At 38.9% G+C, this 288,358-nt stretch overlaps 3 protein-coding genes across 9 annotated transcripts; 2 read left to right on the top strand and 1 right to left on the bottom strand.

The window, feature by feature from the left end:
• The first annotated feature begins 59,999 nt into the window (after window positions 1-59,999).
• Window positions 60,000-89,366, top strand: SNX7 (sorting nexin 7). 3 transcript variants are annotated; one of them, XM_053985311.1, is made up of 9 exons: window positions 60,061-60,407; window positions 66,138-66,320; window positions 68,150-68,260; window positions 68,686-68,850; window positions 69,799-70,000; window positions 71,856-72,055; window positions 75,462-75,548; window positions 80,988-81,140; window positions 88,966-89,366. In XM_053985311.1, exons 1-9 carry the CDS (start codon window positions 60,234-60,236, stop codon window positions 89,044-89,046), a joined length of 1,356 nt encoding a protein of 451 aa, XP_053841286.1. In that variant the 5' UTR covers window positions 60,061-60,233; the 3' UTR covers window positions 89,047-89,366. The 3 variants fall into 3 exon arrangements, with proteins under 3 accessions (XP_053841287.1, XP_053841286.1, XP_053841288.1); XM_053985313.1 differs by lacking the exon at window positions 60,061-60,407 and adding an exon at window positions 60,457-60,781; XM_053985312.1 differs by lacking the exon at window positions 80,988-81,140 and having other exon boundaries at window positions 60,000-60,407.
• Window positions 89,367-120,179: 30,813 nt separating this feature from the next.
• PLPPR5 (phospholipid phosphatase related 5) lies at window positions 120,180-240,050 on the bottom strand. 4 transcript variants are annotated; one of them, XM_053985271.1, is made up of 10 exons: window positions 239,986-240,050; window positions 239,298-239,468; window positions 228,265-228,354; window positions 180,806-180,880; window positions 165,187-165,375; window positions 143,899-144,031; window positions 141,374-141,624; window positions 132,388-132,564; window positions 130,788-130,907; window positions 120,180-122,380 (listed from the first exon to the last, which is right to left on the bottom strand). In XM_053985271.1, exons 3-10 carry the CDS (start codon window positions 228,268-228,270, stop codon window positions 122,348-122,350), a joined length of 984 nt encoding a protein of 327 aa, XP_053841246.1. In that variant the 5' UTR covers window positions 228,271-228,354; window positions 239,298-239,468; window positions 239,986-240,050; the 3' UTR covers window positions 120,180-122,347. The 4 variants fall into 4 exon arrangements, with proteins under 4 accessions (XP_053841246.1, XP_053841245.1, XP_053841248.1 ...); XM_053985270.1 differs by having other exon boundaries at window positions 239,298-240,025; XM_053985273.1 differs by lacking the exon at window positions 180,806-180,880 and having other exon boundaries at window positions 239,298-240,024.
• PLPPR4 (phospholipid phosphatase related 4) lies at window positions 215,453-247,159 on the top strand. 2 transcript variants are annotated; one of them, XM_053985268.1, is made up of 7 exons: window positions 215,453-215,530; window positions 229,272-229,457; window positions 233,753-233,882; window positions 235,592-235,787; window positions 238,932-238,989; window positions 240,235-240,408; window positions 242,373-247,159. In XM_053985268.1, the coding sequence occupies exons 1-7, from the start codon at window positions 215,453-215,455 to the stop codon at window positions 243,708-243,710; spliced, it is 2,160 nt and encodes a 719-aa protein (XP_053841243.1). In that variant the 3' UTR covers window positions 243,711-247,159. The 2 variants fall into 2 exon arrangements, with proteins under 2 accessions (XP_053841243.1, XP_053841244.1); XM_053985269.1 differs by lacking the exon at window positions 240,235-240,408.
• Window positions 247,160-288,358: the final 41,199 nt, after the last annotated feature.

Genomic DNA, 288,358 nt, shown 5'->3' with positions numbered 1-288,358 from the left:
TTCATGAAATACATGGATCTGTGGTGGAAATGCTGCTAGAATTGATCATAATACAGTATCAAATTTCACTTTCCACATCATGCTTCCACTAGCACCTAGATGAAATGGGTGCAAAATACTACATGACTGACACAGCACTCTGTTTGCCTGCATGGGAATGGCCAGGCCAAACAGGAGAGAGATTTTTTGGAGTCTCAGTCTAAAAGGCCCCTGATTTCAAATGTATTGTCATGCAGTGAGGTAGTACTTGCTGTGAGTTGCACGTGTTTGAACTCTCAGCTACCAATGCAAAGCCAACAGAGAGATTTTCAAGTACACCTATGAGAAACATGCCTATGAACAAGGTGAAGGAAAAGGAGCACATGACACAGGGGAATAAAAGAATTAACATATTATTAAAGAAAAATGGTTAGCATTCCAATTCAGAGGCTGAGTGTCTTCCCAGCAACAGACACACATGATTAAAACATGGGCCATACAAGGACTGCCTTATGGGCCCCATCCATAGGGGCTCCCAAAGGCCAAAGCAGGTCCCTCCCCAGCACCAGACTTTATTTTCAGTCTCTGCAAAGGAAGGGCCAAGCTGAGGTTTCTGTTACAGTGAAACACCTGTCTGCCTTCTCCATGCAATAGTACTTGTGGAAAAAAATATGGATAATAGTCTTAAGTATCTATCCCAGAAAACACGTGCCTGAATAACAAATTGCCAACATAAATTGGTAAATGTATTATATGTTGGTAGATATATAATTGGTAGACAGGTTATACATGGCACAAGAATCTGCCAGATGCAAGGTGGAGTCTCATTCTACTGATCCCAGTAATTAAGCAGTAGATGATTAGTATAATATTGTTCTATAACCCATTAATATTATGTAAACTTGATCACAAATACCCTTCACTGTATAGCTACATCTCACTTCAAGTTATTCTGAAACAGCAAGGGAAACAAATTGGAGCAATATATTTTATAGCTACAAGTTCAAAAATGTCTCCTTTCTTTGGAAGTAATATAAGTGCCTTTTCTAGTTCTCTAGATTATCCATTATTTGCTTTGAAGTTAAGAAAATTCCAAGTATTTATTTTATTATATCATGGATATTTACAGGAGACGTGCATTCTAAAAAGAAAACTTCACAACACATTTAGGGGACCTGTTTCTCTACAGAATTTTCCATTATTCACAATTGGAAGGCTGCAAATAAAGAACTTGGCTCACAGACACATGCTGCAGGATGGACAATGTTTGTGTTGCCTATGCACAAGACCAAAGCTCTCAGTGAGTCAGTGCTGTCCAGGAATATGCTATAGTAATCACAGCTCAAAAGCAAAAATCATCTGCTCTCAGACTCACAGAGCCTTCTTTTAACTACGTATTTTACAGATATGTTATTTCCATAGAAAAATACATTACCCAGTAATTAGGTTCATTTATGGAATCAAATCAAGGCTGTCTACATTTCTGCTGGGTAATGTTCTTCACAAACAATCCTCTCTCCTGGCTCCTCTGATTATTTTATGATTCCTCTTGCTTCTTGTCAGTACAGATTAAAGGTAACACATACAGCTGGGAACAAACATAATTTTCCAGCAATAGCATTTTGTTTTCCTTAATAATTAACAAGTGCTGCTGACTAACCTTCCAGTATAAAATGTGCACCTTATCGAAAGGGAGCGGACACAGGTTAGAACAGCTCACTTGGGATATCAAAATAAGAAGTGTGATTAAAGCATTAAAGATTTAGAGGTTGACATTAAGGGATGAAAGGTGGAATTACTGTAAATATAAAACTGTTCAGCATTAAATGGAATGTGTTACACTTGAAACAGTCTTTCAAAGTGCTAACATTTCAGCATTAATTATTAATAGAAACTGACAGCTCATTTTTAATTTGAGCCTAATGACAAGGTTCCTTAAGAGATAAATACAACACGCTGGCTCAGAGGGTTTGTGGATCTTTTGAAAGGCTCTCTAGGTTGTCTAGACTTTAATCTGAAAATTCCTCAAAAAATAACAGTCTCTCCACAGAGGTAAAAGAAAAAACCCCAACAATTCAGTGAGTACCAGCCTGCCCTCTCTTTGGGGACACCTGCCCCACATCAGCAGAGTGCCACTGGCAACACTCCCCCTCTCTGCTACACATCCAGATGGACATGGAGAAAGTCTCAAGGGTGTATCACCAGCCTTTCATGGCCCCCTTCCCCACCAGACAAGCTTTGGAAAATGTGTGTTTAGTTTTCTGAGTGCTTTTCTTATCAGACCACAAACATCATGTTCACCCATCATTAATCACTTAATGTCTTTCGAGCAACTACCCATCTCCTTTTCCTATTTGTCATAATTTTGAGTTATGTCACCAAAGCAATGAGTTTTAAGACCCAGGTCTGATCCCACCTCAGTCTCCATCACTCAGGAGTAAAGTCACTGCCATCAGTGGTTAGGAGGACAAGACATACACCAAAAACAAGGAGGGCAGACATACACCAAAAACAAAGTACAGGACCACAGATCAGGCCAGGCAGAACTGCTGTTTCTGCATCACCTCCATTGGTCCAAATAAACTTTTGAAGCATCAGCTGTCAGTAAAAATACCATTATCATATTTCTGCTATTGAAACTTGAATTCTGATATTCAATGAAAAAATGCATTTTAGATCTGAAATAGGATCTATTCAACAATATCTATATTACAGAAAACATTAAATCTTTTGTTACTAGAAATACTTGTAGTAGCACTCAGCTGCTCCTTTGGGACACTACAACTCTCCTAGGGGTGTGATGTTCTAAATAATCCATCAGAATGAGGGTCAAACGTAGCTCATTAGCTTTGGCAGGTGTAAAGGCTCATGGGTGACAGTGCACTTCCTTCCAGCCACGCAAACAAATTGCACCAAGGAGATTAAGTGAAGATATATTGCCATTGCATTCCTACAGGGGAGGTGGAAAATGGGGGAGATGGAAAGAAAGTGGATCGGGCAAGCAGTGGGCAAAATACAAAGAAAGAAAACAAACACCCTATATTTCAGGATGCAGCTGAGAAAAATTCTCAGAAGAAAGCAGAAGGAACATGCTGATAGTTTTATCTGCTCTTACTGACACATTCAGAATTCCTCAGGGGCTGGAAAGAAACGAGGCAGTTTGCAAGCTGCGCTTTCACTGTGCACAAGCCTGTCTCACAATATGATAGGAATTAACTTGTGTCCACAAAAAGGCAATATTTGGCAAAGAAGGGCACTGAGGCCATGAGGCTGTCAAATTAAAGGACATTCAGAGAAGAAAAGCACTTGTATACTGATTTAATTCAAGCATCAGGATAAAGGAGGGGTAAATAAGGGTAATAAGGAGGAAGTAAGATAAATCATTGCTTGAGAATACACTATGATTTCACTGCAAAGCCTGCTGATGTGAAGGCTTTTGGGCTTGGCTTTTCTGTTTACTCTGTGCTTTTGTTTTTCTTCAAAGGAATTTGTGCTAGAAGTAGCATGTTAGGAGGATCAAAGTTACAAGATGACTTTTGGGAAAAACATTTATATAAAACACTCAGAACTTGACTTCTGGGGCTATCTTGGAGTTAGTGTTCATGGAGTTGCTTTTTGGCACACACAGCTCCTATAGCTTACAGGAAATCTGATTAAATCAGATGTGTTCTCCATTAATGTTAAGCAATCTAACTCTAGCTGCTCATGGTCCAAGTATTGTATCTGGAGTAATTAAAAATAACATTTGGAAAGCAAGAATTTCTGGTTTTGTTAAGCTGTCTTACAGAGATTTTGCATGATCTCTGTCATTAACTAAACACCTGTATTCTGGTAAGTGGAAAAGCTGAGCTAAGAAAAGCTGTTCAGTTTATATACAAAATAAAATTGCTAAATTCACCTAAATGAACCATTTAAAGCAAATTGCTTTCCCAGTACTACTCAGGACTATTTGCCATTTAGGAGTTGTTAGAGAAGTATGAAATATACCTAATGAAATACACAGCCATACAAAAGTCAAGGCTTTTTTATAAGTCATTCTTTAATGAAAGATGAGGCATTTTCTTGTAAAAGTGTTGCCAGTGTGTATATTTCTAAAGCATATTAAGAAATGTACAATCAGAAGCAGCATGCTGTTCTACCTTCTGCTCATTTCCTTGAAAAAGTTCCTGTCACAAATAGAAATGGTATCTGAAAAGACCCAGCAAGTGCATCTTTTCTAGGAAAAAGAAAAGATTTCCTCTTCATTTGAAGATTTGATTCCAGGGATGACAAGGCAGTTTGCAGTTTCAGCATGTCTCCTGATTTTTATAAAAGGGAGGAACAACAGCTTCAAAGGCCCAACTCCCAAGTATGAAATCCTTTTGTAAATTTATCTCTTGGCTCCTAAATATCTGCTTTAATAAGCTGGTGTCAATACATACATTACACTTGCACATATGAGGGTCACATATAGGTCTGATTGTTGTCTTGACAGCCCCATCCCATTCCAGCTTTGCGAGAGCCTTCTGGGTTCCCCCATCACGTTTTACAAACACACACCCCAATCACAAACCTGAACTGCAGGCTCCCTGCATCCCAGCACATGGCAGCTCCCCTACAAAAGGGGAACACCCATGTTCTGTGCCACGTTTGGAGGCTGTTCACACAACAGCACGTGTCAGTATTTTCACCAGCTCCAAGACAGGATTTAATCTGTAGTTTGGCCACAACAGATGCACACCACACAGAAAAAGCTGTAATATACTACTTACACATCCTTCTTTGAGGCTACACAGCCACCTTCTGCACCAAGTGTACACATCCCATTTTATGACATTTCAAATAAGGGCAGCAAGTGTTGATATTGCACATATCTTACTACATCAGAGCCCTGTGACATCCTCTTGAGGGCTTTTAAACTGGCAATGTATGCTGTACATGATCTGCCTGGCACACAGACTAGAAAGGGTCCCATATTTCTCACCTCTCCTTCCCTCTTCCTAACCTCACAACCACGTCAACTGAACATCTATAGAAAACAATAAGGTGACTTCAAACAGACAAAACAAATCACAAACTTTACTCTCAGTGATTGCAACAAACCTTGGCTTGCAGAGACTTGAGCTCCTTCCTGAATTCACCACCATAGAGGACAGATTACCACTAGCAAATCTCATGTACACTTACAGGGTAATGCCTCATGCCTGGATTTTAGAAGACAGCAGCAGCTTGAAGCTCATGAACCAAAATACTTTATTTTTCTAATAATATATTAATCAATAAAACAAATATAAAGGGTCATTCTAAAACCACAAAGCATTGTGTCAAGATTTCTTATTATTTTTCAGTGAGATCCTCTCCTGTGGCTTTTTGTGTCTGCAGTGGCTTTCCAAAAGAGGTAAAAGGGCCTCAGTAACTATGTCCTCACTTGCACTCCACAGTCCCCACCCAAAGCCAGCCCTTCAGCCAGCATAAACCTGAGCTACAGCCTCTGATGTCACTGGAGCTTTTCTGCTGTGCTGCAGATGGGGATTTGGCTCCTGTAGTTCTGGTGTACATGATAGCCCTTTCCAGTACATGATGCTTTATGGAGGCAGCATTAATGCAAACACAACTCCTTGCTCTTTGAAAGGCAGACATCTCCTACAATCTGACACCAACAAATTATACACCTGAAGGAACCTTGCAGAAATGGCACCAGGAAATTAGCTTATTATTGTTTCATCTTGTCAAGACTGGAAGATTAGAAGGTGTGCATTTATGAAGTGGCACACAAAGGGTGGAGTAGTGGGAGTTTAGGAGGCTCTGCCAAGGAAGAAGAATGCAAACTGAATGTTTGGAGCACTTGGCAATAGGCCCTGCAAGTCTCTAGGAAGCAGCGAGACATGGGAGGGAGGAGGAGATGAAAGCAAAGCAAACAAGACAAGTCTGAGCCCTGAAGACAGGCAGGGAAGGGCACCAGGCATCAGCCTGGGAGGAAAGGCAAGAAGTTTAGTTCCAGCCTGCAGTGTTGATGGACAAGGGAACATCAATGGGAGATGTCCTGGAGACAGCTGAAGCTGAAGAGCTGAAATTTGGGGGTAAAAATAAATTGGGATAGGACCTACCAAATAGGTGCAGAGGTTAAATCACATAAGAGGAGCTGGCAGGGAGAGAAATGGTCTTGTAAACCACAAGAATCAATAAAACTGAGTTTAGGAGGAAAGATGCTGCTTATAGCAATGCTGACTGAAAAAAATTGAATGGGACAATGAAAACCAAGGTAGAGCAAAGTAAATGTGAATGTCTGCATAAATTGAAAATCCTTGTACATAACTTCTTGGAGAACTGAGACAAAAGCCAGCTCAGCTACTGTAAACTGGCACAGCTCCACTGAAAGCTGAGGGTACCTTTCCCAGCTCTGAGTCAGCCTCAGTGATGCCTTTAGACTTCTCTAGGCTTATTGTGCACTGTCCCCCAGTACTTTATTAACTACATCACATATGTGCAGGCATACAAGGCTAAAAGAGTGGTCTTACCATCAACCTCAAGAAGTGTCCATAAATTTGAGATAGGTAGTAGAAGTGGCATAAAAATATGAATATTGACTTTTATCCATTACTGATAGACACTCCCATAAAGAAAAAACTAAGGAGGCTTACTGTGTAATGGTTCAACACAATGATTTACTGTGCAATCCTGCAAAGCTTATCATGTAACTCATTGTGAAACTCCCTGATTTACTGTGAACACTGCAGAGCTTATCACAATGTTTCTGTGGGAAAGACTTGGCACCAGCTTGGGATAGGGTTTCACAGATCATTAATGATGACTGACAGGTTCATTTCAAATGAGTTATAAAAGTTCACTGTACAAAATCATCATGCCTTGTGATATTCAGATATTTTAACTTCAGCGCTGTATAAATACTCCTTACCATCAAGAAATTACCAAGCAAGCACATATGAGACATTTCTCTCATTTTATATATTGTCATTAGAGTCAACTTTCACCTTTTCATGGTCCATACATGAAAAATGGAAACGCTTCACTTTTTCTTCAGATTGGAGTGGGTGAGATATGTACAACCCTTCAACCCAATTATGAAAAGCTAAATGCTCTCAGCTTAGGTAAAATATTTTCAAAATCATAAATCTGCATTTTTGAAGGCTGGGAGACATTTTAATAAAATACTATGTGTGTCTGACATGTCAGATAAAGCCCATTAGAAAAATAATGTAAATGCCACTTAGCCAAATGTTTATCTGGTTTCCTTTTTGCTTGGCTGAGCACATTAAACTTGAACAAATAGGATAAACATCTGATTTTCGTGGAATTCCTATGCTTGAGGCAGTCCTGATAAAACTGGAATCAGGTATTGACTGTGGCAGGTAAATGGGGAGATACCATCAGGTTTGTGTGGCTTTGAACCAGTGCCATGCTAGAACCACACAGAAATAGCAAGTCTGCCTTTCTATACAAAGGCCTGAAAAAGAATGGATGAAAATACCACTTGAATTACATGGGCAATATGTTGAAAGTTAAATGCAAAACTGAAGAGGTCATCCATCAGGTAGCACCAGTTCAGGCCAATTCACTGTCAAATCTTGCATTCAGCACAGGACTGACTACTTGCTGAAGCACCTGGCACAGGCCAACAACAATTTTAAACATCCATTTCCCCCCTCCCCATTTTGTAAACATTAACCTGGCCTTTACAAAAGATCAAGTCTTCATCTCATGTGGCCACACTACAAATTGCACATTATTCTACAGTGGAAAAGCTCATGCATTAATCTTGTTATCATGAGTAAAGGGAAGATCAGGAAATGCTTAATGCCCAATTTATTTACAATAGCCCAGTCCATGTCATTGTACAGCACAGCCAGGTTGTCTTTCCTTGTGTTGTTCAAACAGGTGGATGCTAAGGCATGCTTTCCTTATACTGGACAAAAGCCAAACCTGCTGTAGTCCTTCACAGACTTTCAGCGCACACTGCGCTGTAAAGATGCCCAGCTCAGTCTCCGGTGTATCAGGGCAGGCTGCCTTTCCCACTCCTGTCAGAGCTCAGAGCAGCCTTTAGGAAGCAAAATACAAACAAACAAATCAAACATCCCCAATGAGATGGGCCTGTGCACGTCTCCCACTCTAAAACACTGTTCAGTGCTGATGTGAAAAAGACACAAGTGTGGCTCTGCTGCCATGACTGTGACCATTCCTATTCAGTCAGGTCTGGACTTGGTAAATGGACACAGGCTGTTAAAACTGCAGCTGAAAATGGCAGCGTGGATTCATCTCAAGCTACTCTGTGTTTCTCTAGAAGGGTTTGTTCAGGTAGCCCCATTAACAGCCCACGGCTCTTCAGATAGTGGGACGAGAGCAAGAGCAAAAGCATGCTCGTGGCATGGAGACTCACACAACCCCAGGACCATAGCAAAGAGCAGTTTTCCTTTACAAACAAGCTGAATTCACTGCTAAGGTGTTTTTGGATCACACTGTGTTAGCCACAACCATAAGAGGAGTCTTAAAGCAATCTGTTTCTAAAAAAACCCACCCAGTTTTCATTGTTCCTGTTGCAAAAAAGCATTTAAACACATTTTTGCACCATTAGAAGCAAAGAGCACCCAGCCAGCACAGCCACAGAACTGCCTCAGCTTTCTTTTTTCAATGAATCAGTTATTTACTTCCATTATTTATACTGGAAAACAGCAGGATTTCCATCTCCTGTAATTAATTTTCAATACTGTAGAAGACTGAGCACCTGATTCACTGACTACAAAGGGGACCGAAGCACATGTTTCAGTTTAAGCATGTGACAAACTGTTCCAAGTAATCAGGGCCAAGGAAGTGTGCAGTGGTATCTGCTGTAGGTGCTTCCAGAGCATCATTTTCCTCCTCATCTGCTAACATGAATCAGTGCTGTCTTGCCACTGGACTGGCTGACCTATTAAAAATGTATCTGGACATACAGCTGTAGCCTGTGATATACAGTCAGCTCTGTTCCATCAGATTGATTTAGAGAAAGGAATATGCTTATCTGGAAAGGTAAAAATCACAAGGCAGAAAAGGAACAGCTGGCAAGTCTTAAAGACAAAGGGGAGGCTCTCTTCAGACACTTTTCTTGTATAATTTATGCTGTAGACATTTTACTCTGTCTAATTGCCCCATTTCAATCTAATGTCAGTTAATCAATGACTTCTGCATAGCATGGAGGTGAACCCTGGATGCAGAACAAATGCATAAATTTGGTCTGCCTTTTTGCAGGCTCTCCTTACAGAGCCTCATCTTTTGCATTTGCTTTCTGGAATTGAAATTTCTTCTCTTTTGACTCATCCCCAGCAAACACCCACGCTCTCCCTCTTTTGAGTCACAGTGTTTTTGTATTTTTAAATCATGATTACACTTCTGTAAAATGTAGATTTTTCAAGTACCTCACCACTGCTTTTTACTATTATTGTTTTATTATTCTGCTATTTTTATTTGGAAGGTCTGCTTCTCAAACCTCTCCAGGTGGTAAGATCCCTGATATATCATGAAACAAACATTGTGACTTTTTGCTTTGCTTCTGAAGTCTTGATTTCATGCCTTTCTTTCCCTTACTCAATATATTCAACCATAGTTTTAAAATGAGAATATATTATCCCAAGTACTTGGAGGGACCCACAGTTTTTTTTTCATCTTCTAGGCTAATCTATGTAGAGCAGTTGGGAACAAAAAACATTCAGAGATTATGCCAATCAAACCCCACATGTAAAGGATCTGATTTGGCAGATGTTCCAGTCTACAACTCTGTGGGATGAAGCCCATATTCTTCTGTTACCTTCACACTAATACTACATTTAAACAGACACACATCTAAATACACTTGCAGATATCCTGGAGGAGAACCCTGTACTTATCCCAGAGAAGCACACTCTTGCTTCTCCTTCAAACTTGCCCTATCAGAATCTGGCAAAATAAGTAGAGAATGTTTTGTATTTTTTTAAGGAAAACTGGAAAACCTGCCCAAGCAGTAGCTTAACTAAGTGTAAGGCTTGAAACCTGTAAGTAGTTATCCTCTGTCCTCCTGGAGGCCAGATAAGCCTTGTATGGAGTGGAACAAAAATATAGGCAAAGCAACACCGTTTTCCATATTTTTCTAAATGGTGAAGAAATGCAACATAAGGTGTTTTATTTATCCCATGCCTTTAAATGGCCTACATGTGTAAGTCGTTCTGCTAAATGTATGAAACAGCTCTTAAGAGCTGGATCTTATTGAGGAGGTATTTTGGAGAATTTTAACTTAATCCATTCTGCTGCAAATAACTGTAGTCCTTCTCTTGAAACAATAGATGCAATTTGGATCAACTCATTGTCTAACGCTCTGTCCCCAAAAAAGGCAAACTAAGACAAACCCTCCAGGTTCTTCTCAGCTCCCAGCTGCCACCACCCCGAACCTTCTACCATGGCCCGCACAAAACACACGGATGCCAGGAGCCTTATGGTTTAATTTACAAAATTCTTGAACAATAGCTTGGGTTTGCACAGAATAGGTTGACACAAGATCAGGCAGGTGAGCAAGCACAGAAACCCTTTGGCTGCACAGGAGATAAGAGGAGAGCACAACCTCAGCTGCAGCTGTGTCAGCTGGGCTTCCACCAGCTGCATCCCTGCAGGAGCTGCAGCCCCTGTCCCCGTGTCTCTGAGGAAAAGTCTGGAACAGTAGAGCTGAAAAGCTATTGCAGAACAATTGCTCCAAGATATTAAATCTACATACTTCCTTATTCTCCTAGGAAATCTTGCCTTTATAATAAGAAATAGGTTTTAGAGATGTGGGACAGGGCAGGTTCCTCCAGGTTAAGTAAACTCCATTAAAGTATTTACTTAATTCAACTATGTTTTCTCCCAGCAGGACAGGCAGGCAGGATCAGGACCAGCCACAAAGCAGCTGGTGGAAAGAGCAGGGCAGCTTCAACCACAAGTCCCAACATCAGGCACATTCACAGCAACCACACAGGCCTGGGGCCAAGCTTAGGGGATAATCTGCAGGTCAGGGTCAAAACCAGATACACTCTACAGACTGGCAGCCAGGTCCATGCTTGCAGGACAGCTCTGTCACCAAGCCTGGAGGCCATACACAGGCCAGAGTCCACATCAGCAGGGTGCACCCTCCAGGAACAGCAGCCCCACAGCACTGTTAAGAAACAGGGGGATGCAAAGGGCTGAGCTTAAATCCTCAGTCCCTGGAGGGGGTGGGATGCCCCAGATGAGGCTGGTCAGGGGCATTAATACCTACCTATCAGTGCCTGGAGGCACCTGACACCTAATTTATTGTTCAATTAATTTCTGTCCACATTTACAGCAAAGTGAGGGGTTAGACTGCATTATACCATGGGTTTAAAAAAAAAAATTACAAAACCCCACCAAAGCAAGCCCCAGGTACCCTAATGAAAACCTTGAGAGAGACCTCTATTAAAAATACCAGCTGTGATATGGAGCCTCAGAGGGGATATGAGGTTTTATTCAATATTTCCTAGTTGAACTCAACATTCTGCTCAGGGAGCTACAATAGTGCACAATCAAAACCTTCTCTTATTTACCACAACAGTCTACTGTATTGTGTCATATTGCTGCTGGTACAGAAGTTATTTAATATCATTTTTTTTAGTTATAAACTACAGCTCCAAAATTTTCCATATGTTTTATTCAATACCCATTGAACTGTTATGTTAATTGTTCCAAAATGGGTGGAATTTGTCATCAAAGAACAGATCAAGATCCCACTAACTTAAAACAGCCTTTTTCTTCTGCCTGAAAAGAGTAGGACTACCTGGGGATATTTTTTTTCTTTTGCCAAAGGAGAGAATCAGACCGATGAGAATTTGGCTCATCAGGAAGATGTATAATGTATTTTATCTTCAGTTTTCAAGAAAACCCTGTGTCAGAAACGTGTGTTGTAGGTGGAATAAATTCACTGCTGTGTAAAATTAGAAATCATTCTGAGATCACATGTAAAACAAACATGGTCAACAATAACGTTGTTTTAAAAGCTATTTGATTTGTGGTAATATTCCTTTTCTAATACACTATCATTAGTATTTTATTGATCTCAAAGTTCTTGGTATTTCAAAAGCTCTGATTAAAATTTTCTCCAAATGTAAGAAAAAAATCTATTGTACCAATTATATGAGCAATCTGAAGTCTGTAGTATGTGTCGCTTTACAGGACAAAACAGTAGCAAAAGGAAATAAAAGCCAGTGTCAATCTTCAATGAAATTAACACAGTTTAATGCTGCTCCAGGCAAAACAATGAAATCTGTAATTTATCAGCACTGGATAACATCACCAGGAGAATTATTTAATGATTAACTACAGTGGGCTGGAGCCTGAGGTGAGGCGTATTGGCTTACGGCTGCTCTTGGAGTGTGCTCTGCCTCAGAGCTGAAACACTGGCCATTGCCTCTGCAGAATAAACCCCACAGGGCTGGGCTGCTGCCTGCGACACAACCGGGGCAAGGGCAATATGGAGAGGACCTCTTCACCAGCTTTGCAAGTGTAGGAGTGCTCTGGACTGGCAATGAAAGCACTGATGCATTGGAACAGCTTTAAATGCAAAACCAATAAAACCACTCACCATAGGAAGGGCAGAAGCTGCTCTGTCACTGATGCAGATTTTATCACTGACCCTAGTAGAAAGAAGATTTCACACCAAGTATTTTTTGCTATAAAGAACTGAAAAGGGGGAGGAACTTCATGTTAGTATTTAATATTGTAGCTTAAGTACTGGCAAATTACATTTCTGTGCTTCATGGAAGCAATCTGCTTCTGTGACTAAACAGATTTTTGTGTCAGAGCTTACTGATGGGGCTCAGAGTGACCAGGGGAAGCCATGGGGAGAGGTGCCACGTTTATCAGCCTCCCATGGGGTGCAGAAACAGACAGCATTCCAGAATGGGGGACCAACAACCTGTCTGTACTGTAGAAATAAGGAGAAGGGGACTAACTATCAAGCTACTGGAATCACAGAGAGGTCAAACTGATGCAACCAAGAGCAGACAGCCTTGGGAACAACCTAACATGGTTTGTAGGCACACATGCATCTCTCATCCTTGAACATAGCTGGGTTGCTCAGCTTTGGTGACCACTGCTGGGTGTTCCCCCTCCCAGCCTCTCCCTGTGCCCTGCCCACCCCCAGCACGGCCTTGCTGCTGCCTTGGTGCACAGTGGCCTGGGGTTCACACACAGGGCACAGCTCAGCTGGGCAAGGCACACAGGTCCATCCCAGCAGTGCCACCCAGCCTCTGCTCTTGGGGGCAGCCACAGGATCCCTACAGACCTGAGAGGGATGAATTCCAACCAGCATTTGGGAAAGTCAAAGAGCTGCTGGCTTTTCCATGTGGCTGAACAGCTCCCAGATGAAATCTGAGCTCCAGACTTGGCCCTGGCCCTGCCACTGTTGCTTGGCTCTTGCCCAGGGCTGCTGGCTTGGTCCTGGCACCTCCCAGCTTTAGGATGGGGATTCAGATTGTAGGTGCATGAGACACTCCACCAGGATGGAGCCAGAAAGCTTTGGAGCAAGTGCATTTCCTCTCCTGGGAGCAGCACTCTGTCTGTGAAGCTACGCCTCTGCATGGCTTTCTATAGCCGATGAGCAAGGAAGACACCTAATTCCTTTTATTATATTTTGTAGCCTGAAGACAGTGAAAGTGTTGAGACAGAAATATCTCAGATCAACTTCTCCATCATGATAATCAAATAGTGCATGGCTGTTGATTTAATAATGCATTTTTGCTATAGAGATGCTAAGAGTGTGTAAAGTATCTTCATTTTTAAGTACTATAGTCATTGCAATCCATTGGGACATTAGCTATGTGTTACCTTGGTCATTTTGTGTCTGGGTTCTTCCAAATTTGTCATTTTTATGCACCCTCCAAAATGTATTCAGACTGGCAGATCCTTTTTCATTGTAACTTCTGGGATGAACATAAACGAAGTTCTCATTGCTACAATTAACAAAAGTAAGGTTGTGTCTCCAAAAGATGATTGCCAGTAGTATCTATACACAGATTGTACTATTCTCCCTCTAAGTCTTGCTGCTGATTAACAGGGTGTGTTTTTTCCTGAAGGATACGTTGTTTTTCTAGTTTGCTATTAGCCTCCACAAATGACTGTGTGATGCAGTTTTGTGTCTCCAAGCCTACAGTAAATGAGAAACATTTTGTAGAAATTTCTTTTGCTCTTGAATTTTTCAACATGCACATGGGATAAGAATGTAACAAGACTCCAATAGAATTTTATAATTGGATCAAAACACAGTTCACCCACATATGAGCTGGATTGGTTGTGATAGATGTCAGGAGAAATTCTAAGGCAATACTAAAATTCTTTTATTCCATAACTGCCAAATAAAATAGTACTAAAAGCCTGTGAGCAAAAGCCTCCTGGTTTGGCTGGGATTAAATAGGAAAAGAGTAATCAAATAGTGGATGAGGCATCAGTAAAATCAAATTATGTGAAGCCAAATGATACGATTGCCGTACCACCCTCCCTACCTCCATTTCTGTTTCAGTTCTGAGCGCATTAATCACGGCTAGACCATCACACCTTGAAGCCAGAGCAGGTATGCTACCCCATCTTTGGCAATAACCAAAGGCTCGGTGTGCGGAGTATCCCCTTGCAGCTCCTCTGGCTGCTATTAATACCTCGTCAGACCAGGTCAGCCGCCCAGATGGGAGTGGCCGGCCAGAGCGTGCCTGTCTTTCTGGCTTATTTGCACTGAAGCTGAAATACTGACTTGCCTGCTTCCAGAAAGAGGCAGTGAGGTTTCCTCAAGGGCCTACCGGCCTGGCCCCACCCGTCTGGGCTGAAGGATCCTACCGGCCCCACACTGCAAAGCTGAAGTTTCCAGGGGCCCCGTCCATCAGTCCTGCCCCACGGCCGGCTTGTTGCACAGCCCAGCGCTGCTGCCTGCCCAGGAGCCTCCCGGCACCAGAGCTCAGCCTCTTTTCTGTGCGCCGCGTGTCCCCAGCCCCTGCAGTGCTGAGCTGTCCCACACATGCCGTGTGCTCTGAGCCGGGGAGCTCAGGTGGGCGAGCTCCGGATGAAGCAGCCCTTCCTGCAGCGGCAGCGGGGAGCTGCGCACTGAGCTGTCTTCCCGGGCGCCGCAGGACCCAGCTCCGAGACACCGAGCTCGGCTCCAAAAAAGCATGAGCGGAGCGAGACGGCCCCTGCCAAAATGCTCCTATTTCTTCACGGAAGAGGAGGAGAAGCTGTGCTGGAGCGCTCACGGTCTGCGCACAAGCCCTCCGAGAGCAGGCTTGGGGCAGGCCGGGCAGCGGGGCCGGGATGAGCTCACCCTGCCCCGGCGGCTGCGTTCGCCTTCCCCCCGCGGAGATGGCGTCACCCTGACCCGCGCCCCCCGAGCGGAGAACAAAAGCAGCGAGGGCGAAGCAACCGCCAGCCCTCCCGCAGCCCCGGTGCAGCCTTCCATTGTTGTGTGCAGTGCCCAGATTGTATGTCAGCGATGCAACATAATTAATTAGATTTAGATTAGATGAGAACACATTAGACACAGTGAGACGCTACCTTCCTGCCTGTCCATCCCTGGAAGAACTGGGCACAGTTTCTTTCCTTATGCATATTCCCTTAATAATATATTTGTCACAAGGATTCTTCCTACACCCATCTGGCATATAGATATTTTTCCAAATTTGTCATTTTTTATGTTCCAAAACCTATTTTACTTCACATGCTTTCATAATGAAGCAGCAAAAGCCTGCCATAGCTTGATATATGGAGCAGAAATCACATCTGTGCCAGGCTGTTTTCTAATCAGATAAAGCACTGAATACCTGCAGTGCTTTTTCTTCTGGCCTTTGAATAGATGTACCTGAGTGACTTCTAGTGCTCATCTAGCTTTGCATTTACAATTACACAAAATACCATTCCTACTTCTAGCTTTCATCTAATTTCAGTGCTTTTAAAGCAAAAGAAAAAGAACCATTAGAATTGCCTAGTGGTCCCCCACACAATGCAAACCATGAAAAGTCATTCTGCAACTTGGGCATCAGCCCAAACACTCGTGCTTGTCTAGAGTGTACTTTTCAGAAGGACATTTGCCCTCATTTCTCCTTTTACTGCTGTCAATCACACCCCAGAATTTAGGTATCTGTTACTAGTGAGGAGTGAAATGGGCAATGGAGTGGGGACTTCAGTGAGTTTGCTCTTACCAAATTTGGGCTTCAGACAGAAGGAGAAAAAGAGGCGTGATGTCCCATTTTCACTAGCAGCATAAGTCTGTGGTGCAAAGAACTTCACTTAACAGAGTCATAGGAAGATGCTTCTGCTTTTTTTCGGTGCCTTCACCTGCCCTGCTGTGGCCTGGCTCCTCACCACTGCCTGGCTCCTTTGCATGCACTCAAACAACAGGCAAGATGGATTCTACAGGAGATAATTTCATCTGAAGCCACATTAACTCCCCAGACACACTGTCTGCTTCTCGTGGTACATCCCAGGAGAGGCTTCGTTGGCACAGCAGAGACGGGAAGGCTGATGGTTTGTGGCACTCCCCTATGCCAAATCCCAGGAGACACTTCCTCCTACTTTGAATTTCTTCTGTTCATATAAAGCAAAAGGACAATCTGAGGCATTGCTCTCAGTATAGTTCAAAACACAGTTTGAAGTGTGAATTTTTCAATATTTGAAGCATTGGCTTTTATGATTTATTTATTGATATTCCAGGACAAGCATCACAGAGTGAGGCTGGCGCCTAGTCCAAATATAACAACAATCATTGAATGAATAGCAATATTTTCATAGACATTTTGTCCATTACTATGCAGATAAATTTTGTCTCTGTATAATAACACAAAGGTATCAAGATGATAAGATCAAGCATATTGGAGAAACACTACAAAAACACTACTCTGAACCAGAACAGTTCATATTGTTTCATTTCTGACAACAGCATGAGCTTTATGAACAGAGCCTGGCTTTATAGTGGGTGTGACTCAGGCATAGGAGGTGTGCAGGGTTTGCTGTCTTTTATCCCTTGAGTCCACCTTGCAATATTGCTGGTATCCGTGTGTAACAGATAGTGTTGTGCACTGGGCTGGAAGATAATAAATAGATGTGAGCTGATGATTTACAGGAGGGTGCTTGGAACTCCTTGAACCACTGGGGAAGGGAAACTGTGCCGGTACAAGGTTGTGCTGTCAACCTCGCAATAGTTTTTCCTCTCTCCTGAGGGCAATTTCTCCAAGATGTAACTTGCTTCCTGCCTCATCATCTGGAAATTCACAAATCAGAGGAATTGTGGTTAATTACTAAAATGGCTGATCCATAGATCCTTAGCTGTCAGAGTCTGGGGGGAGGGGTTTAATTGTTGTTTTCCTCTGAAAAGATTTCTTCTAAAGTGATGAAATAACTCACATTAATGAAGATTGCAAATAGAAGACTTCTGTCATTATTTCCAATTGTTGCAAGAATTGCTTATTTAAAATGCATTGCTTTCTTAAGTGAAGAAACAGATATTTCTCCAAACATCCAGAATAAATGTAGCCCTAAAACATTCATAACGAAGGATGAATGCATATCCAGGCTACCACTGCATGTGATCTCTGATCATACAGTAGTTAAGTTTTACAATCACAGTGATTTATGGTGCTAAACTGTGGAGCCTCATATCTGCAGGGGTGTGGGTAAAGGGGTGGAACTCTCATCAATCAAAAGACTATACAGTTCAGCATTTGGATATTTAAGGCAGACAGTTAAAAAGCATGAAATAATATTTTTAAAAATGAAATCAGAATATCTATTTGCATAGTGTTATTAAGCAATACAGTGCTGATACACCTTTTCAAAAAGCTGGCCTAGAAATTCACTTGTTATCTTGTAGCACTTGATATATGTGTTCTTCAAATTCACACTGAGGGTATTTGTAGAGTTGTTATATAATACACATATTGTCCTCAACTTAAAAAACAGGATTACAGATAAAGGCTGTCTTTTCAGTTTATTCCAAGACCTAAACAAAAGAAAAAGAAAGAAAAAAAAAAAAAAAGCACAATTTAAAGTACAAAATTCTGAAATCTCACTCATCCTATTGATAGTGCTTTTCTTTCAATTCACCAATCCCAGGTAGTCAGGCATAATGAGGGGTTAGCACACGGGAACTGTATTAATCAAACAATGTTCAAAAAAAAAAAGTTTAATTAACTGCATATTTTGTAAAAGCCACATTTCATTACTGTTTGTTAGGAAGATGGAAGCATGCACTGGAAACACTAATTCTAATTATTACTTGAAGTGGGAGTTTTTGGCAGAAGGTCAAGGAATAATAGAAGAATGTGTGAATCTGTGCTACAGCATAGCAGTAAGACTAATCATTTGAATACAGCCAGTTGCTTTTTCTTGGACTGTCTGTGTGCTGTTCAATGTTCTGGATGAATCTAACACAATCAGCCTGTTCTCTGGTGTATATCCACTTCCTGCTGACTCAGGGCAGCTTGCCTCTTCTGCCATTTATTAAAATGAAACATTCCTATTAAAACACAATTTTTCAGAGAGATGACCAAAGAGATATTAGTAATGACATTATTAAAACTATTTTGTTTAAAATGAACTGTCACACTTGTGTGTTGCAAAGCAACACAAACAAATCTATTTCATTTAGTGAGAGATTGCTTTGAAAAGCTGGATTTCTTTCTTTGTATTAGAAGGTATTGCAGAGGGGATGTGATGTGTGCTCCAGGAAACCTCCAGCTTTTATAGCTATTAGAAAGGAGGAATATTGTTTCTAGTACTCTCCATAGCAAATAATGTATAATTCATGGATTTGATTAACATGCAAATATGATCCATGGTCTCCAATGTTTATATCTCCTAATAATCTATTAATGGTTTTAAAAGTAAAGGGTAATAGAAACATTTTGTATGAGCAACATTTACTCGTGGCTGTGTTTTTCTCTAATTGTATAGTATAAGCATGTATAGAATTAAAACAGAAACAATGGAAATTAATTAACCTGTGATTCTCAAATAAATATTTATTGAATATAAAGTCATATGGCCAATAATTTGAGATTCACTAGTGAAAGACCCTATTATCATCAGATGACAACATGCCTTAGAAAAATTGTGCTAGGGAATGGAAAGGTACCTTTCTGTAACTATTGCTTGAAATGACCCCTAGACTTGGAAATAGGATTTGTATTGAGATTTCAGCTCCTGCATCAAACATGGAGGGGACAAGAAACAAAGAAATTTAACATACATCTCAAAGACTTGGACTTTTTCAGTTCTCTTTGTAACAGCAGTGGATAGATGAGAGTTCATGGGGGTACAACCTTGTTTAATGTTTTAGGATCAGCTACTCTCCACTTCCATGCTCTATCTGAAACGGTAGAGTTGTCAGTCTGAAAAAATGTCAGAACCCACTTCTTGCTTTGTCGGAGCAAACATACGGCAATGGCAGGCAGATAATTCCAGATTTTGGGGTTTTCTTCTACTCTGAGCACTTGCTGCTTGAAGGTTTGCATGTTTTGCCTCCAGCTTTCTGCAGTACTGTTGCACAACCCCTGCCCCCCCCAGCTGATACCCCCAGCCCATTGCTGAGTCCCTCACCTTTCCCTCTCCCTCCCCACAGGAGGATCTGCCAAGGTAGTCATTCACTTCTGTATCAGAAACCACAGAAACAGTGCAAGACATGGCCACACCTGCTCTTTGTTAAAAAATACATTTAAAGTAACGATGCTGTAGGCAACAATAAACCATTTTAATCAACTAATGGAAAAAAAACATCCTGTCAAGGACAGTTTTGATGATTTTCATTTTATAACCCATAAGCACTGGACAGTATTTTAGACCAGTGTTGAGGACTTTTTCTCTGAGTCTGAAGAGTTTATCTGAGGATAAGGAGAAAAAAATAATATGTCAATCTCCACAGCATCTCTCTATATTTCTAATAAAAGATATTCCTCATATCACATAAATATGAGAGGAATGATGGACTTCTGAACATTTATTAGCAAATAAATATAGGGCCTTTTTAAAAACAAATGCATATATATATATAATATATATATATTATATATATATATATATAATGTCAAAGCCCTTTATTGTACCAGCTATTCCTTTCCTAGAATGCTGATTTCTCAGAGAAATGAGAACAAATTATGTAAGGTGGGGAAACACAGACAGGACTTTGAATCAGCACCTTAGCTCATCCCTTTGTGGGTGACTCTGTGAACAGATCCTGACCATAAGCTTGTGCCAGTGCTTTAATCCTCAAGTGTGATGATCTTTTTCAGGCTAACTGTGACTAAAAAGTCAGTCTCTTATCCCCACTCTTGTATATTAAACCTTTATTATATCTTCCTCCCCTTTGAGGCATGGAAGAACACTCATAACCCTTCCAGAAATGAGAATTGCCTGAAAGCTACTGTTGTGTGAATTTGGGAAGCTGGGTGGTGGGTCCACTACAAGAGAGGCAGTTCAGAAAACAGTTTATCTGCTATTCATATTGACCCATACGTGTAGAAAAAACCCTGATTTTTTTAGTGGAGGCTACCTGTCAGTATAAACAATCACAATCACATTCACAATGAAAATACACCAATTTTACACAACAAAAAAAGCCTGTTGGTACTTAGACTTCACAGTTTGCTACAGATTTCCTTAATTAAATGAACGCAACAAGTTGATTAGACTTGAGAAGCTCTGAGAAAAGTCAGATCCATTTATACTGAAAAGTAGGACTCAGAAATAAATTATTCACAGTTGATTAGACTAAGACAAGCATTTCTCAAACATTTCTCAATACTTCAGAAAAAGCGACATATTGAACTCTATTTTACTGTGAGGCTCAAAATGGCAATTAACAGTCCTAAGCTGCATATAAAACCCAGTATGAACCACGTTTACAAGAACATTGTGTGTGAATCAAATTACTTTATCTTTGGTTTGAAGAACTTGGAAATAATTGCCAATAAGTATTCATGTATAGGACCAGTTTTTTGAAACAAGTTATTTTAATTACTACTAGTGTCAGGAGTACGTGTAGGCAATTTTATTAGATTTAATGTGTTTAGTGAAGCTCCCTGAACTGTAGCTGGTTTATTTCTGTAGAGGATGAAATATTTAATATAAGTTTATTATTCTTACTTTCTAATATTGTATTTATTTCTAAATGAAATCCCAGCATTTGATGTTTTTGTTGAGTTCACAAAGAATACCAGGATGAAACACAGCAATGTATTTATTATCCTCCTGAATATCTGAACATCATGTAGACATGGCTTTCTATAGACTCCACTTGTAAAATACATTCCTTTCAAGCTGCATGTATTTAGAGACCTTTCCATTTGTACCCGCACCTGGACCCCAAAACAATGATGAGTGGAAACTCTTCCACAAAAGAGTGGGAATCTGAAAAAATAGAGAGGAAAGGTCCTAAGATGTGAATATCGTGGTCCTGAAAAATGATAGAAATCCTTGATCATTTTCATTTAGCAGTTCTTTCATTCTAGCAACATTTTTCTCAAACATGCAATTCCTTGAACTTTCCACATCCAAATTACTAAGAAAATTAACAAACAAATTATATCAGCAACTCTGTCTGTAAATAATGCTAAGAAGGCAATTCCAAGATATCTATACAGGTGAATGATCAAATCTTATCATGTGTCTAACACCCTTTCTGGTGATATGATTTGTGGATTTGCTTGCTTTTCTGTTTTCCTTACCCACTGAGGCAATACACCCAGGCCATTTCCAACACTGCAGTGACAGTCCAGCTGCCCAGAGCAGCTTGCACAGCTCAGGACACTCCATTGCATCTGCCACAGTTGAGGGATGGGCAAGGGCATGGCCTGCCTGGCACAGACACATGAACTGAGGGGTCACGGGCACAGAAACAGGCACTGAGAGGTCACAGGCACAATGCCACTGTCTCCTCCCTTCTCCAGGAGCAGACTCAGCCAGCTCTACACCACCAGGAGGGTTGAAGGAATAAGACAATAAAAGTAAAACAACGTGGCACTTCACCATCATCCATATTTTTCATCACCCAATTCCAAAGGTAATATCCAAAGGTATTATCTTGAACATGGCAGTCCCATGCGAAGGTTTACAGACGTCTGCAAACATTCATACTTCAAGGAACACAACAGTTATGCACTTTGCTGGTGATATAAATTAGCAGTTTCCCACTCTTCATTGCCACAATAAATCGACACAGAAAGAACTGTTGGTATATACAACGACATCAAAGAGCCTGGAATAGAAATAGTGAATTGCAGTTATAAAAATAAATTCCTATAAAGAAGAGAGAAGTGAAAAGGAGACGAATGTTCTAATCTTACCTTCATCATAATCTTATTAGCATTTCTCAGTGAGTAGTTCAAGTATCAGTCTATACTCTTATGAATCTGTCTCATAAATATGTCAAGTGCAAAGTATAGTTATTTTAATAGTCTGTGTTGGTGGGCTATCATGGATTTAATTAAGAGACAACTAGTGTATGAAATATGACACAAAAGCACCAAACTAAATGGAGAAATGTTTTACTGCAGATTTAAATCAGGGACATAGAAGTAATGATGATCTGGCCTTATAAACCTACCTACGTTTAATTAATGCAGACCAGCACAGACCTGTTCATATAGGGAAAAAAAAGAAGAGGAATTAAAAATAATGATTTAAGCTATAATATGTTATTTATAAAGACATTTGCATTATCTCCAACAGGACTCTGTTATTCATAAATGTGTGTTGGTTTGTGGCTCTTAAATTAATTTTCAAAAGCCGGAAATGCACCTCCAATAAGAATTAGTAAAATACTACTTTCAGCTATCCTTTTTTTCCAAAATGAAGCCTTTATTAAGCCTCCTGCCTTCCTTTGAAGGGTCTCAGAACACTCAAATCATTCTGTTACAGAATTGCCAATATTCTTCTAAGGTTGCAATGAAAACTTATTTTCCACCCAAATCTCTTCTTTCTCCATCTTTCTCCATCTTTCTCCATCTTTCTCCATCTTTCTCCATCTTTCTCCATCTTTCCCCACTATTCAAAAAATGAGGGCATGCTCAGCACTGTGAGTATGCCAGATTAGATGTTTGAGCACTGCACAATCCTTTCTGCTATCATTTTGGTGCACTGCTTTGACTTGATAGGAGATTTGGCAAGATACACTAGTTTTAAGAAGCAGTGCAAGTGCATATATTTTCACGTTTAAATTCCTTAAATTCCAACTTACGAGTTTAACACTATTTTAGAAAGAAAGAATCCAATAATTCCCTGAAACCATTCCAGTATCTTGAACTGATCTTGCAAAACCATTGACTGCCAACAACATCAGCTGCACTGAAGTTGAAAGGAAGGCTTGCTTATTGATTTGTAAAGGCACAGAAGCAGACTCTGACAATAAACAGTTAAGAATACACCTGGCTGTAAGAATTGATATCTGGGTCAACTACAGCAACCATGTTTATACATGATTTTCATGTCTAAGACTTTGCTTTTTATTAACCTGATCCAAGAGGTACTAGCTATTTCATGTTAACTTTTATCAATTCAAATAGCGTCCAGCCATTTAGAACAGAATAACCTTTTATTGGTTGGTTGGTTTAACAGGCAGTTAAAGTATTCAGAGATTTTATTAACCTTTTATTACTAAAGAAGAAGAAAAAATACAGTAGCCAGAAAGCATCATTAAGTGAACTTAGTCCTTATTTTCAAAAAACAGAACTGTGGACTCTAGGTACTCTCCAAACACCATCATTTGGACTGCCAAGAATGTAATAAAAACTGTAAAATGACACAAAAATGAAAGTATTTGGAAGAAATAAATTCATAACTACTTTTATTTTTTGGTGAAGAAAACATCAAAGTTTGCAACTTAACCTGGAAGGCAAAAATGGATAAAAGGATGGAGCCTATAGTTTCAAAATATTTTCTCTTTAATGAACAGTTGAAAATATCCATAAATCTTTTCCAGTATCACTGTATTTAAAAAAAACAGTCAAGTCTTTTGTGCCTGACATGTTTACAGTAAATCTATTATCATCTGTCATGCTTGCATAAATTGTCCAAAAGTTCATCCTGTCTTGGCTGTCTTTCAGTATTCATTAGTACTGAAGTAATTTTTGGAGCAAATGAAGGGAAAAATGCCCAGAAATTGAGATAATGCATAGAAAGAACTTCAATAACTAACAGGAACAAACAGAGCTTTATTCAGCTAAATTCACAGAAATTTGTTTTTTTTATTGAACTAACAAGTACAAAAGTGTGTAATAAATAACCATAGATAATCAGGATGAAATTCTAAATAATATATGATAAGGTAGTAATATAGTCCCAAAGAGGTATTTATATGGACAGCTAACTAATCAAATGGCCCTTGTCAGAGGTCTGCTGTGAGCCGTCACCTGAACTTAGCATACCTTTGCACCTTCCTCTGATAGTAAGAATTACAGTGCAGAAACACAACATGAGTCTCAATCTTTCACCTTCTTCCTCAATTAAGAAGAAAAATATAACAAAAATGGAGAAAATAACACTGACAAAGAACTGCCACGGGGGTACAGCCTGAAACACGGGGCTCCTGTCTGAGGGGAGGCACTGCACAGCTGAGGTCCCTGCCTTCTCATGGGACACAGGATTTGGGTGCCTCCAGCCTCCAGAGCATGTCCTGTTTAGCCATCCACTCCATCTAGGCTGTTCCTCGGTGTGTCCTGGCTTAGCCATCCTCTCCATCCAGGATGTCCCCAGCGTGTCCTGGCTTAGCCATCCTCTCCATCCAGGATGTCCCCAGCGTGTCCTGGCTTAGCCATCCTCTCCATCCAGGATGTCCCCAGCATGTCCTGGCTTAGCCATCCTCTCCATCCAGGATGTCCCCAGCGTGTCCTGGCTTAGCGATCCTCTCCATCCAGGATGTCCCCAGCGTGTCCTGGCTTAGCCATCCTCTCCATCCGGGGTGTTCCCAGCACCCACAGCTCACCTGTTTCCCAGCCTCAGCACTGGAGGTGTCCCCATGTCCTGCCTTGCAGTGCTTGGCTGTGCTGTGGTTGTTTGCAGGAGGCAGCATGAGCATGGCCCCCTTCCCATCAGGGAGGAAGGAACAAAAACAGAGCTTTCAGCTTCTCAACAAACACTACCAAATTCAAGAGCTTCCTCTCAGGAATAATTAGAGGCACTTTGGGTGGCATTGTAACTGGAGCATCTAAACACCTTTTAGGTTCCTTGCAGCACAAGGTAGTGACTTGATAAAAAGAGCTGAAAATCAAAGACTCAGTAATCTTGCTGAGTTACTCAAGTAATAAAGAGGTGAATAGGTAAGAAATAGCTGTATTGCTTCACTGCAACCAAAGGAACAAGGCAACCCAGAGCTCTCTAGTCTAGACTTCCATGGCATCAAACCTGAAGATATACAGGAAGAAATTTACCCTGGACTACACTGCACACAATGTGTTCATTAGATTTTAAAATAATAGGGCACTATATCTCTTCGCCTCAGGGCACAGTTGCTTGTGATTTCCATTAAAAGTCTTGTTGACAGCAGGGTTTGTTCAATGAAGTGTGAACAAAACAATGGTTTTATGGAGTTTTACAAAGTAACTTACATTCACAGAAAGCCCCCCACACCTCTGTATCAAAAACAATTTGCAGAATTAAATATTTAACAAACAAGTTTGAGATCTTCAGTGATTAAATTAGTGAGATAATTAGCAAGATATTTAAGGTTAATGTTTACAAGTAGGTTAATTATATCCTTTCCCAAATCTCTGTTTTCATTTCATTTGACACATGTTGCAATAACAGTGAAAGTGAGGCCACACTTGCACAGGTGGCAGGCAAGGCAGCATGTGTCACCAAAGGTGACTAAATGCACACTTCTGAGGGAACTTTTCTCCAATATACAGTCTTAGAGCCTTGTGTTCTTCATGTCTCAGCAATTCTCCATCTTTTAGGGTGAATTTCTTCGAATAGAACTTCAGTTCTGTATAAAGAAACATTTTCTATAGGATGTAAGAGATTTCATAGCTTCAAGGCTTCATATAGCTCTCTAATGTTAATTACAAAAGTGACAGTGTTTAATGCTCTGTACTGAATTTAGTCTACATGAACAGCTCCTGTGTACAAGGCTGCAGACCCAAGGCAATGCAGAGAGCTGAAATTCCCTCTGATTGGATGTCAATGAGGTTACTTAATTTGTAGTGAAATTAAGACCAGAATCTGCTACAATGATCAGCAGGATGGTTGTAGAGAATCAAGAAGGGAATCATGTGCTTCAGGAAACTTTTAAAAAACTATTTACCAGGTATTTGTACAGAGGCAACAGGACATGCCATCTAGATTAATTTATATAAAGCTATTCTGAAAGCATGTCAAGTCACTGTAGCCATGGGCTCTGAGAATCCAGGGAGCACAGCCATGCATGCAGTGAGCTCAGCTACAAGCTGATGCTGTTGAAGGGAAAGGTGCTGAAGCTTTCCAGTAGCAGAAGAAACATTTTTCAAGCATCTGACCGCTGTTCCCTCTTCTTCCTGACAGAGACTGTACATTTGTTGTCTTCTCAGCACACCAGAGCCCAGGATCAAACTTCCCAAACTCTGATGGGACTGAAATCCCGCATATGGGGATGGGCCTCAAAATTGCCACCTCTAAAACAAGGTGAATCGAGAACCAGATATTGCCAAACATTACACCATTTGATATTGAGATCTTAATTAGACAGCACGAGTGATTTGTAACCACTACAGCTGCCCCAGCACATTTTACAAGGTTTCCTCCTTGGTAAACATACAACATGTAGTCTGCTGAAGGCCTCTCAGTCCAGCTGCCCTCCTCCAGCCACTGGCAGCCTCAGAAAAAGTTCATTTTTCATTCATCGCCAATTTTTGATTCTTCCATCTGGAAAGATAGTTGCCTCTCCCATAGGGTCAGGGCTGCTGGGGGATCTGTTTTCATGGGATCCTGTCCTGCCCAGTCCCCTGGAGTGAGCGCTGTAGGCTGTCCCTGCACAGCAAGGGGGGCTCCTGGAGAGGCTGTGCTACTTCTCATTCTAACACAACTCCAGTGCTCCCATCCCCTGGAATTGGGCCCATTCCTCCCCAGGAAGAGGGTGCTTTCTGGCTGTTTAATGACACCTGCTTTCCCTCATGTGGACTCATGGCCCAGCCTTCCCTTGGGAGAAGCACAGGCCAGGCTGCCCAGCTCCTCCATCCCTCCTCTCCACTGTGGGGTCATAAAGCTGTTACGAGGAAAGCAAAGCACAATCGCCCTGGCCCCAGGGAGGAGGGAGGCCAGGACTGTGGGGGACAACTGGATAAAATGGTTTGTGTAAAACTTTCTCCAGTTTCCATTTTACTGAGCAAAAGGATGGATCTGGAAGTCTTATCCCTGTCTAGAGAGGAAGTGTTTTTCTATACCTCTGCAGCTATAGGAATCAACCTTCTGAGCAAAGGAGGTCACCTTTTAAACTAGAGTGAGCCACAGCAGTTGATTCTTGGGTTCTGCATTCTAAGAATCTTACTGCACTATGTTAAAACTTTAATTGTCTTCTGAATTTTTTAAGCTGTGAAATTTTACTCAGTGTGGTTTTATTCGGTTTTTTTGGTTTTTTTTTTTTTTTTTTTTTTTGTTATATTCTAGTATGGTGCTGTTATTTGATATATTATTTGATCATTTTGCCATACCATTATGAAACATTAACATGCCCATGCCTGCTGGACACTGCTGATAAGGAGGCTCACAAGACAGGAGCTGGTGCAAATCAGTCTCTGTCCTTTTGAAAAATTAGTTGAAGAAATTTTACATTTTTACTTTCCCAAAGAGACACTGCAGCTATTTCTCTCCCTTTCTTATTTATGGTTCAAATCACTGCAATGTAAACATATAGCTCTCTTTCCCACATCCCTACTGCCAGAGACAAGCCCTCCCCTGTAGTATTTCAGGAGCAAGCACAGAGGTGGGGATGCTCTGGGCTGCACTGCATTTTCACAAGTGACTACTGTGAGTATACATACAAGTAGAGCAACTGATTTTTGAAAGGCAGTTAGATACCCAACCAGTAATTGTGTGCACAATTACTGTGATTACACATGTAATCATGGTCATTGTGCTTTTAAATGATGCATGTGCTATTCTAAAAATTCACTGCTGTATTACTAAAATTAATGGGAGCTTTGCCATCAATTTAAACTGATGGAGGATCAAACACTATGCATTGTGGCAATATCTGAGATATATCGAAAAGCAAATGCAATTTTTCAACACAAATGCTAAATACTCAGTATATTAAAACAGTAAAAGAGGGATGGAGACATCCTTTTTTAGCATATGTAGGTATATATTCATTATGCATTCATTAATAAATTATCATTTTTGAATAGAGTTCTGGATTTGATTCAAACTACACTGACATTAAGAGAAAACCACAGCTCCGGATCAAGGCTTCTTCCTCTAATGTTTCCAATTAGCTCAGGTTATAGAGCTGTGCATACATTTGTTCATGACAAAATCTTTGGCTTTTGACTTCCTTGTCTTTCAAGAGTTAAACAGGATTTGCAGTGAAGATGCTGTGCAATACAGTAGGTATAGTGATATGTAGTATTTCACATCTAGTCTTTGTCCATGTTCTAACAATGTGCATTAAATGTGCTACTATTGTCTCTTTTTCCGATTAGTTTACAGCCCTGTAGTTCCAGCTGTTTTATTCTGAAACTCTAAAACCCTGTCACTAGGGAGTTCTGTGTAATTGCCCATAATATGCACCACATTATCCATTTCAGGAACTGTGCTGAAAGACAGCAGCAATAAGGGGTTTTCTAAAGGCAGTCTGGTTTACACTAATGGATCTAACAGGAAGGAAATGCAATTTGAAAGAAGCTGATGCATATGTTCTATTGTTGAATATAATGTTTGATTTAATTATTAACTGTCTGTGATGGAAAGTCAGATCCTGCTCAGTTCTGCTTACAGTTTGGTACTCTGCTACCAGTAAAAACAGACGAGATTCAGTCTTAGGATTTAAGAGTTCTTTGTAAAGTACTGACATTTAATTGTGCCTTTATAAAATATCAGCTGAGGAACTTCAATTGCACACTTCTTCCATGCAGACTGGCTTCCTTTTATCAAGCTAAATATACAATATAGAAGCCAACTCTCTTTCATTTTCCCTTGCATAAATCAAGATATTCTCAAAGTTAACAATCTGCTATAATTATTTAAATAAATATGTTCCAAATTGAGTTCATATTCACTGCCGTTCATGACCTATTCATTTTTATTTTATTTTACTTTCATGTCATACACATAGCACTGCAGTCAATCTACTGTATCACTAAGGATGTTCACAATGGACCCAAGTGAATTTTTAGGAAGGAGTTAAAATGTGCTGGCATGACTATACCTATCCTTCTTTTATCAGGAACAGAGGATTTGGCAGCTCGTTTCAGTCCAATTCTATAATTGGTGTTTTGTGATGTCTAGTAAATTGTTGCATTGTGTTACAAAGGTCCCTAATTCCATGGGTGGGTGTTAACATGCTGTAAGGAATGAATTCATTATGGAGAACTCTTACCTGAAATTCCATTATCCTTTCCTCACCATGGTGACTCCTATCAAACTCATTCATATAACGTAATCTGGAAAGAAATAGGTACTGATGCTAAACAGCTATATTTTCAGAGGAGCTTAAAGGTAAAAAACCCACAGCTTTTCTGCACGATTCAGACAAAAACAGTGGTTTAACACCACTAGTAAACAAAATAATTGGGCAACGCAATTTCAGTTTTGTATTTTGTATCTGTCTGGTGAGATTATTATCTTTGAAACTATCTTAAACAGATGCTGAACTGCAGCTGAAATTAAACAATAGTAATGATATTTGGAGTGCATCCAGAATGCAGCTTTTGTTAAACATACCTTTCTACAAGTAGTGCACACGGCATGAGCTCTGTGGGATGCACCTTACTTTGCAAGCTCCAAAGAGATTGGTTAGTTTTGTCAGGAGGGTAATAGAGAGAAATTAAGTTCCTAGGAAATACACCACCATGCCTCAGATCCCTAATTGATTTTGACAGCTTAAGAAAAAGTAGACACCCTGTCCCTGGCATATTTGCGTTCTTGGTGTCAGTCAGTAAACTTCAGGCAAAGAGTATGAAAGAGCCATTAGAGCAAAATCCATTTCACATTTATCTGGAGAGTTTTGCTTGTAATCTGTTTTCTGTTGTAAGGATCTGAGGAGATTTTCTGAAAATCTCAAACATTTTGAATATTTTGTTTTAGAGAAATACCTAAGAGCTTAGATCAAAATATATCCAGACACCATGGCTCCCATCAAAGCAGATTTCTGCTGGATCTTTCCTGGGTCAAGAACATCATAAAACCATTCATAGGCTGTTGCAGGACTCCTGAACAGGACTTCTTCTGAAAAGCCTTGCCAGAAACCAACAAATGCCAAGGTGTGCAGCCTCTTTTAAAAAGTTAACAACAAACCCACAAAACAGGTATGAGCTGAGGTCAGCTCTTGTTTTGCCTAAAGTTTTCCCTTAGTTTCACTGTTACTCCTACTCCCAATTAAAAGTTTATTGAAGCATTTTGCATACTCTAGTGTATTGTTGGAGTGAAAAGGAAAACTGTCAGTTCTGAAAATAGCTTGGACTACTCATGTGTCATTCTCAGTGTATGCTGAAATATCCAGAAAAACGTGGCTCACACTGTGGATTGCATCAGATACCAACACATGTATAAGCAACTCTCTCCCCACTTTCTCCTCCTGAGGCTCATTTTTACAAAACACATGGTTAGAACTAAGCTATGCTTTCTGCCATTGGAGTAAACTACAATGGAGCAGAGCACAAAGGAAATTTATTCCCCATGTGTGTGTAGGATCTGCCTGTAGAGCACAGTGTGAGAATTAACGGCAGACACGTGTAACCAGCACACTGCAGGGGAGGGGGGAGACAGCCTGCTTCATTCTCTTCAATCTCATGACCAGACCTCAGGTGAGGTCTGTATGTGCTGAGTGTCAGATCATTTGCAGATGACAAACACAAGGCTCTTGTGCAGGTCCTGGGAGCTCATCCTACTGTCTCAGCCCCACCAGAACCCAGCTGGCCTGAGCATCCCCAGTGCACCTGTGTGACCAATGCACCCACTCATTCCCTTCTTCCCTTCTCAGCATGCAGCACCCTGCACTGCTCATGCTTTGACTCCATCCCAAAGTCCCTCTCTGTGTTTGCTGGTTTAGGCATGTCCAAGAGGGGGATTGGAAAGGGTCTCAGTGGCTACACAGAACAGCAATAGAATAAGGGTGGAAATCATATCCAGAGGGAGACAGAACTGAACTCACGCAGGTGTTTCTCCGTATCCACTGTGACTCCTCTAGGCAGCAAAACAGGTGAGTTTGCTGCATGCTAATCAGGAAAAAACCATCTGAAATATGCATCTGCACATGAGCATCTGTGCAGAGTTTCTCCAAACCAGTTCTCAAGTGCATTTTTTCCCTATATGGGCCTCTTTTGTACTTTGTTGTGCCAAGAGGCTTATTTTCTATAGGTGGAGAGACCCCTACCCACCAGTCATCAGGGAGTGCTATTAATATGCAACATCTTGAATGCATGAGCTGAGTGACAAGCTGGCAGTGTTTGAGAATGTGTGGTCCAAGTTTATGTCTCTCCCTGAAGAGGCGAAAAGCCCCTTCCCGAACTCTCTGCCAAACTGTGCAAGAGATGAAAGAAAGGAGAATGGGCAACCTATTTTTTTTTTGTTTTTTTTTTTTTGTTTTTTTTTTTGCTTCTCTATTCCTAATACCTTGACACTATCGTTTTCCTGGCCACAGTTGCTGTGAATGGCCAACTTCAAATAGTTTGCTACTATTTTCAATGTTGAAACAGAACAGGACAGCCTAATTGTTAATTTTTTTTTAAATGCTTGTGGAAGAAATTGCAAACATTTATTAGCCTTTTTATACAAAAATTGTCCTTTGGATTAATATGTCATCATCCTGTCTGAAATGTCCCAACAAAAGTGAGTTAAATTGTTTGCACTTTGCTTTCGGTCACACAGTGTCACTATGCAAGGCTCAACTCAGTGAGTTTTTAAGCCTGGAAAAACTTGCTGAGTGTTTTATGTGCCTGAGTAGCAAGAAAGGATACCAGCATGTCTCATTATGGATTAGCTACAGTTTGATCTAGGAAGAATAAATGGGTGTTTCTTGTACTTCTCACCAAGAAGATGGGAAAAGATGCAGAGGGAAGAGGAGGAATCAGACAGTCACCCTCCCTGGCCTCTTAACCGGCCTGTGGCTGTTCCCAGCCATTCCCTGGGGCTCAGGAGCTGGACTCTGCTCGTGCAATTTAGCTGCATCTACTGAGATGTTCACCTAGGTCCTCCTGCACAAGAAATGTGCTGGATGCTGTTATGACATGACATAACCGAACCATGCTGTGGTTTGTTTGCAGCACTGGTGCCTCAAACACATATCTTTGGCCTCACCAGCTGTTCAGCTTCGGGGTGATCAGAAAGAATTAGAGAAACAAAGGGCCACAGATGAAAAATTTGCTTCTGAATCTTGTGATAGAAGAGCCAGAAGTACCCAGACATGCCCACATGTATCCATGTAGTCTGGGAGCAATGTCTACCGTGCAAGGGGAACTGAAACAAGCCCACCCCAGAGACCTTTCTTTGGTACAGTCACTCCCACTGAGTCTATGTGGTCAAGCAAGAAGCTGGTTTTACAATTCTCCATGGCACTGTGGAGTTAGGACCTGGTTTTGCTGTACTCAATCCCAGCTGGTGGGGCCTCCCCAAGCCACGAGTTCCAGACCAGCATCTCCCCAGCAGTATCCTGGCTAGAGCCTGGCCTGATTAGCAAAGGGCTCCACCCCAGCCTCCACGCAGAGCAGTAAGGGGAACGGCAAACTGGGCTTTCCAGACACCAGCTGTTTCCCTGGCATTGCTGCCTCCCTCTCTGCATGTGCCTCTGTCATTCCCTGAATCTCTGCCCGCTGCACAATTCTTGGAATCAGTTAAAATGACTTTCGGGATGTTTTCCTCTTGCCTTAAAGGACTCATGTGCTTTGTTTTTCCCTCAGTCACAGCAGAACATAGAAAATGGTCTACACGGAAAATGTGAAAGATGGTTTCTATGTAAATGGAAGGTATTGTCAGCCAAATTAATTTGTTCATTCAACGTCTATAAATAATTTTGTATTCTGCATTTACAAATTTATATTATTTCTTATAGGGGATCTATTTTCTGCATATTCAATTAATTTTTTTAACTGCTCCAACCATTTTTCACCATTCCATAAAGCAGGTTCATTTACAAATTATGCTTATCAATCACAAGGGAAAGTACCTCTTTTATTTCTTATTATGAGATTGAAGTTCTATCCCTTTTTTGGGAAGATTGTGTAGTATTTTACCAAAAATTATTTTTGATTCAGGGAGCAGGGGAAAGTAGGGAAGGTCAGACAAATGCTGCCAAAGGAGTAAAATTACTAGCTACAATTATCAGCTTGAGAAAAAAAACAAAAAAAAACAGCTACAGTTTGTAGAGTGATGTGGAACAAGTACAAATACATACTTTTATAATGTTATGACTTTCCTTAAAATTCATTCATGCAAATTGGTTAAAATTTAGTAGAATTATTAAGAACCCCATAAAATAGACAACCTATTAATGCAGAAGGAGCTACCAACATTGATACTTTAAATCTAGGAAATATGGATTTTTATCACCTTGCCTTCAGAATGAGTGAAGAGATTTTCCAGGATAAGAGACACCTGAGTGATTTAAACTTTCAGGCTGACATAGCTGTGTTGTTGAGTACATGTAACCTCCCCAAGATCACAGACAGGTGCTAGGCACAGGTCTTCCACAGAAGAGAAAATCAAAGCTTTGAATCATACATTCAAGGGCTTCTTACTGAGAGAGAAATGAAATAATTTTAAACAAAATTCTAGGTATTGAATAAACACCACAGCAGCACAGATGGCAGCAGCTGAAGCTAGAGGGTACCTGGGCTGTTCCCCAGCTCTGAACCTGGCTTTGCATAGTGCTGTGTCTGGGATGGGGGCAATTCCAGCTGTGCCAGGGGGCAATTCCAGGTGTGGGAGTGTCCCCACAAGCAGATGGATGAGCCACCTCCTGTGTGGGCAGCACCAACCTCTGCCCACTAGAGAGACCATGCCTGCAACATCAAGCATCCTTTCTCCAGGCACACTGTGGTGTTTTCCAGTTACAACCTCTCTGTGTATAGCCAATATCCTTACAAACATCCTGTTCCTTCTGTGAGCCCCAGTGGCTTTACACCAACAGGCAGCAGTGGAAAGAAATAATCCCAGAGTTCAAATGCACCATCTCAGCCTCCTGCTCTACTGCCCCCCAGAAAATATCACACACATTCAGGCTAGGGGCTATTTTAATGACACCAGATAGACTCGACTTACCCTGCTGAGGGTGTCCTCTGATGCCACTACAGTGAGGAATAACTTCTCCCTACGCTGTCAGCAGGACAAATGTGGATTTCTTCAGAATAATAGAGATCTGAAAATAAAAGGATATTGATTTAGGCAATGTTGTCAATCACAGGAAAGAACAGTCCAACAGGTATATGTAGAATAAAGGGAGTGTGTAACAAAATGTGCTTTTGTTTCTGAAGACCAGCAGATATACATGATTTTAATGTTGGTTGAATGGACTATAAACTTCCAAGCATTTCCTCTGAGACAAAGTATTTTGCTGGAGACAAGCAAGACCAAGAGAATTTCCACTGGACCAAAAAAATTTATTCAACTAACAACTTCATTAGCACCTCAGAAGGGCAGCAGGAGGAAAATCTGAGCAATGTGCTATGCAGCTGAACTTGGCAAGCATCTGGTAACTCTCACCTTGTGCAGATCCCTCAGCCACTGCTGGCATTCATGTATTGCCCAGGTTCCTGATACCTGGTTGTCTTGAGATGCTACTGACACAAAAGCCTCCACCATTTGGATCTTGCTGTGTTCCCCCTCGTTCCCAGCAGGAAGGATGCTGCCAGGCTCGGGCATGCTGCTCCACGCTGCGAGTAACCCCAGATCCCCAGGCCAGAAGGCATTTGCTATGAAAATGCACAGGGTCTCACAGCACAGGCCTGCACAGACAGACCCATGGCATGGGACACTACACAGCCTTTATATTAAACAGAGCTTCAAAGCTACAAAAATATTAACAGACACCAAAAAATAGAAGCATAAAGGTCCTTTAATAGCCCTATGCTGCTCTTGCCATGAGCTCAAGCGCTTAGTGAGGAAGTGACCTTTACAAAATTATTGTTTATGATCTCTCCGTGTGTGCCAGTATAGGCACAAAGAGTATTCCAATTTATTTAAAAGGTTACATATCAAAACTGAATATGCAGTACAACTGTGTTATCAGACTGTATAGCTTTTACACAGGAAATCCAATCCTTGAGTATGGCTTCTAGGCACTGGGGCCAGATTCTCTCTCACTATTCAAACTAGAGATGAAGATGCAATATAACAAAATAATTTATTAATCCCACATTTCTTGTTTTTAGTTTATCTAAAAATCACTCAGGAATTTCCCCAAATAATTCCTGGCTTTAAATTAGTTACAAATTTCTTCCAATAAACAGTGGAAAATATTTAGTTTGCAAAATATTTGAACGTGGAACTCAAGGCACTCAATATCCTGGCAAGCCAAGGCTGGTCATGCTGAAAAATTTGGTTGTCTCAGTTTCAGAACCTGATACAGTTTCTTTTGAGCTATATGGTATCTCTTATGGTACCTTAAGCATCATAAACCATCTCCCCCTCCCCTGCTGCTTGTTCGAGGCACTGGCTGTGCCTGATGAGCGAGACTGACTCAGCACTGCCTGTTACCTGCCCTCCAGCTGGCTCCAGTAACTAGGTGGGAAACCACTCCCCTGCTCGGAGGAAATACTTGTGTGTGTATATTTCCTTGCTCCACCAGTAAGGAAGTGCCTTGAATCAGCCATAGGGAATATGCTGTTCAGCTGCCAAGGTGAAAGATGAAATCAGGACACATTTAGTCCAGCAAAATAAGTGGTTACACGCCTGTGCACAACAACTCACAAAATAAAACTAAACTGCAATTTAAAAGTGCATTCCTAGACTGCCGTTATCAATGAGGACCTCTTCTCCCCTGCAAGATTAGTAGCACAGGGGGCTGCTAAGGCCAGGTGCAAATCTCACTCAGCCTGTATCCCCTGAGCAGCTCCTTCCCCTTGTTCAAGGTGGGTGAGCTCACCTTCCTGGGCTGGCCCGTGGGGTCCCATGGTTGCCTCCGCAGGCTGCCAGCAGCTTTTCCTCTGAGCCTCCCCACACACCACAGCTCCAGCCAGAACTGATCCTACTGCATCCATGGAGGGGTCAAGCATCCCTCCCGCCTCTCCTTGTTTCTAGGAACACAAAAATACCTGTGCCAAGCAGGCCCACACCCCATCCTCTCATCTCTCTTGCTGGTGTTGGTTTCTCCTCCAGACATGGAAGACTTGCCAAACTGTCATTTTTCTTGTGTCCCTTAGTAAGAATATTGTTTTTAGCTTCAGTTCTTCCTGCAAGTCAGCGGGCTCTAGATAATGTTTAAACTGGATACACAAGGAGAACAGTTCTATACAAACATCTTATTAGATCTAGGACTACTTTCGTGAAGTCAGCTTCTAATTGAAACCACACATGCCATGCTGGAGCTCCAATGACAGTCCAATGACCTGTATATCACTTTTTCTAAGCTACCCCAAAGTATCAGCCACTGCAATCTATCATGATTCTTGTCTTCAATGGTTAAAAATCCAAACAACCACTTCCTTAAAATTATTCTGCTTGGACATAGTCACTGAACTTGGCCATCCATGATCATGGCCTGACAACACAAATGAGGAGAAATTGGCCTCTAAGATTCACTTAATGCTGAAGTGAAATGTTCAATATATTTTTTAAAAAATCCTCAAATGGAAATTGGAAATTTGCACAGTTTCTTATTTTCTTGTATATTCTCATTTGTTTCTGCTTCTTGATGAATCCTGTAATTCACAAGGTAAAGGTTTTCCAAAGTGTTCCATCCAGCTAAATTCTTCCTGGAGGCCTTCAAATATGCATTCCCAGAGAACAGATCACAAATATCAGGTAGCATGATGTAAAATCCAAATCTCACAATTAAATATATCACTGAAAAATTATTTTCTGCAAGTATATGAAATATCTAATTGAAAATTTGCTTTTGCAAATATTCATGAAAGGTAATTTCAAGTGCATGTATGCTTGTAGAAAGCAAATTCACAAAGTCTTAGGCATGATCAATTTGGAGTTAATTTTTGAATTTAAATGAATATTCATAGACATTTTCAACTATTCGTTTAACTTCAATACAGACTCATCAGCACTCATTTGCACCTAGTTTTTATTAGTGCAAATCAGGATGAAAAAAACCGAAATCAAAAGTTGAGCATGTCTGAAAAATTCTTAAAAATCACAATTAAAACAGCCTTTCTTATCTTCAGAATGGAATAAATCTAGCTTTCTTTTTCTAGCTTCCTTTTCTATCAAAATTTGAGAATGATTTGTTAACTTTTGAAGTTATTGTTCTGCTGTCAGCTAAAGCTATTTATATGCTTTGATGCTAAACATTCCTTTACATAATGGTGTCTCTTCCTCCCAATTCCTTAAAAATTACTCATCTGCAATACTTTTTTTCCACATTTCCTAGGATTCAGTTTAAATGAAGTTTATAAAACTCTCATAAAATTTTCTATTTCAGGCTGATTTCAAATGCTACCAAGTTGAATATTAAAAATTCTTCCACTTACAAAAAAATTTGACAATATCAAGAAAAAGGAGGATTGTATTTTAGGCAGTAAACTTAAGCAATGGGAGGTCAATGAATTATTGAACCATTTTCCTAAAGAGCAGCAATAGTCATGCTTAGGTTACTTACATGCTTTGTGTTCTCATGTGATTGAAGAACTAGTAGGATACGATAATACAGTAAAATTGCATTGTTTGAAAAGCTTTAGTCATGAAACATTTTTTTTCACATCTTATGATTTAGTCTTTCTCAGTTTGATGAAAACTCAGCAGTTCCTTATTTTATATGTCTTCAATTTTATCTGGAAACACTGGGATGACCCTGAAGCTGTTTAGAAAGATGGGACTACATTAAAGGTCATATTCTCAGAGATATTATATGTGAGTTAGAAGTGTAAAGGTCTATTCTCCTATAGGATTCAAAATGTCCTAGTCACTTCTAGAAAGGGCATAAATCTGTGACTATTTGGCTCTTTTGACTGTCTCCCTAACATGACTTGATCAGAGAATGCACAATGACACACACTGAGTTGCATCACAAAAGCTAACAAATTACATTAGAGCTAATCGGGTTTGTGCTCTATGATATCAAACATAAGCCTTTTCAGAAACTCCAGCAATGAACCTGATGCCCATCATTCTTGAAGACTAACCAATCCTTTCTTCCTCCTGTCCCCTGGAAAGATGAAGAAAAGATGCAGAACAACATCTCTTAAGAATGTCATGGCACTTTCTGGATGTCAAAAATGCAATATTTGTAGTTAATGTTTGCTAGATGGAGCTAATTACTTCATTACAAAATAATTTTCTGGGAAGTATTTGCAACAAATGACAAATCTAAAAAAAAAAAAAAAAAAAGAAAAAAAAAAGAAAAAAGGGTTCCCTTCCCCTTTTATTTTCTTAGATTATCCTAACATCTAAAATCAATATTTTTTCCCTCTACTTATTTTCTTCAGAATCCAGCTTCTGGGCATGTTTTATACAAGGCAAAGTGAAAGGTTTAGCTTTGAAGCCACAGAAAATTCACTGGCCAAATGTATCAACAATTCATGGAAATACATGTGAGGGCATAGAGCAGAGAACTGGTACAGATCAGAGAAACTACTCAAGGCTTCTGTATCAGTTCAGCTTCATTTATTAAAAGGAACTGACAAGATACTCTGTATTGGAGTCTCGGATATATTAGTTACAGAACAACAGGTCAAACTTTATGAGAAATTTCTGTGGCTGCCTTTTGAGGATGCAAAGGTCTTACTGCAGGAGGATCATTTAACTCCCCTGAGATAAGACATTCTTGTTGCATCCTCTTCACCTTTATTTCTTAGAGGATATTCACTCTTGTGCAATAATCAGTAATTAGCTACAGTTCTGAAAATACAAACGAAACATGACATTTCCTTAAATCCTTTCCTATTATTAGAATACTGAGACAGTCAATGCTAATTGATTGGCTAAGACATGTCTTAGTGAAGGAAACTGGTTTAACACAGGTTTTAATTTCAATTGCAGAATTCTGCAGTATACTTCCCCATTCAGCAGAAAGAATTTTCATCCTTGTCCTCTTTGCTTTCTTATTCGCCCCACAGTCATTTATTCAACTCTGTGGTTGTGAAGATTGCAGTAGCTGTTAGTCTACATGAAGAAACTGTTATAGGCACACCAAATAGATGATATGCAAATATACCATTGTGATTCATATGTTTCTTTAGGCTAATTTATATTTTAATGAATTTGGTCATTGGGAATTGAAGTACTTTAGCTTCAGAAATAGAGCTTGTTGAAATCCTTTCACTGAAATACATAAATTTCAAGCATGTTTTCAGCCAGCTCAAATCATTGTTGAGATCCTTTATTTAGTGAACTAACACCTCAATAAATAAGACAGAGATACAACTTTTGTATAATAATCCATAATTTGATATATGAGAGATAGGGATAGCAGAGAAAGCCATGCCCACTGGGACAAGCTATTTCTGAGGTGCAACACAGTTATAAACCACAATCTGAAAATTACTCTAAAATCATTTTGCCATTGTTTTGTTACAGGAGTAGCTTCTTTCAGGAGATAATTCAAAGTAATTTGAAAGATGCCATCAAGATTGAATAGACAAGTTCTAGTCATAACTGGGAAACACAGGAGTGGCTCACGTGTCAGACAGAGGCAGGAATAGCCTGATGGGAGCACTCCTAAGGTGGAAGTGGTCAGTGTTGCAGCCTGGCGTCACTAGAGCTGATCTGAGGAAGATCGCCCATACCAAAACTCCCACAGATCTGAAAGAACTGTAAAACCAGCAAAGTTCTTATGTTAGCAGGCAACACAGGATTTTGGTGGGAAAATCCAGAACTCAGGTTGGTGAAGAGAATTCAGGCACTAATGAAACTGTTTTGGGAAGGGGTGTAAGCTTTACCCACACCAGGTGTCACAATGACTAGCCAGTGCCTTCTGAATTCATACTGAAGCTTTAAGGCATTCATTTTCCCTGCAAAAAAACCACTGAATTTAAATCTTACCTAGGCTGGATACAGTCCAACATCTGAAAAATCTAGATTTCCACTGGCAACACTCAGCTACAGGAAATCTGAGCTTTTAAAGAAGCCCCTTGCACAACAGACATTTTGGAGCTCTGGCTTATTAGCTGTGGATGACTGAGCTCACTGCTGCTGGAAAGCCCGTGCTGTCATGGTCAAGCTAGAGTCATCCGTGGTGGCCACTGTTGACTCTTTAGATAGATTACTTGGGTTTGGATGGAAAGAACATGCAGATCAGGAGGACAGGGAAAGACAGAATGAGATTAAGAGAGATATCACTAAAAAACCTCACACGCTGAAAACAATGGCAGTAAAATCACAATGACAGAACAATCATTTATGTCATACCAGTTTGAGAGAACATCGATTTAAAAGGTGTAATCAGATCCATTTATTGCAAGGACTAAAAAAATATGGAAACTGTGAAATTGAATACAAATACATCCTTTGCTGTATTTTAAACCAGTAGCATAGCTTTACCCAATTAGAATGAAATCCATCTTATAAGAAATATCTAATTAGATATGGTAAACTTATTTTATTTTAAAAGAAAGACATTGATGACTCCTAATTATACACATACATGTTCTCTAAGTAAATTACTCATTGTCTGAGGCATTACGCCCAGCACGTCCTTATACAACAGTGGCATCTAGTGGCCAGCGGCCGGGCTCTGCTCCAGCTGGAAGAGGGAGACGGTGAAACGCAGGAGTAACGATAAACACCACCGGCTTTTTTGTTTGTTTAATAGATCGCATTATTTCAGATAACGAAATACTTCATGGATTATTATGCTCATGTTAATTACAGGCCTTTTAGCATCCTAGCAGAAGGCACGAACCTTATTATACCGATTGATACTTGGACACTGGGAGAGGAAAGCCCATCCACTGCCAGTCCAATGGAAACTAGGGCTGTGCCAGGTGCTTTCTGCCCTGATAGCAACATCGACACATGTAGTCTCTTTCTGTACCTCCAGATTTGTTCCCTGTAGTCCATTTGGTCCAGGTTTATCACTCAAGTTGGGAGAATTTTTGCCGTGCACTGGGCGCTGAGCAGGGAGCTGAAGCGGCGGCCCCACAGCCGCGCCGTGCCGCAGCACCGGCAAGAGGAGCCCCGGCCACCCCCGGCAGCACCGGGGCAGCCCAGAGCCACCCGAGCCCTCCTCGCATCGAGCTGTTCTGCCCCATGCCCACACCCCGACTGCGGTCAGGAAAGTCTTCTGCAAGCCCCTTTGCTTCCTGTTAGCCGCCCAACGGCACACTGGTGAGAATACAGCAGCATGTGCTGCCTCTGATCCCAGCACTAGAGAGAAAACACCCAGTGGAATAAATAATTACATTTTACAGACCTGCATCCTGGAAGTATTTGTAATTAATGAGAAACAGAAAAAAATGATGTGATGACAACATGCCCTAAAAGCAATGTATCACCATGACCCTGAATAACTTGCCATCAACTGAGTGCTGTATTTACCAATAAATCTCATTTTATGAAAAATAAGAACTAATATTCTAGAACTAGCTGGATGTTCTAGATAACAACATTGTGAGTATACACTCTTGCTAAAGATGACAACCACAGGCTTCAGCGAAATCCATATTTTTTTTAAAAAAGTATATGCCTCTGAGATCCAATACTGATCTTATTGGTCAGATATGCAAACCCAAATAGTATTTCTCAGCTCCTCATTGTAACAGGCTACTCCTATTCCCAGAAAAGCCTTGGGGATTGATACCAGAAGTCCTGAAAAATCAGATATCATCAAATTGTCAGATTGGCAAGCTGTGATCTTGGTTATCTGTGATAACCAAATAAAATTCAGATTCCACCTCAACTCACAGGAATGCAGTACTATTTCTGAGAGTCTATAAACTCAAATGCATTCCTGGCAGATTTGAGCCCTTATTTCTTGACAAATAAATATCAAAATTGAGATAATTAATTAAATTTGGAAGGTCTTTTTTTTGTGTGTTCTCAAAAAAAAAAAATCACAACACATTAAACACAGATTTTTAACATCATCCACTTATTACAACTAGTATTGTCTTATATTTAATTTCTCCTGATCAATGACATTATGGAAAGACAGAATATCTTGTAGAAATCAGCTGCTTTGTCCAGTTTTTTTGGAGGTAAAAGACAAGTCAAAGATTTCATGCACCAAACCTGATCTCTAACTAGTGTGGGATTTTCCCAATTCCCTGCTGCTGGGTCCCACTTACTCGGCTTTTTCTCTCAAACCAGCCATCCTGCAAAGGGCTGCACTAAGTCAGCATTCTTCGACTGGATTCTTCCAGTGATCAATAGAGAAAGGACAATGATTTATTTATAAAGCAGCAATGCAGCACTGCAAGAATTAGTTCTCTTCTGGAAACGTTTCCCATTTTACACATTTCCTACATAAAAGAATGCACAATAAACTTCAGCATGAATTGCAATGCAAAGCACATTTTAACTGCACTCCTTCATTTGCTTCTTTTTAGGAAGTATTGCCTGGTTTTGTTGTTTGGCTGTTGGGGTTTTTTGTGGGGGGCGTAGGAGTGTGTATTTATTTATTTATTTGTTTGTTTATTTAAAGCTTGTTGTGTATTGATTTAGCAAGGAACAGGTAATAGCCATATCAATTTTCTCACAGTAAGATGCATTGATAGAAAAACAATTTTATAACTAAACAGAAATGACTGATCTATTGGCTAGTATAAGCTATTCTATTATACATAGATTATAGAGCTGATATATATAAATAACTTAAGCAAGATCTGTGTTTTAGATACGCTTCAACTAACAGAGGCAGTATTGCTAAAAGCAAAAGGACCACATCAGCAGTATAACATACACTAGAAGCTGATATTTTGCATGGGAAATGCGATATATGTCTCTGAGTTCCTTATTACGTTGATTATTACATTTGGGAGAAATAACATTGAGTATTATTATGGCAGCTTGAGAAATAACAATATATCTGAATCTGCAAAAAAATACAGCTTGTAACAATCTGGGCGTAGACTCAGTGGTTCAGAAAAAGTAAATGTGATAGAAAGTATGTTTTACATCTTCAATAAGGTATTCCACCCCCACCCCCCATTTTGGGTTGTATGTTTCTTCATAATCATCATTTTGCAATCTAATGTCAGAATGAAGCACAAGAGAATTTTTTCCAACAATTGGAATTGCCATGGCAACACCCCAGATCTCAGATAAAGTTTGGTCCTGTACTGATAGTCACATTAGCATTTGTTTTTGTGCTAAGTGCAATACTGCCTATGAAAAGCACCTCAGTCTCTCTAGTTATGTATAGGATGTAATTTGATTATTTCAGAAATGTGAAATACAAAATTTTGACAGCTCCACAGAAAGCTTCACCTTTAAAATCACGTTTTTGAAATTACACAAATCATCAGAAGAAAATTAGGTACAGCTATCAATATTAAATGCAGTTGTTTGCATCTCTAGTCTCACTTACGCTGAATCTGAGTAACTGTCCACTCTCCCCTTTCCAGCAGCTCTTAACTTTTCCAAACATATTGATCTTCAGTCTTTGAATTCACATACATATATAAAGAAATTGATGAATTTAAGCAACACCTACTAAAGAATCAAAGGAGACTATTTTTACCAGACATATTTATAATTGCCTTACACTACTGCAAAAAAAATCATTTGAAGATAAAGAGACATTTCTTTTCTGAGACACAAAAATCCTATCCAAACTATAAGGCAACTAAAAACCTTGAAATTACAAATATTCTATGCTGGCAAATCTACATATCTATAAAACATATGCATGTCAAAACACTTAGGATGTATTCAGGAGGCTTTTATTCTGTATCATTACTCTGCAGGTTTGTAGAACAACCTACCAGAAACAAATTACAGAGGGACAACCATGACCATTTGAGCTGAAACCTGATTCCTCCCAAGCAGAAAACAAAACCAGGATATACTTTCTATCATGGTAGCATACAGTTCAGATTTCAATCACTGATTTTTTCAAATACTGTAGAGCCAAATGCTGTGTTTCAAAAAAACATGATGGAAATAACTAGGATATAACAATCGTTGTTTCCAAATAAACTGCCTAACAAATAGACAGAGTGCCAAATCACTTATTATGAATTTTAACAGTTTTGATGACAAAATATATAGTAGAGAATGTATGATGAGACTGAAATTCTGTTGCAAAAATAAGATTTGAGTGTAAATCATTGGGCAAATGTCATGAACAATAAAGAAAAAGCAATTCAAGTATGTGGTAAGTGGTAACTATGTGGTCTTGGTATACTCAAGCAGGTACCACATACTCTGTAATAAATACAGTAAAGAATGTACTATACAAGGTTTCCAGCTGGAGAGAGTAACTCAAATGCAAGATCTGTGTCTCCTTTCTCTTTAAGGGACAGATAGGTAAACAGCATTGGCTAGGAAAGGAACTTTCAGAAGCCTGCCATTAAACAAAGCAGTCATGGCTGTCATTGGAAAGATCCTAAATTCTAACATTTTATGAGTATACAGGGTCTGCCTGAAATACATGCTGGTATTTGAAGTGCTACTATTCTCCTGTTCATATTACAGATACAACTTCATGGATCCAGGATGACAGGCTTAACTCCTCAAATTAAAGATCTGACAAGCTGCAAACTGGGCAGAATAAGCTAATGACCAAAGCACAAAGCTATGATAATAAAAAAGCCTAGGACCAGATACTGCTGGGTGTTGTGGGGCTGTTTTTAAGCACCCAGAAGAACTTTTAAGTCCCTGTTTACTTGCCCCAAGAACTGTGCATTATTCTTTACTGGGTATCTCAATACCTTGACACAACAGCATCCTTACCCTGACACACAAGCTTTTAGAGCTAGGCAAAGATTCCTGCACCACTTTTGAGATCAACAACCTCCACAGCTGCAAAATTTGTGGCAGATAAATTCTGCATGTCCTGGATGAGGTCCTGAGAAGCCAGGAACACATGCTGCACCAAAGTCAATTTAAATGTAATTAGTTTTTAATATTTACTGTGGGATACTAGGGAAGAGAAAGGAACGTTATGCTACAATTTCTCAACATTTATCCTATTAATTTCTATCCTGCAGAACAGGTTGTGAACTTTACATCATCAATTGGGCTTAGCCCTGCTTTAATGCAAAAATTCTAAAATAAGAGACCTTTGTTATGAAAAAGGCAAAGCATTTTGTTAATGCACATCATATTGCACTCTCTCAGGCAGAATGTTTACTTTGTGCAGGTAAAAATTGGGACCTTTTTGAAGACATAGGCATACTTTGAATCAGCTTTTCCATATTTGACATTGTTAGGTATTCTCTGTGATGTGAGGCAAAAAATAATTTGAGCTATGAAAACTCAGTATTTTGGAGATCATAAGCTGAAACAGAAAATTAGGAGGGAGATGGGAAGACAGACATCAGTAACACTACATCACTAAGCATTTGTTTTTTTCACATATTGCCTTGCTGCCCTACAATTTTTCTAGTAGCTCCTCTCAGAAGGGAATAACAGATAACTGTGTCAATGGCAGCTCTATTGCAAGCATGCAGTTGTGATTTGCTTATGCAGTGCTGTGTTTTAGTAGCCATTTGAAAGCATGACTGAAATATCCCATTGCACATTATGGTGACTCTTGCACCAGTAACTAAAGATGTAGTCCCCAGGAAGTGCCATTTGTGTCAGTGGAGCACAGCTGCTCTGGAGGAAAAAAGCCTGGGGCACCTGCAGCAGCCATAGGGAAGCAAAGGGAACCAGCAGCTTTGCTGTGATTTGAAACAGGATTCACCTCCTTTAAAGTATCTATTTGCAAACATCTTGCCCAACATTTTTAGAGGAATCTCCATTTTTTTCTGCTCTTAATTATTTATTTCTTCAGGTGTTTAGATAATTTTGCTAATCTTTCTCCATGCAAATATATCTATTCCTTTTTAAAAAGTCTATCAGTTCTTGTTTTTGAGCTCCAATGGAGGAAAACCAGAAACCTTTGAAAAAAAAGTCTTTCTTTCTATGAAAAAAGATAGTTTTCTCTTTTTTTCCATTTTAGAAAACCATTACGGAATGACAATTGGAAGCAGTAGTTTCTGAAACCATTTCAAAGAGGTTTACAACAGCCACTGTATATAGTTATAATTATTTTGGTAGAGAGGCACAAAAAGGACAAAAATAAAATTCAAGACAATTCCAAACTCCTCACCTCTTCCTAAAAATCAGGACTACGTTTCCGACGACACCTTATTTAGTAGGTTGGGCTAGGAATCCGCTTCTCATGCTGTCAAAGTTGTGTGTTGTGATATGGAACAGGTCATTCAATCTATATCTGCTGCTCTCCTTCTCCCTTCCTTAGCTGTCTAATTTATACAGTGAAATATCAGGACAGACTACAACACTGCTGCTGATACAGCACATAGAAAAATGAGGCATGATCTTTTAAATATAGTATTCATTATAACACTGGCACTGGAAACACTTTACTCTTTCACAATGCAAATAAGCACATCTTAGTTATGGAGGTTACATATACAGATGTCACAAAAGCACATTTAAAGACAGGCAAATATATGAAAAATCCCAGAAGAATCTGAATGAAGATTAAATTTCATAGGGTAGAACTCTGATCATGAAGGACACTTTCTGCACAGTGCATAATGGAGGGTACAGTGCATTCATTTATATTCCTCAAATGTGTACATTTTCAGTGTGTACAGTTTCAGTAATTAGAAAAGAAATTTGGATGTTAGAGTTTACATAAATAACAAAAAAACAAGATGCCTTTTTCTTGTGATTTTTTTTTCATTTTATCTGCTTTATAATTTTTTAATTTCCTTTATGTGATCCCAAGATATTGAAGTCCAGATCACCTAACTATATCACTGGCAAAATAAGTCATATGTCATGCTCAATTTTAGAGTCATTAGCTATCTGTAGACACTGTCTTATGCAGTGGAGTTAAAAAACCTAAAGAGAGAAAGACAGAATATATCTGAGGGTAAAAAGCCTTTGTGGGTGTTGATGGGAGTATATGGAAGAAATCAGCAAGAACAGTGGATAATGGAAGATTGCTAGTGCAGGTAGTGGGCTTATCTATATGACAAATTGATGAAGAATGAGGAGGAAAACTATGTTGATTTAATGCTGGCAATTTGAAGCATAGGCTGCACAGCTGTTTCAGACAGAAATACTAAGATAAATTCAGAAGCAACCCCTGCTCTGACAGATTAATAAAAGACCAGGAATTATTTGAGCTTCTTAGAGGAAGGGATCACTAAAGAGCCCTTCAAATACCCAAGATATTGCACATGAGAATAGAATGGCTCATCCAGCCCTTGCCTGTCTGTTATCAAGAACATGCTTTAAACTGAGAGTCAAGCTTTTCTAGCAGACATGAAAAAATACATACTACAAGTGAAAAAGTAAAGAACAAAGTGAACACTTGCTACTGATATAATTTTAGGAAAAAAGAGTCATTGGTAGAACCTTCAAACAGGTTCAAACAACTACTTAAAAAAAGGCTTATCTAACATAAATTTTTAAAAAAGCTGTACTGGGTCTTTTGATTCAGCTTGGTTTTAAAATCATTACTAGCAATAGGAACATTTATCCAGGTGAAGATAAAAGACTTTTTACACTTCAAAAGTCAGACAAACCAACTCCATGTAAACATTTTCACCAGTGCTTTAAACACACCTGTGGGCACTGAGCCCTCCATTCTCTGGTCAAATACAAAAGGGCTCCTTCCCCTGGGTCTGCCAGGAGTGTACTGCGTGTCCTGCATGATCACTGCTGCAATGTAAGTCTACACAGCCATTTCAAACACGTTTTAGCACATTTTACTAAACAGCCAGTCATGCTGAATTTCTGATTTTTTTCTGCCATTATTGTCCAGTTCCAGACAACACAGCATTTATCAGAAAGGTTATACTGCATCAGCAGCTTTCCACTGCTCTGATCCAGAACCCTTTGGGAAAATTATATGGATTAATTCACAGACCAAAGGATCATAACTGAGCTCTATGTTAGGAGAGAAGGTTCCTATGGAAGAATATTTCAGAAGTGTTAAGACTGCAAGGTAGCATTTAAAAAAGTAAAAAAAAAAAAAAAAAAAGACCCATAAGTAGCTTTGGTATACCTCCCCTGCTCCCTCAAAAGAAGGGAATACTTCAGTGTGATGGCTCACTAATGAATTATTCACAGAAAGGTAGGGCTTTCTTTCCCAGAGGTTACAGCAATGTCAAGTGAAAACATGTCAGTCTGCCAAGAAACACCAATGATGTGGAATATTTCAATGGAAGATGACACAATCACCCCACTAATGATGGGAGCTCTTTTGGTGAGTGTAGGAATTACATTCCTACAAAGGATGCCAGGCATTACTAATAATTTCATATCTAATTTTGGGAAAATTTAAAGATTAACAAGCTCCTCTGAGCAAATTCTAAAGCCAGGTTTTATTTTTAATTTATCAGCATTTGCCTATGCTTATTATTTATCACATGTCCTCTTACAGCACTCTTTATAGAGAATAAGCACTCTAAGCAATAATTTTAATACTAAAACAACCTATGTTGTAAAAATGTCCACCACCACATCATCTCAGTTCTGGAAAGAACTTCTCAAACTTCAGTTCAACAGACAGTCCTAAACTGTGGGGAAGACCACGAGTCACTCTCTGATATTTGGGTTAAGCCTATTTTTCTTACAGTCCCTGTAGATATGATAGAGAAAATGTGGTATTTAGGATGCTTTTTGTCAAGCTGTTGGTTCTGATGGTCAAGAAGAAAATTCCTTTGTCAGGAAACCTACTGGTAAAAGATCTGTGGGTTTTTTCACCTCTTAAGTACAATTTAGAAATAAATTTAATTTTTCTGAACAGATTGCAATTCACAACTTAATTTATGCCTAGTGCTAGTAAGAGGTCTAAAGCACTTACCTTAGAGGACGAAATTTGAAATTCATCCAGTGGACTTGATTCTTATGGGAAAATCTTTGTAGGCTCAAGTGTGTTCTTCACAATCTCTCTCATCCTCAAGAAGAAAGTTAAGATAATTCCACAGAGTTCGCTGCACTTGAAAGTCAGTGGGGAGGGGAATCTCCACAATCACTGTTCTGCACCTATATTAAGTTTTGGTGCATTCTATGAGACAATTTTAGCCTATAATTAAAATTCATGTTTGTGCAAATCTTGATCTGCCCAGTATGCATGAAAATTAAGTTACGGGTAATGAATTAAGAATAATTTCTAGACTAAGCCATTCTCAGACACTTAAAAAAAAAAAAGTCTAATACTACTTAAAGATTCAAATCATACAGAAGTGTTGCAGCCCAAAGCTGGGGTAAACTGGCCCCTAAGAACATGTGATAACTGAGGAGATGTGTGTGTGCACTGCCTGCAGCGCTGCCAACACTGGCTGTCCTGTGACAGCCCACGTTCATAACCAAAGCTGGAATCAGTCAGGCATTTATTTGCAGGTACAGGAAGGATTTCCTTTAAAAGTTGTTATCAGGCCTCAAGGTGGGACTAATGCACCTATAACCAGTTGGGTCATTATTCCTTCTCCCTAATCACTGTGTATTTGCTCTCATGTGGTCAGATATGAGACTTCATGAGTCAGTATCTTTCTGGCCAAGAAACTGCTGGTCGCCACTCTTCACTCCACCAAACTGCTTGGATCTCAGTTGCAATGGTTTTTATTAAGCTTGTGGACTTATTCCTACTATGCAACCTACATTTCTCATCACAACCAGTACCAGTGCCTCTAATGAAGACAGAATAAAACATTTCATTTTTTTAGGGCAATACATTTAATCCCTGAACAGTAACTACATGTTGTTCTTAGTAGTTTGTTTCTGAAGCTGCTCGCTTAAGGCTGAGTAATTTTATCATGTTTAATATCCAGTGCAAGGTCTAGCTCTGCTTGACTTTAATTCACCTTACTCCTATCCTTCTCTAACTCTTTTGCATACATTTCTATGCCTGTCAGTCCTTTCTGCAATCTTTTTACATTCTGCTAATTTACTTTTAATTATGTGGCTATTGATCCAGTTATATTATTTCTACAATGCTTCTTTCTTTGTTCCAGATATTAATGCCAGAGAGTGTTAAAGCTTTTGAATAAGGAAGTTCCATACCTTTTCCATATTTAAGTTTCAGGGCTTCTTTGGTAGATTGATTCACATCTGTAGAGTACTGAGCTTTGAAGTCCTCAGTTACATACAGATTTCTTTTCCTTTTGTCATTTAATTTTATGTGAATCACACATCATACATCCCTCAATCAGCTCATCTAGAATATCTTCATTACTTAAATGAAACCTTATTGATGAAGTGGAAAAACTGTCAGCTATTATCAGCAGAAATAACCAGTACTACCAGCATTTGTTCTCCAAGTTATTCTGAAGTAGTTAAATACTTCCATATGCAGGGCTGCCCACCCATCTGGTCACAACTCCTAGTAGTACTTAAAAGCTTTAACCACGCACAGAATGTTAAAACATAAAATGCTTTAAAAAGATCCCTTTTAGTATGCAAATTCAGCCCTACAATATCCTACAGACTCACAAAACTAATAGAATTTTTCTATCATTCTCTGATTTTGAGGTGTTTTTGATTCAAAAAACATAGCTACACTAAAGCTATTGATTTCTTTAATCTGCTTCATAAATTAATGCGCAATTCTACCTTTTGTGATTACCACATCAGATTTCTCACCTGTTTTTCCACTACACACTTGTAATCCATCTAATATAGAATCATTAAGGTTGGAAAAAACCTCCAAGATCAAGTCCAACCTTTGACCTAATGCACCACGCCCACTAAAGGCTAGCTCAGTGCCACATCCCCTCACTTTTTGAATTGTGTTTCTGCTCATTGTCAGCTCCATCATCATTGGAAAACACTTGAACTGATTTTTTCTTTTAAGAGGAGGTAGGCTGGGCAGTCCAAAAATCTGTCTTACCCCATTTCTTGGCTTCAGATTCATTTGTCCATCATGCCAACCTCAGCCCCCAGAGGCAGATTACTGCAGCAATTTCCTATTTTCAGCTTCTTCAGTATGCAGCAGTACATACCATTATCTACCTTTTGATCAACTACCACATAATTTGTATCCATTCCACTCTGCATTGTGGTTACCTAAAAATTGACTCATTAATTTTTTAAATCGACATCATTTTGTTTAAAAATCATTTTCATTTTCATGTTTCTGCATTCCAGTGTGCATGTAAAATTAAAGTTAAAGCATCCTAAAACCAATAGCATATTTACATGGAAACCTTCAGCTAATTTGTTGTCTTGTGAATAATCTGAATTGGTTCTACTAAAGCACAGGAATTAGGAATCTTCTTGGGGGATGCTCCTAAAGCCCTCAAAAGGCACACAGATATCATAGGAGATTTGCTCCGATCTACTCAATAACTTTCTTAGAGAGAATAGCTGGAGGCAAGAATGGCTGCAGCACACATCCAAAACACTTCTGTATTGCCTTATCAGCATAGGGCTTCAAACAGAATCCATACAGCTTATAAGAAATCATACAAGATATTTTTGGCAGAGTGGGAGCCAAATATGAGTCTTCCAAGCCTTGTATCGTTCCTTCTGGTGGCTTGAAGGGCTTTCTGAAACACAGAGATACAAATTCACATCAAGGTATTCCTGAAGTATTCCAGCCTGCTAAAGAGCTGGAGTAATTCCCAGCTGGTTCAAAACCAGATGAGTTTACCACTGAGGCCCTTCCCCTGCACTCAGCTATTGAGTCTGGCCTCAACAGAGCTTGCCCATCCTAGATATAGTCTCAAAGGTGCTAGAATGGTTAAACTGGAATGTCTCTTGAGCAAAACCAAAGGTGCTTTCAGAGATGTTGCACATGGAAAATGTACCCTTTCCAATAGTTGTGCTCTGTTCATTGCTTTTTTTTTTCCTCATGTGTATCACATGAGAACAAAAAAAAAATCTAAAATTCTAGTCCGTTCCAATAGTTTCATATACTGTTTATAAATGTGAACAATTTGGTAGCATAAATCATTAAGTCAGTTTGAAGAGAAATTTTTACAGAACACCAAAAGAACTATTATAGTATATGTGGCCACAGGCCGAGAAATGCAATCTAGCAGATGGTCATTTGCTGTCTTAAGTGATATGGCATATAGAAAAGAAAATATTATTCTGTTAATGCTCCAGAAGCTCAACAAAGCCAAAAATAGTATTCAGCTTTGCTTCATGGATAAGAAAAGCACAATTGCATACTTAAAGCAGAAGAAATTGACCTCTCTGATTTCTAAACTTTTTCAGAGTATGGAGCAGGTTAGTGTAAATATTATACTACATGACTCTTAAGTTCTCATATAGTCCTTCCCATAATCTTCCTTTTTGAAGTCTACAGCATCCTTCTAGCAATTGCTTATCAGAAAGATGAATAAAGAAGAGAAATTTAATGTATTTAAGCTTTCATGTAATATGATAGAGATTAATTCCTAGGAGCTGGGGAGGTACACCTACTCTCCCCTGCAGTTTCATCTTGCCTAACAGCTTTTCTCTTTCTCTCAGTGGTAAACAAGTACCAATGCTAGCTACAGAGCTCACTGCAACTCACCAGAGTTTTCTTGCAAATCCACAGGGTCAACATCATCAGTGCATTGCTATCACATCACCCCTAAGTGAAAAATCTGCTGGATATAATAATGACCTAATTAAGCCCATTGTTTTCCCTCTAAGACACAGACCAATCTGGTCTTTTTCATTTTCTTGCAAAAGAGAAAACCGCAGGAAGCAAATGACTGCTTGTGTTGCCACTGTAAATCACATCTGCTGGAATACTTCCTTCCCATCTGATCTAGAGCTCTTGCAGCTGCAGTCTGACCATACAGTCCAAAGTCACTCTATTCTTGGACTACATCATGGTATAAAGTCTTGAAATTTGTTTCCCCTGCTATTCTTTTCTAGAATTTGGCAATAGTTCTTCTCAATATCTGAAGAAAATACTTCTCAGTTTTCAAGACACAAAGCCTCCAAAATTGCACACAAGGCAAACACACTAAGATATGCTAAGAGGAAATTTAAAAAACTCCAATCTACAAAATTACTGAAGTCTGCTCCCCTGTGCACTTGTGCTCATGCACACATTTGCTATACAGCATTCCCACCAGATACACCACAAACCTTAGCTAATCCCAAGCATGTCATGCAGTAGTGAGGGAACAGACAGTTGTTGGTTTGTTGCTTTTTATGTGTTCTGAGCAATGGGAAATACTCTGCCACTTTACTGTCCACCAGAAGCAACAGATATTTTTAAATCATTAAGACATTTGGAGGGGTTAAATATAAAATTAGGGCACATGAGTAGAACAGTTATCTACTATACTACCAGTTTTATATGTATGTATCCTGCCAGGAAAGCTTTGAGGTTTCCTGAGACGTTTTACCTAAGGGGTAAGAAATTTACCTAAGGCACAGTGTAAAAAACATTAATTCTTCTATAAATCTATCTCAGCTCTTTTTGAGATTTAGGCATCTCTTTTAATGGTGTTGAAATTATTTTGAGCTCTTCATAACAAATAAAGTTAGGAGAGGAAGAGGATGTCAAGGGGAAGAAGAATCTTAGACCAACTGCCAAGTTTTCACACAAGGGCTTTTCCACATATTAATCTTTGATAAGAAAACTATCCTAAAATATTGTAAACACAGCTGTTCCCATTTTAAGCTTGACATCTTATATGTTGGGTAAGCTCAGTGCTCACAAAGGACCCCAATATTAATCCTTTGTATTTTTAAATTATTCATAAGCCTGCTTCCCTGACCAATCAGATTGTCTGATAAGATACATTGTTCTTAGGTCACTTCGGAGTGTCACCAGTTTAGATTTTTAAAACAACCTCCACTATTAACTAAAATGCATCATTTGTTTGCTAGGACCTAAAAACAGCTCTTCATACACTGAGAACAGTTTTTGCCTTATAGATTACAAAAACAAACAAAAAACAAACCTCCCACAAAACAAAACAAACAAACAAACGAGAGAAAAAAACCAACAAACAATTACAGTCTGTGCAAATGACAAGAAAGCTATCCATGAAGTAAATTCAGAATTTATTCCTGAAGACACTTCAGGTACTCTGTCAGCCTGTGTGGATTTTCTTCCAGTTCTGGCAGAGTGTAATTGTTTACTTAACCTGGATATTGATTGTAGTTAGACTCCTGGCTCACTTCCTTCAGCTGCAATTCTCACTCTGGCAGCTTCACATACATCACTTAAAATTCCTCTCTGCAGCCATGCTGTTCACATTCTTTCTTCCGGGTCATAATCCACTAAACATGACCATGCTTTTATTTCTGCATTATGATGATGGGGCTTTTTAAAAATTTTCTGGTCTTTGTAGAACAAAAAGTGGAAGCTTTTAGCAAGAATGACCTTGAGTCACTGTCCTTTACAATTAGGATTATGCTATAGAGCTTTATGGAAGAGCTCAGTTAAAAGGGAGAGATTCTCCAGCAGTGTAGCTGCAGTATGATTTTTCTGTGTTTTATGAATACCTATATACATGTCACTATCAATTAGTACTAAATTGTCAATTAGGTTGCATGTTGTTCGAAATTTTATGTCAATAGTTCAGATGTGAATTTGAGTACTAAAAAAATCTTGTATGTAAAACTTTCTTAGTAGTCATCCTGGTAGTAATAAACTAAGGCAAAAGGCACATAAATTTGCTATTTAAAAAAATAAGTCCATTAAAACATCATGAATATGGAGTGTTAATTCAACCATGATGTGTGTTCTGTATTGGTTTAAGTACTCTCACCTACTACAAACGTACTTAGGCTCATCTACTAAAAAGTTTTGAGGGTCACTGAAAGCATGTGTAAACATTAAAGATTGCTAAATCCATACAAAGCAATTCTGTAAAGGCTAATTAACCTTGAAATGGTGGCAAAACCTGTGCCTATAGGTCAAAAAATGATCACCAGTTTGCAAAGTGTTTTCAGAGCCCTTACACCGTACCAGCTGAAATACACTTCAATTTAAATGGATTATAAACAGGCACTTGTAAAGAAATAACATTCATATCAACCATTGTCACTTTTTTTGGATTTATTTAACAGGCGGGACTACACATGGTCATTGATAAACAGAATACTTGAGGTCCAGTATTAATCTGTTTCTCTTTACCTTAAGTTCCAAACTAGGCATCAGAAAAATTAAAACCAGAGATAACTCCAACTCCTGTATCAAATTAATTCAATACGCCTTTGTATGTATTTAATGTATGAATATTTTTGCATACTTTCTGACTAGGAGATACTCTAGTATTTCATGCCATACAGTACAGATTGCTAAATATACAGTTCCTCAAAAAACTAGGACAGCAGCATTTATTTGAAAACAGGAAACAATTTTTTCAGTAGAAAAGACAATGCTCTATTAGAACAGATAGACTCTATTTCACAACAATGCAAAGTATTACACCCCCTCACCCCCCCAAAAAAAAATTATGCTTTCATATTTAATGAAGCTTGACAACTGGTATTAGATATTGTAAAATATATGAGACCAAATAGTGCTTCACCTGGAATCTTTTCATGTCTAAAATTTGGCAGTAACATAACTTAAAAGGATAGCACATCTCCAGATATCGATCAGGGATTTGTACAGCTGCAATGCCATAAAAATCATCTGCACTATAAAAGAGATAACATGATTATGAGTACGCTACATTGTAATTTCCTTTGGGCAGTCAGAAAGAAAAAACAGTCTAATAGTCTCTGAAAAAAATAAGCTTGCAGGATATCCACCATCTGACACCAATATTCCAATTAAAGAATCTTCCAAATTTAAATTAACAACAACAAAAATAACACAAGAACTTAACAATTACTTTTCAACCCCAAAAACAGGAGGCAGCTGAAAAGCTAAGCAGCTCACAAGAGTTTTGATATTCCAACTTCCTTGTGAGTCCAGGCAGGGAACATAAATAGTTAACCTTATTCTAAGCCATTAAATGGAGCTTACTAAAAAGCTTGCTCTAATAAATGGTATGATATGAAGGTCAGCCCTTAATTCACCATCAAAATATCTTCTGGGTGTAAACATAATGACTTCTGCTTGTGCACTACACAACCCTGACAAGAATGCTACTTGACAATCCATTTCAGGCTAGGAAAATGTTCTCATTTGCGTCAAGGTGCTGAATGTCAGCAGATTCACTAACACGCTTATTTGCGCTGCAGTGGTGGAACAGAGTAAAACACCATGAGCCCTCCATGCCCTGCTGCTGCCTGGCTAGGGAGATGGTGAAATAAAACAAGATTTAATCCTGTCCATATCACTGTGCAGTTCGTGAAACTTGACAAGTCAACATTAAGTATTCAACGTGGTATTGTGGCCTAAAGGGATCACATGCAGCCTGCACATAAGAGCAAAGGAATAGCTTGGTTCTGCTTCGGTGTTTGTAAATTTAATTTGTTCAAGGAAAAGCAACTCTGGAAGGGATTACTAGCTAAGATCAACACTCTTACCAAAGAAAAAGAGAAAATGCAAGTAGGAATAATATTGACGTTTTTGTAATACAAAATAGCTTTTTGGGCTTAAGTGAATAAATAAAATTTGGAGGCGATTGCGGTTCAACCCCAGCATATCAGAATATTCCATTTAGTGTTCCTGAGTAGGAGGGCCTGGGAAGCTTGAGTATTTAATGAAAATTGCATAGGATTTTAGAAAAAAACATATTTTACAAAATGTTAAGATTTATTTAGCAAAAAGTATTGTTTCAATACTTTGTCAAGTATTGTTTCAGTGCAATACATATTTCTTTAAATAAGTGGGGAAACAATATTCATGCTACAACACCTAACATATTGACTTAATTATTACCAGGATCTCATTCCACAGGTTCAGGGAAGGTTATCTGCAGTAAAATGTGAAAGTCCCTAGTGCCCAGGAAACATGGAGCTGCTGAATATACACACATGGAAATGAAGAAAAACCAGGATCTACAGCAATGCACTTCTGAAATAAAAGTACAAGAGCCACCCGCAAATCCCCTTTGCTAAGTGTAGCTCTGTATTTACGCTATCTGCAAGATCTTTGAACAGAACAACGATTCAACTATTTTAAGTCATCTCTGGTCCTACAGCGGGAAATGAGCACAAAATTCCTGAGTCAGAAAAATGCTCTTTTTGCTAAACAATGCAGGGGAGAGATGCTGGCAATCCCCTGGATCCAGCATGGGTGGGAAGGTGCCCTGAAGATGTATTTGCTTACTTGGCCCTTTTAACAGAAATTAGCAACAACTGGGGTAGAGGGTGGGGAGGGCAGCTAGGAGACAAAACAGTCTCCTATTTTGTTTTAGCAGAGGTCCTTTTGATGATTAAACTTCCAAATGACTGGTAAATGCAATTCATATTTTTCCAGAGTGAAGGACAATGAATACCTTTTTCTTACAGACTGATACTTCAAATATAAAGCACAGAAAGATAAGCACTGCCAGCAAGGAATCTAAAAATAAGTCTTCTTAAGCTTGATTAATGAGCTAATAAAAAGCTATAATAAGAAAAAAATCCAATTAAAGCATCCTGTAATATTTCTCTCAAGCAGAAATAAAAAAAAAAAAACAAGAGCACAGTAAAACTTTGGAAAATTAATATGATTCAGACAACGGCCTTAATATTCAAGCCTACAGTACATAAATTTTATACTTTCTTTGACTGGCTGTCCTTTATTTATCATCTCTGATGTGCATTGTCTGAAATTGTGGTCCTTGATGAGTTTTGTTATTGCCTCACAAGTATATCATCTGAATTTAAATAGACATATTAAAATCTTGGGCATTATACAGGTTGTAAGTACTAATTCTATTCAGAAAACCTGCAGGCCTCTGGCATGTGGAAATAAGGGCAAAGCCACTGGAAACTATATGCTATCAGCTATAGATAAAGTCAGAAAACAAACTAGCTACACTTCTCGCTGGTGGACAAAAGACAGAGTAGAAAATTTATATTGTAATAGTCACTTTTCATCAGTCTTTGGTACCTGAAGGTAAGCAGAGGGGACAGGAGCAGCGACGACACTGGAAAGGAGCCGTAAAAGACACAGAGGTAGGAAGAGCTGGAGATTTGACAGCAGATGAGAAGCACCTGCATCACAAGGAGCCCCAGCACGCCCCTTGCAGCGCCTGGAGGCGAGCAGCACTCAGCCCAGGGCCCGTGGCTGACTGCGAGGAAGGCAGCACACCAAAGGACCCCCGGGTTCCTCACAGGCGCAGAGCTGAGGCACGGCAAAGAGCAGTAGGACAGGGACAGTCTACACAGGGTGGAAAAAAAGAGAAGCCTGGGCATCTCTTACCAGGGTCAGTTGTTATTTTAATACTACAGAAACTGTTTATTTGCACTTACTGAAAGGTCCTCAGGCATCAGCGAGTCCGAGGCTCCAGGACAGGCGCATCCCACCTCCCTCTGCCGGCGGCTCCGTGCGAGACCCCCTGCAGCAAACGCTGCTGGCACCTGAGGCGTGGAGCGGGCCACTGCCCCCGGCTCCTCGTGAATTTTAGAGTATTTTTAAAACAAAAATTAAAATGTTTCAGTAAACACTCTCTAATTAGGCAGACGTAGTCTTTGTCTCTTTGCACAGTTCAGTGAACATTTGGTGTTTTTTATTTTAATCCCTTTATTTCAAGTTGTGGTTCAAGACTTCGCCGAAAACCGTGAAATAGCAAATGTATTTCCTCATCAGCTGCCTGCAGTGTTTCACGAAGGAATACTTTTCAAAATACTTTCCTTTGATTACGGGGTTTGCCTTTTCTAATTTGACAGCAAGGGAATCAAGATACACAAAGACAATGTTGTATCTGCCTGTTTAAGAACCCGCCCACGACTCCTGAAATTTACATTAACAACAAAGTTGACTTCAGCTATTTCAGGCGGCGCCTGGAGAGACGTGCCCGGTTCCACACTGAGCAAACGCGGGTCCCGGTGAGGAGCCCGGCCCCGCCGCGGCGCTCCCGAGTCCGGCACAGAGTCGGTGCCAGGGAAGCGCTGAAGCCCAGGGCAGAGCAGAGCAGAGCTGCCTTCCCCTCCCGCCGCCTGCCTGCTCGGCCCTGGCTCCTGCAACCAACAGCGCCGGCCATTACTTCCAGTTCGGTACTGGCAACATCGAAATCCCACAGTTCCGATGGTTTTACTTTAAAAAAAGGACAGCTCTGCTGCTTTTAAATGTTTGGTGTCTCTCTCCCCGCTGCTTTTCTGATGTAATGTGCCGTCACTTTGTTCTCACAAGCACATTTCTGACACCAAAGAGTCCCTGGCCTCAGCATAAGGACACACGCCTGACCTCACGGCGAAGGGGTCCAGCCACGAGCGACAGAGCGGCTGCTCAAGAGAAGCTGTACGAGAGGCAAGAGACAAAGCAGCAACGCGTGCGTTCTGCCTGCTGCCCCGGTGGCGGCATCTGAGTGCCTGCCAGGAGGGAAGAAAGACCAACCCGGAGAGCGAAGGAAAGCAAGCCTGCGCTCCTGCCGGGCCCGGGGGCTGCCGAGGGCAGAGCGGGCGGCTGCCTGGAGAGTACGGAGCTCTCCAGACCGAGACACTTCACACACTTGCCAGCGGCTGCGGCCAGCGGCAGCCCAGTGGGCGGCTCGCCCAGTCCCCTGGCAGCCCCGGGGGCGGCCCGGGCGGCGTCCCCCGCGCCGCCACGAACACGCCTGTGGGCGTTGAGCCGCCCCGTCCCGCCTCCGCAGAGGCCGCAGCCGCAGTCCCCGCTGTCCGGGCCTGCCGGCTGGCTCGACACCTCCCGGCCCCCTCGCTCCCAGCCCTGCCCGGCAGCGCGGCCCTCCTGCCGCCGCTTCCACTCCTGCGCACTGGGCGCGCCCCCCGGGCCGGCCGCGGCCAGGGGCGGGCGGGGGAGCCGCCAATTGCGGTCCCGCGGGGAGCGGCTGTGGCGGGGCCGCCGCCCGCGCTCGCAGGGCAGGATGGAGACGGAGAGCCGGGTACCGGGGTTGGCGCTCCCCGCCGGCGGGGAAGGGCCCGGGGCCGACTCGCATCTCGCTGCGGGTGCCTTCGGCACGGCCCAGGGGCCGCTGCTCGCCGCCGCCGAGGTGCTGGCCCTGGACGATGAGGAAGACGACCTGGAGGTGTTCAGCAAGGTACGGCAGCGCCCTCCGCGCCGGGGGCGGCCGGGCGGGCTCGCCGGTACTTTGCCCCAGCGGGCGCCAGGGGAGCCGGGGTGGCGCGACGGGACGGGACGGGACGGCTCCGCCCCGGGCGGCGATCGCGGCCTCTGCCCGCCCGCCCCTCGCACGCAAAGCGCTCCCCGGTGCCGCCGGGGCTCCGTGCCGGGCCGGGCTGCCCGAGGGCGCGGGGCTGACTCGGGCAGCGCTCGGCGGCGCCCGCAGTCCCGGGTGACTTCTCGGGCACGAAAGGCGGAGTCGCTGCTTCGTACCAGCAGTACGAGTCATGACTGTGCTTACCTGAAATGTGCCGTCTAATCTGGACTCGCTGTACCCTTATCATCATTTAGGTTCGTCAGGTGCCATATATGTATCTGTAAATTAAATAAACAATCGTGTTTAGTAATGGCAGTTGTGTTTGCGTGTAAATGAGTGTTTCCAAGTTTCAGTTTGAGTTTTCTTTTAAAAGATGAAGTCTCACACCTAAGCATGGGAGATTTGAGAAGATAATATCTGAATTTTGATGACGAGAATAAAATGAATGTAACTGACAATGTATCAGTGTCCACCTTCAGAGAGCACACAGCCAGGTACATGGGTGCCCATCTGGCTGATGGTGCTGGTTTTAATTAAACCAACAAAGGAGGCTATGGCTTCCACGTATATTGTTTCTCATTTAGTACTGATTTAGTACAGGTTAAGTCAAGACTTACCTCTTGTCTCCTCAGTAGTTAAAGAAGAGGGCATGTCATGCATCTATTTGCCTTATCAAGGCAGCATCTAGAATATAAGTGCATACATAGAGCTAGGGTGGAAAAATGTGTATGGGACTAGGGTGTCATTCACCATCTGAGACTTGTGAACTGCTGTGACAGGATGTGTGCCATGGGAGAGAAATAGCAGTTACATTTCCCATTTGAAAAAGTGGCAATGTATTTCTATTCAGTGGGACAGATTGTCATAGGGAGTAAATGTGTGGTTTTTATATTTCTGTAGGTGAGAAACACTGTTGTGGTATGAATGAGTACTACTATTGGAATAAGGACTTCCTTCTTAGGAGCTATGTATTTAAACTCTGTAATAGAAATTATGTATGTATTGCTATGTATTTATTCTATGTAATAGAATTCTTGAAACTCATGGCTTTTGAGGCCAGAAGGGACTCTTAGGTGATTTAATAGTCTGTAACTTGCAAGAGATTAGGCTAAATTTCACCAAGTTAGCTGTATTTTTCTGAAGCATAACTAGGGTCGAGCTGAATTATATTTTCTTGGAAAGCACCAGTCCTGATTTGACTTAAAAAGATGAATGATTCACTGAACTTGCATGCAAAAGTAGTGCTAAAATATAATTTTACTTGTTTATGCTCACTTTGCATCCATTTCCTTTTATGAGTGAAGTTCTGGCAATTCTGCATGAAGGTATCTGCTTATCAACACAGTGCATTGATGCTTATGCTGCTTCCATATCAAGAGCAATTCTCCTTGGGAATAAAAAATAAAAACAAGTGGAGTTGATACAAGTTACTGCTGCTTTATGGAAAATATTGAGATCTTTAAATTTCTACCTGGATTCTTGCCAAATATTTTTTACATATATGAAAACTACTGTTAATGCATGCTATATGATAAGTCATTCCTGCAAACAAGAAAATTTGTCATATGAAAATACAGCTTTCATTCCACAGTTTGGATACCTGCATGTAGTGAGTGCATATATCAATCAGAAATTCATAGTTTGTTTTCAAGTGCAATTTGAGATCTGATCTTTTGAGCTGATGAAAATCTGACGTTGGTTGGGCTTTACACCCTATTTATTCATGTTCCATATATTCAAAGGAATCTGACAGGCTAAATGTAGCTTGCAACTAAGTTTTGTAAAATCAATTTTTCCTTAACATAGTGTTCCAGGACTGCCTTGTTTTAAATTGCATCTTAATGGGGTTCCTCGTGCAGTGTCTGTAAGGCAGTGGTGTTGTCTTTGCAGGCCAAGCAGGATGGAAGCAGCCATGCAGAGCTCACTGCCTGCCACTCTCGTCAGCTTCATCTTTCTCAGTCTGGGCAGTGGAATGTGCCAGCTAACAAAATGGTGAAAAATGAGATTCTTAAAAATTGTCAACCTCAATACTCTGAGTTATTACTCAGAATGTAAACACTGGGCTTTTATTTTATGAAAATCCATAGACATTTAACCTGATAGTGTTATAAACCATTGACCTGGTATCCTCTGAGATATTTCAAATATTACAGACCAGCATCTTCAGCAGCTCTGATAAAGCATTTCATGATGTGATATGCGTTTCACTTTATCCTAGTTTCCACCGCCACTGAAAAAGTTTGTAATTCTTTTCAGCAGAGACAAATTCTGAGAGCTGAGGTATGAGTCAGGCAGATGGAATGTTTTCAACCTGCTTTCTTCCCTTAGCTTCAAAGTATAGAGTACTGCCTGTATCACAAATACCCAATCAGTTATCTTTTGCATTCCCTGATAACTGATATGTAGCACTGACAAAGCTGTCAGCAGTTTGGTTAATACTTAAAATCTTTAGCACCTCTGCTTTCAAACTGTGTTGCACAGTGGTTGTCTGCATTTCATAATTACTGAAAACTTAATGATATTTATGAAAAACATGTATATGCCACTTCAGAATTGTATAGAAACTAATTTGTCTTCCAAGTTCATCAAGGATTTGAGACAGAATAGTTCATTGGCCAAAAAATGCACTTATAAGTCAGTCCTCCTGAATCTCTTTGCTCTTTGAAGAATGATTCAACAACCAAGCTATTCACTTATAAGACAAACTCTGCCCTATGTCCTTTATATCAAGACCTGGTTTTGGATCCTGGCTTCAGATTATTGCAAGCTCTGGATCTTTGCTGGGATGGATGGATGGATGGATGGATGGATGGATGGATGGATGGATGGATGGATGGATGGAGCACAGAGATAACCATGGGTCAAGGACCTGTTCTCTGGGAGGGAGCATTGTTTAGACAAACCCCCAGGCTCAGTGTCTTCTCCAAAGAGTTGCAGCCTCAGCTCTGTGCGTAGCCTGTTTTGAGGCTGCTCCGGCTGCAGAAGTGTTTTCTTCCCTTATATATTTTGGAGTGTTACTGACCTGTTGCAGTCAAATGTGAGACTAAGAATAGGTAACTGCAAGTATTAGAAAAAGGAGACACAGGAAAAGGCCCTCATGCTGTGAGGAGCTCACTGATTTTCCGTTGCTTTGGTCTCTTGGCCAGTAAATCAAAAGGCATGAACCTGTTTGTGGACTGGCACATGCAGCTCTGCCAGCTGCTCTGTCAGGAGGGAAGGGGCTTGGAAAGAGAAGGGGTACTGCAGGTAGGTGGGGGAGGTGTGGGAAAGGACATCATTTTCTGGGACAGGGCCTTGATGTTCTTTGCATGGATGAGGAGGAAGAAGGTTACACAACCCAAGAGCTGTCTGTTTTTCCTGTGCTACAAAACTCCTGCCCTCATCTGTATGCACACAAAAACATAGTTCCAATCACAAAATTACAGCTGCATTGAAAATTATCAGGCATTTTTTTAACTGTGCTTCTGTGATAACATCAGGCTTAGGTCACATGAACTTCAAGAATTACTGGAAGTAAACCTGAACTATCATGAGGATAAAGAGATAGATGGTTCTTTAAAAATCACGTGTATTCATTCGTGTGCATGTGAATACTAGAGCTGTATTAAACAAAACCAAAGGCTTCCTTATTCTGTGGATTTTTATTGCCCATATTTTGTTTCTCAAAGCATATTCATAAGCCCTTCCACATAAACATATACTTTCAGACACCTGCATGAATAGAGCAATTTTTAGTAGCAACCTAGAAGAAGGAAGGAAACATTACAACAGTAATACTCCATGTAAAATGAGAAAATATGAAACACATTTACCTTGATCCAATTTAGGCTTTGCAGAGTCATTACTCCTCAAATTATAGGCCATTCAAGTCCTTTACATGCTCACATGCATTTTTCTTTCCATAGAAATTTCCCATTGCCTCAGCACTTTGAATTGCATGGGCTGCTCTGAGCTAGCAGTCCTCGTTCTTCATCTAGACCATGGGCTGCCAGTGCTAGCAGGCTCTGGGAACAGCTCTGTTTATTCTGCACGACTCAGGATAGTGCTGGCTGTATAGAAGTTGTGTAGAAACACACTGAGAAAAAGTAAAATGTCTGACAGGCGTACAAGGAAGCCACTGTGTAACATTTAAAGTGTTGTCTTCAGTCTTCTGTTTTTGTCTTGCTTTTGTCTTCCTGTTCAAAGAGCTGCATGTAAGTGATGGGAGGAGAACTGGTACATAAGCACTTTCTGGGCATATTTCCTAGTATAAATATCTCTTCCATATTTGTGGGAGTACATTGATAAATCCAAAGAAAAAGAACAAGTTAAGGTGTTTCTTTCCAGAGAAAGTTTTGATCTGGTTGAATTCAAAGGACAAAAAGCAACTCTGACACAGTTCAGCAGCACTAAAGTGGGGTTCCCTTCATTCCTGTGAGGTCAGCCTTGGGATGATGCCGTGACTCCGGTTAGTGTGAACTCACCCTATTCCAGTCCTGGCACTTGAGCAGTTCTCTCTTTAACTACATCCCTGTTCTTTCTCCATAGTTAACAAGGCACTGGAGAGGGCAACTCTTGTCACTCATAGCCAGTGTAGTCTAACAATGCTTTTAGAAAACTTCTAGAAAATAGATTAATTGTAAAGTTTGTTATGAAAATAATTCTTTGTATTGCATATATTAAAAAAGCTGTATGCAGTATTTGATATTTAAAATATAATGATTTATTTCAATTTATCTGTTATCTCTAATGATTTATTAATTTCTTATGCTCTTTTATGAAGTTAGTGAATTCAATTTATTTTCATGGTAACTGTATTCTTCAAGATTCTACAGTAGTAGATCTTACCCAGACTTGTATCTAAGGAAGAAAATTAGATTTCTGGCCCATTTCCAATTTCCACCTCATTTCTCAGCAGTTGAGTGAGCACCATTGAATGTACTAGCAGAAGTAGCTGCTATGGGGACATATTCTTATTGAGTTCTGTGGAAGTGGTCAGTGGTATCAAAAAGAGGTTTTTCACTTCAGCAAAACAGTGGTTTGACTTTTTTTTTAGGAATTAAGCAGCATCCTTACTTGCTGTTTTCCTTAAGGAAAAAAAATTACCTTTAATTGTTTTCCATTTCAAATTTTATTTTAAAATAAAAGCAAACTGAAATATCCAATTCCAGTAAAAATTCTGATTTGGATTTGCCATGGTTTTTTGAATCATCATTTTTTTAATCCATCCTGTTCAGGTAATTAGAGATAATTCAAACATCCTAAGTCATCAGTAACTGACTTCTAACAATTTTAATAAAACTGGTGAGTACCCAACACAATTAATGGGTGCTTGGTTCACAACTAATTTTACAATTCATAGGCAAGTTCTCTTTCTAGCTATGCATAACATTCTTCTCAAATGGTAGTATTTTGTTCTTTCATCCATTTTAGAATAAATCTCATTTCTTACATCCACACCAAAGCAAATACTGAAAAGGATAATAGATTTGCTATGTACTACATAATTCTTTCATCTGCTCCATGTTTTATCTGCTCTACCAGATTATTTTAAAGCTTGCCATTTTAGCATCAGAGACGTGTTTGTATACAAAGATTATTGATATGGATGTCCTCATGTCTTATCTGTAGGATGCGTCTCTGACTGAGGTAAACTCATTCAGTCCTTCAGTGCCAATATCCCCCTCATCAATGATAAACCAGTATAAATTTGAAGATGGGCCAGAATTAAGAGATCTCTTCATTACAGTTGATGATCCTGAAAGCCACATTACAGCCATTGAAACATTTATCACATACAGAGTAGTCACAAAGGTAAGTATCTATTCATGCTTTAATGGTTTACGTTTTTAACAATTGGTATTTTCACTGTTCTTGCACACCATTCTCTGGCATATTGCTAAATTTAAACTTTAATTTTGCCATGAGTTACAAACAACTAAAACTGCATGAAACTGTGCTATATAATGGAAAAAAAATTCACTGTGAGTCTGCATACACACATGCTTAGATTCTTTATCTTGAGAAGGTAGTTAATAAGTCTTCAGTGGCAAAATGAGTGCTGTGAGGCAATAACATTTTCTGTTGTGATCTTCAGCAGGAACAGGAACAGCCAAAGGACTGATCCACTTTGAAGACACTGTATTAGCACAAGTATTGATGACTTTTGGATAACTTACAGGCTAGCAGTGTTATGTTTTGCATAAACATTACCTCAGTTCCATTATTTTCTAATTGCAGCATCCATTAACACATGGATGTTTGCTTCCCATTGCTTCCCATGTGTAGTTGCATGTGATTTCTGGGGAAATTGCCACAATTCTCTGATGAAAAAGTAGTATTAGGAAACAATTAAGTGTATTTTTAGTTGTCCTGAATGCAAGTCATTTACAGGAAATAAGGAAGAAAGTCAGCCTTGTGAGACCAGCCAGGTCTTCTGAGATTACCAGTAAATATTCTGCAGGCTCCATTTTGAGAATTGCACTGTTAATTTATTTGACTTTGAATTTTTTTTAAAAGATTCATTTAAAAGCATATTTTCAAATGGGAATTATTCATCTTTAAATAAGAAGAGATACCAATTCCTCATAAAATATTTAATGAGTAGGAAGAGAGCTATCTTTGTTATGTTGCTAGCAATAATTTTCACTTTATGCCTGTTTCTGTAGACGAAAGAACATTTTTTCTTCAGGCAAGTATGAAAGGGCTGTAAGTTTGATTGGTCTTGCTTTTTTTATCTCTTCTATCCTTTCTTATCATATTTAATTTGGAGTGCTGGTTGTTGATGATAAAGTAATAGCATTCCTCCCACATACCTTGAAAAATTTTTATTCAACCCTCAAAAATGTTTGGATTACAAAAGCATGTTTTGAGGTTTTTAGAATTTACTTGCATCACATTATAAGTCTCTGTGCAACAAAGAATGCTAAATAGCACACATTAATGAAAACATGGGCTCTTTGTGGCTTGCCTCCAGAAGACAGAGCAGGTAAAATAAATCTCAGGGTCTGACAGTTTTGTAATCTGTAATAAGTATTTTTTGTAAGCATTAAAGGTTTGTTGGCAAGTGCTAACAAGGGGCTGCAAAACTGGAATCAATGATAGGCTGCAGAATCCATTAAGCAGTGCAGGAAGTGTTATTGCTGTGATATGCTGAAGTTTTCATGTTTTGAATTTGAGGATTATTGAGTAATGTCACCAGATCCCAAGGACATGTGTCAGCTCTTTGGGCTTTGTTCAGAGTGCTAAAAAATGGACTTTCCTCACTACTAATCACTTCAAGAGAAGTGTCCTTAAAGTAATGAACATAACTGTGATTGCTGAAAGAAAAATGCCACACCAAAGTAATTATTGCAATAATTTGGAAACATTGTGGTAAGATAATCATTATACGTCACTGCACAAAGTGCAGCTTAGTGCTCACTTTTTTTTTCCTCCCCAATAGAACTTTGATTTCTTGCTGAAAGAGGATGTGTTAACTCTTCAAGGAGTTGATAATTGTTCTTTAAAATAACAGCAAACCAGTAACAGAGACCAAATAGAATGTATGCATTCCCTCAAGTACTCAGTTTTCTCCAAAATCTAAAACTTTTTTTTTTCTGGTATGCTAACCTAAGCTTGTTTTTTCTGCTTTTGATTTTCAGACAACCCGTGGTGAATTTGACTCCAGTGAATATGAAGTTCGAAGACGATATCAGGATTTCCTTTGGTTGAAGAGCAAACTTGAAGAAGCACATCCAACACTGATTATTCCTGTTTGTTTGCTAAGACTTAAGTTATTTTTCTTTGTTTATAAGATGGCTCCAGTTTTATACAGAGATGTTTGAGGTCTTTCTTCAGCTTCTGAAGTTTCATATATATTAAGCCAATCTATTTTTCTTAGCTTTATATGTATGTGACAAAAATCACATAAAGGTATTTCTTAGGTTTTAATTGTGGCATTTGCCGTAATTTGCAGTAATTTATGTCCTTTTTTTAGTTGTACTTGTGTTCTTCTAAACTGTATATTACAAGAAAAATGGTATACCTTAGTTGAATACAATAACTTTTTATAGCTTTTGGGTTATTGCATGGTGGATTTTACAAGTTATACCTATGTTTTTTAGTAAGCAGAAGAACTATTAAAATACTCTGAATATTATGCAAATTATACAATATATTTCTTCTTTTTTTTCCTTAGCCATTGCCTGAAAAATTCATAATGAAGGGAATGGTGGAAAGATTTAGTGATGAATTCATTGAGACTCGAAGAAAAGCTTTACATAAATTTTTGAACCGTATTGCTGATCATCCAACTTTAACTTTTAATGAGGACTTCAAAATTTTTCTTACTGCACAAGCCTGGGTAAAATGACTTTGTTTTTATTTACAGTTATGTGAAACCACATGTTGTGTTAGTAGGGTGTATCAGGAGCCTCCCTGGTTCAGTATTCAGTAGTGTCATCCCATGGCTTGTTAAAGAAGTGGCAGAAGCAGGCAGGGATTTGTGGAATATTCATAACCTGAGATAAACTTTCTTCTGTGGTTTTGCTAGTCATGCACTTGACCATAAATATTGCTGTACCTTCCAAAGTTGTTTTTGTTACTGCATTTTGGATTTTTGTGGAAAAATCATAGTATTTCAACTCCGAATGGTTTTTGGTACACATATAAGTTCCCAAGATCATGAGTAAAACAGTGGTATTAATTAATTATTGTTTTGGCATGGCAATGTCTTTTCCTTTTTTTTTTTTTTTTTTAATTTCACTAATCTCATAGAAGAAAAATCCAGAATTTTCCTGTTGCATTGTTGCAAAATGTGTCCAGTTGCAAATCGGAGTTTTGTACTCAGAAAAGCCTGTCTCTGAATTTCAGCAAAGGTTATTCTAGCAAGATATAAAAAGAGTTCAAAAAAAATAGATGGATTACTTTCTCCAGTAGGAGCATTGTCTGCTTTTCTCAAAGACTTATTTCTGCAATCATCACTTCTGCTTTCCTGTTCAAAAAGCTAAATTGCAAACTAGCTAACTTACCCTGAGGAGCGAAGGGGTGAAGGTTCTCTGCCATCTTCAACCATTCTTGTGACACTGTCATATACGGCATGCTTGTGTTTGCTCAGAAAGGCTTAGCAAACACATGCACAGGACAGGGATGGTTCTGACACTGGTCTAATAATGATAAGATTTATACACTAAAAAGACAGAGGTTTATGTATGTAGTTTTGTTAAAAAAAAAAAAAAGCCCGCTTTTATTTGTCGTTTTCAGAGAATTAACAAAAGTACCTGGAAGTAAAGAGAGCTTGTTCTGTCTTTAGGAACTCTCCTCCCACAAGAAGCAGGGTCCTGGTTTGCTGAGCAGGATGGGACAGACCGTCAGAGCTGTAGCATCCTCAGTAAGAGGAGCAGTTAAAAATCGTCCTGAAATGTTTACAGAAATGAACAATTACATGGAAACATTTAGTCAGAAAATAAACTTACTAGATAAAATAGCTCATAGAATTTACAAGGAAGAAAGGGGTAAGTAGAAAACTTTTATCAGTTTTATTGATTTAAGAAATTAAAAAGTAAATTAGTTTTCATTGTGGCAGGCAAAATACTCTTTCCAGGGAAAGGGAGATGTTTATATTGTGTTATTCTTTCTGGTCATGTTTTTGACAGACCTTCAAGTTTGAATAGTTTTTTTCTTAGGAAGAGTTTTAGCATGTCATTCAGCTACTTATAAGGAACTTAGAAGAATGTTTTAACATGTGCTTTTTGGAAAGCTGCATGACCTTTGGTTTTTAACTTTCAAGGGAATGTACAGTTTTCTGTGTAATCTCATAGTGACATGGGGCTGTCTTGATTCCAGGTCTCTAAACTTGGTTTAGTTTTGTTCTGCACCCTTTTTTCATTGACAAAGTAGATTTTAATTTTTTAATAGCTTTACTGTTGGCCATCATTTTTGTCATGGTAAGCTGTGCCTACTAGAGTTTTCTCAAGAAGTATGGGTTAATCGGAATTTTTTCCTTAAGTAAGAGCAGTTCACACACCTAGCTGGAATGCTAAGTTACTGACTTTCCTGAGATTCTGAGATGATCCTGATCTCAGACTATGCCTGTTCAGTAGAATTTCCACTGGACAGCACTTGAAGTATTTACTTGTCTATATTATATAATATAATTTGAAGAGCTGCACTGTGTTAATAACTGAGTCCTTGACCTTTCTTGTGCAGTCCCAGATCTCAGTGTGTCCTCACTGAATTGAAAGGGTGTTATAAAAGAAAAATACATGGTTTTTGATTAAAAGAGTTCGTATTAATATTGTTCCCTCCAGTGAAAGTAGCTGTGTGAGGTCTGTAGGTTCAAGGTATTAGTGCCAAAATATTTATTGGAAAAGCTTAAGAATTTTGACATGCTCCCAAATGTTGTAGGTTATATCTTCTTTCTAGATTGTCCAAACAACACCTGTCAGAACACTTGTGTGCAGGGCCACACTGCTGTGAATAGGAATTGTTGATAGCTGTGATGCAGAGAACATTTCTGCTTGCAGTACCTTAACATGGGGTTCTTGATTACATCTTCCATAGAGGGCTTTTTTTTGTCAAAATAATCTCAAAGTAAAATTACACTCTTTATGCCACACAACTGCTTTCATCTTTCTTAGGACATTTCTTCATGATAAATTTAGTAGTGACAAAATTGCATTTTCAATGCATGACCAATGTGTTCAGTCTCCTCCTGTGAACTGCAGCTTGCCCATGTTTAGCCCTACCAAATGGCACAGTGATTTGTGGGCCTTCTCTGATTATGGATTATCACTTGGTCCAGAAACATAAGAGAAGTAATTAATAAGATATCTCTGTATTTAAATTAATAAAAACTACTGAAGGAGATACCTGCCAAGCAGGAGTGAACTTAAGTGTTTTTTCTGAAGCTTTTGGGACATAACAAAGCTTCTAGTTTTAATAACTGAGACTGTATTTGGAACATCACTATTTGGTAAAGAAGCAGAGGAAGAGGAATACAGAAACAGAGGAATTCAGGGCAGTAGAAGTCAGCAAGTCAGACCAGCTGCTGTGGCTCCTGTTGCTCTGTATGAAGACAATGTGAGGTAATACAGTGTCTGAGTACAGCTCTTCAGGTCTGCCTGAGTATTTGTGTCATTGTGAATGTCTGGGGCACTTTTGCTGATAGATTTCTCAAAGCTACTTAATTACAATACACTAAATTGATTAGTTTAATGATAAACAGTGAACTGGAGTTATCTTGGTCGTTTGAGCAAATTTAAGATTAGCATCAGTCTCTTGCTTGGTTCACAGTAAATACAAAGTTGCAATTAGTATCACTTAGAGCTCTATTAATGAAGAGTAATACGTGTGTATGTTCCTTTTAAGACTATTTCAATGAAATGAAGGAGTACGGTCCCATCCACACGCTGTGGTCGGCATCGGAAGAAGACATAGCTGACTCTCTGAAGGGCCTGGCCAGCTGCATCGAGCGCTGCTGCAGGGCCACGGAGAGGCGAATGGCAGGGCTCTCAGAGCACCTCCTGCCCATTTTACATGAATACGTTCTCTACAGTGAAATTCTCACGGTAAGGTTTCCCAAAGGACTCTTTATGGCTCAGTATAAAATTTGGCTTAGTCCAGTGACCATGTCCAGGAGAGAATTTGTTGCTGTTGAAAATGACTTCACAATCCCTGTATTTATTCAGTACAAAGCATGCACAGCATACGATACCTGTCCATTATTGAGGAATCTGATTGGTCCTGTTTGTCTTGCTAACCAGGCCAGAGATGCCCCTTCCAAATAAAAAGAGCTTGATAGTTTTCTCTAGCAGGCAGCCATGGGTAGCTGTGCTAGGGTGTCTAGTTTTGCCATCTTCAGTGAGCTCTGCATTGTAGCAATGAGGGTTTGGGAACAGCAGTTGAGAAAGACCTTCCCTGACACTGCCAAAATATGAACTCATTGAGTAACAGATTGTGTGTGGGAAAAGGAGCGGAGAGGTTTTTCCCTTTCTAAACTCTTCCTAAGTATGTTTTCTTTTTCCAGAACAGCTGGGAACTTCCAGTCCCTGCACCATTATATAAGCATGTGTTAGTCTTTGCCATAAGCTGCTGCTCTCAGTTCCCTTTATGTATGTATTTTGCTTACATTTGGAGAGGAAGTAAAAAATCAGACTCCAGAGTTGATACAGTCAGTGCTGGTGGATAATCAACATAATAAAGTAACTGAATTCAGTATGTCATAATTCCCACTTTGCTGCCTACAAAAAGCAGAACATGTGTACAAACCCCTCTTTGTCTAGGTTTTGAGCAATGCCAGCTGCAGAATCTGTTCTTGTGTTACTGCTGGGAACCCAGCTCCTGCTGCAGTGGTTTCTGGGTAGGGGCTGCAAGAGTCTTACAGTCCACAGGTAGAGCGAGACCCAAGTGAACTGAGCCTTTGGTGGCACTCTGCAGGGTATTGTCACTTTCTCAGTAAGGCTTAGCTACTGAGAGTTAGGAATTCCTGCTGCAATGACTGCTGTCTTTAAAACAGGCTTCACAGAAAAAGGGGCCATACAAAATGTCCTGTATCTCACAGTCCTCCTTATTTTCTGGTATATGGAGGTAGGTACTGCTTTGCTTAAAGATCTGAAGAGATTACTGTCCTAGCGATTGCAGGTCATCTTCTCCCCCACTTCCAACCTTATGTTTCAGAATTTCTATGTTACCCATAAGCAATTGTAGTCTTCATGCTACTGAGGAGATGCTGCCCACCTATTGCCTTCTCTTTTGCAGCCTGACTCACCCTCACCCTTTCTCAGGCATTCTGTTTTGTGCAGAGCACAGAAAGATTTCTGAGGACAAGTCCCAGGATGATTACCTGGCTCTTCCTGCACACCTTACTGTTGCCCACTGGTTTTTTTTTGTTTTTTTTTTTTTTTTGCTTGTAGCTTTCTTGATTCAGCACTTGCAACACAATATTAGGCTGCCATGTGGTTCTGTCCAGGGGAGAAGTCTTCCTTCAGTAGCTCACTCCCATTCCACAGCTGTTCCTTTCCCTTCATTCACCATGGATTTTTGTTTTACTTACTGCTTATTTCCCTACTTGCACTTTGAAGAGGGAAATACTAGTCACTAAAATAAAATACCTAAAAATATCCTGTGGAAGTAAACCACTAGTAAGCCTTTCAGAGGTGTGTTTAACCCCTCATCACAGGGACCTTGGTGCAGTGCTGCCAAGATCACATGCAATTGTGCAGAACAAAATGTGATCAATACAATACAATACAATCCTTGTATTTTCCAGGTTGAAAGTTCAGCCTGTAACTAGGAAAATAGTTAGATTCATAACTAAAATAGTTACATCTGGACCAACCCCTTTCTAACTGACCCACAGAACAAATCTGCTTTCCCTCAGGGTACAGATTACAGCATTAATTAGTTATGGGTCCACATAAAACTATCTGTGGGTTTTGTGGCAAGGTACCATTAAGTATTATACAAAAAATCTGTAGAAGTATAATAATATGTTTTAAAAGAATAGTGCCTTTGTTTGTAATTAGAAGTCAGTACTTGTCGATGTAGCACCTTAATATTAATTGGTTTTGTCTTGTAATTTAAAGTGTATGTGTGATACATGTTGCCAAACTGTCATTAAAAGTTTTAAAAGAAGCAAAAGAAATAGGAAAAAAGAGAAAACATTTGTATTATGAAGAAAAGCTGTTCCAGATATTTTTTTTTGCTTCTGTGCTTCCAGATAAACATTTTCTGTATTTATCTAACCAAAAGATTCCAAGGTATTGATGAGTATTCATCTATATTGCTGATCTACTGCTCAGAAAAGCCCAAAGTCAGATTTAGCAGGTTTTTGTAGTGATTACCTGTTCAAAAAGAAACATTGAAAAATTACTTGAAAATTAAGCTCTTGAATTATTCTATCATGTTTGATAAAGTGTCAAGGTTTCAGAGAGAACTCAGTCAAATAAGAGAGCTAGAGAAGGTAGAGCTGCTTGTGCCCTGTGCTGTTTCAACATGCCGTATGCTAGAGGTGAATACTGAACATCTCTGCAGAAGAAGCAGTAAAACCAGTTATGGCAAGGTAATGTAAAAGAAGGTTTTGAGATTTGTAATTATATATGTCCTGGTTCTGATTTTTTTTCAAAAAGACTAAAGCCTTGCAACACTTCTGCAAAATAAGCATACCTGAGTGTGCTTTTACAGATGAGGAAGCTAAGACAAAGAGACGTTTGTAAGGCTTCATCAAGATCTCAGAGCAAATGAGCATTGGAAATGGAAATTTAATCTGTAATACTGCTCCTGTTTTGTAGCTTAACAAGTGATATTGCTTCCCCTTCCTAATTTTTTTTTGACATTATGCTAAAAACCCAATACCTAATAAAATAGTTTCAAAGGAGGTAAAAATTACATATGCTGAAAATAAACACATATATTAATGGTAGAAAAGCTTTCATTCCTATGGTAACTTTATCTGATTTTTCTGATATTTTTTCTGATTTACCAGAACTATATTTGGCACTTGTTAAATAATATTAAAGGTTAAAGTCACAATTTAAGTAATGCCTTGTATACTATTTCTAGTCGTTCTACTTTATATTGTAAATTTTACTCCAAGAAGATACTTCTGTTCAGGAGATTTGGCAAACTTAGGTTGCTGTTTTTAAAGGAATATATTATAAGTTAAGCTGATACCAAGTAAACTTGTGTAGCAGTTCTGCTCATACAACTGGCAGTGTTATTGTGTATGGCAGATTCTTGTAGCACTGATTTTGTATTTAGTAAGATTATTGAAAAACCTCTAAGATAAAATACAGGTATGGAAAAATAAGTCATCGTGATTTTAATTTGTATTTATAAAACATATATCATGTAAAAATTATTAAAAGGTATCATTCTGTGGTCTTGTTTATCAAAAAGCAAATTTCTTTGATGGTTTTCTGAAAGAGCTAAAATTAAATTTGGTGCAGTTTACATCTTTTTTCTTTTCATACTAAGGGTGTTTTGAAAAGGAGAGACCAAATTCAAGGCGAGCTGGATTCCAAAGTTGATGCTTTAGCCAATAAAAAGACAGAGAAGGATCTGGTAAGTATTTTCAGGCAGCTGGACTCTTCCAGGCCGTATTGTACCAGCAGGAGAGGTGCGGAAGAAGGACGTGTGTCCTCTGAGGCCACGGGCTGGGAGCGGGTGCTCTCTCCACACCTCTGGTAGCTCTTTGTGCCAAGCAAAGGCCATCACCAGAAAGAAGCAGCATTTCAGTAGCTGGGCTGCTGGTCATGGTGGGCAACCACTGGCCTTTGTCAACACAGACTGTACCACGGCTTATTTTTAGCTTTTCTGTTTGCTTCCACACTTGGAGTTACAAGAAAGTAACAGTTGCTGCAGTGCTCTTGTAGCTGCTGCCTCATTGATGTAGGAGAGGTAGAGGAGGTGATTAGAATAGGCAAAGCTGTTCATTAAACTTACTTAAAGTAAAATGTTCTGCATTCTGTTCTTACAGGTTTCTGTTTTTTCTAGTTGGGCCCAGGGTTATTTTTTTTGCTTCCAGTATAAAACCTTCATTCATTCTAGTGAAGTCAGACTGTAACTGGTACCCCATGGGGACAGGCATCCCCAAAACCACCAGCAAGGCTCAGCAGCCAATTAAAAGCAACCTCTGGGATGAGAATTGGCATTTTTAAAAATTTTGATTGTTAACTCTCCAGCCTAAATAATGTCCTTTTAGCACAGTATTAACACCAAGTGTTATATGGTGTAAATAATATGTAAAAATGATTAGTAACTTTTTAGTACATCAAAGGAGAAATCTTTACCATTTCTGATGCTTTTTATTGGGCTTGTTCTAATTAGTTTCCATGTAAAGATGAGCTGTTTAGATTGTTTTTGGCACTTGAAATGCATGTTTTAATTTGATTTTTTGGCACTGAGATTAATAAATAAGAATATATTGCTGATCTCTGATATCTACAATGGCTATGGTATATTATATAACAATTTCCCTCTGTCTACTGGTAGTGGGACTTTAAGTAAATATCTCTGGTATTGGGGTTTTTTTCCTGAAGCAGAAATTTTATGTTCTGTAATTTGTTTTTGTTTCTCTACTTTATTTGCTGTTTCTCCTGTCCATTTTCCTTAGTTTGAAGCCCTAAGCTTTTATAAAATGCACAGAGGATGGTGAGTTGGAGAAGCCCCCTAGGCTGGGAGTTGGGTAGCCATGGCAGGTGCACTCAGCAATGAATTCAGCTCCATACAGCTTGTTTAGCAGCCAGACTCGTTGTTGTTTACTGCAGAAAAGACACCATAGCCTGGCAGGACGTGCTATCTTTTCATGATGCATTTGCTGTTATAATCTGATGGAGCTCTGAGACAACATGCATGCACTCCCTTTTCTTGAACTGCTACAAATAAAAAAGAGATATTTTTATTTTAGCATAGTATTGATTGTACCATGTTGATTTGATACTGACAATGGTTTACTCCATCATGAGTTGTTTGTACTTGCTTCCAGGTAGGATTTTGTAATCAGTTTGCCCAAACTAATTTTTTTCACTGTGTATATGTTTCCATATCTGCATTTACAGTTTGGTAAAGGCTTTGGACACTCTGATTACCCAGGTGTTCAGATCTTTGCTTTATCTTTCCAACCCCTCTATTTCTTACTAATTTCAGAGAATCCTGTTTTTGAGAGCCTGGTTCTCCTTGCAGTCTCAGAAGAGCAGTAAAACAGATGTCTGGTAGTCTAATCTGATAATAAAATCCTGTGTTCTCTAATTGAGTGGCAGCTGTATCCTGAAGACTTTTTCTTAATTAGTAGCTGAAGCGTTTTTCTAGTAAGGATAGTTTGGCAACAGAGAATGGTGTACTGCTATTTTTAACCATTCAAGTGACTTAACTGTTTTCTTGGTCATTTTTTTACTATGTTTTCATTTTTATTATATGTTGAAATATTTTTCTAACACTTCTAACCAGACTTACTTCTTAATAAAGGTGGTCATAACACAGGTATGTTGTTGGAACGGGTCTGAGACACCAAGTTTGGGTGTATTTGCACATATCTATTCCTAAGCAGAACTCCCGTAGCTTCTAATGATTTCATAGATGTCAGATTGAACTTGTCAGTGCAATCTAGTAGCCAGAAATTTTGCTGACAATGAGTGGCATGAACCCTAATCTCATTTGAAGTACATTTCCACCACAGATAAGGAGTCTCAGACTGTCATTAGAGCTGATAAAAGGCTGTGAGATACTTAGCATTGGTCGTGGCAAACATTAAATGATTTAACAAACACAAGGTTGTACAGCAGAAGAATGTAAAACATCCCTAAGGTCAGTGCAGATGAAATAGGCTGGAATTGCAAATTAAACTTTATGGGACATTAGGCTCATCAGCTGGGAAAAAATAAAATGTTTTCTTGAGCTGTGTTAGAAAGCTGCTTGTGGTGCTTCTACCAAAGCCAAAACCCTGATTTCTACTCCAAAATTTGGTCCACAAAGGAGGCAGTTATTCAGGGTACGGATGGTTTGAAGATTGTGATTTTGGATGCAGGCTCTGACAGAGAGATTGGGCCCAACTTTGGTGCCCTCCTGCTTATCTAGACATTTCTTACCTCCAGAGTTGTAGCTGTAAAGATAGTGGGATATGCTGCTCCATGATTCCCACACTCCCTCCTGAAGGTTACACAGCAATGCTAATGTCTCCCTCTATTGTTTGGGCATTTTTAACAGTTTTAGTGTTGCCACTAGGGCTGATAATAATTCTGAAAAAAGGTTGGTATTAATGTGCTCTGACAGAGCAAGATAAGCATTAAATGCCAACTTAAGGATTCTAATTTTCAGGCTTGAAACTGAGTAGTAAAGAGATGAAATGCTGAATCTGTTACATTCTGAATATATTTTGTGGTTTAACTCCAGGCTAAAAAGGGGTTAGTATCACCAAGCTGTAAGATTAATTCATATAGCAGATAGAAATTTGTGCTATTTTGCATAGGGAGATGGTGTAAAATGCTGTGTCACCATGTAATTTGGCTCTTGGGACATGTCTCTTTGGCTACAGTCACATAGTCCATGTCTATCAGCACTGCCCTAGCAATTCCTGGCTCCCACCTTCCTGTGCTCTGGTCCCATGTGTGATTAGTGCTGTGCTGGCCTCTGGCCATCACTGGTGGGAGATTTCATTTCTCACACTGGCTGCCACATGGAGATCAATGTAAGAAAATGGATTCAGAATCCCAGTTAATTTGCAGGATCAATTGTAACAATTTACACCTTGTAAATGAGGAACACACTAGGTGTGTTTTGGCTTGGACTTAACAAAAACTAGGTGTTTTTCTTCTTTAATTTCTGCTGTCATGGCAGCTAAAGAGAGTAGCATTGATGGGGTTTTTCAGTTTTGAAAAACTAGTCCTTGAATGTGTCTACTTGACATGGTGACATGTGGCATAATGCTGCCTTTAGACCTAAATCCAACCCCTGCCTTAATACAACATGTGGTTTCTTTGGGGCTTTAGAGTGGGATGTTTAAACTGCATATCCAGGCAGAGTTGTGTAACAGAGTCTACCTGTCCATATCATGTTCTGACTACAGCATGGAAGAAATCTGTACTTCCTAGAAAAGGCTAGACAAAAACAAACTAAAATAATTTAAAGTTATAAAGTTGTAAAGACCGAGATAAGAGGAAGCTGTTGCAGCCAGGACTTCTAAGTCAGAGAAGTTTTTTATGTGTGTAGACTAGTGTATTCCTACATAGGAACTTTTTTTTTTTGCAAAAGCAGAGAATGGATTCAACTGCCTTTCCTATTCTAAATCATCTTTAAAATATCATCATTTTCAGTATTCTGTGCACATTCATTTTTTGGTATTAGAAGGAAAGGCAATTAGCATGGAACATGGTCAAAATACCAAATCCAGTTGTCTGTAATTCCTTTCAAGGTAATTCCCCCACATTTAAACTTTGGATTAGCCTTTTCATTTTGAATGCAATGTTAATAGTTGAAATTACCCTTGTCTGTAGCTTGATTAGTGGTTTGGCCAGATAAGTGAACTTGGGCTTTTCAGTAAAGTAGAAATAATTTTTTTTTTCATTTTGTTCCTCATTAATAACTAGTATGTCATAAACCTAGAAGTGTGGCAAAGAAAATCAGTGTGGAAATCAAATCTAACTAAAAATGTTTGTTATTGACTGTAGATTACATTGGTTTAGATGAAATTTTCAGTGTTACTAGCTGAGGAGGCCTTGGCTTCTTTAAGAGCTGAATGGGATCCAGATTCCCTTTGATGGCAGCACCACTGCTGTTGTACTCAATCACTGTTCTCCCCTGCATGGTCCAAGCTGGAGGCTGTGCACCCAGACTTTCCAGTTCTTGCTCTGACTTCTGACGTTTCTGTGTTCTACCAGGAGTATAAGCTTTCCTTAAAAATCCTGGAAGTTAGTCCTGGAATTCTGAACTTCCTATCAATGAAAACACCAGCCCTGCAGAAAACAAAAGTAGCTATCCAACTTTACACAGGTGTGGTATAAGGAAGAAACTATTTGCTTTATGGCAGAATATAAGGACGAAGAAGAATTGTATGGAGCCTGAGTTGCAATGGAAGCAATTCGAGGAATTAAGTTTTCCTGCTTGATGTTCCTTGTTTTGGTGGTGTTTGTGCCTGCCTTCCCTCCTGCTGCAGACAGTGGCTCTGCAGTCCCAGCATGTGATTTTGCACTGTAGCCACAGGAGATCTACCTCGTTCTGTGACCTGCTGCCAGCTAGAACAGACACAGCTGATGAGTAAATGACAATAGGTAACCGAATTACTGAGAAGACCAGAAAAAACTCATTAAAGACAGGGCTGCTGTCCATTTATTCCCATTAGCTGGCAAGTCAGCTTATGCATCCACAGTAATTAGAAGCAAGTATTGTCTGTAGAGTAGCCCTCAAAGTTTTGGGTCCTGGATTGCTGTGAAAGGGTTTCTTCTCTGTAGAAGTCCTTTCATATAATTTCTTTCTCTGCTTCTGTATTTCTTTTTCCCTCATATGGTCACACACAGTTCCACAAGAAAAGATGGTAATGTGACAGGCAAGAAATCAGAAAGTTTGTGATTTTGATTTCTGCTGTCTTCTCCTCATTCTGTTTTCTCCTGTTATCAAAGATTCTGACAGGACTTTCTCAGTTTTCCTCGCCAAATCTAATTTGTACAATTGATTCTGCTTCAGTAAAGCCCTCTATATATTTCTTTTTTGATGCATTAATGTCAAGTGCTAGTGAAGAGGTGCCAGAGTCTGTAACTTCTCTAAGTGAAAAAATATATCTCCAGGAACACTTTCATTCTGGTCTATATTTTCTGTTATTAATATTTCAGAAATTGTAGTGAGTTATTAATTAAGAATTATTTTTAAATTTATCCCTGGGGAAATATTTTTTTTGCCAAGTTAAATACCAACTGTGGTTCTGCAGTTATCTTTGTCTCCACTACAGTCAATTAAAAATTTTGGAAATGGTGATTTTCCTAATATTTTTTAATGTTTAAAATTAATATTTAGTTCTCAGAAGAGATTGGGAAACTTGAAGACAAAGTTGAACGTGCCAATAATGCTCTGAAAGCGGACTGGGACAGGTGGAAGCAGAACATGCAGTGGGATATGAGATCAACATTCACGAATGTGGCTGAGAATAATCTCCGTTATTATGAAGAGGTAAAACTCTTTATCACAAAAATGTTATTTTTTCATTATTTCAGTGAAGAAGTCCATGGGTTCTCTGTAAAGAGGAATTTTTCCACTTTAGTTCAAACATTTGGTAACTTTGGAATCAGTTTCTGTGGAAATAGTGGGGCAGTTATCCTTAATTTGACAGATTTCAAGCAGAATATATTTTATTGTGCCCAAGCCGTTGATCCTGAGTTCATCATCGACAGAGGGCACTCTTGTTTTACTAACCACAACAACTTGGAACATGATTTTCGGTTCAATGTCAGCTGCTATATTTCAGTTTGGAAACATTTTGCTGTGAGAGTATGAAGAAGCCCTCTGGAAGGCTCAGACCTGTATGAGGAAAACCTTTGAATGTGATTCCATCAGATTTTTATTTTCAGCTCAAATGCCACAGGTAATATTCTTGGTAAGAATTTCCAAGAATATTCTGTTAAGAATTTCCAAGAATATATGCTTGGAAGGAGAATTTGAAAACATATAACAAAATACATTAACCATTCTGTGAAGTTTCCTCACGGGGAACTCAATGTTGATTGAAATGCACATTTTGAAAATATCCCAGATGTCTTGAAGTTTTTAAAATAATTTCTCCTTACTTTTGGGAAGAAAATGGAATGCACTGAGCCATCTATTAATCATAAATTAAGTCATTTTCACAGATATATTTTGGTATCTGTAACTTCAGTCCTGTAGTCTGAGCCTTTTATGGATTGCACATTAGCCAATCTTAGTGCTCTGATTTTACAAATCGTTTTGTTAAAACATAATTGAAAAGACAGAGCTCTTGATCATCAAGTCTAATTAATTAACATGCAGTCTGTGAGATGCATGGACATTGACAATCTGTTGTTACATATTAAGATCAAAATATTTCCAGAAATCAGGAAGGAAGCTTTTGGCATCCTCTAACATTGTCTTCATTTATTGATGGTCTCTGACTTCTATAGCAGCAATATGTATGTTACAACAATGCTGAATATATTAGAATATTTTCTTTGTGAATTATTAGCTGCAACATAAAAATAATTACTTGGTTCTTTTTCCTGTCTAGAAATGCTTTTTGCTGAATTAGAAGTTTAATCCAGAGCACCAAAGAACATATTGTACGTGAAATTACTGTTCTTAAGCCACAAACTGTAGAAAATTATTCAGCTGTCTCTCTAACTGCCAGAGGTTCTTCTTAAATAGCCTCTGAAATACTAGACAAGTTGGTTTATACTGAGGCACGATCTTTTGTTGGTGTTTTTCTTGAATATTGAAATCTTCATTAAATAGTTTTGCTGTTACAACTTTGTAGATCTACATTTTTAAAAAAGCACCTTATCTTACTACAGCAGTTGCAATAATAAACAACATTGTGCTAAGTCTATGACTCCTTGTTTGCAAAGTGAGCACTTACTAATCATTATCTAATCCTGATATTCAAAAGAACTTGATAAAATTTAATATTTTGATTGGGAGTTTTCACCTAAAATTCAGTTAAGACCCGTGGTTAATGGTGATGGTTAATTATTAGAGAAGTGATTACTGGTTACTGTCAGAGGCCTGTGTATCTCAAACTACAAGTGTGTACTCCAGAAAGCAGCAGGAAAAGAAGCTCTGGCATCTGCTCCTACTGTTTAGGAGTGAAACTTCAGGAAAGGAATCTCAAAAACCTGAGAAACAGAATATTATTTTTATGCTTTCAGTAGGAAAGAGAATCCAACCTTAAGTGTCATAGTTTGAGTCTGACTCATTAAACTCATGCACAAACACAGTGTCTGTTACAGTGTTTTTCACTTACTCAATTATTACTTGCTTCATTAGCATTCTTTCACATGTCTGATGTTACTCATTCAGACTTTTGATGCACCATTTAATGCTTACTAAGCCTTTTCTTGCTGTAACAACCCTCATTTTATTTCCTGCCTTTTCCCCAAAGCATGTTCTGTGCATTTTCCCAGGCACAGTGGATGCTATGAATGTGATTCAGCCATCCAGTTCTTCTGTCCAGCTCCTATGAGGAATCATCTCCTGCTTTCTAACTTAGTGACTACCTGCTTCTCATCCTTTCCACAACTTCCCCCACCCCTCAGTTAAACTATTTGTGCCTGTCCACAAGCAGTGTCTCATTCTCTTCTCTACAGCAGCATTTAACTGTGCTTCTCATTATTCCTCTTGCTAACTGCATTTCCCAGGCACACAACCAAAGAAGGAATCATTTCTGTTCACAGACATTCTCTGCAGCCCTTAAATTTTGGGAACCACAAAGTACTGAGAGACAAGCGTCTTGTATTTTCTGATGGCTGCTGCAGTAGAGAATGCAGCCCTTCAAAACCCAAGCCAGTGTGGTCAAAAACAACACAGCAGGATGTAAAAGTACACTAGAATTTCCACATTTCATCTTTGTCACAATGGGCAAAGATTATGACCTTATGTTTGTTTGGGTTTTGCCTTAATTGTAGTTGCCTAAGGATTCTGCTGTCAACTTGTCAAGCATCACTTAGCTAGCATAAAAAAGTATCTCTTCCTTAAGCTGAATTAATGTTCACATGAATTAAATGTTACTCTAAAGTGTTACCAGTAATTATGTTTCTCCGGATTTACAATTTTAAGAGTTATTCCTGTAGTCTTCCAGTTCACTGGCTATCTTATTAAACTTGAATAAGAAGTGTTCCTTTGTTTCTACAGCTGTTTTGTGTCTCTCAGTGCTGTGGTAACAAAGGCACGAATAAAAGCCCAGTGTTGCAGATTTACAGGGTGCTCCTCTGCAGGCCTGTGAAAATGAAAGCTTTCAAGTGATAGTGTGGAAGCTTTGTTATAATATATTTAAAATAATCTAGGAGCCAATAATTACCATGACTGACCAATCATTTGGTATTCCTGTAGCTGGTGTCAGTGGTTCATACAGTTCTGTACTTCCTTTCCTCTGGAAGAGAGTTGAATAGATCCTTAATTCTCTCTGTATTCCACAAAGTCTTAAATCCAAAATAATATTGTATCAACAATGACAGTAAATGCATTGCTAAAATGTGAAACGATATGAACAATATTAAAATGTTTTAATTTTTAAAAATTCATAAATTTCCTCCTATTTCTGAAGTAAATAGCATTGATTCAGCACATGTTAACACTGTACCATTTATTTTACTCCTTTTCATTGAGCCTTAGGCATGACACCATTGTCTGACAGCTTAGTCCAGAAGAGATATCTGCCAAACAGCTGGAATCACAAACTGTCCACAGGGTGGAGCTTTCATCTGAGAAACTGAGTGTCACCATGAGTATTTTCATTAATTTAGAAATAGATGTTCTAAAGATGCAGCATCACTAAATCCAAAGCAGGATACAGAGTTAGTGGCGGTGCTGGCAGTGTTTCTTAGCTGGCAGGTTTGAAGTGTTGCTGCTTGCAGACTATCAGAACCAAACCAGGAACTGTTGAATTCTGGCTTCAAAGAATAGAAGCAATTAAACATATGCTAATTTTTTCACTTTTTCTCATGTGTTTAGTATAGCTAGTACATATGCAGCCAATGAATTTTGTTGACTTACTCTTTTCAGGAAAACCACCAGAATAAGTGGCTAGGTTTTACAGCCCAACCCAAAGACTAGTTATACATTGTAAATCCAGTAAATATACCAGAGTTTGGGTTTCCACTGCTTGTTGGGTACTCCAGGAAATGCAGACAGATTGGTGTTTTTTTCCTAAAATGGGATGATAGTTAGTTTTGGCATTGAAAGAATGTGTTTTTTCTTGAGCGTGGATGAACCTTTCTTTTAAAGCATAGCATTTGATTTTATTTATCACATGTGAAATTAATCCTGTTAAGTCCTTGTATCTTAATGGATAATCACTAACCTTTGATATAGTCAGATTCTTGTTGGTATTGGCACACCTTACTATTTTTCAAAAATATAAATAATTTCCTGATTTTCTTAAGTGTTTCAAGCACAATTTAGTATATTTCTGTGACCTACATTGTTGTACAGGCATAAATTGATCCAAAAGATTCATTAGGGCAAAGCAATACTTGTTCCCCGTTACAGCAACTTTCCTGTAACTTCAAAGCCCTTATTTACCCCTCAATCTTGTAAAAGCTGTAGAAAAATAGATGAGATTTGTTATTTGCCCTAGAAGCCTCTGTAGTGATGCATTTAAGCAATCACGTAGCAGAAAGTTGGCTGCTCTTGTGTGTTGATCACATCCTACACTAGTTCAGATACCAAACTTCACAAGATTTTCAAAAGCTCCCCTGTCTGAGCCTGTTTGTCCCTGTGCAGGTTGCTTCAAAGGCAGATGCATCTTTGAACCCTCATTCACTTCAGCCTTTAAAATTTTTTTTAAATAATTTTGGGAAGACTTTTTCTGGAGTGGGAATTACTATTTATGTGCGGTCTAGTTTTTGTTCCCCTGCACACAGAAATCATGAAAATACTTCGTATTTCTCTCATACACAAACAAGACTTAATTTTCAGATTCTACTCCAAAACAAAAAAGCCATCATAAGTGCTATTTTTAAGGTATCAGCCATGGATAACTGGGAACTGGAACAGAAACACACATGGCATGTGACACACTGCTTCTGCTAGCATCCTTACTACATTCTATTTTTCTATGTTCTATTCTATGTTCTATTTTTATATCTCCTTTTTCATTATATATGCAATTGTACTATAGGAAAAACTTTTTGCTGCTTTTTCTAAGAATGATGTTGCAGAACAGATATGTGTCCTCCAGTAGTAATCGGAATGTTTTAGGTAAAGTAGCCTTATTTAAGTTCTTGCCTATTTCATTTTGTGTATTTAGGCTTTTTTATGTTTTCCATTGGGCTTTTACGAGTAACTGGATTATGAATTTCAGTCCTGTGCAAACACATTTAATTTCCTCAGTTTGGATTTTCTGGGGTTTTTTTTCCTTTCTGTCTCCTTTGTGAAAACTGGCTGATCCTGTATTTTGATCTCCAGTTTCAACCTCCCAGGAGAATGGAGTAAAATCATTCAGTAATAATGTTGAAGTATATATCACTAACAAAATGTCATTTATGCAGTTCATGCTTCAGAATGTGAAAAGCTTGAGCCTAAGGCACAGGGACCTAGTTTTGTTTTGGTGTGGTTAATTATAAAATTTGTCAGCTGTAGCAGCACTGTGATGTCTGACAGTGAAATGAGCCACCGTTGCTCTTACATTTTGAAAAATGTGGTTTGGTTATATCAACAGGGATAAATTAAAAGCTTGTGTGAAAAAAAATGCTTTGCATCTTTGTCTGGACAGACTTCAGTAGGTCATATCTATCTGGTTAAGCAGTGTATTATGATTGTGTTTTAACATGTGCAGCTTGGCTCAGTGTTGCAAAGATAACACAAAGCCATTTTTACATTGCAGCCAATGCTGATACATGTGTTTTAATTCACGTTACTGAAATTACGGAATAACAAAACATGGACTTATATGGTAATTCAGTTAAACTGTGGTTCAGAAAAAACTCTGTCATTGCCAATGAAAAACTCTTCAAGAAAAAGCAATGTTTTCTTGTACCACACCTAGAAAAAGCTTAGAAAAACAGCTGTGCCTTGCAGCTTTCTAGGATGGTGATCCAGGCTGGGCTCTAACAAACAGAAATGGATGAGTTTGAGTGCCACAGTGAAGACACATTGCTAGCAGCTGCCTCACTGACATTTCAAAACCAAGAGGCCATGTTCCAGTTCAAGCCTCTCAGACAGACTCAACTGCCACAGTGTCACATGAAGTAGGGGAGAATCTAATGATCAAACTTAAAGGCTTTACACAAAAGGTCAAAAAGACCTTTTAAATCAGAAATCAGTTTTCAGTTTTGCAGTTCACTGTTCAGGCTGGCAGTATCTTCACTGTTTCTCCCTGGTGTACCATTTCAAAATAACATTTCTCTAAAAAGTCAATGAAGAAAATAGATTTCCACATGAATCTTGCCCTGTTAGTTCCCTCTTTCCACAGTAATTCACATTTTAGATCTACTCTGAACAGTAGCTTAATATTGTGTGCAATAGCAGCAGAAGTTACTTGGGACTTTTGTCAGCAAGATCTGAAGAGAAAGAGTGGGGCAGTAAATTCATGGTATCCATAGTCTAGGGGACAAAATGTCAGGAATGATCTCTATCATGCCTGATAATAGCCAAAAATCTGGGCAAAAATAAGCCCATACTTTTTCTTTGTGATCTTTTAGTTCAGTTAGCTGTTTTAACTGCTCTCATTTTCTTGCAGACCCACATGTTCTACTTGCTTACGTCTTCAGAGACAAAGCTACTGCTGATTTATTTTTTTCTTTTTCTTGTTACTTTTGTCACCCTTTATTTTATGGGTAACCCTGGTTCTGTATCCGTGAATCATCATGGATTCCCCCAGCTCCAGTCGTCCTGTGTGTATTTGTTTTTCTCTTTGAGCTTATATTTAACATTATCAGATCCTCCCACTCATCTGCTTACACACAGACATGCAGTTATACCAGGACCTAGCTCTTCAGTGTAGTGTGATTAAATCTCCATATTTAATGGCAGAGTTTGGAAGTCATTCACAAGAATTGTCTAATGGAGTTAGGTGGCTGCAAGTTTAAGCAGGGTCATTTTCATGTCTCCTAAGCAATAGCAGATGGTTTCAAGGTGTTTCAATGAGCTGGGCTTAGCAAGTTGCTGTGGCTTGAATAGTTTATGGCAAAAGATTTCAGTTAGGAAATAATGCTGTTTTCAGGATACTAATTTAATTCAAAGTTCAGGTAAATGAAATGTGCTGTCCAGCTTTTAATATCTATTTCCTGGGAAATTTCAGAAGACTTATTTATGGTGCATAATAAAGATTCTTCATGAAAAAAAAACTGTGTAGAGGAAGTAGTAAATCAGTTGCATTGTCAAGAACAATAAGTATGAATGTATAAGTCAAAATTTTCTAAGAACATTTCCATTACAAGGGCTTTTTTTTCAATAGCATCAGAACAAGGAAATTACTGCAGCAATTTGCCTGTCCTAATGACAGATTTGAAATAGTAGAAACCTGGTGCTTCAAGTAACAAGCATCGACTCACTACAGGTTACCTTGTGACAGCCTTGCCATGGCTCTCAACACTAATTTATGATTTAGAATGGCTTGCCAAGCTGCCAACACTCACTTAAGCCAAATTGAACCAAAGTAATTTGGGGGTTTTGTTGGTTTTCTTTTTTTTTTTTTCATTTTACTGCCTGCAGAATTGATGCTTCAAATAAAAAAAAAAGTAGTTTTTACAATTGTAAATACATTTTTCCATAAACCAAGAAATACCACTTGTAAGGATAACAATTTCCCGACTCCCAGCCTCTGCCATTCTGGTTCTATTTCTTTCCCATTACTCTGGGGAAAAATGAATTTTCTCCTTATTTAGAAAAAAAAATGGTTTAATTTAACTTGGAAGGAAAATTGGGTATACATTAGGAATCCACAGAGATTACAAGGGAGCAGTGCCTGACAATGTGCTTTCCATTTGGAAGAGATCTTTGCCTGTAACTAAAGGAAGAGATTAAAGAAGAGCATAATTAATGTTAGCATCTTCCATGCTACAACATACAATTACAGCACTCACAGTGTGTGCCTGTCATTATGTAAAATTGACCTTTACAGCTCACTCAGCATGTTAGCTAACATCTTGCATATCACTGAGCTGCCTAGGAAACTGTATTTTGCTCTTACCATGGTCCTACAAAAGCAGCTTGTGACAATGTGTATGTATTCTGCTGGTTTTTTTATTCTTTTTCTCCTTGGCTGAGTTTACAGAGTTTACAGAAATCTCTCTGCTGTACTTATATGTATGTGTTTGGTTTTTTTAAGTGCCTTGCTACGTGGGAGTCCTTCCTAGCATCTCAAACAGTGGATCTTCGTGTGGATGAAGATTCTGAAGACAGGCCTTGAGTAATATCTCTGCTTGATCTCTGCCTTTTCCATGCAGTTTCTCCCAACCAAAGTGCTTTATATGACATCAGATACATTATTAAATTTAACTGTTAAAATCAGTGAAATGCAGGAAACCAGCTTATTGTACACTCAGGTATTCTAGTCCTGAAATACATTTTGAAACATGCTATATATTGCTTTATATTGCTTTGCTCTGATTTTACATATTTTTATGCATTTGCATACAATTGTTTTCATAAATATTGTGTAATTTTGATATAAAGTATTTTAAATATGTAAAAATAGCTCCATTTTAATAAAAAGTTGAATAAGGAAAATTTGTCATCAGTCTGTATCCTAGTCTTTTTTAGAAGTATTTTGGTATTTTAGCATGCTTCTTAGATTCTCTTTCTTGAGTAATTTCTTGTACTTGTAGAATTATGTCACGTAGTCCTCAAGGACTAGTACTTTAGTATTATTTTAATAGATCTTTCTAGTTGCCCAATGGCAACATAGGACATAAAGATGCCAAACATGTTCTGTGAGATTAATGCTGCTTTAAAGTACTGATAATTTAGTTTTCAGTTTGCATTATTTACATGTTTATTAGACATCTCCAGTTTGACATTTTTTAAAGGATAAAGAAAAAAGTGACAGTTCACAAAACAGACTGTAGAGTGATACCATTAGTCACAGCACTGATCCTGCCAACACAAGTACTTCCATTTGGAGTTTGCAGGGAGAAACCTGTCCCATGGCTGACACTCCTGTAATCCTCAACTTCTTTCCTCTTTAGATAGCCAGTGTGTGGAAGAGGAAGGGTTAAGAAAATAAGAGGTTTGTATTAAAATAATCAGCTGTTTCACTCATGCAATATGCATTAAAGTCTTCCAGTCACTGAATTATTCCACCCAGAAGATCTCCAGTCTGCAGCTGTAGTTTCTGCAGTTCTCCCTGGTGGTTAAGGTCTGAGCAAACCACGGGCTTCATATGGAAAGAATGATGTGCAGGAATCAGAGACAGCCTAACCAGGGCTCTGGCCTTGCAGAAGAGCAGGGCTTCAGCCATCACCTGCACCTTTTGTGGTGGCATTTTGTGAGCTTGTTCTGGTCAGTCACCTGATAGCTGCAGGGGACAATTCCAGAGCACATGGCTGCTGCTCCTGGGTGGCTGTGGACCTGTCTAAGCTGGGCAAGGATTTTGTGGCTTTGATCTTTAAAAATGCATATTGCAAGTAAGATTTGGAATACCAGCATAACCTTTTCAGCAATGCTAGGAAAAGTGCTCTCATGCTGCCCCCATGAAATAGTAGTGAAATCTCAGCTTTTTTTTTTTTCATCTATGAAGTGTCAGTTAAGATGCTCCTGAAATCCTGCAGGGAGCATGAATCTCTCCCAAAGTGGACAGCTCCCCATGGAGAGGGGAGTCTGTGCTCAGAGGGCAGTGCAGTGCTGAAGGGCTGTGCTTCACAGGGCCTTCTCCAGCTGTGCTGGCAGTGGATCCTTGCAGGAGGCAGGGAAGAACAAGGTGGCTGGACTGTGCTTTTTTCCCACTGTACCATCCTGATGATTTTTTTTAACATCAGAGCTTCTATCAATGTGCTTAATAGCCTTAATGGCTTTCCCTTTCTTTTTTTTTTTTTTTTTTTTTTTTCATCTAAACTCATAGGATTTACCATGCTGAATATCAATTAATTCCACAACTTAATATGTAGGAAAAATCAATTAATTTTCTAATATTCTAAACCAGCTGCCCAACAACTTCAGGTAACACCTTCTGCCTGTTAAATTGTGAGAAGAGATGAACAACTCTTTCCTATTTGTCTTCCCTGTGGCACTCAAGAATTTACAGACCTCTAGCATGTTTTCCAAGTACTGCCTGTTTTCCCAGAGGAAAAGCCATAGCTTAATACCATATTGTACAAAAAGCACTTCACATCTGTGCTCATTGTTACTGCTTTTCACTGTATTTTCTAGTTCCGCTGCAACCAGTGTTCAAAATGCAGACACACCAGAAATGTACATGTTGTCATAATTATGCTTTGATTTTTGTCATCATATTCCTAATTTATTTTTTGAAGTACCACTGAGCTGCCATTCCACAGAACTGTCCACAGAGCTATTCTGAAGGTTACTGAATAATTTAATATCCATCAGTGTGTATATATAGGAGAATTGGCTTTTCCCCAATGAGCATTTATTTGCATTTATTAATACTCAATTTGGCCTGCTGTTTTTAGCTCCTAATCTCTCTGTAATGTACAGTTCTATAAACAGGATTGCAACAAGACAGACAGCAGGAACACTCTGAATATCAGATAAGCAGAGGTTCAAGGAATTGAACTTGAACAGGCTTACTGGAAGGCTAGAAATACTTGAGTGTAACCAAAAATTACTACCATGCTGCTACTTTAGGCACCTCTAAGGACATATAATGTCTGGTTAGCTGAGATGGGGAGTGCCAATGTGTGTTGCATTGATTTTACCTGTATATTCTGCTGGACTAGAACATTGTTACCTGAGGTATTTGGAAATCAGAAGCACGAATAGACATTTTGCATTCTAGGAAAAATGTTCATTATGTTCATGATTTCTTTTTCATTTCTTTATCTCTTAGCTAGGCCATAACTTATGTGGGAAAGACTTTAGCAGTCAGTTTTATAGAGGCCTTCTTGTGACCATGTATTCCTAATTTTTTAGTAGCTCTCTCATAATGTAAAAATAAGGTCTATTGTTAAGATCAAACATTGTCCTTTTTGTATCATGCAAATACTTCTGAAACTCAGAATTTTAGAAAGTCTATTGCCTATTTAGACTTATTTCCAAAGATTTTTCTTTTGTAGTCTTGCCTTCTTTATGCTTATGATTGGAAAGTGCTTAAACTATTTGATTGCTGAAAATCAGTCTGTCTCTTAACTGGATTTTCATGCTGCCTCTGTGTATGTCAGTGGATCATATCTAGGGCCTGTAAACAATGCATCTCTCTCTCTTGTTAGACTGAAAACACATACAAAGAGAAGAAAAAAACCCTTCTCTGGTACCTAACAGGGGAGCTGTCACCAGAGCAAATTGCTGGCAGTAAAGGTGAAACAGGGATGTGTGTAAGAAATCAGTGGCCCTAAGCACTGAATGATTTTAAGGGGTTGCCTGATACAGACTCTATCACGTCACAACTGATCTATGGCAACATGCACGTCTGGAGAAAAAAGAAATAAATACAGGTTCTTCTGGCCCCTGCTGCTGTCAGCCTATGCCTAAAATAGTGACCATTCAAAAAGATTTGTGTGCTATGTATTGAATTATTTTCACTTACCTGATAGCTGTGGCCAGGATTTCACTTCTAGTATCATTAAAATAAGGATAATGCTGGCATAAATTAATCAAAAAATAAGTAGCTGTAATGTTACAATATGATTTTCTCTCTCTCTCTCTCTCTCTTTTTTTTCAAAAGTGAAGCACCTCACCAGGCTCTTTTTACAAATGAAAACAAATAAGATATTTAATTTTTTATTTGTACCCTGGAGTTTGTTCATTTAAATAATAAATAAAGCTTTCACCAGGAGGTGAAGAAATAGTATGTAAAACGACAGCTGAGCAAGGTGCTCTGTACATGTACAACTGTCACAAAGCTCCTCACTTCTAAATGGAGAAATGTTTTTTCACTCAGCCACTGCATTATTTGTCAGGTTACAAGACAAAGCCAGAGCTGCTGTGAACATCATGACCTCCTGCCCACAAGCCCACAAGAATTGCTTGGACCCTACAAAGCTGGTACTGAGCCCTTAAGGTTGGCAGGGTCTGTAAAGGAGCAGCAGCTCACTGAAGTTTCAGAATCACTACTTTTTCATCTCTTTTCACTGCTTGATTCTTCAATAACACAGCACAAGAGTCTAAAGTTTCTATCTAATAAAAGGTTAAAGAGGGAAATTTATGAGAGTCCTTTTGAACAAAGAAAATACTATATGAGTCTATGAAATAGAGAGGAAATTGACAGCAGTTATATTATTAAGAGAAAAATTATTACAAGAATTCAGTACATCCTCTCCTGCTTTTGTCCACCAATAATACCTTTTGCAATAAACAAAACAACCTGGCAGATACTCAGCTGATATAAAAGTAAATCTAAAGGAAGGTTAGAAAAGATTTGTAATTTGGTTTGGGAGAAAATACCTAATTGAGAATAGCTCTTCAGATACTAAATGTTCATTCACTGACAGGACAAATTTTATTAATGAATTAATTGTGACAGCTTAACAGTATAAAGTAAGATGTTCAATATTTACTGGTGTATTGCAGATGTTCCTTTATTCCTATGATTGCAACTGTTTTGTTACCATCTAGGTGTAGGAAAGAAAATTAACAGAGAAGTATAAAAGGGGAGGCACTAAAGCAGAAAAATCAACTAATTTCTAATCTGTGATGATTGTGCACTGTGACACACAATTGTTAAAAGAATTTTAAAGTATTATACAAATATAGTTGTGCCTCATTTTGTCGCATACAGTTACAGCAAATGAAGAAATAGACATCTGCTACAAACTGATCCTAGAACCTTTTTTTTCTATTAGCCTTTTCTTCATGTGTGACTTTCTGCTGAAGCAGAGAGACTCTCAGTACAGATGATCATCATCCCTATCCAGAATACCTAATACAGAATGGCAGTACTAGGTGAACCTGGCAGGTCTCAGCCAGGTTCTTATAATCAAACTGAAAAAAAACCTATCTGGTTAAAATTCAGAGATGCCAATAGAAGACATCCCCCTTTTTTTTCCCCTTTCTATAATGGCTGTAAAGCCACTTCTGCCCCTGGTTCCTGCTCATGCATTGAGCACCTGGCCCAGGTTTAATAAGGCCTTTTACAGCCATGCTAGGACAGAGTGCACAGTGCCTGGACTGAGGAGATGGCACAGGCCAGGGCGTGCAGGGCTGGGAGCCAGGCACGTGCTGGGCAAGGACAGTCCCTTTCTCCTGGCCACCCCACTGCCAAGTCTCTTTCACCCCACTGCCCTTTGTCTCTTCCTCAGATTCTAGGAGTGGTACAAAGGTAACTGGCATCTGTCACTTGGATTGCAATCTAGGCATAGATTTCAGAATATAGAAGATCAGAAAATAGGATGGAAGGAAAAAAATACCTTGGATACAATTAGAAGGATATTTGCTTTCATGGTTTAAATTATATTTAGCTTAGTTTTTAACACTTAACTTGAAACATTCCTACATTATATGGGTTGCTACCTACACTGAATGTGTGTGTGAAGTTTGTGAGGGTTGCCATGGGAATTCTGGCTTCCATGCCTGGAAAATCATCTACAATTTGACAAAGCTCATCAATGCTATTGCTATACATGTTCATTTGCCCCTAGAAGCATTTGTCTTCTGGAAGACCTTCATGGAAAAAGTACTTTTTCATCTCTGCTTTGTCATATGTCATCTCATTTATCAAAAGTATTTATTCAGAACAAATACACTGCATGGTCTTGAAGATTTTCCTTTGGGGTCACTCTCCAATAACAAGGATCCAGATGTTATTCTAATTCATTATTTGTGGTACAGCTATTTTACTAATTTATTGGTATTAATTTTAGTTTTAAAAAATGTAAGATCAGAGCAGAAATTAATCTCTGAGTAATTCTAAGCATTCAAATGTGGTGCTTCTTGGGTTTTTGGGTTTGTTCATTCATTCTGAGATACCTGAACATTCCCAAATGATTGCTGACCACACCATCACTATGTTGTGACCCAGGATCCATGGCAATTAATGAAGAGACCAAAGACTGTCTCCCACCTGATCAACATTCAAATTATTATTAGTATTTGGGGAGAATTTGCTCATTGAAAAGAAACAGGACCAGAAAACTATAATCAGTATCTTGACTTACTCCTATATTTGGCAGTGACCAGTCTTTCTGCCACCTTTTTATAAAAGGTTGAAAGGTGATTTTTGGGGCGGGGGGGGGGGGCAACATTTCGCATTGTTTCATTTAAATTTTCTCAGCTGTTCTTCAGCAGCAGCAATGTGTTTAGAAGGGAAGCAATAAAATCTTAATTATAGGGCAGTGTAACAGCTACAAATGCATATTCTACTGCTACATGTTCTTCAGAAGAATGTAATCAGTTCACACTGGTTTTGAATGATGTTTTATATTGTCATCTTGTAAACAGATCTTAAAATAGCAAGTTTATAAAGAAAGCTAAATCTCTGTAATTATGAAAGCTTTTCTTTTTTCCCAGTTAATCCTACAAGAAAAGGTGGAGGCTGGAGGTGCAGCAGCTTTGATTTTGAACCCCCTACTGAAGTAAAAGAATGCTAATAATTTGAAAGTGGGTTTGGGGTTTTTTTAAAGAAAAATGTAGAGCCATTAAACAACATACACAGCTAAATGTGGTATGTCAGAGATTAACTTAAAATGGTGTTTCTGTAATGCCATATCACCATGATTTTGTTCATGTAGTGAACAGTGACACATTGTTTTGGATTTCAGTAAGAAACATGAAAACAGAGTTGACAGAATTCAGCCTTTAGAGAATTTGTTTTGTTCTGTATTATTTAACTAGTGGCCAGTGGCTTCTGTTCCATACTGTGAGGTCCTGTTGAAAGCTCAGATCTCTTGAGAATAAAAATGCAATCTTGGGTTTTAAACACACCACCAACTGAGGCTGATAATGTACTATCAGTGAAAAACTTAACTAACATTTCATTACAACAGATTTTGAGAAAATCTGCAAATCCCATGCCATGGAGATGGAACTATGCAGAGTATATTTCATTCTTTGGGGTGAACTTTGAAGAAGCTGGGATCAATGGATAAATCACAGTTGTAACAGCTCTGTTTCAGTATCTGTAGCAAGATAATTACTATTGTCTAGTGAAAAAAAGGAACCTGAATGAAATCCAAGGGAGTTACACCAGCCCTCTGCACATCCCTTTTGCAGAGACAAGTCCAGTGGCTGCAGGGGCTGAGCATTGGTGAAGATGAAATAGTTCTATCCACAAGCCAGTGGCACAAAGGTGCCATTGAACCAACTTTTGGTTGCTGAGGTAGAGGTCCATTTTGGATTTTAAGTCCCTCTCTCTTTTGTCACTTGCCAGCAAGCTTGAGCAGAGCTGACAAAAAGCTATCAACAAGCTGAGTTTCCACACTTGCTACATATGAGTGTCATTTGCTGTAGCAAGAGCTTCTCATCTTGGACTCCCGTGTCAAAACTTCTGATGAGGCTCCCTGTGTATCTTATCTAACATTTCCTTGCAAGGACATGTTCATAATATTTTAATGATCAGGGACAGAAGGTGTGCCTGTTTGGGGAATACTATGTATTTTTAAACCATAAATTATTGTTCCAAAGTGATCACTACTAGAACAAATTTTACATTGCTTTGCCTCACCTCTGGAAGTTGCTTAGGACACGGTGATATCTCCACCCTGTGGCAGAGGGCAAGAAAAGCTTCTCAATTTCCTAAGTCTTCAACAAAATACACATAGTAGGAAGGAGAAAGGCTGTCAAGTCTCTCGGCCTTTTCTGTTTCCTAAGTTTTATCATGTACTTCTGCAGCATATGGGTATAACTAATTACATTTTCTTAGCAGATGTGCAAGAGATGGATTGATATGCCAAGGCTGGTAAATGTCCAATGAGGAGGCAACTGGTGTGCCCATGACAGATTTTGTAAATGAGACATTTACAGAAATGACGAACGTAAAACAATTCATTTTAATATGTCACTCCTGAGGTTAAAAGAAGCCCAAGTCCATTGTCAATAGGGAAAAAGTGTGTAACGTGTACCCATTTCTACTTTAGAAAAAAAGCTTGTTTCAAAATCTGTTTGGAATATGATGGGGTTTTTCAGCTTCTTTTTTATCTTCTATTTTCTACTTACTGTTGTAAAAGAGAGGTCAATAGGAATGGATTTGGAAGAAAAAGAAGGTTAAATTCCTCTCTCACACAAAAATAGGATTTTAAAAATGGGAGTTTTTGATTATTAAAATGAAGAGTCAACTCATAAGACTAATGAGAATCTGTATACACTACATCTGAGCAGAAGAGCAAACCTGGAATTAACGCTGTTGCTCCTTGCTGCAGCATGCCAAAGCAGATTTGACTGACCATTCAGAGGTGATCATTGGCACAACAGCTAAAGCTGCTGAATGTGTACCCAAAGCACAATAAAAGCCTTATGGATTCTGTCCTTAAGAAATACACAATCCTGTTCTCCTGTTTCAGTGTTAAGCTGTTGAGAAGTCACTTTGCAAAATAAAAAAGATATTGTTTGATATTAAAAATGGCATTTTTCTGTAAAATGTTTATTTTATTACAGCCCTTTGGTAAATCAGTACCTCTGATCATGTAACTCCCTTAGCCAGATCTAGATATGTTCCCACCTGCGAACTCTAGGGGTTCGTCTTCTGTTTCCCTCATTTTGTTTCTAGACAGAGCTGAAGGAGGTTTGGGAAGTTTGTGTATTCTCTGTAGAGAAAGAATTAAGGAAGAAGAGTATTTTGCTTCTTGAAGTGACTCAGAGTTGTCACCCTTTTTATTTCCCCCTCTTAAGTCTCTTCATTATTATTCACATATCTCAACTCTTTGTATTCACCTTCTCCAATTTTCAGGTGCTTTTCCTTCATAGTTTCTTTCTTCATTTCAAAATTCTTCACTTCCCTCTGACACCATGTAATATTTATTACATCAGTGCTAAAGCTGCATGAATAATTCATCAAATATTTTACTTCTTTTCCTATTCAAGTATGACCCATAATAATTCACTTGAAATATTCATTATTTGAAATGTGTCGCTGAATAATTTTTGAAAATAATTCTTGGTTTGTGTATTGTTCAGAGGTGCAACCAAAAACAAGAGTGGCAAAACCTCAACTTTCATCCAACCATCCTCTTCTTCCTATGCAGTGTTTGGTGCACTTGGTGAAAATGTCCCCACTTGCAACTGGCTTCTTGGAAATGCTCAACATTCACTTCACAAGTTCTGATACAGAAGAAAATACCCACCAAATAAGTGAATATTTTTTAGACTGCTTGAAAAGGAAGGACATGAGAGTCAATGGGCTGTCACGCTCTCTTCATTCACTTACTGCCTTTACTCCTCAGCACCATCAAACAGCATAGGTTACACCAAGTGACAAGTTTCTTAAAAGCACATATGATTTACATTCTTCTCTGTGAGGCTGGTGAGGCCCTGGAACAGGCTGCTCAAAGAAGTTGTGGATGCCCCATTCCTGGAAGTCTTCCAGGCCAGGTTGGATAGGAACCCTTCTAGTGGAAGGGTTTCCTGCCTGTACAGGGGAGCTGGAACTAGATGATCTTTCAGGTTTCTTCCAATCCAAACCATTCTATAGTTCTATGATCCTACAATAGCCAGATACAGCACTGATCCTGGACTGAAGACATGCAAACCAGAGGCTTCACTTCTATTCAGCCGTATATTTTTCAGCCACCAGTGGCAGCCCGGGTGTTCTGACTGTTCTGACCTCTCTGTTTACACAGATCAGGGATACCAGCCTTTGGGGAGTGAGGGGCTGAGCTTGCAGGAGTTTGAAGCCTGGTGGGATCAGGAGGTCACATTTCTACAACTCAAAAGCAGGTGACAGTACTTTCTTCGCTACTTTGGCTTCTTGATGGAAAAATTGGTGCCAGAAATAAAAAAGTAACAACAAGTTTTAGTAGCTTATAGTAGTTTCCAGGCATTTGTGTAAGATTCTATGTAAACACTGCAATCCTTAGATTGTCAGCTTTCAAGACCCAGGTATGTTTCAATTTTGTTGAGAAAGCATGAATACAGCAGTTTCTGCCCTGAAGTTGGAACTCCTACTTGCTGCCACAGTGGAATTAATATTCACCTCTGCACAGGTATTTTTGCTATGTCCTAGAGTGCAGGCTTTTTGTAGCAGAAGCAAGTACTCATTGCAAACTCAGGGCTAGGCCCTATAAAAGTGTTACCTATAAACTACAGTAACAGCTGCAAAATACTGTCAGATACTAAGTTAGTTCTCAATGATACTTCTCTTACAGTAAGAAGGCTGTTTTTAATTTAATTGCAAATTAAAAGTTCAATCATTTACTGGTTAATATTCCCAATGTAGCAGCAAATGAACATTAAGTGATGCAATGGCTGCTGAGGTCCCTGACCAAATTGTAAAAGGAGGGATGGGGGCAATCTTTCAAAGCATCAGGGCTTGGTCTGTGCTCACATCAGTTTCCCACCTCCTCCTTTCATTAGCAATGCTAAGCTGAAAGTGTTGACCCTCAGGATTTGCTCCTCTTGAGCAACAAAATTGGAAGCGAAATGAGTGTGGCAATCTGCTGCAGTCTGAGAACTGCCAGCTGTACCTGTGCTCTGCAGAGACTCAGGGAGCGTGTCCAGGGCAGCAGGGAGAGAAGCACCGAGAGGGAGAGACTACGTGGATCTAAGGGAGCTGTGCTTTGAAGAGGACCAGGGGAAGGTACTGTGTTACACACCAAAGCAAACAAGTGCGACTAACTTAGAAGACAGAGGAAAACAAATATATTTTTTCTTCTGAATTCCTAGTAAAACCTTGATACTTAGAAATATACATACAAGGATGACCAAAAAGAAGACAAATGGCACTGCAAATCATTGCCTAAAAAGCTGTGACTTTTTGGAATCGTGTCTTTTTTTCTGTTAAGCTGTTAAGCTTTTTTTTCTGTCACACACCATAACCAGATTCTGTGGATGAATTTGTATCCTGTAATTAATTATTATTTATTGTTTTTCTGTCTGACCCCTGGAATTAGTTTTTGCAAACTGCAAATTGTCAGAATCTGACTCACGCTTAGTGCTACTGCAAGTGGGAAAGATCAGAAAAATTCACTTAACAAATGTAGATGATAAAATAAAATGTCACATTTTATTACATACTTTCATTCCATCTGCCTGAGCAATTTTAAATGCCAGATTTAAAGAAGTGCCAGCAGGCCATGTCTTTCAGGGATGCTTGCACATGGCTGCACTCACTTTTAGCATTTCCTTTCTATTAAGAGGATAATTTGGTGCCATGGTAAACTCCTAGAAGGGTGCAAGAGCACGTGTGTTTGCAGGGGGATGCTCACTCATGCTCCTGCCCCTGTGCCAGCTCCTGGGGAGTGCACTGGGAATCACCACACCTTGATTGCCTTCTCCCTAGCTCACATGATTGGTTTTCATGGCTCTGCCTTACCAGGGAAGCTGCATCATGGTTTCCATGCAGCTTTTGAAGGTCACCATTGCTCACCTCCATGCTGCTTGTTACTAAGACACTACAAGAACATGTCTCTTACTGGGCTTTCTATCACTCACAGATTTCTCTTGTTCACCTACCAAGTATCCAGGCTTGGGAAAATTTCAGATGATGTTTTCAGTATTTCTGAATATGTTTCCATCAGTGAGGCAGAGGAATGGTGGTAGTGGTTAGTTATGAGGTTGGGGTGCCTTTTTTAGCTCCAATGAGCAGCTCCCACCAGGCTGCTCCTACTCCTAGTTTTTGCTGGGGACAGCACCTGCCCTGCTTGCCAAGGCTGTCTGACCAGCCAGATGCTCTGGGCCCACCCCCTTCCTCCTCACCAAAGAAAGAAGTGAATCCACATCAGCCTAGAAGTCCCTTAAAGACTGAGTGTTTTAAAGTTCTCTTCAAACTCAAAGCATCTCTGATGTATTTTTTGCTTCAAAAATGTGAAAAAAATGAACAGGGAAAAAAAATTCCCAGAGGAAATAACAGTAAAGAAAAAAAGATTGGGAAATGGAGCACAAGGAGGTAAAATAAAAAATTTAAAGCATCTCAAGTTACAGAGTAGAGAGGAGAAGAGAAAAAAAAGAGATAATGAATAAATAAGTAAATGGTACATACTACTTTTCCAACTCCTGCTCTCTGTGCCTGCTCAGTGGCACTTGAGCTCTAATGCACAGAACTGGCACTGCACAGGGAGGAGAGGTTTTTCTCCTTGGTAAAATCTGACTGACTTTCAAGGGGGACAATGGTACCACACAGGACAACCTCTTACTGCCCCACTATTAGTGAAAGTAATGTATGAACCAATGAGCTGCCAGTGGTACCTCTGTTGTCACATCCACCCCATGAAACAAAATTCTCATTCCATTCTTTACCCTTCAAGATTTTCATGGTTTAACCCCAGATGGCAACTAAGCACTTGGACTCCTTCATGTAAGGCTTGTCAAAAGCCTCCTTTGGTTCAGGTGGCTACAGTAATTCCATGAAATTAATTTCATGGAATAAAGGTATTTCCATTACAGTGTCCACCCTGAGTTCCTTTGGACTAGACCATCATGTTTAATGTTGCAATGAACTCCTCCCCTTACCCCTGCTCTGGCTTGGATTTACCCAGAGACTGCAGTCCCTCAGGGCTCTCTACCTGCCCCAAGTGCAGCCATTTCTGTGAGCCACAGGCTCTTCAGGGGGACACGGCTGCTGCATGGATTTATCCACAGCCACAGGGGCTCTGAGGGGCAGCTGTTCCAGCACAGCCCTGTCCATGGGCCTCAGTGTCCCCAGAAACAGATCTGCTGCAGCACGGCCTCACCCACAGCCACTGTCCCCTCAGAAAGCAAACCTGCCCAACCTGGCCTGGCTCCTGGCTGCAGGCCCTACAGGGTGTTCCTGCTCTGCTGTGGCTTTATCCATGGCCACACCTTCGAGGTGCTCCAGCCCAGCCTCACGAACAGCTGCTGGTGCTTCAAGCTGTGCCTGCTGCAGCACGGAGCTGGCCTCGGGCCCCGACAGAGCTGGCCTTGGGCCTTCAGGGGTGCCCCGGCTGTGGCACCGACACAGCCACGGCCACAGGCACCGACACGGCCACGGCCACAGGCACGGACACGGCCACGGCCACAGGCACCTCAGAGGTACCTGCTCTGGTGTGGACTTTTCCACGGCCACAGGCACCTCAGATGGACCTGCTCTGGTGTGGACTTTTCCACGGCCACAGGCACCGACATGGCCACGGCCACAGGCACCTCAGAGGTACCTGCTCTGGTGTGGACTTTTCCATGGCCACAGGCACTTCCAGATGTACCTGCTCTGGTGTGGACTTTTCCATGGCTACAGGCACCTCAGATGTGCCTGCTCTGGTGTGGACTTTTCCACGGCCACAGGCACCTCAGATGGACCTGCTCTGGTGTGGACTTTTCCACGGGCACAGGCACTTCCAGATGTTCCTGTCCTGCCTGGACTCACGCACAGGTCACAGTCCCTGTGGCTCGAGTCCACTCTGGAGTTCCAGCGTGTCCAGTCCAGCAGCACAGGAGCAGCAGCGCTGCCCCGGCCGAGTGCCAGCCCAGGCCACCGCCAGTGGCGGGATCAGAGTGTCCCAGAGCGAGGGGATCAGCAGCACAGGCTGCAGCTGCAGCCAAAGCACAAAGCAGCTGCTAATGAGCCCTAGACTCTAATGCACAGTGAGGCCAGTGAGCCCCAGGGCAAGCACAGGAGCCTGTCAATTACTAGTCAAACAGCAAAACCAGCTGTAAATTCCATCTAGAACATTCCAATCAAACCTGTCATTATTTCAAACCCTTTGAGCCCCACAATGTGCACCAAAATGGGCTGTTGTAGTTTTACCCTAGATGACAGCTAAGCACCCCACAGAGGCTCACTCACTACTCCCTGATGGATGGGGTAGAAGATCAGAAGAGTAAAAGTGAGAAAACTCATGGGTTGAGATAAAAACAATTTTATAAATAAAGCAAAAGCCACACATGCAGGCAAGCAAAGCAAAACCAGGAATTCATTCAGTACTTCCCATGGGCAGACAGGTACTCAGCCATTTCCAGGTAAGCAGTGCTCCATCACACATAATGGTGAATTGGGAAGACAAAACCTCATCACTCTGTATGTCCCCTTCTCCGTTCTCTTTCCCCAAGCTTCATATGCTGAGCATGACTCCATATGGTCTGGGATATCCCCTGGGTCAGCTGTCCTGGCTGTTTCCTCTCCCAACCCCATGTGTACCCCCAATCTCTTGGTAGGGTAAGGTGGTGAACAGAAACGGCCTTGATGCTGAGTAAGTGCTGCTCAGCAATAGTTAAAACATCCCTGTGCTATCAACACTGTTTTAGCACAAATCCAAAACACAGTCCTAAAGCAGTTACTGTGAAGAAAATTAACTATATCCCACCCAAAACTAGCACAGCTGTCCTGTATGTAATCCCCTTTGAGAAGTTTCCAACTTGTCAAAGCATGTAAAAAAACCCAGCCATGTTTCGGACTGGAGAACAGACAGTTCCCTCTACACACACACACGCATACATTTCAGATGGAAAGCCCTTGAAAGGTGCAAAATTTCAGCCCACAGATCCTTACCACTGACTGAAAAAAAATTCTCTTCTCCTATCATAAATAAGCAGCTACTTGGAAATATAGGCAATAAGTTTTTATGCAGTCTTCCATGGAAATTTAAATTGTATTTTGAAGTTGAAATTTAAACTTATTTACAAGTGTTCACAATATCTTGCTTTAAAAAAAAAGCATTACTTCAACTCTTTTTAGGAGCATGTGTGGAGATAGGCATAATTGTGAAGGCATAACCAAAGCTATTTATTCCTCTTGGGACCTAATTTTCTATATTGAATTAATTAGACTTGGACGTCCCAATTGCTAGAAGTTAAACTTTCAAATCTGTGAACTGGAAAGTGAGATGGTAAATTGCCTTAGCTGCCTTTGAGGAACACAATATATTTTCCAACCTTTCATTTAAAAGCTAGCAGTACAATGGTAATGGTCAGAGGAGAAGATGACAAGCATTTATCAAATTAAGGATCATTTAAAAATAAATGAGAAAATACATATACTGGAGCCAAATATGTCACATATTTTAGCAACCATTAAGCACAGTTTTGCTGAAAGAAGAAACTGATACTCCACCTTTCCATACTAAATCTTTGTAAAGACCTTGGTTTCTTTTTATTGTTAAACTTTTATCTTGATGCCTGATCCCTGCACATAATACCAGAATAATGTAGATTATTAGAGGAGGTGACTCGAGTATTGGGATTTAAATGTGAAAACTTTGCTTACTCCAGGCTACTATTAGTTTTGCACCCTGCCAGTGAGCAAAGTATGGATTAGACTTGCAGAAATACCCACAACTGTGCTCATGCCTTGGGGAGGATTTAGATCAGACTGACTGTTCCAATAAGTCCCCAGTCTCGTGAGAAGTCACACTAGTAATTTGCATCTTCATAAAAGAATTAGCAGAGCTGCTGCTTTGAAGTTCAATTATCCATGAGCATGTTTAAAGCAGAGTATTGGATATTCATTGTGCTGTTTGCACAGCTGCAGAGAGCTGAATACACGGGATGTTTGCAGGTTTGCTATTGAACTTTGCACACACCCAGGGAAACAGGGCCACTGGGAACTCTGCAAAAGGCCTAAACCCATGGCAGGCACTGAAGAGAAATGAAGCTCTAAAGAAAGTTTATAACTGCATTTGTGGACATTGAGAATAAATTGAACTGACTGCTTAAGTGTTATGAGGTGCCAGCTGCAGCTCTATAGTTTAGGCTGAATTGAGCTTCCAATTTGAAGCAGGGGTTCATGTTCATTATTTCTCTGGATGATGTGGTTTCCTTTTTTACCCTGTATCAAGATGTACAGTAGTTGCTCTTTGAGAACATGATGGATTTCCTATTAAATAGACAGTAAATCAAGCAGTTAAGGATTAAAATCAAACTGTAAAATAGGCCTCTTGTGAATTTAGAGTTTGTTCAGAATACTACTGATTTTTTCACATTGTTATCACTGTTAAAATTCAGTTATATGACACAAAACCAGCTGAAAAAAGGATGAAAATAATTAATGTTTATACAGTTACTGTGATCAACAGCTCATTTGTACTTATAGGGGTTATTGCAACATCAAAGCTTATGCAGCCTATTATCCCTCCTTGCCAGGAGGGCCATTCATTGCCACTGTCCTTCAGCTTCCAGCTTTCCATGCCCCAGTACCTCCACTCAGAGGAGGGCAAGAGGCACCTTGGCCCAGCCATTCCACCCTGTTCCATCTGTGAGCTCCTGCCCTGTGCTGCTCAGCTCTGTCACACTCCCTGCACTGGCACAGCCCTGCACTTCCCTAAGGGCTGGATGCTGGTGGGAAGTTTGGCACTTTAAAACCCTGTCCTTATGGACCTGCCTCAGCTCTCCATGTGGGGCCAAACAGTCCTAGGGGAAGCCTGGCACCACCTGTGGGAGCAAAGAGATCACTTGAAAAAGCACCTGGAAAATGCACTGCTACTGGCCTGGTCACCTCAGTGAGAGAGATGGCACAGCTGAATGGGCCTTAGAGAAAGACACAGCCTAGATTATCCCCGAGGAAACAGGACACACTGTGAGAGAAATCAATATTAAAAAGATTGACCTGGGTAAACTGCAGCTATTGCAGTCTATGCAAGGCATTTGATATATGTATTATTTTATGTCTTTCATCCTTACATAATAGTTCATGGGCCACTCTAGTGCTTGCTGCCACTCTGCCACATGTTGACTACTGGTCATTTTTGCAAAGAAATGGAGGGATTGCTTCAAAAGAGACAGGCATGACACATAATATTACCTATGAGAGAGGAAGATGTTTTGATATGACTTTCATATTTATTGCTAATGACTAATCAAAGTTCCAGCTTGTCATGAGAGAATCAGATTTCTAATTCACTGGCTGCCCACCTCCTAAAGCACCATCTAACATTAAGGATTCTGCAGCCTGTGGCATTTCTTATGGGAAGGTACTTCCTTGAAAACCTAAGAGAAACAGACTGATCTGCTCACAAGAAAAAAATATTACAGTTGTCATGTTATCACAATTAAATGACTGCCTCTGAACACACTACTATTCCTATGGTAAAGACAATTACAAAAGGAAACACATGTGAGGACAGGTTTTTTGAAATGCAGTAAGGAAGGAAAGAAATTTCATGTATGAAAATCCAGGGTGTTCTCTACAATTTCATGCACTGCTGAATCTTTGCCAAAAGGAATGGAATACCTTAAGCTTACAACTGTACATGTAATTAACCACATCAAAATGATAATCCACAGGAATTCAATAGTTTGCCCCAAAACATCATCTCCTTGCATGTTGGAGCAAACTATATGATATACAATAATCTTAAAATGTTACAGTCATATCTGCTCAGTTCACACAGTGTGTTCAGACAGCTGTGTCTTCTCAAATGAAAAACCCCAGTGGAAGAGATAAAAATATATTTAATTTATTAAAATACTACTGATTCTCAAAGAACTAAGTTTGAGGGCAATCAGATTACTGCAGTTTATTACTTTTAATGTAAGAAATATTGGAAAAGCATCTGCCTGGTACAGTCAAAACCCCTGAGTAAACTGCTAATCAATATAAAATTTGATCCAGGCTCTTTCCACAAGTGTAAATGTTATACAACTTTAACTAAAACACCTCAAAACTTTAACATTATACCTGGTTTCTGGCTACAGCTAAACAGCTCTAGCCCTGAAACCACACTTCCACCAAGTGCACCACAGTCTCTAGACACTGCTTTTCAGTGATTCATGTTCTTGTAATCTGCACAATCATTCATTTATCTCTATTTAGCACTGTAATAAATAATGTCTTTTCTCTGTATTATAATTTCTTTATTATTCCATGCTGTTCACACTACTCTTGAAAAAACAAAAAAGTTTTCCATAGTTTTTAATATTAGAAGGAATTCTGTCTGGCAAAGAAAACAACATATAAGAAATTGCAGTGCATTACATTATGCCCTACCATGATTTATGTTATTCTCCTTAGCTCTTTATGATCCACACACTATTTTCTGTATGTACAAATCATCTTTGTCAAACTTGCAATATTACTGCCCCCTAATGAAGTGACTTCACTTTGTATTTTATTACTGACAAAACCCACTTTAACAAAACAACTTACACCACAGTCTGCTTTAATAAAGTGTCTGTATATTAGTTAGGCAGAAAGCAGAAACAATGCCACATTCCTGATTTTCTCACTTCCAATCAGGACAGTTTAAACTGTAAATACTGCTAAACATCAAGGTAAGTCCCTAGTTTAAAAGGCCTCAGAGAGCAAAGACTTCTGTCCCAAGATGTGCACAGCAGGGATTGGCAGCTACAAAGATCCCAGTTTCAAGTTCAGAAACTTCAACCTGCAATCAGAAACTTTTCTGAACCACTCTTACTCACAACAGCAGGCGGTTTCTGCAATAGAGTATTTTAGATCTTCCCAATAAAACGTCTAATGAACACTGTGGGGGCCACAATTCCTGCTGAAACAATAACTTCTCCTTGAGAAGTGCCAGTGCCAGGAGTGCCCCGAGGAGCAGTCGGAGGGTGGCCATTGAACAGCAGGCACTCCTTGCACTGCTGTGGCAGGACAAGGGGACAGCGGATGGGTGACAGCTTGAGTCATGGCACATGTCTGCTTCCAAACGCAGCAGGAGCAAAGAGGAGGCAGAGGAAATCACTAGGGTAGAAAAATTAGCTCTCAGAAACCCACAATGACATTTGTAGAATTAAAAATAAGTCTGTGGTAACACCCACACTCACAGAAGGTGTACTGTGGACAGAATTGCAAGTGGTTATGAACAGTGCACAGTTCTCACAAGTGTCAGCAATAACCATTAAAATAAATACTCACTAATATGTTGAAAATACCTGTAAGAATTGTGCACGATTGAGTAAGGGTAATTTTCCTATATCATTGCTAGCATATAGAGCTATTTCTACTCCTGGTCCCCTTAAAAAAATAAATTATTTTCTAACTCCTGAAGGAAAAAAGGAAGAAAGAAAGAAAAAAAACAACTCAGTTGGCAGCAATCCAATACCAGACAGAATTTATTGACAGTGAACCAACAAAAACAAAACCTCTGCATGCTCTGTTTGGTTCCCCATCCACCTGAATGTTTCAGGGAGGTGATGTGCAGAGGAATATTATATAGTTTAATTGGATATTATTACCTATAATCTACCAGGTAGGTCCTGAGGTGCTTTGAAGTAACTGTAAAAGCATCAGCAGTAAAGTGCATGAAGAATATCATTCTTTGCTTATTTACTATTTGGAAATATTTTAAATCTTGTTTTTATTTCCAAGTGATCTCAGCCTGCAAATGTACAATACACCATTATAACAGCTGCACATGATATTAGAAATGAATTGTAAGTACACTGTGCAGCACTGCAATGAATCATAGATGAGTCCTGGAGAACTCTTCTTCCATTATTTTAAATGTGTACACATTTCAAAATAAAATGAAAATATCATGTATTATTAACATTGTATTACATACAACACAGTGGGTAGGATGCATAAAACCCAGAAAATTATGACCAAAAAAACTCTAAAAAGTTAAAATACTTTAATAAATTTTATCAAGTTTAACTCATTACCTGAAAAAAAATTTAAAAATGAGATATATATATAGGATGTACCCTTAATCTCAGAACAAATTTCATTATATTAATTTTATTACAGAAGAAACTCGGCTTTTGCATGATTTGGTTTTTTTTCATATTTTAACCATCAAAGGCTTTTCTAAATTAAATTGCATGTTCAATTGTTTGGACAAATAAGCATAAATTATCACAAATACATTAGAAAGTATTTTTAATAAAATCCTGCTAGGCTCTATAAATTAATGGTGGTAAGGACTGTAAAATTTCATTTTAAAATGAACACCAGAGAAACATTCTCATGCTTCAATGCAAGGACACAGATTTTTCTCTAACATGGGAATATTATTATGCAATGAAATGCTGGAAATGCCATAATATGTCATAAACACAATTTAATACTTTTTTTTCCATTAAAGGACTGCTTGCAGGCACCAAGATAAAGTTATTACAGCAGAACCATTGGTGCTTTCAAAGTTAATACTTCATTGCATTTTCATTTCAAATTTGTTTATTCTGTAGTTGGTACTGTGATTAATTTTTCCTGGACCAAAGCATGTTTCTCAAGAACCACTGGTATGGACCTCATTTAACAAATTATATTTAAGTATGTATTTTTTGAATAGTGGGAAAACATTTTCAGTGACTGGATCCTAATAGCTTGTGACAACCACTGAGGGTGCAAGGGAAACTGATAGGAGTGGTCAACATCCATAGAGCAGGTTAAATATTTCCTTTTCAGCAGCTTCACAAGGGTTACCAATCTGGGCCTGAAAATCACCATCCCTGCCTATAGGAGCTATTGTTTTGTTTTACCACATTGCTTTGTTTTATGAGAAACAACTGACACTGGGAAAATATTAATGATGATCCATGCTGTGATGTGTGAGCAATCAGAGCAGGAAGGGTTCTCCATCCTCTGAAGGGTCAGCCATCTTCCAGTAGCTCCTCTTAGATGCCTACTCAGTAGCTGTGGGATAAGTCACAGGCTTTTGTTTCCCAGTGACTTGCCCAGAGGTTAAAAACCCCAAACCTTCCAACCTCAGCCTACACGCCAAAAAACAACTCAGCTCCCCACACTTTTTCTTCCTCTCTTCTCCTTCCAAAACATATTAATCTAAACTGGAAGTTTGAAGTCAACATCAGAGATACTGAAAAATTAGGCCTTGTGTTGTTTTCTTTCTGGATTATTCAAAGACAAGTAGGGGCAGAAATACAACTAAATTGCTTGTGCTAAGTGCAGCAGAACTAGGTTTCCCAAACAGAACATTGCAAAGCTCTTTCCTGTAAGCATGGGAAATCTTCTAATGCACACTAGAGTGAAAACAAAGATTTCTTTCCTTCAAGCAATATTCCAATATGGAATATAAGAGCTTTTAAAAATCCACAGACTGTGATCTCAAGAAAGGGCTCTTCAGAACCCATGAATCTGCCACTCCAAATTCTCAAATGAATAGCACAGACTGTGCTTTTAATAGGCACACAAAATCTTCTGCACTCCCATCAGAAACTCAAGATTTGACATTTGATTTCTACAGACTCTTTAGCAAATCCCTCAGCTATGGTATATAAGCACCTTTTCCTAGCCTAAAGAAACAGCCTCCTGCAGAGACTATTTTATGGCCTAGCAGGAGCTGGCTAAGCAGTCTCAACACCTCAGAAGGAAGAAGCAAGGCCACTCCATGCAGGAGAGCACTTCTTGCCATGTCTGTCCATAGAGCACATGTTACAAGGGGGCATTCAAGGCCTGCCTTCACCACCCTGCTGGAAGGAGGTATAATCTCTGCTTTTATACCTTCCATTCCTGGGAATTTTTCCAGGCTAACCTGTTCTGCATGGACTGTTTGGGTCACCTCTGCCCCCACTAACTAAGTGATGAAGCACTCACTGCTTTCAGTTCCTGCTGGCTGTGTCCAATGAGCTCATCAAGAGCTTGAGAGAAATCCAAAACCTCAAGCTGAGCTCCTCAGCATGTCTGGAAGCCCTTCACTGTGTATGCCCCATAGTAATGTATTTCCACAGCTCAGCATCCTATGCAATCATACTTCACTGCATAAAGCCAAAAAAATGAAGCTTTTCAAGCTGACCTTTGTAGGATCATTCCAGCATCAGCTCATAACTGCCAGCACATTAAGCCTAAATCCAAGTTTTTAGCCTAGTATTAGACTGCTTCATCCAGACATAAGCACATTCAAGTAGATACAGGCAGTTAAGACCTTTGAAAAAAGATTAACTTTTGAAAGTTAAAATGCATTTGAAAACTTTGGTCCGAAGACAGAAAAAATTAAAATTGTTACCAACAGTCAATTGTAACTCACCTAAGCTAGCTCTACTACCATCTGTTCAGGCCTAAATTCAAGCCTACAGTAATCAAAAAGAGATCTATCGGTATAAAAATAGCTATATAAATAAAGCACTTTTGGAAGTAACATAATTTCTTATAAGCACTTAGAGCACCTTCTGGAGTTTACAAAATAATAAAAAACAACTCTATACAACACACAAATCAGAATGTGATTTCTCTGTGAAGAATGACTTTCAAAGCACATCATTCAAAGGCATCTTATCCTTATATACACTGCTTTCCAGACTGAATGTCCTGCTTTAAACACATTTTCAATATTTCCAACTCTGAATTCCCCATCTCTCCCCTTGTTCTTTCACGCTTTATAATAAAGTTTCATGTATTCACCTCACTGTTCCTCAGTTAATTCATTTTCTACAGTAAGACAGATACCAAGGTGTGAGAAATCTCAGCCACCAATCTCTGCCACAGACTTCAGCCAAACCCTGAGAGGCATCACTGAGTGGGCTACAGAATATGCAAATATGAAACCTAGTAAACTAGTGATGCCTTTCAAAATTAACTTTCATATTTTCCTGCCCACAGATGGAGCTGTCCTTGTAATATCTCTCTTATAGAGTTCTTCTTCCTGCTTTATGAAACTCTTTTCAATTAAGGTAAACATGAGGCAAATTTCATGCTCAAAAACCATCCTGGACACATTTTGTGCACCTGTCATCCTTGTGAAAGCTTTCTAGGGACCTTGGCAACAATATCCCCCAAGCTAGTGAGGCCAGACCACCAGCCAGCACTGTGCTGCTGGGTGTTGTGTGGCTGGCCAAGGGCCTGCCTTTCCAGCCACTACCATTTTCCCAGTGACCACCTAGAATTGGTGGGTTTAGTGGTGGACAACACTATACCAAACTGAAGTATAGGAAGCCAAAACTCTATCAGTCTGTTGGTGGCACTGAGTAAATTAAGCCAGGCAGAATATACCTGGAGCTTAGCCAGAATACAAAATGTACTACACATTTTTTTCATCCAGATGACTAAGATCCTGGATGACAAATCAGGCTAAACTCCATTCAGCAAAGGAAATAAGACAGCTACAAACATATCTGCAACTAAGGTGACCTTTACAACACAATTTTTGAAAAATAGGGGAAGAGAGAGATGGGCTCAGATCTTTTTGTTGCTGTTGTCTGCAACATCCTGCTTCTTTGTTACTAGCTGGGGAGACATGGAGACCAGGAGAAGAGAGAAACAGAAACAAGAGCAGTGCTCATTTCTAACAGCCGCTTCTTTGCTGCTGAAAAGAGCAAGTTTACAGAGGGGTATAGTCCCCAAGGCAATAGGCAGTTTTTAATTAGTCAGGGGAGACCAGCCAAAGGACCAAGCCCTTTGCTATCAGAACTCATGCATAAAGATCAAACTGGCTGGTTTTGCTGAAAAACAAGTCAAACTAAAGTGTTCTGCTTACCTGGTTGATCCCACTGGTTGATATCTGGCCAACCAAAATCCCCTGCTCATTTTAAACATCTGTTTGAGCATTATAAGCAAGCATATATTTAATTTTTTTTCAATTGTTTTAGGATTGTGTTAGGTGAAAGAAATCACAACACAGGAAAATAAAACAACTCTTAAATGGTATTTTTGTTTTGAGGAAATACAGCTTTATGTGTTCTATGTTTAGTCTTTGTCATAAGAGTATCCAGTAAATCAACAGAAAGGAGAAATGCTTAATTTTTAAATTTTCAGGAAAATTCAATGTATATCCTGTAATTTTACTGTTTGGCTCCAATTCTTAATGGTTTACTATACTCAAGCCAAGATTTTCCATTGGCAGGATCTTTCATTTCCACTTCTCAGTCTTGGGTTCATTAGGCTAACTCTGAGGGCAGGTACTAAAAGATGCAGAAGACGACTACTAGAGAGAAAAAAAAAAAAAATCCTTAGTTCCTTCAAACAGAACTTTCACTTCTCTGGAGTCTCCTAAGTGCTTCAGAAATATCTGTGGGCTGGGCAGGTGTGGCAAGGAGCACATGACTATACTAGGATGAAAATAAAACCTCTTACCATGATGTTGCTTTTAGATTCCACAGTGACCAAATGCTTCAACAGATGATGAGTGTGAATCCTCCTGTGACACCTTCTCAGAGCTACGAAGTCCTATAAAGCTGAGTACCTTATCCAATAAATGGAGCCCTATGTTATTACTCAAAATGCACCTGCATGGCTGTAGAACTTTTTCCTGATGTTCCCTCACTCTCTGCCTGACAGATCTTTCTTCTAGACCTTTCCAGAAATAAATGAGCAGCAAGAAACATGAGAACTCTGATAGCTAAAGTCAAACTGTCAGCTTGACTGTCTGGAAGCCTCTAATCACTGCTGTAATTAGAAACTGTAATGCTATTATCAACAGTCAAAATTCCTATTGGTCAGGTCATAAATTGAATGATTTGGTTATAACTTTTTGTAGGAGTATGGGTATGTGATAAGGGAATCAGGGAATGATGGATTCAGTAGTCTTCACCCCCAGCTGCTAAGCAGGTTTTTATCTAGCTGATATCAGGAGGTCCTGCCTGCAAAACAGTATTCAGCAAAACTCCACTTGATTGCTCATAGTGATCATGATGAGCTCCATTCAGGGAACAGCGGGTCAAAAAACAAACCCTTGTTACATAACTATAAGCTATAAATACAGTCAATTTATACTTTTGTACACTGATCATATACTGCAATTTCCTGCATAGGATGGCGCAGCAAAAGGCTCAGTCTCACAGAAAAGGCAGAAATCTATTTGCATTTTTCTGAGTTTACATTGTTTCTTCAGTAAAATAGTTGGAATGCTCCCTTTTTGGCAGAGATTTTTTCTGATGTGCTTATGATGGTTTAACCCAGCCATCAAATGAGTACCACTGACCCACTCATACACTCTGTCTTCGCCAGTGAGGTAGGGAGGAGAATCAGAAAAAGGTAAAAACTGTGGGCTGAGATAAGAACAACTTAATAACTAAAATTAAGTTAAAAAGCCCAAAAACAACCCCCCACCAAAACCCCAAACATAAATAATAAGAATAAAAAGAAGAATGGAGATAAAAAAAGAGAGGACTAAACCAAAAGAAATGCAAGTGACAATAGAACTGTTCACCACTGTGCGATCGATGCCCAGCCCATCCCCAGGCAGTGATCAGCAGCTCTTGGCCAACTCCCCCCAGTTTATTTACTGAGCATGGCATTCTGTGGTGTGAATGTCCCTCTGGCCAGCTCAGGTCAGCTGTTCCAGCTGTGCTCCTAACACAACTACCTAAACATCAGGGTGTCACCAGCAGTATTCTCATACTAAATCCAAAACACAGTTACTAGGAAGAAAATTAACACTCTCCCAGCTGGAACCATGATTCAGTAAGTAACTTTTCCCCTTCAGAATCTTAATATCTAAATATATCTTTAAATATTTAGAGAAATTTCTTGCTCCTTTTGAGTGTCATTAATTAATTTCATTTTCATGCCTTCCCCATTTCACAGAAATCTCGACTTTAAGCCTTCAGTAGAATAAAAGATGTGCACATATCCTGGCTGCTCCTTCAAGTTTATACACCCGCTGGAGCATCCCTGTGCTATAGCCACTGTTCCAGGTTTGCAAATACTGTGCTCAGCAATGAGACCCAAGAGCCATGAGGACACTGCTGCCCAGGCCAGAAGGTCTCTCCCTGCTGCTGGAAAGTGTCACATTTGTCCTTACCTGTACCTCTGCACTGAAACCAGCACTTACAACCAACAATACAGCATCTGACAGAATTTTAGTTCCACCAGTGCCTCAGGGATCTGGGAGCTCAGGCATTGAAAAGTGCAAAAAGAAGATATGTATTTGTCTACGATATATTCTAGGCAATTATAAACTGCGAACCAACATCAAACAATGATGAAGATGAAATGCTTAAACACTGCTGAAGTGTAAAGCTCAGCAGAGAGAAATGGCATTGAAATGAAATTTTTTAATGTCAGGTTAATGTATGCTGCCATCTGGAAATAAGAGCAATAAAAAAACAACATGGAAGAGTGAGTAAGTTCAAAACCTAATCGAGAACAAGAAACTGGCATATGAAAAACAAGATGTCAGCTGTTACAGAGAATGAATAGAAATCACATCTCATACTCCAGGAATAAGGAAAACTGAAAGCCTATTCTGATAACATACTGTCCTGGAAACAGTTATATTGCAGAGGGTATGATACACACAGTCCTGAACATCTTGGCTTTTCTATTAGTTTTTGACTCATCACAAATTCAGGCCATATTTGTGCCTATAAACATGACTGTCAATAAACATGACTGTCACATCACTCCCTGTGGGATCTGTAGTGCCAGGAATTAATCCAGTATGATCTATTTGTTTTAGCAGCTGTGTAGGGAATTCTTATTCACCATGTATAAAGTCACTGCAAGTTGTATCCTTTGAAATCTCACTTGTATTCAGAGTTCTCTTTAGCTGAAATTATCTCACTCACATTTATTATCAAATTTTCATCATGACCCTTCATTTTTCTTCTGAAACAATCTCATTTTCTGCTGTTGCTCTACTTCCATTAAAATAATTGGTACCACACCACATTTTTCTACTTTTATATTCATACTTGCATCTGAAAAAGTAATTTTATGTTGGCAAAGGCCTAAGTCCTTTGCTGGTTATTACACAACGTGACACAGCAGTATGTGACATCTACCGAGAAACAGAAGTGCCAGAAGCAGATTCAGGAAGTGAACACTGGGCACAGAGCCATGTAGCAAAAGGCAGTAATGCAGGTATGCTAAAAGCTAATGAGGATGAAGGAGAAAGCCATAGTACTGTTCTCTTTTGTGTTAACGTGTATGATTCTCAACAACCTTCCTTCCAATTGAAACCACAACCACAGTGCAGTGAGTGGGACATCTGAAAACCAAAACACATGTGATCAAGAAAGCCATAAAGAGACTCCTAGGTGACCAAACTCCTGTGATATCTTCCACCACACTGCTTAAGATTTGTAGCTCTTCCATTGAACCGGTAGAGGTGACTCTTCCCCTCAACTATAAAAAGCTTTTACTGTCAGGTTTATGGCAGTATACAGGTAGAAGTGAGTTTACAATCCCAAATTTCAAAAGAAATTACATCCATAAGAGAGATTTTTTCAGCTCTATATGCAGGTAACCAGATTCCTGAAGAAAAAGTCAATTTTATTAATTTTATTAAAATGCAGTATACAGCCTTTTACCTTCAATATGGAGGGAAGCCAGGTCACCAGGCAGAAAATGAAAGGCAGCAGCATAGTGTCCAATGCCATGGGAATATCAACTTCTCTTAATCTGACAAAGAGCTAAGGTTCAAACATCTCACAATTATCTGTTCCTATCATAAGCAAAATGTTTATTGAATGAAACATATACACTATAAGCAGGCAGCATTCCCATAGGAGACCCAGGATGACAGAGTTCTGTCATATAATCAGCTGATATCAAGTCTCCCTACTAATTTGGTTTCTTTCCTGAAAAGACACAGCGTGGGAAATCTCTCATCCTCCAACTGACAAGAAATAGTTTGTTTAGTCTTTCTATTCCTCCTCTACTGGGCTGGTGCTCACTGGCTTTGAGAGGCACTCCACAAAATACACATAATACAAAACCAATGGCATTCTGTGTTTTTCTTTCTAAGATTACATGATCCAAACCAACACCCTCACAATGTTTTCTCTAAATTCTCAGGGGACAAAAAAAAAAAAAGGTATTAATTTCAAAGAAGATCTATCACCTTTCACCTTGTCTTGATAACATTGTAAGCTGTTGCCAAAAGACAAGTCTTTATCATCTTCCTGGTTTTTGCTACTAGGATTAGCTTCCAGTCCCATCTTCAAAGAGAACAAAAGGGCATTTTCTTTTGTTTTGCTAAATAAACACTTTATTCTCATCACATCAGATTTATTTTTAGAATATTTGACTAGAATATCTTTGTCAGTTGCTACTTTATAAATAGAGGTTGCTAAGGAAGGAACAGTAGCTGCTTTTCCTTAAGCAACAGTAGAAAAGAATATGAAACAGCAGACTAAAAGTAGCATTTTTATTCTATTGTGAAGAAAGTACATTTCAAAAACATAGAAATGCCATCCCTCTAGTTTTTCTTTTACAGTTGTAGACATGTTCATTCCCTTTTTCAGTATTATTTGCCTACTTCAGAGCAATCCTAGGAATTCACAGCTTAAGGACCTTGCATTCAGAACCACATTAAAGATTGCCAACAAGACTACAAGTTCCCTGTACTTGCAGAATGTATGTATTTAGGTTTAACCTTGGTATGTAGGAAGAAATTTGGCAGAAAAAGGATTTGGTTTCCTATTTTTGTTTATTTATTTTGCTGTGAATATTGTCAGATGAGAACACTGGTGCCAAGAATTTGGTTTTGGGGACTCAAGCTCTTTACTGGGGCTTCTACACCCCATTTTAGAGGATTTCAGTAATTCTTCAGGAAGCTGACTACTGCACACTGTTCTGGCTGTAGTCACTAGGGGAAGATATTAAAACAGCAGACCTACTCTGGGGGGAAAAGAACCAAAGGCTTGGGACTTGTCCACACAAGAGACAATTCAGGACAGTTTATCTGTATTAGCTAGAGATTTGCTGTAGATTAGCTAGAATCAAATAAAACCTCTGGGTGTAAACTTCTGTTCAGAATTAAACTGTCCTACTTAAATTAGATTAACCTTCCAAATGTTTTACACAGCTAGTGACAACAGACCAGAGTAGAAAGCATGAAAGGGCATCTAAAATGGTCTGCTGATGAACACAGCCATGCTCCCCTTCTGCCTCGTGAATATCACATCTCACAGCTGAACACAGTATCAAGAGCTGACAACTGGAACAGAAGAAACTGAGGTCAAGGACACCACAGGCAGAGAACTGGCTGTCAGCTCTCAGAAAACATGCATCTGGAGCCCAGTGCTTCCAGCTCCAGCCACCACCAAACACCTGGATCATGGTGTGGTTACATGTCACAGCTTTTGCCACAGCCTATGTCGCAGTTGAGATGGCCAGGATACAGACAGCATCATCAAACAATTTCAGAAAGCTTCACCCCACCCCACACAGAGTAACACCTTACCTCATCAGAAGGCTTCAGGCATCTACCCATACAAAGTAACATCTTACCACATCAGAAGGCTGCAAGTGTCTGCCCTTCTTGTTCTTTAGCCCAGCCTTTTATAGCCTCATGTTCATGCACTGCCCCTGTGTGCCCTCTGTTCCCTTTGGTGGTTGCTCAGTGCCCCTGGGCACTCCATGGCTCATTGCTGTCAGTGCTGCTCACCTGCTTCTCACAGCTGGGCCCACTGGGGATGAGGCTCTGCTGCAGCCCCACTCCCAACTACCACAAACTGCGTACCTACAGTTACAGGCAAGTGGAAGCTAAGCACCTTGGAAGGCTTAATGACACCCCACTTACCTCCAGCTTAACTAGGAGAGCATCAGCAGAAACAGGGGACAAGTTAAGTGCAGGATATGCTGCAGTTCCTAGATTCTCTAAAGAGAAAGAACAAGCTCCGGTACTGACCACAGAACCAAGTACCTAATCCTCTGTGTTGGAAGGGGACTGAGGTTTCATGATGAGGCAAATACAGGCAGCTTACTCAGAGCAACAAACCTGTTAAGAGTCATACCTTGGTCTGGCAACTCGGCAAGTGCTGAGCAAAAACCAGGCTTATCACAGTCACACGAGGGCTTCAATTCCCACCCTGGCAGGGGTCTTTCTGGGGTGTTCACAGTGTCTTCTTCCCCAAACATCAGGTCAAACCTAGGAGCTCTAAGAAGATTTATCAGCCATTTCCACACAGGAGAGGATGACAAAAAGGCAACACTTATACTGGGAAGTCCCTGGAGGGCAATAACAAGTGTAAAGCTTTCACAAACCTAGGCATGCAGCAGAAGTTCAAGTGGCAGAGAGACTGTAAATATTTGCTTTTCTCTGCTACATCAAAATCCCTGAAAACCAAAAGGCCTAGAGAAAGTGGAGGAGAAGGCCAAAAGCTGAAGCCATACTAGGTCCTCCTTTAGCTTTCCACTTGTCCAAGTGAGAACCAGGCAGCTGCTGGCTCCAGCTGCAGTCATGCTTGTCATGCACTTCATGATCTGTCCACTCTCTCAGAAGTGCTTGAGAGGAGAAAAAAACTGTTCATGCTGGTGTACAGCAGGAAAATCCAGTATGCTGGGGTTGAGGCAGCTGTCAGAGGCAGAGCTGGGTAAAAATGCTCTTGATGTGCCTGGAGGGAGGTGGTGCTGCAAGGCTCAGAGGTCTGGAGGTCTGCTCGCCCTTCCGCCTGCAAATGCTCCTGCGTGTCCCCACGGCTGAAGCTACGCAGATGGACAGGGATATATCTGATCAAAACAGAACCAGTTTATCTGCTCCTAAATGTAATGCACTCTGCTTTCTGATGGCAAGCCTCAGAAATACCAAAATTAGACTTCAAAAAAATATAAAAAGCTCCCCGCTAACATAATGTGCAAATGGACTGTTGCACTTACTGTGATCTTGGGCAGCAACAAAATTAGAAGGCAACAGCAAACAGCAAAGAAAATTGCAGCTAAAAAATACCAACATTATCCTTTTTAATACATATTGTTAAAATGAACATTTTAAAAAGCTGAAGAAACGTGAGCGCGGATGCCATCACCGTATGTCTTACGCAGTTCCTGATTATAAACGAACAGCAGAATCCATATAAGAGAATCTAAAATGGTATGGATAGCAGCCCAGCTGGTGTCCCCATATGCCTTAGAAATTCCATTTTTAGGAACACAGCAGCATATAACATTAGGGATGCTTCTCAAACATCTCATTTATAAATAGAGCAGAGCTGTTTCACTGAAGGACACATGGAAAAGGTCCACAAAAATAATAAAATCAGTTGCATTCAAAACCACTGAAATGGTTCAACCACACTGTTTTCAGTAGGAACCACTCTGTACCAGAATATTCCCTGAATGAGGAATGATGCTAGTTCATCACTGGGATTTTTTTAAAAGCAATCACAAAAAGCCATTTTAGTACAAAAGTGCCAACTTAACAGTTTTGGCAAAACTGTTCCTACTCAAAGCTTTTTTGGGTCTAGAATGGAAGAGCTAAGACTCAAACTTCAGGGCAGTGGAGACTTACAGATGTGGGAGGGCAAATTCTTGCCACTTCTGAAAATCAGTCAGAGCAGTGTCTGGAGCTTGGCTGGTCCACATTGTGGGGAGAGTCCTTCCCCAACAGGCTGTGGACTCTGCGACACAGCTCTTCCTCTCATGCTTTTCAAGTTCACCAGAACCACTTCTAAGGGAAGGTCCGTAACTGTGGGGATTTCTGGTTAATTGTGAAAATATGTCACCAAATGCAATTCACATAAAATCATATTTTCATTACATGCACACCATCAACCAAAATATATGTAAAGCAGACACCTAAAAAAATACTCTACATATGAATGAAAAATTATTTTATTTAAAAATACATTATACAGCAGAGTGTCTCTCTTTTTGTTTTCTCACTGCTGGTTCACAGAGATATTATGATAATTTTAACCCAAATATTTGACTGGGAAAGATCCTGAGAAAGAGACCAGTTACAAGCTGATGATATACAGTACACTGAAAAAGAGTCATCTCTTTTAACATAAAAGAATCTCTTGGTAATCTTATAAATCAGATATAAAAAATGCAGATTTGCTACCATGCAAAAATGAGTGAACATTTCATTTAAATCTGCACACAGAGAAATCATTAGTACCTTGGAACCTAACTAGCTAGACTAAGAGCAGGGTGAGTTTATCACGGTGATACAAACTTTGGATCTACTACAATTTTGTAAACACAGTTGATAGTCTAATAAAGGTGGATTTTCAATCACCTAAGTAACCTACCTGTAGCTAAGGACTCTATTCTAGGTCTTTTCTCCCCACAGACATATTTCTTCAATCTCTTAATTCTCAGCTTAGCACAATGACTTCGTGGCATATGCTCTATTGCACTCAGAGACAACTTGGCCTTGCCAAGCACTCATTAGGTAGTTGTATTTTAGTGAAAGCAGAGGTTAAAACATAAAGTAAAAGCAGGCATTACCTGATGACTATGTGAGAATGCATTAAAATTCATCATAGAAAAAATATACTTGATTCTACATCCTTGTGTTTCAAACATACTCTAACAATGATTAATGCACAGGAAATACACCAAACTCTGGAAAATTTAAGGCCTAAAATGCTCAAGAGCCTGCACTGACCAATAATATTCTCAATGTTTCTATAGTGCTCACATTTTATTAGCTCTTGCCAGAGGGACACTGTGTGGCACATGTTAAGAATGTCTTCAGTATTTACAATGTTCAGATCTGTTTGGTGCTCAATTTTTATAGAACAACTTCACTATGAATAGTCGGCAAGACTCTTCCAAAAGGGGGGGGGGGGGGGGGCTTAATCTGAATATTCACAGCAATAACAGAGATATGGTAACATTGGCTGATGTTGAAGAAAAATCAATTTGTCAACACCATGAAGACTGGCAGAGGATTTTTTTTCCTATTTTTAAGAATATGAGTGTCAAACACAAAGAGAGATAAAAAGTTTTGTAGAGGAAAGTCTGCCTGTCCTGGTCATTTAGGGTGAAAAAAAAATTAATTGAGCCATTTTGCTTTTTCCATGAGTTTTCCATGAAAATGGAGAGTAGAAACTCAGATGAACTTTTCTCACTAAGCTGGTGACCCTCTTCTTATCTTAGCACCCGTTCTCCCAGCATAGTATCAGGGAGTTAAACAATCATGAGAAGATGCAGGCTGCCTTGAGTAATTTGTTTAAATGATTTATGAGTAGCACGGCTTCCCATCAGATATGCTAAGCTAAGAACGGAGCCCTTAACCTTTCATGGGATATCATTAGTAATAAAGAATATATCAAAGATCAAATTCTCTAAATTATTCTCACTTCTTTTAACCTAGATACATATATGTCATCCAAGACATTCAAGAACTACAAAACAACAATTCAACTACAATTATGTCAGGAAAATATCCAAATAAATAAACTTTTAATTATGATACAATACTTATTACAGTAAAAATTGGCATTTTTTTTCTCTTCAAAAGCAGAAGCACCAGTCTTACATATAACATACTGTTTGAATGATATCTTACATGGAATACAGCGTAATACAATGTGCAAACAGCATTTTCATACAGAACATAATATTTGTCTAGTTTTTATACACTGAAATTGCCTCAAATGGAAACAAGTTCATGCTGAATTAAAAATGTAGATTTTAAAAATCAAAGTTAAACCAAAATACAAAGTACTGTTGGAATAGGTACATGAACCATTGAAAACAATGAGAAGCCAAAATAGAGGGTAATGTCAGATAATTAGTGCTCAGTTTGTCCCATTCCATCATAAAAGTAAACAGTTAATATTTTTGCTAGAAAGTAAAGTGACGTTCTAATATTTAAGAATTCTTCAAAATGTTGGTATCATTTTAGTGATGTAAAAATCAAGTCAGAAATAGGACTTCTAAAAATTTCTTATTTTTGATACACTGCAAATATCATGTGTGGGCTGTGAAAAGAGATGAAGTCCAGTGGAGTGAATATACATCAGCGTCAACATCATGTGACTTCTGCAAAGGCCGTGATGTGGTTCTACGAGTTAAAGGAAAAACAAACAGATAAAAACCACAAAACCACACAGACAGACAGCAGTCACCATTGTGAAAACTTTTGCCTCCTGGGTTTGAAGGGCAGCCTTGTACTTGGACACTATTGAAGGATGATGTAAATGAAAATGATTTTCACTGCAATGCTCTCACTCACTCCCATAGCAATTCTTAACTGCTGAAAGACTGGATAGGGAAGTATGCTGAACAAAGTAATTCTGTGTGATGGTTCTATTATATTTTAATTTCAGATGGCTTTTGCTTGTTCTAAATTAAGTTAAATTTTACATTACATGGCAATAATTGAGTTAGCTGTACTTTTATTGCTATGTTATTCATAATTGAAAACAAAATTCCTAGAAATGAAAATGACAGTTTCTGACAGATTATAATACTCTATTTCAGTGTAAATACTATTTTAATATTAAGTTTTTAAAGATTATCTTCTCCCCATGAGCTCAATGGCACTGAATCAAGTCACAAAATGCTTGAAATCAAGTGGCATTTGGCAGTTAAGAACTCATATTCAAATTTTTTTTTCAGAATCACCAGTGTCCACTTGCAATCTAAGAACATTTTCCTCTTTCCTTCAGTGGGACAATTCTCAGGAACACTGAGATGTGTATTGGAACACAAACATTCTATGTGCAACTCTAAAACCCTGCAGCATCCCAAAGAGTTTGGCTACATTTTCATACTCAAACCTAAGCAAGTGACTCTGATAACATCTGAAGGAGAAGGCAACCACAGAATGATGTGCAGGATCCAGAGAAAGTGTATTTCCCTTTGGGCACACTGTACCCTTGACTGCCACCATTTTTTACAAAACATGCAATGGTGAAATTAGTAAAGGGAGCCTTGATGTTAAGCCATGTCTTTGTTTCCAAGCACAAAACTGCACAGAGGGTAAAACATCAAGCAAAGCACTGCAAAGTTTTTTCTTCACTTTGCCTCCTGGGGCAGATTAAACTCAGAAGAGAGGAGATGTGAGCTGAAGAGGGGAATGTAGATAACCTGGGGAGAGTGGGACCTCCCATTTTTTGCTTAAGGGAAGTCTTTCAGAAAATCTCTTATCACACAGCATAGAAAGTGCTAGAGAGAAACAATGTCCACCATGTAAGTTTCTACTTCTCAGTTCTTCTTTAAACTGCCTGAATATTTATCAGTCTTAGCAGGGGGAGACAGGCAGGTATCTTTGCTTTTTCACATTAGAGAGAGGAAATTAGAAATGCTTTGATTGGAGAGCTGCCCCTTATGCCCCCATCTCCAAGCCAGGCTGGCAGCTTTGCTCCCTCTCTCACTGTGCCATAACTGTATTGTGTCCAGGGGGAGAAGATTTCTTCCACCTCCCCTACAATATGCATTTTAGCTCTAGCAATGTTCTTGCTGTACTTTATGACAGCTTTCATAAAAGAATACTCTTCAACATTTAACAGCAAGCATCATGTATATTCTTCCCCAAAACAGAATTTATATATTTTAAATAAACAACAATTATTAAACCATGACCATATTTTTTAAAAAAGCATTAGAAAAAAAACCAGTGCAACTTTTTATGAAAAAGTTTTCAGTAAACAATAGTAACGAATGTTATTGCTTGCAGATTTTTATTCTGCAGAAGAAATGAAAAATTAGACTTCCTAATTTAGGAAAAAAAAAACAAAAACAACTCCAAGCATTTTATTTGGCTGGCCAATTTCTTTTTTAAGTATACAAAAGATGATAAAGTGTGCAAATTCAATGTCTCTGGAGTTGCTGTGAGGCTATGATGACATTTTCTTCATAGTATTTATTTTCTTTATTTAGACCTCAAAAGTCATCCTGTCAACTTAAACTATGCTCAGTCTAAAATTATTCACTTTTTTCATAAGATGGTCTAAAAATGAGGAATTGGAGGGAAAAAAGGAATTTCTCTTTATTTCAATCAATTCTTTCAAGTCCTGCTATGTGCCATTCCTGTCTCTAAGTGACACACATTTGGTCTGTGATGCAGAGAACCAAATGCTCTTTCATGTGGCATTAATTCAGGAGTGGATAACAATTATTTAGGGAAAGAAAAATGTGGTTCACACTTCTGCCAGCTATACTTCCAAAATCAGCAGGTCACCATCCTGGGAAGACATGCGGAGCATGGGATATAATAACACAGAAGAAAATCCTCCTTCCTCAATAAGCCCTCAAAGAGAACTGCTGAGCTGCTGATCATGGACCTATTGATTTGGACCCTACTGAAGGCCTGTCAATTCATGTCCAATGGACTCTGCAGGGTGATGCATAACTAGGTCAAAATTAATCACTTGCTGATGGCAAGAATCACTGATACAGATTCATGCAGCTGTCTGGTTTCTCGTGCTTTTTCATGCTACCATTTCAGGCAAAACTAGAAATAAGCCTTGCTGACACTCTGCAGAAAAAAGCCCAAACAAACAGCATCCCTCTGGAATAACTACATTTCAACTCTTTTAATTCTGCTTAGATTTGCTATGACAAGGGTCAGAGTGAAATACTAATTACTGTCAGCAGAGTCACACAGATGCAGGAAGACAAGCAAAGAACCATGCATAAGACCTCAACTTCTCCAATTCCATGAGAAAATTTTTTCCATAAAGTTCTCACAAGAATCAGAAATGCTGAGGGTCTGCTCAATGGCAGCAGTCTCACAGACAAGCAGACCAGCGTTGGTACCATCCATTCTAAGAGGATAGTACCAGGCTGGTGAGCAAAGCATGCATCATAATTGTGCTCTCACACCACTAACAAAAAAGGTAAAGCCAAGGGCTTAGCCTTGAGTGCAGGTTTCTGAGGGAAATGATCCACAACTGTATATCTTTTGTTAAGTTTTAATTAATTTCTGTTGATAAGCAATGCTATAATGTCAAAGCATTGAAAAAATACATTAAACTTTTTGTGATTTGCAGTTTTCATTATATATATTAAATATTTTTAGCTTTTTTTTTTACTTTGCTCTTATCCACACAGTTAGAAACTGTATGGATTTTTGACTATTCAAAAATAGTCATCATCCTAAAAAGAAGACTCTTCTCTTTTTGAAAACAGGACTTTGTAAAATTGTTTGCAATTTTTCCCACAGTAGAGTTTGTTAAATAGAAAAATACTACTGTAGTACCTTAGGCAAATGGCAATTGATCAAACAATAATAATGATGTTATCATACAACTCTCTGAGTCAGCAGAGTGTATTTTCTGCTTTTACTGGAGAAATGAGAGTTTCAGAGCAGCAGGATGCACGGAGGTGGAAGTGCCCTGCAGCCCTGCACAGAAGGCGGGCAGCGCCCGTGCCCAGCCGCGCGCTCACTCGGTGCGCTCCTGCGCACATACGCGATTGCCTTAGAGCAAGGGGCTCGCGGCGCTCCGTCCCTGACAGCCACGAGAAGAGCCTAAGGATGCGTGCTTTGAGGGAGGCTCCTTGCAAAGCATCTTCTTGACTGTGACTAATGCCTCGATTCTGTAACACCTACAACATGCACGTTTGAGGAGGTCACACGGAATATATTGTTCCACTTCCCATGTTTAAGTATTCGTTTAGCTGAGCATTAGATGTAGTGATCACCGTTTGCATTCAATCAGAAATAATTCTTGTACAATCCCCCAGAAGCAGATTTAAGTAGAAGAATAGGACGTGATTACAAATTCAAATGTTTGACATTGAAACAAAACTGCTTAGGATTTTTTATGAGCTGACTGTCCTGGGTATGTGTGGTATGGTTTGTGAAGCAATGTTGTATTCTATCTCCCTTAACAGACTGTATTATCAAGAGAAAATGGTTGCCAAAAACCGCCTATAAGCCGATGTAAGCACATGGGCTCTCATCAAACCATCCTGGAGAAGCAAGTATGGACATCTACGAATGCTTCTGGACATCAAGCACTACAGTATTTGGAGACCTCTCAACTAAAATATTTTGAAGCAACAGAAATGGACACAACTCTCTCCCACATCTGCCCACAGTATGATGGCATAGCATCTTTTTATTTTGCTTTTAGCTGTGAGATCAGTGAGAGGTGATCTCCCCGGAGAGCTGCAGGGAGCAGGCCCAGCTCCCTGAGCCATGGTGCTGTGTGCACACCAGGGCACAGAACAATTGAAGACTTGGTACCAACAGGCTTAAGACGAAGAAAAAAGCAGTAACATTGAGAACTAAAATTTTCTGACATTGTGAAGAAGCTGTTCTGTGTCTCATGAGCAATCAAGATGGAGTAAATAGAAAAAACAATACCCTTTAAATTCTGAGGAGGAAAGCTTTCCTAGTCTGAAAAATACTAGCAGAATTCATTGCAATATCTACACTTACTATTGCTAGAATGGTTTATCACCGTCATTTAATTTGGCACATACACAATAGAATAACAGTTACTGTGTCAAACTCAAGAAGATTTCTGAGACAGTTAACACTGACAGTCACTAAAAACTGATATGATGGGCAACAAGAATGCCACATATTGCAAGAGGAACTCCAAATGCTTATGGCCATTAAAACTTGGAAATGGCAGAAGGAGAGGGAATGTAATCTATGTCTTTTGAGTTCAGTCATGCTGGATAGTCAGTCCTACGGGGCAGTATAAGAAACTTCATTGTAACAAGGAACAGCGACTGTGTTTGGGAAGGTTTGGGCACTGCTGACAGAAGTAGCAGCATGAAAGAATGCCAAGCAGAACCTTGGGGAATAAATGCAGTTTAGCTGTCAAACAGAGCACTGCCAAGAACCCACTGTGCAAATAAGTAGTACTGAATAGCTACAGAAAGCACTGATAATCACACACAGTAATTATTTCAGCTCATCTCACAGGAGATGAACAATGGCGCATCTCCTAACCCAACACTTCCTTCTGAAACCTTCTATCTCAGTATTCTATCTACTGCCTCCATTAGTCCTGAAATACTCCATGTTGTATTTGTATTTGATTTTTTCAAAGCTAGAATACTTATAAAAAATAAATAAGGCTAGCAGAATCATAAGCTACTACATGATGGGTAGGAGATCTCTGTAAGCCCTGGCCAATTTCAGGTGACTTTTGCATGAAAAAATGTCAGTTTCCCCTGAAACAGGAAATACGGTTTGTGACTGCACTTGGATAAAGCTGAACCTCCAAACTCTTCCAGGTACTATCCAGAATATCCCCATTTCTCAGTAATTCCTGAGAAACAACAGAACTCTTTAATCTTGGGTGAGAGGATGAGAGCTTCCTCTCAGTAGGAGGCTGCAAGCTAACTGAAACACCAACAGTCTTGTAAGAGATGAAGAAGGTCAGAGACAGAAGAGAAAAAGAAGCAGATGGGTGAGTGATGAGGTTTCTTTTCATTAATTCTGAGGATGATTATAGTTAAGGTAAAAGCACTAAGTCTGCACCACTGAGCAGGCTCTGGCAAGGATGGCTCAAGGAGACACTGCAACTACAGCTTATTTGAGTGCATGGGTACCCGTGCAGAACAGCTAAATCATCTGCATGCACCGCAATGAAGCAGAAGTGTCCTGCAAACAGTGAGCTAACCTTGTCACTAAGCAGCAGCAGCAGCTCAGTTCGGAGTATCACAAGAACTTATGCCCATTTAAGTGCACTTCAAACGTAGCTAGACCTCCACCAGAACTCAGACAGTGGCAGCACGGTGAGCGTGCCAGGAGCATTTGTTCTCCACGGAGAAAGCACTGGAATAGCAAGTAGCAGACCTGGAAACAGCAAAGTAATGTGCTTCCAGGTCTGTATGATGCATCATGTGCTTATTCATTTACAGGTGAATTTATTACAAAATAGCAATGAGTGGAGTCCTATCTGGCAGGCATTTCTAGTGAAGTCATTCTTTAAGGCAGGAGTTTTTAATTGCTTGATCCCAGACACCTATATAGTTACTATTTTTTAGTACCAGTCACATGCTTGCATTGCTTCCTGCTTGCACTGCTTTAGCCTTTAATAACTTCAGACAGACAGGATTTGTGCTACTCCCAGTAGCTAATTTCTGACAATATCCTGTCTTTAATATTGGTACAGGAACTTGTAGACTGTAAATAAGGAAAAAAAGTTTTAAAATGAGCAAAATGTAAATCTATGTACATTCAGAATATTGAACTGGAATAGTCCTAACTGAAATGTAGTGAAAAGTAACTCACGTCTCTGAAGGAGGAAGAGGCAAACAGCACACAAATTATTTAGCATCACTCTCTCTCCAGGGGAGAACAAATGATGTAAAATAAGAAGGGAGTTAAAAAGCAAAGACTAATTCAAGAATTCTTGTAACAATGGTAGTTAATTGAGAATACCTAACTTAATTTAAACCTTAGTTCCCTGAAGTACTTTTCTTAATGCCTTTTATTTAACAGCGCCTGTCTTCCCTCTAAAACTTAAGATTAAACAAAAAAAATTACATTAAAAAAGGTAAAAATATCCATAGAAACTCAAAACCTAAAGCACTCACATGTAAGTAACTTCTTCATCAACTATTTGCTAATTCAATTTTAAACTTTCTGGAAGTAGAAACAGAAGAAAGCATTTCCAAGCAATTAGCAAAGTCTTCACCTTATTGTCCTTGCATCCCATCCTCTCTGTCTGAAGAGGAAAATGGCTTTGCAACACAGACAAAGATGAGATCTCAGCAAGTGGTATCACTCTGTGGTCAGTCCCCAGTTTAATTAAAACTAATCTCTAGAGAGAAGCTGCATGACAGCAAACAGCTACTGTCTACTGCCATAAGAATATGGGTTCAGAAGGAAAGAAGCTCATTCATGTAACAGAGTCCTGGGCACTTCACAAATGGCAGTGGTTATCCTCAAGCAGAGCAAACATTACTCCTGCCACTATCCTCCTACACTCTCCCATAGCTTTCCCCACAGGGAAAACTAGGCCAAGTCTCTGGAAAAGAACGCTGTTGATCATGAGTGAGAGGTTCTCAAACCAGGTAGAAACATGAAGTTAAAATGAGGTCTTTATTACCAGAAAAAAAAAAATTAAAATTTCAATATCCAGAGAATGTATACATATTACCTATGACGGCTTTTGAGCCACAGAAATGGCTTCTATTGCATGAGAGCCTAGCCTTATAAAAAACATGTTCTTATTAATGTGGTATGTTCCAGGCCAGATGACAGCTTGTTTTGTTTTGACATTTTATAGAAAGTTTACTGAATGGATTATTTTGAAGATACACATTCAACATCTAAATGCTTGTTCAAGCAAATGAGACTCTGACCTCCTTATGACAAGATATCAGCAGAAGTAGCTTAGACATACTTGGTTCAAAAAGGCATGTTAGACCATTCTGAAAAGAAATCTTCGTTCCCTTCAAGGAAAGGAATAAAAAACCCAGGAGTAGCAGCAATTCTTACTAAAGAACAACTTCCACCACGTTCAAGTGAGTAAGACAGATTGGGAAACCTTTCTTATGTTGAACATGAAAAAAATTATCAGAATTAATCTGGAATTAAAATAATACCACAGAAAAAATACTTTTGGTGCCCTACCCAGTGAAGAATTGTTTGCTATCTTCAAATATGGGCATAACCCAATAGATTTTAATGAATTATGACAGATACAGCCATTAGAAAAACTAAACCTTCCTTTAAACTTTGCATTACTAGTTCAAAGCTTCCCCTTGGTAAAAATGCTTAAAATATTTTCTGTATTTGGTTATGCTATCTATTTCAGTAGTTTTTTGCTCATAAAATTAGTCAATCTTACCTAACATATAGTACAACACCATCTTCAAAAAATATAAATGGTTATCACAGTAAACTAAAATAAATTTTATTGCAATACTTACACAAAAAGTCTTGGCATAGCCAGGAGACTCTCACTAGCATGTTCTAGTCTAAAATCCATGTGCTCTCACAAGAGGTCATGGGGTTAGTGCAGTTAATGTATGGCCAATGCTATTCTCACTTCCAAGTGGGCACCCTGTCCTGGGTCTGATGTGTCTGATGACAGAAGCCCCACAGATGATCCAGAAGGGACTGCATCCCACCCTCTACACCAGGCTGAGGACATACCACAAACAAATAGGATAAATGCCACTTGTACCTGAATTGCAAAGCCCCTTGGGCCAGGGGTTAGACTTTCTTTCTAAGCATTCGAAGAACTTTCTATCTACTGTGGATTATCAGGCAGAGTATTAATCACATTTACTTGAGGAACACAAGGGGAGACGGTCTCAGATCTACTCAGCCTGACTCCATGGGCTTAGCAGTATCTACACCAGTAAAATGATGACATGAAGAGTCTCCCAAGGGGTATCACTGAATTTAATTCCTTTCTTCTTTCTCTTTCACTGACAAGTTTCTTTATTTCAAATCTGATTACCTTAGCACTCTTGTCAGGATAGTTTGTGATCATCCTTCCAGGAAAGCTACATCTTATTGAATTGTTTTTTAAAAAGTCAGATATTACCTTTTCTAAAGGGCTTTCTACTCTGGGTATGCTGATCATGGGCATCTGGGTCAGATTATCCAGATGAGAATGCTCGTGTTCTGGCTGACGTCCTCTGAAGTTATTTACCACACAAACAACCTAGAAGGGATTTGAAGATAAACAGAATACCTAAGGAACAACTCATTTTTTCAAGCTTTGATCCTGACAATTATCATTAGGCAGAAATGACACCAACTTTTAGTCACAGCTTTACAGTAGAAACACTGAAATGTGAAGTTCATGTTTTACAGAAAATCCTTAATTAATATTTCAAGACACACAACTGTCAAGCGATTTATTGGTACATGCATCATTTGAGAACCAAAAAAAACTCTTATCTAAAAGAAAATCCATTACTGAAGCTACACAATAGAACACCAATTATTATCAATCTCATGAAGAAGTGTCTTGCAGCATCACATGGCATTAACCTTTAAACTCCTGGGAAGGCCAGTGCCATCTCAGTTTTGATCAGAAAAGACTTTCTCAAATGAAGAATAAGAAGGGGAATTAGAAGGCAAGGGCCATGCCCAAGTCTGAATGTAACTTCAAATCTGCTCAGGGCAGCAGATTCTCACACAGGGACTTCGTAATGTGATGTGTAACAGTTTGTGCTTCTACCAATTACAACACTCAGCTGAGCAGTAATGTTGGCCTACTGCATTTTCTTCAAAACACAACTAAATTTGATGTCATGCTACTGGACACCTTGTGTGGAAGGGAACATTTGGAAATGCAAGCAGCTGTATTTTAAAGGAGACTTGCAGATACCCTTGCATGTCTAGAAGAGACCCCAGTCATCCCTAGGAAGGTTTTCAGCCAAGCCATGCTTTCAGATCCAAGATCTTGAGACCAAGACCCTGTGACCCAATAGTCAAGCTCAAAAGTGTTTTCATGGGGGAAGACTTCAAAGGTGTATTTAGTACTATTACAAGCTGCCAGGTAGACAAACCTACAGGCATTAAACAGCAGCGACTGTTCTATTCTACAGTCTTGCACTGCAGATATTAGTGAAGGTGATTAATAGATTGGAAAGTTTTCTGACACAGACTGTAGTCATTGGCAACTGTGATTAACCATATGGTTTTGGAATACAGCTCCAGAAAAGGGAAAGGCTAAACAAAGATTTTTTTGATACAGAATAATATGAAATTTCAACATAAACCTGAACCACTATGAAATAAATTAATTAGAGTTATTGTAAAGCCAGAAAAACAAATGCTACCCTATTCTCTGATTAATGTGGGTACCACTATATCAAATTGAATACTTTATCCATTAAATCATAACTATGTGTTATTTTGAGGAATATATACTTCCTGCAAGTGGGCCTTGCTGCATAAATTACTGTTTGAAATGCTACAATCTGGTTTATATGGAAGGCAAAAGAGATAATGGGATCAGTCCTTTTTTGACTTCACATTTCTGAGTGTATGTAAATACTACTAAGGAAACTGATGACTAATTAAAAAAATTAAGAAACGTGTCTTTTGTTATTTAGTTATCTGAAGGCTTTTTTAGAGATACAAACTTATACATTGATTTTTTTCAAACAGAAGTGACACAGACACACACTTACCAAAAATACTGCTATAGATATTCCAATTACAAATCCTGCTATTACATCTGACCAGTGATTTCGATACTCTGCTACTCTGTTGATTCCAGTAAGGAACGCCAAGCACATTAAACCCAAACACAGAACAGGTTTTGCAAGCCTTGTTCCTCTGGCTTTCACTGTGTTGGTGATATACATCTGAAAATTAGAAAGGAAGAAAGTGTAAGACTGATGGATGTCTCCCACTAACTGGTAAATAAAAGCTCTATATTTCATTTGAATAGAGTATGTGTATTTGGTGCTTTTTTTTCTGGAGTGGGGGAGGGTGTAAAGAAACTAGGAGGTAGAGCAGTAGATAAAGTCATCACATCCTTTTCCTAGGGATATAGAAGAAGAATCAGCCCATACAGCAAACTTGCATTTTACATGAACCTGAAAAGCCTACAGAAAGTCAGACAAATTGGACAGTCCTATCCAATTACTCTCAGTCTGTGTATTTATTTATGAATGCATAGAAATAAAGAGACTGATTTTTCACTGGGCACTGTTGACAGTAACAGAAAAATATTTACCCTGAAGTACTATTAGTACTATTACAAGCTGCCAGGCAGAATAAGAAAGGGAATACATAAAGACCTTGTTTTTATTTGCAAAAGCCTTTCTTCCTTATACACCATTTCTTAATGTGACTAATTAGTGATTTGTCAAAAATCAGTGAAATGGTAAAAAAGTGTCAAAGAGCAGTGAAAATTGAACTAAATTCCAGCATCTACTTTTATAAATATAGTTTCAACCAGTGAATATAACAGTAGTTTCAACCAGTGCTGAACTAATACAACCCCATGCTTCACACAAACCAATCTAAATGCTGCAGGTTTTATGCATCAGACTGAGAAATCCATTTGTCCTGCTGCAGTCTAATTCTCCCTGTGCAATACTACTGAATTAAAAGCAGTGCCTGATAACAGAGCAGCTCTTCTGCCCTAAGAGTGCATTAGTGACTACCAGATTTAATCCAGCACTTTCCAAGCTCTGATGAGCCAATAGAAGAAATTAATACCAAATATTTGACTTTCCATTATCTTGAATCTTAGCATTAAGACCGCTTGCAACACCCCTCCTCCCCACCCCCCAAAAATTATATTTCAACTAACAAGATTTTTGACAAAATAAGTTTCTACTCTTTGCAGAAGATGTTTCTGTAATTAAACCACTGAAACCCTAAATCTTTAAATTTTAAACAAGATTTAAGTTTTTAAACAGAATAATGCCAGTATTTCCTATGGGGTTTCACTAGAAATTCCAAATTTGTAATGCCATCACTCTGGACTGCAAAGGAAAACAGATGAGTCTGCACTGAAGAACCAGTACCACTTCTTTGGCCAACAAATGGGCAGTCCTTTAGGTTTGTTTGGGGATCTTTGTACTGTCTGAAACTTCGGTGGCATTTACCAAGGAATCAGTTTACAAAGTTTACAAAGTGCTGCAACAATCCAGCCAAGAAGCAGTTTAGAAAGTGTGGTTGTAGTTACAATAAATTAAGTGAAGAGTAGTGGTCAGTGCTTGTCTAAAACGAGTAACGTCTAACAATATTTTTGTTCAAAACACTAAAGAAAGATCCATGGCTTAGAGGATGAAACAAAGCTTAATCTTCAAATAACATCAGAGAAGTGCAACACACAAACCTTCAGTGTACTTTATATGATGAACAGGAAACCAGTAGAAAGATTTCCACTAATTCAGACAAAGGAGAGGTTTGGAAAAAAAGAGTTTTGGGGTTTATCTTCAAGACACATTCTCCTCTCTTCTTCCTAGATCATTTCAGAAACAGTTGACTTTTTTTGCTGATTATTCTTTTATCTTAGCTCCTTGTAATTTTGCAGGCTGTCTTCAGTGAGCTACTCTTACCATGTGGAAAGGTGATAAGAGAACTGCAACTTTAATATCCAGCTTTTTAGCCCCACTGGTTTTCTCCAAGCTATAGACAGTACTGCACACTGAATGAATTCAGCAATCACCTGGTTTTGGGAGTCTCATTGTTCTACTGGATACTACCACCATTATCCACACTCACACTATGTGTTAGGACAGCTGGTGCTAGGAAAAACACTGGAATATTTTTAATACACAATAAGAAAATCAAATTTCAAATACAGCTTGGGTGAAGTTGACATAGGGGATTTAGCAGGAAGCTATCCTGCATTTAATTCTGAATTGCATTATATTAATTGAAATGACTTCTGAGAAGGAAAAGCTTGCTTGTTTAAGGAAAGTCAGAGTGACACATTTATCTGTAACAACTGGTCATTGCCCAAGAAAATTATCTCCATTTTTAATAAGACAAAACACATTATAGTACAAGTACTTGATTCTGCAGTACTTCAATCACATTTTAACATTTTTAATACAAAGCTGAACCCAAAAATGTTCTGCATAAAATTCTCTGAGTGTTTTTACAACAAAGCATGTCCTTCAAATCGCTACTCAAAGCACAGAGGAAAAGCAACCACAGATTCATGCTGTGCCTCACATGAGTTGAGACCTCCATTTGCCAAGTCTCCTCCTTATATGAGCAGTCATGGTTGTCATGCCCAGCTCATTATTCAAAATAACCCAAGGGTTCTGCCAGCATATCTATCTTTTCTTTAAAGAACAGGTACTACTCATGTAAGGAATAGCATTATATTAATTACAAGAGAATCAATAAAACAGGCTAAACTCTCCTGAAACAAGAGACTAAAGGTCTGTATTTGCAAAACTCTATATAGCAAATATAGCCTCCTCCAAGGAAGGATTCTTAGATACCCATTTTTAAACTTGGCCTCTTGCAGATCTAGTATAACATATTAACAGTCAACTACCTGATTTACACTAAGAATAAAATATAATTAAGCAGCTGTTTTCTTCTTGATTCTGGTGGAAAAACTATAAACCAGCACATTCAGTAATTGACAAAGAATAAACAACCTAAAAAGATAACAGGATGTTTCACTCACTTTTAATAAATATTAAATGCAGTATCAACAAAGGAAAATAGCTCAGTGATTTAAAACATTAGTAGGAATGCATGACAGTATAACTTTTTACAGGGCTAAAGATGTTTACTGAACAATTTCATCTTCATTTCTTTTAAGAATAAAAAACTGGGGGAGGAGTTTTCTAATGAAAGAAAACTTTTACATTAGTCAACAGCAAGACCAGCAGCAGAGATTTTGTATGTAAGGTCAAGGATTGATACAGTAGTTAGAATTAATATAGCAGGCTGCACATTCCCCTGCAACATCAGAACCACAGTGAATCTTCTCTCCAAGAACTTCTGCGATCACTGTTCCTTTTCCTGAAATAAGATTTTAGTATTAAAAGATATACAGATGTCACCAGTAAGCAGACACAGGCAGAGAGACATGTAAGGAGGTGGACTGTTACCTGATAGCACAATATAACAATATTTATTATGTTTTCAGAAAACCAAGCATTTGACCTTCAGTCTTCAAGATACTGGAAGTGAAGCTGTAAGAGATCCTCATAAATTTAAAGAAAACCTTTAATTGAAGTGGGTTTGAAAATATGAATTTAAAAGAAATTATCACCTTCACCACCAAAACAAAGCAAGCTGCGTGTGAAGTTTCTGATGTGACTGGCTCAGGCCACAGTGTAAGGAACAACCATAGCCTTGGCATTTAGCTTCTACTGGGAAAGTACTTCAAAAGTGTCAGGTTGCAAGTCTCATGTGAAGTTTGTCCTAAATCTACTACAAATAAAATAATTCCAAAACATGTTAAGAAAAGAACAGGAACTCTATGTAAAGTGCGGGACAAAGTGGATTCCTGGGCTATGCTGCAAGCTCTTTCTAGGCATCTTTCAGCTATCTTTAGGCCCACCCACACCAACATCTAAGCACACAAACACAGGTGTAACAGGTCCCAGAATCCCATTTTAGCTACATTGGAGCTACACATCAGGCTGGGTGCTCCAGCCAGGAGGAAAGATAATTTTCCTTGCTGATTTCATCAGCCTGGGGCCCAGGGATGCAGGTAAGAACATCCCTTCTGCGTCTGCTATTTCATTTCTCTCTGACTTAGATGCCCTGGGAGACTGACAAAAACCAATCCATCAGTGGCAGTGAACAATGACTCATAAGGCAACAAGAAGAATAAGGAAGAAATCATTGTACAGGCACCCATCCCAGACAGCACTTCAAACATAATTTATGTTTTCTTTTGCTTTTACAATGGGTTAGCATTAAAGAAATTATCTTGAACTATTTAAGTAATATAAGTAATGTTATAAATGTTCCATCCAAGGAAATTTTCAATATCCATCAGACCTACAAAAAGAGAGACACATATCAAAAAGCTGAAAAAATAGTGGGCTGTTGTAGTCTACAAACAGGTTCAGTGTTTACTTAGAATTCAGTTTGACAATCCAAAATCTTTTAAGCTTCCTTTGGTAATAATTAATGGGTCAAACTATTTCTAGAGCAAACCAAAGTCATGTTTTCAAATCATCTGGGTCCTTTTTTACTGTCCACTGATGTTTCTTTTAGTGTTTCTTAAGCCTCCTCCAGCTTCCTCTATATGTTTCGATCTAATTATTTATGACATTAGACCAAAATTAGCTTTCAAAGTCCAGGGATGGCTTGGCAAAAGGAAAAGAAAGCTCCAGAATTCCAGACCTTACTATTAATTTTCCCACTATAAGCTCCCCACAGCTGTAACTGTAAAACAACTGGAAAAGATAAAGAGGTATCTTTCTCTGTACCGAGACCATGAGACACCTATTACAAAGGCTGTTTTCTCGAGGATCTGAATTGTAAAGAAGAGCTGACTGACATGACATTTATACAGGTCTTTAGAAAAATTCCTGGATCAAATGGTAATATTATTTTATTATTTGGTCTGAAAGAAACCAATGCACTCAATTTGTGAAGCTCATGACATATGTTTTATTATCAGTATTGAGGGATACTTGCTGCACCAGATACTGAAAAGAAATTCCACATTCCTAGCACTGTTCCTGAAAGGCAGCCAGAAGAATCCTTTCATTTCCTAACAAAAAATGGACAACAAAGTCAATTCAATGAGGTGGCTCTGCTAGTCCTTTTCCTCCTAAACACTCCCTTAAGTCTGTCTGAGAAGCCTGTCATGCCTTCACCAGCTGCCCATTTAGCTGGAATCTAACAGGCACTTTAAGACAAAGGACAGGCGAGACTACACCTACACCTATAACTGGATCAAGGAGTGACACTGAGGAGAACGTCACCATGTTGCCAGAACTGGTACCCAGACTGTCTTGTTGTCTTTTCCCAGTGACTTATAAACACACTGAACAGCAAAATCAATGCAGCAAAATGACAGGAGCAAGAGCCTTGCAGAAAACATGATCACAGGCCAAAGAAAAGTTCTGCAGAGAAGAAAAAATTACTTGTAGGCTTTACAATCTGCTAGTCCTGTCTGAAGTCATGGTTGAGGCCAAGGGTTCAGAGTACAAAGCAACAAAAGCTGCTTACAGACTTAAGGGCTGTGTCCACTATCAAGACATGAAGCCTGTTCCTCTATCATTACAAACCCAAAGCAAGCCTGAAATGTGTACAGTAACACAAAGTTCAAACACAACCCTACCCAACTGCTTTTGTGCAATGTAATAAGAACAACAAAAAAAGGGCAAAACTTCATAGAATTAAAATTTCCCTTGAACTACAGCTAGCCATGACCAATCCCCTAGGTCTGCACTACCAAAGGATAATTTTTAGTGACAAGTCTTAAATTTAAATATATGGGATTAGACTGACTAAATCTTCATATATCACTTTGAAATCCTAACAAAAAAAAGACTCATGACTTCTACTTCCTGTGTCTCAATTGTGGAAAACACACTAAGTACTTGGCTGCTTCAAAACTCACCTCTAATTGTCCAGGCTAGATCAGCTTATGTATATAAAAATGTGTCTTATACAATTATATACTGTTTAATTTGTCTGTACTGTTTAATTAAAGCTGCAGTGTTTGCCTTAATATCTATGTAGCAAATATTGTTCCAGCTGGGTGAATTGCAATGCTGGTAAGAAATGAAAGTAGATGCAGTCAACTTATTAACCCAACTCAACCAAAACCAAACCAACGATCTCCAATAAGATCAGAGCAGACACCTAAGGAAAAATCCAGGCACCAGCCAGATTAGTTAGAGATTTCAGAACAGATTTACAGTAGTTCATTTTGAAAACACTGGTACACTGAAAAGTATAAACCTGAAAGTCTGAAGAAGGAAGGCAATGCATGTGTGTTTGGAGCAGGGTAGAGAGCACTGCCATTCAGTATTTCCATTGCTAAATCTCTCTTGATAGGTACTGGAAGTAATGGAGGTAAACACTACAAAGCTCTAAATACTAGCAAAACAGCTGTTTGAAAACGACTGTACTTTCAAGCAGGAGGGGAATTCTGAGTTACCATAGCAGCCTCCCACTCTCAAAAGGGAGAAAGGGGGGAAAATGGAAGACTCAAGAACTCAGATGAAAAAAGAAGCTATTGTTAACAAGACAATATGCACAGATGCTAGGTGATAAGGATGTGACTGCACTTAAATGGAATGAGATAGGGGAATTATTAGATAAAGCATAGGTTTTGCTTCTAAATTAGTTGATTCGTGAAAAATCACACAAGTCTAAAAGCATTTACTTCATCACCTTGGAGAGCAAGGACCCTTGGGTCAGCTCTTTGTGTGTGTGTTTTTTTTTTCCTTTAAGCTGGTTTTATTTTGTGCCCAGCTGGCTGAAATAACCAGGGAGGATTCCATAACAATTTCTCCCTCTCTTCAAAATTTCTGTTAACCAAAAAGAAAGAACATATTATACCAAAGATTATATGCTAATGGAACAGTGAGTAATATATGGAGATCTTTATGTCCATGCTCTCAATAACTGTTGTAGCATGGCTCATAGAAAGATGAGGCTACTGTTTCAAATCTTCTACTCCAGTGAACAGTCATGAGAAAATTGTTGTTTAGGGCCAACTATCCTGATAAACATCATGGCAGTGTAAGGACATGACCCAAATATTGGAACATTGAAATTTTTTTCCCTTGGAGTGTAATAAACAGTATTTTTAGTTTCAGCTATGCTTAGAATTAAAAAAAAAAAAAAAAAAAACAGCAAAACAACGAACCTGACAATATTGTAACAGGAACTCAGAAGTCCTGAGAGTAGTTAATAGTGCTATAGTTAAATGACAGCAGTGTCAAGCACCATGCAGGAGTAATGACATAGGATATATTAACTTCTATAGTTACTGAAAGAGTAAATAGTAATGAAATGGATCTCAGCAGCTTCAACTTTTTATATTGCTAACTATACATTGACCACAGACAAGGTCTGCATAAAGTATTCTTACTCATGTCAAAAGCCACTTATATTAGGTACTAAACCTTACTGATGTCTGCTTTTTGTTTTTAAAATGTATTAATACTATTTTACTTCCTGCTTTGCAGTAGCTGAATAGCTGGTTTCCTAGTTATTCTGACTCTTGGCAACAGTAGAAATCCAACTTTACAGATGGATGAGAAATATAGGAGTAATTAAAATAAAAAATTCTGAGTATTTTCTAAAATAGCTTGCATCAAATTTAGAATGTTTTATCCTTAGATATCTCCCCAAATAAAGACAATACTAGAAGAAGATTTGTACTTGCCTCAAGTTAGAAAAAAAATATTATTGTTCATCTCTTATTTGCAAACACTTGACTGTGCTAACTGATGATCAACATCTCTTAAACAGATATTGCTCACCAGGAACCTGGTAAATGTTACCATCAGTGCTGCAGATTTTAAGCAACTGGTTCTAAAAACCTGTGTAGAAGCACTGAGTTGACACACTGAGGCTGGGATCTTTGCCATGTTGTTAAGTATCAACTTCTAGATCAGTCAGGAATTAAAAGCTGGCTCAATTGGTATGTGCTGAAAAGCAATACACACTCACACACATGTATATCTACATGTGCATATATACACACACACACCTTTGGGCAGGCCACTGTTCAAACACTGAGGGAACACAAGGGCTCCTGCAAGGACCACAAAGCTCCACACTCCTGCCTAGTTTCCCACTGACACTCTGAAGGCAGCCCTGGGCTCATCCAAATGGCTGCAGAGGGCTGTGAGTACCAGCACAGGTCAGGTAAGACACTCCCACACTCATCTGCTGGGGAGAACTTGTCCCCAGCAAAGGAACAAGATGTGCTTGCTCCTGCTTAAGACTAGAATGATATGCACTCCAAACTACACCGGAGTTACTTGAGTGAGACTAAATGGTGACTCTTCCTCTCCCTTGCACCTCCACAACCCATACAACAGCTCTGATCCAGGCAGTCAACACCAGGATTTATCCCAGTGCTGTTCATCACTCCCTGTAAAAGAGAGGAGAGGGAAAAAGGGGTGCATTGTCTTGTATCCCACTTTATTGCACAATAAGAGCCAAACTGACTTTGCATGAGGTACCTATAAATACCAATTCTGATACCAAAAGACACACAGGGATATTGAGAAACATGCAGAGATCAGACATACATATAGCTCACCCTTCTGTTTCACCTCACCAAAGAATATGGCCATGTGTGATTCTATTGATCTGCACTGGGTTAAAACACAGAGAGGTACCACTGCCAGTCAGAGGAAATCTCTACCCTTACTCCTTAGCACCCAGCAAAGGATTGTCCCACACACCCTGGAAATGGGGGGAAAGTAAACCAAGGAACTGGGTATCCTAAATCCATAAATTATAACCTTTATGGACAACTTGTCCTCTTTAGCATTGTCTTGGCTTTCAAGGCTCAGAAACCACTACGCTTTGTCAGAATTAAGCCCAATGAATCATTCTCACAGTAACCCACAGGTCTGCATGCAGAAAATCAGCCAATTTTGGGCCTTATTTTCTGCCCATTCCTCCCTCCTCCCCATCACAGTGTCAGGCATTTGCTCTCAAAAAAAATAGTGATATTAAATAATATAATATACTTACAGCCAGATACATAGCTGCATATATGCTTAGCGCTGCTTCTTTGGATGGGAAAGTCTTTCTGGCTTTCATGATAAGGTCTGGATTTCCAGTACAGGCATGTACGCTACTGATGAACTGGGTATACTGTTTACATCCAAGTGCTGTATAGTTGGGTTTACAAAGTGCAAGAAAATGGGGTGCAAGATTCCCTGTTACTACTTGTCCAGCATTTACAAAGATGTCCGTAGCAAACAGTCCAAATGCATAAATTCCTAAAGAGGGAAAAAAAGAGTTAAATTTCCTGACAATTTATAGTATTTATCACAGCAATAGACCAGCTTCTTCCATTCAATAACATGAAAAATCCTCCTAGGTACTGTACCCGAAAGACTATGGCTCATGCTGGAGATGGTATTTTCCTACAAAACTGTAGCAGCAACACTGCATGTACCCACACACCTGATGTCTCTCCCATCTTTCATAGGAACACTCACCCTCTGTGCAAGCAGCCTGCTTTCCTAGGTCCCACAGCCATGCATATCCCCTGTTTGGATCAGCTGGCTTTACTGGTGCCTAACTTTTGCCCATGTTCACTAAAAAGACGTGACAGAGGGAAATTCTTCACCCGATAAATCTGCTTGAAAACCAAGGTCAGATCCTGATGGAGAAGTAACTTCTGAAGTCATAACACACACTGGAAAATCTTTTTTCCCCCCTTGCAGCTGTAAAGAATCTAAAGTACTGAATAATTCAATATTGCCCCCCCTTGCAGCTGTAAAGAATCTAAAGTACTGAATAATTCAATATTGCCATGCACCAGTTGTCTTCATCTGCCTGCTACTGGGTAAATCTCAATGCATGGCATATTAATCACAGTATCAACAAAGTGAGCTGAAGATTTATATATTTGAGGAACTACTTATGCAAAAGAGTTTTTTTAATCAGACATATCAGCAAAGCATTAAGTATATATACTCATTCATTAGAATGTAAATGCATATATCTGATTACTTAAAACAGATTTCTGCCATTCTGAGGTCTCTCTCTATCCTTTTGTAAATAGAAATTGAGCTCTGGAAGAACATGCAAACACAGCAGCCTGACTGGCAGGCAAAGCCAGTGGATGCTTGTTCCAATTCCACCTGAGCTATAGATTTCCCTCTGTATTTCCATGGGCAAATCACATTACCTTTCTCATACTCCAATTCACTGTGAATATAGGGTGAGTTCTGGAAAATCCCAGTTTCATGGGGCATTATGAGGACTTAAATGGATCAACATCACAGCAGACACAAACACAGAGTTTATTCCACAGAAACATACAGTTACAAAGGTCAGGATTTTTTCTTAGCAAAGCTAGAGGCCCAAGGCTGATTTCTGGGATCCTGGCTGGTCAGCAATGTCACACTAATGTTAATTCCTCCCAAGATGCTAGACTCTGGTGAGCAGCACATTGTGCTTGGCCATGTCACTTCACAGAAGGACCTTTCAGCCAGTCCCAAGGGTGGGCACTGCACAACACAGGTGGACACATCACTCTGGGGGAACATCATGGGTAGCAATGCCTCATCTGCTGGAACAGCAGAGAAGCCTTTGTCCACTCCTGCCACCTCTACCTAACTTTTTTTTGCTTCTGTGAGGAAAGAAGTGATGGGGAAGAAAACTCAGGCACTGATTACACAGAGAGGAACTGGAGTGGGAGGAGCTCCTCATCATCACTCTGCACCTCCTCCAAACCTATACAAGACAGTCTCCTTACAGGGAGCAATTGCACTGTGGGAAGGCAGGCACAGTTGCTACACAAACACTGCAAATACAGACACAGCTGCACATGCCCTCCCTCCCCCTGAGACTGGGGCACACAGCAGGATTAGCTGCCCCAAGGCTTCATTCCTCCAGCTGTTTCCTTCAGAGGCAGCCATGAGAGAGAAGTAAACAGCAGAACTGAGCCCTGCTATGGCATCCCTACATGTATTAAAAAGCAGCATCTGGAAATGTCCAATACATATTCTGAGTGGTGGGACTTCTCCCTCCAAACACATTTAGAATGAACTAAATAGAAAAGATGACATCTCATAGCTACTAAAGTCAATGGGGGAGTTTCAGCTAAAACCAATGTAGCATGGATTTTGCACAGTTTTCTGCAGGGGATTATAATACAATATCCAGGTTAAGAAAGCAGCTAAATTGGCTTGGCTTCAAACACACATTTATATCCCAATGTCCTCAATTTTGGGGGGTGGGTGTGTGTTTACGATCAGCTATAGATATGGCACAAGGATATCACCTTTCCCCACTTCAGGCCTGCTGGTTGTTTTTCTCCCCTAGTGATCTCAGTTTTTTCTACTTTTACTGCTGTTTCTGCAACTGTTTTTTAATCCAAACTTCCAAAAGGCTTCATTTGCTACCTATAAGGAAATTGCACCTGAGTTAAGACTACACACGAAATGTTATACGGTTATCTGAATATTTTCCCCAGGTCAAAATTAAGACACAATTGATCACTCTCACCATTCAGAAAATGAAAGCAGAAATTTTGCTCATACCAAGGAATCGGATGGTCCTGCGCATCAGTGGATTTATATAACAACAGTCTCCAGTTAATATTGTTTTCTCTTGGTTTTCAAAATCCTTTGTAGCTAACTGTAGACAAAAGACTGCAGTTTCTCCAACGATAATCTTAGGGGAGGAGAAAAAAGGGGAGAGAAATGGTGCATCAGATTACAGCAAGTAAAATACACTAATATTACAGAGACAGACATCTCATCCTAAAGAAACAAGAGCAAACCAGCACAAAAGGCAGCATAACTGAATCAAGTTCTGTACATTAATCTTCTTATGAGGGATATATGCCTTATGGCTTGCTTTACTTTATTTGCCTTAAAAGAGAATAAATTATTACAACCAGGATTTGTAGTCAATATAACATAACCTAGTTTCCAGGATGAGGGGAAAGAGAAAGATCTGTTAGTTCAAGAACAACAGATCACATAATGCCCAAGATCTGGACCAAAGTAAAGGCCTAATCCTGCAAGATGCTGAACATTTCAGTTCCCACATGGCATTCACTGGCACTCAGCACTTCACAGGGTTGAGCTTTAAATTTTGAACTATGATAGAGAGAAAGGGGAAAAAAATCATAAGAGAGCTCCTGTTCACATCAGACGTTTGATTTGCTGGGATGTACTTAAGAGGGTTTGATTCACATTTTGCTATCTAAATTTATCAAGTCTGGCTTTAGCTCTGTTCCTCATGCTTGAACAAATTGTCACCACTGGTATTTTAACATTAAGAATGGCCTGTTTCATGTTCACTCCACCAAATTAAAGTTCTCAATGTTCACATATCATTCACATTATGGTTGGCAAGAAACCATAAAAATCACCAAATGAAAAAAAAATGTATTTTGAATATAAAATATCTTCTCTAGGTTATGTATTTACCTGTACAACAAAGCATGACCTTTAATTTATTCACTACAATTATGGATTGAGACTTGATAGCCAAAGCCAAGACTTTAAGCAGATATATGATATAAAGCTTTATGGCAGGGATAATTTAAAAGCAGAGCAGAAAGGTCAAAAACTGACCACTGGATTCTAACCTTGATTCACTGTGGGACTCACAGGCAAGGCCCTTCCACTCCTCTACATGAAAAAACTAAAGCTTAGTGACAGGTACCTCACACTTTGATCAACAAGAATGAAGACTACCAAAGTGAAATCTTAATACTCCACAAACACAAGCAATAATGCAATCAAATCTGATTAATTGCTGAGGTTTTTCTAAATCTTTGTCCTAACAGGAAAAGATAAATCTTTTCATATATTACAATAGGTCTGAACAGTTCTACAAAATAAATAAAATAATCTGTGGGAACTGGCTTACATGCACATTTTGTTGTCAACAGGAAGGATGCAATTAATGACATTCCTTAACTGTTTGTAGATTATGCAGATACCCTTGGGCTAAACTGTGGAGGAAAGTGCTATTTATAAATAATGTGGCACAAGTAACAAAAATAACTCTGGAGGCAAGTATGTAAAAACCAAAATTTAATTTGTCACCAAAACAGTCATTATCTATTACTTTAGACTGGCTTCAGATCCTAGTGGAATTTTTAGATAAAACAGAAATTTCAATACCTGAACTAACAAATATCCTCTCTCTGTTGTGATGCAAGCAAATTTCCAGCCCAGTGAAGTAGAATTTCTTCATCTATAATTAGTATATGATCAGTATACATGAAAAATAATTCAACCTTGAATTCAAGATCATCCAATTTATGAGAAGGAGAATTCAACCCAGTGATCCCTATAGCTCTCATGAAAAAAAAAACATACCAAAAATATCAGTTTTAATGTGATTCATAAAGGTGAGAACAGAAACACGAATACTTTTACTGTGAGTCACAGTAATGCTTTTCTTTCCTCTCAAGGACTTGGAAACCTGAGTAGAGTCAGATTCTGCCCTTAATTCTTTCTGCCAAACTCAATAGATTTCAGTAAAATTTTCACAGATTTTGAAACTCCAGGAAAGAGCAGAATTCAGCACAAAGGAAGCATCTGTGAGATACACTGCTCAACCTTTTGCAAGAACACTCAGAGTGCCAGCAAGCTCAACTCTCCAGCTCTGAGCAGAGACTGAATCTGCTGATCTAAGAATAAAGGTTGTCTTCTAGCCTGGTAGGGAAGCTGGCGTTTACTAAAGAGAGAACTGCTTGTTCAGTTATAGGAAAGGAGATTCTCACTTCCAGCAATGTCTTCATCGGCTGCATCTAGATCTTTGCTGCTGACAAGAGTTTTTCCTTATTACGTTTCCTGTCTTTGATGGTGACCTGTATGAAGAAAACCCTCTGTTCCAAGAATAGCAGCATTCAAGTTCTTAGCTGAACAAGAATACTCTTAAGGGTGGGCACGTAGGTGCAAAGGTCAGAAGGATGTGGAATTCGGCTGAAGACAAAACTTCTGCTACAGAAGGCCTAGTGCTCTACTGTCAGAAGTAATAGGAGTCATTGAGCACACAAGGCATTCATCTCTATGCTTCCGTGGATTCGCTTCGATAGAATCCTTCTAGAATTTGGCAATAAATACAGCTTCTTTATTTTTCTGTACTGGCAGCTCAGCTAAAGCTGTTCTCCTTCCTCCATCCTTCAGCACAAGCACTGCTCATCTTAATAATCAGCCTATTGATGTTTCAGAAATGGAAGAAAAATCCTTTTCAATCTCAATAAATCCCAGGAGAAATTCTTCTTCCCAGTGCAATTCCTTCCCCTTCTTCTCTCCAGCATCACTGGCAATAATCAGCTCTACAGGGCAGAGGAAAAGGAGAGCAGTATCTCCCCTGCACCTTTCAGCAATTTGCATGCCTGGTATATTCCTGGAAAGAGCAATTTCTGTATTCTTGCTGGCACAGGAACCACCATTACCCCTTCCACTGCATATGTGAGCTGTAACCAGCCAACAAATGACATTTAATTTAACAGAATTATTTGTGTACTTCTTCTCTAACTCTTGGGGCAAAAAGTTTTTGGAATATTCCAAAACTGTCAGTGAATGGAGAATCTGAATGTTCTGACAACATAAACGTCTGGACAAAACTACACAAGTTCAGGTACAGAAATACGATTGCAATAAAAAAGAGAGGATATTAGAAGCATCTTTTACCTTACTCTACCAGGGTCATACTACTTCAGATCACTGTACAAATTTCCCAAAGGTATGTATTAAAATTCTTAGCTCACAGATATTTTAACGGTTGTTAAAAGCAGGGGAGGCCATCCTTCCCTAAGGCCATCCTTCCATTTTGACATACAGCTACAGCATATAAAGTTTAAGGAGAAGAACAATTTTCATGTGAAGTCTGACAGTACAAAGTGCAGGCTCTCCAGTATTCTGAAGAACATATGTATAAACAACTTGCAGACTCCTTAGATAAAAACAGTGTATGTAAGTGCTGCAACTAAGAACAAGACAAGGATGAACATTTACTCTTATGGAGGCATATAAAAAATATTAACCTAGCAAAAATGAAATTACAGAAGTTCCTGGAACCATCTCCATGGCAATCATATCCTGTCTGTGATGTTACAATCCATTTGACAGCCAGGAACAGAATCTGAGAGGGATGAGATCTAAAATTAATATTTCTTCTTGTTTCACCTCTTAACTCCATATTAATATATTAGCTGATTGATTTTCATTGTGTGTTTATACTAGTAATACATTTTTTGCATTTATTTTCACCTACCTAATACCTGTCCCTTTCCTTGTTTTCTTCTTAGGATTCTTCTAGCATTTTGCACACATTCCCTCTACTGATTGCCTCCCCCCAAGTCCAGGTTTTTTCTGTATTAGTCATTTTTCTGAATCCAGGCAAGCTGTGCCTAGTTTTAGCACTGCATGTCGATTTAAAAATCTAATTTGTCCTTCTATCCAGTATATTCTTAACATGGTTCTAAATTCTGCATTCTTTTCATCTCAAAATGTCAAGCCTGACTCACTCCAAATATTAGAGCTAGAGCAGCTCTGACATTGTTGATTTTTCAGTAAACTGACTCCATAAACAAACCTCCCCTAGTGTCTCCTATGCTCTACAACAGCCAGCACCTATATATGACCTTAAATCTGCACTTAAAATAATAATGAGGTTTACTTTATGACCTACATTCTCATATATTTCACACAACTCCCTATAATGCCCCAGGACTCAAGTGAGACTTAAATATTCACTTGCATGACAAGATATCTCAGGGTACATTAATATGTTTAAACAAGATAAATCCTGAAATGTAAGGCTGATAATCTCTATTTGGGATTACGGAATAATTTTCTGTGTATACAGTCACAGACCTTTCCAGCTCAAACCTACTTTAGGCTACACAAATGTTCAAGAAATATTTCACACAGGCTAGAGAATGTCAAAGAATACACAATTCCCTCTCTGCCAATTCTCAGGGTAATGCTGTAACTACAGCAACCACTTAGATAGATGAGTAACACTGAAAAGTCGTTACTGCATTAAAAAGACCACTAAATATTCATCCATGTGCTCAACTCGTCAAGTTAAGAACATTTTACAACACTGTGCATTGTAGTTTCTCTTCTGACTTCGTTTCATTCATTTTGTTTCTCCCATTTAGGCATGGCTTGAACAGTAACCAAGGCTTCTATGGGACCATCTTCAAGAAATAACCTTGGGGGAATGAGCATCTCAGGCAGTCCATAGCTCTGCTTTTTTCTCTAGAATGAATTTCCTTGTTCTTCCTTATCAGGCAAGAAAGGAAGGTAGGAAATGGAGCTAAAAATCTTGGGAATTATTTACATATCCCTAGAAAATTGTTATCAATTAAATTGCATGGCCTCCCTATTAATTTAACTTACGAGTTCCCACTTAGTGTGGTGCAGATCTCCTCTAAAAATATGTCTTCTGTACGCTTTGTTATTTTTGCTCTTTACCTTGTCTTTTTAACTTTTGAGACCATGGGCTATTCCTGGCCTATTTCCTCTTTAAAAATGCCATCCATGTACCAATGAGCACAGTGGCCTCAGTTTGGGAAATCCAGCAGCATAAACCTTGGCCTTTAGTGATGCTGAGAGTAAAGCTCCACTCTCCACTCGAAGCTAAAATTGTTGAGTGAGGTGACAGCCGTGGCAGGAAAAGCAGCCACAGTATTTCCAGCAGTAGCAATTTCAAGCTCATTATGTAGAGCTTTCCCTTGAGGCCATTTTCTTTGTGTTTTTCTTGTTCTCATTGCTTCTTGCTTACTTAAACTGACAGCAAATGCCCTGGTCAATTTTCAGAGAACTACATTTTCTGTAGTAAGAAATGACCAGTAGCTCTGCAGAAAATGAAAAAATAAATCCTAGATAAATCTGTGTGGTATTGATTAAATAGAAAATATCCTCTCTTGCATTCAACTTGAGGATATAGGACCATACTGCATAGCAGCTTCTAAAGGTCTACAGAAAAGATGTAAAAAAGAAAATTGCTTTTGTAAAGAAAGATATTGAAAAAAATACTCAACCTTTTTGAGCCTATAAATTTTGTTTTAAAAATATGTATTCCCCACATTTTTTGAGAAAAAAATACTAAAATTCAATACATTTGGTCATGTCCACTTACAAAAGAAAAATGACATTAAAAGATTACATCTCTAATAGTGAAATATTATCTGCATTACTTGGCTCTCTGTAGTGTGGAGTAAGGCTATATGGTACTAAACAGTAATGTTACTTTTGATATGAACAAATATTCTTTACTTCCCTTTTTAATACACTGTAGACATACTTAGTATGTAACAATGGTAAAGGCTGCTTTCTTCACAAAGACTTTAGTGGTATTTGAAAGCAAGAGGCACATGGTAGCCAAGCATTTATAAGCAGGGAGCCAGAAATGAACCACATGAGAACATAATCACAGAGACATTAACAACTTCATCATTCACTGAATTATCTTCATTCATTACCACGTGAGAGGAAAAAAAATAAGTATTTTGAAGTACAAAGTCTCTTAAGAGCTTCCTTTTTTCCTTAACTGAGCAACTGATCATGTGTGCCAATGGCAGCTCCTCTGGAGCCCATCTGTGGTGTCCGATGGGCAAAGCGCCTGCAGAGCAGCACCAGGGCTGACACCGCACAATGCCAGAGCAAAGGTTGGTCATGGAAAAAGTCATTCAGAGAAACAGTTACCATGCCCTGCTGTTCTGAGAGCAACTAAGAGAAGGCCTTGTGCCATCACCAGGGGGCCGCAGCTGGTGACATGTGCGAGCAGGGCCTTGCACGGCACTCGATGCTCCAGGACTGAGCATTGAGCACACAGCCCAGGGGTGTGCCACCCTGCCGCCCTGCATTCAGCCCTCTCCACCGCTGCATTTGCCATTGCAGCTCCTGCCTGCCCTGCACACCCAGCTCTGCATTCAGCCCTCCCCACCGCTGCATTTGCCATTGCAGCTCCTGCCTGCCCTGCTGCCCTGCCCTGCACACCCAGCTCTGCATTCAGCCCTCTCCACCGCTGCGTTTGCTGTTGCAGCTCCTGCCTGCCCTGCCCTGCCCACCCAACTCTGCATTCAGCCCTCTCCACCGCTGCGTTTGCTGTTGCAGCTCCTGCCTGCCCTGCCCTGCACACCCAGCTCTGCATTCAGCCCTCTCCACCGCTGCGTTTGCTGTTGCAGCTCCCGCTCATGTCTGCTGAACCTTTCGTACCAGTGGGACATGAAGAACATGCAGCTGCTCTGCACTGCAGCTCTCCAGGCGATTAGAAATGGCCAGAATGTGAAGAACATGCTCAGGAGCGCTAACGTGGCAGTCTGGGGGCCAAGTAAGTGTCTGGCACCTGGTTCTAAAACTATCCAAATGCTAGCAGTTTTACAATACTGACACAAGTATTCTTGCTGAACACATTGCAAGAGGTAGTAGATAGGAGACATTCATGAGAATTCTTGCCCATGCATCAAGCTTTTCTAATTTTAAAAAGTAACATAAAAAAAGCTAGAGAAAAAATGTTAATCTAGAGAAAATCTCTACATCTAAAAAAAACCCCTAGTAAATGGTGAGGAGAAGAGAGAAAAATTAATTCAAAACTGCCTTCTAAAGGTATAAATTCACATCTCAAATTGTGAAGTTACTTTGGGCTCAAATACTCCAGATAAGGTTATCATAGGAAATTCTTACAGTTTTAAAATTGTTCTCATTTTCTTTTTACAAAAAACAAGGATGCCATTATGTAAAGTTTGCGAACTCCACACTTCACAAACACACCTCCTTAGGAAAATGAGTTGTAATAGGATTTTAGTCTCCTGATCTCTGGTGGATACATGACAAAGGCTGTTGTTAAATATAATTATTTCATTAAGGAGTTTGAAAAAGAATTCTACATCAAAATTTTTCATTTTTCTCAAGCACTTAACTTCAACCTTTAAAATACTGTGGTATTTGTGAAGGAAAAGCAAAATGTTCAAAGCTCTTTGATTTATCTTCTCTATTAGAAGATTAATTTCATGTATGTTCATCTCTGCACTCAGCTGAATCAAGGAAGTCTTCCATTGGACTTTGAGTGACACATGTGGAGAAGACTCTGGTTCTTTATGACCTGGCCTTGGAGAATCCCGTTGCTTCTTCACTGGCCAAGAAAACTGTACATTGCTCTGTCTGCTGAAGCAGACTGGTGTCATAACCCTTCTGTGCATATTGAAAACATGACTCCTTGATAAACACAATACCAAAGCATCTGACACCCATACCAGTGATCATTTCCAACAGCAATGTTACTCTGTATTTTAAGCCTTAGGTGATCTATGCAACTGCGCTTTTCTACCCAGAATGAACATTCAATTGCAAAATTGAGCATAAACGGCCTTTCATCCCTGTTTGAATAAAATCTGATTACATAAAAGGCATCTCTTAAAGATTCCAGTCACAAAGTAGTGGTTTTACAGTCAGTATATGACTGTAGCCAACTGTTCTCAGAGGCTCAGAAGAAGGAGAATATCTGTATTTCTTGCTTTTTCCACTGTCTTACTTCTAGCTCACTTCTACTCAAGGCCAGATATGTTTTGCAGATATATTATTCCAGAGATCAGTTCAAGGAAAGCCACTTTCACTGAACTGCCATTGCCATCAAACAAAGGAAAATGGAGGACCAAACACTGGAACAGTGTAAGTACCCTGTGTTTTAACAGAACTATGAGGAAAACATGCTGTACATAAGATCAATACCTGTAAAATTCCACAGTTTTTTTTTTTTGTGGCAAAATATTTATGTCTACAAAATATACACACAACTGGTTTATTACTTATGTTTATTATTATCAACTAGTATTTGATTCATAATGATAAATTTAAGTAGACAGCTCAATAAAATAATTCTAAGCTTTTTATTAAAATGACCTTCAAAATAAAATAGCTCTCTTTGTAATCACATAAGTAGCTCCACTCTACTAATAATGGCCTCTTCCTTTACCATTACCTTAGGCTATAGTATAATAGCCAACAAATGAAATACATCAAGGTCAATAACCTTTTCTAGTTGAAATCCAAGGTAGCAACCTCACTAACTTCAATAGGAGCTGGATTAGTTGTGAAAACTGTGGCACTCTAGGTTAAGAGCAACACCTCATCCAAAGTCGGGAAATAGGTCTTAGATATGAATACTGTCCCAAGAAAATAATAAAACAAAACTAGGAAAGCAATTCAATTTTACAGAGAAGCAGTGTCAAATATTTGAGAAAGAGGTTTAACAGGTCAGATAAATCAGAAAGATAAGTCAAAAAATGCAATGCCCACTCCTGAACACATTAACTTATTCTTCTAATTAACTTACATTCTTCTAATATACTTCATCTCTTTACATTGTAAGTATTACTGCAAAGAATCCCGATGTCATTAAAAGTGAGTTTAAAACACTTTAAAAGCCCATACATAGAAGCATTTGGTCTAAAACTAGGACTTATTCTGCCCTGTCTCATATTAGGGTTACTTGTGAATAATATGTGCATTCAGCATAAAACCAGCAGTAAAATCACTCAGTAACAAACCCTGACAGTATTAATCCACACTTCCAGTGACTCTTGAGAGCCAGGAAACAAGTGACCAAATAGAAGCTTTCAAGTAGAGAAAAGTAGAGACGGCACCTTGCAATGACACTTGAGTAACACAGTCAGAGAGAATGACTCTACAGAAGTTAACTTTTCAAGCTTCACTGACCAGGCAAACTCATGATGCTATTCCCAGAACAGTCACTAGAGATCTGGTCAGGGAGAAAGGATCCAAAAGAAAAGAGGTCAGACGCTCTTCTTGCCTCACCTCAACTAGCAAGCCCAGATACAAAACAATGGGTGACCAGTCCCTCTGCATCTCCTCCCTCAGAATTGAAAGCTGTCATTTCACAGTGTGCAAGTATTTCTCCTTACAAATGTTATTATAATAAATTAAGATACTGAAGTGATGTTTATTAGAAACAGAATCTTAATGATGTCATAGAAGTGGGGGTAGAGACCTGTTTATGAGCACCAGAAGCTTTAATAATTACTTATCCCTGCTCTTAACAATGCAATGGGAATGAATTAGCCAGCAAGCTTTTTCACAAAACATTGCACAGCAGCAGCATATCCCATTTATTTGATAAATACACAACTAGAAAGACTTTCAATAATGATACTGTATATTCTGTAGATCAAATATGGTGGATTTTCTTTATGGTGGGTTTCTCTATGGTGGATTTTCTGCAAATATGACTTGCACCACTTTTGTCACTCTTTCAACTCTGCTACACAATGTCTATTTTACTGCTCCTGCCACAAATCCAGATGGCTGCAGATGTGCAGCTGGCAACACTATGTTGTCTGACCCTGTTTAGAAGTTTACACAATGCAGTGCTTGAATTAAGAGGAAGTCCCAAGTGCCCTCATTGGCACAGCAGCCAACAAGCTGAAACAGGAGTAGCAAGAGTGGGAAATTTCAGCAAAAATTTCCTAGTACAGGAAATGCCTACAAGACAGAGGGGAGATTGTATACTTTACTGTGAAGACAGCAGAGCATAAAAACAGCTCTTTAAGGCATGCAATGGTATTCTCAAAACTAATTGCAAAGTCTATTGGCTGAAGTAAACCCAGCTACTCTTCTTCAATATGTCACTGTATCTCTTTCCACTCATGAAATAGTGCATAATGGTTTACCCTAACAAGGATCATCTCCTTTGCACAGATCTGTAAAATAATAGTAAATAAGCTGTTGGCTTTATCAAATATCTTGAAAAAAACTCAAGTGGTGAGAGAAGTGTTTTAAGGATGAATGAGTCTATTTAAAATACTTAGATCTTGTGAAGCTCTGACACTGTCTTCAAAGCAGACTTCATAATAGCTGTTTTTTGGTCTTCTCTGTGAAGACAACAAAGGATATTATATAAAATACATACTGTTATATAAATGTACAAACACTTTTTTAGCCAGGTTTGGATGCAATCTCATTATTGGAGCAATTTAAATTATTACAAAGAGAAGTTCAATGTGTGCTGCAATGAAAGGTGCTTGCACACATTCAGTGATAATAATTTAAGTATTCTGGTGTAAATGAATAAATTCTTTGAGGCATTACATTTTTGCTATTGTTATTCAAGATTAAAAGTACATGTGAACTAAACTATGGATACAAGTCAACCATGTAAACATGACTTTTTTTCTGGCAACACATTGTGCATACACACTTGCATATGTAAGCATACTCAGTTTTTTAAAGAAATAGTCTCTGCTCTATGATTTCCATCTACTCCTCATCACACAACGATCACTATCAATTCAGAAACAAAGAAATACCGAGTAAAACTGCAGTACCAACTACTAAAATGAATGTAGTTCCAGAAAAAGATTCTATCAGCACCAAACTCATTCACACAAAGCACTCCACCTCAGGAAAGCCTTGTGATTCAAATAGCACTGAAGCATGTGATTAAACTCCATCAATACCAAGACAATTCATTAAGAATACCAAGATAAAAAAATAACAATCTAGCTCTGGTATAACTGATTGTGCACCAATCTCCTAGTGCTTTACAGAGAAGCCTAATTTCACAACTGCCATTTGACAGCTAGGCTTTAACAGCTACATGTCCATCCTGCTTGAGTGCTCAGATCCCTTTACCAAGGGAAAGCCTGACAGAGCTCACAGCCCAGCTCTGTACATTCATTCTGCCAGCTGCAGATGTCCCCAAACCACTCACATGGCCCAAGGTCAATCTGCCTACAAATCTCATCTGCCTTTGCTAAATGCCTGGAAAGAGTCCCTGTGACTGACTGAAGCCCTGACTTCGGTCAAGCGTGAGCACTTGGCAAAGGGGCCCATCCTAACAGCTGGAATGTCCCCACACCATCCACATGGAACATGCTTATGGCCTACAGCCTCATGCAGCCCCAGCTCCCAGCTCCCCTGAGCCTGTCGGATGCTCAGACTCACATCTGTGCACTCGGAATGCACTATGGCAGTAGCCTCAGGCCTGGCCTCATGGCAGAGCCTTGAGGGACAAGAACACTCCTCACAGAACAGGAAAAGCAGGAACTGAGCAGTGGAGAGGCTCTGGACATCTGGCTCAATCTGTGCAAGAATGATCAAAGTACCATTAATAGTGCCAAAGCTTGGGCATGTCCACACATCGTCGTGCACAGAGCTGATCTCCTGCACAGACCTGCCCCTGGTAGGTCAGGCTCAGCCACGAGCCATCACACTCTGTGAGGTTCCCTCTTCTCAGCAGAGCCCTGTCATGGACAGCCTGTGCACACACTCTCTAAAACCCAAAAAACTAACACATCCTGAGCTAAGTCTTTGATTAAAGAAGGTTAAGCTCAAATACTTCACCTCATGCTCCCTACAGGCTGCAGGTTCATGTTGTTGGTTACTGCAGCTCAGCTGGCCCATGATTATGAAATCTTTAAGCAGAATTCATTCAGTCATGTCAGAGCCCTAAATTGCTACAGACAGGTCACAGAAATCCCTATTACTACCCAAAATAACTATACTGGGAAGCTGACTTCCACTTACTGATTCTAATATTTAGTACTTGATTTATAAAGAGCCAAACTATACACTGATCAAAGAAATGCCCAAAATATTACTCAAAATTTGAATGATAAAAAATAAAATGTATGACTGATCCTTTTTACAGATAGCATGAAACATATCAACCTAAAACAACAGGTGTTTCAATATGCTGTATAGAGAAAAAAAAATAAAATCTGAATAGCAGAATATTGTTAGGCTGACTATTGTTAGGCTAGTTTTTGGTAGCTGCTTTTTTCTTAATTATTATTTAGAAAACTAAGAACTCCAAATGCCTTCATACATACTCTTTAATCTGACATAGATGAAAGGCAAGAAGAAATAACAGCAGAAAAAGAAAATATTTTTAAAACATAGCTATACTACATTTATAATTTATAATATGCACATTAGCAAGTGCATATGATAATGAAATTTTCATATAAATATACAATGTCTAATAATTCAACAATGGATATTTATAATGCATTTACACAATACACACAAAATTATAGATAATACATTGTCCAGACTGGCAATCAGAAGTGGAATCCACAACCCCAGTTTTCATACTGTAAAACCAGGAAGGTTTTTATGGTGCCTCATACCCCAGGAAGTGGCATCCAGAATTAAGTCAGTTTTGAATCAGTACTGAACAGTTTTTTACACAAATAGATTCTAAAAAGCCTTAATATATACAGTCATTTTTCTGCTGAAGGTAGCATTTTACATTGAAAATAAATATATTCTGATCCACAGGCAAATAGAAATACTCTTAGCAAAGGCAGTTTGCCCATCAGAGATAGCAAGTGCTAGAACTACTTGCCTAGTCACTGTCCAACACCATGGTCACTGTGCTATGTGCAAATACAAAGGACTTTGTTTTCAGTAGATATTCCTCCTTAAAGCAGTATGTCTCATGTACAACTTTTTGAGTGTCAGAGATATGGTATACCCACTTTGGCTGGACTTTTTACTTGCAGTCTCTGAGGTAACCACATCTCTGCTAAATAAAAAACCACGTATGATGAAAGCTGGGCCATAATGCACTTCAGTGTATCTGAGAGATGCTGCAAGAGCATATAAAGCTTTTAAACATCACTCTGCTTTTAAGGCTGAAAAACACAGCTAAAGCTATTTACAATTCTACTTTGGCTGTCATTTATTATATATCATATGAACACCCATCTCCTCAATCCTGCATGATGTACAATGAGCAAGAATTGTTCAGCTGAAAAACTGATTATTACTTCAAGCCTACTATTTTAGATTATAAACAATGATACAAACTCCTTAATCACTCAGGATTAGTTGGATTAACAATTTCTCACTTAAACATAAGTGCATCGTTTGTAGGACAAGCAGGCATTCAGCTGCTGCAAACAGAACCCTGCCTGCCTTGTTCACATCTGCTTGCCACTTTACTTCCAGAGAGCCCATCAAAGGATGAAGCATATGGCCTCGATATTGTTAGTGTTTGTAAATCACATGCATACTAAGCACAGCAGAAATACATTCAAGTGGAAGTACAAACATAACTTCTGCAGGCACCGTTCATGTAAGGCATCACAGCACAACAGGAAGACAGACAGATAAAGAAGAATTCCCAAGAAAACACACAGTGGTTCTGAATTTTTAATTGTTTCTCCAGGTTATAGCTCTGTTGGATTAGTGGTTTAATGCTGAGATAAAACCAGCATCAGACTATCAAATCATGTATTTGTCTTGCTATGTGTCCCAACAGGCCAATACTGACATCTGGTACACAAAGTTACTGCCGACCTAACAGCGTGATTTTTTTTTTTTATTCTTAAGTAGAGTTGCAAAGCAATTATCCATTCACAAAGGAAGAGCATGAAATAAACTGTCCCTTAGCTTTAAACTTCTCCTGCATTCCAGACAAGGTCATTCCTCCTCCCAAAAAAAGTGGCTTCCTGAAGTCCCCAGCACTTGCATATTTCAAAGAACAAAACAAACAAACAAACAAAAAGATGCAGCACGTTTTATATCTTTCCTACAAACACGTGGGAATGGAAGAAGAAACCTATGAAGGAAAGAAGTTACAGCTGTGTACACAGGTTGAAACAGCTATGACGACAGGGACCAAATGAGCCTGCAAGAACAATGTGATCCCAGAGTAAACAAAGTATTCTGGCAATTCCTTATTCATGTTAAGTTTTAACAGCTGAAAAATGTGCCAGCAAGAGAAAGGCACATAAAGCTAAAAAGCTTTAGCTTTTTACTATATAACCTATCTCAATAATCCTGGAATTATTTTCTTTGACTAGCTAACTAGTTTCTCAAAACCATTTCTATTTGATTTCAGAGGTTGCCTAGTCTACCCAATTCATATCAGGATGTAAAACTTTAATCTGCTGTTGCTTTATCACTGTCTTATCAAAAACAGCATCATGAGATGTTCAAATATCATAATAAAAGTTCACTGTTGCCAGAAAAAGAGCACTAGGATAGAATGCATATACCTTGCTGGGCAATTCCTTAACTTTCTCAGTAAGTAGTACATAAAACTGAAAACTTGAATACCTTGCTACATACCCTTGGGATTTTTTTGCCCTGTAACACAGCTGCTGGCAACTGTTCACCCTTGCATTATTTATCAAGCTTCCTTGATTCTTCTCTAGAAGAAATGACAAAACACTTTAATTTCCTTCAGGATGCACAGAGGTCACTTCTTCAAGTAGCAGACCAGGAGAAAAGTCTGTTCAATTCTTAGAATCATAGGATGGCCTCAGTTGGAAGGGACACTTAAAGATCATCTGGCTCTCAGTCCTTCAACCATGTTTCTCAAAGCCCCATTCAACCTGGCCTTGAACAATTTTAGGGATGGGGAATCCACAGTTTTCCTGGGCAACCTGTTCCAGTGTCACACCACCCTCATAGTGAAGAATTTCCTCCTAACATCTATTCTAAATCCACACCCTTTGAGTTTAAACCCTTGTCCTATCACTATGACCCCTCGTAAAAAGTCCCTTTCAAGCTTTCCTGTAGGAAATAGGAACACCTTTATGTAGTGGAGTGTGTTCTAAGGTCCTTCCAAAGCCTTCTCTTCTCCAAGCTGAACAACCTCAGCTCTCTCACCCTGTATCCATAGGAGACATGCTCCAGCCCCTTGATCTCCTTTGTGACCCTTCTCTGGACTCACTCCAGCAAGTCCACGTTTTTCTTGTCTCTGCATCCCCAGAGCTGGATGCAGTACTCCAGTGGGGTCTCACAAAAGTCTCTGCACTTCAGTTTTTTTCCAATACAATCAAGGTGTCCATGACTTGGTACTAGCCATGAAGTAGAAAAATTATCAGCCTAAAGTAGATTGAAGGAATACTTGTGAAGGTAGTGGCTTTTTCTGATTAAGGTGAGGAATGAAGAAACAGCTCAGGCATGAGGCACAGCAAACTCACAGAAAATATTTTCAGAACTTTAATTCTAGATTATGCTTTTCCTCACATTATAACAGACAACTGAGTATTTTAATGTCCCAGATATCACAATCTAGAACCCCTTTTCATGTATGGCATTAAGTTACACACTAGTAGAATAGTTTCAGTCAACTATAGGTTAACTAAAAGCTTCTCTGCCAGGAGCATTTTGAGAACTCAGCCTGATAAAATTTGATAGTCCCTGATGCCACAGCACATAGAATCACAGATGTCAGAAGGAAAATAGGCACCAGCAGGTTCAGAAAGGAAGACTGAGATGGGAGGTGTCCAGTCACATCACCTAGATCTATGTGCTGGAATCAAGTGGTGCATCTCCTTCAGCTCTCTGCATATTCTTCAACTGCTCTTGAGCTATTCAGACCTGGAGCTTTTAAGACAGCAAAGACAGTGAAGAAGAAAGCAGACTTAGGAAAACTGTGCAGATACTTCAAAAGGTAGCTTCTCTTTCTCAATTTTCACAGAATGATCTTGTTTTTTCTTAAGTATGAGGGTACAGTAAATTTGATTCAACAATTATATTGCATCTTTCACTTTACAGTCTTTCTTTTGCCAGGATTCAAAATTTCCTCCTCAAAGGAAAAAGTTACTGACTAAAGCTAAGCTCAAGGCAGAATGTCTGGTTTTTGACATCCATCCCTTGTTTGGGATGTGCCAAATCTAGAGATTCTTCCAGTCCACTAAAAAAAGAAAAAAGGAGAGATGCAATACTTCCTGTCTAAATGGCAAATATTTTTTTCAGTTATGACATTAAAAGTATTATCCTAAAACAAATTAGTCTTTAATTGAAAATACAAATATGCTAGGAATTCACCTAAGCAAATAGAAGTGTATATTTTATAGGTAAGTACTGTAATCACATATTTGTTACATGGAAATAAAAACAAACACCATTTGCATAATCAAACTGTTTACATATGTTAATGAAAATGTGTCAGTATCTCCTCCTGGCTTTTATATGGCAGTCAGCATGCATCTTAGATCCAATACATCACATTTTATACCACTTATTGTTTAAACAGTTTTGACATTTTCAATAATCCATATTACCATGTGGAATCACTAAAAGAATCCTTGAGTGCACTTCACAGTATTTTAAAGAGGTCAAAATTATTAGCATCTACCAGAAAGAAACAATGCAGAACTGATCATTCTATATAGATTTTGAAAACATGAGACACTAGCCTCACTGTTCTAGAAAACATTTCTACTGGAAGCTAAAGGATTAGACTGACGTGTATTTCCCAAGCTACATCTGTCATAACAAGTTTAAAAAAGCAACCAGCCCACTGAGCAAGAACTGGCACTCTGGGAAATGGCTTAAATAGCACTGAGTCCTCAACTGGCAGTTCTATGCTTATTACATATTTGAGTAGACCCAAATCAAGAACCTATTTCTTGTCACCTTCACATTTAACTTTAGGATTAAAAAAAAAAAAAACAAAAAATAAAAAAATATAAACCATGTATTGAGAATTCCTCAGTATACCAGAGATGTCAGGGTATTAGTGCTATGGACAGTAAAAAGATGGGAGCACAGAGTCAACAGTACTCTTCCAAATCTGAGTCACAAAGGGGAAAAGGGGAGCCCACAGAGGCACTGCCTTTGCCCAAGTCTCAGTTTTCCCACACAGAATACCACACTTAGGACTTTTCCACTCTTCTGATTGCAATTTCCACCTCATCCACAATTTTTAAAAGATTTTACTGCTTGTGTGCCTGATGCTCTTTATGCAAACTCATCTATTCATTCAAGTCATTACCTGTGCCTAAAAGTATGACCTAGGAGACCTTCAACAAATAGAAGTCTGACACTGGAAGGGACCATATATTTTATTATATGTTAAGCTGCAGTTGTTTTCAGCACTTTTTAAAAAAAAAAAGACTAAACAAAAACAAGTGTTTGAGCCTTCAAAATTCTCCAATGGAAGAACTCATGAAGTACAGATTTGGCAGATAAGAAACAGTGCTTACACCCTTTAGAGCTAATCCAGAGAAAACCAACATTATAATATATCTTCATTTCATGGAACCTACATAAAAGCTAGGAAACCAGCTGGAAAAAAAAAATCCAGAACAGCTCTTCTCATCCTACAGCAAGGTTGCTGGATTCCTCTACAAGTTTCCTACAGCTGCTGCAATACCTGTGAATCATAGAATGGTTTGGGTCGGAGGGGATCTTAAAGCTTATCTCATTATTCTGAGATTCTGAGATAGTTCCAGCCCACCCACCATGGGCAGAGACCCCTTCCATAGGCCAGGCTGCTCAAAGCCCATGCAGCCTGGCCTTGAACCTGCCAGGGACCAGGCTGCCACAGCTTCTCCAGGCAACTCTGCAGGGGCTTTAAGCAGAGACATCTTAGCAGACAATAAATTTGTTACAATCAAAGTAAATAGCACAATTTGACTCCTTACTAGATCCTACAAAACCTATGAGATATTTGGAATAGAGTAGTTCAGCTGGGAGAGACATACAATAATCATCCAGTCCAGCTGCCCACCAAGTCACAGCTGACCAAATATTTGGTAAATACATGGTAATTACTTTACCAAAGACTGTAGATATACAAACCCAGTAAGTCCCAAGTACAAAGCACAAAACTTCTTTCCCTTTCCTTCAGTCTGTTTCCCTTTCCCATATCAGAGCACTTGACTCAAAGATAAAAATTAAAAAAAAAAAAAACAATCACAAAAAAAAAAAAAAAGAAAATCCTCAATAACAAAAAAAAAAAAACAAACCACAAACTAAAACAAACAAAATAAAAAATCAAAATCAAAACAAACAAAAATCAACAGAACAAAACAAGGAAAAAAACCCCCACACACAAAAAAAAGCCCAAACAAAAAAGCCAAAATCCCATCAAAAAGTCAAGCATTCCAGTAGATCAAGCAGTCTCTGCTTCTGCCCTGGGACTGCACTTCTCAGATCACACTCCTGAGCACCTGTGCCTTGCCAGCCAGCTGCATCTGTCCCTGGATGGCATGGGGGCAGATGGGCTGAGGAAGCAGATTGACTCAGGAATGAAAGCCTGGCAGCAATGCTGCACCAGGGCTGTAGGAATGTACGAGCAGGAAGCACCATTAACCAGAAAATATCCAGGATGAACACAGTGCTCACAGTACATCCCTGTCAGCTGACACAGGTTGTTATTTAGGTCTCAGCACATGCCTGTGGCTGCCCTGTGAGCACTCAGCCCAACCCTATGGCCTGATGTGGCACAGGGGTTTTGGATGAGCAGCCACGGGACAGCCTCACAGCAGCCACAGACCTGCTGCTGATGAGATGCTCATCAAGACAGGTCCTGCTACCAGCACTTTACCTTTTTAGTTTTCTACTAGGAGGCATGAAGAAAGGAAAATCACTAGAAAAACTTATTTTTATGATTTTTGAGCAACTTCATTTAAGCTCAATGCAATGGAGCCATTAATTGAGTCACATTAAGATAACCTGGCTTATTTTGAAGTAATTTATGGTTCCAATTTAACAAGTCCAATCACTCAAAAAAACCTCAGTTGCTGTGAACACTAAAGTAAAGTAAAGATTCTGTTGCTCTACCTCAAAACTTCAGAAATAGCATTAATCCCATTCCCCAAACAAGCAGGAAAAAAAAAAAGGATTTAAAAAAAACCCCTCATAAATTATAGTATTTAATATCCTATGTTCCAGGACAATACTCATTGTGGGGAAAAAACGTGAAATTGCATTCACAGAAATCTATTTCCTTCACTAGTCTACATTTGCATGTAGACTTTACAGACCAAAATAGGGCTATGTTACATGATTCATTCTAGTATTTCATCTACAGGAACAAAATTACACAGAACATGTATGTCCAAAATGTTATAGACAAGAAATAAATGAAATAGAAGAGAACCTAATATCTGAAACCTACTACAACTGAACATACAAGTTGTTTTGGTGAAGAAATCTTACTTTCACCACTCCATTCAATGAAAAGAACAAGCAAAGGCAATGTACATGTTCTGCACAACTCAGTAAGTGCCATCCCAAGTAAACACTAAGTCCAAGAGCATTGCTCAAGGCAAATCAGAACAGAACTCTGTGCAAAATCTGAAAAATCCATCTATTTAATAAAATTAAATTATTAGACTTAATGCTTTTGAATTCATGAGACTCCCAGGAGCTGAATGTTTTGTTTAATAAAATGAAATAAAAATACTTTCTAAAAAAGTGAAACACAGGCATCTACAATGTGTTTTCCATGCCCTGATGTCCCAAAGCATGCCATCTGCCCAAAAGACTGGTGACTGGGAGATGAAATACAGTTAAATATCATTAAATTCTATTATTAGCTTTTTAGCAAGGCTAATTACAAGACTGCCAACCCAAAATGTCATGGAGATTGCTCTGACGTAATCATCCAGCACCTAGGAAATGAATGGAAACTACCAATCCATCTTGCTGACACATATTAGGAAAAAGAGATGCTCAACATGAATATCTGACATAGCCTTTATAACTTCCTGAGGCAAACAAAAGAAATAGAATTAAAAGCAAAACAAACATCACATGGCAACATCAGAGAAACATCACCAAAAGAAAACCCCAACAAAAACTCCCTTTTAGAATCTCAACAGTATTTAGGGGTTCAAAAGAACAAGCAGGTAAATAAAGTGGTCAAGTAACTGATATTCAAATCGAAGGAACCAAACGAAGCCAAAATGCTACATAACAGGTTTTGCCAAATGAAGAGTTTGAATTCTTTAGGAGTAAAAAAAATAAAATTAAAAAGAGAAGCAAGTCTCAATACTAAGGCTGATCCTGACCATAAGGTTTTATATTTGATACCATCTGAGATCTCATGATGCTACAAAAGCAGAAATTGTGTCTGGGATTACCATAGCTGTACCCCGATGAGGCTTTTTCTACTCCTATTTTGTTACATTTTCCTGAAAGAGAATTATTGTGATAAAAAATAATTACTATCTTAAAAGGCCTCTTCTTATTGCATTCATTATTCTAATGCTTACAGTTTATTAAAATCAACTATTTACAAGGGCTTTCTGTATGTGTAACTGTGCATGCACCTGGTAAATCTATATATAATCCATCCCCAATAGTCAAACGTTCCCCTCTAGGTCTTTCCTCCTCAGTATGGTGAGGGATCACTGAATGATGCTAATGCCCTCGTTATCTGACAACACAAAGAGTATCTTCAACAGCTTGAAAGGAATCTCACTGCTTTTCCAAAAAGCTTTCTCTTAGCTGTTTTCTTAAAAAAAAAGATCCCCATAGAAAATTGATTAAATAAACCACTTTTTAGACACACCTGTTTAAAACTGATTGACGGAAGATCATGTTCAATTAGAGACACAGATTTCGTTTGCACACACATCAGTAACTGTGACATATGGAGACAACTAAATCAAGTAAAACTGCTCCCTGCTCCTTGCACGTACCAGTTGACTTTTAGAAAACAAACCTGACAGAGAGATTTTCTAATTAGTACCGGATGACACATCAGTAAGTGGGTGCTAAAAACGGGGTTTTCCTCAGGTTGCCCATCTATGTGCAAGCGACGCGCGTTTCGAAAAAGGTAATTTTTTACCAAAAGGAGTCGCACGGGGCTGGAAATACAGGCACTGGCAGTTACATAAACCGGAGCTAAAAATAAACTTGAGAGGCGCGGTGGGCACGGCGGGGCAGGGGCTGGGGCCGGCAGCGCTGCCCGCCGGGGCCGGGCCGCAGTCCCGGGAACGCGGAGGGTCCCCGCCCGCCGGGCCCGGCCCGCAGCCGCCCGCCGGCGGCACTGCTCCGGCCGGGACCCGCGGCCCGCCCCGGCCCGCTCCAGCCCAGCGAGTCAGCGGAGTGCGGGCACGGGCGGCCCCTGCTTACCACCAGCACGGGCACGCCTGCCGTCAGCGAGTAGAGGAGCACCGGCGGCACGGCGCTGCGGTCCTCCGGGCCCGGGTAGGGCTTTCGGTACGCGCCCTCGTAGCAGAAGAAGCCTTGCACGTTGACGGTGAAGGTGTCCGTGTACTCGAAGTAATAAGCCAGCATCACGGTCCCTGCCATGATCACCATCTGGAAGTAAAGCATGCTGGTGAGCGGAGAGGGCACTCGCATGTACGTGGGCTCCGGCGGCCGCGGCAGCCCCTCTCCCCGGCGGCGCGCTCCGCCCGCTCCCCGGCGGCATCCACCGCGGGCGGGGGCGGCTCAGCGGCGCCCGGGAGCGCGGTCAGCCCGGCGGGGAGCGCGGCCAGGGCAGGAGAGGGCAGCGGGGCAGGGCAGCGGGGGCCCGGCCCGCCGCTCCGGCAGCGGCTCCAGCGCGGGCACCGGCTCGTGCGGCGGGCGGGCGGAGCGTGGCGGCAGCGGCAGGGGCGGCCCCGCCCCGCCCCGCCCCGGGAGCAGCGGCCGCGCCGGACCCGGCGGTGAAGGGAATTGCTCGACCCCCGCACGGCTCCCGCGGCACAGCTCCGCGGCCGTGATTAGTAAAGGAACCCTCCGCGCTTTCTCCCCCGGCTCCTGCGGGGCGGGAGCCGCCGCGGGTCCCTCTCTGCACCGACGCACACACCTGTACGACGGGCGTGCACGGGGCCGGGGAGCTCCCGCAGGTGCACCCCGTCCCGTCCCGTCCCGTCCCCGCACGGAGCAGGCACACTGATCGCCACTATTGGCCGAGTGGGAAAGATCTCAACATGGAATCACAGAAGCACAGCATCACTTAGGCTGGAAGGGACTCCTGAAATCATTGAATCCAACCTATGGTCTAACACCACTGCGGCAGCTAGACCCTGGCACTGAATTCCACATCCAGTCTTTCCTTAAACACCTCCATGTATTCTTGTGTGATTCTGTGATTTTACAAGAAAATAATTCATTTTTGCTCTATGGTTTGCCAGACACTTTTATGGCAGCAGTTTTGGAGATACATTGTAGTTACACGTTAACAAAAGGGTCTATCATAAAGTTTAAAATTAGATTCCTCAACATACCCCAACCCCATAAGTTTAGTGTATTTATTTATATTAAAAAATTTGTCAATACATAGTATTTATCCTGAGCATATCTGCTTGTTTGAGTGATCGGATATGTGAAATATATTTGACTTATACAATCAACTTGTGCTCTGGCTCATTTCTGGCCACAGTAGAAGATCCCTACAGTCCCACAACTACCCACTGTGACCCCCTAGTCCTTCCAAAACCTGGAATTGAAATACATAGTCTTATGTATATGGATAGCTATGAAAACAATCAACACTTAAAGCTTTTAACAGCTATAAAGAAAATTGGTAGCTGGCCTTGAATCTATCCTCACTCAAGTAACATCCTAGAGTAAGAGGAGAGTCTGCACCAGTGCTGAGAGAAGTCATACACATAGGAACACAAAAGAGTTCTATTTAAAAATACATATACAGCAATACACATAAGAATAGACAACTGTGCCCAAGGCTTGTACAGATTCACGCATGTGTGGGCTCTAGTCTGTTACTTAAAGGTACACACCCCATCCCGATGTTACAAGGATGGAAAACACTCTTAATGGACACTTCAGCCATAGAGTCCACTTATCTTACATAGTAAAGGTGGTAAGAAATAACAAATTAAATTAGATCACCCCGTTTTATAATCATTCTTCTAATGCTGTACTTTGGCTTTAACTGTTCATTTTCCTCCCTTTCTTGAGAATTTTTTCAGTATTCAGTGATGTTAGTCTCCATGCATTTATTTTTAATCAACCCTTGAAGAACACACTCGTCATGTCTGGATTCCACATCCAGTCTATTTTTATGTGCTTTTAACACAGTCTCCAGAAGAATCTGAATCATGTAATTTGCACTGCACTCACCAGACTTAGCTGGATAGCTCCCTACCTTTGTGAAAAATCTGTAGTGAGACATGAGACATCTTGTGGTGAATTCTGCCTAGTACAAATTCTATTTTCCCCATTTCTTCAGCACAGTCTAATACACATTACCATACACATAAAAATCATAATCGCAGAAATTGCATACAGACACCCTCATTGTTAGGATGTATAGCCTGATCCAAAGACAAAAGTCAACAGCCAGACTGCAATGAGCACAAGACTCAGTCTTCAGTTCTGTTTGAGGGCATGCCCCATAGAAATGCTGGTGGCATATATCTTTCAAAATTTGCATTGAGGAAAATCAATCTTTTTCCAGAAATCAGCTGATAAAATAATCTTGCATTTTGCTATCACAAACCAACTTCTGTTTATAGATGTACCAATGTACCACAGTTAGCTGATCAAGTAAAAGCAGAGATAGCTTTTTATTATAATGAACATGATGTTTATTGCCTGCACAGTTGAATATGCAAACATATATTAAATCAAACATACAGAAGCATAAGAACACAATCTCCAGTGACTAATGCAACCAGCTAAATATATCCTGCAACAACAGTGATATGTACGACAGAAGAACGGCAGAGAAAAGCCCAGAACTCACAATTTTTGTTTCAGAAGGCTACTCATACATTAAATTGTCAGCTGAAACTCAGATAACTGACAGACTTGTTTTGAAATTAACTTCTTTGGGAATAGTGCCACTGATCTCAGAGCAAGAGTTTCCCTGATGTTCCTCATAGGTTTATCTTGTTCTTTTCATTTGCTACCTATTTTTAAGTGAATTTTCAGCTCAGGAGACACAATGTAGAGCAGGGCAGACAAAGAGAAACCTTAGACACACTAGTTTGCAATGCTTTGAAATCATGACCTTTATTACAAAGAGGTATTTCCAATTCCAAACCAAATTCACTAACCTTTCATATGCTTACATCACCACTGCTTATTGTACTTTCTAGTTATAAAACATTGCTCTGGCAAATAGCAGTAAAGAAACAGAGCCAACCCAGCAAAGCCTTCTCAATAGGAAGGAAAATAAGAATTGATAGCAAATCATCCCACTATTTTTGTCTTTCCTGTTTACCTCTTTCATGCTTTATCAGAGTGTCAGCTGCTTGAAGCCCCATGACTGTTTTACTGCTAGATCTCCACACTGCTGCACTAATACACTAACCCAGCCCTTTCTGAAAGGAATATTGCATCTGTGTTGATGGCACAACAGTGGGGAAAAGACAGAATGAACTATAATCTCTACAGATATTTTTAAGAGACAACTAAAAGGACTTTTTAATTGATAGAGTAAATTGTTTAATGATATGCTGTGACATAAGTCCTAAAACTCAGGACATTTATTGCTAAAATTTGTGCTTGTAGGACCATGATAATGCAAGATAAAAATAATTTCCTAGCAGCTGGAGCAGCATCAGCCCAGAATCAGAAATGGGGTCTCACCCAGAACACTTGCAGTATGATTAAAACAAGTTAGGCATCAAATTCAAGTTTTTCCTATGGTCTTAGTATGCAGTTTACAGAGACAACTCCATTACATGACTAAGCTCTACTGAAATTAGGGCAGGATGAATAATCTTCTGAAAATGTCATTCATTGCATCCTAAGAAATACCAGCCTCTTATGATACCACTTGTAAGAGTAATGACAGAAGCTTTGATGACTAGCTTAGACTAGCACCCTTCTTTTAAAGAGCTGTAGTGAGATGTCATCAGTTCTACTCTTAACTCACTGACACATAGATAAACTAGCTCCAAAATAGGAATGATACTTTCCAAGACTCAAACAGGGAGAAAAATGGTCAAATTAGTAGCAGCATAAGCATTGCTATTGTATTTTTATCACAGTATTATGTAGAGCTGGACCATATTTTTCATAGAAAACAATATTTTGTCCCAGTAAGCTTGGGTACCTCATATTATGCAGTGCAAGTAATATGAGAGAGTGAGCAGATGGAGATGAAACAAATGAGGAGGAGGATAAGGCAGCAATGAAATGATTGAGTTTGATATAATGAGCAGCAGTCACAGCACATTAGTTGCCTAGTCAGTGTTTACATCAGTAATATAATTAATCTTTAAAAAACTGCTTTCTCTATGCAAATTAAGAAGTATAGTTCTTCATAGGTTAAAACAGAAACTTGGGATACCAGAGGGACACCATGTACCTAAGGCCTGTACAGTCTCAGAATTAAAGCCTGTGTTAGCATATCTACCACTAATTATAATAAAAAAACACAGATACATTTTTGTCAGTGTGAAATGAAAGAAATCACTGGTACTTGAAAGCTCAAATAATAATTATTTAATCTTTCCTAAGATAAATTTAGGAAAAAGCCTACCACTCAGAAAATTATTACCACAGCTACAAATTTATTTTCATTGATAGATGCATTTTTGGTAACTGCAATGCTATAAAAACTGACTGTAAACTTGGCAATCTTTGGCATAATTGGCTCAATAAAAATCATATGACTAGCCTCAGAATATGTAAATAAGCTACCTCAACTCATTCACACAGAATTCTTATAATTTCTTGTAACGAAAGAAAGCCACTTCCAAGGTAATTAATGATACCTTGAAAGATTGACACAGCAGATTACTGCACAGTATTTGACATAGCACTAGCCTATTCATGGTGCAGTATTCAAGTGGGTAAAAAAGAAAAATCACACAGACCTACCCTGTGTAGGACACTATATGTATTCGTACAGCTGATTTTGTACATAATCTAAAATTAGTTCAGACATTTGAACAATGCCTGAAGGTTTTACAGACCAGTTCAAAAACTCTCTTTCCATATTACTGAATTAATTTCACTCATTTGAATATGACAGTTTTGTGCACTGTAGTTTGCCTTCTCCTTTGTACGTTTTTATTATAAATAGTCAGACTAATTAAGATAATTTATTGGTTAAAGATTTGTACTGCTATTAAGGGGATACACTGAAACTGAAATGTTTGCCCACTCCTCAAGGTTCTATGTTGTCAGTATAAAACTCTCATCAAGCAGAAAATCCAGAAGTGTGAAGGAAGGAAATGGCAAGCTCATCAAGACCTTTTTGGGGTACGTTATGCTCTCACCCCCAGTGGAACTGCCTATAGAAGATGGACCCTAGAAGTCCCCAGTGTTTTTACAGATCCTATAGAGACATTGCTCAAGGACCTATGAACAACAGCTAAAGTTACCAGAAAGATGGAGCTAAACTTCTGTTTTAACTGAAGGAGACCTTGTTCATTTGCAGGAAAACTTGTGTGATGAATCAGTCCTTGTCTACTCACAGGCTGGCTGTTTTAGTGGCCAGGGTGGATGGTCTCTACCTGGATGAATCCACCCTCTCATTTTTAAGTTCCACACTTTAACAGAATTACGACTAATTGTGAGTTCTGCATACTTGCTATCATCATCTTTTGCTAAATCCATGAGCGGAGAATAAAATATTTTGTGATATTAAGGAGGGGAACCATAAAACCGTCCAAAAGCATGTAAAGAAATTAGACTGTAGCTTTGGCATGGGACTCTGCATGGAATTGTAAGGTCTTCCTTTCATGTCTGATGATTCCCCAGTGGCAGTTACAGAGTAAAACTTGCAGAGTTCCCTCTTCCCTTAGCCCAGCTTGGCCCCTAGCAGCTGTATCTTGGACAGGGAAGGATACAAGACTTCACTTCCAAGCACAAATCTGGACGTAAGATTAAATTAACCCACTTATTGGCTTTCTTTCAGAAGGGAAAGACAAATGGACTAATATAATAAATTATGCACCAAAGTCACGGAATGCTTCCAGCTCTGGTTGTAGTTTAATGTATGCTGCTCATGCTGGCAGGAGTCCCACACTTCCTCTGTAACAGTTTCTGCTGGGGAAGCTCACATACAGTTGTGCCATAGAACTACTTATGTTCTTACAAATTATACCAGACATTTCTCATTAGCATTACACCTGAAATCCCATTCCTGAGTTGAACATTATCTGTTACTTCATAAAATTACATTGAAAAGCATAGAAAGAGCAAGTTCAGGATACATAGGCAGCAGTTCAATGAAGGAAAAAAAAAAAAAACAACAACTGAAGCCTGCAGAATTTCTCAAACAGAATTACAAACAGTATCCATTGCTACCAGGTAATTGTTGAAGAAAACTAGCAATAGAGCTGATTATTTTCTTAGATTACTTTGAAAAAATTTAGTATTAAAAATACTTAACTCCAGTTTATCATACTCATCAGACCTGCTCTTTGGCACCCTTGTGTATCCCTCTGCATTCATGATCCATGGAGATAAAAGAAATGTGTATCATACATTTCATTTGACACCAAGCCATTCATAAGACATTCATGTTACATTCATGTTTTCAAACGTGCCTCTGAAAAATGCCCTTTCTTTTGTAGCTTGTTCATAAGGATGCAGCAAAGACAGAAAACTCAAGAAAGCAGAAAACCCAAGTGACAAAAATCAGCTACAAAGACACAAAGCATTTGTAAGCCCTGGGATTCTGCCATGAATGACACCATCACCAGGCCACTGAGGATACACCTCACAGGAATTTCCTGCACACTTTTTATGGCCCCTGCAGGGCAGACACCTCTGCACTTTAAGAAACTCCCACGTTCTGCAGATATCTCTTCTACACTATCCTTTTTGGCTACAAGGCTAAGCTCAGAGCAGGACTAAAAAGACAAAAATTTTTAAGGCATTAGGCATGCTCACACTGAAAGTTGTGTGACTGGATTCCTACAAAACAATTGCTGCAGGAAGCATTCATTTCCATCAATCATTATTCAGATACTTCCCTCCTATCAAGGTATTTTCTGCCCTTGGAGATGTATTCAAAACTTCATTTACAAGGCTCTGAGGAACCTTACCAAAAAGTGAGGTCAGCCCTGCTCTGAACCTAAAATTTTCTCTGGTTCTGTGAATTATATTTGATTTACTCCAAGCCAGACATTTGCTGTCTTTAATCTTAATGGTTACAATCTGTTCTAATGGTGGTTCACTGAAATTATTGTAATTCACTTGATTATTGTAATTAATATGTAAGAATAAAATTCCTCTAAATTCCTTAATTGATACAAATTGAAACTGCCCATCCACTTACCTAAAGCAGTAGCAAGAAAGAGATCTCTTAATTTTCCACTTTCTAAAGAGACAGTACTCTGTGTGTATATATCTATATATTTATGTGTATGTATCCAATAAGGTGCTACATAAAACCTGTTACAGGATTGGTTCTCAAAAATATAATCTAAGAGATTGTGCCTTTGACTTAACCATAATTTTACATCATAATTACCTTCCAGGCAAAAACTGTACTGTCAAGCTGTCAAGCATTAGCAAAAGACTCATGAAGGCAGCAAGGAAGTAACTAAAGCATCAAAAAGTCACTTCTGAGAGAAGGCAACAGCCTTTGCAGCTTTCAGAAGTGAAGCCTGAACTGAAAGTAACAGTTGGAAAACTAAAGAGACATAATAATAATAAAATAATAAGTTAAACCAGCTTTTGAAGATTCTTTGTGGTAACTTGGCACCGTGAATTATTAATAACCAAAGCTTTCAAGCCCTGCTAAATTAACTTACATAAGATTGCTCTCCTCATTTAAAAATATTCTGTTTAACAAATTGTTAGGCTAAAGGATAAGAAAATTATTAGATTAGAATATGTCTAGCACTGATATAATAGGGAACACTGTCAAATTATTATGTAACAAAATATATGCTTGCTTGGTTAATACACAACTCTTTACTTTTATCACTGCTTTTACTTTTATAACTGCTGCTGAAAATCCTTCCTCATTCAGTGCCTTATTCACCCAGCTGGCCAGCTTAACTACAGGCAACTGACTGCATGAAAAGAAAGAAGTGGCAAGTGATTATGTGGGAAAAGCAATAGAAATGGAAAGATGGGGAGCAAGGGATTTGTGCAAGGGTGAATTTGCAAAGTTGGCAAGAACATCAGAAGCTGAAATTACAGGTTTCTTATGGGAAAATGCAATAAGTGGGGGATTCTGGAGGTTCCTTCCAGAGCAAAAGGTAGCAGCTCAACAACTCTTGCAGGTAACTGATGTCCAACATGACAACAGGACAGTGTGAGGAGAGTTTGAGTCTGCACAGGCTGCCTGACTCTGCACAGGCCTGGCAGGTGATAGAGGGGGAAGAAGGCTGAATCACTGGGACAGAACCAAGGAACATGAAATGTCTTCAGGATTTATTTTGGCAAAAGATTAAACAATATCTACCAGAACTAAAATTCATATATCATTTCTATTATGACTGCCTAATGACTACTTTTATGCCCTTAAAGCATCATGCAGTTTTTACACTCTTCATATTGCCAGAAACTAGCATTTTTAGAGGCATATAAGGCTCATTTACTTTGAAGTGACTGCTATGTGGTAAAGCTGTAAATGTGGTACAACTAGTTCCGAAATAGAAAGGCATTAAAATATTATTAATGTTTTGTCTTTCTCCCCCTTCCTATAGGATTTCTGCTGATTTAGAGAAATTAAAATCAGTAGGAGACCTGAGAACAGAACATAAGGGCTGCAGATTCCTATTTTCCCTAAGCTGGCACAAAAAATAACGTTTGGGAAATTGAGTGGACAGTTGCTAAAAAGATACAACTACCAGAGGAAGTGGTAATGCCATAATTTTTATGGCATTAAAGTTTTTTTCATATAGCAATGCCAGTACCTAACATGCTGAATGCTGCTTCTACAGTGACTAGACAGCATCCAAATTGGATTTAAGCAAATTATTTAGCTTATTAGGCATCCTAATGTCCAGTACTTCATTCCATTAGAGCAATTAAACTTTCAGCTAGCAAAAACAAAAAAAAAGAAAAGAAAAGTAAACCCATAGAAATGAGAAAAATATCAGATTTTTCCCAACTGACCTTGGCACTAATTACACAGCCAAAGTCAACAGTAAACTTAGGGAAAGCCAGGTATGTTGTATTATATACAACTTTAAACAATGCATGTCATCCAGACAGGTTTTAATCATGCACTCTCCAATTTATAGCTCAATTTACAATAACATTGCAACTAGCAGCTCCGGAAATAAGGATAATGTAAATGGGGATGCAGAGCAGATTTTATCATATAATCTTCCCCAAAGATAGAAAAAATCTTGGATGGAGATCTTTTCATTGCTGTTGATGCACAGCAATTTAATTCTGCACCAGTAACTGAATCTCACTAGTTTTATGCAATTAATAGATACTTCTACACAATATTTTCATTTCAGTTTTCAAGAAAAATACCACCAGTGTGGATGTTTTAAATAACTGTTTTAAGAATTGGGGTAGTTATGCTACACAAATTCTTAAAAAAGATTTCCACTGTCTAAAAATATCCCCCAGAGAAAGGAAAGTTCAACTACATGTTCATGTCCTATAGGTACACAAAGCACTGTGCCCTCCCTTCTAGGACAGCCAGCAGGAAAGATAAACCACAGAGCATTCACTGGCTACCAGGGATTTTCTTCTCCCTGCATTTGTCATGGTCAGTGCTGAAAAAGTCATTGCATTATAGCAAAGAGCAAAAAGCCTGGGAACTTCTTTGGGCTTTGAGTCAATTCCAGAAAAAAAAAAAAACATTCATTAATTAGTTTCCATCAGAGTATAGCTGACCTGGATCCTACTGTCCTTGACACTTTCTCTTCTTGCCTTTTTGCGCTTTGATCTATTTCTTATAAATAAAAGAGGCACTATGAACAGCAGGGGAAATGGTACCCGCTTCTTGTATAGGTTACCCCAGTCAGTCAGTGCCAGCAGGGGAAGATGAGCAGAGAGGGGGAGGTGGCTCTTCCTGCACTGCCTGGGGTGACCAACACAGCTCTTGCACACAGAACATTTCAGACATCTGGGTCTCTGTTATACAAGTCTTTAACAGCCTGCTAAGGTTCAAATGCTTACTAGGGTGTTACTGTTACTTATGAGAGCTAAGCTCAGAAATTTATTAGGAAAACTACAAATAAAGAACATTTATGGAATTACTATGCTTTATCCATTTCAAAGCAGCAGAAGCTTTCCAATGCCTGCCTTGTCAGTAGAAGACATTGAAAACTTTCATTAGCACCGTTAGTGCTTTTCATCAGCATCAGCTTGGTCTCTCTCAGTTGCATTGCTCTCAGTGAATGATTAATGTTGAAATCCTCTTCTCTTTGAATGTTTATCATTCTGTTAGATATGCCTGGAAGTTTAATTTCTCAGGGCATTGTCAAATAAAATGTGTTGCAGTTCCTGCAAGTTAAATACTACACAGATAAACCAGAGCCTCCCCTGTTTCTAACAGCAGGCTATTCCTTTCTAGCAGTGACAGAAGAGATCTGTATTATAGCACATATATTTTTCATTGTAAAGCATTTCTAAAATGAATAATAGAAATTAGCAACTGAAAAGAATTGTGGAGGAATTGCTTCATGAAAGGTAATTTCAATCCAAAAGTCCCTTAGAGGACCAACACAGTAAATGTAGGCTTATCAATATATGGCAATAAGTTTCACAAAGACTAGAATCTGGGTTGGTAAACTTGGCTATGTTCACAAAAGAAAAGAAGAATCTACTAGAATGGGAAACTCTCACATAGTTTCCCTCCATGCTCCTTGACAGACAATTGATACATCAAATTCAGCAAGATTTTAAAATGAACAGTATTTTTTTTCCTGTTGTGGAATGGGGTTAAGAGGACAGTCAGTCACTGAGCTGTCTTGTAAGATGATCTCTCTAACATCCTGGACAAATGTAATGACAAACACTGCCTAAGCAATTCACGTCCTAGTTCAAAACTCATGCATTTCCCTAAGCAACTTCTTTGTGCCAGATGCCCTAAGAAATATGCAGGACAGTCAAAAGTATATTTTCCCTAAGTCAAAATGAGCCAAAGGGCTACTTCTAATTGAAGGAGCAACTCTAAAACAAAGACAGTCAAAGTCACTGAATGCTATGGAGTTCTCTGTTACAGTTTATTTACTTATTTATCTTCTATTGAATCTCTGTATAACTTCAATTCCATCCAAGATTTGTATTTATTTGTATATAAATTGTATATATTTGATCCTGTCCTGGTATTTTACAATTATCTACGGTATTTAAAGCACTACATTGTTTTGAAATTGATTTTTTTTGCAACATACTTAATAAAACTGCCTAATAAAACAGAATATATTTTGGAATTATTGTTAATATTTTTATTATTCTTACGGAAGATCTGCTATTATAATAATATTTATTTTTTCTGTAATTCCTTTTATGATCTACATTTTGCATTCAAATTGTTATGCAAAGCTTTAAGGGCTAAATCATGGGACAAAATCAACAATATGTAATGGTATTATTAGAAATAAATCTGCATAGCATTTCAGAATTGTACTGCCTTGTTCATGTCACATTGATGAAAAAGGCAATTCTTACTCCACACTAAAAGGGAATTACAAGCCTAGGAATGGAAATAAATACACAAATAAATGAACACCCAGAAAAGACTTAGTAGAAGCAGAAACCATACTTTATTAATATAAGAGCAGATTCCAGTACACATATCTAGTGTTTCACTTCAGTGCAGTATCTTTAAGGTCTATTTTTAAAAAATTAAAAATCTAGATTGAAAGAAAAAATATATTTTCAGAGTTATAAATTCAAATAGAGATCATTTGAAAAGTTGATATTTTGAAGGCTGGCTATTTTGATAGGTGATGAGAAATACTCACTGTTGGCTTTCCAGTATCACCACAAATTCACGTAACTAGTTTGAGCATCCTGCACTAGCAGGCTTACTGCACAGTTCTTAAGACTGTTGAAAAGCAACTTAGATATTGGAAACAAAGAAAAAAAAAAAAGGAGAAGAAAATTGTAGGATAAGAAAAATTGCACAAGAGAGAGATTATAAATTATGTCTTTCTTAGGCAGAAAATAAATCCTTAGAATCCAAAGGGTAAAGGAGAAACTAAGATTGACCTTCTGCTGTTGAATCAGCTCTAAATTGTCTGAGTCATCTTGATTCTCAGCTATAAAAAAATCTCAGTTCAGTGGAGAGTAAATTGCATAAAGAACTCTGCAGAGTGTAATGTCAGTCAGCATCTCCTGAAAAGCATGAAAATAAGATATTGCCGTATTGCTACAAAACATATCCCCCTCAAAAAACCCTAAAAAGGACAAAGCCTGTCAGTATTTAAGCACAGTCCATGGCTCTCTGCTAAGAATTCAGAAGTTCCTTGCACATTAACATAAATTTTTCACAAAATTTAGATACGTGGTTGATGACATATGTGAGGTTCACAGAAGTCAATATTCTCATGAACTTCTAGTTCTATCCACTAGGATCAACAGATTAAATGGGGTTCATTTCTTTGAATTAATTAATGAAAGAATCTGCAACAGAAGACAGAATACCCAGGTGCAACTTTTCTACCATTTGTGAATTAAATATGATAGAAATATTTGGAAATATTGTGAGTAGTAATTTACAAGGCTATTTAGTGGAGAAAAGCTGACTTTCTGAAAGGTATAAAGCTTAGTATCACAAGAAGAATCAAGCAAACAGAGATCCTGGTTTTCTTATCCCTGAAAGTTTCTGTACATCTGCTTAGATCTCACAAGGTTAGAAATTAATTAGGAAAAATTTTCACTAAATATTCTTAAAAAGAGCAAGAGCACAGAAAGTAGATCTACCTGTTATAACATCATTGCTTAGCAGATGAGCTATGCTTGTGAGCAAGCTCTAAGAAGTGCAGTAAACCTACTTCTGCCTTGTTGCAAGAGAGAGCTACTCTCAGTATTCCTCTACTGTAAATCACTCTGATGTCCACCTTTTTTTTTTTTTTTTTTTTTTTACTCTTAACCTGCAGGCTACTCATGAAAAAGTAATATTTTTCTGAGGAGAGTGAAATAGAATTTGACTAACCTGTATGTAACTATTCCCTGCTGTAACTTCCAACAAGCACTTTCACATCTCTTGCTGGCTGAAGTACTTACTAGCCATCATACAGCTTTCAGTGGCCCACGCTGTGCTGGCCCTGCTCAGCTCCAGCCATGAGTCCCAGGCCAAGCCCTGGCTGAGGGCTAAGCCTCTCTTTAGCCCCTGCTGGAGAGCTCGGGAGAAAGTGCTGCCAGGACATCAGTGGCACGGAGAGCAACAGCATCTCAGACACACTTCCCTGAGAAGCAAGCTGGGACTTTGTGTACAGTGCAGTGTCATATCCTGCACCCCACTTACACCTGCTCAAATACTCTGATTGTCAAGCCAATAAAGACCAGCAGACTTTCAGAAAAGCACATTTATACTGGGTTCCATGCAAAACAAATACTTGAAATATTTGTTCAAGTCTGCAGGCTGGCAATGCCACACACTTAGTAGCCATTTAGTGTGCCTGTGCAAATAAACAGTTTCTCCGACAGATAGCCCAGTGTTATAAACTGCAAACACATTGGGTCCCTCCAAGCAATCATCACCAAATGAGCAACCACTGCTGCCACTGGCACCTCATAGCTGCTATTCCATTTTAATGATAGGAAGGACATAATGAGGCTTTTAAAGGAAGGCTGAGAAAGCTCACAGACCTTTTAATCACCCAAATACCTAAACCTGGATGTGCAAATTCTGCATACTTGTCCTATCTAGCTGCTTTAAAAAAAGAATCACAGAATCACCAGGTTGGAAGAGACCTCCAAGATCATCGAGTCCAACCCATGCCCTAACACCTCAACTAAACCTTGGCACCAAGTGCCACATCCAATCTTTTTTTAAACACATCCAGGGATGGTGAGTCCACCACCTCCCCTGACAGACCATACCAGACTTGATCACTCTTTCTGTAAAAAACTTTTTTCTAATATCTGAACTGCAGCTGATACAAGCTTTGGATCACCTTTTGCTCCTAGAGAACAATGATAATAGCAAGTGATTGTAGAATACAATCTGCTACAACATATTTGTTGTTTCCCACCTGGGTATCTTATTAAATGTGGGTGTAGAAATCTTATTCCGATTTTCCAAATTATGCCAGATTTGGCACAAGGCTAACTATTTCCCCCCAACATTCAGGAAGAGAAATCACATTTCCCTATGCCCATCTATAGGTCTAGCTGTTCTTTATGATTTCCCTAATTAATTTCATGGCAAACTTCTATAATAGCATCATGACATCACATCATTGGAGTTTTTGATCCCCTAATGCTATTAGATGTGATGACACAGAGGCCATGAGTCTTGCTGCTGTCTCAGTGTGACATTGCACAAGCAAGAAAAGCCAGTGGATCTGCAGTGATTTGTGTCACAATGGATCACAAACATGACTTGAAACAGTGAACATAAATTGCCAAGTTACAAAACTTGCTGAAATTATGTGACAGAAATAACACCAGACAATGAAGCAATTTTCTATCCACACAGAAATAACTTCCAAAATGTGCTGATAAAAAAACCTTAAACACCTTAATTCAAAAGGCAAAAAGGCTCCATGACTCCACTGAGGATGAGAATTTCTGCAGGAAAGGTCATTTAAGTCATAATGGTTATACCATAAAAAACTTCTGCTGCTGTATTCTCCCTCAATTCATGACATCCCCCACTCTCCATTTATCAGACAACTCTAAATGTATCACAGAAGGATCTGTGCATCCCACAGGAACCAAAGCACTGCTTTCTCAGTACCAGTATGAGGTAAGGAGATGAGTACCAAGATGCAGAGACTAGTAATTAGATTCATGGGGAAATCTTAAAACGCCTCAAGTTTTTCTTGTGAAGTCTAACACTAAGCACCACTGAATTCCCTAGAACAGCTGATGCCTGAAATGCAAGGATAACAATGCTGAATAGCCTCTGCAGGAAGGCCCAAGTGGGTGTTCAGGACGGTGCATGAGTCTGTGGCTGAGCAGAAAATTGAATGCAAATGCCCCACTCTCACTCAGCCTAAGCAATGTTTATCTGAAGAGGTTCCACTCTGGTCTGCAGTCCACAGAATCCAATGGTACCAGTGTGCACATGCAGATCAGGAAAGACTGTGCTGAAAATACAGCTTATTCCTTTCCCTCAGGCTCCCCCATACCAAGTCAGCTGGCAACCTGAGAAGAACAATCAGTATTTTTCTTTATAATTAGTATGCCCTAAAAGATAAGAAAAATGTTGCTGGAATTTTTGTGTGATCCAAATGTTTTGGACATAGAAATGGCTTAAAATAAACAGGAACAAAACCTCTGCCAATATAAATAAGCACAACTATTCTAAACTGAGTTACCCTGTAAAACCTGGCTATGGAGAGTTACATTCACCTTCATAGCAATATTTTATTGGACTCCCCAAGATATGCAACTTTCAAATGTAAAGTGCTTTAAGAACAAAAATAATTGCAGAGTTAGAGAATATTATTAAGATTTAATCACCAAAATTATGGGTCAAGGTCAGAGGTACTTCACTTCCCTGTATTCTGGCACTTCAGAACATCACAATTACTTAAAATTTAATTGCAGGCATAGGGACTCCATTCCCTCTCATGAAAGAATATTATAGGGACAGGAATTTTGTTCCCAGCTGCCATAAGTGATTGCTAGCAGAGAGCAGCCCATAAACATAAACAGTTGCTGAGAGTATTTTACTAAAAAATACACCCAAGAACTTAGCGATGTATCTACTATATTTTCCTACCTCAGCTAATATGGAGCATGGCAACATCACGTGGCTTCTCTGAGGCTGGCACCTGCTGTTCAAAATCATGTTCACCTGTGAAGGAAACACAGGATATTGTGTCCATCTGTCAGAGGCTGGCCTTGTTTATAATAATGTGCTGACAGCAAACTAGAAAAGACTTATGTAAAACACATGTTTGTACCAAAATAAGGAGTGGTGAGCATTACATCAGGGAAGAGGATTGGTCATGTGCACTTCTTTATTCCAGTCTGAAAGATCTTCAAGTTAGTTTAGATTTTACTAGTTCTTTACATAGATTATAGCCATTTTTATTCCAAATAATAGTATCTATATTAAGATTTGTACTTAAAATTTCACTAATTATATGCCTGCATACATCAACAAAACAAATCCTTTATCTCTTTTTGGCAGAGCTTTTCTAATTCTATTGACTTCAAAGAAACTTAAGCATGTTCTTAAAGTATAAACATGAGGACTTTGGTGAAGAGGCATTAATTGAAGCTTAAAGGTTTTCAAAATTTAAATTTTAATCTATCAGACTTCTACAGAAACATAGGAACAGAGGACTAGAAGGAAGTGCCAAGCTGTGAAGTTGTGTTGTGCAACCTCAGTACAGTGGGTCTTTGGTTCTTAAGGATCCACAGAATCTTTATTCTCAGCACTGCACCTACAAAACTTTTCCTATTCCCTTGCAAGAAAATTAGGATCTGTTGTTAAACTTAAAGCAAAAAAAGCAATAACTGCTTGAAAGAAAAACCTTCACTACTAATCTCTGCTACAGAAAAAAGTACTGTGGATGTAATGATACTAGGAAACAGCCCATGACTGATATCGTAAATTGACTAAAGTCTCTGGAGAAGTTAGAATCTTCAAGAATTAGAAAATTTCTAAATGCTGGGTAGTCCCTCTAGATTGCTCTCTTCTTCCTTAAAAACTCCCCATATAACCAATATAACCACTATTTCTCTGATTATTTAATTTTTAAAACTCTACTTTAAAAGCTTCTCTCTAGGCTCTTCCCAAAAGATACTGAAATAGTCCATTAGCTCTCTTCTGCTTTTCCCGGCTGTTCCCTCACTGTTCTTTATTTATGTCTCACCATTTACCCATTTTTTATGCTCTCTCCTTCTGGTGTCCCTGTGTTCTCCCTTCAGTTTCTCCTTAATCTTTCCACATACTCCCTTTACTTCATTCTATTTCTTGCATGTAGCACATTTTTCAGCATCTTGCATCTCCTTCTCTCTCTCTTCCATGGCCTCCCAAATTCATCTTTGATTCCTTTTCTTCCTCTGATGCTTTAGTAAACTGCAGCTGACTCTTCCTCCCTCTCATGCCCTGCCTGTGCATGTGCATATTTCACACAGGGCTTGGGGCTCAGCAGTCCAGGAGTGAGCAGGCTAAATAGAAGAGAAAGCAGATGCTTCCAAGCAATATCAAAAAACCAAAATGCTCTGTGTGTACAGCCTGGCTCCCAGCAATGCACTGACCATCTCTGATGCTCTTCTCCCCTCATGAAGGTGGCTGGAGGAGCCTGACACTGTGCATCCCTCCTCCTGTGAGGGAGTCAGTAGCAATGTGAAGCAGAGCGATTGCTCAGTTCTGTGGGGCTTAAGCATGTACCAGACAGGTCTCACTGGGAGCTGGGACAATTTTAGCTGTGACCCTGTCACTCTGGGCATTTTTAGCCCTGTCTTCGGTGCTATAAAACACAGCTGCAATTATCTTCATTCAGCTTGTGTTTATCCAAAGCAAGGGAAAAAAGTGCTTCATAAGCAAGCAAATATGGCATATGTTCTTGAAATTTCTCTCAGATTGTTAGAGGCTGAACTTATTTATCAAGTAAATAGAAAATGTTGCTCTACTGTTGATCAATTCACTTTTATGAATCCAGGGCCAAACTCTGCTGTTCACATTCCCTTCAAATCCTCTCTCAGGCAAGAGTCCCAGAGACTCCTTGACAATCCATTATACAGTTACATAATACAACCATTAATACTGCACATGGAGATGTGCATGCACAGCTGCTGCACATTGGGACTATAAGCTCAGTTCATTAAAGAAACACCAACATAGCACTTATTTATTATTTATTGAGTGCTAACAATACATTGAAATAAAGGGAACAAGCTCTGAGAATTAAGGACCAATATGTGTCAGCTCTTCAGCCATTAGCTCAAGAATAAAAAGGGTCTAAGATCCATCTTCTCCAGAATAGCACCAAAGGAGCAGTATGTTTTTGTTAATGTTGTGTAAGTACTGCAGATGTTTGTTGGCCAGTGTCAAAAGCTCTCAGTGCACTCAAATGGGGATGAACCCTATAGCCTGAAATGTATCCCAGATTTTTTTTTCATAGCATTGAGGTAGGCACTGGTCAGAGCCTGGAACACTCTTTACACAGGATAAGCATACATAATACATGAAATTGCCTTTCCAGAGGTTGCTGCTATGAGTTTGGAGAGAGATGAGTGAGCCTGAATGAGACATCAAGAAGCCATCTGTGAGATCATGGCTGAAATGTTACAAGCATCCCTATAAATATCTCTCAATAAGGAACTAGTTCTGTTTTAGTGATAAGAAGTCTTTTTATGTTAGTAGTTACTAGGCAGCCTATGAAACATTTTCTCTGGCAGTACCCCACTGTATGCATTAGGCAGCCTGTCTCCCTCGAGCTGCTGTTCTGGGGGCATGCCTAACAACAACCTACAGGATCCCTCTCCAGACAAGCCTACCCCTGGCACATATCATCACCAGTCTGCCTCACTGCCAGGCTAGAGCATCATATTCACAGCTGTGCTGGTTTGGGAAGAGACAAGCACACACCTCCAGGAGGAGCTCTGGACAAGAGCATTTGGCTGAGCAGCAGCAGCTCTGAACGATGGCAGCATGTGAGCCAAGGGTGAGCTTCACACTTGGCAGCTGCAGGCTGAACGTCCTCACTTAGTACAGTTGATGCAAACCTGCTCTCAGTGTGTCTGATCCTATTTGGATGAAAACTCACTGAATTTATACCTCTCCTCAACATGAGACAATTGCTCTCGTGTTTCTAGGGCAGGGTTTTCACAGAATCATAGAATCATTTAGTTTGGAAGAGACCTTTAAGACATCGAGAACAACCATCAACCTGTCACTATGACTGTAACCCCAAAACAACCAACTCTTAGCTCCTGTAATGGGGGTGGGAATTGGGCAGCAAGGCCAGGGCCACAACAGCAGAATATTTTTACAAAAATGTAGTCACTGCTCTGCATAGGGCCTAGAAAGCAATTCTATGGGCAATTTCTAGGCCTATCTACTGACTCAGGTACTTCAGATGCACAAGGAGACATCCTCTTGCAATGTAACATCAGCAATGAGCTCTGGGAAACTTTCACAACTTTCAATGCAAAAAGATGCCTAGATCACTTCCAATTTAGTAGGAAACAGAGGGGGAAGTACTTGCGCTCATAGCTTGAATATGACTTCAAGGGATTTATTTAATACTGCATTTCACAGCCAGAAAAATTAACTCAAATTCCTTAGTTCTGAAATGGAGTTCCCTAATCTCACTCTTTTGCTACTTCTATTATCCATGGTTGCCATTTGTATGTCCATCTTCTAGCATTTTTGTGAAAGACAGTGTGTTATACAAGTTCCAAGCAGATATAAGGCACTACCATATGATTACTAGCTCTCTATTTCATCACAGGTTTCCCTTAGAATTTATCTAGAAACACAAATGGCATATTCTATTTCATTAGTCTTTTTCCATTTGTGGGTGAGGTTCACCTATATCAATGAAAAAGTGCTTACCAATAAATCAGGAGATGTAAGATATGCTCTAAACTTAAAAAAAAGAAATCTAGTAAAATTCAAATAAAGATCACTAGAACTTTCAGTAGCACTTATGCTCCTGAGTATGGTAAAAATGTAGTGGCTTGTGAGAAGGTAAATAGAGAATGTGTCTGTGGAACATTGAATTAGTCAAGGAAAAAGGAAATAAGGTCACTGTGCTGTGAAGAAAATCTCCATGGTAATAAATCATTTTTTTTTGTGCTAAATCTATGTAGTCTTCATAGAGATAATGGAGAACAATGAAGATGATGACATTTTAATGAAGAGAAAGAAAAATCAATAATGCTGATACTTTCCTCTGAATTACTGACATTTCTATCTCCCATTTGTATCATATCTATCTATTTATCATCAATATCTATTTGTCAGGAGGGCAAATGTTCTGCACAAATAGAATGCAGGAGAGCTTAGAGCATGTGGGCTAATGAGTATTTGTATACATTTTGATCAATTTTCTAAGGTGAACCAACTGAGGAATTCCTAGAAGGTTCAGATTTCCTGCCCAGCTTATAATCAACACATTGAAACACATAAATTGTTCTGGGCATTGCAGGATCTGCCTGTGGAAGCCTTCAGGACGGTCCAAAATTCCTTCCAAGATAGTCCCTGTACTAATTAGTCAAACACTTAGCTGTGAAGGTGGCTAAGAATTCATTCAACCACTTTATCTCATGTTAGCTCTTTGTTTAAATTGTCCACGATTTTGTCTCTGCAGTTGGCTGGATTGAGAGTTGCTGCAGCCCCCAGTGGTGGCAGATTGGTGAGCACAAAGGCACAGCCCTGATACCCAGCTACACAAGAATTAGATTGATGGGCAAACCTGAGGAGTTTCAGTCTTACTACTTAGATTTCATGGCTCTTGCTCCTACTGAATGTCATTGGGGTGAGAAAAAAAATTAAAGTTAATTTTTACAGTAATTGATACTCTACTTATGAAAACTGCTGTTGGTGAAGATCTTCGTTTTGATTTTCATCTGTGTGCCAGCTACCTCTCAGTTCCATGCACATGCACAGGGACAGGTGCTTTTTCAAACACTACTCAGGCTTTCACAAATACCAAAGTGTTCATTCTTATATCAGAAAGAATTCTTACATGATCTAAAGCTCGCAAAAATCAGCCTTAGCTGATTTCTTAGCTTTGCTAAGGCTGAAAAAACGATCAGAGAAAAATCCTGTAATAACCTGAACCATATTCATGGTGGAAATACTGAAATGTATATTCAGAACAATCTTTGGAGGAACAGAGTTCATCAAGTTATTCCACATATTAACACTTTGATTTCTCTTTCTCCAAGAGGATTTCTCTTAGATTTTAAGCTTGGTGCTGCAGTAACTAAAAGTCTCTTTTTTCTGACATGCATATTAGTTGTGATCCCAAGGTGTAAGGACAGAGGACAGACAGAGCAGTGGGAAGCTAACTCTGTGAACAGCAAAGGCATTCTATGAAAAACTGACAGAACAGAGATGAGTCTGGTATGTAATGTAACCTGAATATCAAACCAAACTACAGAATATCAAAGAACTCATCTGCAGATAGGACTGATAAAACAGAGAATTTTGTACACTAATTTCTATACCTTTTCATGTGAAATGCTAGGGAGTTTGTTCTCAGCTAAATGTATGACATTTCCAATTTGCTTTTCTCTTACACAAAATACCATAAAATGAAAATTTAAAAATTATGGTCCCTTCAGGCTTTAGATCTGCCAAAGAAACACATGAGAGGCATTTCTCTCCAATAGGAGAAAGAGCTTTTCTCTATATACATAACAGGAAAAAGGAACAGAAGAAACACAGCACATACTGATGGTAAAGATACTGGGGGAGAATTAGTATTTAAGATAACTTGGATGAAGATCATACAGATAGAGTCAGCATTTAATGTATTTTCAAAAGTAAAGTGTGAAACCAATGACATACAAAATGTGCAAGATCAGGTTGCTATCAGCTGAGAGACACATGAAAGAGAACAGTTGCAAATCACCCTGATTAGAGCAGGGAATGACACACTTGGCTGCTTTTGCTACCTGAAAATTCATGAGTGCCACTAACTGGTGAACCTTAGTAATGAACTCAAATGCTCTTTCCCTCTGAAGCCCAGGGCATTTAGTCTCTTTGCCACTTCCTTGAAATAACCTTCCACCTCACAAGTATATTAATCCACAGGCAACAAGGTCCCAGTAACATCTGCCAGGCTGTCAGTGATTGCCAACACACAGCAACATCTATGTCAAGGATAAATGAAATATGGGAGAAAATGTCACCAGCAGATTGGAAGCAGTGCAACATATACCAACAGAGTATTTTCCCCAGTGACTTCCACATATGTTGCACAAATGTTTTATTTCTTCATTCTTTGCCGACCTTCTGATGGGTATATCATTTGTGATGACATTAAGAGCTAAACTGTGGTCTCCTGTCTTGAAATTAAATAAAATTAGCTTTTAAAAACCTGTAAAACAGTTGGAACAGCATAGAATGACAGTCTTATTACCATGACAGGTGAAAGCTAGGAACTAGAGAAACTATATCCCTCTCTTTCTTAGATTACTCATTATCTGAAGATTAACATGTGAAGGACCTGGAAGCCTATCAAACACCAAATCAAAAGCTCCCACAGGAGTTCAGACAGTAAAAAGTGTTATCAAAGAAGAGGATTCATGGGATTATGTTTGTAGCAACAGGATTAAGTTTTGCCCCACAAGTAGCAGTATGAGAAATAACAAGGTCATTTTTCTGTTGAGGGAAGAATGCACTTGTTTTGCAAGCAGGAAAATTAATGTGGGATTAACCAATAAAAGAGTTCCATAAAATTACTCCAGTTGTGAAATCATGGCAAATCTTAATCCTATAGCTTTGTACATAAAAAATGAGCCCACTGGAGTGAAAGAGCAAAATTCTGGTGCTGACATAAAATCCCATCCACCACAGATGTGACAGCAACTCTTCACCATAATAACAGGAAGCCCTTGCCACTCAGAAGGCATCTACACAGACACCTTCCCACACAGGCAGCTGACTGTGGGAATCTCTGCAGAAATTCACTAGAATAGCTAGTGCAGTGTAACTGTCTGGGATAATATAGATCTTGGAATGGCTTTTTGTCTTCATTTTGCTCTCTGATTTAGAATCAAAATATTCAAATATATGAAATGTTATGTCTTAGTCTGCAGCTTGCTCCCCAGTCAGGAGAGGATTTACAAGGCAAGGCCAAATCAGCTGCAGTTCTGTGTGCATTAGCAAAGGCCAGGGAGTTATGAATGACACCAGCCATGCAATGGGGTATTTATGTTGGGTTTTAAACCCAGTGGAACCAAATCTTCAGTCCTAAAAACTCTGAACAAATAGTTCACAAATGAAACATGCAAATTTCAAGGGATTTGTTTTAATTACACACTGATGAGTCTAGAATTACTGCTGCCAAGAGTTCCTCAGGCACGGCTGGAGTGCTGTGGAGGCGGTGGGTGAGTCAGGCTTGATGGATGTATCCATGGTTGTACCTGCATTTGATAAGAATCTTCTGTCCCACAGTTCATTGCCTCACTCAGTGCCCAGCTGAGTGTTTAGAGTCACTGAAGTACCTTCTGGCCAGGCACACTTTCTCTGTTCTTTCCAGTTTGGGCATTCCTTATCTCAGCTCCAGGAGTAATCAGTAACAGCCACTATCCAACAGTGGATGTTGAGCTGGCCCACTGTGAGTAATGGACATTAACCTGCCTGTCATCATTTGTAATCAGATGTCAGACAGCTGCTGATAAAACTTATCCAGTTGATTAATGCACTTTTTCTGTGTATCATCAACAGTATTATTAGAACAAAACTAGCAGAGTGAGGCCATCCTGTGGTTTCCCTAAATTTATTCACTATTGACATTTCTGTCTGAATTTTTTAATCCTCTTAATTGGCAAATATTCAAATTTTGAGTAATGTTGATTAGTTATGAGTAGACATAAATATCACACATTATTGGTTTTGTTGCAAGGATCAATTCCACCTTGTGTTAATTAAAAGTTAGCTCATATGTCAACCTGTGAAATTTACTATTTCCAAATATTTTTTTGAGAAAAAGTCAATTCCACTAGTGTTCACCAAAAGTGCAAAGAAGAAGCATAGAGTTACCACAATCACATGTATATCAAAAGTTATTTGTACTTGAGAATAGCTGCATCTCCAGCTTGTCTGAAGATGTCTTGAACTGCTGATCTGCAGAATTTCTGATGGTGGTTTTGGGGGAGCTGGGATGAATACACTGTAATGGTTTTCTTCCCAGCCTTTAGCTGCTGTTTTTCTTTCAACTGTATCCTAAAATACAGTAAGTACTTTCCTCATGTGACTATCTAAGCAAATTCTGTATTGCCAACAAGATGTGATACTACTGCAGATGGGAGCAGCTTTCATTCTTCTTTTTCAAGATCAAAGTGGTGCACAATGTCAGCAGTATGAGAGTCTCTATGACACTGCTGCATAATAATTTATCAATTATTTCCCATTGAGAAGAACTTGATGGAGGATGGCATGTATAAATCGCTATATGCTATTTCTTCAGATTCCACTTCTTCGTTCTATTTCCTTCAGGTCAAATAGACTCAGCTAATCTAAGACTAAAACCTAGCATTTTTTCTGCTGTAATAAAATTCACTGACAGCTCTCAACTTCTGCATAAAACCTATTTTGTGCATAATAATGTGTGCAAAAAGTTAAAGTTAAGCTTCAAAGAACTTAACCATGATAATCATCTTTGTGCTTCATTAAAACAGCAATAATTTAAAATTTTACTGCATAATTGTAAAGTTCCCAATTAACTTATGTATTTTTTTATTTTCTTCTACTCTCTGTTCATTAAAAAATAAACAAAACAAAAAAAATCACAGAAAATAAGTTACAGAAAAAAAAAAGAATGCAATTTTGTTTTCACCAAGGAGGTTTAAGTATAGAGGTGTAAATGAAGGTATATGAGTTGGTGAGCTGTATTCTGGGCCTGCCTGAATACCAAAACACTGCCTACAAGGGCCATCACATATACTGAATCATTCAGACTCCTCAAACAAATTTCAAAATGAAAGTTAAATAGGCCCTTTATGTTGTCTTTACATTTTTTGGTGATAAATTATGTACTTTTTATTCAAGCAGCTGTGATACATTACTAAGGGTGGGTGTGAACTGCTGGATTTTCTATCCACTATCTAACAGCATGTTCACAGGATTATATAGCCATACTATAACTTTAGGCCAAGTAAACAGAAAATATAACCTCAATATGTGTTTGTGCTTTGTATATAACCATGAAAGATTCATTGTCTAAGTATGTCATTGCAGCCAGTGATTCAGAAGTAGAACACTTCCATCTGGCAACAGATGGTCAAGATGGATCTTATTTAGAGAAGAGTCTTCTGCTAAAAGACCTAGTCTTCAAAATCTGTATAATCAGATAAGCAGGTTCTTTCTAGTACTAGTGCCATGAGAAACCACACAGGAACGTTATCTCACAAGTTCAATCAGCTCTGTATACACCTGCACCCCTGCTTAATTAAGCATCCTTCTATGTATCACAACCACTTCTGCATTTCAGTGCTAATTTTCTCATTGATACCATGCACATGACATAGGTAACAGCTGTGCTGTTATACATCTAACACGTTAGTCGTGCTCGCTATCGTTCAGTGTGCTGTGATGAGCTTATCAGCAGCTGTCCTTATTGACTGAGGGATGCTTGCGGCTTCCTACTAGCATTTGCCAAGGATTTGCAAAGCCATCCCCTCAGACTGAACCTACTGCATTGTTTCACATGTGTTCAGTCAGTCATTCACAAGAGACAGTGTCTGTGGGAGTGACAGATGGCTGCTAACCAAGTTGGTCTATCCTATTTCCTCCCTCACCATACTAGGTATGTGGTGGCCGCCACTGACTTTCTTCTAAAGGTTTGTGGAAGAATATTCCAAAGCTCAAAACACCCTAAACAACCAGTCAATATTTACTCTTTGTAAAAATCCAATAGATTCTATTTCATGATAACTAGAAAAAAAAAAGAAAAAAAGGTTACTTTCACTGAATTACTTGTTCTTTGGGAGTTGTTCACTCAGCTCTGAAGAAAAGGGCTTAAACATCAGTTCTACTGGAGAGTTATGAGTCATCAAATAAGAAAAATCAGCTCTCCCATTTTTATGTGATGTGGTAAACAAGAAAAGCACGGCAAAATTAATTCAGTTCTTGCTTTGGTCACAGAATCTGAAGTGGCTGTTGCCATGGGTACATAGAATCAAGTATTTAAAGGGGATTTAAGGACATGAAGGAGGAGAAATGACAACACATCATGGAAGATTCAAGAACTGTAGATGCCTGAAGAAAATGATGATCTGAAACACGGAGACATGGAAAAGAAAAGTAGTCATTCATGCGATGAACAAAAGATAAGAGAAAAGACAGCTCACTGTGCTATCAAGGTGGAGAAACAAAAAGCAGAAACTGGCAGGCACACCAAGAGGCAAAGAAGATCTAGCTCCATAAGAGGAAGGGGCAATTAAAATAAGCAGGATCATGAGGATATTGAATTGCATTATACAGAAAATCATAACAGAGACAAGAAAAGGACAAAAAAAAAGGGATAAAGAAATAGCAGATAGAGGATAAGGGTAGAAGCAGATTACAACACAAATACCAGGTATGTATGAATGATCAAGGATTTTCATTGAAGAGTCTATAAGCAAGTCATCAAAGCTGATCTGGAGGAAAGCAAAGATGGTGTGGCAGGAGCAAGAATACTTGTCCTGAGCTACAAAAAGTTATCATGGGAGAAAAGAAGCATTCATTAATCCTACTTCATTCTCATAAATGTCACTGTAAAGTTTCACCAAGAACAGGATCAAGGAGGTGCCAGCTGGGAAAGAGTGCCTTCTCTTGTCTTTAATGGAAATCTTCCAGGACCAGGAGGAGGAACATATATGAAATATAGTATTAAATAAACTGCAAGGTGACTCAATGTCTAATCTTAGAAGGCAGGGTTTAGGTTGCTTGGTCACTCAATAGAGGACTTTTTTCTGATGAGAGACATTTTAAGGAAGGGATTGTAAGCAGGCGCAGAAGATAATATTAAGTAGTATCATCAAGTAAGTCAGTGACATAGCTGCTAAAATCTGACTTTTTAAGATAAAGTAATTTAAAAAAACCCAACAGTAGGCAACACCTGAAAAGTATTGCATAATGGAAAAGAGCCTCTAGAGGGAAAGCTTGTTGAAATAGCAGCTGTGATGAGGATACCAGCATCAAAAAGAACTTGGTTGCCAGAAAAGGTATATAAATGTAAATAAAGTGAAATAACATTTCACAGAGATGTGACAGATACTAAAGAAATAAGAAGGGCTACTGTGGATGAAGCAGAATTTAGGGGGGCAAATCAGTGTGTAAAAGCAGTTCTAGTGAGTTATGTCAAAATCATGTGATCACCACAACTGCCTGCTGGGTCTTTGTTGTGAGATCAGAAAATGTCCATGTAACTGTTCCTACCTCAAGTCACTTACTAGCAAATACAAGGCTTGTAGGCAGCTAACAAAGATTACTGGGACAATGGCAGTACTTGAAAATGTGCAATGACATCTATTCATTTGAATGAACCACTGAAAGCTTTAACATACTCTGGGAGAACAAATGTGTGGGCAAAGAGGGATGCAGCCTAAAATGCCTTCTACACAATTAAGCATACAGCTCGTAATTTCACACACACTGTGTTGAAAACTATGGATATAGCCACAATCCATCTTCAGTTTAGCTACAGCTATGAGATATATTTCTACTTGGCTTCTAGCTTACTTTCCTAAACCAAATGAATAAATGCTAAATACCACATCGTAAAAAAGAGTGTAAATGCACCCCACTGTCGCAGACAGTCACATTTTTTTTCTGGTTTTGTTTTGAATAGAATTAGTATAGTGTCTGTTCCTGAGGTCCAGATGCTATTGCAATACAAACAGTAGAAGAGATAGATGGAAAGACAATTTAACATCTTGCTGCACATCTTTAAAAAGAGTGTATTATGAATAGACTTTTATCAAGGTAGGCAGCAGTAGTAATAATAGAACAGGCAGTGACTACTTCACACTGAAATCTGACACTGACATTTGAAGGACAACATGAATTGTGATATTTGAAAGGTTCTGGAAGAGAAGTTAATGGTTCTTGATAAGGGCAGTTTTTAATTTCTTTTTGTCATTCTTAGAAAGAAAGGACTAATGACCTTGCTTTTGCTGTTGAAATGAGTTGGACTTTTGGCCTTAATGTGCAGAAAGACAGATCTCAAGATATTGCTATTTTCTGGACAAGTTTGTGGCTTTACTTTGGGGGTATCACTTTGCACACTTTCATACATAATTTCAAATACTTGGTGATATGATTTCTTGAGATGTAACTCATACATTTTAAAAATAGTCTTTGGAATTATTTACATTGGTGTCCATCCAGACTTACTAGTCAGTGAAGTGATAGCTTCAGGTCTTGAAAACCTGCTTGTTACTTATCGCGAATTTTAAAACAGATTTCCAAAATGTTCAAAATGAGATTTTAAGTGACAATGGATTGACCTCCTGGCACTTCAAATAGATACATCAGAAAAACTTTGCAGAATATACAGTAGTTAGGACTGGGCATGGTGGATTAAAAAAGATGGGGAATAAATACTGCTGATACCACAGGTCCACCAGGTGACCCTGTCTCTGGGTGGCCTTACACTGGCTGGTTTCTCACTACTTCCTCACCAGTCAATCTCTACCAAGATGTCTCTCCATTTCAGCTGGAATAATGACTTTCTTCAAATTATCCAAAGATACACAAATATGCAATTGTTGCTTTCCAAGAATAATGAGTTTTTCTAAGTATTTCTAATATACATAAAAGAAACTTCAGGGTAGATAGGTAGTAGAAAGCTAGTAGAAAGTTGAAGGTTATAATTCCTATAAGAAGACCAATTTGTGTTTGGATTTTATGGATGGCACATGACCAGTGACATGCATTAGGAAATATCTCTAGTAGAAAAAAAAAACCTCCATTGTAATTACTGGATAATAAAATATGTTGTCAAGGTTGTTTCCTTTCCAACATGTTAGACTGTGGTATTGTAGAAGTAGCCTGGGGGAGGGGCTGGGCAAAAGGAAATTGAAAACAAATTCTGTAAAATTTTACAGCCATACTTTCTCAGTAGGCTTTACTACAAGGAATGACACTTGTTTTAGAGCCCCATATTCCTGTATTTCACACACACTTAGCACCCCTCAGCTTCATTATTGAAAGTCTTTTCCCAGGAAACTAAGGCTAAGGGATGTGGCTTGAGAAAGATTTCACACAGAAGATTAAGATCTTTTAGCTATAGCTACATAAATATAAATTTGGAAAAGAAGCTAGAACTTGTGTCCTTTGTACTTCCATCCATGGCTGTTGTTATCTATACCTGTATCACTTCATGTTCCCAATACCTTTTGTTTCCTTCTGTACCTGGACCATGACAAAGGTACAATTGTTCCTCAGAGGTCTCAGCTCTGGGCATACAAACTGCTTTGTTCTTCCACCACAGGCCAAAGACCACATGCTAATTTCCATTAAGGACTCAGTCATTGTTGGGATGATGTGCTACAGCCAATAGGCTGCCCAGAGACAGCAAAAGCAAGATGCATATGTTCCCCTAATTTGGGAATTAGGGATTTGGGAATTTCCCAATAATTTGGTCGCATCTTATAGGAAGAACACCCTAAGCATGATTATAGTGGATGAATTTGGTACAAAATCAATAAAGCTTATTTGGGCAGGAGAATGGGCAAGTAGTGGGCAGATAGCTGCTCTGTGAGACAGGAGTGGTACTGTGTGCCTCTGCAAATTAGAGAAAAAGTGAAATGTGATACAGCTAATGTAGGGGAGGTCATCCATAAAACCTCGGTCTGGTTTCTAATGCAATTTTTAATAAAAAGTAGTTGTTTTAACATTCATCTGAGACACAAATAAAATTCTCACTTCACCTGCTGCAGTCTGGGAAGCATTATATTCTAGAACTATGGAAATTATACATCTGGTTTGGTTATCCTACTAACAAGACAAAAATAAAATCCTGACCAGAGGGAGTATGTCCATTTGGTCAATTTTTGGTGACTTTATTGACTGTTTAAGCTCTTCCTTTTTAAATTGTCTCTGGCTGACATTGGATCCCATTCTGGGTATCTAGTTTGGAGTGAGGGACTGTGCTAGGCAGAAGGGAATTATAGCCATCTAGCTCTATATCTAAATAAATCAGGGACTTCAGCAGAAATGCTTTGGCCACTAAGGCATTTACTGGATTTGCTGTTTCCTTTTCTACTTTCAGAGAAAAAGGCTTTATGAAAGGGAATTTTTGGTGGCTGGAAAATGAAATATGCTTTACCATTTTTTACTGATAAATATTACTGAATACTTATTTAGTATTCTATATTTTTATAAAACTAATATTCTGAACCAAATCCTAATACTTCAGAGATTTACCCAACTGCCTTCAGTGGAACATTTTGTGTAAATGAAGAAACTATTTTGTAGATCAGCATTTGCAATGTTTCTTTCAATTTTAGCTGTCAATAGCAATTTAGAACTATGTATGAAAAGACTAAAGACCTATCTAGCTTTATAACTTTTTTGAACAGCCACTGTTGCTCCAGAAAACATTTAATGCCAATAATGTATTGTTTTGGATAAGGATGAACTTCTTCCTATTCTGAGTAGCTGATCTATTTATGCCCCAAGGCTTAGACATTCTTGGTGCTACAGTGCATGCAAATATATGTATAGTTCAGTATGAAAAAGCATCATATATAGAATTGAACAGCTCTACTGCAGAAAGCATCTTCTGTCAAAATCCAAAAATTTGTGAGTTTGTAACTGTATATTAGTAGAAAAACCTACTTGAAAAAAATATACCAATTTGGATTTTTTAAAAAAAACACCCCATACATTCCCTTCCAGTACACTTTATTCCCCACTCTCAAAGCCCTTGAAATCAGCAAAAACATTCCTGTTTACATCCTGCAAGCTTTGCACAGTTTCATCCTGTTAGATGAACACCCTTAGAAATCAGACTCCATTTTTCCAGGGAAGTTGTATTCAGTTTTGCTACAGCTGTGTGATGCTTTGGCTCCTTATTTACATACCAATCCCTCACTCACTGCATACAAAAAGTATTTTGTAAGCTGTACAAATACACATGTATCAGATTTTTAAAAAGGTAGTCTGTTGTATGTCCTGCACTCTAAGATTTCTGAAGACACAACAAGGCTGCATATCAACTTCTGCTCTGCAGAGCAATCTTTAACTATAATTAGTCTTCCTAAATACTAATCAGCATTTCATCTATGTGAGTTCTTATAATATATTCAATTCCCCAATGCATTAAAAAAAATGTTTCACTGCATATTTTAATATCTGGTTCATCTCTTCCAGAGGATAGAAAATTTTAGGTAATTAAAAATATTATAAATTATTGCCATCCTTAGCAACATCAGTTACTTGTTATACCTGTTAAATCAACATTAATAGAAGCTGGTACAAAGCAACAAGAGTCTTTAGGAAGTATCCATATGCATTAGGCATTTATGTACAAACTACCTTACATGCTTTTAATGAAATGCTGGTGTTGTAGGAAAATGAGGTGCCCAATGTACTTTAAAAAGGCAGTGAAAGGGAAAAAGCAGAGCATGGCAGAGCACTGGACTGGGGAGAGTCAGGACGATGAGCAGCATGGTGAGAGGCTGCTCTCGGCGGCTGTCTGCCCACACACAGCTGCTGCCAGGAGTAAGAGGAATAATGGGATAAGCATGAAAAGCTCTAATAGCATGTGACTGCTTCCACATTACATGAACTTACTGAGAAAATGAAAAAAAAAAAAAAAAGCCAAATATTTGGTCTGTTTTTTGACTGAGTAAGTTTGATGCATAGTCACTTCTGAATGCACTGTGTCAGTGCAGTGGAAAATCCCAACAGGAATTGTTGGTGCCAACTGAAACAGGATTATGCACACATGACTGACAGTCCCTCACAGCTAAGTAAGGAGCAATGCAAATCACTGTTGATTGATTTTTATTAATCAATTATGCTCAAAAGACAGCAGACTTCTACCTCCCATAGCAGAGTTCCTGTTTGATTGCCAGGACCCCAGGGCTCGAGGTGGATGTGGGCCTTGGTGTCACTCTTGTTGTGTCCCAGGCAATGCCACCACCACCCATGCTCGCCCCCGCAGCCCCAGCCCGCCCAGCGCGCACGGATCCCCCTGACCAACAGTCGGGAAGCTGGATGGAAATACTACTGACACGTTCTTGCAGCGTGAAAAGGCATGAGGAGGAGAGCCGCAGAGCCCCAGAGGCCAGGGAGCGCGGCGGGAGCGCAGCGCTCGGCAGAGGGCTCCAGCCCCCGCGGCAGCGCCGCAGCCAGCGCACGGCCCGGGGACACCGCTCGCCTGGCCAGGCGCAGCAAACACAAACCTGTCTGCACGCCACGGTTAAGCTATTGGTTGATTTGAAAGAATAAATAAGCTGCATGTTTTCTCTTCATATAATTGTATGGAGATCATCTTTTTCCTAGCAGGTAAAAAAAAAAAAAAAAAAAAAAAAAAAAAAAAAAAAAAAAAGATCTGTGATGCTCCTGCACTGAGGAGCTGCAGAGACTGAAATAAAATGGCTCATGTCCTTTTTGTTTCTCTGTGAAATCCACCACACAGATAAGAGCAGACAGTAGAGCAGGAAGCATGCTTGGGTTCATGTGCCCGTGCACTCAGCATTAGCAACATATCATACATAACTCATTCTGCTTGAGTGAACAGAGTGAAATACTTGTTCTCTCTCTTATTAAAGATGCTCTTAGAAAACATGCCTGAATGTCAGTCTCTGCTTCCATCTTCTCCTTCACTGAGTGCTTTCTAGGCTATAGAAAAACAATGAAGGAGCCAAATGCAGATAAAAATGAGCCTTAGTACTGAAGAGCAGTACTATCTTTGCAGTTGTTGATAATACCACCTCAAAAACATTTCAAACAGCTACTTAATTGAGCCTAACATGAAATACAGAAGCAATCTGACTGGCCTGATTTTGAGTGTGTGCTGGGATTCCTCCCTTCATTGCAGTACAGTTGCTTCTGAAGTGTGCCACTGCAAGTAGATCAGCTGAATTCTAAATTAAACCATCTTCACAAGCATATTCAGCCTATACTCCACACTTTATACTGTGCCTAGCAATATATGTTCCCTAGAGGGTAACACAAACAACTATTATTCATTTTTTTTTAGTCATTGTTAGATATTAAAAGAAGAGCAAGGTTTCTCTGTGCTCAGTGCTGTCTGTTCATCCAGTTAGTGGTACTCCCATTGATTGGTTTTGGGTCCTTAATTGTACAGTAGAGGCTAATTGTACAATAGAGGACAAATGTACATCCTTTCCCTCACTTCCCCTTATATAACAACGTTTTCATTCTCAGGGCTCCAACAAGCAGGCTAATTGCAAGTGCATCAATATGAAAATGGATTGATACACAGGAAACTGGGCAAAGTTACAAAGGAGTGTGAAGTACATATGTGGGCAGCCTTCACATGCAGTATGCACAGCTGAGATGCAGCACTTACAGAGGCTGACATCACTTTATCTGAACTGAAAGCTGTCTGTAGCTGTAACTGTAAAGAATACCCCTAGGACTCTGATGGTATATCGATCCCCCATGAGAAAACGTCATTGAATTTAGTGTATACTAACACATTTTTTACAGTTTTGTACTATTTACTCTAGAACAGAAAAAATATTCCTACTGAATTTCATATATTTTTCTTTGCTTTAAGATCTTTATGCTGTTTCTCTATGAGATTGTCCACTTGCAAAATAAACATTTTCAGCTTTATCCAAATTTAGAGAATTTTGCATATGGGATAGCTTATATTATTAATATTTTTCTTCCTCAGTATTTATTGCATAAACAAGCCTCCAACCTTCAGTACACATTCTGGCAAGGCTGAAATCACACTGAGAAACTCTCAGTTTATGACTCGTACCCTGAAGACGAAGGTTTTGTCTAGCAGAGATATCGTCCAAAATAGGGAGATTTTACTCCTCATAATGTTCAATGATACAGGTGGCTAATCATTTGTTCAGAAGGTAAAAAATCCAAAGGGAAAGAGAATTGCTCTAATGTCCCCTGTAATGTGACATACCACCTCACAATTCTGAGCAGGCTACAAACAAACGCTGCCAAGGCAGCATTTGTGGAACATATCCCTGCAATGCCTGAGATGGTTACCATCCCTTCTCTCTGGACTACACACAGGAGAGATTTGTATACTTATTTTCCTGCTGAATTTGAAAAATTAGAGCAAAGTAAATGCAGCATTGAGGCAAAAGTGAATTTAAGGGAATTTTGGAATTTTTGCATATATCTATAAACAAGGGTTCTTCAATCTTTGGCCTGAAAGTTCAATTTATTTCAAGAAATCTATTTAAACTAAAGCAGTAAGATTCGAAACACACCATTTTTAAAACATGTCACCCTATTCTTCTCTGACTGGTTTTTGTTAATAGAGATATCTGAAATAGGCCATGAAAACAGTATATACATATATTTTTATTTTTATTTATTTATATTTATATTTATATTTGCATGCACAAATGAGACTTTGAGTGAATATAGCCATAACAGCTTTTCAAAAGATAGTACATTAGTACATTCAGGACTTAAGACTAAAATATATTAAAATATCATAGCACTGTAAAAAGAAGGAGTATGTAATCCTAATAAAAATGTCTATTTTAATTACACCACCAGCAATTTGAAATGGAAAATTAGCATTTTAGAGTTCATTTTAGAGCTAAGGATGAGAGGTGCTAAAAACACACAGTGCCATATCATGCAGATTTTCCTCTTTGGTTAGCTTTTTTTCTGTGGTAATGGGAGTCAAATTTTTCTTCTCCTTTTTAAATAGAATACTGGCAAGTCCAAGTCAGTAATTTTTAAGGGGTCCATTATCCTATTACAGAGAAAGAAATGTAACAGTTTATTAGATATTTCAGAGCAAATGCAGCTCTGCACTGAAACTGCATCATACAATGCAGTCCGTACCTGAGAGTTTATTGTTAGAGTGCAGTTAAAATGACCAGCTCTTACCCAGAAAGGACAAGAATTTTAACCCCCACAGATTTATCACATCTTTTATCCCTCTGAAATCTGTGGGCAACAAAATGGTCCATTTTGGAAGAAGGAAGAAGAAGGTCTCTGCATTGACCTGAATGCAGCAGTTACCATGGTGGGGCAGAGCCATGAAATCCATGCTGCCTGGTGTGTTTCACAATTGCAGTGCAGATAAACCTTTACACAACACAAGCTGCTGTAACAAGGGGGACTCTACTCAGTAAAATATGAGCTTGTGATTTCATATTTCCTGTGAAATGTCATATGTGTGTGTTCCCACCACAAACATAATTTGACATGACGTTAATTGAAGATACATTCTAAAGACTGCAACTCTCAGTGGATCTTAGTTCAGTGCTATATATGTGGGATGCATTCTTTTCAAATTAATCCTGACTCTCTAAGAGACAGATTTTCCCTGGCATAACCTGGGGGATAAAATACATATCAAGGCCTGGGTTTGTCCAAATTTAGTTATTTAACTGAAATACCTCAGCTGAGGGCTTCCAGCTATAACCTGATGACTAGAAAAGTCCAAAGTCAACAGAACTGTGAACTACAGTCAGGGAGTACATTAGGTCCCCCTAAAACCTGAACTGATCTCTGGAGATGCCTCTGTCTCACAGAACACACCCACTCCTTCCATTGACTATGTGGAAAACTTGGGCACTGAGTACCTAAACCTGGGCAGAATTAATCTGTGCCCAAATATCTGGCCCAGATATCTGTGGCTTCCCTGTGACATGGAAGAATACAGCACTAAGGGAAAGTAGTGTTGGACAAAGAATGTGTGAACAGAGCAGTGCTCATGAGACATCCAAGAACTTTGTAATACCCATCTCACTGGGGAGGTAGCAAAATAACCCCTCTTTTCTTCTGTGAAAAATGTTTAATACAGCTTTAGCAGGAGTCCTTTTTTCCTTACACAGCTACTTTCATTAAACATAGATCACTGAACTGCTGGGCTGATGGCATTAAAAAATATCAATTGATCATCAAACACTCCATAATGACCAGTTTTCTTCCAAGTATTAGGCTTTATATAAATGATAAAATGCCATTATTCTCCAAGTGACCTTATGTATATTCATCACAGCACATATCCCTGAGAATTTTACATTATAGGTGCCAAAATAGTCTTGCCTTTTCAACTAGGAGGGGGAAAACCCTGACAGAGGAAGATGAAGACAACTTTATACATTTCAAAGTAAATATTCCCTTTGATGCTCCTTCTTCAGAGCAACTGTCCTAGTTTTCCCAGGTCTTGTGTTTGGGGAAAGCACACAGGACATTCAAAGAAATATGACCTTTTAGGGTCCTTTGTCTATTTCAGATTTTTAAATTAATATGATCTAAAATACACAGTAAATACTAAAACACATATTGTAAGGGAATGAATATTTTGTTCTTATGAAATGTTCCAAATGTTCTACTGTACTATAACCATACTAAGTCAGCTCCTTTACTCAGTGGAGTAAATTTGCTGAACTGGTAACATTTTCTTTCTGTAATGTATAGTCTGAAGAGACATAAAAACAAAGCACGAGACTGTGTTCCTAAATCCTACTGGAAATGAAAGGAGCTGCTCTGAAACACCAGGAAGCAATATTTGGTTCTAGTGGGATTTGTTCACAAGGTGGCTATTTTTTGAGTAGTTCCTGCCAGGAAAGTATTTTGAAAGATTCATTAGATGCATTGACTTCAGTCATGTGCTATTTTCACTGGCTTAAAATAAAAATGAAGGCAGAATCAGGCTGTTTTCTGGTTCAGAATGCAGCTGTTCTCCCCTTGATGGCATAACTAATTCATTCAATAATAATCAAAGGATTCTAAACCGAGATAGTCTAGCAATTTCCAGTTGTCCATTATTTTTTTAGCTTCCCCTCATAATCAGACTTGATTGAGAGAACATAGGAGGAAAAAATACATACACTATGCATGTGTAGTGTGATCTGTGATAACATTTCCCTTCATTCAAGAAGATGGACAGAATCATTTTCTCCTGGCTATGCCTTCTTGAGTCTTTTCTTTCTTTCTGCTTAAAAAGATCTGTTGTCACACTGCGACACGAAATAACTCACAAAAATAAGTTAGATGTAAAAAAAAAAAAAGAAAAATAACCTAAAAAAAACAACTTTATTTTTTGACTCCACTATATATACAATAGCAAAAATGACAGTGGATTGGAGGGTGAAACTACCACCTCTCCAACTACACTAGTTAAACTAACAGTCTATCAATTCTCTCCACCCACAAAAAAGAATACAAAACAATCATTATTTACATAAAAATATGTGAGAAAACTCAGTTAAAATATGTAAATATCAGAAGGCATAAAAACTTTTATAAAACTGTAAAACTCTCAAAGGAACAAGTCAACAATATGTTTTATAGTAATGATCCAACATTATATGGTACTGAAGTGATGTAAGCAATACCAGCGGGGCAGAAAATATCAATATCATTATAGCAAAGTTTAATGCTTTGAAAGCTGAATCCAAATTTCAGAAAGGAACAGTCAAAAGACATCTTAAAAATTCTAGGCAAATCTGGCCTTATGTATATCAAATAAATGTGAGCTTTATGGATATATGATTTAACTTTTTTTCTCTCATTTACTCTTTCTTTCAGCCTAGAAAGGGACCATGGATTCATTTCAGTAAGCTCTTTCTTTAGAAAGACAAAGGAGTGCAGTTCCTCATTAAATACTTTAAAATAGTTTGACTGAATTACCTTCAATTGGGCCTAGATTTTTTCCTTTTAAGTGTAATACAGTACTAATCTAAAAAGTGATCATAAAATAGTCAGGTTTTACATGGTGGATTACCTGTATTGGAATATTGAGCACTCTCCGTTAACCATAGTCACAAAATTATTTCCTTTACTTCTTTGCATCTCCTAAGAAAACATGAAGGAACCAAACAGACATTTTTCTTTATTTGTTCTTGTCCATCCCTTACTAAGCACCACATTTTGAAGGGATTGTGGCTGTTTTACTAAACACCATTAGTGTCCCAGGCACTAAATAGAGCATAATTGCCTGAAAAGTTTGAATGCAGAAATGCTAACTGAAGATGTAAAGGTTTCCCTTAGGCATTCCAGTGAAACTTCTACCATCTGAACTGAGCAATAAGCAACATTTCCACACAGAGCCTGGCTGCACTCGTACAGAACAAGCTGCTTAGGCCCAATTCTCATCAACAACTCTCTCACAAACCAGCAGAAAGCAAAGAGCACAGCACACATATGGACAGGGCAGGTCCATATCCTTTGAAGGCATTGATGTTATCAAGTGTAAGTGAGTAACTAATGCCATCTGCAGCATTTAATTGCAGGTTAGGATTCATTGGAGCAAAGAACTCAGCAGGATTCCTCCATCCGAGGTTGAGCACTCGAGACTGGAAGTGAAGGGAAATGACTGTCGCTGGTTTTCAACAATTTTTACAGAGAAACTCTTGAGGAAAATGATCTTGTCCTGACATACTGATTACTGAAAAATCCATTCCAGATAAAAGTAGCACTTAAAGTAGCATTTCATCCCCAGGACTTGGAGGAGGTTGAGGAGGTGGAAAAGGTCAAACGTGAGGAACAGCTATGAATATTTCCTGTTAATTTTTGCATTTAATGCAATATTAATGCATGTCCCATTATATCAGGTGTAATCTGTACCTCTCTGCTCTGTATCTTTCTTGGAGTGGATTAACTAGTAGCAAATAACTCAGAAAAATGTTCTCTTCTCCTTTTTGTTATGAAGTAACCTATTCTTTATAGATCTTGTGGTAGCAGGGGTGAGTTTTAAATCAATGCAACTTTCATGTACAGAGCCATTTGGGATTGTCCTTTCTCCTATCCCTAGAGTCCACACAACTCCTGAAGTAAAAACCCACAGAGAAATACTACACTTAACCTGGCAAACTTCTCTTCTTGCATGCCAGAGGTATGATTTTAGGAATAGTTTTTTATAAATCATGACTGTAATTATTTTTTATACCACCACTTAAGTATCAGCTTCCATTTCTCCCATATTCAACAGTTTTCCAAAATAAAAAAGCTGATCTTACTCAGAACTGATATCTAAGACGTTTGATCGCTACACTGCTAACACTACTGGTTCATCCTATTTTCATAACAGGAAAAAATTGGAAAAATAGCTGCTCCTTATAAAAAAAATCCCAGCATTGCTTTGTCAACCCTTATTTTTTGCCTTTCCTATTTTACATTTTAAAAGACTAAGAGATTCAGAATATACTGAGGAAAAAAGTACTTGAGAATTTAAGTATAGTAAAAGATGATAAATTATTACATAAATACAATCTTATGTGTTACATTTAAAGGTGAAATCTGTGAGTTAATTCATAGAACAGTTCTAATAATAACAACCCCTCTTTCTTGTTTTGTGAAATTTCTACATGAAAATCATCCCATTGTGTCATTAAAAGTGTGTCTTTTCCAAAAAACAAAAAAAAAAAAAAACAAAAAAAAAAAAAACAAAAAAAAAAAAAAAAAACAAAAAAACCAAAAACCACTAGCCATGGAAAATACCCATTAGAAGTCACAACCTCAGGTTCACTGTTTCCTAGAAGAACATATATTATTTGGAAAATCTTCTGGAGACACAGAAGGAGCTAAGAATTGCTGTATTGTCATTCAGTGAAAGTGTGACCAGAAGAGATAAGACAGGAGGAGCTGAACCTCTTGTTACAACACCTGATCCTAAAAATTCTAGGGACAGTAAAGGAGTCCCTTAGCTCCTCTGGGAAGAGGACTTGGTCAATGTTGTTACAAATTGTACCCAACTGAGTATCTTTAGAGTTACAGTAACTCACAATAACAACAGACTTTCTTCTAATGGCCTCACAGTACAGAATTAATTATAATTTACATAACACTCATACCATCTCCTAACACTGCAAAGGACATTATCTCCATTTTACAAAGGCATAAACCTCAGCACTGAGAGCTTATGAGAGACTAAAAAAAAAATGTAGAAAAGAATTAATGACAGAAACAACAATTCTTTTATATTCTCTGCCAATGCCACCATTATTCTTTGTAGAAGGTGAGTTTATAATCCTATTTTTCTAGATTTTGGGAATATCACTCCTGGAAAGACTCACATAAACTGAGTGGGAAACTGAACCTCTTGAGGAAGAAACTAAATACACATAAAGAATTCTCAAATGTACAAATTAAGCAAACTGAAAAACAGACAAAATTTCCCTAATCCTCTGTGTAGACAAGTTACTTGGTCAAACAGATGATGAAAATATTCCATGCAAGATCACTTAACTGAGAATGCCTGAAAACAAATAATTGTTTTGAACAAGGAGAGGTGAAGGCTGATCCCCTGAACCCGGCAATATCTCTCACCGCATCTTTGATACACCAGATATCCATTACATATATTCTAAATGAAAGGTTGGGTCAACAGTCTGGAAAAGTTCACAATATGGATAGCAATGCACAGAAGCACATTTCAAATGCATTTTCCCAGCACTTAAAAACAATCAAATCAGATGGTATGAATTGGATGTCTAACAACATATCTGCATATCTGAGAAATCTAACTAGGCAAGGGATTAGGGAAGCAGGACACTGGTGATCTGTTTGGAATTCCATCTCCATGCATAAACTGCATGTTTCTTCTGCCAAACCTTGCAATAGGAGATACAGCTTTCCACTGTGTTCCTTCTGTTACCCAGTGTTTGAGCTGCACTGCAACATCCTACTGACTCCAGCACCTTGAGATTGCTACCCTGGATTCTATTAGCTGGGCACAGATAGATACTGCCCTATAGACAGCAGTGGAGTTATTAGGATAAGAGAAAGAGAAGCTTCCTGGCTACATCTTCAGTCACTTTCTTGAAAAGCTCCATGCTAAAATGCTGAAGGACAAAGAGATAGAAGGACAGGACAAAACAGGATGGGACAAGACAGCTGGGACTGCCAGCCCTACCTTGGACAGCTCCTCAGCATCACTTCTGCCCGTGAACAGAGGACAGTGCCACTGGACAGCGGTGACCTGGGTACAGGTAATATTTTGAGGGGTATGGTAAGCACAGGGCATGGGCCCAAGTAAAAAGAAGGGTGTCATATTGCCCTTCATTTCCAGGCTCAGGTTCCTGCTTTCTGTCTCAAATAACTACTGCCCTAAGCAGAGCTGATTGGCTGCCAGTACACAGGAGACAACACAATAGGGAAAAACAAAGAATTGGAGCACCACGGAGAAAGGTGCAGGGAGTTTGGAAAGAGATATGCCAAAGGTAAACAGAAGAGGGTGAAAACATTAAAATGGAAGACTGGAAGAGCTGGACGACAGAAAACGATAAGGAAGGGAGGATGGGAAGGAGGCAAGAAAAGTAAGAAACTGTAAAGGAGGGAGCAAACAAGACACTGAGGTAGAAGAAAAGAAAAGATTTATAGAAAATTGAGTGATAGAACTGAGATGGTGAAATGGCAAGGAAAATGGGGAAAATATGTGAAAGAGATATGAACAAGAGATGCACAAGCATCTAGAGAGCATAGAATAAAATGCAAACACACAAAATTGTGCGGCAAGAACTGAATTCCTGAAATATGTAATCCATATTATGGGCAGTGATACCTGCTTCTGCAACATCACATCAAATCTCCAAACCTCACATCTATATCCCATGACAAATCAATACTTACTATTCCAGCCACCAATCCATTAACAGATGAATGGATACACTTTAAGTCCTGGAAAAATGTTAATACTTTCCATCCTCTTAACAATGATCACAATCTTGACATCAGAGGAATTTAAAACGTAGCATTTTAACCTGTTTAATTTAGATGGTAGGGGCATTCAATGCTTTTAATTTTGCCTTTGTGCTATAAATAAACTAGCTGATGATATCCAGGAGTCATAAACTCTTTTCCTCTGGTACCAAAGTTGGTGACAGGGTTTATCTGCATATTCATCAAGTTGCATGCACATAAACAAGGAAGTTTTGTGGATTACTTGCCCTACTTCTTCTACTATAGTGAAATTTACAACATTATGATCTTTCAACAGCAGATCAGACTCCCTGAACTAAATTCCAATGTGAACGAAAGGAACTATTCCCACGCTCTTATTTAATTATTAGCAATTAAATGTAGAATTTTACAACAAAATGGAAAACTTTTCTGTTACCAAAGCAGTAAAAATACAGGAAAAAAAAATAGCTGAAATAAATTATTTCCATTAGAGAGACAGATGAGCCCATTCAAAGAATGGTAAAATCAAGTATTAAGCAGTTACAAAAATAATACCTCCTTCATTTATTTTCCTTGTGTTTAGACATGTAATTTGTCACTGGTCAAAATTCCCAATTTATCACTAGAATTTGTATCTGGAAAGCATTCTACCAGAGCAGGAAGGCAAATAATAGTAATGAAAAACACATGAAAATTACATTCTACCAAATAAGTACTTACATTGATATTCTGCTATCAAAGACATTTAAACTTCAATCAACATAAATGAACCCCTGGGAAAGATGAATAAAACTACACTATTGTATGTTTGTATTAATTTGGAATTAATAACATTTTCGTAAGGTTTTGGTTCTTTGAAAATTCAACAGTTTGATTTTTAATTTGAGTTAGATTAAAGCTATCAATAATTATATTTCAGTGCAATTCAGAGGTACTGCTGAAAAATGGTCAGAGTGACATACCTTTGTCCACAACAGGAAAACAGGTTTTAATGAACTTCTGGTCTCTAATTAAGCTGCAATTTGAAATCCTAGTATGTAAAATGCTGTGGGCCTTTAAAAGTAATATCTCCATGAAGGAATGCCTTATTTTTCATGGATTTGCAAGTGTTTGGATGAAGTTACTGTTTTAGCTCAATACAGTTTTTACCAAAGCAAATCACTAAGGGCTCCCTTAACCTACAATGATCTGTTGCCTCAGGCAATGCACTTCTCCTTGCTCCTCAGTTAACTGATAGCTGCTTGTCTGTCCATAAAAACCATTTACTCCCTCAGCATTGAAAAGGAGCTTCTCCCCTTTTGTAGATCTCACCATCTTCTTCATAAAGCATCCCCTCAGGGTGGAACTCCCTGGAAATGGCAGCTGAATTTTGCTGAATTTGGCTACACAGCTTCTCCCCTCTATACATCTACAAAATCAATGATAAAAACTAATTCCTCTAAGTTATATGAGCAAAGCTTTAGTCCCTCATTTGGGGGGGTTCTTACACTGATAATTCAGAAGCCATAAAGTTGTCAGATCTCATTTTGGAGGCATTTCACTAGGCTGAGGGACACACTGCAGAAATATAAGGCCAGCAGGAGAACACTCCACCAGCCAGTCCACAAGGCAGAGGCCTGCAGGGGTTATGCTTGCTATAATATTTGGTGTTCCTGAATGTTTCCACAGGCTGCTGTTCAGGCAACAAAGTACACTTGAGCTACTTTGGTTTATCTTAGGTAAACACTTGGAGCCCTAATTTCCCAAGATTTTATAACATTTTCTTTCTAGAGTGTCAAATGTGTCAAATTCAGGAGCAACCACCCAGGGAAAGCCAGGTGCTGAATGGAAGAACTTGAAGCTAAAAGCATTCATTAAGCCATCAGATATGTCTTGTTCCCTGTTTTCCCCCATTCCTTTTATATCCTACTATTTGTGTTTACTGGAGGAGCTACACAAAACAAGAACTTACTGCCACACTATGCCATGACCTGAACAGAGCTCAAGCATCCACTTCTGCTTGCACTGTTGCAAAATCATCTTATATCTTCCATATATCTTAATTTTTTTTCCTGTAAGTTACACCTAATAGTTACAATCCTTAAAACTCAGTGAGAACTCATAATGGCTTGAAGGTGCTTAAGATATTCCAGTCAGGAGAGATGAAGAACTGCACCAGGAGAATCACCCCCTTACACGATGTCTTATTATTATTACAGTTGTCATTACAACTCTGTTCAGGCTTTGCACTCTGAACTTTAGCAAGATACTTCTCTGGTGAGCACTTGTTGACTGTTCACATCTACATTTCCATTCTCAACAGACTTTTCCACATTTAATTCAGCAATGGTTGATTTTAACAGCCTTCTAAGCATGATCACAAAGGGGCAGAAAGCCACCTGACAGCTCTTCACTCTCACACTACAGAACCAAAGTACAAAATCATTGTATAACCTCTTTTATTTTTGCCCAAGTGCTAATTTTATAAAGAACACTGTCGCTGGGAATATTAAACTATTTTTTTATAATCCAGGTATTTCTACTCAACTTACTCATAGATCAGGATTTTATTCACTTTTATTCTAACAATATGATAGACTGATTCCTGCAGCATGCTGTTTCTGCATTTATTCAACATTGACTGACAATGAGTTTTTCTGCTGCCTGATGATGTTGATTTTTTTTTCAAGGAAAATGTTATACAAATAATGAAATAAGTATTTCACGGTTTTCTCCTTTCTGTTAGTTCAGTCAGAGTTTTCTGGTGCTATAGAGTATAAATATTAATCCTGATACATATTGAGTGCTATTGTGGAATTGCAGTCCTTTAAGCTGACATAATTTCGCTCAATTGTCACATTGCTTTAAGACTTCATAAACACAAAAAAAATATTTATGTCCATATGTACACATAGGGTAGGCTTTTATGCCTCGGTTTTACTAACTAACAGTGAAAATTGATATTTAATATTGTGGGACAGGAGTTTTCTTCAGTTGTGAGGCTACCTCATTTGTGTCCTTGACAACAAACAGCACTATGATTACAGACTTTCAAAATAATTTATATACTCATATGGAAGTTATTACTGAACTTCAATATTGTAAAAATAAAAGATTTTGTCTCTTTTCAATTTGGAGCATTTAAGAACACTTTGAAAAGTACAAGTTTTAGTACTTCAGATATTTTTCCGCTACCTCCTATGAATAAGACTATGTTGTGTTGCTACAATTCACTTACTAAGTTTCCTTCTCAACGTTATGCATGCAGTTTGCCTTCCTCAAGGAATGTGAAACATGTTTTTTTCACAAAAAAAATGTCTATTTGAGGAAGTGTTCATTTAATCTTAAAAAACATGACATCAGGGTCTTGGATGTGGTAAAACTATGTTGAGAAGCAGATATGTGCAGTGGTTAGAAGATGGACTAACAAATATCAACAGGCTATTGTAGTCCTGAAAATGTCAGACCAGTGTACCAGTCCTTTTCAGACATGGTATTTCATATAGACTGCAGGGCAAAGAGAATTTCTGGTGGGACTCCAGCATTTTCATTTATACAAATAGTTTCTACTGTTAATTGCCTGACTATAGTTTCTTACTCAACCTCTCTCTGCCTGAGCTCATGCACCAAATGGCTGATATCTAATTAGCTGGTGATAACTTGCCTAGATTCAAGCAAAAGATTTGTGACAGGTCACTGCACAATAATCCAGATTTGGTTTTTATTGATATCTACACAAAGTTGCTTTAAAGAGGCATTGATATCCCAGAAATGGGCTATCAATGGGATTTTCACATTCTGACATTTTCAAGCTTTCATGCCTGTAACTAAGAATCAAGGTAATCAAAAATTAACCATTATCAGCATAGAAACACACACTGGGCACAGTCCACAGTGAGCACAGACTCGACATCAGCCAGCCACAAGGCAGTTTCACTAAAAAGCCACATAACCACTCAGCCTGTTGCTAAATCTGACTTAAGGGGAAGCAGTTCATACAAACCACAGTCCAGCATTACACTTCTACTGCCACATGGCTTGCAAGCCATAACTTGCCTAAGGCCAGAAAGCACAGGCATGTAAGTCTGCAAAATACTATGTAGATGTGTCCATAAATAGTATTTATAGCCACAGAATCAGAAAAATCATCCTAGCTTGACTCATGCAAAACATGGAAAATTCATTTTTCAAACCAAACACTACAGAGTAAAAGGCAGCAGGAAAGCCAGGAATCATTCAGAGTCCTCTGCTACTTTAAAGCTGTGACCTATATCTAGCAGCCAAGGAAAAGATATTAGAAGACAGATCTTTACAACAACAGGAGATTATTAGGCATAGCAGAGAAACAATTGCTTGTTGTAATTACAACTTCAAAGCAGAATTTAACTCTCCCATCTGCACTGTGTATCTCTTTTGTATGTTTTGAACTTGTTCCACTATGACTCTCCCAGTGCTGTCACATGCCATCTATCCAAGAGTGCTATGTGCTGCCGACATGGGATCTACAGATGGGTCAAAGAGGAAAATTTTGCCTAACATGAAAAAGCAAGGAAAAAAATCCTGCACTTGAAGAAAGCTAATGCAAATATTGATAATTAAGGGATGCCCTTGATACCATTCAGCTATCCAATTTCTCTATATGCTATAATTTTTCCCTTTCATAACATTTATCAGGTTCATACGTAAGGTACTTTGTTTAGATGCTGGAAAAGATGCTGCCATGTTGTCTGACATGAGCTTTGTACTGGGAGCCAGCAGTATTTTTCCTCCAAATAATAGACTATACTGAGGTAGTTGCACCAAACATTAGAAAGCCTGTTCATCAAATATTCATAAAAATGTATCTGTCTTATGACCAGAAAAAATTTTTAAATGAATGACTAAAACAAGCAACATCCCCTCACTTGCTCAGGGCAGATTTACCTATGGACTAACATGTGAATTCAATACACACAAGAATTCCCCCAAATAGATTTTCCTGAGGGACTGGGAGTGTGGTGGGGGAAATAAGAATATATGTACAAACACACACTGCTGCATTTTTGAATTCTGATATGGCAAGCAAAGCAGAAAAAAAAAACATCTGTCAGTTCCACACAGCAAAGCCCAGCTCCCATATGCCACCCTTTCTCAAGAGAGGATTACTGTTTTAATATGCTGAGTTCACATCATCTATTCTGCATTCAGTAGTCAAGCCAAAGAAAAAAAGATCTTTCTATATAATATGATTTAACCCTGATCCATGCACACAGCCCCAGAAGTGGCTTTTCTGTGGGGAAATTGTGTGGTGACCAGAAGAAAGCACGTTTCCTCAGGCTACTAAGCAATGGTAACTGCAACTGCAGCTGCTGCTGCAGCCTCTGGCCAAACTTCTGCTTGCTACAAACCTCCAGAGCTACTCTCTAACCAGGTAATCTGCATGGCCATAGACTCCCCAGCTCTCTAAATCTTTGTCATATTATTTCATACTGCTTTTGCAAGTAGGTTTATTCAGTGATATAATACTGGTCTCTGCTTCTGCAGTATGCTTTCTGTTGCCATGGAAGCAGTGAAACCACAGCCATTGCCTGTGTCCAGCACTTACCAAAGCCTGGGAGCAATGGCAGACTTGGCTGCAGAGGGAAGAGAGCACCTGGACAAAGAAACAATGACCTGCAGTCACATTTAATGCAGTGCAACTTTGCCAACACACTAGATTGTCCTGGAAAAGAATTTCAAATCAGGTTTCGAATAACTGTGGCAGCTACTGTCTGCCTGAGAAGCACAAAGATGTGCTTTCTTCACCTGAGGCGCTTTCATCACCTAAAGAAGTTTCACCAACAATGCTTCTTTAGGGGGCCAAGGTCTTGGGTCAAACTGAGCTCTAAAATATCAGCTTGCAGTCACCAGAGGCACCTTCTGATTGCCAAGTTTTCTTTTTCTTGATGGAAAAAGAAATCACTCCTAAAAACTCATTCTAGATGAGTCAGAAGAGGCCTACAGTCCACACCTATGAATTTCATCTTTTAGTTCTCCAACTCCTTTAAATGTTTTTATGAACTTGATTGGTTTTGCTGAAGCAAAGCATAAACAAACAATTTTATGCTTTATGCTAAATGTTCCATGACACTTCTCTGAGTTTGCTTGAAGGTGGGTAGAAAAGCTGTCAGGAATAGTGCAGATCCTGTAAATATGACTATCCAGCACATAGAAGCATTCATAAGTCACACATCACCACACTTTCTTGTAAGACTATCATGATTTAAATGGACAGAAGGTGTTTCTGAATTAGTTACCACCAACACATTTTTCTTTAGGAGATCATATGGATGAGACACTCATTGTGGTGAATTGCCCTTAGACAAACACCAGGTGTCTACCAAAGCCTCTCTATCACTCCCCTTCTCAGCATGAGAGGGGACAGAAAATATAACAAAAGGCTTATGGGTCAAGACAAAAACAGGGAGAGATCACTTACTAGCTACTGTATTGGGCAAAACAGACTAGACTTAGGGAAAATAGTTTAATTTAGTATCAATTTAGTAGCTAATTTATTGCCAACCTTATTGGCAGCTAGGAATCCACTGCTGGCAGCACACCAAGGCTGAAATGGTGAAGTGGCACCTTAGCTGTACCTTGGTTACTTATTCCTGAGAAAGTGGTTGTTCTACCTGAGTCTCAAGTGAGGACCTAAATGAAAGCCCAGAGAGAAGGGTGGGAAATGCACCCTAGACATGTCCATGCTTGCCCATCAATGTCACCTTTAGACTAGTGCAAGGCAGCCCTGTCCCATGCAGGGATGCAGGCACTGATGAGCCTTCTCCTCCTCTGTTTGACTAGAATCCCATGCAGCTGTGAGAACCACCGAGCCAGCTATGCCAGAGCATACCGACAGTAGATGTAGCTGTCCAGGTCACACGTTTCCAGGAGTGCCTGATGCCTCTTTGTGAGGCTGGGGATGACAAACAGTTCTTTTGCAGAAGGTGTGCTGCGGGTGAGGAGCTGTGTCCCCAGGTGAAGGAGCTATAGGAACAAGTGAACAGGCTACTCAGTATTTGAGTGAATGATCAAAGATAGACTGATTATTTTCAGAGACACTACAGTCACAAGACTTTTGGGAGTCTTGAACCTCCAGTGTAGTGGAGAAGCAGGTGGACTCAGAACCCTACAGGGTACTCAGAACCCTACAGGGTAATTAATCAAAGGACTGCTAGTCAAGGGCCTGTTAAAGATGAAGGCAGGAACTGGCTCACTGCATATCAGGAAGAAGGCTCATCTTCCTTCTCAGCATTTGACTGACCCAGGGAAGTGCTCACAGCACCAAGCCTGACAGAGTTCAAGAAGCATCTGGACAGTGATCTTGGGCACAGGGTGTGACTCTTGGAGATGGTCCTTTGCAGGGCCAGGAGTTGGTCTTGATGATCCTTGTGGGTCCCTTCCAACTCAACATGTTCTGTGATTCTGTGGCAAGTGCTACTTTTATTTAAAGGCTATAGTTGTACTGATGGGTATGAACCACTACTGGACATCCCCACAGCACTCTGAGTGATTTCCTGGAATTTAGTGCTGATAGGCAGGAACAAACCTCCTCTGCTCACAGCTCCTCTGCTCCCAGTAACCCCCCTGGCTACCTTCACTACCCGGAGGCCCCTGATCTGCCTTTTACAAGACTACCAACAATTGCCCTGACACCTGAGCCAGCAGAAACCCTGTAAATCTTTCCTAACAGGGTTAAGACAAGAATATGTGTTGGTATGGCAACGTGTGTTGCAGCTCTGAAAAGTCTTTTTCAATGATTTGGAGTCAGACTACAGATTTACCTTCTACACCTGCCTGCAGGCATGAAGTACATTTTTGATTTTACCCTCTCATGAAGCTTGTCTACTCAGTGTAGAACATGGATTGGCATATCCACTCTGGATAAATGAAAAGAGAACAGCTAGAAAAGAAAAGGGGCTGATAAGAATCTTCACCTCCATTGCCATAGCAGCAAAAATACTAGCAACAAAAACAGCAGGTAATTTCCCATTTTCCCCCAAAAGGAGAAAGACAGGAGATAAACAATGACTGCTTGAGTCACACTTCTCTCCTTGTACATTAAAGCTGAACATCACAATGCAAGAATAGGCTTATAGGCACAAGACAACTTTTGCAGACCTTATTAATGTGCTACAAAGAATGAAAATGCTATCTTTCACAGAGAATTCCTGCAGGCCTTATCCAGGGTACCTCTCATTGATATCAACAGGAGCTTGCCTGAGAAAAGGCTGCAAACTTTGATCCATAAATAGGATTCTCAGCACATTTCACCATGGAAACAATTGCTCAGGTTAATTCTGTTCTCTTCAAGACTGTAGCAGGAACTGCACCAGATATTTGACAGATCAGAGAAATCACACGCCTCAGTATTGCACATGGGGTTGAAGAGCTCAGTTTGGCTCAGTCCCAGTCACACTACTCCCCCAGACTGGCACTAAGACTGAGGTGAGCTGTCATTAATATTTTGATTTTAAAAAGAGTACACCTGCAAGAAAAGAATATTGGTTGTATAGGAATGCTATTCCCTGGAACATTCTACTACTCTGTTTCAGAGCAAATATTTCCCAGAAACAAGATAAACGCCGCAGACTCCTCAAGGAGCATCCCGAACACGCTGATGCCCTCAGGGATCCTGTCCAGGTCTCCCAAACCCATACGTGTGCGTACAAATCCCCCGCCGCAGCCGGAGCATCCCCGCGTGCGGGCGCAGCGCCCGGGGCTCCCCTGCCCCCCGGTCCCCGCCTGGCCCGGCGCGAAGGAGTTAAGCTGGCCGGGACCCCCGCCCGCCGCCGAGCAGGCTCCTGACGTCAGCCCCGCGCACGGCGCAGCGCTCGGCGCGGCGGCGGCGGGCGGAGGAGAGCCGCGGCGGCCGGGCGGCTGCGAGCGGCCGGGGCAGCGCTTGGCCGCGGGGCCGCCGCCCGCAGCCCCGCCAGCATGTCCGCGAAGGAGCGGCAGAAGGGCAAAGTGACCAAGGACAGCGTCACCCTCCTGCCCTGCTTCTACTTCGTGGAGGTGAGTGGCCGCTACGCCGAGTGGGCTGGCCGGGGGCTGGCGGCGGGCGCGGGGAGCGGCGCGGAGCCGATCCGCGGGGAACGCGGTGCGCCCGCGGGGAGCGAGCTCGCCTCGGTGCTCTTTCCGCACCGCCTGATGCAAAACCCCTACGTGATGCTTTGTCTCGCCGAAATCAGCATCGAAGCTCCCTATAAGGAGTAGGCATACATTAATCTCATGTTTCGAGCCTTTTGAAGCAGGAATTATTTCTGAGAATTACTCAGAACGTGAAAGGGTGCCTCAAATAAATCGGACTATGTGCACAGGAACCTCTCAGGAGGAAGACATGTTTCAAGAAGGGCTGGCTTCCAGGCAAACGCCACTCATATTGGTTGGATAGAATAAAAATCACGTTCATAATGGAATGCTTAGAAAAATAGAAATGTTCTCAAATAGGTAATCACAGATGTATTTTTGCTGACCCCTGAAGTATGTGTTTCCTCTATCAGAGCCAAAAATATCTGTTTGGAAAACAGAATGAGGTTCTCGGCACATCTTCTAGGGCAAAACCTGCTATGGCTGCTCAGCTGGTAGCAGGTGGAGTTGCAGAGACAGTGGCTGCCTGGTGTGTCACTTGGAGGCACTTAGCCTCCCTGGAAAGTACAGTCACTTAGGTACTTCTGGAAGATCATGAGTAGACACAGTTTAAGCTTAAAGAAACAGTTGTGATGTGGATTTGTTTAATGGCACAGCAGAAGGAGGAAGATACAAATGTTTTATGGCTTGAGTGAAGTGTTTCATATGACCCTATTCACAGGAAAGAGCCTGTGGCACTTTGAGGTACCTAACTTAGGTAAGAAACAGACTGTGAAAATAACGTGAAGAACTTAATGGTAATATACAGTGTAAGTTAACTAAAGCTGGCACTCAAAAGCATATAATAGATATAATACTTAATATATAAAAATATGAAAATATAAACATCGGGTGAAATATAAAACAAAATATATTTTCTCTCAGATGCACTTGAAGGGCTTTGGAGATTCTCTATAAGGTAGAAGGGGGTTGGGTTCAGAAGGAATTTTAGGTAACAGTGGGGTGTTTCCATTCTGTAAGCACCTGGATATGGTCAGCAGCTAACACTAAGCTGCACCAACTGGAAAGCTTAACAGAGACTGGTTATATGGAAGCATCAAGCTCATCCTATCAATGTTATTAGGCCTGCTCAAAAAAAGCCCTTTGATGGAAGGCACTTGCTGTGACATCTATCTTATATTAGCTTTGCCCAGGAGGCAGAGGTCAAGCTTGGAGAAGCCCCTAAGAAAAGGTAAGGGGCTTCTTCACTCTGTGCTCTCTTTGCTGTTTTGGGAATCCGGACAGTAAGGGAGGTTGCTGTACCTCAGACTGAGCAGGTCTCTAATGCTGAAAATGATGTAGGGGTCCTACAAGATACAATAGAACTTGTGCTGTGCTTTGGCCTGCAGCAAGATGGGATGAAATGCAGAGCAACAGCACAAAGTGTGTGCCTGCTGCTCTTAAGAGTTGCCTTATGTAATACTGATTGCATACATACACTTTCCCTAGAAGCTCCCTGCAGCTGTTACAAGGAATAACGTAAAGGATTCTGTGAGCAGCGAAGAACCTACACTGATCTCTGCTTACAGTTCCCACATGAGGGAGGCAAGTTCTCCACTCAGGTCTAGACTGTTAGGTCCCTCAGCAAGTCATTCCAAGCTTCATTTAAAAACAGGTAGAGATTTTCAACACCCAGTTGCTCTGAGGGAGTCAAAGCCCTCAGTTAACAGAAAAGTCTGCTAATGAACTTTTAAGACTTCTATGCTATTCAGTCACAGGAGCAGTCAAGAGCCTGTGTGAGCCTTTCCCCACCAGGAGTAATTTCTAATTACTGAACTGCAGACTTACAGCCCTTCTTGAACTGAAAAGTAAAAGCAACATCAAGAGAAAAAACTGACTGCAATACACATGAACCTAAACGTTGATTAGGAAACATTTTGGTGAGTTATCAGCCCTGTCCCATTACATAGCATGAGGATTTGAAACCATTTCCCACTTTTCAGTTGGGGACTCAAATCACTTGGGTGAAAGGGTAACAACAATTCATGTGACACTTGAAAGGAGCATGTAGCTTGTGTTCCGTGTGAACACCCACTCTGCGTTTGCACGCATGCGCACCAATTCTCATCAGACTAACGAGAATGCCTTTCTAACGCTTTGGAGCACAGCAAATTGCCAGCACTTCAGCAGCATCAGGGAAAGGACATGACTTAAAGTCTTCTGTTGTGATTGGCTCAAACAGAACCAGATTAAGTTGTACTCCATGAAGAGGGATTTATTCAGAGATCATTTAATTGCAATGAGAAGTTTGTAAGTGTAAAGGATAGAGGAGTCAACCACTGTGGTTGACGGGCATTACCGTGTAATAAGGATTTCCTTTGTAAGCAGGAGGTAAGGTCCTAATGCAATCCAACAACAGCCAACTACTTAGACCCAAAACTTACCTACTTTAAATAAGGCTTTCTGAATTTTAAAGCTTTTACTTTAATAAATGGATGGTAAGAAACAGGGTTTCAACCTCTTCCCTTTGAACGCTGTCAATTCTCTTATTTTTTTTCCTTTTAGCACTCATCCACTTCTATTTTCCCTCTCCTGTTCATAGAAGACAATGCCTTCCCACTCTGAATTGCAACAAAAAAACCCTCATAGCCCATTAAGTTTCCACCTTCAAACAAGAAAAGTAGGGCTTGCTGACATCCACTTTCCAGCAAGACCTGTTTAGGAGGTCTAGGCCCAGGGAAAACCACATTGTTTAGAAAATACACTTCTAAAAATGTATTTTTTCCTCTTGAATGCTAGAAAAAAGCATAGACTTTGAAAAAAAGATGTTGAGTTGAAAGTTAAAATTTTTTTCAACATGGTAGGAAAGGGATGTGTTCATGTTATACAAGTGAAATATATTTTAAAGAGTGAAATGAATGAAATAATACATGTAACAACCAATACAATGCAGGCATGTAGAAACAGCAACACACAAATACAGTTCTGACACTAAGGGATTTCAACTGTTAAGATCCTTAAGAATGTGTTACGAATGAGATTAACTCCAGTAAACAAATGTGTTTAGTGGCAGTGACTATCAGGCTTAGATAAAAATATGATTACATAGAATGTGGGCAGGCCAGCTGCCCTGGAGACAAGGAGACAAAGATGAGACCGCACAGCTGTCTACAGCTTCCTCACAAGGGAAAAGATATGGGGCAGGTACCAACCTCTCCTCTCTAGTGACGAGCAACAGGACCCAAGGGAATGACAGGAAGTTGTGTCAAGGAAGGTTTAGCTTGGATATTACACAAAGATTCTTCATCCAGAGAGTGGTTGAGCCCTGGAACAGGCTCCCCAGCACAGTGGTCACAGCACCTGGTCAAGCCTGACAGAGTTCAAGAAGTGTTTGGACAACGGTGTCAAGCACATGGTGTGACACTTGGGGATGGTCTTGTGCAGGGCCAGGAATTGGACTTCAGTGGTCCTTGTGGGTCCCTTCCAACTCAGGATATATTCTAAGAACTGGTGGATAATTCAAACTGGCAGGTGTTTCCAACAAAAGAGTTAAAACATAAAACTAACATGCTTCTCTGAACATCATTAAAGCTACTCTCTGTTTACACAGGAAAAGCAAAATGAGAATAAGGCTAGAGCTTTGAAAGACAGGGAAATTGAAAGAAAATGAAGATACAACTTCTGAAAAATGTAGATAGGTCATTCTCTAAAAGCATTAGAGGCAAATAAACATTATGAAATAAATCTCAACACATTTTCAATTACATATTTTCAAGTTTCATGACTCATAAAATAAAGTAACTTGATAACTTATCCTATGTCTCATAGGAATGTTTTAGAGGTTATTTTAAAGGACTGGTAATAGTTCTGCTTAGCAGAACCTCTGATTAGCACATGCTCCTGAGAGCTGAATAATTTTAGATTGCCTTATGCACACTTACCTGAAGGGCATGGTAATCATCACTGTCAGGCAGTTAGGCCTCTTTTATTCCTAATTGTGCTTAAGGCATTTTAGGGTTCTGTAGAGTGACTCTATGGGTTATCTGAATTTCATTTGCATAGCTGAGAAAGACAAAGCTTTCCATGAAAATTCATAGCCCCTCTGGCCTAGTGGGAATTACTTTTCATGGTAAAAACTCTACGTACCTCTGGGAGATCTTGAAAATGAGTATTCCTAGAAAAAGTTTTGGGTTTTGTTAACTGACTTTGTTTTCAGCATATCCAGAGTATATCATTATTGTATTCACTTAGAGAAAAAAATATTCATGTCTTGAATTTTAATATCAATCTGAAAAACTTCCAGAGTTATGTAGCTTCCATTCCTAGCAGAGTGGTCATATTTTGGAGTCAGAACAGACAGATTTCTCTCAGTGAAGGAAATAGACTGTCTTTATTCATGCTCTCCTATTTCAAAACCTCCTGGTTTAAATCCTGTTCTCATGGAAGTTGCATAAATTTTGCATTTGACTTCAGTGGCATTACTGCTTCATACAGTGCCTAATATGTGGAAATGCAAAAGGTCAAGGTGTTGTCAATCTGCATAACTCGATGCATTTATTCTCCAGCTAAATTGTGTTGCTGTAGCACAGCCTTCATGTGCTGGTTGTGTAACTTCCAGGGACTAAAATTGGAGATATTTTAGACACTGTCCCTTTTGCAGCTAAATTTTCTTCCTTATGTTGTCTTCTAGACTCTCTGTTATGAATGCATATGGATACAGCTTCTTTTTCTTCATTTTCCAGAACTCAGCCAGGCCTTAATCAGTTTGAAAACACTTCTTCCAGTGGTAGAAGACCACTTATTTTCCTTGTTCCCCAAAGGAGTTGGAATTCTCACCAGCAGAAAGCACAAAGATCTATTATCATTGTAGAACTCCAGGCTGGGGAACTCAGGAGGTCATGAGACCCCACTGAAATAAGTGCATGTAGAGAATGGCCACTGTGTCTCAGTAACAGACTTTTATAAAGTCTAATAAATGAACTTCCTTTTATTTCTAACATATGCTGAGAGACCTGAGCTTGAAACATCACTTGAAACTCAGTAGCACTTCTTAGTCACATCTGGAATGCTTATCAGCTGTTCAGCCATGCATGACCCGCAATATTTAAATTACAGTGACCTGCAAGTCATGTATAGGCGTGACTGCAAAAGACATAAAAAAAGTCAGTGGAGTGCAGTGATTAGAATAAGAGAGAGAATAGGCTGTAGGAATAAATCTTTCTTCCTAAGAATAGGATGTTTGGATGTAATGTAAGAATGAAACTGTAATGCTGGGCCTTGGAGGCACAGTGTAGTCGTATTCCTCTCTAGATTGGTTTTCTGTTATACATAAATTAACTGGGGGCTGCACCAAACAAAGATCCCCAAAGGCACAAGATGAAATTGTCCCTTTGCTACTGTCAAAGAAGCATAATATTTTTCAAATGTCTTTTTCTCTCAAAAGAGTCAACCATGTGTGAGAGGAGGAGAAGGAGAAATACACTTAGTTCTCTGCTCATTGAGCTGACCTAGTCATGTGGCTGACTCTCAGAAGATAGATGCCAGATGTGTTTATAAAGCTGCATTACAGCTTTATAAATATATATAAATATATAATATATATAATAAATATATATATATATAGTTTATAAAGCTGCATTACAGACCAATATCCCCAAAATATTAGGGGGCCATCTGAGACCTGAGGAGGCTGCTATGCATTCAGAGCATCTGTATAATTCACTGGCCAAGTCATCAATGTTGCATCCTCCCTGTCACTTCTGTGCTTATGGAAGATCTGTATAGCCTAAACAATACCAGCTTTTAGCAGGACATGACCATAAAAGGGGAGTGAAAAGGGAGGTGCCGCACCTGTGCCGAGATTGTCTTTGGAAAACAAATGCAAATGCCACAAGCTAGATGTCCCTTCTGGTTTTGGCTATGTGCTTGGCAAGTGTAGAGTTTGAGTAGTTCTCAGTGAAAGAAGGCTTTGCTTCCTTTTCAGTCCAGCAACATTCTCTTCATCTAATACTTCCAGTAGTAAAATAAGGCCTGAATATGTTAGAAATTAATGGAGCTACACTTTTCCAAATTACTACCTTTTCCAAAAATTTATAATGCTACCATCTGTGATGTTCTTTAATAGTTGTTAAAAATCTATTACTCTGGAGTCAAAGTTAATAAAACCAGCATATTGTGGAACCTTAACATGCCCAGGAGCTGAGCTATTACAAACACAGTATCTTGTCTGATGATCCTGTCACTTAAAAGTTCCATTTGTAGGGAGTTCAGAAGTGGCTAAACAGTACGGGAGGAAGCCACTGGAGAAGGGCTGGCAGCTACAGGATTAATTTTTTTTGTATGTATGGAAATCAGCGTGCTTTAGAGAGTACAATAAATTGTAGCATTGTGTAGGGACTGGCAGCTTTGTCCCTTAGACATGGGATTTTTGAAGAAACTTCTAGCTGAAATTTGGTGACACTGACCTGAAAACAGCTGCCATTTGCTGAAGTACTGCTGTTCTTGATTTACCCTGACATTGCAGCAGAAGCATAAATTCTGTAATCAACAGTACATGTAATATGCTAAATCTCATTGTATGTAGTTAATAATTGATTATAACAATCAATTATTAATTTATTGTAATTCTAATTGATGTAATCAAACAATAATAATTAAGATAAGTAGTCATCAATTATGTTTGAAGTCACACTGGAAAGAAATGCATTACTAGTGGTTTTGTGTTTTAAATTTCTGCCTGAAAATTTACTTTAAACACATATATTTAATAGAATATATATATATAATATGTAATATAGAAAATTTGTAGAATATTTATAGATTACTCCTCCCCAAAAATATTTTTGTTAAACAATTTTTATTTTGTTGTTTTCTCCCTGTATAATTGCTGCTTCACATATATTTAGAAAAAAAAGAAAAGTAAAAAAGCACTTTTAGGGTTACTGTGCATTCAGCATGACTGAGACTTCTGAAATAAATATAAATTGTATCACTGATATATCAGCTAATATATAAGTTTTAGATCTTACACATACTGAGACCTTTCTATTAAGATCTGGTAAAAGATAAGGATAATTTGAAGAGTTGCATGAAGAGAGCTGTTGTATTTCCAATGCTATACTGTAATTGGCAGTCACAAAACAATTAAGTTAAATTCTAAAACTAATGCTGGAAATAACTTAATTTTCCAAAATGGTAATTACAATAGCTTTCAAAGACATCTGGGATTTGAAATTCAACTTTAAGTTGAAATTCATTAGCATTAAGTCTAGGAGAAGAAAGACCATTACACCATGTATCTGTACACAATTTCTACAAAAGTTAGACAATGGTGAGGCACAAGTAGTTCAGAGAAAAGACTAATTCCTTCTAGCTTCAGGCCAGATGAAACTTGCATCCAGAAAAGGGACAAGGAGCAGCAGAAACTCAAGTTCAGTCAAAAAAGCAAAAAGCTTTTATACAGATGGAAGACTTAAATTTCTGAAAAGATGGAATGCCTTCTTTTATAAGCCTGAGACATTTAAGAAATAAGTTTAGAACATAAAAATAAATCAAAGAATCTCACTTTTCTGTCAAGCCAGTCCCCTGCTCTATAGGCATCCCATGCTTAGTGCTCTCTCTTCAGAGAGTCATGGGCTCTCAAAAATGAGAAAATGGCAGAATTTGGCTGATGCCATTTCTTAATACTGACCTATTCTGGAAGGTGTTCAATCACAGTAATGATCTCTGTATTCACCCCTGTCAGGAAAAGAGAAACCTATCCTCTTTCCATTTTCTCCTCCTGCCCATTGTGAATCTTGCAGCAAAGTACCACAGGACAGCAGCCAGAGCGGTTAAAAGCTGCAGTCGCTGTTAGTACTTGGCTAAGGAGCACCTTGTCTCCTCCAAGCCACTACAGCCCTCTTTCTTGTCTCATCCATCTGTTTGCCTTGTTATTTAGACCATGAATTCCTTGGCACAAGGATCAACATTTACGATAAATTTAATAGAATCTTCCACAATGCACAGCCTTGTCATGGGAACTAAACATAGTTATTAATTAGAGCATCCTTCTCTGAAAGACTTGGCTGATATTTTTTCATGCTGGGAAACCAGTGGCATTCATTAGTTATCTCTTTGAGGCAATCCTATTTATTTACTTGATTGCTTACAAAGAATCCCAACTTCCAGAAAAGAAGAGAAACATCAGGAGGCAGCTCCTGTACTCAGGAGCCCGTTGCTTGCTGTGGAAGCGTTGTAGAGCAACCTAAGAATCTGAGAAGTTCCTGGCCATCCGAGTCTAAAAATTATTTACAAAATACAAAATATCCAAACAGTGTATCAGGCATTCCATAACTCTTTCTTTCGACAGCTGGGCTAGTCATACCATCTTTAGTCTGCATCTGGCAAATCATGTCTTGACTTTCTCTGAAAGCTACATCCATGATGCTTCTCTGTTTTCTGCCTTCCTTTTATACAAGCAACATCATCACAGGGTCTGGGTATGAGTTCATGGTAAGAGAGAACACCCAGACAGAGCAATTTAGCAAAGCAAAAGTCACATAACTGCAACCTACAAAACAGGTTCAGACATCTGAGTACGTGACATTCCATAGCTGAATTCTCATAAAGCCCATGAATTTTAAGATGTTATTTTCCTGAAGATAAATAGGGACTTTTTGCTTAGTTAAGTGCTGACGAATATGAGAGTAAAATATAAAACTAGCAGTGTACAATTTTAGAGAATTTATAGAAGCCAAGGATTCCCACTCCAATAGGACTTCCCTACTAAGCCTTGACCTTCCACTGACCCATTTGCAAGACTACTGCTGTTACACCAGACCTGTATTCCTGCACTACAGAAAGTGCAATGTGGTGGAGTTGTAAGTCTAGGGTAGGAGATGGGGCATGTACTGGTCTGGTGACCTCAAGGTTATGAACAACTGACCCAATGGTCAGATAAAGAAATGCAGAACTGCAGCTGGCAAAACTGAAGGGTAACAAAGAAATCAAAACCAAGAATCCAACATATGTGAACCATGCCACATATAGTAAATTGGAATGTAATGTGAAAAGACAGACCAAGAGAGAGGAAGGCATAAAAGTGCATTAGCAAACATAAAAGTGAACCAAAGTAGTTTCTAAAGTGAGGAAGAATCCTCACCAACATTAATCCTTTCTCTCCTGAGAAAGGATTTGGGATGTGCTACACTACAGCTCATTTTATGCTAAATAACTGCTTGCTACTCCTAGATATAAATACAAAAATCATGCAGAGTTGTACCATAGAAAGATACAAAAGTAAAACAAACTAGCCCTAGTCCAATTTCTAAGGTTTAAGGACAAAGTGTGCTTGATGAGCCTCAGTCCCAAGTCCTTGCAAACTCAGTAGAAAACCTGTAGCTTGTTAGTAGGAATGCTGATACTGTATTTAGTGGGCTGCAGCTCTACAGGTTCCTTGTTTCATACATTCAAAGTCATGGAAAACTCATCTTATGCAAGTTTTAACAGAAGCATTTCCATGTACCTGGGGGTACAATTGCCCCAGCAATTTCGGGCCCAGAGGTAAAGCAGTAACCAGCTTCTGAGTTTTGGGTAGGACCAGCATGGCTTCCATGCATAGGCTGTAGCAAATTGTGTTTGCACTGTGCATCTGGACAATCTTAATCCTCACAAGTAAACCAGAAGCACCCCAAAATGACCCCCCAGAGCAATCACAGCATGTCCCACAGAAGAAAGATGAACAGCCTGGAGAACTGTTATCCCTCACCTCTGAACTCCTCTCCCAGCCATCTCTTCGTTCAGTCTAGCATTGTAATAGCTGTCCTGTGGCTCTTGGCCAGAAGAAAGGTTTGTTACATGCCCCATCAGTTCAGAGAAGTTGTGCTGCTGAATGCTGCTTTTGTTTGTCCTGCACTTTATAACACAGGAAGTTTTCTCCTTACAACATCTCTGGGTATTTGCATCCTTGTTGAACTCTTGGGAACAGAGAACATCTTTTCTGATGCTTGGACTATTCCTCACTCAATACAGTAAAAGCTTTTAAATTATTAATAATGTTAATTATTATTAATAGCAAAGTTCTGTGGTATAATGAAGGCTTTTAACTTACAGTTTAAGAAAATAGCAAGGAGGGAAAAGACAAAAAATCTCTTTTTAAAAAATAAAGAGACCACAAATCAAACTTTTCCATTAGCTATGCTGATTATCCTTCTGACTTTAAGGCTCTAAGCCAGACAGGGTTTGACCATTTGGGTTAAACTTTAAATTTACCGGTCTAAATTAAAAGCTAAACAGGGATCTTTCTCCATTATCCATCCAAAGAAGTCAGAGTATAAAGACTTATTAGTCAGGATTAGTCAAGAATTAACGCCAGGGGTTTTATTCTAATTAGGCACAGGAAAATTCCTATTCTATTTTGTAATTAGAACAATACACATTCTACCACCTAATTATATTTGACATTTTCAAGGTGTTGGGTGCCGAAGTCTATAATTACAGAAATGCTGCAGCCTTAAGCAGAACACTCCATAAATATTCATATATTAAATAGTCTGTTATACTGTTTAGAAGACTTTAGAAACATTTTCCTTTTCATAAATGTTAAACTTTTAGAAGACACATTTTATATTTGTATTTTTAAGAAGACGGGAAGAAAAATGTCCTTTGGGATCTGACATACTCTATATAGCAAATTGACTACAGATTTAATCATTAGTATTGTAAGCAGCTGTGTCAGAGGTTCATAATCACTTAGAATTATATCTTTTCTTTAGCAGAACAGGTAATTACAGTCAGGAATAACATGGAAGTCCTGTACTGAAGTCATAAGACAGTAAAATGCAATTCCTTTAATTCCTTGATTTTTTAATTAATGAGTCACAGCTTACATACAGTAGTTTGAAGAAAAAGTTATTCACTACCTTTTATTTTAGTGTTCCATAATAAACTATCACTTCAAATATTGCCTATTTTTGATAGTTGAATACTACATTTAAAACAGTTGCCTGCCTAAAAACACTGTGATCCAAGTAGAGTTTGCCTTGTGGTTAATGCATAAGCTACTGTTCAAGGAGAGACTTTCCCTTCCTGATATTGGAGAAATAGAAAAAAAATGAAGATGAAACTCTGAATTCAAGGTGTTCCATGAGTGGGCCTGCTCTGTGTTTCCATTCTGGGAAATTAACCTTTGGGGACATCTTGATAAAAGGGTATAATTTCTCAATAGAAGGGACAATAGGCATCTGCTTGTTTTCTCCATTTAGCCCATTGGAATAAGTTCGTGTCCTGTTGCAAGGTGCTCTGCCCAATGGGACATGGACCCTGACTAAGTCATTAAATATGTCTTTTAAGTAGTTATTAATGAATGACGTTGCAAGTGTTTCAAGAGTTAAATGTAGTGCAAAAAGGAAGTTGAAAGTTCAAACCTTGTGCAGAATTTCAATGTCCTAGCAAGAGCAGCAAAGAATTAGTGCAAGCTACCTGCACACCAGGACAGGGTACACTGTGGCAGCCTTTGGGTCCAGAGGCCCCTTATCCCAATCAGCAGGGTCTCTGTGCAGGCAGGTCTTGAGAGAAAGGCACCCAGTTCCACAATAATCTAAATTATTCCCAGAGTATGAAGAGTTCAGGGAAGTCCTAATTCATCCTGCACATCTATGTAATGACTGGAAACAGTCTAGGCCATGTTGGTGCATCATGCATGCTTGCATTATGGTCAATCAGGCTGCATTCAGCACAAAGTGAGGATTTTATATATATATATATATATATATTTTATAATGCATCCTGATAAAGAACTGGACTTCTTCCTGTGATGGGCAAGAAGCAGAACTTAATTTAGTGACATTGTATGTAATTATTCCATATATATATACTTATTTCTGTCAGATTATATAATAGTTATATATTATGTATTCACATAATATGCATTACATATTGTATATGTTATATGCTGTACATAATATGTATGTATGGTCTAGTATGTGAGTGCAAATATGGATGTGTTTGGGTTATACATATATACATATATATATATATATATATATATATAGACACTTTTTACTAGGCCTGGTCTTATTTCTGTAATGCTCAAAGCACTTAGGAATGCCAATCCACATTTCCTCCCTTAGTACACAATCACAGCCTCTAGACTATGTGACATTACAATGCAATCAAGGTGAACACAGATATAACCAGACAAGCAACACTCTTCCATTTAGCACCCTCTTTAGATTTTGCTTGGAAACTTTGAAGACAAAACTTACCCTTTTCAAATCAGCACATCAAAGATAAGCTGTTCTTTTTTAAAAAAAAACTCATATTAAAAGATGTTTCGATTAAATTTAGCTGGAACCCTCCTTCTTTAATCACCCAGAATTACATTTTATGCACAAAGAGCCTGAATTTTATTTTAAGCTCAATGCTTTAAAAACTGAAAATTGCCTGCTAATGCAAGAAACCATTGTCCCTCTGCCATGTAGAGCATATTTTATTCATCATTTTCCCCAAATGCATATGGATCCAATTTTACCTCTGCTTTTGCATTGTAGAATGGGATGAATGACAATGATTTTAAACAATCAATTGTTTTTGTAAATGTGAACTGAGCATTGCAAAAATAATATAATTTAAGTATGCTCAAAATTCTTTTAGGACAACTGCTGTTTCTCCTAATCTCACGTGCTGTTAACCATAGGTACCTTCATTGCAGTACAGACACCAGAAGGACTCCTTGCATCTTGGTGGCAGAGCAGGAAGTTGTTCTAATATTCTGTTGTTGGTGAAGGACTCTGGAAAACAACAAACAAAAAGTGTTTCTGAGTGTTTACTAAAGAAAATAATCACATTCTGCTGGTCAACTCTGAATGCCCCAACGCCCATCTGCCAGGGCAGCAAGGCTGTTTTTGTTCACTTATAAGCCAACAGCTTTAAAATGCCTTTTTGCTATATCTTCTCTTAAATTACTTCCTTCCACAGAGATTTAGTGGTTGATCCTGTGCTTTATGAGCTCATGGTGAGCAGAGGTGAATTTGGGCTCCCAGAAACGCCAACTCTGCTCTTAATGAATAGTGGAAGTAATTGCAAAGGGTTAGATAACTAAATAGCTAGAGGATAAAAGAATTGTGAACCATAGTCATCAAGGTTCTAAATAGACTGAATCTTGCCAAAGTTAATTGCTTTTTTGCTAGAATTGTGAAATGGATGTGCATTATCACATATTTACATTCTAGGGAAGGACTGGATACTGGTTTTCATTAACTATTACTTTGAAACTTAATGCAAAATGGCTTTGATGTAAAGACTTTCATACATGACAGAGAGTTGCTAAAGGACCAGAAAGGGTGATTGATGAACAGCAGAGTGCTGAGGCCCCATATGGGAGACTGCAGTCCTGATACTTTCCTTAAAAAAAAAATTAAATCAAAGTTTTTCTATTAATGATTCATAGATGAAAAGGCTAAATTATATGTGCTAAAGATTGGGCTGGGTGTTTTGACTAGCTTGGTAGACAGCAGGGTTATTGATATCAACTGAACAGTACCATATCTCTAGAGAATTAATTATTTAGAGATAGTAAAAGAGGCATGACACAGAGCAGTGAGACATAAACAACAAACATCAAAGAGATTTAACAGACTATGTTGTCTTTGCAAAAGCATTGCTATTCCATTTCCAAACGGTAATTTGTTGCTTTCTTCTCTTCCAGTTGCCCATATTGGCATCTTCTGTTGTTAGCCTCTATTTTCTTGAACTTACTGATGTCTTCAAGCCAGTTCACTCTGGATTTAATTGCTATGACAAGAGTCTGAGTATGCCATACATTGAACCTACACAAGAGTCTGTTCCCTTCTTGATGTTGCTTAGTCTGGTTTTTGCTGGACCATCAATTACGGTAAGTTTGAAATGCTAATGTCAGTTAATAAAGATTTTGAACAGAGTTTCAGTTGGCATAAAGAAAATAGCTCTTTTGGTTTCAGTTAGGCTGCAGTGCCATGCAGGTTAGTTTCCTCAGAATTTTAAATTCACATTCCATTTTTCTGTAACAAAAGGAGATACACTCCTTATAACATTCCCTGTAGCACTTCATCTACTCTCACTGTCTTGATGGTGAGCTTTAATGTTAAGAAACAGCGTCTACAGTTGGTTGAGAATAGCTTGAGTCATTCTGTTATGCTGTACAAATATTTGAACTTTTACAGACAGGGCATCTTCATACTCTCAGATACATCAAAAATCATCAAAAATGCAAGATTTTTTTTTTGAATGCAAGCCTTTCACAGCCCTGAACTTGCCACTTTTGTTAGAACTAGCATTATTAAGAGAGAAGGTATATCAGTCTTGTCAGTGAACTCAATTACATTTTCAAAAAAAGCACTGAAACACCTCTAAATTATAAGTTAGTCATTAAGAGCAGGCAAAAGTGGGCTGGTTTAATCATTCACCCAAAGGGAGGAGATGATTTCAACAGAACAGAAATATCCTGCCAGAATGAGCAGCTGGGTCAGTATTTTACAGAAAAAAAAAGTAGAAAATGTGTTTTATATATACATATATATATACATATATATATATACACACATATATATATATATATATAAAAGATAATTCATTTTGTCTGATTTTAGTAGTTCAGATAGGAGCCTTATTCTCACACCACTCCTCTCTGGCAAATGGAGAGAGAAATTCACCTTGAGTGGGTGATTCTATGCACCTAAAAAACATGATCAACCTTTTGAAAGGTTCTCTTCTTCCCCCTGACAGCAATGACTATGCATCTCAGTTAGGCACTTCTCGAAGGCCAGCTGCAAATATAACTCTGCTTCTAGCTCCTCTTAATTTCCTTAACTTCAATCAGTTAATTATTTTTATTATACTATCCAATTTACAGTTACAAAATCTATAAAATGTGATGCCTGTATAAAAATTATCAAGTGCTGTTCTCTCTTTGCTTTCCAAAATGTTTTTTTCTTTATTTGTCTTTTTTTTTAAACTGAACAGTTTTTACTGCATTTGATTTCCGTTGCTTTAGAAACCATTTTTGAAGGATTTTGCACAACCAGCAGGCTAAAAATTACACATTTAGGAACTGGGAGCTAAGACTCTAAGTGATCCTGGTGCAAATGATTGCTGCAAACACCAAATACTGTGATAAAAGCAAAATGTTAGTATTGGGGTTGGGCTGTCTTTCTTAAGTGTTTCTGCTGAGAACAAACTGGACTTTTCTGAAACACCTATAGAAGAAATGTATCTAGGCTTACTTGGGCCACAGTAGTAGTGGCTTTTACTTGAGACAGATTATGTTAAGCCTAGGTAATATCAAACACCTTAAATCAGGATAAAAGATGCCTTTTTCATTATATAGTATTTATTAAGGGCTTTGATTATAACTCAGTTCTTTCATCATTGCATGGAATTTTGCAATAGAAAATGTTATTCTTGCTTGAATCATTCTACCAGCAGTACAGAAAATTAACCAGAAACATGCCATGTAAGGAACTCAAACCCATACTTGAGCATGCCTGTAAAAAAGAAAGTCTGATAAAGAAAGTAAGTCCCAGAGCTTCAAAGTACAACTAGCTAAAAGCTGCAAGCCTTAGGAAGGTGTAGTTCATTTGTATTGGTGTGAGCATGACTGTGATGCCTGTCTTAGTTAGAGGCTGGGCAGTGACAGTGCAAAATACACAACCTCCTTCAGTTGCTCCAAAGGCATTGACTCCTTATTATTCAATACCATTTTGGAATTAAGGAACTAGGGGACATTTTTGTCCAATCCTTCCATTTTTCTTTGGAAAAATAGGCCAGTGAAGCTCAGTGTAAAAAGATTACAGTTGTGCCATTGTCATATTTTAGAGTTGAGCATTTTGTAAGTTAGTTGTCATAAACATTACAATTGATTACACACTTTATAAAACCTGTAAAAGATAGAAAAGAAAGCATGAGCTGTGTGAGGAATTGAGGCTCTCCAGTAATGTTGCATATCCTGGCTTCTGTCCACACTTCAGGGACTTAACTGCAGTATGAGGCAGGAGGTCATCAAGACTCAATAAAATAATTAAGCCACATTTTAAATATTACAAAACAGTGTATATATAAGAAAAAAAAGAAGAAAAAAGTGTGTGGGGGGAACAAGACAAGCAAATTCCAGTGTCAATCCCTCTTTAAAACCTTATATAAATATTAGTATAGGATTTTTTTGTTCATATAATACTTTCTCCAAGACTGGAGAACATACATAAATCTATTCACTTTACAGTAATTTTTATACAAAAAACTCCCTGACATTTTATGACTTATTTTCCCAAGCCACTATTACACAAGGATCTGTGTGGCTTTGGGGCTTTGCGTTTTGGTTTTTCTCTTTGGGCTTTTTTTCTCATTATTAGTAAGTAGCAAATGCATTTAAACAGGTCTGTTCTGTTGCCCTGAAGGGTTACAGAAAATAACTACTTGTATTTTTGCCATATTTCTCATAGCTTGTGGCATAGATGAAATTTTGTGTATGTATTCCAAAACTGCAGGAGACTTCAGTGTGGAACACCTGGACTAGAAGAAATTATCAAGATAGATATTTTATGTCCGGAACATAGAGACACCTGAATTGCAGCATGATTTCAATTTGCTTCAAAGAACTCTGAATCTGATCCTCTGATAGATTTTCTCTCTAGTTACTCATTCAGAAATGTTAGGACCAGTTATTTAATCATATCAGTGAAGGTTCAAACTCTTACCAGCCACTGACTAAAAACCTGCTTAGAGGTAACAATGTCCTTTCCAACAGAGATCACTAGGACATCAGGACACACTGATTTGGGAAATCAATTCTCAAGGAGAGAAATTCACTGCTGGCAGTTTCATTGCTACTGCCCATTCTACTCTGGGAGTTTTTTTTCTGTGGAAATGCCAGCCTCTGAATTTTCCTTGACATAGGCCTTGTTGTTTTTTGCTCTATCACACAAGCTAATCCATCTGTCTGGTGTTTTCCCTGTACCAGACATTCCCTAGAACTTGGCTAAAAACTATTAGAGTTTTTCTGAATTTTAAGTTTGGAATACTACTGGTTTCTCTGGGAAGCTTTAGCAATAAATTGATCAAATATAGACAGATAATAGTGGCCATAGTTCTCTGCTAATTAGAATTCCTTAAATAACCCTTACTGCTGGCTTTTCCATGTCATAAGAGAACCTTCACTACTTCGATCTTCCTGGTCAAGAAATTTCAACTTATTAGAACTTTAGCTAATAAAGAGTAAGACTAAGCTTTTCCACTTTACCTGCCTTTTCCTAGGGGGGAGATGTTAGTACAGACAAATACCACCAGTAATTACAAGCAGATTCAGCATAATTCAGATGCTTTGGCATGCCAATGTATTATAAGCTTTGGGCATTGCATGGATTAGTATTCAATGCAGCTGTGGATAGGCAAAGTGACTCTGCTTTTGCTGGTGAGATTTGCCTCATTAATTGCAATATTTCAATCCAACCCTTACTCTGAACTCTGTACAAATCCTGTACAGAATTCAAAATAGCTGCACTACTGAACAAGGAAAACAACAAAACCTGAGACTGCAAATGTATAAATGCTGGATTTTCCAGCAAGTGACACCATTTTTTATTTATATTCTTCCTTTTATAAACTGTTGTCTAGGGTTTTGGTCATAATCTGTTTTGCTTGGTGCGTTGTGAGGGACTATAAGGACAGAACTTTTTCTGCTGCTCTGGATCAGGTTAAAACCCAAGCCAAATTAAACAAATACAGAAGAACAGGCTGTCACATAATTAGAAGCTGCTCGGGATTGCTAGGCCTGTGGCCAAGACTGAATGCTAAAACCACTTTAGGAGCACTAAGATATTGCAGTGGCTCTGGATTATTTTAGAGGCGATATTTTATAATTACTGCTTTTTTATTGTAGAAGCATCAAGTTTCAGCTGTAGATCAAGGCCTGGATACCACTGAGCACTAAATACTGTATGCCATTTGCATTTAATTTCAGGGCCATCTTCTTGCCTGCCCTCATTCAGGCTAAGTTGCATTACTTTATGTTTACATATTGATATAAATCTTTTAAAGTTGAGTGCGTGTCAGTGAACAACATTGGTTGTGTTACAGTTATACTACAGCCCTTTAAATTCAATCAGGATCTTCTGAGTAAGTGCTACATTCAATTTAATGGCTCCTTTGTCATTGCAGATAATGATAGGAGAAGGAATTCTCTACTGTTGCCTGTCCAAAAGAAGAAATGGGATTGGAACAGAAGCCAATATTAATGCAGGAGGATGCAACTTCAATTCTTTTCTTAGAAGAGCTGTCAGATTTGTTGGTGAGTTTCAATTGTTACTCACAAAAAAGAACTTTCCACATACATTCAGTTTTCACGATGCAGGTTTGCTTCTCTGAAACAGCCTTTCAGAACAGTGCAGAGCTGTCACTAGCATAGATCTTCTGCTAGAAAACATGAGAAGAAACTCAGACTGCAACAGAGCAGCCCCATACTCAGTAATGCAGCATCTACACTCTCCATTTTCCCTTTCCTCTCCTGTGCTATTGTCAGTATTTCTAAAAGAGTAATTTTTTTTCCTTCCCTGCCCACCTCGAGCTGGCTGCTTTTTAATTATTTCAGTGTATAGCTTCCCCTGCCTGTCTTCAGTGCATCATAAGGCTTCAACCCACCTGTCACAGTATTCAGCATGACAGGGAAAACTTGTCAGAAACTCTCAGTAGGTTTGACATTCTTTTTCTGGAATGTGTTTATCTGCCTCTCAAAAAGGGCTAGAATCTGGCAACTTAAATGATAGAGGAACATGTCAAATTCTTTCATTTTACTTTTAATTGTCATTTATGAAAAACTCTGCTTTGAAAGGCAACTGGACTTTGATCCCTTTCTTACAGTTAATTTCCTTTCCCAATGAGTGGTTAAAGAAAAGTTTTCCTCTGTTTCAGAAATCTTTCATTAGAGAAGGCAGCCTAGGCAAAGACAACCAGCAGGACAGCAGACTGAAAACCTGGTAGGACAGCTGTTCCCTGGGTTTTGGTGGTCTGGCAAACAGGGAGGTAGTGACAAGTGAGGTTAAGCAATCTGTGACCAGTAAAGCTTCGTAAGAGCAGCAGTGAGGAAGAAAGCAGAGGCTTTGTGGATTACACCATGAGCAAGGAGGACTGTAAACATACCCCACATCTACTTCTCCTGTTTGATATCTCCAAGGAGACAAAGACACATGAATTTCATCCCAAATTCCCACTCTGAAATTGAAGTTTTTAAATATTTGAATGGATTTAACATTCTCTCAATTTTAGGATGAAAAATAAATTTATCTCTATGAATAAAAGTAGGGAGTTATAGGTAAATCTTTAGGAGATGAGCAGTTGAAAATTCAGTAAAAAAAAATCAGTAAAACAATTGCATTACTTCAATTGCCTTGTGAATTTGACATTATTAATCAGTCTGAAGCATTGATCCCTTATGAAATAGACTGAAATATTTGTATTAGTGACAAGGACACAATACTTAAGAAACATCAGAGGTGTGAAGGTAGCCAAAGTTATCACCAGCTGGTGATTCTGTGGTAGCAAAAAGAGAACAGATCTTCAGAGCAATGATCTAATGGGCAGTTGTGCATCCTCCTAAAAACCTGTCTTCCAGTGGGCAACTCCAAGGACTGGATAAGTACATATGCTCTCCTCAAATAGTTGGCTACTCTTTAGTCAATTCAGAAAAATTCTTTCCAAACTGAAGCAGCTCCAGTGTAGGTCTCTTTGATGAAAAGATGTTGGAGGACATCAAGACATAAAAACAAAATTTTAAGTATCAAGAGGAAGAAAACAAGCATAAACTATCCTAATTTTTATATTAAAGAATTCAACTTTGCAATAAGCTTTTGTTCTGCATTTAAAGTCTCTTATTCTGCATTTAAATTCTCTCAAGTCCAATAACAAAAGCCATCAGAGCTCTGTTGAATGTAGTTTGCACAATTAATCAACCTAATTAATGCATATAATGTAATTAACAAGCTCTGTTGATTTCTTTCCTAGGTGTTCATGTATTTGGTCTTTGTGCAACTGCTCTTGTTACTGATATTATACAGCTATCAACAGGATATCAAGCCCCATATTTCCTGACTGTTTGCAAGCCTAACTATACATCCTTAAACGTATCTTGCTCAGAGAATTCATATGTTGTGGAAGATATTTGCTCAGGAGCTGATCTCAATATTATCAACGCTGGAAGGTTGGTTCTGTTCTTCATTGTGTACATTTTTAAGTATTGATTTTATTTTTTATTTTCTGTTTCAATTTCAAGATTTTTTTTTTCTAGTTAAAGTCTGAATGAGTTAAAGGTGAATGCATAAATGTCTTTTTAGTGATGTTCAATTTTCTCCATAAAGGTATTAGTGTAGCAATGGGCTTTGGAAGACCTTGTCAGGTTCCAAAGCACAGTCATTAGCAGTTGTTCTGCCCCTCAAAGGAGGCAATTTCCTATACAATTGTCACTATGTATAGCTTCTACTGCTTTTGGAAGTGGGATGTGGGTAAGTCCCCTGTAACAGGCAGGGGGAAAAAGTTTCCCATGTGCTTGGTCTGAGACCTCTGTATAACACACATTACAGCTCAGGTGTTTGGGACTTGTTGGACAAGTTTGTTTTCTGTATCTCTAATTAATTTTTTAATATAAACAGCATTGAAAAAACATCTTTTTTTAGAGGAAATACCACAATAGTACAAAGCTGTGTTTTCCCAAACCTGTCTTTTCTTGCATGGTATTTCTAACTTTTCCATCTCTTTCCCCATAACCATTTGCTGTTACTGGGATATTGCCAGTGAAGTCTGATGCTTGCAAGCAGTGTCTTGCAACTGCATGGTGTCCCAGGAAAATAGGACATGATTACATAGGAGCAGGCAAAAAAATTTCACAATTACATCTCATTCATTTCACTATCTGAAATATGATGTCTGCTGCTTGGAATTGACTGCCTGCAGCCATTCCAAAATCACCAATCACTCCTAAGTTTAAATACCATCACTTCTAAAGAACCAGTGAATTTTGTTGTAACATATTAAGACTAAGCAATCAGGTTTTGTGTGTTTCTGTTTCCCTAGAAAAACAATCATATATTGATATGTCAAAGTTATTCCCATCACAGATGATACACGTGGCTATGTATAATATTCTGGCACCACCCATAATTTCTCCTTAATTAAATTTTATTGCATTTTTCCTTTTCTGTGTTGTTATTTCCTTATTCCAGTCTCAACTTTACCACAGCAAGCAGCACTTGCTACTGGTTCTTCAGCAGCACTTGCTACTTCCTTCAGTCACCTATATAGAAACTATGGTATAACTTCTACAGTACAAGAGGTTAATTTGAGTTCAATAATTGCAGTTTGGAAGGAACTTGTTCTGAGTTTGCTAATGGCCTTCATTTTTGATTTGTACTTCCCAGAAACTTTGGCTCCAGAAATTTGCCTCTGGACTCCTGTATGAAAAGCATAGAGAGGAGCACTAATTATCCAACTGATTACATCAAATCATTTTTCTGCAACATCCCCAAATGTCCAATGGTTCTTATTGTCCATCTTTTCCTCTATTATCTTCAAAGAGCCTATTCAGTCACTTTTGTTCAGCTCTCTAGTGAGGTCTCTGTTCTCTGTCATCTCTGATGTTCTGACTCAGTGTGACTCTCTCTCTCAGTAGGACTCTCATTGTTGTTCCCCCTCTACACATCCTCATGCACAAGCATTTAGTGATACACTGTCATCAGAGTTCAGGATGTGTTTTCTTTGAGACCTTTGTTCACCTTTTCAATACAGAGCCATACAAAAAGGCTACATATTTTTAGCTGGAGTTATTTTCATTTGAGACTAAAAGATAACAAATAGAGGAACAAAAGCAGTGACACCAGTAGAGAGTACTGAGAGTGCATTTAGTCTGTGTTTGCCCTGAAAGCTTGTGAATACAAAAGAGAATAAAGAGAAAATTGACTGTGCCATTGTGACACACCTTATATACTATTATAAAATGCCATCAAATTAAGGTTAAGTGGTAGAAAAGTTCATAGGCTCAGATATACACATTAGCTCCACAGAGACTCTAAATAGATTTATATTTCATTAAAACCTGCAAAGGGTAAAGGAGCTGATTAGCAATTATAAACATTTACCTTATTTTTTTTTTCATGTCTTTATTCCCCGGTCCTCAACCCTGAGCTTGTTCGGCAGGAATACTATTTTTGAAAGATTTGTTTAGGGAGGTTAAAAATAAAATAAGATGAAGAGGAATTTAGGTCTGTCTTTAGAAATGCAAAAGGAGCCATGCAGATTTCATCTTGGCCAGAGTCATGAACCTGCTGGAGCCATAGGCTCAAATTCAGGTCAGCACAGTGGCATTCACACTGAACTACATGCACATTTTTAACTGCCAATTAATTATGTAGAGCAGACAAGGCAAAATGCATAAGAAAGAAATTTAGAAAGCAGACTCTGCTGCTTTGCAGAACAAATGTCTGCCTAAAGTTAAAGAACTGTGTTTCAGTCTCCGCTATTTTAAACTAGCTCACTCAGGTGTTGCTAGGAAATGGACTGTGTGGAGCCCAGTTAGGGTGGCAAGATCCATCTATGAAGCCAAATTATAGCTGAAATATTTATCCCAAGCTGAGCTTTCTCAGGTGAAAGTTGCTGTTGTGACTGCAAGGTAGTGTTTACCAAGATATGCAGCATGTTACGTTACATATCTATACCATTGTAAATAGAGAAATCCTCGCTGTATTGGACTCATTCCTAGAGCTCAGAGGTCATAGACTTTTTGCAGGGTTTCTGTGATCTAGATGTCCACTGCAGAACAGGAATTACTGCATTCAAACCCAGCTTTTTTCTCTCTCTACTATGCAAAAACCTCCTTTGCATTCACATCACTTTTCTTTAGTTGTTTTTAGAGAACTGAAATGGTCCAGTCCACATCGTTCAAGTCTTCAGGTTTTCAATGGGAGCAGAAGGCCCTCAGCAATTTCAAGAGCAGACCTGATGTTGCCTACTGTCTCACAGTTTGGACATGTTTTCATTTATTCTCTTTCTCTGGCCATCAAAAAGGGGCCCAGTAATTCTTAAAATACCCTTCCTATGTTGTTGTGCTCCATTAGCTTCTGTCATGATGTAAAGTGCTGATTTTTTTTTTTTTTTAATAAACCTACAGACATAGCAAATAAAGATGTAGTTTGCCTCTCTCTGAGAAAAATGTCACCCAATGACAAATGTTACTGATAGATCACATATTGCTTAGGAAGTATAAGATGGCTGTACCACCCAGTGTTTTTTTCAATGAACACTAGCAGTGTGCATTTGAACTGAGAAGTATAATTTGAGTGTCCTTCCTTGGCAGAAAGTCATTCCCTTCTCAACATGCCACCCTGGCAGCCTTTGCAGCAGTGTACGTTTCGGTGAGTAACCAGCTCTGTTCAATTTCATTTACACAAGACAAAAGTCAGAAGGGAATTTGCTGTATATTGTAAAATTACGTGTTGCCTGGATATCTTGGATGGATGGACGTTTTTATCCTACCAATTTGAAAGCAAAATAAAACTACTAATAAAGCTGGTTGTATTGTAGCTGTTTAAGAATAAGGAAAAGATCCAATTGCTTCATATCCTTTGTTAAGAAGCAAACAAAAGTGTTATGTTAAAGTATGTTTGATGCTTCATATAAAATGCAATGTTTATCTATCTCAGAGAGTGATATTTTAACTTACCAGTCAAATTAACTACTGCCTTTTCTTTGTTTCTGTCTTCACTTGATTTGCTGCTTTTAAACTTCAGGCATTAAGGGCCATACATTGATGTGAGGTAGTTTGATTTCACCTCCAGAGATTTGCAGCATGTATGAAATGGCACAGTCACTCCCAGAGGCCTTCAAGGTGTTACTGCAAAGCAAGTGAATAAAACCCATCAGTCACTAGCAGAGAACTGTGGGACATGCTGCAACAATCACAGATGATTTTGCACTTCTGAGCAGTAAAATTTCTTCAGTATGGCCCACAAGTTTGTACTATAGACAACTTACTTGAAGTTTAAAAAGTAATTCCACCACTTGTGCTGTAAAAATCACAGGAAACAACACTAATGACCAATTAATGACATTAAATTATAGTATTGTGCATGTACTGGGAGCTTGCCAGTCTTTATTCTGCCCAGAGAAAGGCCAGAATTTGGAATAACACTGATGAACCACCTCCACTTAATTTTTGTAACCTCCCTGATATTATGGCCCTCAGTAGAGAAATGGCTCTCTAAAGCATCTGGTGGCAGCTTTTGTTGGAACAGGTTATTGCATTCATCTGGCATGACATCTGGCTTCTGTATTTCACAAGTGGTGGCTCCTTAGTCACACTTATAGAACATTTAGGTGCTGATTGGAAACAGTATTGAGGCATAAAATACTTATCCTAGTTGATGTCAATCAGCAACATTGCCTATGTTTCTGGAAATCCATTCCTTGTGATTTCAGATCTTTCTGCAGAAAGTGAGCAAATTTTAACAGGGCTGTAAAGTAAAATTAAATTGATTACTTGTAATATTACTGTGTACTAGTGATCTGAATATAAAAGAAACACTGAACATAAAAAATTTAAATCCTCTTAGGTATATTTAAGTTTCTTCAACTACTTCTTTATTTCTTTCTTTTTCAAGATGTACTTCAATTCTACATTAACAGATTCCTCAAAACTTCTTAAACCACTCTTGGTCTTTGCCTTTATCATCTGTGGAATTATATGTGGTCTGACTCGTATCACCCAGTATAAGAATCATCCAGTTGATGTTTACTGTGGCTTTCTCATAGGAGGAGGAATTGCTCTCTATTTGGTAAATATAATAGTCATGGTTAAGTTTTAAAAAATTAAACTTATAAGGCTGGAATAATAGTACTGGTTATTTTTATGAAAACTTTTCATCATGCTCACATACCATAAATATAAAAAAAGTCAAAATGTGTTGAGGATGATGAATTAGGGATAATGACTTTAAAAGCAAACAGGAAAAAGCAAACAAGTATTTCAAAGTGAAGTTCCATAACAGTGCATAAAGTGGAATATAATCATCTGGCATTGTATACAGAAATGGTTCTAACTTTATGTGCTTTATTAAATACTTAAAAATATTCATCTTTTCTAATCCACACTTAAAAGCATAACACAAGAAAAATATTTGATTAATTGATTGCTTACCTGAGTTTATAGTGACAGTGTCTGCTTTATGATCTCAAAAAATTACTGAATTAGTATGAGCAACTCATCTGAGCGAATTGCTGAATCTGCAGGAAATTAAAGGCAATATTATACACTTGTCATTCTTTGGAGTTCTTAGGAAAAACATGCAGGGGAAAAAGGATGGTCAAATCAGGTTATTCCTATGCTTTTCCTTTACATTGTGTCAAAAGAGATAGAGCACCTTGGAAGGTCCTGTAAGGAAGGATGTAGGTCATATCTGTCAGTAGGAAGCTCATCAAGCACTTGCTTTTGTTTGCTGCTCTCAGTATGTCTCCAGCAGGAATTTGCTGCCCTGGCTGCTCAGAGAGTAAAACAGGTGCCTGGGGGCAATCAGAGCTTCTGCTGACACCACTGCTTGAGTGTAGGCAGGTGAACAGAAAAGTCTTAACAGGCAGTGGGATGGTTTTACCCCCAAGAAGTCAATGATAAATTTTACTATAATACTAAAATAAGTTCATTTCCTGACCCCCTTTTTTCTGTGATAACATAACCTGACGTAGCTGCAGATGGTCTGCAAAGGTAACCAGGGAAAAATGGCTTTCACAGTGGCAGAAGAAACAGCAGTCAGGGTAATAACAGAAACCCCATGAGCTACTAAATCAGCTTCAATGATTACACTGTGAGCAGAAAGGTACTCTGTTGAGAATATTATTTCAAATGATTCTCTGTTGTAGATTTACCTAAATGGAGCTGCTGTCCCCAGGTTTGAAATATACTAACAAGTATACTTTGTTAGGTCTTCATACACTCTTGTGTGACATACAGCAGAGAGTATGTTTTCCTGAATACTCTGTCCAGTAAATCTGCCCTCAAAACTACACCTTAGTAGGAGGATGTGAAATACTGTGAAACTGCAAATAATTCTGAAAGGAGTATGAAGAATAAGTAACTCAAGTGATTTAGTCAGATATTTGACCCTCTCACAGAGTACCCTCAGTGGAGTCTTTTTTAAATGACAGCACTTTATAGTGAATCTACTGATTAGGAAAATGTTTTAGAAATGAATTTTATTAAAGTTCTGCACAGCTTGGAAAGCAATTGATTTAAAGTTGATACATTTTTCTATGATGTAGATATTGTATTACATGGTTATTGTGCAGTAAAAAGAATCTGCAGACAGCAGAGAACAACTCAAGCTGTAACAAGATTCCATAAATCAGCGTAGACAGTAGTATAGTTGTAAAATAGCTTTGCCTAAGAGACTGCAAACATCTATTTTGCTACTTTTCTAACAAAACATTTCTGTAGCTGTATCTGTTGCTTGATAAAAAGAAGAAAGCTCATGGAGGCTAAATCCTTACCTCAACTATTTATTGCCATGAATAATATGCCTTAGTGAGACTACTTCATACGTACCTAGAGGTACCAGACTGAGGACAAAATTTGGCCTATACTAGTGAGGAAATATACTAGTATGCTTACTTGCATAGCCATCAATTTAGCTGGAGTAATTATGTCACTGAATTCTATTTAAAAGCAAAAGAATGCAATTGAAGTACCTTAAAATGTGTCCTTTTTAATTTTCTTAACCAACTGTTGATGCTTCTGTCCAAATATCAGGGCCTCTATGCTGTGGGGAACTTCTTACCAAGTGACGAGAATGTGCTTCACCCAAATTTTCACAGAGAACCTCTAAGGTCATTGACAGACCTCAGTCAAGATGCCAACAGAATCCTGCCAGGTAAAAATGGCAGCAACAGCGATGGCATTGTCTCTCACCGTACAGAAAGTATCCTGAATAGAAACCACAGAGATTCAGGCTCTCTGACCAATCTCAAGAGAGCAAATGCTGATGTGGAAATAATAACACCACGAAGCCCAATGGGAAAGGAAAATATGGTTACTTTCAGCAACACTTTGCCAAGAGTCAACACACCATCCTTGGAAGATGCAGCAAGACGCAATGCAACAATACACGCATCAATGGATTCTGCCCGTTCCAAACAGCTGCTCTCCCAGTGGAAGAACAAGAATGAAAATCGAAAGTTGTCCCTGCAAGTAATAGAGACGGAGTCTGGCCAGTCACCACCAAGGGCTATCGAAATGAGGTCAAGCTCAGAACCGTCCAGAGTGGGTGTAAATGGTGATCATCATGGCCCAACTAGCCAATACCTGAAAATCCAGCCTGGCAGTGTTCCAGGTTGTAACAACTCAGGTCTTACTGGTGGGCCAAGGGTCTCTATTCAATCCCGTCCTGGCTCATCCCAGCTAGTACACATTCCTGAAGAGACTCAGGAGAACGTGAACACATCACCCAAAAGTAGTTCAGCTAGAGCTAAATGGCTGAAAGCTGCTGAGAAGAGTGTTGCATGCAGGAGCAATAGCCAGCCAAGAATCATGCAAGTAATAGCCATGTCCAAGCAGCAAGGAGTGCTTCAGGGCAGTCCAAAGAGTTCAGAGGGAAGCACAGTGACCTGTACAGGAGCCATCAGATATAAAACCTTGACAGACCATGAGCCAAGTAGCATTGTCAGAGTTGAGGCCCATCCAGAAAATAACAGACCTATAATTCAGATGCCATCAGAAGGGGAAGGAAGTGGGTCATGGAAATGGAAAGGTCCTGAAAAAGTCACTCTTCGTCAAACATATGAGCTAAATGATCTTAACAGAGACTCTGAGAGCTGTGACTCCTTAAAAGACAGTTATGGGTCAGGTGACAGGAAAAGAAGCAACATAGATAACACCGAGCATCACCATCACGGAATCACTACGATAAGAGTCACACCAGTGGAGGGAAGTGAGATTGGCTCAGAGACTCTGTCCATTTCTTCTAGCCGGGACTCAACACTTCGAAGAAAAGGTAACATCATTTTAATCCCTGAGAGAGGGAGCAGTCCAGAGAACACCAGAAACATCTTCTACAAAGGCACATCCCCCACACGAGCGTACAAGGACTGAGAGGAGACATATCAGTTGGTCCGTGCCACCACAAAGTAAACACATCTTGACACAGGTTCTGCTCCCTTTGTTCTGAGCTGATATTTACCTTTATGTGCCAAATTATTGACCAGCAGCCCTGCATTTCTGATGTGCAATGGGCATGAGCCTGTGAAAAGCATGTGGTGGGGTGAAAAGCACAATGCCAGAACTAATGTGAAACATTTTCATGCAACTTGTTTCTTCAGATTCAAAACATTTATCTGAGGGTGATGATGTCAATTAAAAGAATGGTCTTAAACACAGACACTGTATTTCCTGAATGTGCCAACTTTTTATTTTATATTTGTGTCCAAAATTGACTGACTTTTTCACAGCAAAGGCTGTATCAGTGGTATATATTCACCTTTGCAGAATTTGCACCAAATCTTTAATACAGGATGGTGCTGATGATAACTTTACATGTTTTGAAAAATTGCATAATTATTAGACTCTGCAAACATGACATATTGATGTGCAGTTACTTTACAAGTAATATTGCTAATACTATGATGATGCTGGCTGCATTCATTTAGCGTAGGAAATATTTACAGCTTTGTTATAGTGGATCTGTCACATTCAAAGATTGCAAAGGTTTTGTGTAGTTCTTTAAGATGTCTACTGCAACAAAAATGTGTGGGTGACATTCCATTAGAATGGAATGACTATCTATTTTGAATAGTTTTGCTGCTACTGCTCAACTTTTGTTTAAGAACAGGTGCTACTAATGAAGAGGCTGCTTCTTAGTGGGCTAACTTGTAGAATTGTTTTAAATTACATTTTTAAGGGGTCTTATCAAGTACTACAAGTGATTCAGATTTTACATTTTTAAACTTCTTATTCTGTCCTTCAGCGACCCTTCCATTTTTCTATTAGTTTTTAAACAAATAATGCAGGACACCAATAACTGCAAGATGTGCAAATGTGAAAGGTGAGCCATGAGTAAATAAAAATAAATGGCAACTTTCCTGACCAGGTTCCAAGGAGACAGGAATTAATATCATAGCTCACACTTAGAAGCAGTCATTCACCTCACTTGCTTAGTATACCACAAGAACAATCACAAGTTTCACCCCAATCACCATCACATAGGGGATTTGTGCTTCACTTTAAAGAACGGAATGCCTTGGTATTGCAGAATCACTGAACAAGTGTTGCATTGTACCACTACTGCAGTTCACCTCCCTTGAGACACCCTCCAGAGCCTTCTTAAGCATGATATTTTTCCCACCACTGCCACTTAAGAATATAAAAGGTCTCTGCAACTGAGAGAACATGAATTATTTTAGTAAACTGAGCTTTGGATATAATCAAAAACTTACCTGCTAAAAATCCCCATTGCCAAAAATTATTGAAAGGATAAGCTCTGAAAGGAATAAACATGGCATGTCCTAGAATGGGCCTGCTAGAAGAAATGCCTCATTTCATTTGGCTCTGACTTAAACCCTGAAGGAAGCCAGGGGCAGTGCTCACCCACTGCAGCTCTTCATTCTCTCCTATTTCTACCTGAAAGAGAACTACTCTCAGACACCTGCCAGCTCCCCTGCTAGGAGGGGAAGGGAATAGCTTAGCAGTCCTCTCACAGAATAAGATCAGGTCTGTTCTCTGGCTTCTTGAGAGAAGTGTTTTGGTCTAAGTCCTCTTCTTATTTAGGGTATTAGAGAACCAGATACATTCTCTATAGTCAGAACCTGTCTACAGACCGTACCCCACAAAACTCTAAGGAAAAGCCCACCCTACCCAGGCAAGTACGAGGTAGAAGGAAGAATCATCCTGTTGAAGAAGATAAACAGCACAACACAAACATAGACCAAAAAAAAAAAAAAAAACCAAAAAACCCCAACAACAATATAAAACCAAACAACAAAACAAAAACCCCAAAAAAAGACCTCCAAACCAAAATAAAATTCCAAACCCAACCCCAATCCTAAGCAATTTCACAAGTATGAGGATGGTGTTTGCGAGTCAATGGAAAGCTTTATGTCTACTTCCCAGTTTTACAGGTGCTCCAGGCTTAGCTGAATGCTTGCTGTCAAGTCAATTGTGCCAAGCAATGCTTCCCTCACCTGCCCATCACCCAGTGCTGTGGAAGAGTGTCAGTCCTTAAGGAAATCACCACACTCTTTCTGTTATTGATACAAGATGACCCCATCACACTTAGGATGATAGGGAGAAAGTATTCTGCAGGTTGCATGTAAGAAGCTACCCAGTAGGGTTGCAGCATATTGTGTATGTTAAAGGCACTATATGTTGAAGACACACTTTAAGGCACATCAGCTGGGAAAAATAATCGTAGATACCAGGAGAAAAAGAAAAAAAAAAGTAATTTTTTTAGAAATGAGTTCTCAGATGCTAGTATTTACAAGTTGGGATTTGTTTTTTTTTTCTTTTCAAAAGGATGTATCTTTAGTCCTTGGTATTTAATATGAAATTTTGTACAAGATTCCTAGGAATTAAAAACATTTGGACTGTCATGAACGAAACCCTTTGGATATAGTTTAGTCTAGGTACAGGGTAAAGGAGGTAGGATTAGCTTTAAAGGAATGGGTAAGACATAAACACTCTTGGCCTATTAGTGCAGGGAAATAAGATGCAATCATTTGTTAGTTTGTAAGTGCAGGGGAAAAGAACGTAAGTAGATGAACCTGGAAATAAAGGAAAATTGAAATGGAGAATAATGGCAATAAAGCAAAGATTAGAAAACGTTCCCTCTGGCAATTTAGCTGTTTTGGAAACAGCAGGATTCCTGGTGGGAGTGTTTGTTCTTTATTCCTTGGTTTTAGTCAGATATATATTGGCATATATGTTGCTTTTATTACTCTAAAACTTGCTGCACTATTTCAAGTGCAGTGTGATATTTTTCCTAAAGTTTCCTATTTCTTAAGAAAAGATTTTAAAGCTCTTGTGTAATCATTGAAATTATGTTCTATACATAAATATTGATATATTCTTTTTTACTCAAAGTGCCAAAGGCTACTGTTTTTAATAATGGCTTATCAAATTATATTACGTTAGAGAGCAGAAATGTAATAATATATACATTGGAACTCAGACCTCTGCATGTATATTTGATAAGGAGCCTTTTGTAAAATTACTCTTTGTTTACATTCCACTGGTACCTTAATTTAAAATTAATCAAATAAATTGACAGGTGACATCTTCTTAGTGTTCTGATTTTCTTACTTGCTAACAGGCACGAATTTCTTTGTTAGGCTGTGCTTTACTGAGAAAAGAAAATACTTAAAAATAAAATATGTTTTTAAATGAGAATTCTCTATATATTGTGTTTAATAAAATGTTATGCCATGTTTTCAAATGGAAAATAATTTGTAAATTGCTATAAATGTATTTTGTTAAATAAGTACAGATCAATGCTACTGTGTGAGTTTATTGTGCTAACATCATGAAATAAAGATAAAATTCCTCATCAATGTTTGTTTATCTCTGTGGTGAAGCAAAGTCTCACTACCCCCAAATTATTTTTCAGTGTTAGGTATCTCATGATGTGGTCATAGTGAGAAACCTTGAGAGCTTGCACAGTGGTAAGAATTTATAAGGAACAGTGTCCAAACAAACTTTTCTCTAACCAAAAAACATTTTACAAAAAAACCCCAGTGAATTGGGAACTTCAAGCATGTGAAGACATGCCTGCTCAATCATTCCACAGCACCTGCTGCATTACTAAGCCCCTAATGCCCCTAAGCCACCTTGCTAGTGTTGGGTACAGCTGCCAGACATGGTGAGGCCAGCCTTGGATTTGTGAATGAGAACAGGGCAAATGTCAGAGGCAAACCTGAGAGGACAGGCTCTCCTAAGGGGAAGAAATTAGGATGCAGGAATCAGCAGGTGTCATACACCCTTTGCTGGCAACAGTGAAAAACCTTATGTGTAAACAGCACACTCTGACAAGCAGTCTTACCTAGAAGGCACACAAGGTAGTGTGGTGAGCAAACAGCAACAACTGTCTCCAAGCCTGTCTTGAGACACCCTGAAACAGCAACAGCAGGGCCCAGGTGCCTGTGGTGGAAGACACAGCTGTAGCTTAGACATGCACTGACATTACCAATGGCCTAGTTAAGGAGCACAGGGAGTAGCAGAGCCCCTGCAATGCATGGCAGTGCAGCAAAGTGACTCTGAGAAGCTTTCCCAAGTGTGCCTGGGCCTTTGTGCAGGCTGCCCTTTTGTACCTGTGTGTCCTTGGAGCAAGTGACCTGCTGTCTGGAGGTACTGGGCAGCTGCTGTCACTGCTGACTGCAGCCAGGCAGTGCAGTGCTGAGTGGTACAACAATGTCTCATGTCACATGTGCCGTGATCCACGCCAAGGCAGCGAGGTGCACTGACATCACCTCAAGCTGTCGTGCAAATCTGGCAATGGCAGTCCCATGACTTCCATGACAAGTTAAGATGGGAGCCCTCAGGCAAAAGAGGATCAAAAACCAGTATGTTGTCTCTCGAAGGGAAGTCTGTACAGTTGTGACACTGTTCCCTCTGTGGTGACAGAAAGCACTTTCTTCTTGTGGCTGGGCTGAAGAATGTCCTGCCCCCAGAGCTTAGGTAGCCAGTTTCTGGAGAGGCCTCTCCTTTGGCCAGCAGCAGATGCTGCTGTGGCAGTGCATTATATGCTTTCAGTGAGGCTGTGTGAAGTGTACGGGCTGTGGCCCAAGGTTAAGGTGTCCCATCCTCTGGGACATTTGTTGGTAGCCTGGGAAAGCTACAGACAGGGATGGCTGGAATGGCTGGGAGAGACCCTGTGAAGATGAAAGAGAGAAAAACAGACTAGGGTAGGACTGCTGAAAGCTGACATGTAATGCAAATCTGATGAGTTCTCCCTTGGGAATGGCCCCTTCCATGGATCACAAAGGGGCCTAGACAATTAGTTCAAACATTTTAAAGGGCACATTTTAAACATCTGAATTTAGGTTAAAAGCAAAGCCCCCATCTGAAGGGTACCTTTGATGTAGAGATTATATTATAAAACTTCATCTAAGATGACAAAGTACCTCTATTAACAAACCCTGTCACATTCTCTTAGACCATTCTGGCTACAGCAAGAGTGTCACTAAGGTAAGAGAGCTCACTGTGACCTAGACTGATGACTAAATGTGATCATGCAAAGGGGTTTACCAAGGTATGATTGATTAAACTGAAACTTAAATCTATTTTGTGCTGGATTTTATAAGAGCTTCAGAGGCCCTGATATAAGAAGTCATGGAAGACAAGACCATACCAGAATCAGTTTGGTATAGATTTAAGAAGACCTTTTGTGTGACAGATCAGTGCATACCTAATTTGGCAGGAATGTTTTAAAGGCATTAGATCCCTTGTTCATAAAGTAATGAATAAAATCTTTTCACAAACCTTAAAGCACAGAATGTATCAAACATGGGATAAAACTTGTGTCTCCACATTCAAAATGAGAGTAAGGGAACTCCAGCTGCATACATGTGCATACAAACACACACAACACAAAGTTAACATATTCAAGCCAGGGTTTAGAAGAAGACAGCTAAACCCACAATTTAAATCAAGGAACAAATTGTGGCAAGGCTGCAAATACTCTCTCAAAAAAGTTTTCTGCTTTGACTGCAATAATCTCTTCAGGCATTCCAAATATGCATATAGACATCATTTAGTTATACCTCCCATATATGAAAACTGTGATTTTGGATAACACAAATCTTCACATTCTATGGTTTTATGAGCACATTCCTGTTAAAAAAAAAAAAAAAAAAAAAAAAAAGCAAAGAACTTATCTATAACTAAAGCAAGTCTGCTCAATCCTAGAACGCACTTTTCATGTTCGAGGGGAAAAAAAATTATCCCCCCTCCAAACCTCTCCCTACCTTCAAAGGCCAGGTGTCATTCCACTTTTTCTGTTACTTTTCCAGTGCTGCTCAGAAAGAAATGGGAGTCATGGGGATTTGTGGATCTGTCAAATCTCTGCAGCTACTAAATGATGCATAAGGAAAAGCTCTGCTATCTCACCAAATCATTCAGAGGAGACTGGAGCATATCTGAGTGCAATGTGATCCTGTTCCTGCTCCTGCTTCAAACAGAGTTTGTGGATTATGATGTCTGTTCCTAATCCATGATGAGGCCAGAAGACCATCTCTGCTATGTGAATAACATCACAAAACTGGAAGCAATAGCTTTGCTCATTTTCATCTGTAATCTATTTTACTATGCTTTGTAAACAATAGCCATATTTGAATTTTCTCTAAAATTAGCAATAATGTTTTCAATTAGTACAGGCTAGGTTTATCAAAGTTCTCAGTATGCATTGTTTTGGTGTTCTTTCATGTACATATTGATGTGATATTCTTTGTCTGAGCTACATAACTGACCCTGTGGGCCAATCACCCTGAAATTTGTTTGCTTTAGTCAAGGAAAGATTACCAGAGTCCAGATGTACACTTTTTTCCATAAAGCATCAGCAGGGACTGAAAACTTGTGCAAGGTATCAGTTGCAGCCTCCTCTGATACTTCTTGACTTCCTGTAGCATTTGAGACAATTATCTTTGCTCTTATAAGAGAGGAGAGTTTTCACAGAAGTGATTCCAACATCCAATATCTCCCAACACTGATTATGAACCAGCCTGGCAGGGAATAGTTGCAGGCTTTGGCCACTTCTAGGCTTTTGCTTCCTGAGAACTACTATGGGTATGATGACAAACTAATGCCTTGGTTTACTACCAGAGAATGAGCAGAAAAACTAAAGAGAAGCATGCAGTTTAAATGGTCAGGACAGCTTCATATGGCACATTCTGGCTGGTAACACAAAACAAATGTGCTGTGAGCTCTGTATGCCTAACAGATTGCAGACTTGTCCGACCTGCTAAACCAAGGCAGACCGTGGAAAGAGGTTTCTTAAAACACTTTTATTTTTAATGGGATTTATGAAAGAGTTCTCCATTCACCAACTTCTTTTATGATGCAAGTGGAAGAATTTAGATATAAGTTTAAACACCCCAAAACTTATACCTTACCCAGGAAAAAGAAAGTGAGTCAGGAGAAAGTTGAAGATGCTGTACAAAAGGGAAGAGTAAGCAGCACTGAAAGAACAAAATCATCATTTTAAAATTTGCATGTGATTTTTATCAAGCAGTGTAGGCAGCTAATAAGTACAATCAGTGCTTTCTTAATTCCTCTTCAGTTATTCATCAAATAAATGAAGATTGGGTCACTGCAACACAATTAATTTTCTCCATACTTAAGATACAAAATGTGCCTAGTTTACAAAGCCCTGAGCTCTTGTTGTTGAGAAGAGTAAGGGGAGGGACCAAAGGAACTGAGAGTGTATCTTAATCTGTGAAGTGATACAGAAGCTGCAGGGATACTTTATGATATTCAAGATCAAAATTTTTGAAATTTACAACAAGAGTAGCTAATCTAGCACTGGACATGCAGCTAACACAACCAAAACACTTCAGAACCTCTGAAGGAAGATATTACCAGTGAAGCCCACTGAGTGCAGTTGTAGCAAAGCTAGTGAATTGGACAGTATCAGTTGTGTGCCACTAAGCCATGCTAGACTGTATAAACAGTCTGTTGTTATAAAGGAAAACATGTAGAGAGCAAGAGATCTGCTGCCATAGAAACAGATGTAGCTGCTAGATGTGCTGCATCATTGCTACACTGAGGAAAAAAATTATAACATAATGTAGCTGCACAGGCTTAGCGTACTTTCTATCAGGACTTAATAACTAGTGGAAAACTGGACAAGAAAAACTAAAAAAAAATTAAGGAATAAATATCATTCAGAAGCTTTAATCTAATGTTCATAGTGCTTTGCATTCTCAGAAAAATGAGAAAAGCTATAGTGCCTGGTCATTCATTTCTTATACAGACATTGCTCCTATATAACAGTTAGAGTGGTTTACTTTTGAAGTGTTTGTTCCTATTTGCTAACAAATGAAGCTGAAATTCCATATTTCTAATCCATCTCTCCTATTCCAGTTGATGATACTTTCATTTTCATAAGGAATCCAACTGCCAGAACCACACACTACAAGAGTTCCCATTCCATTCCATTCCATCCTCTATTACACCCAGTCTTGTTCCAGCCTTGTAGAGACTTAATCAGGCTGTTTCACCTACCGTGCAACTGCTTTATGTGGAATCAGTGAACATTTTTAACAAATAAAAATAAGCCACTGTCTCAATCACTGCAGAAACAGGACTTTAAAGTTTACTTTTAGAAAAAATTATAATGATAATAGTTCAAGCGTGAAATGTTATTTCTCTGTAGTCAGTATCTCATTATTCATTATTCTCTAGGAAAATGCAACTGTATTTCTGCTTTTAAATTATGGCAACATGGAACTTCAGATTATCCAGAGAGACTTTAGCACTGATATATAGCTGATAAATTGAACTCTGAGTCCACCTGATTCTCACTTCTAAAAAGATTGGACTACATAAAACAAAGGAGTCATATAATAAATTACAGGCAGAGATGTAATATCTGTTATGTGTATTACATTTAGGGCACAAAGATGACATTTGGTAGACACCATAATCTCCTGCAATTTATTAATCTTTGCTGAGTGCTGCCAGTTCCTGGTAGAATTCTGATGTTATCATTTAAACAGGAAAAAAAAAATTGTGTGTTGGAAATTTATTCAGATTTTCTCTCTTCCGTGAGACAAAAATAAAGTGCTCCATTTAAATGCACTCCTACATGGTTTTCACTGCATAATGGTACTCTGTGGTAGCAGCTTGCACAGTAATGCTGCTTTCTACTAAAATGTATGAATTGACCTTATGTAAACTGCAGAAATGGTTTCCTGCATTAATAAAAAGATCCTTCATTTTTCCAGAAGAGGAAATTCAATTGAATTGAGGTGCTATGAATCCAGAAGTTCAGATATTTGCAATATTTATATGTCTCTAGTGCCGATACCACGGAACAACCTAGGCAAGCAGAAGCTTCTGGATACGAACATCACAGATCTATCATTAGCATTAATATGTTGAAAGTACTTTATGTCTTTTTAGCATATACTTTCCAAATATGTATTTTTAGAAGTTTCACTGAGCATCTAGTTGATTATGTTTTCTCTTCACTAAACAAAAAGTTCAAATCTATGTCTTCTACTACCAAGTGCCTGAAAGGAGTCTTAAGAAAAAAATGCTTTCATTCACGTTGGCCTTGTTTTTACTCCTTGAGAGTGCTTGGTATATATCAGAGTAAAGAGTGCTTATTAAGAAGATGAGGCAAAAGGACAGAAGATTTGTATATTGTATGCTGTTTCTTTTCAAACTGTGATCTACATCACCTTAAAAAAATTAAAACCTAGCGCTTCTTGGGAGAGTGAAGAGTCAGTTACAATAAACAAGATCCTTTAGCTATCATAGTGAATGTTAAAAATTTCTGGAACTCCGTGTGTTAGCTAAAATAATCACTCAGTCTTTTCAGCATCTGAAGTCCACTGGAACCAAATCAATCTTGAGGAAATGTAAACTGTCAAGATTAAATAACCTTGTATGTTTGAAAACTAGCAGGAAATCTTCTAGCTGTTGCTACAACTTACAGCTCTGCCCAGATAAGCAATCATAATGTCAAAATACGGCATACACATGGACAGATTGATAGGCGGATTAAATTAATTTCTAAACAATTTTAAAAAATAGAAAGAAATATTCTCTTGAAATTGCCAGAATTACTTGAGAACTGCCAGTAAGAAACCCATTACACTATCCTTAGTATGATTGTGTAGAATTTTTATTGTAGAATGTGGATTCAAATGGGATGAGTGCAGCCCTGGCTGTCCTTGGTCCAGCAAAGCTTTGGGTTTTGAAAATTGTTAGCAGTAAGAGACTGGGAAATTATAAGCTTGGAGTAGTCATAGCAGCATGGTCAGTGATTCACCAGCATGGACAAGGATATGGACAGAATACGAACAAGAGGGGAAGACAATGAGTTATGGTACTGTGTATGTTTCCAATTCCCACACCATCACACTTACCTTTCAAAACAGGAGTGTCTTACAAAACAGATCAAATAATCAGCACTAACAAAACCATCAAATCAAGTAGTGGCTAATTATTAACCCACACCAACAAACAAAAGCTGCAGCACTTCAGCTCTCCCCTTAGTGTAAAAATTCAAAACTATGAAATGAGAAATGTTCTAGCTGGAACCTCCTAAATGTCCTAACCTCATTTCTCACCAATCTGTCTTTCCTGCCTATCAAATTTAGTTGACTGACAGGCAATTTTTATGAGCCTTTGTACTACGTAAGCTCCAGTAATTCCTTCCTTAAAAAGCCTTTCACTCCTGCTCACTGTAAGAGGTGAAAAAATGTGTGAAGAAAACAAGCAAATTTGGCAGAAAGGAATCCATCAGCTGCCATTAGCACAACCCTTAGGTATGGCAGCTGGGACGAGCCAAAGGCCATAACTGGCAAATTTCTCATTGTTTTACTTCATCTCTCAAGAGATAGCGACAAGATCTCATTGGCCCAATTAACATCTAAATCCTGTCAGACTATTTTAGATCAGATTAAGTCGAGATTGTTTGGACAGATGAAGATACAGAGCTAAAAATACTGAGAATGGCACACTTTATGACATGAATTGGTCACTCCTTTAAGGAAGAGAAGGATTATTTCTCTATCCCCTTTTCCCTAGCAACTGTGAAAATTTTGGGTTCTCTTTCATTTCTAGAAGAGCCCTGATTTCAGGATTGCCAGAAAATAGAGGCATCTGCTTGTAACCAAGGCATCTTCTGAGTAGCACAGGACCTTCAGTTAAAGCTTTTTAGACCCTATGTCTTATTATGGAAATTATTTCAGATAAAAGGAAATTACAAAGCCTGAGGTATGGGAAGCCTTTAATCACACCATGGAGTGCTCATCTTATAATCCATCCCTAGGAGAGAACTTGCTTGACAAAAACTATAAATAGGAGCCTCTATAAGAGGATACATAATTATTTATCTGCTGATAAATTTTGACAGATCATCTTTCCTATGCAGCTTGAGTAAAAGACATAATCAGAAAGTCCTTGATCGGTTAATGAGCTAATAGCACTCTAAATCCAAACTACCATGAAAAACACTGTCATCTTTAAAATACTATTTTGCATTTTTTTTCTTTTTCAGTGAAGTAGTATCAGTGAACTCTATACATCATATTGATATTGTAGTGGGAGTGTTGTAGTTTGTTTGTGTGTTCTTTATAATTTTTCACTCAATTAATGTTTAGCAGAGTTATTTTCATTCCCACTAGATTCAGCCTAAGTTCTCAAGCAGTGCTTTCTGTCAGGGTGGTTGGCCAGCATCTCTGATAGGGTTAAAATGAATAAACATTTGTTACTTAAATGAATATACAACATTTCTAACCAACTGCTACATTTGTTCTTTAAGTCAGAGTTATTTTGTGTCAAAAGGACAATCAAGTAACAGTGAAGGAAAAAGGAAAAAAGAACCCTGAAACCTCCAACTATAATCCCATTATGCAATCATTGCTGGAGACTCCAAACCAAGGATGTCAGCAAGTCACATTCCTAACAGAGACTGAAGAAATTTCTAGGCAAGGCACTCAGGTGACTATGCAAGTACATGTCATTAAACAGAACCTAGAATTGGAAAAAGATACAATCTCCACAGCTTCTTTACTTCCATCCAGACAATTTGCAGAGAGTGGAGATGACTAGTGCTGAAGAGGAATGAGAGAAGTATTTCAACTTTTCTGGCAGACCAATTATTTTATAATCACTGTGCTGCTGAGTTTGGGGCCTGCTGTGGTACTAGATCTTAAAAATCAGAATAACACATCTCTAGTGCACAAAAAGGTAATGATTTTTAAAATGTTTAAAAATGCATGAATGTCTAACAACCTGCATCCTGAAAATACTCCTCTGAATCCATGGAGAGAGGTAGCAATGAAGTAATAGAAATTTTAACCATGTAAGATGATCACATTTTTTTTAGGTATTTATAGACATTTTGTGGAACAGACTAGGGTTTGGGGGTTTTACAATTTTGCAATGAAGTGAGACATATAAAATAAAATTAAAATGAACCCTCCATGACAGATCTCTGAAGCATAATGATGCTAAAAATAAAATGTTGCCAGGGAAACCGAATGGAACTGAAATTAGTGATACGGCCTGATCTAAAGCCACTGAAATAAAGTGAGAACAGGATCAAATTACACTGAGGGAAATAAATCAAAAGTAAAGCAGTCCTTCAACAGCAAAAGCTTTATTCTGACACTATCTCTGGTTATAAACCCAAACCAATATAAGACTCCTAGTATGGTTTTATTCAATGGTCTAAATGTCCTCATACAGGGCTCTGTGTGTGTGTGTGTGTGTGTGTGTGTGCAAGACTCAACAACTGAGCACCAGTAGGCTGCAAGGGGTCTGCAGCCTGCACTGCAATGATTTCCCCCTCAACATAAGAGCTTGTAACTTGAGCCAGCTTTACATAACTAAAACATCATCTGTTCTATCACTTGTGCTGGCAATTCTGCCATCTTATGTTTTTAAACTCCTTTGAGAGAAAGTTAAAAGGTGGAAAATTATTCAAGATACATTTCATTAAGAGTCTAGATACTCTAATTTCAGCAGACACATGCATTCGTAAGGAGCATAGAGTCACCTACCACTCCAAACTTCTCTATTTCTGAAGAAAATGTTAGTCTACTGCTCTAAAATGGCCAAATAGCTGTTTTCAGACAGAAGACATTACTTCAGGATGAAATTATTTACAGAGAAGTACAATGACTCCAGACTTGACATCTCCATCCTACACTTGTTAATTTTATCACCAAACTTGAGCTTATTTCCTCACTTCACCCACAATTTCACTGTGGTATTGGTATAATATATCTCTGTCTCAATATCCATTCTTACCCAGTGATGGCAGGAAGGCTCCCCATTTGTATTACTGCTCCTCAACTAAAAAAATCTTAATGTTTACATCCTCCTTCAAAAGAGCAAAAGATTAATTCTCACCAAAGCAACTACCTGGCAGCTGAGCATTATTTTATCAAAAATATTATTGATTGTTTTTTTTCTGAAATGAGACAGTCTCACAATATAGGTGATAATCAGTGATTCTTAATGCTATTCATTTTACTCATTTTTGGTTCTTGGTTCAGATTTCAGCTGAACAACATAGGTCAACCACACTACCTTTCTTTTAACTGCCTTCTGTCCTTTTAGTTATATGCTGAAAGAATGGAAATATACCCAAGGAAAGAGTGGCCTTGATGGCAGACACCAAGGTCTGCCATTGTCACAAGGAAAGTTAATATGTCATCTTCATGTCAAGGCATATTAAAAAAGAAAATGCACACCTTTGGTTTTGATGGTTTTCGACATGTAAATGAGTATAGCTGTGACACTTCTATGTTTTATTTATAAGACATAAACAGAATTAATCTTGAGAGTTATTCTGAAGCATTTTGTTGAAGTAGGCGGTCTACTATCATGTTAGAGAGCACAGAATAGCAACATTTACCTCAAAAAGTTCACTTGGAATGGCATCAGGATTAAAATAGCAAACCTCTGGCTTGAATTATTCCGTTAGCAGCTCATTTGTTACTTCAGTATGAACTGAGTTAATTTCTGTCGTAAAAACTTCTTTTTAGAAAAACAAATGGTCAGAGAAGAATTGATTCAAAATGCATACACTCCCAGTTGTAGTTTAGAGTTTATATGTTTGCTACTTTTCTTGTTAATCATTAATTGTTATTTTTAGATATTTTTAAATATATATATATATATATAATCTCCATTATTTCAAACCTGAACTCAGTCTAAATGATGTTCAAGCATCTTGCAGACTTTTACTACGTCTCCTACCTAAATGCAAGCGCAGCTGCTGAATATGTCAATGAAGCCAAATGACAGCAGCTGTCTAGATTCCACTCCGGAAAAGGCTACTGGAAAGGTGGCTTATCAGAAAGAAAGAGAAAATCCCATTATACCCAGGTTTTATTCTCCAAATGATTTTTTAAAACCCTTCAGTGCAGTATAGTGGCAAAAGAAGGCTTACTGAATCTGATAAAAGCAGATTTCTGGTTGAGATCATAGCAAAAGTACAGTAAGAGTTGGAGTAGCTTTGCCTCTGCCAACAAGCTCACTTGATGATGGAAATATCTCTTGTATGTTCACAAAATCTGAGGAAAAGAGCTGATTTCTGAAACAGACTGGACAGTTTGAGAAAAGCATTGGTTGCTCATTGAAAAATGCTTTCTAGGCAGCACTGCAGCAGTCTGGCTGGTGGCAGGACAGACAGATGGCTGCACATCCACCTGAGGACTGAAATAATTATATCACCAAGGATTTCTGAGTTACAAACAACAGCACAATACAAAAACAGCAAATAAATTGTACCCTCCTACAATTGTACCAACATGTTTTTCTAGATGCTTTAACTAAAATGTAAGCCTGGCAATAAAGTACCCCCCGTGTTTGCGATTACCAGCTGGCTATTACCAGAGACATATATGACAACATTTCTGCAAATCCATGACTCACCACCACTCCTCAGCATTCTCAATCTTGTAACTCAGTAAAATAAAGCCTGGAAACTCTTATCTTTGCCATCAGCTATGGCTGATACACTCCACACACATCTGATGTACCATATTCGGATTTCCTGACATCCCTCAAGTTCTTTGATAATAATTTAGTTTAAATAATCCTGTGTGCCTGTGTATCTTGTAATCAGGACTGACTGGAGCTTCAAAGTGAAAATAAAAAGTGCTACAAGAATCAGGACTAGAATGGCTTGTGGAAAAAAAAAATCTCATGATATGGAAGACCAAGCAGAAATATCAATACAATGATGTAAGAAAAATCTCAACTGCTTGACAGTTCATGGTTCAGAGGGCTCTCAAACAACTCTGTGGCCTGTTGCAAACTGGGTTTAGTGCAGCCATGTTAAAGGACTGTGATTTCCTAAACCAGAGCCATCTTTAACAAGTATCTGATTTGAACTCTTGAAAAACATTCACTCTGCAATTTTCTGACAAATTTGTATGCAATTTATTATCATCTACAGTTTGGTCATGGATAAAACCTTTCTTCTTCAAAGCATATAGCTCTGATGCTCTTCCATTCTTGCTATTCTCTTCTAAGAAAACTGCAGCTGCCACTATGAATACATTAAGGCTTCATAAAACAGCTGTCCTTAAATGTCTCATCACACCTCTCCATAGACAAGTATGGCATAAAGCCATATTCCTGTTTTTGTTCTTTGCATCCATATCAGTTCCAGATTCGCAAATTCATACAGACATTTTGTGATAAACCTGAAGGATCTTGTTACTCTTGCAATAACTTCCACTTCAAAGTGCAATTGCAAAGCATCCAAAAGAGAGAAAATAGAAAAATTAACAAAGCAGACATTATATTTCTGTTTGGTTCCTAATGGTTAAAAATGCAGACTCCTTTAGGTTTGCATCAAAATGTTAATGTTAACTTCCCTTTTATATTTCCAGATGAGACCTTGTTTACAGATTCTCCTGCAGAAAGCCTCTAAAAGGGAAACACAAAACACCAAATGGCTGTCTTTTATGTCTCATTTGAAGCAGCAACACAATACTAAAAGCAGCTGAGTGCCTGAAAAATTAAGGATTTATAAGAAAATTACTTCAACCAGTTGCTGTTTAAGAGACAAAGAGTGATCAAAACATAAACTAGATTAAAAGCAAATATAATCTGGCCATTTATATGACTGCTAACATATAAAACTTATACAAATTGAAGGAACAGAGCAAGTTTTGCTACAAAAACAAAGCAAATCTTTCTAAATCTTGTCTAGTATTTCCCTATTAGGGAATTTTTCCCAAATTAGACAGATTTGACAGGAATCCGATCAGTTCTACTAGGAAAACATTAATATGCCTGAAAATCTCAAAGAGAAACTATCCTAATCACAAATTTATAGCACATGTCACTTGTTCCAAACATCCTTCTAAAATACACCAACTAATAACTTCATTGTTCATGACAATGTGTCAACAAAATTATGCTTAGTAACAGAATAACACAGACTGCAACTGTGGGGGAATGGATGTGAACTCACCATTAGGAGCATGTGGTGTATGCCCACCGCAGGCCTTACTCCACCCACAGTGTAGGATGACCTACAGATTCAGCTTTAACCTTTCTGACACCCCTAATGAAATAAACCTAGAAATAAAGGGAGGGGACAGAAAAAGAAAATGGGGTTTGGGGGTTACCCACAGATCCTTAAAATTGGATGGAACTTACGGAAGGTAATGAACACAAAATCCTCCAGTCTCCTGCTCAGATCCAGTACTAAGACTGCTAAAAGCAGTAATTTCCAAATGTGTTTGCATCAACCCTGTAGGCACCTTTGTATTAAAGAAAGTGATAGAAACAAAACAAATTTTTAAAAAAGGGGTTACAAAGAGATCATACAGATTTATGCAGATTTAATGTTCTTACAGAAGTAACCTTCTAGTAACCTTCTACCTTGCTCTAGCTGACATAATCACTATTAGCTATTGTCAGTGCAGAATACTGATTTAATGTGGGGTAACCTGCACCAATGTTCTGCACCAATGTTATTTATGCCCTCTTTCTTCCTTTTAATTTTTTGAAGATGTTTCAGAAGTGATGGCACATGGCAACAATTTAATGAGACTCTTAGTATCTTCATCACAGGTTTATACCTTAAAATCACATCTGTCATGGGACTAATTTCTGCTGTTATAACTACAAAACTCAACATTTGTCATCTTTTAACTGATCTTAGTTATGATTAAAATGGTTTCTAACTGTAATTAGATAATGATAAAAATACTTTATGCATTTTCACAATGGATTGATTGAAATCACATTTGCTTTGTCCTCTACATAGCAGAAAAATCAAAGTTTCTAACTGTAATTAGATAATGATAAAAATACTTTATGCATTTTCACAATGGATTGATTGAAATCACATTTGCTTTGTCGTCTACATAGCAGAAAAATCAAAGTAAGACAGCATTCTCATAAAAGTGTTGAAAACTTTCTGTCCTGGACTTTTTTTACTTCTCTTTTACATCTATTCCATCTTCATGGCCACTAGGTTCATCCTAAGCCCTTGCTTATGCTGGTAATGTTGATTACAAGAGTCAGAACCATAATTTCCAGAACACAGTTTTCAGATGGGTTGCCATTCAATACAAGGAACCAGCCATGATTTAGGGTTCCCACTTCCTAGCAAAATATTCCTACACCATAATTTGTGAATGAAGAATTCTGTCTTTCTCTTCAGCGTACTACATTTCTGCTTGCTTTCCAACAGTTAATGTCACACTCAATTCACTCAAAATTTCAGACAAAACTATTCTAAACACTTCTTTCTTTTGCAAAAAAAATAATAAATTTTAACTCATGCTGGTCAACTACATTATGTATTAGAAAAAAACCCCAAGACAACAAGTTTAAAATATTGGAGGTGGGGAGGAGGTGGGGAGGTTCACTGAAAACTTTTTTATCATTTTCTTGGGTTAATTTCTTGTGCTCTTCCTTTATAGTTAGAATAACACATATTCTGTTTAGTTCTAAATAAAACATGCAGTAAGATGAGATATTTCTTTGGCAGACCAGACAGCTAATTTATGTACGAAATGCAATTTACAAAGCTTTTTAAGCACTTCCAGAAGCTCACATAGATTCCATAATATATTTCCATGGATCTCAACCATGAAGGACAGGCTAGGGCCCACATACAGGTATAAAAACAGGATACTGTGAAATGATATACAGAGGTAGTCAGGCATATACCAGAAAATTATTCATACATAGAATTTTCTTCCATCAGTAGTAAAACTCTGAGTAGCTTCAATTAAAACAGCATGTCTGGAAAATCAAGACCAGAAGAGTATTGCACATCATTTAGACACCTCTCCCTGCTAATTTTTGGCTTGAAAAATGAAAGTGCAGGTGTGATTTGAGTATTTTGAACTGCTGTAGTATGCTGTCCACTCTGCTTTGTCAGAGCATGAGAGTTACTCACATGTGGTCATTAAGCTACAGTATGTCACCTAAAATTTAGAATTTACACAGTTGACAAGAAACTGTAGTGCCAAGGATGTAGGTGCTGATAACCAACATTCAGCTGTAAGGTAATTTACATAAAAAAAAATCCAGTTATAACTTTCTATACCACCAATGGTCTCTGTATTGCCAAAATGAAGAAGTAATAATAATTACAATACACAGACTCTAAACAGCAAGGTAAGTGATTCCTGTTTCCTACACTTTGTACAGGTCTTTTCACTGTCAGACAAAAGCCACCAACAGTAACTAACACAGATTTTGTATAAAATTTTCAAAAATGACTGCAAAAATTACATGTTAGTAAACCAGATGCAATCTCTGTGGGAACATCAAAACTTTCAGTACTTCGATATTCCTCTCCAAAAATTAACATTCAGATTGTGTCCAGTACTTTGTGCATGCAGTTATTTAGTACCCTGTCATATGAAACCTCAGCTTTGCTGAAAGAGATCTTTTATACCTTCTCTTTAGCCTTCTACAGTAAGAGCTCACTTACAACTGCAGTCTTTCCTGCAAACAATAACACAAAAAGCACAAGGCTGACAGCTCAGTAAGAGTAGGTGCCTGTCATATGCAATGACAGATAGTCATCCATCCACCCATTTATAATGACAGAGCCTAAAATTATTATTTTTAAAAATCTTTTGGTGTCGTTAAAATGTCTTACAGAGAAGAAAACATAATTTTAAGAAACTCTTAATGTTAAGAGCCAATTAAAACAGAATTCTTTACAGTACACAACTTTTCTCAAATTCATTTGAAAAGCCAGAACTCCAAGAAAACAGACATTTTCTCTTCTGCTTTTGTGAGCCTGAAACGTGTTTTTCCTCCTTCATAAACACAGGAGTGATCAGAGCTAAAGTAATACTATATTAGGTTGACCTGTCTAGAGAACCTTGATTATTTCCATCAAAGTCACTGTGAAAAGGTACATGTGATTAACAGCCAAGCTGTTCAACATTAGTATTAAGCTACAGTGGTTTTGCTCTGATTCTTTGCCCATAAAAGAACTAACAGGAGGCCTCCAGCATGGGTCAAAGTGCACAGGATCATCCTAATAAAATAACAAAAACTTCTAAACTAAGGAGGTGCACTGTCTTCAGTCTAAGTTGTCACAGACAAGTATCTGATCCTTAAAATATAGTTGTGTTTGGGATGTATAACACTCTCTTTAAGACAATGGATGGAGCAACTCCAAAATTTTCTCTGTGAAGGGAATAAAAATTCTGATCATGATTTTAATAACATTTCTTTTTAGAAAAAGCAGGAGCATTAACACAATGAATAAGATAAGCCAAATTTTAAGAGCAAGGTTGAAGAGGAGAGTACTTAGGCACTTAAAAGCTGAGGTTTTAATCTCAGTTCCCTAGGAAAAAATACTGCCCTAAAAAGCTACCAATCTATCAGTGATTTCACTTACCACTGCTATCTCTCAACACAGCTTCACCCAGCTATATATGTAAAGAATGTTATAAGCAATATAAGTAAAAAGTGGAGAGGGCAATTTAGATACATCAGAAAGATGAAAATCCACAACATGAGGAATACAATTTAGGCCAGCTAAAAGTCCTAAAGCCTTACTTTTTCATTACAGATACATCTAATACATACTAGGATACATAAGCTAATATGGAGATGCTGATTTTAATCAGATTAAAAGAAAAAACATTACTATCTTTTAGTCTATAATTAAAAATAAAATTTGAGGCTTCTGCAAATACTAGTAAATTGCCTGTGTCTGTGTGTGTGTATACTACCCTTGGTGCCTTAAGCAGGAATAACTGCACATTTAAACTAACCATTAATGGGATTGTAGCAATGACACTCCTATTTCAGTGTACTACCTTGCCAGTAGATGGCCATGACTATACTACACTTCTCTGTGTGGTAGAATGATAATATTCTTTAACATTTCAGTGTCATTAACGTTGTTTTAATACTGATACAACTTTGCACCAAAATGTCAACATAGAAGCCCACTTCCAGATATTTAACTAAGCTGAGTCTAGTTTCCCAGCCGAGAACACTCTCCACATTTCCAGACCCACATTTTTGGCTGTGAGGCCCAAATTGTAAAGCACAAATGTCACACAGACACCAAGTGTCCAGCTTCTATTTAAATATCCAGCTGGGATTCATGGTACAACTAAAGGTATTACATTTTAGCTACCAATTCTGATGAAGCATAATTTCATTTTCAAGAGCACTGGTTGCTTACACCTTCTATTGAATTTTATGAAAGCATTGAATAATACTTAGTTATTTTTTAGATACCTGAATTTGCATTAATTTCAATAATAAAGAACTTCAACTAAAGAACAACAAAAAAGCATTATATGAGTTGGGAAAGATCAAACAAAGAAAGATTAGAATTATTTTACAAGATTTAAATATTACAGCATCTTCCTAGCACTTAGCAAATGCACAGTGATTCTAATCCCCTGCTCAAGGAACCACATAGCCTAAAGTCATGGCTTTAAAGATTTGCTTTTCACAGTCAGCTGTCCCAACAAGTTCCGATGAATTAATAAAATCTCTCTGTGTTGTTTCTTAGAAGACGGTACCTATGGGCAGCTGAGAGGGTCCAGGGACTGAGAGATTTATGCTAATAAAAACTGTTTAATCTTTAACACCCTTAAGTGAGGATTTGCATTAAATCATCTCCTTAATGTTTTAATTCTAAGCCAGGAGGAACAAATTCTGATCCATGGTGTCCATGACACAAATTTAATCCACTTGGAGATCAGGATTCATCACACCTACAAAACATTAACCATGTTATGATGTGAAACAACAAAACTTTTCATTAAATAGCATTCTTTGGCAGAAAATTTTACATCAGTCTGACTGGGATCCTTTAAGGTCTTATACTAGTTTAGTCTGTTCTGAAGAGACCCTATTGAAAGAATAGCCAATGGAGCCTACAATAACTTCTGTTATTCACAAAGACAAAAAAAGCACTTCTTGAAGAAATCATCTGCTTGTCACAACCACTGTGGCATTAGCATGGCATAGTGCCCAAAGGAGCTGTGAGAAATGGGTCTGGAGGAGTCTACCAGAACTCAGCATTACCACATAAACTGAGCACTGTACCTCAGAATCATAAAAAAATTTCTGAAGCAGGACACATTTGGTATGTTTGACACTTTCATGTCCTACTTCACACAACCAATCCCCTATAAAATGTTTAAGTGCTCAAGTGAATGCTTAAGAGTCTAAAGCTTCACTTAGAAGTACCATAATTTGAAAACAAGTGATGAAAAAATTATGACAGTTGATGGACTTTATGAATTAAACTAGCAGAGACTTTAGAGCTGATTTGTGGATGGCCTTCCATAAGTAGGTGTGTTGCAGGCCACAGTATCTAGTATGCAAAACACACAAAGAATACATCTATAATTCTGGCTCTTTTGTTTCCACTAGGAAGGATCTAAAAACTAAACCAGCAATTCCAATAGTTACCTAGAAGAAAACACTGCAGGCAGTATCACGAGAAAAAGGGCTGCCTCATGGTACATGTCAAAGGTTTCCAGGACCCAGCCTGTGCCTCAGATAAGAGATACAGCAGTAGTTCATCTAGCAAATAGCTACAGTGAAAGCCTAGAGGAGCCGCTCCTGTACTGCCTAAGTTGCCTGCTTAATGCAGTCAGGTTGTATCTCATGTGCATGGGACTGCCACATGGCCCTGCTCTCCTGTGACCTGCTGACGAGGCCCCCAAGGCTCTCAGTCTGTCAGGGTCTCCTGGATGCTTGTTAATCCATATAGGTATATGTGTTACCCCACCTTTGGGGTCCTATCTCTACCAGATCACCCTACACTTTCTACAGCTGACAGGAAAATGCAGGTTTTTACAGTGGGGAATTCTCAGTCCCTGACCCCCTGCCTCAAACTCGATAGCTGGGAGATTATCCCTCTCCCCTTGAACAATGCCAGAAGTCTGTGGAGATCCAAGAGCCCCAGCCAGCAATTACATTAGGTGACATCCCCTTGTTGCTCAGCCCCTGTTTGCTGGTGGGTCTGATGAGGTGAACTGATCATGAATGTGGCTGATCTGGAGACACCTCTGCCATCACAACTGAAGTGCCTCGTTAGTTATTTTAGAGGACATTTACTCATATGAACAAAATCATGGCATTGTGCTACAGAGAATATTACCTTCTCGCCCCTATATTACTTTTAATATGTCAAGTAGTTTTTCTATTCAGCATAGGCTTCCTTCAGCATAGGCATAATCTATCCAAGATAGTTCAGTACTGTGTCAATGTGAAAGCTCTGAAAAAAGTTTTCATTATCATATTTTGGTGACTAAACTGCTGCAAAGATCAATAAAATACTGGGTTTGCTCAGTTTCCTGAAATAATTCAAGATATGGTAAATGTCCTATATTGTCTCCTTTTTTTAATTAAACAGCAGTAAACAAATGTAGTATTGGTTGGCTCAGAAATGGATGTGAGTGAAGTCTGTGCAGGTAGATGAGAAGTGTTTGACTAAATATTTTCAATTAAAAATATGGCATTCTCAGACCTGAAACGTTTTGTGAAAAAGAAACACTAACTGATTTCTTGGTTAAGAGAAGTGGAAAAATATCTGTAGGTGTCCAAATAGTTTATGCTACTTTTTCAAAACACAGAAAATACTATTTTTGTTAGAATTCCTTCTTTTTTGTCTGTACATATAAACTTAGCATATGAAATGAGGAAAAGAAATATTTCAAAATTTCAAAGTAATTTCAATTAGATGTTTCAAGGTCCCTGACTGCATTTTTTCCACAATATAAGTTCATTAATGTTTTAAAGGGTCTATATTTCATTATGAGAAAGAAGGTATTTAAATAGTGAATATTTATAGGGATAGAAAAAAAATTTCCTGCCCTGCTGTAAAGAAATTGGTTTTATTAAAAATTGCTTGGCTTTAAACCATATACAAAATCATGCTTTTATTCACTCAAATTAATGCATCAGTAAATAACAACTCTATCTCCACAATCACGACTTTTGTGGCATAAATGTTATATGCAGGGGAGAAAATTATTGCACAAAATCACTTCATTTCCAGCAGGTAAGTTGCCTGTAGAGTATCTTATATACAAAAAGCCTTTCAAATGGCTTGTCTTTTGTACTTCTGTAAAATGCACAATCACTGGGGAAAAAAAACAAGCTGAGAGAGATAATGACAGGCAGGCTAAGTATACAGCAACTGGCAGCAAAATGTCTTTTCCAAGTCCAACATATTTGGCAGGCAGGTCTATGGAACACACATATTAGCTGGCATTTATATTGGAAATCAGAAAAATGTCTGGTAACAAGTACAGTCTTTTACATTCTGTCAGACTCTTATATTTATTTTGTTCAGCCCAATCATCCATTTCTCCCTTTCTGTTATTATATCCTGAGCCCTAGCTAGAGACCCAGCTGGTAGACATAGCAACGTTAAAGCCAGGTAGAAGGACTAATGAAAGAGCTGAAACTGACAACAGAGTCAGAAACACATGGGTTCAGTGGTGAAGAAAAAGCATGGCTGAATTTTCAAATCCTTCCTGCTTCATTGAGTAGCATGAGAAATTTAGATTTTAGAAATAAAAGCTAACTCCCTGCTATCCATAGGTTAATACTTAAACAGCCCAAAGTTCTCAGCAGGAATTTTCCCATGTGATGGTAATGAGCTCTACTAAAAACTTGGTGGATTAACTACATGGATTTTTAATCATGTCATATCTGTCCAAATCCATACAGTAATTTAATTTGTGTCCAACATGATATTTTCTCCCTCCAAATCAAGCCTTTTTCCTCCAAATAATTTTTCTTTGATCTTTTCACAACCATTAAAAAAAGATTTCCATACTGGAATCTCCCACCACTGTCTGCACTTGACAGTGTGCCACCCACACAGTTTTGTGCAAGTGTTAAGCCTGCAGTATTCATAAGCCCTCTAAACTGCGATTCAGAATACTTTCTACAGCAGATGTTTTTCCTTGCCTCTCCTTTCATATTTAGTAAGATTTTTTAAAAAATTAAAAATCAGCATATATTAAAAATAAAGATGATAGAAATATAATTGCATCCAGCTGAAGACTGTAAGGAAAACTTCCATTCAAGGACATCTAAACAATCAGCATCCAGGTCTAAGCCTAGCTGCTAAGAAGTGAGAGCATCTTTCAGCCCCCCATTTTTACTTCCACTGAAATGATTAAGAGGGTGAGGGCTATCTGATACACATCTTCTCTGTTTGCATTGCTCCAGTCTTTTGGTATGTGTATACAATGAGTGAACTTCTGTGTACAAATCAAATAATCAAAGATGGCCCACTTTGTTCTATATGTTCAGTAACATCCATGAACATTTGAATTAGTAGATAGGGACAGTGAGGCACCTGCTGTGTCCCTGTGAAAACAACAACAAATTGTGAAAAAATAATAACAAATTGTTGTTGCTTGTTCACAAATTGTGAAAACAATTTGTTAATTTTTTTAAAATGTTGAATCTTTAGGTTTTTTTCATTGAACTCACAAACGTTCAAAGACTACTGTACTTATTGCACACACTTCAGCATTCTCGAGTAAACATGGTCACAGTGCATGGATCACTTTGTGGGGGGAAGGTTGTGAGCAAATCAGCCAGATTCTGCTGCAGGGTAAGCTTAAGATCTAAGGTTCAAATCCACATTAAAATGTATCACAGTAGGGTATATATATGTCACTATTTTACTTTCCCACAGTTTCATATCTTCGTTTAGTTAATGTCTAGCTATATACCAAACTCATCCAACAGATACTGAATTTACTAAATAAATTAAAAAACTCATGATACCACACCCAGCACTGATATAAACAGTTGCAATTCATTAATAACAGATGTAGGAAGTCAGCCACTGGTGTGTGACATAAAATAATTTGTCTCACTCTGCTTTCACTACCACTCTTTATAAACAAAGATATAAAAACTTCAACACCAGAATTAGTCTTATTCCTTATTTGACTGTATATTTTTTACTAAGGAAGATCTAGAGAGTTAAAATGTAAATAACTAGAAAACAATCCTTACTTTGCTATACTTGAGATCCTAATTTTAAAGTCACCCTTATATTCAGGTACACCCAATGTGAAATGGAAGCATTAAGACTTCATTGCCTGTGAACACAATACCTCTGTTATGAGAAGCCTTTCACCAATATTCTCTCATGCACTTCACATCCAGACTGAGTATTGTGTGAATGGAATTACAAATCCAAGAAAAATAAAAACTTACCTTTTAACTTTTTATTTTGTTTTGGTTTTGTTCGGTTTTGTTTGTTTGTTGTGGTTTGGGTTTCCTGTATTTATTTCTCATTTCTTTCACACACACTCAGGAGCTTGGAAGAAAGAAAATACTGCATGCTTATTTCTACCATAAAATCTGAATTTATGAAAGCTTGAGATTTAAAAAGAAAAATACTCAGGGATGCTTCAATGCATCTTGTGCAATGTAAATGCTGTTTCACATCCTATTGTGTAACATTCAGGAGGGACACAGGTGAAATAAACAAACGGTGCTTCAAACATCTTCCAGTTCATTGGCAAACTGCCAGGGCCTGCAAGCAGATTCTGGAGGAGGCAGAGCCAGGACCTTTTTACTGGTTCATAGCAGGAGAGCGTGAGGTGGTGGGGATAAACTGAAACAAAAGAGATTCAGGCTGGCTGTGAGGAGGGAATTTCCCTCTGTGAAACCACCAGGTAATAAAGCAGGTACCCCAAGGATTCTATGTCATCTCCCTCCATGGAAGTTTTCAAGACTGAACAAAGCCCTGAGCAACCTGGTCTGAGCTGATATCTAACCACGCTTTGAGGTTTGACTAGATATGTCTGTAACTTAATCATTGCAATAAGATGCTATAATGGCAAGGTCCTTCTTTTGCAGTTGTAAAGATGTGATCAAAGTTTTCCTCTCCACACACAATTCAGTCTGTTAAGAAGGCAATTCTCCAACTGTATTTAGCTTTGGTACAATCTCACCTGGAGTTCTGCGTGCAGCTCTGGGCTCCACCATTTCAGGAGGATGTGAAGGTACTCAAAAGCATCCAGAGGAGGGCAACAAAGGTGGGGAAAGGGCAGGAATGTTCTATGAGAGCAGCAAAGGACTTTGAGTTTGTCTAATTTGGAGAAAAGGAGGATGAGAGGTGACCTCATTGCCCTATACAGCTCCCTGAGGAGGGGAAGTGAAGGGGAAGGTGATGATCTCTTCTCCCTGGTATTCAGTGATAGAACATATGGGAATGGTTGAAAGCTGTGCCAGGGAAGGTTTAGACATTAAGGAGTATTTGTTTACCTAGAGGGTGGTCTTGCACTGGCTCAGGTTTCCTAGAGAGGTGGTTGCTGCCCCAAGCCTGTCAGCATTTAAGAATTTGGACAATGTCCTTAATAACAAGCTTTGACCCTTGGACAGCTCTCAGCTGGCCAGGCATTTAGATAAAATCCTAATTATAGGTCCTCTCCAATTGAAAAATTCTACTGTAATTCAAAATGCAAAAAAATCTTCCTGATCTTAGTTAGGTCACTAGACCAGTACAAGTAAGACACACCAGCCTGTAGAGCCAACTTCACCCAAAGAATTCTTCCATTTAGCATCACTGGTCACTTTTGCCATCCCAGACCAAATAACTATTTACCAGACACCCATTTGCAGGCAGCTCATGGAAAACAGTCCTTAGCATAAGCTCAGAGTGAAGCTTGAGTCATAACAAGAAAAATTAATCATTTTGCTTCATGTACTTCCCCGTGTAATTACTATTACAGACCTGAGATGAAGGCAGTTATACAATTTATCTACAATTTCTCTCCTATGCCTTCAGTGACAGCCTTAAATAACAGAATCCAAGAGCAACTGACTCATTTGATTTCAACAGCAAACATGTTCTGTTTTGGGACTGACCAAGTCTAATCATGTCAGGGAGCTGCATAATTATCCTGGAACTGTAATAGAAAATTTAAGCTTTGTGTGCCAATTGGACAACAGGCAACTGACATATCTGTGTAACTGCATTCCCTGTGATCACTTTGGATTATACCAGGTGCTCTTCCTCTCAGACCCACCTGAATATTTATTTATTCAGGCATCTGAATATTTATTTGCCTAGAATTATTCAGTGCACACTATATATCATCTTGCTCATGTGTACAAGCTGCTGAACTGATACTTTAAAATCCTATAGAGACAAAAAAAGAAAATAATTATGACAGAAACAAGTACTCCTCACAAGTGCAGTAACCAACAGAAAAATTATAATTTCTTCTCATTCATGCTCATATGAATTGGCTATGCAAACACAGGAGTAGATATTTATTCAAAATGGTTCTGCACAAGCTGCTGTGAAATAAGCTCTAGAGAAAGAGTAATGAAGCTGAAGTGCTACATGAAAATCTCATATATCGTATATTTTATGTCTCAGTAGAGATACCACACAGTAATGACTAGTAGAGAACTTCACAGAGCGACAAATCTCTCCTGAATGTTTCATCAGGGATGTCCATCCTAGAGTCCTTAACAAATTTGGGACAACTGTGTTAAATTAATTTATAAAGTAATCTCTGTTAGATGGATTTCAGAAGACTCACTCTGCCTGCTTGCCTAAATAAAAATTAATAAATAAAAAGGACAGTACTGTGTAAAACTAAGTCTAGAAGCATTAATGGGTAGTATTTTGCTTAGCTGATAAGAACATGGCTAGTCATTGGCTGAAAAGAAACTGTTTACCCTACTTTTTTTGTACATATTTCAGTTTAGTGAAATAGAATAAAGATATTAATCTGATGCAATGGAAAACAAAAGCCAAGAAAGTTGTTTAGACTAGTAAAATTTTCTTAAGTGGGTATAAGTCTCTGTGAGAGTTTGCACTAATCACTGTCAATCTGGTCTTTTTTACTCATAAGCTTCAATTAGCACCACAGAGAGAAAAAAAAACAAACCAAAACCAATTCATTACAAATTTTTCATCAGAGAAGGCTTGCCCTTCTCACTTACTGTGCAGCTAAGCAGTGTACTAATGTCTAGCAGGCAATTTCTCTCAGCCCCAGTGAAGAGCAGACAATTGCTCCTAAACTAAGACACCTGTTTGTTAACCCATTGTCAATTAAAAACTACTCTTAGCAAAGTGTAAGATAAATAAGATGTACTATGGCAAAACATTATCCTGACAATAGAGTTGAAACCACTCAGCTTTACTATAGTATTATTACACTTAAACACAAATAGAAGTTGCTATACAATTGAAAGAATAGGGATCCCATCAAAATAGAAGTATCTCATAGGGTTAAAATATTGCTTCATTCCTATGAAATGATATTTTAGAGCTCCTCTTGTGAGATATACTCTGGGTTCTGACTGTGTATATTCAGAATGTTTGTAGATAAAAAAAAACAAGCAAGAAATTAGGAAAGTACTACTGCAGTTATATGCATGGGAATTTGAGGGCAAAATATAGACAGAAAAAATATCTCTATTTCCATTTACAAAAGAAAATGCTTTTACAGTGCTGGGAAAGGCTATACAAAAGACCTGCAGCAATACCAATACTGTTGATTAATGCTCTTTTAAAAAACTATTTTTCAGAAGGCTGTCATTGTCTTAAGCCTTCACTTACCAAAAAGGAGCTTCAACACACAATGAGAGAATGTAACAAATGAACATGTCTCAAAGAGTGAAGGAGTCCATCTTGCTCATAGTGATGAAAAACAAAGACTATTTTAATAGCTATGCAGAAGGATCAGCACAGATCTAAGAAGGCTACTGCATGTCAAGAAGGAGTATTGTGGTGCCTAAGAGTGCCCTGTTCAGGCAGCCTTAATGATGTATCAGTGCCTTTGCTCACAGCAGTAATTTCCACCAATGTAAAAGTTATGTCTTTGAGAGTTTAATATTCTGCATCTTCATAACACCACCACAGGTAGAAACAAATTATCAGCTGCTGAATTTCTGACCACAATTAGAGAGATAAAGGCTGGCATTCAGTGTGTAACAACATGATATCCTAGAAGCAGATACAGATTTACTCTCCTCAGTGCTACAGAATGTGCTTCAGTACCCAATCTTCCTTTTACCATGCGTGTTAGGAAAGGTTCACAACTCCTACTGCTGCTCTCTACCCCATCCATGCCTGTAGGAATGGACCACGATGGATCCCAATGCATGGGATTTTTCCTGCATATTTAAGGTATTTTTTCCCATACCTACCCCATACCACTGTGGGAATCTGAACATGTTTTGCACAGGAAGGGACCATATGGGCTGGGTTTGTTTTGCTCTTTTTTTTTCCCCCCAGAGCATCTCCTAGGAACAACAGTTTTGTGCCTACTGCTGTTCAGAACAGTCCGTCCCAATAAGAAAAATGATACCAAGAAAGAATTGTTTATTGTCATATTGTAGAGATTTAAAATTGAGGTACTTTAATGAAAGCACTTTTAATAAATATCAGCCAAGCTATCTAAACTGACAAAAACACGGCTACAAAATTACTGAATTTAACAACACATTTTCCTGAGATTAAACGCAATTGGCAGATGCCAAAGGGGGGGAAAAGTGGTGTCACATATTGCAACTTTTTATGACAGATGGTTTCAAATGGATTAATGAGGTGAGTGCTGAATTTCTAGGTTGTGGTTAATATTTAACCTCCAGTCCGCAGACACCACTAAGATTTTTACACCTGAGTGGTCAAGTGGCCTACCTAATTGACTGTTAGAAACACTGTGCTAATTTTAAGAGTATTTACCAAATGAAAAAGAAAGTTAACAAATATTGCAAACTGGGGAGGGGATTAGAGAGAGCTTGTCACAACACTGTACAGAAATGGAACTTCAATACTTTCTTTTCCTTCTGAGAAGCTGAGGAGAGACATACAAACTACATGAGCTCATATTATGCTGTCAGTCAGGAGGAGCACTGCCCAGGTTGAGGGAGGTGATCCTGCCCCTGTACTCAGCCCCAGTGAGGCACACCTAGAGCGCTGTGACCAGTACAGCTGTGACAGTTCTGGGCTCCTCAGTACAAGACAGGGAGCTCCTGGAGTGGATCTGGCAGAGGTTGACAAAGACAAAAAAGGGACTGGAGCATCTCACCAGGAAAGGCTGCGGGAGCTGGGGTTGTTGGGCCAGGAAGAGATGACTGAGAGAGGACCTCATCAGTGTCCATCTGCAGGGAGGTGTCAGAGGATGGACTGGGCTCTGCTTGGTGGTGCTGAGCAGTAGGACAAGAGGCAATGTGCAGGAACTGATGCCCAGGGAGTTCCACCTGAACATGAGGAAGAGCTTCTTTACTGTGCAGCTGACCATGCACTGGAACCGATTGACCAGAGAGCGTGTGGAGCCTGGAGCCATCCCAGAATCATCTGACACAACCCTATGCCAAGTGCTCTAGGATCACTTTGAGCAGGGAGGTTGGACCACAGGACTCACTGTGGTCCCTTCCATTCATACCCATTCTGTGATTCATCTGCAGTAATGAGTCTTCTCACTGCATTTAGGATATCACAGAAGCTACTTGCTTGATATAACCAGCAGACATGGCCTGCTTCAATACCTTCATTATCTCCTGACGTTCCCCATTCATTTGGCTAAGAAGTAAAGTGTATCACACTACAGTAGATAGAACCTTTCAGACACTAACATAAAGGTGAAAAACTGTTTGAAGCAAGACCTAAAATCAGAGTTTGAAGCTAAACCAATTTGAATTTGGTTAATATCTGTAGAGTTGTTACTTAAACACTTCACTGTGATCACTAATATTCAGTCATTTGTATTTTGAAGGAACTACTGGAAACGCAGCGTACAACAGTATCTACAGGAGTTTAAAGGTGAATGAGATCAAAGTCAAATGAGAAACAGTAACATTCAAATAACAGTGCAAATACCATCCTAAAAAAAATAATTATCAGGACATTCCATTTCACTACCTTCCTCCTGAATTTATTCTTTTCTTGGAATATAAATGAAGTCATTCTGAAGTGACTTGCTCATATATTGAACATCCTGCATTTCTCCAGCAAAATGGGAAAATCAGTGCCTGGTCACACACTCTTATACTGTAGCTATTTACACAGTGCCTGCTTCACAGAGAGCCTAGGCATACCCTAATCTTTAAGAGCATAGGGAGTGTTCCTTGTTCTCTAATAAATTAGGAAGAAAAAGATGAAGAAACAAATTACTAACTTAATAAAATAAAAAATGTAGTTAATTAAGAGGATAGCAAATTTATTTTGATTTCAAAATTATTAAAGAGAATACTGCCAAATAGTCTGCAACAAAATAAGAGTGTTACTCTTAATTCAAACTGCAGTCCATATATCTGTATACCCTTCTTTAAAAAAATTTTGTATAAAGTATTCATTTCTACAAAAGCTGTCACATTAAATTGTTATATAACATATTTTTGTAAGTCTTTAAGAAGAAGAAATACACATATGTGCAATATACAGAAATATAATTCATAAAATGTTCCATATATGTTTAATATTTGATATAAGATGTATTTTATGTAAATAAAATGCAGAATATGCTCCTTGATGACTGGCAATATCCTCAGCATTTGCCAGATTTGTCTATTGTGCTCTGTTTGAGCATATCCCAGGTAGATATTCAAGAAGTAAAATATTTAGCCAAACTGAAATACACTGTGGTAATCTGAAATGGTACTTAGCATTCTGCTCTAATAAATGTGATGAAGGCCTTAATGACTTCAAGCAATGGGGGGAGGGGAAAGTGAAGAAGAGAGTTTGAAGCTGTTTTCATAATGAAAACCGACAGCTCTTGGTTCCAATTTCACCCCAAACTGCCATAGAGATTAATATTTTTCTCTCAAAGCCACATTTTTATAAGAGATTACATTTTCCTCTGAAATCAGAAGAGCTCCATTCAAAGACATGCCCATTTGTTGTTGTCAGCTTCTGCCTAACTGGGCTGAAAGCCTACTGTAGCTCTGCAGATCTGTGACCTGCACTTCACTCCCTCCAGGCACTATAAATAATTTCCATGGAAACAGCACTGAAGAAGATATCTGCAAGCCAAGAAGATATCTATTGCCTTTCTGTTGGATTTATGTCTTTTATTTTATCCTCTACATTTTTTCAGTTAAACCAATATTAAATACATTTATTCTATAAAATTTGTTACACACAAAACTAAAGCTATAAAAGAAATCAAAGATAAAGGAAGAAAAAAAAAAAAAAAGGAGATTCCTATTCCACAATATGTATGCATCTATAAAGTATTTTATATCCTGTACTCCCCTTTGTCCTAAGGAAACTATACATTGCATCCACATTGCACTTTTTTCACAAAAGGAAGCATTCTCCCTACGTCATAAGGTATGAAGAGGTGTATGGTAATATCATTAGGTATTTATTGAAGAGTGTTGTAATTCACACCTTGATGAAGCTGTGAAGTAGTAGATATATGTGAACTCACAGGTGATGGGCTCTGCCACATCAGACCACAAAGGGAGGAACTGAACACAGTGGAATGCACTGCAGTCTTGCCAAGTGCAAGGCCTCTTCAGGCCTTGATGCCAAGTCCTAAACAGTGAGAATCAGCTAGCTTCCAAACCATGAAAAGTAATGCTCAACATGGGGACTTAGGATAATCTGGAAATGTGCCAAATTCTGTTCCCTCATGATCCTCCAGCTCATGAGGGTCCATGTATGTTGGAGGTGTGCAGTACTCCTTCTCCTGCTGGCCACAGGAATACCAAGGCTTTAGGCCCTCCTTGCAAACTGTAAGGCCTGTACTGCTGTCTTTGTCCCCTGAAGCTGCAGATGACTAGCCTCAAATTATAAGAGCCTCCTGACTCCAAGATCAGTCTACAGTTATGAGAAGAAACAGAGAATTTCTCTCCTTTGACTGAGCTTGTGCAACCTGCCTGTAGCTTAGGGGATGAAGGAAGTGAGTCAAAGCATCAAATCAAAACTCAAACACAAGCACCTAAGGAGAAAGACTAATCTCTGCTCTGTTTTTTTTTTTTTTTTTTTTTTTTTTTTTTTTTTTTTTTTTTTTTTTTCTTCTTTTCAGTATAAAAATAACAGCCATTGAGTGGAACAATAAATTTAAATAGTTATTCTTAGCTGTGTTACAGGTATTTTTGGGGCTGCTTTTCCCCTCCATATTCCTCCTGTAGGATCTGGTTTATCCTCACACAAGTTTTGAGTGCTGATTATGCTGATTATGAGGTTTTTTGTCATTAAAACACATCAGATTACATATAATCTCTTAGATTCTTTCCTGTATATTTGCTCTCATAGGAAGAATTCATACAGTTCATAGTAACATCAACAGTAGGACTAAAAGAAACTACTTAGGCATCCTGAAGTCACTGCTCTAAAGCAAGGATTTCTTTGAGGAACTGTTGCCTACTGTTACATAAGCCCTTAGCTGTAATCATCCTTTAAGGCTTCTCTCTATATTACAAATAATAGAAAAATACTTGAGAAGCCAAGACTCTCTTAAAATGTTTTGATCCAAAGAAGTTTAGAAAAATATCAGATAGAAGCTAATTCATCATGAGAAATACTGTATTTACACCTTCCAACAGCTACTGAAATCCAGATTTATTTTAGACTCATGTTTGACAGCTTTTAGGTCCAGTAGTTAGAAGAAAAAGAGTATCAAGATCAGAAAAGTTATTTCTTGTTCTCAATCTAAAATGTTCTGAAGGGGGCTATTTTTTCAGATTGTTCTCATATCCCAGCTCTAACTGTCAGAATTCTCACTTTAACTACTCAAGATGCTACCTAAGTATTCAACATTACATACCCTGCTTAACTTCTCTGTGACTTTTTTTTACCATGATCTAAAATGGAAGGTTCTGACTTGATTAAGAAAATAGTTTTTGACAGTGGCAGGACAGGAAGCAGTAGAATGGGTTGTCCAGGGAGCCCAAGAAGTCTCCAGACTTGGAGGCCTCAAAAACCTGAGGAACCTACTTTGAACTCAGTATATGCTCTGAGAAGTGGGTTGGGCTGGATGCTGGGTCCTACTCAGCCTGCATAACTTTGTGAGCGTGTGTACACTTAAAAGTACAAATTGTGAAGCATTCCAAGCTCTGGACTTTTAATTTTTTTCCTATAGCTCTGAGTTATGAAATGAAAAAAACATCCCAAGGACATATAGAAGAAACATACTCAAAGTCTCTGGCAGCTTTGGAAGAGAACTGGCAGATGATCACAAACATGTGATTGTGACAAGAGGCGCTACTTGCGTCCTGCACTGCAGTCGCTTCCTGTAAATACTTTCATCAATACAACCTACCAGCACCCAAAGCCATTGTTTAGGTTTTGGCAGGGCAGAGCATGGTGCTGAGATTCACAGTTTCAATTCAGAAGCGATAGGTAAGAAATAGCATATATCAACCTCCATGCAGTTATTTACCTGCCTGAGCATTCAGACCTTCCACATCTGTTTGCATTTATTCTAAGTACCTGCTTGACACAGCTGACCTACCTGAATAACTTACCTCTCAAGCTAAATGTAACACTGAAGCATAAAGTTGAAATGAAAAACAAAAACTCCAGAGAAACTCAAGATATTGGGATCTTTAATTACAGGTCATAAAGAGAATCTCTTTCTCTTAAACAAAGGGGGCACTGCTTTGCTGATAACTGCTAAAACATGTTCCTTAAATGTTTCCTTTGGCAAAGCTAAGTCCAGTGTTAATTTTAAGTTGCTTTTCACTGCCAAAGCTATGAGGGATGAAAACTCACTTCATCTCAGCACAGTTGCTGGTGCATCACAATTTCTACCTCTGGTAATATACATGTAAAATCATGACTGTTAGTAACCCACAGGTACCTGCTACAGGTTTCACACCTCAGCTGTGGGTTTGGAATGGCCTGGTAACTAGATGACACATTTCTAGTCTCAGATGATTCTCACCTTTACCTGATATTAAATTTTGTGCTGTAATTACTAAAAAGTCTCTCACCATCTTCTTGCTCTGAGATGAGCACTCGTATCATCTGGGATTAGGCTATAATTAATTATGAACAGAATTCATTACAGGCACTTCCACTTCCATGAAGAAACCTAGGTTTTTGCATTGGGTTTTGCTCCTTGTAGCTAAGCACGACTTATGGTTGGGCTAAACAGCTTTCAGTCAGTGATCTCCTCCCATCAGAGCACAAGTGGGTCACTGCAATATCTTAGAAAGTAGGCTGCCTTCTGCATTATTCCTAGACACAAGAAGCACTTACAACGTCAGATTTCTCCTGTAATTGGGCATATGCTAAGCCTCAGGCTCCTGCTATGTTGTTTTTACAAAGAACAATATCATGCTACAGTCTTGAATGGCAGAGTCTATCTTCCAATTTTGTTTAAGAAAAATGATAGCTAAAACACTGCAGAGGGGATTTAAAGAACCACTTTTTTACAAGATGTGAAACAAACAGATTTATTATATAGCTCTACATAGTCAAATAGTGCTTCTGTAAATACACCATAGGAGTTCTCCTTCTGAGGACATGCAGTACCTCAGAAGCAGTGATGTCTAGTTCACTAAAGCAGAAGCCAAGCATTGTTTACATAACTCCCCTTCGAAAAAAAAGCAAACAAAAAACCAGAATACTTGCTTTCACTTAGTCACACAGCTTGCAGAGCTTGTGCCCTTGCAAAAACTGAGGCTGAGGGGGATTAAGAGCAGGGCTGCTGGGTTTGTCCCCTTGACACTCCTTAATTTTTGTCTCGTCCTGCCCCCTGGTGGGAGCACAGGCCGTGGGTCTATTGATTTCACAGAGACACATTTCGACAATGTAACCCCAAACTACGCTGCATTACTTACATTGCTTTTTGTGATAAAGTAATTGTTCTTTAAAACTTAAATATATATATATATATATATATGTGTGTGTGTATACAGTGCTTATTAGTCAGTGCTGTTTCAGTAGGAGCTGAAGATATAGCAACATCTATAAAGTGAGAGTTTCTTTACTTAAAGGTTACATCAATTCCTTTCTTTTATTTCTAGAAAGACCAACAAAATGATAGCACAGACCTGTATTGGGTTACTGTTTAGTAGTCAAAAAAATACTTTAAATCTAACAGGTAGGAAGAAAAAAAAGCAGAATAAAAGCAGGTATAAGTAGAATAAAAGGCCTTAAAAGTGTTAACACTTGCCATCCATTTAACTGCTGCAATTCTACTCTCACTGAATTATATCCTCTAAGATTAGCAAAATAAGATACTACCAGTGCAAGTAAATGCCAATGGTAACCTTGTCAGCCATGTTTAGATTATTTTTGACACACACATGTTGCACCCTCAATTCCTTCATCTCATTTAAGCTCAAAACACTTCTGTGTACTCTTAAACTCCTTCAGGTAGCCAGGTCACCCACTGACCTTTCAGGGGTCTCTTGTCCCAAACTCCAGGTTCTACAGACACTAATGGTTGTAGGCAGCACATTCTGCTCCTGTCTACACCAAAGCTGTAGTGGAGGGGGGAGAAAATCATTCAGTCCCACTCAGTTCACTGAACTGCCAGTGAAAACAGCAGCACTGCAGCCTCTGAGCACACCTGAGCCATTGAGGTAACAATGCTTGGCTGGGGAGTGACACTGGAGTCCATTCACCCCCCAGTGCTTCAGGAGCCACCAGTGGCATCTGGATAAACCAGAGCAGTCTCAGCAGCAGCCAGAGCCCTGTCCACCCCACTTTCTTCAGGTACATCTGCCATAAAACAAAGGGCTTCGTACACCTTTCCTTGGTTTCCTACTGCAGAGAGCAAGAATTACTTTTGAATATCTATACAGGCAAGCTGATAGAAAAGCTCAATCCTGTCTGCACCCAGACAATACAAATCAGAAGCTACTGTAAAGGCATATAGAAGGAGAAAGCATCAAAGTAGCAGAAAATATCAGAAACCGTAGCAGAGGTTTTATGATTCCCCCGTGTATTTTGGCCTGGGTTCTCAGCTGGTAGAGCAGCACAATTTCCACTGCCTTCAATAATTCTTTTGCAGCCACCAAGAATCCAGCCATGTGTAAGAGCTTAGGGCAAAGGAGATTAGAGGTCTTCCTGCAGTTACATAACAGTTTGCCTAAGTGGTGAATTTACAAGTTGCAATCAACTGGTCTACCCTGAAGAGGCGTGTGAAAATGCCTCGGGTTATGTGACACAGAACTACATCATGTCCCTGACTGATCAAAAACCCGGTAAGAAATGGTAGGTTGCAGATGAAGATGAACTGCCAGCTGCAGTCTAAAACCAAAATGTTTAAAGAACAATTTCTTATGACTGCGTATTACCACAACACAACCTGTTCTCTACTTAAGCATCCAATCCAGACTAATCTGTGGTGCAACATTTAGGGACTATATGTATTTATGAACTCCAAGTACTGGGGTAGAAACGATTGTGTTTTTAGGGCTCTTTGATGGCTTATCTTAATTATGCTCTCACCACAAAATTAAAATCTAATGAGATCTCAGTTTGGATAAGTTCAGTTAAATTGTCAAGGGTACAAGAAAGAGCTGTAAAGTCTAATTAAAGGAAAAAAAAAAAGAACTCTGTATACATTGAAAACCAGAAAGGATTTTGGTTCATCACCAGTGGCTGTAATTGATTTAGTCCCTGATTGATACAATTTATAGTCTCAATAATTCAGATGAGAGCCTGATTCTGCATTCCCTGTTTATGTCAAAGAGCATACACTCAGGTGAATAATAACATTGATTTTAATATTGTAACTGCACACAGGAAATAAGTGGGAAGCTTTGGAAGGTGAGAAAGTAGCTTATTTTTTTTTGAGATACTTAGAACAGACTACCATGCTTAAAAGTTGTTTGTTTAGGCCATCCAGTGCATAAGTAGTTTACTTGACATGATGGGGGAAGAGGCAGATGGTCAAACCCTGCCTACTGACAAACAGCCTGGGAAGTTGGAGCAAGCTTCCTGAAGCAAACTAGAGATAGCACAGGGCTGTCCCACCTCTAGGCTGCAGAAAGGACACCTCAGGGCCCAGCGCATGTTAAATTCTGCAGGAGCTGCATCTGGAAATCTATAAAAACCATTTGCATTGACATTCTCTTAGGCTGTATCAGATCTAACATGCTGTACTACACAATGTAAATTGCAAATATTTGTTTTCATTATAAAAATAGCCAAACTGTAGCTAATTAAATACCTCACTGCCTTTGGAAAAGCAGACAGGATAAGAGGAGGCTGAGGGCAATCTGTACTCAGGCCAGTGAGCAGAAACTGTAACTAAGGAAAATACTTCACTGCTAGCACTGGGCCCTGCTTTGTGATTTCACTGCAGCCTGTGGTCTGTGGCTGGGCTCTCACTCCCTGTAGCCTGACTGGAAGTGAATTCACCTTAGGGAAAAACTCCTTGCAGAGATTTTGTGTCAATGCCTAGTTGTGGATGATGACTATCTCGTCAGACTCCCAGTGCTTTAAGAATCATGATCAAAAAGTGAATGAATGACCCAGTTCAATAATGAAATATCATTAACACTTGTATATTTTCTGTCTCCTAGGCAACCACACTTTATTGTTTGTTTCAGAAGATTTAAAATACAAACACACATATGAAAAGATTCAGGCAAGAACAGACATTACTTCCTTCAGAAGGACATGTGCTCTCCCATGCCTGAGATATTTTTTCACCATGGCTTGTAACAAGCAAGCGCTAGAAAAACATTTGCATCACTTCGGCGGAGAGACTTGAGGGAGCCTGCTCGCGTCCAATTCACGGATCTCTGCTCCGGCGCTCGGATTGCCTCCCCCTCCCCTCCTGCCCTGACCCGGGGCTCGCAGGGCTGTTTTCCACACTTTTCTCCTCGCTGCTCAGCACCTTTGCGGCCTTTCCCCCGTTCTTAGGGGCCACGAGCGTTCCCCGAGGGCTCGGCGGGCCCGGCCCGGCCCGGCCTCCCCTCAGGGCGGCCGCCCTCAGCGCGGAGCCCCGACAGACAGACAGTGCTGACGGCACGGCACGGCACAGGACAGCACAGCACGGCCCAGCACAGCACGGCACAGGACAGCACAGCACGGCACGGCACGGCACAGGACAGCACGGCACGGCCCAGCACAGCACGGCACAGGACAGCACAGCACGGCACGGCACGGCACAGGACAGCACAGCACGGCACGGCACGGCACAGGACAGCACGGCACGGCCCAGCACAGCACGGCACAGGACAGCACGGCACGGCACGGCACGGCACAGGACAGCACAGCACGGCACGGCACGGCACAGGACAGCACGGCACGGCCCAGCACAGCACGGCACGGCCCAGCACAGCATGGCACGGCACAGGACAGCACAGCCCGGCACAGGACAGCACAGCACGGCACGGCACGGCACGGCACAGGACAGCACGGCACGGCCCAGCACAGCACGGCACGGCACAGGACAGCACGGCACGGCACGGCACGGCACGGCACAGGACAGCACGGCACGGCACGGCACAGCACAGCACGGCACGGCACGGCACGGCACAGCACGGCACGGCACGGCACGGCACAGGACAGCACAGCACGGCACGGCACAGCACGGCATGGCACGGCACGGCATGGCACGGCACAGCACAGCACGGCACGGCCCGGCCCAGCACAGCCCGGCCCAGCACAGCACAGCCAACATCCCAGGCGCTTGCGGGCATCTGGAGGCGTGAAACGTGCACCGCTCAAGAATGACAACGTTTTCCTGGTTTTCCTCGATGATAAGTGCCGGTTTTCCCCACTCACAGAAGGGCTTTTGGCGGGGGGGGGGGCGGGATTTTCCAAAATGTTCGTGATCCCTCGCAGTTCAAGCAAGTTGAAATTGACTTCTCGGAGGTGAAATGAGTCATTGCAATCTTTCACTCACAATCATAATTACATCCCACCCTGGCTATTTGAGCTGGTCAAAATTACTATGAAAGAAGTATACTAGCAGCTCAAAAGCACTTGCATTAAAAAAAATGAATGGATTTTGAGAAATAAAACCATTCCCAAGTGACAGCTGTATTGCCTGTTAGCAGCTAAAGAAGCACCAAAAATTCCAATCTGGTTCTCCTAAAACAGAGTTTTTACCCCAAGAGAAACTGTGAACTCTTGCTTTTTATCTTCATTCAGGATGAGAAGAAAATCTTAAAAGACAAAAAAAGCACTTGAATGTTTTCCTGGAAGAAATGTCCATTTTCCAGTTTCCTATCTCCTTTGAGCAGTCTCTCTCTGCAAAAGCACTTTTATCCCAGGAGGGAATATTTTAATGGAATACATTTGAAATGCATGTTCATCACCCAAAAGACACAAGCACACATCTTGGCTTCCCCAATGAGCAGTGTAATTCTCCTCTCATATCAACCAAACACAAACATACTTCAACAGAGCAGCAAAAAAGCTGGACATTCCTTACCTCTGCTTTTCCAGCACACACTGCTGGAAAAATGCTCACTGCTCACTTGAGAAAGTGAAGGCTAGCAGGACAATAAAGGATAAGTGAATATGCAAACAGGAGTCTAATCTATTTCTTATCTGTGACCAATTCATAAACTAAAAAGTAACAGCTTGGAATTAATTGTTGAGGGTACTCAGTATACCAAGAGGGAAAAAAGAGGCAGCCTTGGATCAAATTTTCTTCTAGAAGTTGCTATATACAGACAAAACCCTCCTTTTGTGTAACTGTTTTTTAATCTTGCTAGATTTTTAATATAATTAACACATACAGTCTATAAAGGGCCATTAGATTCTCTAATTTTATATTTAGAAACTCACAGAATTTCTTCAAAATTGACAAGCATCCTATTTTTACTTGAAGCCATTTAAAGTTTATCACCCTTCTCCTGATTCCTTTCAGTCATTAATAACTCTAACTTACAAAAGATTCACGTGAAACACTATAACCCCACAGCAATATAATCATGAGAGTTGCCTCTTTACTGCAGCAGGATTACAAACAGGAATGCTCCTCTTATCATGGCTGTAGAGTTACAGTCCAGCTTCTTAGTACTCAGGGTTAAAGAACTGGTAAAGGAGTTTTGGCCTGGGTTTTATAGGAGAAATCATGCTTTATAAATCATGTGTGGCATATCCACTCAGAGCTGAGAGCTGTCAGAAAGCCCAGTTTCCTTTTCCTACCTTCACCACATATACCATAATTATTGGTTTTATCTTCCCACTAGTACTGAAAAAAAGTCCCTTCTGCTGCTCTTTTACATTTTTCAGTAGATTTATACAAGTTTATTGCATGAAAATCTGGACCTTCATTAAAGCCAAGTAATGAGGTAACTTTTATATTAGCATTCAGTTACAAAAAAATACACCTATTTTTAGGAAGTAGTTTATACCAAATCACAGAATATGCTAAATTGGAAAGGTCCATCAAGTCCAACTCTTCTGCCTTGGGGTATTGTCATTCCTTCGCTCCTGTGAGTTCTTCAAGAGAAAAATATTATTTGTACTACAGTAGTGATTATATCCCCCTAAGAGTGCCTGACTGTGCTAGGCACAAGTAAATGCATGAAACAATAAAGTCATTTCCTGCCCCAAAGAGGTACACTTTAAGCATACATGACAACAGATGGAGAAAACCCTGGAGTATTAATATTGCATGCACCAGAAGGATTATTCTCACTGTACATGGATTAGACTGTATGCTGTTGCTACTTGTACTGAAAGTCCTTGGTCCAATACCACATCTTGCAGGACTGGAGGTGGAATGAAATTTTCTTTCAAAGTCTGCAGATTGAGTGTAGCCTCCCACACATTTCATTATACTGCTGTCAAGGTTCATTCTCACTGGCATTGTCATTTTTATCTTGAAAATGTTTTCAGAATGCAAGAAGCTCAGTGGAAAGAATCACTGACACAAGTTTGGCATGCTTTTCTGTAAGCAGTAGAAGAAAACTCTGCTTGCATTGCAGGCATGATAATCAGCATATCCCATGGGCAAGTACTTGTTTCCCTCATCTGAAATCATCACAGAACATAACTGTACCAACAGGCATCACTTACTTTTGTATCAGTGCACCAGTGGTCAGCAGCAGGGGGAAAGGAGAACTTAGTAAAATATATAATGTTGTCTTTTAATATACAATGTCTGGAGCATTTCTGCAGCAAACTCCTGACCTGGAAGTCCAGATGGTTTGTAAGCTGTGCCCTTACAAGTGATTTTCCTTCTCACCAAGTCCCTTTAAAATCTGTAATGCTAGTCTCTACTGAGAACAGTGTTTGGCATACCTCAAACACATTGTAGAGTGTGTTTCATTTCTGAGAAGCTTTGTTTCTTCTTCTTATGTCCAATACATTTGAACTTGCATAGAAAGACTAATCAAACCAGAAGAATACTCTGTCAGACTGTGTGTGTGGACCAGATGTGCTTCTGTTGATGTTACTGAGAGATTTTTCCCCGTGGATTTGAACTGGGAACATGAAGAGGCCATATGGGAGTAAAGATAATTTACATAGCACCTTTTATCAATAAATATTACAAAGGACCATGCAAATTATCTACTGTACAGGAAGAATTTCACTCAGAACTGAAACACAAATACCTCTGGGGTAAAACCTGGAAATACATAATAGCACACAGTAATGCTATGAAATGATTTCTAATTAGTTGTGAAAAATAAAGTCACAGCAAACTGAAATTGTGAGAGGAGCACAGGTGGACAAATTCTATTTACAAATCAGTTGCAATCCGCACAATTTCACCCTATATGTGAAGTAATAATTCATGGAAAGTAGTTTATTCATTTTGAGAAGTGCAACTCTGATAAAATGATCTTCAAATATAGAAATTGAGAACAGAATAGAATACTAAGTGGATAACTTCATGTCAGTTTTGCAGACATTCACTGTACATATGCACAGTAAATGTGTATACTTCATCTTAATCTCAGTGTCCCAGTAGGTAATGTGGCCAAGAAAAGTTATACTATTTTTTCTATTTGTTATAGGTGGGAGTGTGGGAGGCTCTGGACATTTTCCAATACTGTCATGAATGTCACTACTGAAGCTAGAATAATCAAGAAAAAACAATTGTTTCAAAGATAAGATAACTTTCTTTCTATCCATGTTGAGGAAGATGAACAGTAGGAGATAGAAAATGTGATAGATTGCAATATGCATCGGGGTCAGCAAAGAAAAGTCATAATTTTCTAATGAAACTATGTAAAATTCCTTAGTGGAGGTTTATTATTTGAAAATGTTACCTTCTTCCAACCTTACTTCCAGGTCGAACCTTGTTTCAGTCCCAAATCTGTCTAATGTGCTGTAGATATATTCATATTATGTTTATCTGCTGTAAGAAGGCAATTCTAAATGCTGCTCAACAAATCAAATGAATATTAAGTAGACATACAACATAATTTATGTTGTATATTTATGGAGCTCCCAGAGCTCATTCACTGCACTTAAAATGAAATTGGAAACATAGTTTTATGTAAAGAGACTTTTGAAACAAGACTTTTCAAAGAATCCAGAAACTTCAGCTTCCAGGTCCTGTCTTTTGATTTTCTAAGAACTTCTGCCCATCCACAGTAATCCAAGCTTCATCACACAAAGTCACAGCAGTCTTAATATCACATTTATCCTCATAACCCAGCCATAGTGGTCCTTCCTGTCCCAGCAAAGATAAAGACAATGTTACTGATTCTATAGTAAATGACCAGCAGGTCTTTTCCTGATTCCAGCATTGCAGCATTTTGTAACCATGAGTGCAATGATTTTCAGTATAGCCATGTGACAGCTGCAAAACTTCTGTGTATTTAACTAGCTGCTAATTAGGAGTAAAGAGTTTTCTTGAAGCTCTTGAAACTCTTAAAATTGACTGTGCCAAGATCCATTGTCCAGATATTCCTGTTCACTTCAAAGGAATAACAGCAGAGAGAAACTGTACTGCAGACACACCAGTACTTGAAAATTATAGGTTAGGAAAGACACCAAAGATTTCATTATTAGAATTGTAGATCTCTGAGGGGGAACAGCACAGCCATGTGTGGAAATTCTGTGTGCTTACCCCTGACATGCAATCACTTAGCATCCCTGATGGCACTAGCAGTATCGCTCCACAATTATGATGCCCATTTTCATGGTCATGCTTTGTTCACCCTCCTGATGGCACTACTTACAGTCAGAGGTGTGGAATAACATGCGCTCCTACCCCCAGGAGCAATTCTCCTTTTTTTATTTGTATAGTCATATGCACTAAAAGGATGTGAAAAGACTATTATTAAACTACCCTTAAATATGTTTAATGGCACCACATGCTGACTCAGAAATTCCTTTCTTCCAAGCCCATATAAAGCTGAGGGTCTAATTGCAAATGCTCTATTACTGTGTTGATAAATGTACCATATCATTCATTCCTTTTCAGAAAAAAATCATGTAGGCCTTTTTAATACAATGTTTGAAAGATCAAACTCAGTATATCCATTTAGAAGAGCAATCAGTTCTTAGCTGTAGTAAAAGTAGTAATAATAACACTTACTGTACTTTAGATCTTCAAAGCACTGTATGGGTATTAAGCAATTTGTCTCTCTTGGCTAGGAGTTTAGTATGCATTGGACAGTAAGTAGCAGTAGGTACCTTGTTTCTTTCTTTTTCTTCATTATTTTCTCCTTTCTGTTTTATTCCCCATAGGCTAGAAGTGTGTTGCTTCTCC

The sequence above is a fragment of the Vidua macroura genome, chromosome 9 (genome assembly GCF_024509145.1).
Source record: "Vidua macroura isolate BioBank_ID:100142 chromosome 9, ASM2450914v1, whole genome shotgun sequence".
In the NCBI taxonomy this organism is placed as follows: domain Eukaryota; kingdom Metazoa; phylum Chordata; class Aves; order Passeriformes; family Viduidae; genus Vidua; species Vidua macroura.
Note: the sequence above shows the minus strand (reverse complement) of the source record. Positions and strands in the feature narration are given on the sequence as shown.

What these genes read in the sequence shown, in the direction of transcription:
- SNX7 (XM_053985311.1), top strand. Translation starts at nt 60,234, where the DNA reads ATGGAGACGGAGAGCCGGGTACCGGGGTTGGCGCTCCCCGCCGGCGGG. An exon ending in CATACAGAGTAGTCACAAAG is followed by an intron (nt 66,321 to 68,149) that starts GTAAGTATCTAT and finishes TTTGATTTTCAG; the next exon opens with ACAACCCGTGGTGAATTTGA. An exon ending in ATCTCCGTTATTATGAAGAG is followed by an intron (nt 81,141 to 88,965) that starts GTAAAACTCTTT and finishes GGTTTTTTTAAG; the next exon opens with TGCCTTGCTACGTGGGAGTC.
- PLPPR4 (XM_053985268.1), top strand. Translation starts at nt 215,453, where the DNA reads ATGTCCGCGAAGGAGCGGCAGAAGGGCAAAGTGACCAAGGACAGCGTC. An exon ending in CCTGCTTCTACTTCGTGGAG is followed by an intron (nt 215,531 to 229,271) that starts GTGAGTGGCCGC and finishes CTTCTCTTCCAG; the next exon opens with TTGCCCATATTGGCATCTTC. An exon ending in AAGAGCTGTCAGATTTGTTG is followed by an intron (nt 233,883 to 235,591) that starts GTGAGTTTCAAT and finishes TTTCTTTCCTAG; the next exon opens with GTGTTCATGTATTTGGTCTT.
- PLPPR5 (XM_053985271.1), bottom strand. An exon ending in CAGGACCATCCGATTCCTTG is followed by an intron (nt 141,625 to 143,898) that starts GTATGAGCAAAA and finishes TTCCCTCTTTAG; the next exon opens with GAATTTATGCATTTGGACTG. An exon ending in ATGCAGCTATGTATCTGGCT is followed by an intron (nt 132,565 to 141,373) that starts GTAAGTATATTA and finishes TCTAATTTTCAG; the next exon opens with ATGTATATCACCAACACAGT.